A 288,358-nucleotide genomic window follows, 5' to 3' on the forward strand; every position below is an offset into this window, starting at 1 on the left:
CACCCTGAGCTCCGGCCCCCGGTAAACTTCCTCTTACTGGGAGGCAGATACCATCTCTGCGGCCACCAGCTCGGAAAAACGCCTAACCGATTTCTGGTTAGGAATAGTGTGGTTGGAGAGTTCCCAAGTTTGCCTGAACCTGCCAGAGAGCTGACTGCGGGTGGGCACCGGACTCGGTCCACGCCGGGGGGGATACAAAGGTGAACGGTGTGCTGTGGGCTCCTCCCCCAAGGAGCTCACGCTCTGTTGTGGGAGATAAGACAAATAACCGCGATACCAGGAGGAAGGTGATAAGTCCCGAAAAGATCTACACAGTGCTACAAAGGCACCCACAGTGACCGGTCGTCTGCGCCTAGCAGAAACCTGGTAGACTTCCTGGGCGAGGCGGTGCCGAGCAGGGTCTGGAAGGCCCAGCTGATAGACGAGGGGTGCAGAAGACACGTCCCAGCCCAGCCCAGTGCACACAGAGCGGGGAGTCGTCCGGCTAGGGAGGCGGAGACTCAACAGAAACCACACACCCTGTGGGGTCGCCACTGCACGATCCAACAGCCCAGGCCAGAGCGCACGGAACAGGGAGAAGTCCTGCACGGGAAGTGAAAGCTCAGCAGAGATCATACACCCTGCGGTACCACCCCATGATCCAGCAGCCCAGCAGAGTCCAAGCTGACCAGAGAGGTGGCTCCCCAGAGATGCCCAAGACCCGAGGCAACCATACACACAAGGCACTAGAGGCCAACTGAGCAGTCACGGAGGGAGCCATACCAAATTGGCAACCACAGCAACATCTTAGTTAGTCAATAGTCTCAAACCGGTGGACTGTGAAACCCCCTGCCACAATGAATAAATATCAAAAAAAAGATACCAGAAATACAAAAAACAAGAAAGTAAACCACCAAAAGTTAATAAATCTCAAACTCTAGATCCTATAGAACAAGAAGCCGTTGAAATGACTGACAAGGAATTTCGAGTGATAATTCTAAGGAAACTGAATGAGATACAAGAAAACTCAGCTAGACATAATGATAAAATGAGGAAAAGTATACAGGACCTGAAAGAGGAAATGTACAAGGAAATCAATGTCCTGAAAAAAAATGTAGCAGAACTTGCTGAACTGAAGAAGTTATTCAGCGAAATAAAAAACACAACGGAGAGTTTAACCAGCAGGCTTGTCGAAGTTGAAGAGAGAACCTCTAAACTTGAAGATGGGCTGTTTGAAATAACACAAGCAGACAAAAAGAAAGAAAAAAGAATCAAAGACATTGAAGAAAATCTGAGAGAGATATCAGACAACCTTAAGCGCTCAAATATCCGAGTCATGGGTATTCCAGAAGGGGAGGAAAATGGAGATTCCATTGAAAACATATTCAACACAATAGTGGCAGAAAACTTCCCAGGTATAGGAAAAATCACAGATCTTCAGATCCAGGAAGCTCAACGATCTCCAAACGCATTCAACCCAAAAAGACCTTCTCCAAGACATGTTATAGTCAAATTGGCAAAACTCAGAGACAAAGAGAGAATCTTAAAAGCTGCAAGAGAGAAGTGTCAAATCACCTATAAGGGAGCCCCAATCAGGCTAACATCAGACTTTTCATCACAAACCCTAAAAGCTACAAAGGAATGGGATGATATATTCAAAATACTAAAAGACGAAGATTGCCAGCCAAGAATACTCTACCCTGCAAGGCTATCCTTCTGAAATGAAGGGCAAATAGTATATTTCTCAGACAAACAAAAACTGTGGGAGTTCACTACCACACGACCACCCTTACAAGAAATCCTCAAGGGAGTACTGGGTTTGGTTCCTGAAAAATAGCTACCACTGCCATAAAAACCCAAGAAAAATCAAAACCCACTAGTATAATAAAAATGGCATTCATGAAGAGAAAACAAACGAACAAAAATGCTATCTACAACCCAAGGAACCAACAAACACAGAAACCAAACAGTAAATCAGAAAGCAAGGAACAAAAGACACCTAAGACAACCAAACAACAAATAAAATGCTAGGAATAAATCAATACCTTTCAATAACAACTCTTAATGTAAAAGGCTTAAATTCCCCAATCAAAAGACACAGACTGGCTGACTGGATCAAAAAGGAGGATCCAACTATATGCTGCCTACAAGAGACCCACCTCACCCATAAAGATTCACATAGACTAAGAGTGAAAGGATGGAAAAAGATTTACCATGCAAACAGAAAAGAAAAATGAGCTGGAGTAGCTATTCTTATATCTGACAAAATAAGACTTTAAACTAAAAACCATAATAAGAGACAATGAGGGACACTACGTAATGATAAAAGGACAGATCCATCAAGAAGACATAACAATCATAAATATGTATGCACCCAATGTCGGAGCAGCCAGATTTATAAAACAAACTCGATTAGACCTAAAGAAGGAAATAGACACTAATACCATAATAGCAGGGGACCTGAACACCCCACTGTCAATATTAGACAGATCATCTAGGCAAAGAATCAGTAGAGAAACACAAGATCTAAACAAGACTCTAGACCAATTGGAATTGGCAGATATCTACAGAACATTCCATCCAACAACCTCAGAATATTCATTCTTCTCATCAGCACATGGATCATTCTCCAGGATAGATCACATATTACGTCACAAATCAAGTCTCAACGAATTCAAAAAAATTGGAATTATCCCATGTATTTTCTCAGACCACAATGAATTAAAACTAGAAATTAATAACAAACGAAACTCTGGAAACTATACAAACACATGGAAATTAAACAGCATTCTACTTAATGACATATGGGTCCAAGAAGAAATCAAGCAGGAAATCAAAAAATTTATTGAAACTAATGAAAACAATGATACATCATACCAAAACCTGTGGGATACTGCCAAAGCAGTACTAAGGGGGAAATTTATTGCATTAAATGTTCACCTCAGAAGAATGGAAAGATGGAAGTGAACAACCTAACACTTCACCTTAAAGAACTAGAAAAACAAGAACAATCCAAACCTAAAGTTAGCAGACGGAAAGAAATCATTAAGATCAGAGCAGAACTTAATGAAATTGAAACCCAAAAAACAATACAAAAGATCAATGAATCAAAAAGTTGGTTTTTTGAAAAGATAAATAAAATTGACAAACCATGAGCATGGCTAACAAAAAAAAGAAGAGAGAAGACTCAAATAACAAAAATTAGAAATGAAAAAGGCGATATTACAACTGATTCATCTGAAATACAAGGAATCATTCGAGACTACTATAAACAACTATACGCCAACAAATTTAAAAATCTGGAGGAAATGGATAAATTTCTGGACACACACAAGTTCCCAAAACTGAACCATGAAGACGTAGAAAATTTGAACAGACCAATAACAATAAAGGAGATTGAAGCTGTTATCAGAAGGCTCCCAACAAAGAAAAGCCCAGGACCAGATGGATTCACAGGAGTTACCAAACATTCAAAGAGGAATTGACACCGATTCTTTACAAACTATTCCAAAAGATTGAAACAGACGCAAATCTCCCAAACTCATTCTATTAAGCAAACATCATCCTGATACCAAAACCAGGTAAAGATATAACCAAAAAAGAAAACTACAGGCCGATATCCTTGATGAATATAGATGCAAAAATCCTCACTAAAATACTAGCAAACAGAATACAGCAACACATACGTAAAATTATTCACCACGATCAAGTGGGATTCATCCCAGGGATGCAAGGTTGGTTCAACATACGCAAATCAATAAATGTGATACACCATATTAATAAAGTCAAACACAAGGACCATATGATCATCTCTATAGATGCTGAAAAAGCATTCAATAAAGTTCAGCACTCATTCTTGACAAAGACCCTCTATAGGTTAGGTATAGAGGGAAAGTATCTCAACATAATTAAAGCCATATACGACAAACCCACTGCCAATATCATCCTGAGTGGGGAAAAGCTGAAAGCTTTTCCTTTAAGAACAGGAACTAGACAAGGATGCCCACTCTCACCACTCCTATTCAACATAGTGTAGGAAGTACTAGCCAGAGCAATCAGAGAAGAGAAGGAAATAAAGGGCATCCAGATTGGAAAAGATGAAGTCAAACTGTCCCTGTTTGCAGATGACATGATCCTATATATCGAACAGCCTAAAGCCTCTACAAAAAAACTCTTGGTGTTGATAAATGATTTCAGCATAGTAGCAGGATACAAAATCAACACACAAAAATCAGTAGCATTTCTATTCTCCAATAGTGAACATGCAGAAAGGGAAATCAAGAAAGCTTGCCCATTTACAATAGCCACCAAAAAAATAAAATACTTAGGAATTGAGTTAACCAAGGAGGTGAAAAATCTCTATAATGAGACCTACAAACCACTGCTGAGAGAAATTAGAGAGGATACAAGAAGATGGAAAGATATCCCATGCTCTTGGATTGGAAGAATCAACATAGTGAAAATGTCCATACTACCCAAAGTGATATACAAATTCAATGCAATCCCCATCAAAATTCCAATGACATTTTTCTCAGAAATGGAAAGAACTATCCAGACATTTATATGGAATAGTAAAAGACCACGCGTATCCAAAGCAATGCTGAGCAAAAAAAATAAAGCTGGAGGCATAACACTACCTGACTTTAAGCTATACTACAAAGCTATAATAACCAAAACAGTATGGTACTGGCATAAAAACAGACACACTGATCAATGGAATAGAATAGAGAATCCAGAAATCAACCCACACACTTACTGCCATCTGATCTTTGACAAAGTCACCAAGCCTATTCACTGGGGGAAGGGACTGCCTCTTCAGCAAATGGTGCTGGAATAAATGGATATCCATATGCAGGAGAATGAAACTAGACCCATACCTCTCACCATATACTAAAATCAACTCAAAATGGATGAAGGATTTAAATATACACCCTGAAACAATAAAACTTCTTAAAGAAAACATAGGAGAAACACTTCAGGAAATAGGACTGGACACAGACTTCATGAATATGACCCCAAAAGCACAGGAAACCAAAGGAAAAATAAACAAATGGGATTATATCAAACTAAAAAGCTTCTGCACAGCAAAAGAAACAATTAACAGAGTTAAAAGACAAACATCAGAGTGGGAGAAAATATTTGCAAAATATACATCTGACAAAGGATTAATATCCAGAATATATAAGGAACTCCAACAACATTACAAGAAAAAGCAAGTACCCCAATTAAAAAATGGGCAAAAGAGCTAAGTAGGCATTTCTCTAAGGAAGATATACAAATGGCCAACAGACATATGAAAAAATGCTCAACATCACTCAGCATCCGGGAAATGCAAATCAAAACCACACTGAGATACCATCTCACCCCAGTTAGGATGGCTAAAATCCAAAAGACTCTGAACGATAAATGCTGGCGAGGTTGCAGAGAAAAAGAACTCTCATACATTGTTGGTGGGACTGCAAAATGGTGCAGCCTCTATGGAAAATGGTATGGAGGTTCCTCAAACAATTGCAGATAGATCTACCATACGACCCAGCTATCCCACTGCTGGGAATATACCCAGAGGAATGGAAATCATCAAGTCAAAAGTATACCTGTTCCCCAATGTTCATCGCAGCACTCTTTACAATAGCCAAGAGTTGGAACCAGCCCAAATGTCCATCATCAGATGAGTGGATATGGAAAATGTGGTACATCTACACAATGGAATACTACTCAGCTATAAAAACGAATGAAATACTGCCATTTGCAACAACATGGATGGACCTTGAGAGAATTATATTAAGTGAAACAAGTCAGGCACAGAAAGAGAAATACCACATGTTCTCACTGATTGGTGGGAGATAAAAATTAATATATAAATTCTCACACACACACACACACACAAAAAAAACAAAACTGGGGGGGGGGAAGAAGATATAACGACCACAAAATTATTTGAAGTTGATACGACAAGCAAACAGAGGGGACATTGGTGGCGGATAGTGGGGGAGGGAGGAGGGAGGGAGGTTTTGGTGAGGGGCAACAATAATCAGCCACAATGTAGATCGACAAAATAAAATTTTAAAAAATAAAAATAAAAATAAAATGGAAAAAAAAAAAAAAGCATCTTATCGGGATTAAAAAAAGAGAGAGAGATAGTCACCTTATAGCTCCCCACGTCCCTACACACTCAGAAGGGACCCTTCCTTCCCCCGTGTTTCCTGGGAGGTCAATGAGCTCCAGCTGAGAGCCCCAGCCACTGAAAACTCTGTGCTTGCTCACTTGGGGGACACAGTCGTTCGTAGAGATGCTGTAAGTGTCATAGGATGAATCCTGTGGTCTGGGATGGTTTTCTTTGTTTTAAGCAGATAAACATCCTCTCATAATTTTAAATTATTTTTCCTAGTATTTTTAGAACTAGAAAGTATTGGTTTTTTCTGAGTGACCTTAAAAATCACCAGGTGATGGGCTGGCTGGTTAGCTTAGTTGGTTATAACACGAAGGTAAAGGGTTCAGATCCCCTTACCAGCCAGCTGCCAAAAAACAAACAAACAAACAAACAAACAAAAAAACAGCAGGTGACAAAAGCAGCCCAATTTCCCCACCCACACAACCTCCTTTGTGCCCACTCCCAGATCCACAGTGGCACTCAGTTAAGTGTATTCCTGGGTACTATTACAAGAGTTAGTTCTCTCTAGGTGGTAGGGGACCAACATCCACTCAAACTGTCTGGAGGAAACAGAGGGTATGGAGCAGGTCCTGTGACCAGAAGCCCCAGGCTGTTCCCTTCTCCAACCACTGACTTTATGAGGAGGAACAGGTGGCCCTGGGAGCTCCATGTTCATATCCTGGCCCCTGGGTAACTCCAGGGCACATGGGGCACCTTCTTCCAGACAGTGCCAGCAAAAGTCCCAGGAAGGAATTTCATAGGCCTTAGGTGTAATCACACGGTCACCCAGAAAACAATCCCTGGGGGTGATACATCTGCTTGATTCAGACCTCAGACACAGGTCCACTTGTGAGCAGGGTGTCAGCTCGCCCCACAGGGACTGCGTGGACCAAATGTGAGTGTGTGTGTGTTGTGCACCTGTGCCTGTGCTCTGTGTGAGCATGTGCTTGTGTGTGCACCTGTGTGTCTGTGCTCTGTGTCTGCATATGTGTGCATGTGCACCTTTGTGTATCTGTGCTGTGTGAGTGTGCATGTGTGAGCATGTGCACCTGCATGTGTGCTGTGAGTGTGCATGTGTGTGCACGTGCACGTGTGTGTCTGTGCACTGAGTGTGCATATGTGTGTATATGTGCACCTGCATGTATGTCTGTGCACTGTGTGCATGCAAACCTGCGTGCGTGTGTCTGTGCTCTGTGTGAGTGTGCATGTGTGTGCATGTGCACATGTGCATGTGCTCTGTGTGAGTGTGCATGTGTGCATGTGCACGTGTGTGTCTGTGCTGAGTGTGCATATGTGTGAGCATGTGCACCTGCGTGTGTCTGTGCTGTGAGTGTGCATGTGCACCTGTGTGTGTCTGCTCTGTGTGTGTGTGCATATGTTTGTATATGGGCACCTGCATATATGTCTGTGCACTGTGTGTGTGCATGTGCACCTGCATGTGTCTGTGCTCTGTGTGAGTGTGCATTTATGTAAGCATGTGCACCTGCGTGTGTCTGTGTTGTGTGTGCCTGTGTGCCTGTGTGTACCTGTGTCTGTGCATTGTGTGTGTGCATGTGAACTTGCATGTCTGTGCACTAAGTGTGCATGTGCACCTGTGTGAATGTGAGTGTGTGCATCTTTGAATGTACATTTGCACATGTGTGTGCACACGTGTGGGGATATGGGGCAGAGGCAGTGTGTGGGGAGGTGAATTAATTATCCAAGGCAAAGTGAAGGGCTGTTACTAGAAGACATGGGTGTGAGGGAGGGGACAACACAGACTGTCCACTTTAGAGACCAGACACTCCAGGAAGCTTCCTGACCTTTCTTCTTTGGTGACTGTTTGCTTTAAAGTGCTTGGTCTAGGAGTGGACATGCGACACAGCAGGCTAGTGAGAAGTAAGGGGAAGTCACTGAGGACTTCTGGATGAGGCAGGATTCTGCGATAAGAGAGCTGCAAGAAGAGAAGCCCCTTTGCAACCTGGAGGATGTCCTGGGAGGATGTGATGCCTGGAACCCCTGCAGCAGTCTTGACCCTGTGGGGAAAGCCAAGGAGATCTCAGCTCAACAGCCTCCCTGCAGACTTTCTGCGGCGATGGAGGCATTGCCTCAGCCTCTGAGAGTTGGGAACTCTGTCGCTTAAGGCCCAGAGCACTGACCACTGCACTTCACAGCCAGCTCCGTTCTGTGGCAGGCAAAGCACTGGAAGGCCACCTGGTCCCTCCTGTCCTCTGCATCTAGCCATTCCGGACAGAATTGGCTCCAAGACCTGGCCTCACACCCTCATACCAAGGTGCTGTAGTTGAAAACTTTGCTCCTTGACATTTCCTCATCTCCCCATTCCCACAGAGCCATATCTTCTATTTGTTAAATGATCCGTGGTTGTCATGGAGACCAGGACACCTGCAGTGGAGGTGGAACTTTAGGTGGGGCCCAAGGTTCAGTCCTGGTGGTAGGGAACAGCGGGGAGATTCATCGGGCCCTTCTCTTTAATCGCCTATTATTCTTATTCCCACAGAATAGTCTAGTCATTAATTCTCTCCCTAAGGGTGGGGAGACAGGCCTGCCCAAGGTCACCTTTCTTGTCTTTACAAGTCCTTTCCTTCTGACTCGTGGGTGTGCCTCAGCTCAAGGAGCCTCCAGGCAAACTTGGCCTAAGGCCTCCCTGGGCAGAGGTGGGGAACCAGCTCGGCACCCCCAGGACTGGAAAGCTCATCTTCAGGTCAACTGACTTGGGACCTTAATTAGGTCTGCAAAAGCCCTTCAGGATGGCACTTACACAAATGACAGTGAGCATCTTTTCATGGGTTTATTGGCCATTTTTATACCTTCTTTGGGAAAATTAGTGATGATTTTGAAAATAATTAGGTAAAGCTGGAGGCAGCAGGGTGTGGGAAAGGGCGGAGCTTTGGAGGCAGGAGTCCTGGGTTCACATGGTGTCTCTGGCACTTAGCAGCTGGGGAGTCTAGAGTCAATCATGTGACTCTCTAAGCTTTCTGGTGAGTAAAACCAGAAAAGTGACACTAAACCTCCAGAGTGTTGAGAGGTCAGCTTATACTTACTTATAACACAAGTCAAGTATCTGACACTAAATAGCTATTATTGTTTACTGTGAAATAGATGGGGTCTGGGCCTCCTGGAAGTGAAAATGCTTGTGTCCAAGTTTTCAGCAACTGCCCAGGTTGCTTCAGAAAGACCCCAGGTCACAAAAACTTGAACTCATTCTCTGTTGCTGGATGACAAATTATCCTAAGCTCAGCAGCTCGCAATAGCATCCACAGATCAGCTCACAGTTCTGCAGCATAGCAGCACCTGGGTTCTCTGCCAGGGCTTGTGAGGGGGAGTTTAGATGCTGACCTGGGTGCACGCTCATCACGGGGCTCTGCAGAAGAATCCACCTCCCAGCCCATTCAGGCCATTAGCAGAATCCAGCCCCTTGCAGTCGTGGGACCCAAGACCCACTTCCTTGCTGGCTGGGGGCTGAGAGCCACTCTCAGCTCCCAGAGGCCACCCACATCCCTTGCTCCGTGGTCTTCTCCATTTTCAATGCCAGCAGGGGAGCGCCTCCCTCAGGTTGAATCCTTCTCATGCTTCAAATCTCTGACTTCTTCTTCTGCCCAGTAGACCCAGATTTGAAGGGCTTCTGTGATTAGATCAGGCCCACCTGGGTAACCTCCTCGTCTTCAGGTCGACTGATTTGGGAACTTAATTACATTTACAAAACCCCTTCCCAACAGCACCTGGGCTGGGTTTTGTCCAAATAGCTGGAAGAGGGCCATGTACACCAGGGCCAGAAGTCTCAGGATCCTGCCCACCACACCTGCCATTCATCCTCCTTCAACAGACCACGGCAGAGAATGGACCAGGGCTGGACCCTGCTCCAGGATGAGGATGCAACAGGAAAGAAAAGTAGCCACTACCTCTGCCCACTCAACCTCCAGTCTTCACAAGAGAGGAGCAGGGTAAAAAGTCGATTCCAAATAAGCCTGTAGCTCTTAGCATTCTATAGGGTTAGGATAGGGGGCTGGCCAGTTGGCCCACATGGGAGGGTGTGGTGCTGGTACCACCAAGATCAAAAGCTCAGATCCCCTTCCCAGCCAGCTGCCAAATACATAATAAGGAGTTAGAATTTCAGGAAGCACCACACACACACCCACCCACATATGCCATCCTTCCTTCTCATTTCTCAGTGAACGTGAAAGTGGATCCACCTGCCTGTCCAAACTGTCCTGGTTACAGTCCCCTGCCCCAAACTCTTGCCCAACACCTGCCCCAGTGCCTGCCCACACTTCTCCTTTTCCTCCTGGACACCCCCAATTCTTAACAACCATTTATGACATCGATCTGCCTGGAACCTGCCAAAAGAAAAAGACTTTTCTCCTGATGGGGAAGAGCCTTCTGTGATGGAAATCTCTTTGCTGGTTTGGGGGAGAGATGTCTGGGCAAACACCCTCACTGGTTCCTTTGGTGCAGACACGCAGGAAAATATAACCATGTGAGAAAGCGCATCCTCCTGCAGGGTCTAAGCGAGGACACGTCACACGTGAGCGTGGCACCAGGAGGCTTCGTGGAGAAACTGGCGGTGACTGGGTGGAAGAGGAGGAGGGGCTCCAGCAGGATGCCCCAGGAGGAGAGGGATGGTGTGCAAGCCGGGCCACAGGACGTGCAGGGGCTGGGCCGGAGGTCCCAGATGGAGTGACCTGAGATGGGGGCAGGGTGGAGACTGACTAGAGGGAGGGGCTTCCCCTGAGGGCAGATCATCCAGTGCAGGTCGGGAGTGAGAGTCGGCGCTCCTTGAGGGTCTGCTGGTTGTGGTGCGGAGAGGGGATGGCCGGGCCGGATGCAGGGAGGCCTGAACATCTGGAGCCTCTCAGAGTCCCCTTCCCAGAGAGCAGGAAAGCAGGGATTAGTGCTCGGGTTTGAGGGGGATTGGAGCAGAACCCAATGCCTGGTTGGATATGGGGATGGGGTGGAGGAAAGCCTGACAGTCTGCATTCTGCCTGTTGTGCTCAGCTGCTGCCTGAGGCGTCCGAGGGGCAGAGTGGGGCACACTGCTCTGGATTTCAGCTTAGTAGTGGCAGGTCACTGAAATAGCAGGAACCAGCAACAACATGAATTTTTAAAACAAAACAAAACAAAACAAAAACAATCCATTGCCCCGCCCCAAATCCTCCAATAGAGTGAATTCAAGTTAGGATCAAAAAAGTCCAGAAGACACAACTTGCACTCAGTTTAACCGCAGGAGCAGGGACTTGGAGCCCCTGGGCTATGGGGTCTGCCCAGAACCCTCCAGCTCTGAGCATCGATGAACTGCCTCCCTGAACTTCACCCTTCACATCAGAATGCAGGAATATTTCCTCCATCTTAGGTCTTGAGTCGTGGGTTCAGGGTGAAAAGCAGGTCCAGTCCTAAGGACCAGGCTCAGCAGAAAGCACCTGCTAGAAAGTGCCCCATGTGATTGGGAGTACAGGGACATTCGTGGCGTGCATGCCCTTCCCAGCTTTGTCACCCTAGATGGGTTAAGGGTCCTTAGGGACAAGGAACAGCCTCCCTTCCCTCCTCCCTGTGCCCGATGCCTGCCCTTCTGGGTGTCCCCACCCTCAGTGTTTGTTCCACCTTCAGTGGAAAATCTTGTCCTCACCTCAGCCAGTGGGACCGAACTGGCTCATACCAACCTCACAAGTTAATCCAGACTCGTAGGAAGAGGCTGACATTGCTGCAGGCAGGAGTCAGACGCCCTCGGCCAGTGGCTAGCAGGAGATGAGCCGGCACTGAAGCCCATGTCAGCTCCACGCTATCCACCCGTCCTGCCTTCTGTCCCACAAGAGGGCTCTGGTGACTTGCCCAGGCTCCCAGGTCTGGCTCCACTGCCCATTCCTCAGCCACCCAGTCCTGGTGCTCACCATGAAGCTTAAATAGAGCTCCCGACACCCTCATAACATATGCTATCTGCTTCTGTAGAATTGCTTGCTTAACCTAAGTAACTCCATTTTGCCCCCTGTCTGACCTGCAGATTACCCCCACTTCTGCATGAGAAACTGTTGACCTTCTCATAGAAACAAAAAACAATTGCACAAAAACAGCAGCCATACACAGTGAACTATTACATGGGAACAGGAACCATACACAATGAAAACTTGTATGCTTGATTGCTCAAACGGCTCATTCTCGGCCTCTGTGACCTAGCTCCCTAGCTTGCTTTGTGCACCTGGACAAACCCGTGTGCCCACAGGATGTAGTTTTTGCCTTTAAAAACCCCACAAGACCAAAGCCCGATGCTGCTCTTCCTTGATTGCTCCTTGGGATACTGACACTGGCCAGCTGGAGTGAATAAACTGCCCTTTTCTGCACGAGTGGCATGTAAGTGCATTTCTTGTGGGAGGGTGCCTCACAACAAAGCCGGCAGCCTCTGCACCTGGGGTCCGGTTCCGCTTGGATTCTGTCACCTTCAAACCACTCCCCAGAGTACTCAGCCAGTGGCGGCCTCTGATGTGAAACAGGCGGCTTGCTGTTTTGAAGAGAATCCCTCCCTGTTCCCCTCATGTTCTGTCCAGCTTTGCAAATGACAAAGAAAGCTGTCTTTGCAATGCAGGGAAGGGACTCTCTGCTAATGGAGTTATGATATCTGCAGGGTATAGCCAAACCTATGCATAAACTTAATTGGGAGAAACCCAAATTCTGAAGCACTTAAAAATAAAGTTTTGGGCTGGCCAGTTAACTCAATTGGTTAGAGTGTGGTGTTGTAACACCAAGATCAAGTTCAGATCCCCATACCAGCCAGCTGCCAAAAATAAATAAAACTAAAAATAAAGTTTTATTATTTTCAAATAACCAAGCATTGCTAGAAAGATTTTATATAAATAGAGTTGCTTTATAAAATACAGAGCATCCAGCTAAACTTGAACTTTGAATAAAACAAGTAATTTTTTAGTACGAGTATTCACAAATTATAAAGTATAAGTACTCCTAAATTTTTAGTATAAGCAAGTCTCATGCAATATTTGAGATTTACATTAGCATTCGTATGTCCCATATTTGGGATATATGAGGGCATTTCAAAAAATTCATGGAAAATTTTGCACTATCTTCTAATTGCATTTTCCCACAAACTTTTTGAAGTACCCTCATACTTATGCTAAAAAATTATGAATACTTGTTTATAAAAACTTAAAGTAAAATTTTCGTAATATTGAAAAATTTTTATTTTAATTTAAAATGTTACTAAAATATATGATGGATGACTTTTTAGTATGTCACATGCAATATTTGGGACATACACTAAAAAAATGATTCCTTGTTTATCTGAAATTCAAATGAAATTGGACATCAGAATTTTTTGTCCTCTACTTTTACTTTCTGAATCTGGCAAGCAGCTTTTACAAACTGAAGGTGCTTGGCAATCCTTCCACCCTTCGTTTGTAAGGACTGGCTGTGTCTTGTTGCCTCCTGCTTGCACCTTTGCACAGGGTGCCCGAGCACCCATGGGAGCAATGCTGGGAGGTGCCCTGTCCCCTCCCACCCTGCCACAGCCAGCTCTCGACCTTGGCCTCAGCCCCGCCGCTGTCTCAGTCTCACCCCCTCTGCTCTGGAGAGCCGCCCTCGACACACGTTTCTCATTCTGCCGGGGGTGGGGGTGGGGGGTACAAGCAGAGGGGCCCAGTCAGTCCCTGGACCCCAGGACAGCCAAGCCTTCAGTCAGGGAGGCACTTGGGGCTGTGTCCTGACCAGCAGGTCAGTCTCTTTGGAACACTTCCCTTCTGCAAAAGTCCAGCACCCCCGGCACCAGCTTGCAGCCAGTCTGAATCTGTTTTCTAAACAAGCACCCTTCCTCATGATGAATGCTAGTCTCCTCTTAGGAGGGACGTAGCATTTAGAATTGCTTTTCTCCATTCCCTAAGAGCCTGCACCAGCTGGCCCAGTCACAGGCATCATGCGGTGGTCTCCAAGCCAATACTGCCAGATGGCGTCCAGGTTCCCGGGGCCTCTCCCGACCTCCCCTCCCTTCCTATCTCCACAGCACAAAGCAGGTGGGCTTCTGAGCAGTAGAGCCACCCTGGGCCTCCCCAAGAAACCCTCCCTCCAGCCTGGCCAAGGCCTAACCCCCTTAGCAGAGGCGACACTAACAGAACAGTCTTAGAGCAGAGATCTGGGAGCCACGCAGACCTGTGCCGTGTGGGCTGCTGTGAAGATCAAGTAAGTTCTGTAAAGTGCCTGGCATGGTGCCCGCAGGGAGCCTGAGCTCTGTAGGTGTCCTCCGTCCCTCCTCCCTCCTCCCTTCCTTTCTTTCTGTTTTATCCCTTCTTTCTTTTCAAAAGTAACCACAACACAAAGGAGAATAAAATCCATGCTATAAAGAAGTCTTAGCAAAATGCTGCTAGACCAAGAGAAAGGGGGACTGACTCCATCTGAATAAAAGGGCTGGGGATGATTTCTTGAAGGAGGTGGCAGGAGGCTTGGGGGGTGGGTGGCCTGTTTTGTTTATGGTGGGGAACTGGAGGGGCACCCCAGATGGAATTGCTAGAGCAAAGGTGGGGGGCAGGGAAGACCATGGACCCTCAAGGACCAGGGTGTGGAGGGGAGAGCTAGGCGCACCCCCTCCTGGAAGGTCAGCAGGAGGACATGACAAAGCCCCACCACTGCCCCAGGAAGGCTGTGCGCAGGTGGATTAAGGTGATGATTTCCGGTGGCAGGTTGTAACAGGCTGCCACTGGCTTTGAGAAATGAAGGAAAAATGTGCCCGGATAAGTAGAAGCGGTTTCTGGTGACTTGGCAACCTTAGAGGGCCCGGTTAACCCCTTCCCTTCTGGAACGTGGCCCAGCCACCTGCGTCCCTGGGGAAGCCTGTCCTGCTTGGTCCCTAAGTGCACTGGATACCAAGTGGGACAGCAATGCTTGTCCAGCTGAAACTGGTTGACAGGAACCTGGATGGTGTGGGCAGCCCTGAGCCTAACACTGAAAGTAAGGGCAAGGGGGCCTGGGTGGTCCAGCCCCTCCTCGCGACCAGGGTGAAGCCTAGCCTCAGACTCGGCTTTCCAGGCTGGGCTGAGGCAGAGGGAGACCGGCTGGAGGGATCAAATTTGTACCAAGAAACAAACCCAGCAGACCCCACAGAGCCCCCATGTCCCCCCACGTGGGTCAGCCCTACCTCTCCATCCTGGATGTGCTGCAGCCAGGGTGTGGCAACTGCCACCACCTCTGTGGGACACACCAGGAAAACCCACCTTGCACCTGATTCTGCTCCCGCACCCTCCTCCTGCCTTCCTGGAGTGGTGCTTCTGCTCTGCCATTTTAGAAGATGAGGTTTTGGGCACCTGCAGCCCAAGCTGCCCTTTTAATATGAACATGTTTCCCAGTAACTGGACCATGAGATTTGCCTGGGGAGGGAGCCTGTTTCCCTGCCAAAAAAGCAGTCTTGTCCTAAGAGTCTGTCCTTCTTTTGAGAAGAGCATCACAGAGGTCAAAACAGGCTGCACATTTTCCTGATCAGGCCCTCATGCTGGGCTGCAGGGAGGAGCCACTGCCCAGCAGCTCCAGAAAGCACCTGGCATTCACTTGAGGATGACACTGGGCTGCTCCCTGCATGTCCACATTCCCCCATTTCCGACCAGCATCGAGGTGACTCCCATCACCCCCAGCCGTGGTGCACCCAGCCCTCCCTGGACAGGGCTCCCGCTGCTCCCGCCACCTTGGACAGTCGCCCAGCAGCCATGTGATGCTGCCTCTCCAGGAGGCACCTCCTTTTGGGTTTTCCTCCTCGAGATGACTTCTACCAGCATCTTTATCCTGCAGAAGGTGAACAGAGGATAGGGAAGAAGGCCACGGACCCAGCAGTCCCGTCCCTTGAAACAGGATAGGAAGCGACTGGCAGTGCTCTGAGCTGCTGCCTCTGGTGTGCCCCTGGGCTCTCTGGGGCCCCTACAGTCCTGTCCTCAGCCAACTCGCTTGGCACACGGTCCTGCACCATAATGTCTATCAGATGACTGAAGAAATGAATTAGTGGACGTATGCCTCAGTCTGACTTCTCTGTACCACATAGTTCCATGACTTTTAAACAGCTGTAAAAGCAACTGGGCACATTGTGAACAGAAAAAGTAGATGCACAGAGCAGGAACACTGGCCTGGTGGCCAGGGGGAGCGGCCTCCCCACTCCCCACCTGTGGACAGGAACGACAGCACGAATGCACAGCCATCTGTCCACGTGCTGGCAGCTGCAGCACTTGCATCTGTTGAGGAGCCAATATTTCTTTTTAATTTGGTGGGGTGAAATCCACATAACATAAAATTAACCATTTTAAAAGGAACAGTTCAGTGGCATTTACTACAGGCACACCTCTGTGCAGCCGTCACCCCATCCAGTTCCAAAATGTTTCCTTCCCTCCAAAGTCATACTCCAGACCCACTGAGCAGTTTCTCCCCCCGTTCCCTGCTACCCGACCTCCAATCTCTCTCTCTGGATTTACCTATCCTGGATATGAAGTGCACGATAAGTGGCTTTTCTGTCTGTTGTCATTCACTTGGCATGATGTTTTGGAGGCATATCCACGCTGTAGCATGTATCAGAATGCCATTCCTTTTAAAGGCTGAATAACATCCCACGGTATGGAAAGACCACACCTGTGTATCCATTCATCCATTGGTGGATATTTGGGCCATCTTCCCCTTTTAGCTACTGTGCATAGTGCTGCTGTGACCATAATATGGGTTCCCATGTACTTAAATCTGAGTCCCTGTTTGCAGTTCTTTATACCACCGATAGTTCTTTACAGCTCATAAAACAATGGATGTCAAAGAGATTGCCTATTTCAACGCCCTCAGTTTTCAGGTACTAGGACTTGACCCAGGGCACACGGTAAGGAACAGTGGGGCCAGGACTGAGGCCTTGGTCTTCCTGCACTCGGAGCTCTAATGCAGAGGCTGCCGTGATAATAGAGGTCCCCATTCAAGGAAATGGAGGGTGTGTCCCACTCACCTTAGCAGGTTAAGAAACACCCACCAGGCCAGGTCACAGGCATGTTGTCAAAGTAGGCCCAACTGCCTTCCACTGACCGCCAAGGCCACAAAGCCACGTGAGATCACCCACGCTGCCCACACATGGGGGCGGCCAGAGGAAACCCGGTCAGGGTCTCAGAGAGAGATCAAGGTGGGAGCCACCTACAGTAAGAGGCAGTAGGCAAAGGCCTTTGCTCCTTCAGAGGCTAATCCGGAGGCCGGGTGGAGGGAGGAAAGCAGGAGAAACAAGCTCATTAGGGAATCTCCACCCAGTTACTCATCTCCAAGTCAACATCGATTATTCCCACTTGGGGCTAAAGGAATGGGAAAGAAGTTTCCTGGTAATGCCACTTCCCCAAGAAGCCACCATGAACCTTTGAAGGTTTGTTTACATAGAAGGAGAAATCCGGTGGATTAATTGTGAAGTCAGTGGATCACTTCTAAATCAACGGAGCAGTGTTCAGCGTCCATTAGGTTCCACATCAACTGGGACGTCACCCGTTCTCCCGCGTGAAAGCCATGAAATCCTCAACACCTCGCCCAGTCGCTGCACTCGGGGGATGCTGAAGGAAGTGTGGTAGGAACTGATGTTGAAACTCAAAGCAGCTGCCATAAAAAGTGAAAGCAAGTCCCTTGATTCCTGTAATTCTGGGATCCTTTGGTGAAAAGGGTCTCCTACCATTACCCCTCCCTTTTGATCGTGTTTCCCGCTGGACCCTCCTGTCTACAAACAACCAAACTTAAGCAGCACTTTCTCCCTCATGTTAATCTGATTCTGTTTTTTACCAAATCTGTAAAAGCACACAGCATAAAAAGTAAAAAGCTCATGACAAGAAAACAGAATACAGCAGTCCCCACCCTACCACTCCCCCACTTCCCAAATCCAGTTCTCACACGGCAGGGGCAGCCATGTCCAAGTCTTGCTGCTCTTTCTCTGGTTTTCACCCCATCAGAGGCTTACACTGCTATTTGTTGCTAAAAAAAAGATTTTGTGTACTAATTTCCAACTGTGGAAGATGAAGATTTAGTGCTTTCATAACAACCCTGCCCACACCCACAGCCACCAAGTAGGATTATGTCATCATGTACAATAAAATCAAAATTCACTGTTTATACATTCATTATATATCATTGTGACTGGCTCAATATTATTAGACCCAACCCTTGCCTGCTAATTTGACTGGATGTTGAGTTCTAGCTTGGAGGAGGCATTCTTTCTTGGCAATTGTGTGAACTGAACATGAAAACGTTTCTACTACACTGCTACAAATATTGGATAAATGTGAGAATTCTCACATGACTAGCTAAACAAACCAGGAAGAAAGGCACAAAATCTCCAGAGGCCAAAAGAGAAGAAGGAAATGAAGATTAGGGTGGTGAATGGCAGATGGCCCTAGACTAATATGGGGACTGCACTGGTTTTAGTACCCTGGGCACTTGGCTTAAACAGCCGAAAGACAGGAGGTAAGGCTAGGGCCCCTGTGAAGCGGGTATTATAAGTGAAACCATTTCAGGGCCACCCTTGAGAGAAAATATCCATCCAGCAAAGGAAGATGACCCAAAAGCATACCTAGATCTCAGCCTGTGCCATGGACGAAGAAAAAGTCCCTTGAGAACTTGTAATGATGGGCCTGTCTTCTTCAGGTTTGGGTTCTCAATTTATACTACCTGCAGAGTCCCAGGATCCACAGAGCTGTGAAATTAGCATAAAAATGATCCCAGGCTGGCAATACAACTGGGAGTCTTGCAAACATAAAAATTCTCAGGAAAGACATATCCTCCCCGGTATAAAAGATTCTCACAGATGGAGCTCTACTAAAAATGAACTCACCATCCCAAACTACAAAACACATAAGGAAAGAATCCATCAACAGACCCAATAAACAGCAATTAGATCCGTAAGAACCTTAGCTAATAGGATTATCAGTTGATGGCTTTAAACAGGTACGTTTAAAATGATTATAGCTGTAAACAAGGAACTGAGCACAAGACATTACCGGGAAAAACAAGGCAGATTTGGAAAGAAGGGAGTAGAACTTTTAGAAATGAAAAATATAGGGAGTGAAATAAAAATTTTAATGGACAGGTTAACTACAGAATTGATACAACCTCACTATAAGAAAGCTCGACTCAGCAACTAGAAGGGACAGTTCCTATTTAGAGGTAAATGATGCAGAATGTGGCACCAGGAAATAAAAACATGAAAATACAAACAGGACTTGAAAGAGAAAAATAAAAGGAGTTCTAGACTGAAAATCCTTTTTCTAGGATGTTGAAGGCATTATTGTCTTCTAGCTTCTCTTTTTGTTGTCTAGAAGTCTGATACGTTACATTCCTGATTTGGCATCACCCAAGCCTGCCCGATGCATTTCGGATCACCCCTCAGACCCACTCTTGCATTCCCTGATGCTGTGCTTTGGATGGCTGCTGTCTTCATTGTAGTACATGGTGGGCCCGCTCTGTCTGAGGATTCATGACCTTTAGTTTGGGGGATGTTTTCTTTCTCTCTTTCTGGACCTCCTGTTATTGGAATGCTGGGCTTCCTGGAATGATTCTCTAATTTTCTTTATCTTCCCTTCCCATGTTCTACCTCTTTGTCCACCTGTGTTTCTTTCTGTGAAAACTTCTCATTGTTAATTTCCAGACCTTATTTCCTTCTTTTGAGAGCTTTATTTCTCTCATCATATTTAAACATTTTTCAGTTTCTATTATGTAAATGGTTACACGCACACAAACACACGCACACAAACTGGTTTTCATCTACTTAAAATCTTCTGTCTTCTCTTTGAGATAATTGTAGATTTTTTAAGTTTTCTACTGATCCATACTTTGTCTCTGTTTTCTCTGATTTTTTAGTCTGTCTGTTGGGCTGGTTGGGGGTGATTGTGGCTTTGTCTTTCATGTTACGGGCATTCTTTGTGTCTAGTGGGCTCTGTTCATTTTCCAGATGTGAGTTAGTAACAGGCATTTGGAAGCTCTGTGTGCACAGTGGGGTTCATCACTGGGCGGTGTCACTGCAGGATGATGGGGGAACCTCTAAATGTCAGATCTGTGGGTTTTTTCTTGCTTGGAGGTGCTGAGAGAAGGGAGAGAGGCTGGAGGGGTGGGGGTGGGGCTGGCTGCACCTGAAGTTTATAGAGCCTACCTAATTTCCTCCTGTTGAGCTCCTCCCAACCCCATTCAGATATGCCCGGGGTCATGGGGTCCAGGCATATCTGGTTCAACCTGTCCTGAAGATGGAGTGGGGGCAGGGCAGGAGGAGATCTGGGTGTCTGAGTGCTCCTGATCAAGATGCTGTGCTCGGGTGGTCCTCTTTCCTCTCCCACTCTTCTCCTTGTCCTTCAGAGTCTGGGGCCTTCACCACTGAAGATTCACATCATTATTGTTAGATTCAACAGGCCTAAAATTACTCCATCTAATTACTACACATTTTCCAAATGCTGTTTCCAGTGTCTGCGCTTACCTCGTTTTGAACACAGCCCACAGACTGTCTCACGCTGTCTTCCCACAGGGTCTCCACCAGGCCCACGGCTGGTCCGTGGGTGACACATCCATACACAGCCCAGGTGGGCTTGTCAGATCATACACCTCTGACCAGTCACCGGATACAGGGAAACACCAGCAAACCTCCTTCTGCCATGGACAGGAGAGCGTGTTTTCCAGCTTCTCCTAGGCACTGCCTTTCCGTGCCCTCACCCCCAGAACCTTCCTTAGACTTTGCCCACCCTTCCCTTCCATGCTGGGAAGACCAGCTCAGCTGGCTCCTCGGCGGTCCCCTCCTGGGAGGCCTGCAGAGACCATGTGTTGGGGTACATGGCCACACTTGGTCCTTGACGCTCCGGCCTCATCCCACGCCATTTGCCTTTCCCTTTTCCAAATTAAATTGTCATTTCCCTGAAGGCAAAGACATGGCTTGGCATCCTTCCCAGCACAAAGCAGGGCAGCCCTCACCTACACGTCCTCCCCACAGCCCAGGAAAGATGGCGAGAGACAGAGAGATTCTGGGGGAGTTGATGGCCACAGCCCATAGAGGAGGCAGCTGCCCTCCTTTCTCCCCAGGCAAGGGCCACCGCCCTGCTGACCCCACCCGCAGTCCCTGCCTGGTGCCACCTCACCTGGGTCTCGTTTTTCCAGTAGCACAGCTGGGTGCACGCAGCAGTGCGAGGAGGAGGAAGACACCGTGGGGAGACCTCGTTCTTCTTGGTTGCCACAGAGGGGCCGAGGCTTGCTGAGTCCTCCAGGCTCCGTTCCAGGTGGCAACGATGCCCATACGTGACAACTAACAGGGGTCCTCCCCAGCAGCTGGAGACCTGCTCTCTAAGGCCGGCACTGCTGTGCTCTGGGCAGCGTCTTTCTGAAGGACCGCCCCCAGCAGGGATCCAGGCCTGGTGCTTCCACATGCAGGCAGAGCTCAGTGGCAGAGACCACTTTCTCCTCACTGCAGACACGGTTTGGGAACTTCACCAAGGACCGGGACTGGGGACTCCTCCCCACCTCTGCTGGATCCAGCGGGTGGCCCCCAGATTCTCCCTCTGACTCAAACACTAGGGCTGGGCTTCAAAGCCCCTGTGCACAGTCTCCACTGTTAGGCAGATGAACAGTCCTTCCAGAATCTCCCAGGATTCTGAGAGGGACACTGAATCAGGGAATCCTCTGATCCCTTTTCCTGAGAAAATGAAGACACCTGTTCCACACATAACTCCAGAGGGTTCTACAGTGGTTCCAGGGGTCTCCATAGAGGGTCCGTGTGAGGGTGCCCATGCAGGGACATTTATGGCTGTGACGGCCAGCCTCTGGGCCACCTTTTCCAGTAAGAGCTCCCCTGACTTCTCTTTCGGAAACAACTTCCCCCATGTTCAGAGATGGTACCAACCAGCCTGGCCCAGCCTGGCCAGTCAGAACATCCTCTTCCCCTGGCTGCCACAACTGACTTTAGGGTCGGGGACAGCCAGACAGAGGGGCCACCATAATGCATTACTCTGAGAAGCCATGAATTATAAAATGAACCGCTATCCTAATCACCTCTAAAAATAGTTGCAATTTCATTCTTTTATTTTTTTTTCCTAAAGATGACCAGTAAGGGGATCTTAACCCTTGCCTTGGTGTTGTCAGCACCACACTCTCCCAAGTGATCTAACCAGCCATCCTTATATAGGGATCCGAACCCATGGCCTTGGTGTTATCAGCACCACACTCTCCCAAGTGAGCCACGGGCCGGCCCTAAAAGTTGTGATTTCAACTTAAGAAGCCATCAACTCTCACAGCTAGTGAAATGTGAAAAGAAAAAAATCATCTAAGAATCTATGAATAATGTTTAATTTTGGATTTGGGAAGGGGGAACTATTGGGAGAAAGCAGGTGTCTTTCTACTGGAATCCTCAAGCCAAGGTCACTTAAGTTTGGAGATGGCAGGGCCATTTTGTGCAAGGGGTCTGTCCATGAGTGAAGCCAGCATCGAGGCACGGAGACACTGTGTGAACACTGGGCTCCAGCCACTCCTGACACTGGATCTCATGAGTCAGTCAGTTTTTCTTTGCCTGTGCAGCCTAAAGCAGTGACTAGCACCACTTCATGGAACGCACTGTCCCTCTGCTGCCTCTGCTCCCTCGGCAGGAGCAGTGCCCCATCCTCCTGAGCAGGGGTCTCAGTGCACATGCTGCAGAAGGACGCCTGGAGCACGCCATGCAGCACCTTGTGGAGGGGAGTTCTGGGCTGCTGACCTCATGGGACAATTAATTATAAAGGAAGGGAGGGAGGGAAGAGAGGGGAGGAAGGAAGAGAAGGAGGAAGAGAAGGAGAAAGGAAAGGAGGGAGGAAAACCTGCCCAGGGCTCACAGAACAAGATTTCAGAACCTGGCACCCAAAATGCAAGCTTCGGGGCAAGGATCCTCTCCTCCGAATGTCACCTTCTGCACATGCCTGCTCCCTTCGCGGTGCCAGCAGGAAGCCACCACACCACCCCTCACACACCCACTCTTAAAAGCAGCAGCTAATGCTTGGCACTGCGAATGCCCCTGGCAAACAGGCCCCTGGGAACTGGAATCAGGTTCAGTGACCTGGAAGATGACAGCAACTCCTGGCCCATCAGCCCAGGCAGTTGACTGGCCAGTGGTAAGCCAGTTGTCTGCTAAGGCAGCCCTCAGGTGCACAGGCACACGTGCCGTTGGCATCACAGTAAGCACCAGGAGGCTGGTGGCTGCTGCCCTCTACCCAGTGAGGGACCCTGCACCAGGCCCAACATTTCCCAAGATTTGTAGGACACAGAGTTGTGAAACCATGGAGCCAGAAGGGACATGCCCATCATGGGCCAGGCGCTCCTCCTCTGTCCACTCGGAGGGCACGGCTTCAGTGTGTGTTCAGGTGTGCTGACAGTGAAATCGCCCTATGCCTGCGCCTCACAGCTGCAGTGGAGGAGAGGAGGGCATAGGAAAAAGCATCACAGGGCCCCAGGCTTTCTGTGTCCAGCAGTGTGGAGGTGTGAAGAACAGCAGGACAGAGTCAGAGGGCTGGGGTGGAGTCCTTGGCTACTACTTTTGCTGGACTGTCCTCAACCCGGATGTCCTGGTCAGTAACAAGGGAACATTTGGAACTGCATCCCCCCAGATCCAACCCTATCCCCAGCCTGCTGGGAGGGCTGCAGTAAGCAGGACGGGCCACGGTCCTAGATGTGGGCATGTGAGCACATGGTTGGCATCTCACCTGCTCCAGTCAGGGAGAACCACTCTCCTGGAACCTCACCTCTCCACATCTCAGAGCTGCTGAAGGTGGGCTGGTATCGCCTCTCTGATGTTGCTCAGGGCTAGGGCCCTGGAGGGACTAGCTGGAGGTGTCCTAAGGGACCCTCAGCCCAGAGCAACCACTGAGTACATGAAGCCCAACACTCACTTTTGTTTCCTCCCAGAAATAAAGGGGCATTTTTTTTTCCAAGTGGATAAGAAAAGTTCAATCCTCAAACCAGATGACGCCCCTGAATGAAAAAGCTTGCAAAAGGGATCAGAGGGAAAAGGGAAAAAAATGTCTGAACTTGCTAGGCAGTAAAGGAAAAAACATGAACATTATTAAATTATCACTATTTTAGATGGGAAGAGAAATGACATAGATACCTAAATGGAGGAAAGGCGGAATTAAGCCAAAAGGCAGTTTTGGGAAGAAAAAGGAAACAGGCCTTGATTCCTGGCATGAAAGACTTTCAGAAAGAACTGCCATTCTGCAGGGCCAGGGAACCCAGCTGGTAAGGCTGCTGGGCACAGCGGGGCTGAGGCGGAGCCAGCAAGGCTGGGAGGCAGGTCTCAAACAGAATGAGCAAGCACACACACGGGAGGGCAATGGGAGCCAAGTTTCTCACTGTCAGAGAAAGGAGGTATGAGCACAGATAAGCAGGAGTACACCTGGGGCACCAGGCTGCAGCTGTAGGCACTGGTATGAAGCCACGGTTTCTAACAGACAGAGATATGTACGCACACACACACGTAAATTATATGCACACACATCCTAGATGTGCCTGCGCAGAGGACATAGAAGCAGCGACACCCAGGAACAATGAACACACCCCTAGTGCCCAGAGCTTGGTTTCTAAGTGCCATTCTCTGCTAAAAGAAACCAGTTTCCTTGGTGAGGCCATGGTGGGGGAAAGAACCTGGAAGCCTCATGGGTCAGAAAGCAAGGAAGTGCTCAAGGAAAGGCGGGAGGTGTCAAAGGAGCACAGGAGCCTCAGAGTGGCCAGATCCCGGACACCATGAGCATCAAAACAAATAATAATGAGTATAACCCATGGATTAAATAGGAACCGATGACTGTGTATTGTTATCAAAAAAAATTAAAAGGGGGAGAGGGCAAAGCTCTACTTTATACACCACATCATGCCTATGGCAATTCTGCCAAAAATGCAGAACCTAAATCAAATCACGAGGAAAATGATACAATCCTAAACTGAGGACACGCATACTTCCTCCAAAAAGTCAAGGTCATGAAAGACAAGATTAAGGAACTGAAGACTGAAGAAAACTGGAAATGTGATGACAACTAAATACAATGGGATCCTGGATCAGAAAGGGAAGAGTTGCTTATTGTTGTCGGGGTTTTTTGCTTTGGTTTGTTTTTTTTTTGTTTTTCCTATAAAGGACATTTTTGAAAACAATCAGCAAAATCCGAAAAGGATTTGTGGGTTAGATGGTGATATTGTACCAATGTCAATTTTCTGATTTTATGGGGTAGACTAGGCCATGTAGGAGAAAGTCCTTGTTTTTAGGAAATACACTGAAGTATTTCGGGGTAACGGGACACACTGTCTGCAACCTGCTCTCTGGCAGGTGGATGAGAAAGAAAAGAATAAGCAGCAGGTAAGATAAAACGTAAGCAAATGGGGAACCTGGATGACGGCTATGCCCAGGTTCTATGTGCTATGCTTGGAACTTTTCTGTAATTTGAAATTATTTCAAAATACAAAGCTAGCAGACGAACCTAAGAATCATAAACACTTAAAAAGAAATAGGAACTCTGGTGCTGAGAGCTTCTTCCATCGAGACGACCTTATCTCCTGCTGGACCACACATGGGAAGGAAGCCCAGGCTGAAGAAGAGGGACATTGAGCCCACCCTCTGCTTCCTGTGTCCCCCACGTCACAGGTTCATTCAGTGCATGGACACTCTCCCAGAGGGGCACCTCCAAACCACACACGTCACTGCCTCAAACCTCTGGTTTTCAGAAATCAGATTATTCAAGCTCATTTATAAGAAAAAGTAGTCTCACTGACTTCAAAAAAGTCGACAAGTACTTGCTTTATTGACATCAAACAGAACTGTAAATTTTGTCTGGTGTTCCACATATTCTACATAACAGTAGCGTTAACACAGTAAAAGCACAAGGCATATTAAAACATAGCCAGTTCTAAACAGTCTGGATATTTCCTGTCATAGAAAAGAAGTATCCCTGTCCACAGATTCACATTAACATACACAGTACATTAATATCAATCTCTGTGTCCTGCGCCAGGCCAGGTACATGTTTCCACACAGGGTCACATTCTGCAACAAACTTATTCTAAAAACAGTATCTATAAGGCACCACATGGGATACATGTAACCACCAAGTAACAACGCTAGACGATCACATCTCAAATCCTTGAGTGCCAGGTTTCCTAGAACCACCCGGGAGTTGGCCCAAACTGCCCAGGCGACAATGCTCAGGGGAGCCACTTGCAAAGCAGGTCAGAAAATCCCTGAGACCCCAGAATGACACCCCCAGTACCACAGCCACCTTACCAACACAGAGAGCTGGGCAGAAACCAGGGGAGTGGCTCATCTAAGTCGGTACTACTGATGTTATTCCAAAACTGAAGTGATTTCAAGCTTTTATTGATTTTTACATAAGTGGCTCTCGAGTTCCAAAAACGTTTTACGCAACAAGAAATGAACAGCAGCAGCAGGCGTGGTTGTGGCATGTGTGGCCACCCCCGAGGACTGACCAGAGGACACACTGGGATATGAAACAGCTGGCCACATGTGTGTCCCAACAACACCAGCTGCTACTGTTCACCTTGTACCACATAAAACATCATCACTCGTTTTTAAAGCCAACCCTGTTTCTTTAAAGTCATTCCTCACAGGCTAGACTACCCAATGTTATAAACATTTTAAACGTGTTTCAAGCAACAGCTGACATGGCTGTTCATCTATTAAAGATATTCTACAAACAAGAATCACACTGAAACTTTCTGGGACAGGCTTCCCCGCCCACCGCTGTGGATGCAGATCAGAGTTCCTCCTGCACCTGCTTCGAGCAGTCAGAGGTAGCTCGCTGGAGGATGGCGTGGACTCGTCCTTGCCCAGGCTTTGTCACTACACGATTCAGCGGCCTATGAGGAGCACAACGAAATGATTCTGACACATCCATCATCCCTTCCAGCACCAGGCGCCATGATCGGTGGATGGGTTGACCGCCAGGTGCATTTGCACCAACTTCACATGGGGAGCAACACGGACATCAGTAGTCATCCAGCTCCTGACGGCACCCTCGTCACCTCGTCCACCAGCCTCCGCTCGGACAGTGTTTTGACAAGCCACCTATGGGGTGAGTGGCATGGCCCAGCGCAGCACCATTCCATCCCCACAAGGAGCACAACAGGACATTAGCCCCACACAGACCCTGGTCTCCACAAGCAGCAGGCTAGGTCTTGCTTCGCCGGAGGAGTGTGGAGGTGGTGGCACCTTGGCTGCCCTGGAACTTGAGGCTCTGCAGGTTGATGTGAGCCCCATGCTTGAGCAGTGTCTCCACCGTCTGCGCATGCCTGCCCTGGGCAGCTAGGTGTAGTGCGGTGAGCCCCTGCTCGTCGGACAGGTTGATGACATCAGCGCTGACCAGCTCCTCCACCACCTCTGAGTGCCCGTGGGCGGCAGCCAGGTGCAGGGCCGTCTGGTTCAGGGGCCCCCGCGCCAGCACACTGGCTTTCTCCTCAATGAGCAGCTTGACGGTGGCGAGGTGTCCGTTCCGGGCAGCCAGGTGCAGGGCGGTGCAACCCTCTGCAGTCACTGCCTCCCTGCCAGCACCCCGATGCAGGAGCAGCCTAGTGGTGCTTGTGTGGCCTGTCTCTGCGGCAACATGCAGGGGTGTCTGTGCCAGCTGGCTGCAGACGTTGACATCGGAGCACAGGTCAATGAGGATGCGGGCCACACGGTAGTGCCCTCGCTGAGCTGCCAGGTGCAGAGGCGTCCTCCCGTCCAGTGTCTGGGCGTTCACACTGACCCCCGGTTGCTTGGCCAGCAGCTTGACAATGGGCAGGTGACCCTGCCAGGCGGCATAGTGCAGTGGCACCCAGGCATCCTTGCCCTGCAGGCCCACGTCGACGCCTCGGCGCAGCAGGATGCGCACGATGTTCTCCTGCCCGTGCTGGCAGGCCACGTGCATGGGCGTCCGGCCCTCGAAGTCCACCTCATTGACAGAGGCATTCTTCTCCAGCAGCAGCCGCGTGCTGGACTCGTCCCCATTCTGGGCTGCAAAGTGAAGGGCTGTCCACTGGTCCTCATCCTTGGCATTGACGCTGATCTTCCGGGCCAGCAGGAGCTCCACGACACCCCGCAGCCGCCTCCCCACAGCCACATGGAGCGGGGTGGCACCCCTCCTGTCAGTCAGGTTGGGGTTGGCATTGTTGAGCAGCAGCCACTTGACGCACTCCTCCCGCCCAGCCTCCGCGGCCAGATGCAGCAGGCTGGCTCCGCCGTCTAGCACCAGGTCCACGTCCTGCGGCTGCAGGATCTTCATCAGCCTGCTGGTGTCCCCACACACAATGGCGTCCACGAGCTTCTTCTTCTGGATATCTGTGGTGCCCAGATCTGCGGGGAGAGGCAATGGTGAGCAGCTGCTCACCTCTGAAGGCCTGGCTGCTGTCCCCACATGGCCCATGCCTCAGGGCATTCAGCAAGGACAGGTGTTGTCCATGCTACTTTATTTCATTTTAGATCTAGTGGGGCAGCCTTGGGCAGGTCTATTAATGTCTCCAAGGTGCTCTTAGGTCAGTTTGTGAAATGAAAATCACTCTAGCTGTCCTGCAGAGTTCTGATTAAAGGATGTAAAACTCAGAGCCCTGCTTGGTGCTTAGAAATGGTAACAACGGCTAACGTGCCTTCATTTAAAAAAGAAATGGAAAAAGGCACAGACTAAAAAGACCAGGCAGGAGCCATTCTCCACCTGAAAGCTTTGACAGCTCCCACCCCATGGACACCCCACCAATGCCCACCCACCAGCAAAGCTGTTGCCTGGAGCCAGAAGGGGACGGACGGTCCAGCACCCAGCCTGACCTCAAAACTGCACCTCCTTTCCTGGGGATACCACAAGGGATGTCTTCTTTGATAATCCTCAAAGGACCAATCTCTCATTTCAGAAGGACTGTCAGCCCGGGATTCAGGATGAAAACATTCTATTTAACACAAAAATGCTACTGCACTGTTTGGAGTTCTGATTCGCATGAATTAAGACTCTCCTGCCCCACATGAAATAGTCTCATGGGGACTCAAACAGAAGGTGGGAGTGTGGTGTGTTGTTAGGGAAATGGAATCCACCACTCAGACTTGGTGTTTTAACACTGGCATTTCTGAGCTGGGCCAGCCAGTAATGCTATCTCAAGCATGAAGACAAGATGTTATTTGAGAGTATAAGACTCGAAAAGAATGTTCTATATTTCTCCATGGGAGATGGTGATACATTTTTCTGTAGTCTTTGGCTTAGCCCTAACTCTCTTCTTCCATTACTCACTGCTTATCTCCCACCAAACTGGGTTTTCTCCACCCTCTGCCATTGTGGGGCATTTCCACAACCCAAAATGGCCTCTTTTGCCCCTAATATTCTACTCTAAAAATCCCAGGAGGCCTGTATGATCCAGGAAAAGTCCTCTCCTTTAAGAGGATGTCCCAAATCCACCAGGAAAAACAAATGCCCTCCCTCTGGAGATCTCGGCCTCCCTGTACTGTGGCCATGAGTGTAAACATCCACATTTCCTAATGGAGCTGCAGCACAGACAGGACAGGACCACATCTTATCCCCAAGTTGGTGGAGAGGGAGTTACAATAAGCACCAGCCCCAGCAGCCTGGGGCAGGGACAGAAAAAAAAAGCATCTTCTGAAAAGAAAACCCATCAAAATTAACATAAAAAGATAAGATTGGCTAACTGGGAAGGGCCCCACCCCAACAGGCAATTCACAAGCATGGCCAGGATGTTCCAACCTTCAAGGAAAACCAAACCAAAACATCATAATGCACATAAGGCACGGGCCAACAGTGACTGAGGAGTGTGGGGGTGCTTCCGGGCACTGCCGAGAAATGGGGTACAGGCCCGCACCCACACGACAGAGTGAACTCCAGGGTGTGGGGTTTGATTCGTCACTGGGCTCACTGGACGGGACTCAGGCTTTTCAATCTGCAGGTGGGGGTTAGCCTCTGGCCCTGTGTTAGCACAGGCAAGACCTCACTGCAGATGCGTGGCATGGCCTCTCCCCTCATACACTATTATGGATTGAATTCTGTTCCCCCAAAGTTTAATGTGTTGGAGATTTGGTCCCCACTGTGACAGTGGAAGATGCGAAATCCTATCATGGTAACTGAAAGGTGGGGCTTTGAAGAGGTGATTGGATTGTAGGACCAGGCTGTAGAAAACAGATTGATAATGGTGGTCAGGTGTGGTCCTGAGGGCTTCAAAAGGAGAGCGCATGAGAGTCTCTCTTTGCTCTGCCATTTTCTGCCATGTAAGACTCTGCATTGCTGTAAAGCCACCACCAAAGAAGACTCTCACTAGATGTGTTTCCTGGACTTTGGACTTCCCAGCCTCAGAACCGGTAAGCAACAAATTTTATTTTCTTACAAATCACCCAGTTCCAGGTATTTTGTTACGGCAATAGAAATGGACTAATACACATGCTAGGTGACCACCTAACAGCTAGCATGCAGCTCTAGGTCTGCATTCAGTAAACCAACTACATCACCCACACCCAAAATCAATTGGTTAAGGGAGAGAAAACAAAGAAGAATCACTGACAGGTCAAGAAACTGGACACTTGATGTGCCCTAATTCTGACACACTCTGCCCACCAAGCACATCAGTTCTCAGGACACAAGGGTGTCCTTTACTTACCACCTGTGGAAGGCTCCCGCTCAAAAGACAACGACAGGGACCCTCTGGAAGAGAAGGCAGAATCGACAGAAGACACTCCCGAGAGCCTCTTGCCGCTGCTAGATGATGGGAGCCTGGATTCGGAGGAGCTGCGGCTGAGCTCTTCGGGGCCCTCGATGGTTTGAGAAATGCCAGAGTCCAGCTGCGACAGCAACTCGGAAAGGCTGTAGTCGTTCTCAAAGGCTGGGGCAGAGGCACGCTTGAGGCGCGTGGACACAGGCACCACCTGCCAAGAAGGAGAAACAGGAGCTGGGTGGAGACTCCACCGCACCCAGTGTGGCCCATCCACGCCACGGATACAGAAGAACTGGTAAACCACACGGAAGCAGGGGACAAAGAAGGAAAGAAGGTGAGCATCACTGATAAGCAGCACAGACAATGTAACAATTTGTGACCAAATGCACGCAGCACCAGGGAGCCAAGAGACTCAGGGCTGCAGTCACTCTGCTGGGTCTGTCCAGCAGACCTCACAGACGTCATAGACATGGAAAACCCAGCAGGTGCTGCTCTGGATGCCACCTGCTCAGCGGCACCGCAGGCAGCATCACCCAGACAGAAGGCAGACCATAAACAAGCTGCAAGAACATGAAACCCGAGTGGCTGGACTTTATCCCCCACAGCAGGTCAGCAGTAGGAAGGAACAAGGGAGGAGGTGGGAGTGGGCCCAGGTCCCCCTCTCTGACTTTGTCAACAACTGTGACCTCACCTTTGGGGCCATGTAAGCCTGGCTTGGGGGCTGTGTGTGGACAAGGACGAGGGGTGGGCCTGGCTATGGCGACACGGTGTGATCCAACCCAAAAGACACTAATGGGGTCCTTGTGATAGGTCTCGCTTAGCAGGCTTCGAGGTGGGAAGACTGCTGAGTGCTCTGACCTTGGGGCCTAGTGCCCTGGGCCACGCCCACTTGCAGTCTCCTTTCTTCTGATCTATGCCAGGCCTATCTCTTCACGGCTGCCTCCCCCGGCACCTTTACTCCTGACTGTCACATGCACACCATGTCCCTTCATGTTCACAGTGGGCGCCCCATAAACATTTACTTATCTCCTGACATTACACTGATGGCCTGGGAGAAATTGCCCAATACCAGATAACGCATCATAAAGATGGTTTATCAAGCCGCACTTTACAAGTCTGCTACCCTCTTATTGCCTGAAAGGGTATTCAGCGAGCCCTAGCGCCTGGACTTTCTCAATACATCTTAAGTAACCTGTGTGACAGTCAAAAGAACAAACCACTATGAGGAGTTAAAAAGTGACCAGGTCACCAAGCAGGGTGCAAAGACACACAGACCACCAGATCTCTCTCCCTATCTGGGCCCAGGAGGGGCTGGGGCCTTCAGATCCCCATGGTTCAAAGGGTGTCCAACAACTGGCTATTTAATATCCAGTGTGAGCCCTCGATGTTCATGCTTGATCACAGATGGGAGGTGGGGACGGGGACATAGCTGGACAGATGAGTCTGGAGGTGCCGAGGGACCTAACTTCCAGTGGAGCTGGGCACAGGGCAGGGCTCAGAAGGGAGAGAGAGCATCCAGACTGGCAAGGGAACTTGCAGAAAGGAGTCAGTTTGGAAAATCCTACCGCTGAAGCTGAGGAAACAGAGATGCCTGTGAGAAGACCCCCCCGTTACCTCGCTCTTGGGCTCTGGGGGACGTGTCACATCCAGGTCTTGAGCTGTTTCCCTCACCTCGTCATCAGGTTTTTCGCACAGGTCCTCAGTTTCAGAAGTAATTTCTTTTGGGGAGGAAACAAAAGTGGGCATGTCACTCAGATACACATCATCCCACACACACTCTACTCAAACATTGACTTTGGGGACCCCAAAGCCTCTTTGTAGCACAGGATGAGCGGGGCACCATCAGCCCCGTAACTTCTCAGGCAGCTTGTCCCAGGCTAAGCTCAGCAGAGAAGCCCCACCTGGGCCTCCCATCGACAACCATGGCAGGTTTCACCAGACTCAAAGCAGAAGACTTCCTCAGGGGAACTCCACCTGCCGGACGCCCCAGAGCAGAGCTGTCAGCACCTGGTAGGTGAGCCCCCCAACTCCATTCACATTGCTCCCCCTGTATGTTTTAAATGCCATGATTACTTTTAATTTCATCAGGGTTACTTTCCCATCCAAAAGACCCATCTATTGCATGAGGACAAGACCCCAAGAGAAGAGCAGAGCAAGGCCCCAGCCACCGGCCACATCAGTCTCCTAAAAGATGCATCACTATCTGAACTTGAGACACCAAGTTTCAAGTTCCTCTAGGCTCCCTGCGCAGCAAATCCAGCCCTGGCTGGGAGCAGGGGGTGGACAGCTGCAGCAGACCACTCAGTTCCAGCTGCCCCATCTGCCTGTGTATTGGGGGCCACAGGCAGGTACGTGGGCCACCTGCTTGTGCAGGCCATCTTGTCCCACCTGTCTTTCCACATATTGCTCCCCACTGCCTGGGCCCCAACCCTGTCCCGGTCACCAACTCCACCTCCTATGACACCAGAAGGATGGTGCAGCAGCAACCCCTCTGCGGGTGCTCACCTTGGAAGGTGGGCCGTGCCCGCGGGTCCTCGTGCCAGCACCTCTGCATGAGGTGCAGCAGGTGGCTACAGGCACGTGGCCGCGGTCTGCACACAGGTGGCAGCTCTGGGCGGTGGCCCTTCACTACTTTGACCATAATGTGCAGGATGTTCTTCTCATCTGCAAAGGAAAGGCACACAGGTCAGGGAGGCTCAGCGGGGCAGGGAGATGGACTTCTCAGCTTCGGGAGGAAACGAGGCATGTGGGAAGCCACTGAGGGACCCACTCCATCCGTAGACACTGCTTTACTTCCCTTTCTAAAGCTTTCTTTAATTCTTATCCTTACAGGGCATGCTGCTCTCTATTTTCCCAGTTTTAAAAACTACCCATCTTGCAGGGTTATGATTACCAAATGGAATCAGTGCTTTATGTCACACAGTATATCTTTCTGGACATCCATCAAAGGAAAACCGGGTTAAAAAGAGAACAATATCTGACAAAATGAGTTCCAAAGCGGCCTGAGCCCACCAAATGGAGCCACGCTGTCCAGCACCCAGGTGGACCCCACTCTCCCTGTTCCCATCCCAAAGCTCAGCCACTGCCCCGCCAGCCAGGCCGCCAGCTCTCCTTGTGGATGTGCCATGGCTGGGGTGTATAAGGGGGGCCCTTCTCCTCCACTCACAACCTGGGGCTCACCTGTCCTCCCTCCCAGTCTCCTTCGCAAGCGTGCACAGGGATATTATTATTATTTTGTCCACATCTTCTCCCCTGATTGGGAAGGGCCCTAGGTGACTCTCAGTGGGCCAGGTTCTTTTTTCTGTTCAGCCTAAAACCACACACTGTCCATGTCAAGCAGGACTCAAAGCTGCATGTTCCCAACACCCGCCTCACCCCCATGATTCCACATGCGCCCAGGTGAAAGCAACTCCTTGGAGAGGCAGGTGTGGAAAATTGGCCCAGAGCCACCGGCAGCCGCCAGGAATCGACACTCATGTTTTGTTCCACTTTCCCATTAAATCTTGTGCAAGACCTATTGTAACTATCCAGAGGTTATTTCCATGATAAGTCAGACTTCCAAAACCAACAGGTCCTCCACATAAAAAGGGAGTGACCTAACGCAAACACCTGGAATATTTTCTGCTGCTAAACACAAGACCGGAAAAGCTCGTGAGACACCTTGTACTCCTGCACCTTGACCCCCCACCCCCCGCGTCTACCAGGCCATAAAACACGGGACTTCAGTCCTTGATATTTACACCATGCACCTGGCTTTGGGTGTCACCACCATCAGACAATGTTATATCCAACTGGCACGCTGCCACACTGGAAAGCGTTCAGACCGTGGCCCTGCATGGGGGAGGATACGCATACGCAGTTAGGGAAGAAAGGGTGGGAGGTGGGAGACCATACAGGTACGACCTCGCTAGAAGAGGAGGGTAAGGATGTGTTCCAGTCTTTCCATGAGGATTTGAAAAAGCTCCCAAGATACTCTAAATCTTGCGATTCTCAGAGTTCTCCTTGCCCTGGCTCCTTGCCTGTGCCCCAACTAGCAAGGGATGCCCAGACCTGGAGTCACACGCTCACCTGACCTGTACTTTCAGACATTTTTGGTCACATCACAAAGTATCATGAGTAGCCCAGAAATGCCTACAGAAGAAGGGAATCTTTCTCCAATGAAGCTAAGAAGTACTTGATTTTTACAATGAACAAGCAGAAGCATTAAACCCTTGAGGATATAAGTCAGAAGCCTCCTGGATAGGGGAAGGAGGTACTGGGCAGCTCTCAAGCTGGGCAGGGCACCCTGGTGGATGCGTTGAAATGCACTGGAGGGTTCTGCAGGCTGGCAGCACGATGTGTGAACGTGCTTAATGCTATTCAACTGTACGATCTGAAATGGTGAACTTCACATTTATGTTAGGTGTATTTTACCACAATTTTTTTTTAATTAAAAAAGATTAAGAATTTGCTGGAAATATCTGGAACAGGCAAATCCATAGAGACAGAAAGCAGATTAGTGGTTGCCAGGGGCTGGAGGAGAGAGGAGTGGGGAGGACATGGGATTGCATTTTGGGGTCACAAGATTGCTCCATAACTAGAGAGTGGTGATGCCGGTACCACATCACGAATATCCTTAATGTCACTGAACTATACAGCTTAAATGGCTAAAATGATAAATTTTATGTTGTATGTATTTTACCACCAAAAAATAAAAGTCAGCTAGCACCTAAAAAAATCCATGGATTGTACCCCTTCAGATCTGTGCCTTTCCCTGTATGTAAATTACACAGATGGCAAGAGTGCTTTGTCAGCACATAGAAATGCCAGCAATGAGGTGGCTGCAGACTTGCTGGGCAGGACAGAGCACCCCCCACCCCCTGCTGTGCTGGCTTCAAGGCCCAGAGCAGCATAGCACCCATGGCAGCGTGATCACAGGTACTGTTTAAGGACAGAGAAAGTACATTATTCCCAGAATCTCCCATTATTCTAGGAAAGACATATACACTACACCTCAAAGACAGGTCCACTTACCTGCAAATGGTTTCTTCTGTGTAAGCACACCCCAGATAACAATGGCAAAGCTGGAAGAGAAACAAGGACGTTAGTATCTGTGAGCTGGAACCTCAGATAAAGTCAAAAGCTCCAATGCATAGTGACAAGTTTAAAGAAAACCCCTCCGAAGCCTTCAAAAGAGAGAGAGAGATAACATTGAGATATTTCCCGTGAGTTGTTAAAAAGACAAAACACTTGTAGTGAGACCTGTCACGTGATAGATGAGATGTTCAACAACAGACATAACGCTGCCACTTGACCTGCAAGTCTTCCAGCCACACGAGGGATCCCTGAAGGGGTGCTGTGCTATCACAGGACCTGAAACTCTCAGGGACAATGGCCGTCTGCTGGTTTACCACCCTTTCTTGCAAGCACTGGGCACAGAGCAGGTGCTCAGGCATTTGCTGAATAAATGGCTGAATATGTGGTAGGCAATTCACGTCCCTCTCTCCTCTCCTATGATTGCATTCCTTGAAGACACAGATTCAGGTTCTGATCAAAACATTCCTGATGGAGGCTCACTTAGATTTCATCAGAGGGTTGTTAAAGAAAGTGCACAGAAAACATCAGGAGGCAATCCTGATGTTTCAGCTGTTTGGGCATATATATAAATTACTCTGGATACACAAAAAAAAATGCCCAATCTGATAAATTTTTTTTTAAAAAAAGAACAAAACAAAAAACAGGAGTCCAAAACTTGAGCCACCCCTGAGCACTGAATTGACAGAGGCACAAGAATCCACCATTGAAAATCAACAGAAATCTGCAAGTTCAAAAGTTGGAACTCTCGACTCTAAAATAGTGTCTTACTCTTCCCAAACTCAACAAGCTGTGACTAGTCCCTGAAGTGCCATTCCCCAGCGACTCAGCACTCAAAGGCACAGCTAAGCACAGGCACAATGGCTATTGTCAAACCCGCCCCGCCAGGTCTGCAGGCGGTGGAGGTTGGGGTGGGAGTCACAATGCGCAGGGTAACAGCCACAATGAGAGGCTTAGGTGCCTGGTGACACTCCCCTCCCTCTTTTCTTCTCCAAGAAGTCTGTGTGACTAAGACCTGCACAATGTGAAAAAGGAAGGGACCGAGTGACTCGGGGACTGTTCTCTAGGTACAGAAATCCACTGAACAGCCTCTCTGGTGGACTTTCCTCCATCAAAGGTAAATGACATTAGGAAATGGAAGTTGCTTACTTCACAAAACCCAGAGGAGACAATGTTGGAGAGCCCAAATCCACATGTATATAGAACATGGTCCACTTAAAGCAGCAGGTTCTTCCAACAGGCAAGTCACAAAACCCACATTTCATAAGCACACCAGAGCATTCACAGTGCAGGAGCTGCCAGTCTGGTTACGTAACTGGCTCCACCTGGCACCAACAGCAACTTCTCCATCCTCAGCCAGCAACACCCACAGGAAAGAAATGTCTCTTGTATCCCTGGGGGAACCTGTACCCACTGGCTAAAAACCCCAAAGTCAACAAGCATGCACCCCTTTCATTTGGACTGAACCCCATATTTGATGGGCATTGAGGAGCCTTTCCAAAAGGTGCTATTCAGGGCATGAAGAATGGAGGGGTCTGAGCCCCCAGTCCTGCAGGCACAGGAACTGGGGGACGGCATGCCACACACCTGTACACATCGTGCTTGGTGTCAAAGAGCCGGCTCTTCTCCCGGATGCGCTCTGGAGGGAGGTAGGCGATCGTGCCAAACAGGCCGTCCATGCTGAGGTCATGTGAATGGGATAGTCCGTTGCACTTGGCCAGCCCAAAATCGGAAATCTGCAACACAGCAGTCAGCCTTTAACAGTGTCACTCGACGTACCACGAGCTGACACTTAATGACATTTTATCAATACCACCCCTCAGCAGTGTCAGATGGCTGCACAGAGTCAGGATGTGCTCCCAGAGCTTTCCAGAAGCCCCTGCAAGTGCTTCCGCTCCAGGCAGTCCTGTCCCCAGGTAGGCAGGGAGACATGGACACTTGGCAGAACCAAGTCTGGAGTCATTAAGAGCGACACGCTTGATGTACGGGGAGAAAGATCACACTCTAAGGAAGGAATGCACCAGGAGAGAGCCCTCAAGACGAACTGTCGTCTGGCTTCTACGAGGCATCCTGTTTGCCACTGTGGTTAACAGCCCCAGTGGCCATCGAGGGAAAAGCAGTGCAGAGTTTCTGGTGAAGAGAGACAGTCTGCCTGCTAGAGGATCCGGTTATGCAACCCGCCAGCTGGGGGGGGGGGGGGGGCAGGCAAGCGGCAGCAGGTCCTTTAAAGCCCTTTAAAGGGAAACACACCTTCAGAAGCCCTTTAAAGCAAACAAAACACACACCTCGTAACCTCCACGGGGCATTCTGCTTTCCACCTGGAATGTGTCGTGAGCAACAGACGCTGGCTGGCTCCTTCACCAACACACGGATCGAGCTACAGTCTGATAAACATCTCTTCCCCGAGTGAGCATGCCTCCCCTCCTCCACCCACGGGCAGGAGGCAGGTCTCCTTTTGTTAGAGGTGTTCTTAAAGCTCACTTAAACTCACAACTGGGGCCCATTCAGGCTTCTCTGGGGAGCATCCTCTTCCTACCCACATCCCCATCTCCAGGTGGAAATTAGACCCTCTGAAGCCAGCTGTGGGTGGGATTCAGCCACAGTGCGTTAGCATTAATGGGATTCCTCTGATCCATGGAAAAAACTCCTTTCTACTCTCCTTCAAGGCTTGTGGATTTTTTTTAAGCCTTCTAATTAACTCTTGGGCTCCTCCTCTGACACAACTATGGAGAGAAAGGAAACAGGGCTGAATTGGGCATTGAATTCTGGGCTGGCTGAGCCCAGGAGGTGAGCTAAGGTGTCCCTGATGACTCAGTCTTCAAGCGACCCATGAGCACATGGGGGGCCAAGGGGAAAGGCGTTGGGCTAGGCCCCCCATCCCCACAGTCAGGCTGTGCTGCATACCGGCCGAGGCTCACCAGGGCAAGGTGCCAACCCTGGGCCCCTTGCCGTTGTGTGTGTGGCCTCCACAGCCCTTGGGAAAACCCCCACCCCCTCCCCATATGGAAATTGCCAATTTCCGAGAGTAAAGCCATCATCCGATCCTGCAAATCTGTAAAGCAGCTCAAAGCTGGGAGACAGAACGTGTTGTGACTCTCAAAACAAGTTTGTGAACAGAGGCAGTTTTAGTTCAACAACCAACAGCCACATGGGGACCCCTGGTCTGCAGCATTTTCTCTTTCTCTCTGTCACTGTCAGAAACAGCCAGCCACTTCAAAATGTGCTTGATGAACAGCAAGGAAGCATAAATTCTCTGTAAAAGCCCCGGCATGAAAATGCAAACTCGGAATTCAGAACCACTGAGGGCCTCTTCCCTCCCAGGACTGGGCCCCAGGCCCCGGCTCATTCCCTCACAGCCTTTTCCTCTTGCCCCCAGGGCTGCCCCCTCACTCTCTGCTCCCTCAATGGCAGACCCCACGGCAATGTGCTACGACTTACAAACACACTTGCCAACTGGCCTCTGCCCCAGTATCCCAGGTACCCCCAAGCTCACAGCCCTCCACCTTTGGGGTCCAGCTGGACAAGACTAAGAGGAGAAGAAAGCTCTTTAGACACAGCAGAACACAACCCTCATGTAACCCTTTGAAGACAGTCTGGTCTGGGCAAACTGGATATATAGATACAGCCTGAGATTTTAAGCCAAATTATTTCATTTCTAACTTGAAATTGATTACATTAAAATTAGTATTTTAATAATCAGTAATAGAAAGTATAATTTAACATTAAGCATATTTAACACACTTTGCAAAGCAGGTGCTTGCTGTGAAATCTTCAGTTCTGATCATGCTATGTACAAAAAGGTGGCCTACATCTGAGCACGGAGAGGGGTGGAACGGCAGCTTATGATCTTATTTCAAAATCCCAAGTTACGGTCATATGGCTTCAAATGCTGTCCACTGAGAACTGCCCAGGAACCTGACGGCCAGTCTATATGCAAAGTGTCCAAGCTTTGTCTTCAGGAATGGAAGTGCTGACTCTCTGAACATCAAACACACGCCCCCTGCTGCCCTCCACACACCCGACTAGCTATTTCTAAGAATAAAAGAAACATGTTGTGTAAATACATTTTTCTGCTTGTCTTTGGGCTTCTCAGGGGTGACTAACATGCCTGATTAAGAAGGGCGTCACGGGGTTCGTGGGGTGGAGGGCAGCCCCGAGGACATGGCGTCACTTCCTGTGGGGCAAGAACAGTTCCCGCCAGGGCTTCCGGCTCCTTTGTTGGCCACCTGGACCCCTTAGACACATGGACTCTTTAAGGAATCTTCACCCATAACAAACTGCCAGGAGCCGCCAGCCCTCCAAAATCAGATGTTTACGAGGAGGGGAAACGACTTGTTGCAGAACTTCAGATCAACAGTGCCATGACCTACAGGGAAACTAAGCTGCTGTTTGTCAGATGGTCAGAGAACAGCACTCACTTCCTTACTGGGTAAGCATTAAGCACCTACTGTGTACCAGAGTTGGGGAGGACACCTCCATGAGCACCAACATCCCCGCCTTGGAAAAGACGGTCTACCTTAACAAAAACACCACCAGGCACTGTGCGAAGCACTGCGCTAAGCACTTTATGGCCGCTAACCCCTGACACAGCCTAGAGGTTAGTGTTATCACCCCTCGGCACTCAGAAGGGAGATGTCACTGTGTTCTCTAGAGAATGTTCATATGCCCTGCCCCCAAATGAACACCCCGCATGCCCTGTCAGGAGAGAGACAGGAGCCATGTGGGAAGGGAAAGAGCAAGACAGAGCCACGCCAATGACGGCCGCGCCTGCAGACCCCTGTCCAGCACACCCGAGAGCCCAGGCAGTAGTTGGCGTGCATTCAACAGCAGCTTCCGCCAGAACATGCACGCCACACTGCCTTTCCCTACTTCAGCAGTCCTTGAAGATGGGGCAAGGCGTTCATGCACCCCCTATCCTAATCCAACCATGCCTCCTGCTTCCCCTGCCCCCTCAAAATCCCAGTCTTCCATGGCTTTTCTTGGACTTTTTCCTTCACCTAAAGAGTCCCCTCCCGGCTGTATCTCCCACTCCTGACAGCAGAAAGGCCCAGCCCTGCAACAGCCCACCCTACCCTTAGGAGCTGCCCACTCTGCCCTTATATCACTGCTGGGTCTTAGCCACTTGGATTTATGAACATATCACATACAGCAGCAGCAGGTCAGGTGGGAAATCAAAGGCCCAGAGGCCACAGAATCTGGTTCCAGCCTCATTTAACCCCTCTAAGCCCCAGCTTATCAAAGGCCAGAGGCCACCGTCCACTCTGCCTCTGCTGTGAAAACTAGGGCAGGTACCGTAGTGGAGCCCCTGGCACACAGTAGGAACGTTATTACTTCCCCTTGTTTGCATATGCTGCACCTCTGAAAGCAAAGACCGTATTGATCACTGAGCCCGCAGGAGCTGCACCACCTGTGAAGACCACCACAAATGTTAGCTGAGACTAAAGGGCCCACATGTGAAGCCCAACCATGCCACCCACAAGGAAACAGGAGGCCCAGAGGTCCCAGAATGTGAGAAGGTGCTGGAAACCATTTCTGTCTCCATTATCTTAATTCCTTGTGTCACAGAGCAGGACAGTACTTGCATCTTCTAGCTAAGATCTATTACTGAGCAACACCTTCCTAAGAGACAACCTTCAATTACTGTCCAAAGTGAAAACCTCTGCCTGGCTGAGCGCGGCTCCTGCATAGCTGCAGAGCCAGGCGCAGGGAGCAGTGTGTGCATTCCACATGGGCCTTTGCTCACCTGCTCCCAATCAAGAGCTAAGGGGCAGGGCTGGGCCCCAAACTCAGGCCTTTCCTGCTGGCCAGGCCAACAGAGAGGCCTGGAAGTGCCGTGCAACCAGGAACAATGGCAAAGTGACCGAAGCACACGGCCAGATCCTTGCCTGTGCCACGCACAAAGAGGACAGGAGCCAGACCCTGCCCTCAGATCCCTCCCACTCACCCGCTTGCAAGCCCACATGCTTCTGTGCGTGACAGAGGAAGGGCCGACACAACCCCATTGTGTGGACCAGCACACGGCCCCGGACCTCCTGCGGGCATGTGGATGTCCCCACATGGGATAAAAACATGCACCACCCATGGGGTGGACAGGACAACCCTGGACACAAAGACCGTCCAAGGGATAAACATTCGAGGAAGTACAGCCATGGTGCAAAAATGACAATGTCAATAACTGCTGACTCCAGGCGGCCGCACCTGCTTGTTGGTTATATTACCCCTCATATGTTTCTGTTTTATAAACTCATCAAAGAAGGAAAAAAAAGCAGACAGAGCTGCAGGCCTGCACAAATGCAACATTCTGCTCTCCAGGCTCTGAAGCCCCTCTGCAGAGCACCCCACGGTCCCCCTGCCAAACCTCCAAGGGGAAATCATGCCTTTACCATGGAACCGGAGCTCTCACATGGTCCACACATGCTCTGATCTCTAATCTGATTTCATAAGACATTCACAAAGACCAGAATCCATAAATCCATAAGCTTTTTTCCAGAGTGCCCAGAATATAGTCATGGGCCAGGATTGCTCGAGATACACATCCTGTGGTGTTTACACCAACCACAACAAGCTCAGGGTTTCCTCATGCTGAGAAAGGTCTTGGCTCCCGGGTCTTCCTTGTCCCCCCCCCCCGCAGAAGAACCACCTCCTTTCCCGCCCTCGTCCTGACCTGGAGGCTCCTGTGGGCACTGTGCAGGCCCTACCTTGACGTGGTAGTGTGCATCCAGCAGGATGTTGGCAGGCTTGAGGTCCAGGTGCAGCAGCGGTGGGCTCATGCAGTGCAGGAAGTTCATGCCCACTGCTGTCTCATGGATGATGCGGAAGCGCAGGTCCCACGGCAGTGGCTCCGAGGCCAGCAGTTTCTCCAGGGAGCCCGTCTCCATGTACTCCATGACCAGCCCCACGGGCTCCCTGCAGATGCCATACACTGGCAGGATGTAGCGGAACTTGGCCATTTCCATCTTCTTGGCTTCTTCCAAAAGTTCCATGCGCTCCCTGAAAAAGTTCAAAGGCGTGAGGAAAACGCAGCAGTCACCCAGCCACACACACAGAGCACCTAGACCAGGGGACATCCAGCTCCAATGGCAGAGAAAACTACTCAGAGACACCCACATGGAGCTCACTTTAATATCACATTATTAAATGCTGGGCCTTTCAAAGCCTTCAGTCCTGAGGCAGCTAGAAATGCTAGCTGAGGTTACTGTGAGTGATGGGGAGAGAAGGTCTCATAGTTACGGGGGTACCCACCAGTACCACCCCGCTAATGCCTGGGGTCTCGAAGCCTGGAAGTGGGTGCTCATGATCTCTTCTCTTGGGATGTGGGAAGAGAAGTTTAGGTTCCCCTAAAAGTTGCAACAAGTTATCTGTCCAAGGAACCCAACTCACTTTCTCTGCCTAGGCCCAATACTTTGGCCCAATTATTCCTGAATGAAATCTTGCCCCTTAATGGAACATTACTAATTTCAAGCAGGGGGTTGCCGAGGGCCAAGTCCAGCCAGCCAGCAATTTTTTTATTGTGGTAAAATGTACATAACATAGTATTTATCATTTTAACCATTCATAAGTGGACAATTCAACAGCATTACATTTACAAAGTTGTGTAAACATCACCACTATCTACACCAAAACTTTTTCATCTCCCCAATGAAAATTCTGCACCCATTAAACAGTAACTTCTCCTCCCTGTCCCCGGTAACCTCTTCTACCTTCTGTCTCTTTTGGCTCTTTACGGTTGAGGAAGACCCCACTGAATACATATATTACATTTTGTGCACTCACTCATCTGTTGATGTGTCACTTGGGTTGTTTCAACCTTTTGGCTCTTGTGAATAATGCTGCACATCTGTACAAATTAGTGTACATATACCTGTTCCAGTCCCTGCTTTCAATTCTTTGGGATATACACCTAGGAGTGGAATTGCTGGATCTTGTGGCAGTTCTACATTTAAACTTTTGAGAAACTGCCAACTTGTCCACAGCCTGCCACCTGTTTTTGTAATTAAACTTTTACTGGAAGGTGGTCTCTCCCACTCATTCATAAATTGGCCATGGCTGCTTCTGCCCTTCAAGGCCCCATGGCCTACAAAGCCTACAAAATCTATTCTCTGGACCTTCAGGGAGAAAGTCTGCCAGTCCCTGGTCTAAGTCACTCCCAGGTGCAGCCTGTGGTTTTACAGACAAGAATCCCAGGGCAAAGGTCTGCGTGCATATTATGGGTCAAAAGTCTCAGAGTGAATTCAGGGAAAAAGGCCGACTCCCATGAGGTCATGTTTTAGCCATGGAGGATCTAGGTCAGCAATTCTCAAACACAGATCCCATAGACAGCACCCAGGAAGTTGGCTAAATACAGGTTTCCAGGCCTCACTCCTTGACATGAGTTCCAGGTTGGGGCTGAAAACCTGCTTTTTAATAATAAGTTCCCGAAGGAAATGTCCAGAACCACACCTGGAGACCCAAACTGTTCCAGCCGGGAACTGAGTGGCTTTGGTGTCTACACACAGGCTGTGCAGCCAGCAGGCAGGGGCAGCCTCCAGGTGACTCCTCCAGAATGCAGAGCCGCAGCTCTGCTCCCACTGTTCTGTCGGACCTTTCAGAGCGGGGCGCAGCCTGCTCCCCCCAGTGCCAGCCCTGCAGCAGCTGCTGGGAAACCATGCAGTGCCTGCTCCCAGTTTCTAGCCTGCCAGAGAATCCTAAACCAAGCCAATAAAACACACCTATTTCTTATTGATCTGGTCTCCCCTTTGAGACTGCAGCCCACTCTCTGTTTCCCATACTGTTATGAAAACATTTCCCTGTGTAGGAAGGCCAGCAGGTAAGCAGGAGCACCCATGATTCTACAGTTTACCAAAACCTGCAGTACGATTCCCTCCCCTGTGCTGAACTTCCACTGGGGAAATTCCCATATAAGCACCAGGGGCTCAGAGGTCTCAGCCCCTCTGCCCACCCCAGTGCAAGCCCCACAGCTGGGAGCTGAGCCCCAGGTGAACACACACCAAGCGGAGACTTCTTGTCTCAGAAAACTCAGATCCCCAGGTGTAGACCAGTGGTTCTCAACTAGAGGTGATTTTGCCCCAGGGGACATGGGGCAACGTCTGGAGACATTCTGGTTGTCACAACTGAAGGATGCTACTAAACATACTACAATGCATGAGACACACCCAGGCAAAGAATTACCTGGCCCCAAATGCCAACAGTGCCAACTCTGAGAGCCCCTCATGTAGACCAAGTTAATGCGTTTTCAGCCAAACTGTAAATAAACTAGTCTAGAATCACCCACTTAAGCACTCTCAGACCTTACCCTCCCTTTGTTTCAAACTGTTTATTTGTTGATAGGTATCTGTGAACATGTTAAGAGTTGGTGACAAAAGAGACCCCTCCCAGCCTTCATGACATCTACTTTCTAGGGGAGAAGACAGAGAATCACATGAAAAAAGAAGCATGGTGGAGAGTCCAGTTACTCTGAAGGGGAAGTTCAGAGGGCTGTGGGAGAGTTAAGGGGGACCCCGAGTTAGAGTGGGGACGGGCAGCATAGAAGGCTTGAGAAAAAGTAAGAGAAGCTGTGACCTGCATAGCAGCCCAGGGCGGGCGCGGAGGCTGAGCAGAGCAGCTCCCAGCAGACCACAGGCTTGGCGAGGAGAGGGGGGCAAGTCGCAGTTGCATGACACATTCTGGAGGAGAATCAATAGGATCAGATGATTGACTGATGTAAGAGGACAGAGACGAGGCAGCAGCGACCCTGGGTCTCCACCAGGAGGCACTGGACAGTCCCCCATGCATGGAAGGGGGTGCACCCCAGGAGGAGCAGGTCAAGGGATCGTGGGGGGCGGGGGGGGGGGTAAAGTAAGTTTCTTTGAATATACTCCATAAGTAAAGAATCCCACTGGCCTTAGGGAACAAGTAAAACAAATACCAGGAATGAATCATTTATTACTACAAAACAGAAATAAGTGAGGCGTGGCTTGCTTTCTTAGCACTTTGGTTAATTGACCAGTTAATGGAAAACAAGATGTCCACAGGAGTGCGATGCCGGCCTGTGGGGGTCCCTGGGCTGTGCCTTCCTTCCTGGGAAGCTCCACAGGGACAGGTTTGGGGGCCCTGGGTGTCCTGGCCCAGAACAGCCAACCCCCCTTCCCACAGCCACAGGCCAGGCCAGGCTCTGGGACCCGACAGCAGGCCAGACTAGGAGGCAGATTCCAACACACATCCCAGCCTGGTGACCAACAGTCCAGACTGGGCCGGTGGACTCCCAGCCCTGCTCCCCGTCTCAACAGCATCTGAAAAAAAGGAAAGTAGAGGGCTGGATGCCAACGACCTCTCCCTCCTCCTCCTCCTGGAAGATACGTGGCCGTGGCTGTGGCCGAGGACCCGTTTGTTATTTAAACTAGGACTGGTACAACTACCACCTCTGATGAGGTCACTAACTCCCAAGTTGTTGCAGATGGGACTTAGTATCTGGTGCTGCTTCTGTTTTATATCTTGTTAAGAATCAGTTTTGTGATTTGTCTGTTTCCTATGACTTTTATTTTCTTAAAAAAAAAAAAAGTGGCCAGCTTGCCACCCCTCCCCTACCCGTGTGGGTCTCCCTTCGCAGGGTGCTATACCCAGGTGACACTGGCATAAGTCCTCCTGCAGGAGAGAGAGACCCCTCCAGTGTGAAAAAGCATGAGGCACACCCTCGTCTGAAGGTTTGGAGGAATTGACAATCCTGATATTTACAGGCTGGTCATCAACCAGGGTCATTTTCCATGTTAAGCATACATTCCAGGAGTGACTGCTGTAAGCCAAACCTGACTGATAACCAACATGTATTTTGAGAACAAAGTCAATGAAATTAAGGCTGAATTTCTATTAAGTGGAAGCTCTGAGGCACTCTGCAAGTGTTTTCTTCCACTTGCCCAAAGGGCTTAATACATAAAACCCAGGTGACTTCCTACTGCAGAGCTCTCTACTGACTCCCTAACAGTTGCCGGCTGGCAGCAGATCACACCTCCTCCCACTAGCCCAAGAGCAGAAAGTTCCCGCCTGCCCCGGGCCCTTTCAGAAGAACAAAGTCTCCATTTACATTATTAAAAAATAAAAATTAGAGAAAGAGCTGCCACTGCTGGTTTGCTCCAGAAAGCTGATCACAGCTTGAATCTCCAAAGGGTGTCCAAGCTGGCTTCGCACAACTGTCTGAAGAAAACCGGGTAAGATTTCCTCCTTCACCAGCCTCACCTTTCAGGACATTTTGTCCAGGAAAATCAGCTATCCTGGAAAATAAGCCATTGTTTTCAGGGACAAAATCACTTTCTCAAGACAGTACCATCTATGTCTTGGGGCAGACAGGAAGGGGTTCAGGGACCGCCCAGCGAGGGGCCCACCCACCAGGACAGGGGGAGGCTGGGGCTCCCTGCACGCCAGCCTTGACTCTGTTCAGAGGGAAGCACATTCACAGAAACTCTTCATACCACTTATTTATCCTGTAACCACAGGGCCAGAGGGCCCCAACCTTTCAGCCTTTCTTTAGTCACTCCTGGAACCACACCCTGGGGTGCCCCAGTGGCTGCCACTGGCTTTCGGAAGCTCCAACCCTTCCTGGGTCGGGTGTTGGCCAGCAGCATCTGCAATTCAATAAGCTTGAAATGGGCCTTCTGCAAAGTCTCAGCAAAAGGCACTTCCGATGAGCGAGATCTAGTAGAAGTGCTCAGAGCACAGAAAGAAGCCACCGATTGTTTTGTTGTCAATGGAAATTATTTTGTTAAAACATTTTTTTCCTCTAAGTAGTGCTTCTGGCTTATGTTGCTGGCCACACAAAAGGAACTGGAGATCTATTGTTATTACCATTATTTTAAGACCTGAAGAGATTTTCAATCCCGTCCAGGAGCTCGCTGCTGGGGACACTGGGGAAGCACAACTGTCTGGTGCCAAGTGTTGGTGGCATTCCCACCATCGCCAAACCACATTTCTTACTGTTAATGGCAAAGTGGACATTTCTGGGCCACTAGAACACCCTGACACTAGTCAATTAAAACACAACCTAAAGCGTAGCTATGGTCAGGCACAGCTGAGTAGCATGGTCATCATATCTCCATCCCCTCCTTCGCCCTTGAGGGAAAGGGATGCTAATTCTGTTTCTGAGCCGTTAGGAAGAAAACGCCCTCACCTCACCCCTGAACCTGCTTTGGGTTCTAGATGGAAAATTTCTGGGCATTCATAGAACCCAGTTGGGGTTCTATTTTTAACTCTTAGTAGCATTTACCTTAATTCAGTTTTCTTCTCATTTAGGGCTAGCCCAAGCACATTTTTCCCCATCTCAGGGAGGGCAATGGAGTAGGGAGAGCACTGGAGTAGGGAGAAATATTGTCACCTCAATCATTTCTAAAAGAAATCTTATAGAAAAGCCATGGGACTCTCCTCCCAGCTTGGACGAAGACCACGTGGATGGAGAGGGAAGCCACAGTTTCCCCCTCTGGAAGTAGGTATCTCAGAAAGGGAAAAGAGCAGACCCCTGAGACAGGGTCTTCCGAGGTGAAGAAGCAGTGAACTACAGAAGGGGAAACACGGATGGGGGCAAGGGGGTGAGAGGTGCTCAGGTAACAAAGAGATCCGCTCCACAGAAAAGAAAGCTGGCAACCACCTTCAGGAAAAGGCAGCTGGAAATATGGCTTCACCACTGTTAGCTGAGGCCTCTCTGCCAGGCCTTTGCACACCAATCCAGCTGCATCCCGGGAGCCTCAGAGGGGTTCCCACACAGCTATTTTTAAAACCGACAAGGAATGGGCTTGTCCGATTGTCAGCCCTGCAGCTACACACCCGGGGTTTGCTCAGGCTCGCCCCAGCTAGCTGGCGCCCAGCACAGCATTCACCACCGCCCGGGACAGGCACTTGGTTATTCTGAGCTTCCTCTTAGCTGGGGGCAGGGAGGGGAGGAAGGGAGACTTTGGGGTCACTTTGTTCTCTCCTAACTGGCAACAGCACCCATCCCCACACGCCACCTTAGGCCCCATGACCCCCTGATGAGGGTCAGATATCTCCCCAAAGCCACCCACAAGACCCTCCTGAGGCACTAAGCCCCATAAGGAGGAGATATTCAGATCAATGAAGTGTCACTTGTGAACCACCAGAAGGTCCCATTGGTGGGTCCCCTCAGCAAGCACTTCCCTGCCCCCGGGGAGCCTCAACAGGTGCCTAGGGGATGCACAGCCTCTGACCTTTCCTGCACAGAAATACATGCTCACACCACCTAGAGCAGCTGCTACGTGGAGGAGCCCAGACATGGCCAAGGGGAGGATAAAGCCTGGGGCAGGAAGCCAGGAGACCCCAGCCAGCCTGGACAGCAAGCAGCCCTGGCCAATAAAAATCAGCCTTGCCCACACCTATACCTGTGGTAGGTCCCTGTGCAACAAGGGGAGAGGGCCACAAATGACTCCAGTCACCCTGGAAAAAGGCAGACCCATGTGCCAGGAGGGAGAGGTACTGCCCCTCAAACAGGTGAGGCAAGACTTAGCAGAAGGGGTATAGAGCTGGGGCTGCACACAGAGACCGCAGGAAAATCCTATTCCTTACTCTCCAGCACTTGCAGATACGGGGGCAGGGCAGGAGCAGCCAATTAAGAGAGCACCAACAAATTTGGCGGGGCGGGTAGAACAACTATTTCAAGGTTTAGATGCAACCTTGTATGTCTGCAATAGAACCAGCTCCTCCTAGACCACAGTAGGCTCAAAGCAAATTCCTAACACGAACCTCAAGCTGAATACAGTCAATAATTAACCTAAAGGACTTCTTTACAAAGAGCGGGGGTTTCACCATCTTCTTGGAGAAACCAACCACTGCTGCAAATGTAAAACTCCAGCCTGCCCTACATGGCCTGGCCAAATGCAGGAGGTGAGATGCCTCCTGCTGGGTGACGCTGACCTCAACCTAGCTGCCCAACATGCCATCACCTGCCTGCTTCGGGCAGGGCAGGAAAGGCTTCCAGTTAAAGGACAAAACACTTCAACCAGCCTATGCAATCTCCTAAGTGACCAGCCTTGAGTGAAGAAACCCTCCTCCAACTAGGCCATCCAAGAAACAAGGGACCTGGTCACTGGAAATAACAGAAGCGACTAAGGATACATGTCGATGAGTCACGGGAGGAAGTGCCTGTTTATTCTGCTCTTCCAATATAAAAATTGGTGTTACATCTACCTTGATGAATAAAACTTGCTTCCAATGGAAGACTACATCAGACAAATGTCACCAAGAGCCCCTAAATGCCCCTATGGAGAGGGTCTCACTTTTCAAAATCTTACCACCGTCTGATATTCAAAGCGGTTTGGATTTCACCAAAATAACCACAGCGCCCCTCCCAGCCTGAGAAGCTCCCAGGACCAGGGGTCTGTGCACAGCCTCGGCAAGCACCTCACCTCTGAACCAGTGGTAATTTTATGATACTAGTCATCACTCTACTGAAGTTTCCAAGAAACACTTGGTTTGGGGGTTACAGAAAAAAGCCACCAATAGCGCTCTACTATGTAGTCTCCTAGCCAAGGCCAGGGAGACACAAAGGAAGTGTCCCGGAGCCTCTTATCCCAACAGTCACTGTGTGCTGCGGCAGCACATACCGCCACCCAACACAAGCATCACCGCCACTCTGCGGAAAAGCTGCGGGGTAGAGGCCCCAACACTCAATAGGTGGAGTATTTGATACCAGGTCTCCGCGGCAGCAAAGGCTAAACGGAGTGTAAAAGGAGATGCTTCTGAGTCTGCGTGCGTCTGACTGAATAAGGGAATCTCCACGTAAAATACAAATACAAGGTGACTTCCACGTACAATGTAAATTTCATTAAAGGATAAGTACTTAAAATGTGCTAAACTGAAGCTTGCATGTAAACTATTAAAACTCAACTATAAACAGTAAAATCCGGGGGGGGAAAAAAAAGTAGCTTTTCAAGAATCTTCTCCCTCTCCCCACCCCCCAAATTATGCACAGGCCACAATCGACCCACCAAATTAGGCACAGGAGGCTGTGAGGCCTTTCGAACCGTCTTCATTCACATGAGCACCCCTCTTAGGGAGGGACAGGCAGGTTCCGTCCTGGCTTTGGGGTGCCGGAGGGCCCTAGGCACGGCCACAGAATGGGTTAACGCAAGGCCCTTACCCAGAGATTCAACCTCCAAATAAAGTCAGCTGAAAGGAGAGTGTGCGGCGAGGAAGCGCTGGGCGTAACAAGACCCCCGGCTCCTGCGCGACCCCAGCGCCAGGCCCGAGCCCTGAAGCGCCAACGCGCAGGTGCCCGGGCGCCGAGGAAGCCTCGCCCAAGCCAAGCCGGTGCTTCCGACCGAAATAATTATCGTCTTACGCCAATTTGTGTTCCAACTTAAATTACTAAGTAAGTCGAACGGAGTCAACTACGCTCACAAAGCCCAGATGCCCACACGTCAATTTTTCTAAGCCCAGCTCAGACCGCAGCGCCCAGGTGGGTTCCGGGCGGGCAGGCCGCGCCTCCGAAGGGCGCTGGTCCAAGGCGCACGGCGAGCTCGCGACCCTGAAATCCGGGGCCACTCGGGAAACCAGGGACCGGGAAGCGCCAGGGTGCAGGGCCGGGCACTTCACAAGGTCTCGGGCGAACACGGCCCCCGGAGGACCCCCCAAGGAACCGCAGCCCGGGCCCCGACGTGCGCAATTACGCCCGGAGCTCGCCTCGCCGAAGCGCCCCCCGCGCCCCTGCGGCCGGGACAAGCCGAGCGGACACTGCTGGGGGCTCCCGGCCTCGCTGGAGTGTGGTTCCCCCTCCGAGGCTGCTCGGGAGGTGGCTCCGGTGGGGGGAAGGAGAGTTCCTCGAATCCAAGCACCCCTGACCCTGGCCCGCCGCCGCGCGCCGCTGAGCAGCCCGGCCCCGTCTCCCGTCCCCCTTCCCAGCGTCCCCGCCCGGGCCGCTGACCTGTCGTCGACGTGCAGGCTCGGCGAGCACTTGATGGCGAGCCACGTCTTCCAGTGGACGTGGCGCACCTTGTACACCTGCCCGAAGCCGCCCGAGCCCACCTTCTCCCAGCCCGCGAACTCGCCCGCGTCGAAGGTGCGCAGCAGCCCCAGCGCCCACGGGCTCCCGCCATCGCCCTCCATCGCGCGCGACCTGCCGCCGCCCCGCGCCGCCGCGGCCGCCCAGGTGCCCAGGTGCTCGCCCCGCCCCGCCCCTACATCACGTCACTTCCGCCGCGCACGCCCCGCCCCCGCCCCCCGCCCTCCCCGCGGCGCCGGGTCGGTGCCGACGGGCCGACGGTCACTGTGTCCCACGGGGTCCGCACAGCGTGAGGAGGGCTGCGACGCTCGCGGCGGCTGGCCTGCTTTTCTGTGTGTTTTTTTCCTTAAATAATCGTGGAGGCACTTGTAGTTGTAAGAAATAATTCACTTTGCTCAGTCTCCCCCAGGGCCATCGCCTTGCAAAACAACTTTGCAAAAAAAAAAAAAATCTATCACCCAGCGTATTGACTGCCATACAGTCACAGACCTGACTGAGATGTCCCGTGCCTCCTCGTCCTCGCTTGCCTGTGTTAAGTTCTGCACTATGTTATCACCTGTATGGGTTCGTGTAGCCACCAGAGTCAAGATACAGAGCATTCCATCGCCACTCCTGTGGCCCTTTTACAACCGCATCCCCAAGCCCTGCTGATCATTAATCTGTCCTCTATTTCTCTCTCTCTCTTTTAATTTAAAAAATGTTATGTTTACATACAAGAATCATACGGTACATAATCTTTGGGAATTGGCTTTTTTCAATTCCTTTCAGATTCATGTCTTGCTTTTTTATACCGATTTCCCCTTTGGAAGTAAACTTTTTTTGTAATTGCCTTAACAGCAAATCTAAAGGCCATTTTAAATGCGGCAGGGGCAGGGGTTCCCTTGTCCTTTCCTGGAAAACAGAGTCTTTTTACAGATGGCTTGAAAAGGAAGGATATTTTTTCTACTTTGGGGGTAAAAAAATTACCCAGCCTTGGAAAAACATGTGGGTCACAGGTTGAAGTGTCATCTCAAACTCCCACACCTCAAAAACACTCATTCCTGTACAACTGCACAGTGAGTGAAGGCTTACTCTTGGCCAAATAAGATGAATAATGGGGACAGGATGGGGGAGAATTTTAATGACATTAACTGTGTTTGTGTTAGTCACCTGAAAAGAAAGAGAGGTTGCTCCTAGTATTGGAAGCTTCATTCACTTCTTGCACTGGGCTCATGGTGATCTTATTCCACAGCCTGTAATTGGGCCACATGTCCCCCCACTGCTTCCCCTGCCCCCATCCAGACCTCTCTGAAGCTCTCATGACACTGCTAGCTTGGGGGCCTCCTAGAAGACCAGGCAGACCCATCCCTTCCTGCGTAATCTTGAAATTAAAATTGGGTTCCATGAGGCTAAGGTGGCAAATGGTTGTTTTAAGCTTGTTTGTAGTAAATTTAGCTAGTATATAAACTAACGTTTTAAAAATAATTGGGGTTTTGAATATATGAAGATAACTTGAAAGTAAATATAGTCATTATTTTGGTGGGAAAAAGATGAATTGAATAGAAGATGAGTCATGTCCCTGTTTCCGGGGTTCAGCCCTAGGTGCATTTCTCCCTCCAGACTCTACAGTCTTGCCTGCACGCAGCTCGGCAGCCGTGGGTGACTAACAGCCCACACCAGTCAAGTAATAAAACACTCCAATTTCATTTATTTAATCATCTGTGTGCTTCACTCGACAAATATTTATGAAGTGTCTGCTGCAGCCTCAGTACAGTGCTCCTGGGCCCAGGAATCAGAGCCCAGGGAGACCAAGATTGCCAGCCCCAGCTGCAAGTGGACAGGGGACAAAGATTACAGCCAGGGCTGCGTGGACCTGGCTTGGAATCCCTGCTCCTCTGCAACCTTCCCTGCACTTAACCCTCTCTGAGAGGCAGCCTGCTAATGCATAAAAGGGAAACAAACACCCTCCTTGTGAAGGCGGGCTCTAGACCCTCTAGGATTACAGGAGAGCACTTGCTATTACGTGTTAATGGTCACTGGTCACTGGCAGGTAAAGCTGACCTTTCCAAGTATAAAAGTAACTTAAGTTTCACTTTAAATACATTTTGGGTCAAAAAAAATGTCAATTTAAGGAAAAATATGAAGCACAAATTTTACATCTCGGACTTGGGAGGTGGCAGTCGCAAGGATCATGTGAACATTAACCCTGAGAAGTGCCTGCGGGGGTGACGTGCTCTATGTGGTCAGGAAGTACTGGCCCAGCCACAGACACAGAGTAAGGGCACAGACCTGTTGGTCTTCAGGAGTGAGCCCCAAAGACATGAAGGTCAGAGGAAGGGAGGGCAGGTGAGGAGGGGAGGGACAGTGGGGTGTAGGAACTGGGGCTGTCAACCCCCATTTGCAAGCCCCTGCCCCTCCCCCTCCCTGTCCCTTACTCTCCCCTCACCCCACCCCACCCCAGGCTTCTCCTGGCACTTTTCTGTAAGAATTCCAAAGTCCAGTTTCCTCTTACACCTGATCCCTTGACAGCACGTCTAAATCGGTGACCCCTCCAGTTCCAGGTCCTCAGAATGTACCCTTCTCCACGGGGCGCCATGTAGCTCCATGCTTGGCTCAGCAAGGCAGCCAAAGGGCCCTATGGCCTGGGAAGGGCCAGCAGCTGCCTTTGGCATCCTACTGTAGGGAGCAGCAAATCTGCAGACCAAGGAGAAGACAGGAGTGGAGGATCCCAGGTGTGCAGCCATCCTGCCTGGGATGGGGTCCCAGACCATGACCGTGGGTGAGTTTTCCCATCCCTGAAATGAGGGGATAGTGGTATCTGCTTCAGGATGGCCATGGGAATCCAAGGAGATGGTAATGTGTATATGGCGCACACCAGGTGATGGATTGATTGTGACGATTGTTTATCTCTCCTGATGTGCATGTCGCTCTGTGAGGTTTTAAACTCTCAGTCACTTCCATCTTTGTCCTCTTCAGGGTCCCCCAAGCAACTCTTTTCCCTGGTGGCTGACCTCGTACTCCAGGGGGCTCCAGAAAGAAGATGGTGCCTCTAGGTTGTTGGCTTGGGACGCCTGCAGGGAGGTGATGTGGAGCCCGGCAGTGGCAGCCACAGGGTGGCGTCGGCTCCTCGGCGTGCAGCCTCCATCCTGCCCGGCAGCCTCCTCCCCGAGAACGGCAACTCTTGCCACAACTTGCAGGGCTTTTTTTGAGAATTCCCTGCATGTTGTGAGTGTCATTTTATGAAAGAACAGAACTTGTTCACTGCAGGGAAGAATCATTAATTCTGGAAAGGTGATCTGGGAGAGGCATTGAGTGCATGATTTCATGGCAAGGATTTCCAGAGTCACCTCAGGGGGGTAGGGAGAAAAGGGAAGCCCTCTCCCCCACTAACGCCCAACTTTGAGCTCTTTCTCAAGCAAATTTTTTTTTTTTTTTTTAAAGATGACTGGTAAGGGGATCTTAACCCTTGACTTGGTGTTGTCAGCACCATGCTCAGCCAGTGAGCAAACCGGCCATCCCTATATGGGATCCGAACCCGGGTACTTGGTGTTATCGGCACCATACTCTCCCGAGTGAGCCACGGGCGGCCCACAAGCAAATATTGTCTACTTACACAAACACTCCCTTTTCAGAGACACTCCTCCTTTGATCCAGTGGTTCAACATCTCTGGGAGGACCTTCACTCCTTCCGTGCCCTGGGGTTACAGGATGCAGAGGGCCAGATACTGCCCTGAGGTCTGCGCACAAAGTATCAAGCAGATGCAGGTTTATTATTCCACTGCTACACTCCACATCTCCTGTGCACCCTCCTCCTCCACCCTGTAGTCTAAACGTGGGGCTCTGGACCCTCCCCAAGTTCCCTAGGTGCTTCGTCCAGGCCCACAGCCTCAGCTTCCATCTGTCAACAAAGACACCTGCACTTCTATCTCCAGGCCAGACCTCTCCTCAGAGCGTCAAACCCCCAAATTTAACATGATGTCTGCACCAGCATGTCTCTAAGGCACCTTCACACATTTGAGATGAGTCAATGATTTCACTCCCCAAACTGGTCCTTTCCAGAGTCCCCATCTCTGTGAATGAGCCAGCTTCTGTCTGAGGGCCAGCAGCCTAGCAGCTCACCCTCCCCCTGCCCCCAGCACGCTCCACCAGGCCCATCGAGGACCCACAGGATCCAGGCCAGCATGACAGGACCACCCTAGGCCAGACGGGGCAAGCCTGCCCTGGCCCACACTCTAATGGGCTCCAGTCTGGCCCTCCTTGGACCTGCCCATTTATACAGGGCCAGGAGACACCTGCCCTCCTAGACCAAGCTCTGGATACCTGTGGCCCCAGAATTCTCAGCCTCAACATCCCCAAGCCCACCTCCAGCCCCACACAAGTCCATCTTCCTGAGGGTGAACTCACTGCTGGTGTGAGCACCCCATCGCCCCCATGTGGCCAGCAGGAAGTTCTGCCCAAAGCCTGGGACATCCACACATGCGCTGCAAAGCTCTCACTGGATCAGACAGCTGGGGGCGGAAAGAAAGAGCAGCAGGCCAAATTGCCAGGAGTTTGAGAACCCTCAGTTGGAATCTGGCCTGCCAAGTTGTTGGAGTGTGTATTTGTCAAAGTAGGAGGACAGACGTGCTTTATTTAACATTTTGTCAGCTTGACTGATAACTTTCAACAATTTCCACACAAGGCATGTAGGCCTGTCTGTACTTTTCCCTGCCTCTGAAGTGTCAGCACAAGGTCAGTTCACAAAGTCCGTCGTTCCTGGGCCTCAGTCATGGTCACCTCCCACCTCACACCATGGTCATGGCAGCAGCCATGCCGGCCCCTCTCCAGTCCCTTCTTCACTGGCAGAGAGATGTTCTGCACAAATCTGGCCTCACTGCTTTTAGGATGGAAAGGGGCCTGGCCTCTCTAGCTTCAGTGTCCATTGCTCTCGGTCCAACAGCTGCCCCTCCCCAACCCAGCTCCTTCCAGTTCTTGCATCTCAGTGCTCCACAGGACCTTTGCACATGCTGTCCAGTCTTTCCAAAAAGTTCTCTCCTCCCTGCGCACCATCAGCCTGGTCTACTCCCACTCAACCCATCTCAGATGTCTTTCCTGAGCCCCAGATGCAGTCAGATTCTTGTGCTATAAGCTCATGAGCACGTGGCTTGGTGTGTCACTGAGTTTATTGGGAGATTGTCTGATTAATACCCAGCTGTGTGAAGCAGGGGTGAGGGCAGGGGCAGTCTCTTCCCTTCCCCTAGCAGAGCCACTCATACTACCTTGCCCACCTCTCCAGGCCATCCTCTGCTAACCCCCTGTCTCTCTCAGTTCCAGTCACACTGGCCCTCTTTATGTTCTTAGACAACCCAAGTGCCTTCCTTCCTCAGACCCTCTGCACTTGCAGGACCCTCTTCCTGGGATGTTTGTCCCTAATCTTTGATGGGCCTCCCCTTCTGTCTTCACCTCCTGCTGTTCCAGGCCACCTCCTCACAGACACATTCCCATCTAAAACAGCACTGATCCCCTCCAACTAGATGCCATCCCTCCTGGGAGCCACACAGGAGGGTAGGGGGGTTGTTACCTCTCTGCTGACACACTCTAAAACTCTTAAGGGTCAGTCCTGCTTAAATTGTCTCCTGAGTACCCTCCGTGATGCCCAGGAGGTACGACAAATGCTCCAAAAATCAGAGGCTCCCTAACTTACTCTGTGAGACACTTAGTATTTCAGTAGTCTTTTCATGACATTTCAAGGCCAAAAGAAATGCCCAATGGTTTCATTTATTAAGCAGTGAGAACCAAACAAGTAAAAATATACATACAGGAAAACAGTCTGGCAGTTCCTCAAGCAGTTAAACATAGGATTACCATATGATCCAGCAATTCCACTCTTACATATTTTGCCAAAAGAGTTGAAAACAAGTATACACTCAAAAACTTGTACGGTAATGTTCATAGCAGCACTAGTCACAAAAGCAAAAGTGGAAACAAGCCAAATGTCCATCAATGGATGAATGGGTAAACAAAATGTGCTGTATCCATGCAATGGAATATTATTCATTCACTAAAGAAATGAAGTTCTGATACACGCTACAACATGAATGAGCCTTGAACACATTATGATAAGTGAAAGAAGCCAGACACAAAAGGCCTCATGTTGTATTACACATTTATATGAAATGTTCAGAATAGGCAAATCTGTAGACACAGACAGTACATTGGTGGTTGCCAGGGGCTGGGGGACAGGAAGAATGGAGAGTGACTTCTTAATGGTATGGGGTTTCCTTTTCGGGGGATGATAATGTTTCAGAATTAGAGAGTGGTGATGGTTGCCCATCGTTGTGAAAGCACTAAATGAATTGTACATTTTTATTTATTTTTATTTTTATTTTTTAATTTTATTTTGTCAATATACAATGTGGTTGATTATTGTGGCCCATTACCAAAACCTGCCTCCCTCCTCCCTCTCCCCCCTCCCTCCCAACAATGTCCTTTCTGTTTGCTTGTCGAGTCAACTTCAAGGAATTGTAATTGTTATGTCTTCTCCCCCCCCCCCCAGTTTTTGTGTGTGTGTGTGTGTGTGAATTTATTTAGTTTTAGCTCCCACCAGTAAGTGAGAACATGTGATATTTCTCTTTCTGTGCCTCACTTGTTTCACTTAATATAGTTCTCTCTAGGTCCATCCATGTCATTGCAAATGGCAGTATTTCATTCTTTTTTGTAGCAGAGTAGCATTCCATTGTGTAGATATACCACATTTTCCGTATCCACTCATCTGATGATAGACATCTGGGCTGGTTCCAACTCTTGGCTATTGTAAAGAGTGCTTCAATGAACATTGGAGAACAGGTATACCTTCGATTTGATGATTTCCATTCCTCTGGGTATATTCCCAACAGTGGGATAGCTGGGTCGTATGGTAGATCTATCTGCAATTGTTTGAGGAACCTCCATACCATTTTCCATAGAGGCTACACCATTTTGCAGTCCCACCAACAATGTATGAGAGTTCCTTTTTCTCCACAACCACACCAGCATTTATCGTTCAGAGTCTTTTGGATTTTAGCCACCCTAACTGGGGTGAGATGGTATCTCAGTGTGGTTTTGATTTGCATTTCCCGGATGCTGAGTGATGTTGAGCATTTTTTCATATGTCTGTTGGCCATTTGTATATCTTCCTTAGAGAAATGCCTATTTAGCTCTTTTGCCCATTTTTTTTTTTTTTTTGAAACACATCCACCTTTTTTTTAATTTTTATTTATTTTTTTTTTAATTTTATTTTGTCGATATACATTGTGGCTGATTATTGCTCCCCATCACCAAAACCTCCCTCCCTTCTCCCTCCCCCCCCCAACAATGTCCTTTCTGTTTGCTTGTTGTATCAACTTCAAATAATTGTGGTTGTTATATCTTCTCCCCCCCCCCGGTTTTTTTTTTTTTTGTGTGTGTGTGTGTGTGTGTGAATTTATATATTAATTTTTAGCTCCCACCAATAAGTGAGAACATGTGGTATTTCTCTTTCTGTGCCTGACTTGTTTCACTTAATATAATTCTCTCAAGGTCCATCCATGTTGTTGCAAATGGCAGTATTTCATTCGTTTTTATAGCTGAGTAGTATTCCATTGTGTAGATGTACCACATTTTCCGTATCCACTCATCTGATGATGGGCATTTGGGCTGGTTCCAACTCTTGGCTATTGTAAAGAGTGCTGCAATGAACATTGGGAAACAGGTATACCTTTGACTTGATGATTTCCATTCCTCTGGGTATATTCCCAACAGTGGGATAGCTGGGTCGTATGGTAGATCTATCTGCAATTGTTTGAGGAACCTCCATACCATTTTCCATAGAGGCTGCACCATTTTGCAGTCCCACCAACAATGTATGAGAGTTCCTTTTTCTCCGCAGCCTCGCCAGCATTTACTTTTGGATTTTAGCCATCCTAACTGGAGTTAGATGATATCTCAATGTGGTTTTGATTTGCATTTCCCGGATGCAGAGTGATGTTGAGCATTTTTTCATATGTCTGTTAGCCATTTGGATATCTTCCTTAGAGAAATGCCTATTTAGTTCTTTTGCCCATTTTTTAATTGGGTTGCTTGCTTTTTTCTTGTAAAGTTGTTTGAGTTCCTCGTATATTCTGGATATTAATCCTTTGTCAGATGTATATTTTGCAAATATTTTCTCCCACTCTTGGTTGTCTTTTAACTCTGTTAATTGTTTCTTTTGCTGTGCAGAAGCTCTTTAGTTTGATATAATCCCATTTGTTTATTTTTCCTTTGGTTGCCTGTGCTTTGGGGGTCATATTCATGAAGTCTGTGTCCAGTCCTACTTCCTGAAGTGTTTCTCCTATGTTTTCTTTAAGAAGTTTTATTGTTTCAGGGTGTATATTTAATTCTTTAATCCATTTTGAGTTGACTTTAGTGTATGGTGAAAGGTATGGGTCTAGTTTCATTCTCCTGCATATTGCTATCCAGTTCTCCCAGCACCATTTGCTAAACAGGCAGTCTCTTCCCCAGTGTATAGGCTTGGTGCCTTTGTCAAAGATCAGATGGCTGTAGGTGTGTGGGTTGATTTCTGGATTCTGGATTCTATTCCATTGATCAGTGTGTCTGTTTTTATGCCAGTACCATACTGTTTTGGTTATTATAGCTTTGTAGTATAGTTTAAAGTCAGGTAGTATTATGCCTCCAGCTTTAATTTTTTGCTTAGCATTGCTTTGGCTATGCATGGTCTTTTGTTATTCCATATAAATGTCTGGATAGTTCCTTCCATTTCTGAGAAAAATGTCATTGGAATTTTGATGGGGATTGCATTGAATTTGTATATTACTTTGGGTAGTATGGACATTTTCACTATGTTGATTCTTCCAATCCAAGAGCATGGGATATCTTTCCATCTTCTTGTATCCTCTCTAATTTCTCTCAGTAGTGGTTTGTAGTTCTCTTTATAGAGAATTTTCACCTCCTTGGTTAACTCAATTCCTGAGTATTTTATTTTTTTGGTGGCTATTGTAAATGGGCAAGCTTTCTTGATTTCCCTTTCTGCATGTTCACTATTGGAGAATAGAAATGCTACTGATTTTTGTGTGTTGATTTTGTATCCTGCTACTGTGCTGAAATCATTTATCAACACCAAGAGTTTTTTTTGTAAAGGCTTTAGGCTGTTCGATATATAGGATCATGTCATCTGCAAACAGGGACAGTTTGACTTCATCTTTTCCAATCTGGATGCCCTTTATTTCCTTCTCTTCTCTGATTGCTCTGGCTAGTACTTCCAACACTATGTTGAATAGGAGTGGTGAGAGTGGGCATCCTGGTCTAGCTCCTGTTCCTAAAAGAAAAGTTTTCAGCTTTTCCCCATTCAGGATGATATTGGCAGTGGGTTTATCATATATGGCTTTAATTATGTTGAGATACTTTCCATCTATACCTAACTTATAGAGGGTCTTTGTCATGAATGAATGTTGAATTTTATCAAATGCTTTTTCGGCATCTATAGAGATGATCATATGGTCCTTGTGTTTGATTTTATTAATACGGTGCATTGCATTTACTGATTTGCATTTGTTGAACCAACCTTGCATCCCTGGGACGACTCTCACTTGATCATGGTGAATAATTTTACATATGTGTTGCTGTATTCTGTTTGCTAGTATTTTAGTGAGGATTTTTGCATCTATATTCATCAAGGATATCGGCCTGTAGTTTTCTTTTTTGGTTATATCTTTACCTGGTTTTGGTATCAGGATGACGTTTGCTTCATAGAATGAGTTTGGGAGATTTGCATCTGTTTCAGTCTTTTGGAATAGTTTGTAAAGAATTGGTGTCAATTAGTCTTTGAAAGTTTGGTAAAATTCTGCTGTGAATCCATCTGGTCCTGGGCTTTTCTTTGTTGGGAGCCTTCTGATAACAGCTTCAATCTCCTTTATTGTTATTGGTCTGTTCAGATTTTCTGCGTCTTCATGGCTCAGTTTTGGGAGCTTGTGTGTGTCCAGAAATTTATCCATTTCCTCCAGAATTTCAAATTTGTTGGCATATAGTTATTTATAGTAGTCTTGAATGATTCCTTGTATTTCAGATGAATCAGTTGTAATATCACCTTTTTGACTTCTAATTTTTGTTATTTGAATCTTCTCTCTTCTTTTTTTGTTAGTCATGCTAATGGTTTGTCAATTTTATTTATCTTTCCAAAAAACCAACTTTTTGATTCATTGGTCTTTTGTACTGCTTTTTGGGTTTCAATTTCATTAAGTTCTGCTCTGATCTTAATGATTTCTTTCCGTCTACTAACTTTAGGTTGGATTGTTCTTGGTTTTCTAGTTCTTTAAGGTGAAGTGTTAGGTTGTTCACTTGCCATCTTTCCATTTCTCTGAGGTGAGCATTTAATGCAATAAATTTCCCCCTTAGTACTGCTTTTGCAGTATCCCACAGGTTTTGGTATGATGTATCATTATTTTCATTAGTTTCAATAAATTTTTTGATTTCCTGCTTGATTTCTTCTTGGACCCCTATGTCATTAAGTAGAATGCTGTTTAATTTCCATGTGTTTGTATAGTTTCCAGAATTTCATTTGTTATTGATTTCTAATTTTAATCCATTGTGGTCTGAGAAAATACATGGGATAATTCCAATTTTTTTTAATTCGTTGAGACTTGATTTTTGACCTAATATGTGATCTATCCTGGAGAATGATCCATGTGCTGATGAGAAGAATGAATATTCTGAGGTTGTTGGGTGGAATGTTCTGTAGATATCTGCCAAGTCCAATTGGTGTAGAGTATTGTTTAGATCTTGTGTGTCTCTGCTGATTCTTTGCCTAGATGATCTGTCTAATATTGACAGTGGGGTGTTCAGGTCCCCTGCTATTATGGTATTAGTGTCTATTTCCTTCTTTAGATCTAATAGAGTTTGTTTTATAAATCTGGCTGCTCTGATATTGGATGCGTACATATTTATGATTGTTATGTCTTCTTGATGGATCAGTCCTTTTATCATTACGTAGTGTCCCTCATTGTCTCTTATGGTTTTCAGTTTAAAGTCTATTTTGTCAGATAGAAGAATAGCTACTCCAGTTCATTTTTCTTTTCTGTTTGCATGGTAAATCTTTTTCCATCCTTTCACTCTTAGTCTATGTGAGTCTTTTTGGGTGAGGTGGGTCTCTTGGAGGCAGCATATAGTTGGGTCCTCCTTTTTAATCCAGTCCGCCAGTCTGTGTCTTTTGAGTGGGGAATTTAAGCCTTTTACATTAAGAGTTGTTATTGAAAAGTGTTGATTTATTCCTAGCATTTTATTGATTATTGTTTGGTTGTCTTAGGTGTCTTTTATTCCTTGCTTTCTGATTTACTATTTGTTTTCTGTATTTGTTGGTTCCTTGGGCTGTAGATAGCCTTTTTGTCTGCTTGTTTTCTCTTCATGAATGCCATTTTTATTCTACTAGTGGGTTTTGATTTTTCTTGGGTTTTTATGGCAGTGGTAGTTGTTTTTCAGGAACCAAACCCAGTACTCCCTTGAGAATTTCTTGTAAGGGTGGTCATGTGGTGGTGAACTCCCGCAGTTTTTATTTGTCTGAGAAATATATTATTTGCCCTTCATTTCAGAAGGATAGCCTTGCAGGGTAGAGTATTGTTGGCTGACAATCTCTGTCTTTTAGTATTTTGACTATATCATCCCATTCCTTTCTGGCTTTTAGGGTTTGTGATGAAAAGTCTGATGTTAGTCTGATTGGGGCTCCCTTATAGGTGATTTGACACTTCTCTCTTGCAGCTTTTAAGATTCTCTCTTTGTCTTTGAGTTTTGCCAATTTGACTATAACATGTCTTGTAGAAGACCTTTTTGGGTTGAATACGTTTGGAGATCTTGGAGCTTCCTGGATCTGAAGATCTGTGATTTTTCCTATACCTGGGAAGTTTTCTGCCACTCTTTTGTTGAATATGTTTTCAATGAAATCTCCTTTTTCCTCCCCTTCTGGAATACCCATGACTTGGATATTTGAGCACTTGCGGTTGTCTGATATCTCTCTCAGATTTTCTTCAATGCCTTTGATTCTTTTCTCTTTCTTTTTTTTTTTTTTTTTTTTCATCTGCCTGTGTTATTTCAAACAGCCCATCTTCAAGTTCAGAGGTTCTCTCTTCAACTTCCACAAGCCTGCTGGTTAAACTCTCCGTTGTGTTTTTATTTCGCTGAATAATTTCTTCAGTTCGGCAAGTTCTGCTACATTTTTTTTTCAGGGCATTGATTTCCTTGTACCTTTCTTCTTTCAGGTCCTGTATACTTTTCCTCGTTTCATCATGAGGTCTAGCTGAGTTTTCTTTTATCTCATTCAGTTTCCTTAGAATTATCACTTGAAATTCCTTGTCAGTCATTTCAAGGGCTTTTTGTTCTATAGGATCTAGAGCTTGAGAGTTATTACCCTTTGGTGGTGTACTTTCTTGATTTTTCGTATTTCTGGTATCTTTTCTTTGATGTTTATTCATTGTGGCAGGGGTTTCACAGTCAACAGGTTTGACACTATTGTCTGACTAAGATGTTGCTGGGGTTGCCAATTTGGTATGGCTACCTCAGTGACTGCTCAGTTGGCCACTAGTGCCTTGCGTGTGTGGTTGCCTTGGGTCTTGGGCCTTTCCGGGGAGCCACCTCTCTGTTCAGCTTGGACTCGGCTGGGCTGCTGGGTCACGGGGTGGTACCACAGGGTGTGTGGTCTCAGCTGAGTTTCCACCTCCCCTGCTGGACGTCTCCCTGTTCCACGTGCACTGGGCCAGGCTGCTGGGATGTGCGGAGGCACCATAGAGGGTGCAGTCTCTGCGGAGCTTCCCCTTCCCCTGCTGGATGTGTTCCTGCTCCCTATGCACTGGGCCAGGCTGCTGGATCATGCGGCGGCAGTGTGGTCTCTGCAGAGCTTCTGCCTCCCCTGCTGGACGTCTCCCCACTCTGCATGCACTGTGCTGGGCTGCTGGATCGCGCAGTGGCGGTGTGGTCCCTGCGGAGTTCCCACCTCCCCCACCGGACATCACCCTGCTCCGTGCGCACTAGGCCAGGCTGGGAATGGAGCCGGGTGCCTGCGGTGAAGGTTATCTGCTGGATCACGCAGTGGCGGCCCCACAGGGTGTGCAGTTTCTGTGGAGCCTCCGCCTCCCCTGCTGGATGTCTCCCCACTCTGTGCGCACTGGGCCAGGCTGGGCATGGAGCCGGATGGCGGCGGTGAAGCCTATCTGCTGGATCGTGCAACGGGGGCTCCGCAGGGCATGTGGTCTCCGCGGAGCTTCAGCCTCCCCCGCTGGACATCTCCCCATTCCGTATGCACTTGGTGTTATGTTTTTATAGTTGTAAATCGGTTGATTTGTGGGAGAGAGTGATGCTAGGGACCGTCTATTCCGCCATCTTGACCAGAAGTCTGAATTGTACATTTTTAAATGGTTAATTTTATGTTATGTGAATTTCACCTAAAATTTTTTTTTACATATTTACATCCTAACGACTTAGTAACTTAAAAAAAGAGACACACATAAATTTTTATTTCATTCTTAACCATAGTTACACTAGCAGAATAGTTGCACATGCCGGGCACTACACAAGTTATCAAGCCTGGGAGTTCACGTCAGACCTGTCACTCTCAGTTTGTGCCCTACACTGATTTTCATTTAACTGTTTTTTATCACGACAACCTCCAAAGACTCCACTTTGCAAAGACATGACCTCATCAAAAGGAGTGTAGCACAATCTAATGTTGAAATTGTATTAACTAAAGCTAGCTGGTTCTCTCTCAAGTTTAAAATATCTTGCAGCATAAGGTCTCTGTGCTACTCCAGGGCACCAAGGCACACAGTCTGGGAACTGTGACCGTAAGTAAATGCTGAGATAAATTAATAGTAAAATTCATCCTTAACTACATTGTTAAGACGCCCATCCATTGTTTCTTCTTCCTGTCTTTTTTGTTTATAATCAATATTTCTTTCCAAATAATCTTGTAAATATCATGCTAATTTCTTTCCAAAAACACCCACTTGTGGAAGGACTATTATGCCCTCTGGAGACTTTCTTTGTACTTACTGATGGCTGCTGTCAAAAGAGACGGGCAAGAGTTTGACATAGGCTGGCTGGTTCGCATCGTTAGACACTTGGAGCCCATGAACTGAAATGAGCCTGGAGTGTGTTAAACCATGACACAGCAAAAGGCGATGTGGACACGTTGTCTGAAAACAGAAGAAAGAGGCGTAGGACCAGCTGCAGATCCCATCCTTGACGATGTTTCAGAGCTTAACGGGAAGAGTAGAGCCCTGAAAATCTTTTAATACTTTACAGACTTCATTCCAGTGCATATTATGATGACAAAACATATTGAGCAAAACGAAACTCTAAAACATTGAAAACTGGCTTTGGTTATTTCGAGAGGCATACAGTCGCTGAAAGGAGAACATCATGTATTTTCTGGGCTGGTGATCTCCAGTGCCCCGAGTCCACCTGCCCGTATTTGTTTATGTAAAAGGAAGTAGAGTTTAGGATCAGGTAGTGAAACAGAGGGCGGGCAGTGAATGAACAAATGCTCAAGTGCTTGAAAAGAATCCAGGGCAGGCGGGGCAAGGAGGGGGTTTTCATCCTCAAGCCCATACACACCTCCTGTGCCCTTTGCTTTCCAGGCTGGGCATGGGCCTTGAGCTTGTAGCTGAAGCCAGATAAAGTCTGCTCTGGGTAATCAAGATTGGGATCTGATGTTGTGTCATTAATGGTGGTTTTAGTGGCAAAGCAGAGGCTGGTCTCATCTTATCTACAGCTGGAGGCGAGACCCAGAGGGGGTCCAGAAATACAGCCAAGTGGTCCCTTCCGGGAGGTTGCCTGAAAGCAGAGCTGACTGCAGAGAGCAGGTCAGCAGAGCCCAACTACAGAGTGGTCCAGAGAGCCAGAAAGTGACCCACAGCCCCTGGTTTATTTTTACTAGGCATGTGCAGGACAAGCCTAGCCACTCAAAGTATCCACTGGGAATGGCTGGTCCAGCCCCTTTCTTGGAGCTCACAGCTAAGGTAGGGTTTATGGCCCTTCATCTTCCAGAGCTTGAAGCAGCCAGGCTGTAGGAAAGAACTTGGCTGGTAGGGCCTACGCTGCAGGGTCTGCACCTATCCTAGGTTGGGGTGGGGGCAGAGTCTGGTTCAAGGCCAGTGAACATTGTACAGTGAACTGACAGTGCTGGGCAGCCCAACCCTGCAAGCTCATTCCTGGACCCCAGGGAGAGAGGGCTGCTAAAACAGGGCTCAAAAGTGATCACAGAGTTTCACCAACTCCTCCGGAATAGCAGTAGACATTTTGGCAAGAGTGGTCTTGAGGCGGTGAGTTGCCTGTGAGGTGCTCACAGCTGTTTTGAGGGTCTTGACAGCCCAGCTAGCAGACAATTCTGCAGGGATCAGAAGACTCAGAAGAGGAGTTGAGTGGACAGCCAAAAAACCCAACATGTCCCCAGGTCCCCAGGAGTAGCTGGGAAGGAACTTAGGGACTGCATTACCCACAGGACCTGATGAGACCCACTGTTATGGGTTGAATGTGTCCCCTTGAAAAGATATGTTGAAATCCTAACCCCCAGTACTTGAGAATGTGACTTTATTTGGAAAGAGGGTCTTTGAAGATGATCAAGGTAAGATGAGGGCATTAGGGTGGGCCCTAATCTAATGACTGGTGTCCTTATAAAAGGGGCAAACTTGGACACAGATACAGACACACACGCACAGAGGCAAGACAATGTGAAGACACAGGGAGAAGATGCCACCTAACTGGACAGACACATCTACACACAAGGGGAGCAGAGATTGCCGCCAACACCATGAGCTGCAGAGGCAGGAAGCATTCTCCCCTGTGTGTTTCAGAAAGAGTACGGCCCTGCTGACCCCTTGATCGTGTGCTTCTGGCCTCCAGAACTGTGAGAGAATGAATTCTGCTGCTTTAAGCCTCCCAGTTTATGGAACTCTGTTACTGCCGCAACAAGAAACATCCAGATCAAATATCTTTGTTACAGTCAGTTACAAGGATCTTTATTTTGTCCAAAAATAAAGCCTACTCCAAGCCTACTGGCCTGCTGACTGTAGCTGTCACTAAGCTCCTGTGGGGTTCTGTGGTGGCAAATGTTGTGTGTCAACTTGACTGGACCACAGGGCATTTGGTCAAACATTATCCTAGGTGTTTCTGTGAGGGTGTTTTTGCATGAGATCGATATATAAGTCAGTAGGCTGAGTGAAGTGATTTCCCTGCTCAGTGTGGGTGGGCCTGATCCAATCAACTGGATTCTGAAGAGAGCAAAAAGCTCACCATCCTGGGTGAGAGAAAGTCCCTCCCGCCTGACTGCTCTGACCTAGGACATCAGCTTGTTCCTGGGGCTCAAGCCTGCTGGCTTTTGAACTGAAACTACACCATCAGCTTCTCAGGCTTTGGGACTCAGGCAGAACTAGGAATCCGCTCTCCTGGGCTCCGGCTTGCCAACTCACCCTGCAGATCTTGGGACTTAAGCCTCCGTGACTGCGTGAGCCAATTGTGTATATACATCCATACGTGTACACACACACACACACACACACACACACACACACACACACACACACACACACACACACTCTCTTACATCCTATTGGTTCTCTTTCCCCAGAGAACACTGATGAACACATGGTCGTAAAGGGTTCCTGTTTCACTTTAACCCTGTTTTCTAGAACCGGGCCAATCTTTTTATTGGCAAGGCTGGTAGACTCCCATTTTTGCAGGCTGTTTTGTATTTTTTTTTATTTTGTTTCCTTTTTAAAAACCATTTCTAAGTAGTGAAGCCTGATGCTCTGTTCAAGGTCAGTGTAGTGAATCGTCGAGAGACATGACCCTGCCTGTCTGGACAGGTCCTCCGACAAAAAGAAGTAGAGATCGGAGCAGTGAGAACTCTTTGTGAAGCTGACCGGGCTGTAGACCGTGATCTCAGAGCAGACGTCTGGGGTGGGGGCTGAGGATTTAGCCTTCTCTGCTTCCTCCCCACATCTCACTGTGCTGCTCCCAGGCAAGACATCCCTGGCCTCCACCGCCCCACCCGCCGGTGAGTCATGCCTGGCCCAAGGCTGCGAGTCCTGCATGCCCTCACTCTGCCAGCGGGGTCTCTCTTATCACGGCTTCAGATCACACATCGCCAGCCAAGACTTTTCTTCTCAAGACTTCTATTTGGAAAAGAATTATCCTTGGTTCGCTTCTCACACACACCCTGCACAGCTCTGCCAGGGCCTCCAGGGAACTTTTCCGTGAGGTGGCTGTCTGCCATCTGCGGGCCATGCTGGGAACTGCAGCCACAGCTGCTTAGGAATCAGGGCCTCTGGCCAGATGTGCCAACCCAGCTCCCACCAAACAGTCATTCACTCGTTTGACAAACACTTATGGGGCACCTGCTTCATGCTGGGCATTGCTGTAGGCATAGATGACCCTGGCTGGTTTCTTCCCTCCTGGGACTCTCAGCCTATGCTTCAGTAAAATCCCAGGGACCCAGGCTCAGGGAAACAGAGGCAACATGGTGCAATGGCTAGGGCTGTGCTCCAGTCCTGCCTTGATATTTCCCAGTGGGGTGACCTGGGTTCTCTTGCCTCAGTTTCTCCCTCTGTAGAATGAAGAATGTGAAGCTAAGAACGCCTGCTTCACAGAGTTATTGTGGGGATTAGATAAAGAAACACGTGCAGTGTCTGCAGAGCAGTGTTTGCCCCGCCCTGCCCCGAATGTGCATCAGCTCTGAGTGTGATCGGGCACCTCCTTCTTTAAGTCCAGGCTGCTCTCGTGGGCTTTCGTGATGCTCTGAAAATATCTCCTCGGCCATATATCCTCTCCAGTATATTTTCTCATCTCAGACATTGTCACTTTTATCTCTATAATCTCAATTTTGGTCTTTTTAAAAATATCTTCCATGTCTCTATTTAAGTTTCTGAACATATGGGACACAGTTAGAATAACTTTTTAAATCTCTCTTTGCTAATTCTAACATCTCTGTCAATTATGGGTTGGTTTTGGTTAACTGTTTCTTGCCTCGTTTTGGGTCATGTTTTCCAGCCTCTTACATGCCTAGTGATCTTTGATTGAATGCCAGGCATTGTGAATTTTACCCTGTTGGGTCCTGATATTTTCTGGTGAATCCTGCAATCCTTGATATCCCCTGGCTTTTAGATGCATCACCTCAGTCTCTCCCTCCACTGTCACGTGGTCTTCTCCCCATCTCCAAATTTCCCTCTTCTTATAAGGACACTAGTTCCTTATAGGGCCCACCCTAATCCAGTATGACATTATCCTAACTAACTGCATTTGCAAAAACCCTATTTCTAAATAAGGCCACATCCACAGGAATACAGTTCAACCTACGACACTCCATGATTCATAGTCTCAGCTCCCTCTTGGTTTTGTTCACTCAGGCCACTCTTCCCCACGTAAATAAGAGCTGGAAGGACACAGCCCATGTCTGTCTGGTTTGATGCTGAATTCCTACCTTAGTGTCTGCCATAGGCTGGTGACTCAAGAAAAATGAGTTGTTAAAATTTTCTGAAGGCTGAGCCACCAAAAAAAAAAAAATTCCGAAAAATCCCTGTTCCATTTATTCTGTGATTTTCTTCAGAAACACCATTTATGTGTGTGTTGGCTTATCCTTTGTTCATATTTATGCCCTTTTTCTCAGTCAATTTTACATCTTTTTTTTTCCCTACGGAAATTTTAGGTATTTTTTTCAAAGCCAGCAATTCTTCATCTTTGACTATTGCGTGATTGTTTTATAATATAAAAAAAATGCTCCTGTCATCCACAACTAACAAACATGTGTTGTGTTTGTCTCTATTGTTTCAGTTTTCACTTGTAACAAAATTTTGCTTTTGAGGATTGTAGATGATGACACATACAGCTCTAAGATATTTCCTTTAACTGCTACCTAACATCCGTTCATATGGAACATGCCCCACGTGTCTCATCCACCCCCACTGATACACAGGCAGGGTTCCCAGTGCTCCGGGAACGGCCTGTGCATGTGTATGTATTTCCCCAGGGCCGCTCCCACACCTGCCAGCTTTGCTCCTGTGGGCTCAGGCTAGTGGAGGGAGAGCCTTTGCACCATCAGCTCTCCTGCGCACCTTTTGGTCCTGCAAAGATCTCTGAGACAAGGAAGTACAAAATGGGTTGACTTTTTAGATGCAGAGAAAAGAAAATAGAGGGAAAACAATTCCAAGCGTTTCATCTGATTATCTTGTCATATACACAGCCATTAGGAAGAATGAGAATATATGGGCAAATATGCGGGGCCTTCAAAAAGTTCATGGAAAGATTCGTATCATCTCTTAATTCCATTTTTCTGTGAACTTTTTGAAGTACCGCATATCAGAAAGTCAAATTATATTCAATAAAAAGAGCAAGGTACAGGCATTTACATAAAGAGACCCATTTCTGTTAAAATATTATGTAATTTATAAAAGCAAAAGCTCTGAAGCAACCCAAACCCCCATTGCTGGGCTCTGGATGGAGCGTTACAGCTCATCCACCCTGAGGAGTGTCATGGGAGGGGACGGTCTCTGCACACAGCCCTGGAGCATCACAGAGACCACTCTGTGAGCAGAGCAAGGTGGAGGAAATCACACACGTATCCAGGAGAGGCAGGAAAGAGGGGCCTATCTGACTATCTACCACCTCTCTTTCCATCTATCTGTCCACCCATCCATCCATCTATCATCTATTATCTGTCTGTTTATTACCTACTATCTATCATTTATCTATCTACTATCTATCAATCAATCTATCTCCTTATATATGCTTATATTTTTAAAATAAACAGTGGGAGAACAATCCGTAGGGTATTTTAGAGGATACCTACATGGGAAGGAGGGTGCAAGGATCTGGGATGGAGGCACAACTTCTTTTTATGGACCCTGTTTTATAGATTTGACTTTGAAACCATACAAGTATTTTACATACTTACAAAAAATTAACTTTAAAAAAGCAATCCCTAAGTATCAAAAATAAAATAAGACAAATGAACCAAATGTGTATCCATTTGGTGGCCTGACCAACCAGAACAGAGCTATTCCACTGACTTTAAAACATAGGAATTTGGGAGCTGCCTGGTTAGCTCATTTGGTTACAGCTGGTGCTGATAACACCAAGGTCGAGGGTTCCAATCCCCATGCTGACCAGCCGTCAAAAAAAAAAAAAAAAAAAAGATGTAGAAATAATTTGAAAGTCACTCCTAGTGGAAAGTACTCTAAGGACAGAAAGAACTAGAAGGAATGAAAGAAAGAAGAAAAGAAACAAAGGAAAAAGAAAAAAGGGAGAGAAAAGAGAGAAGCAGAAAGATACATAGAAACAAAGTCAGAAAGAAAAGAAAGAAAAAGAGAGAAAGGGAGAAGAAAAAGAGCAAAGAGAAAAGAGGGAAGGAAGGAAGGAGGGAAGGAAGGAGGGAAGGAAGGAGGGAAGGAAGGAGGGAAGGAAGGAAGGAAGGAAGGAAGGAAGAAAGGAAGGAAGGAAGGAAGGAGGAAAGGAAGGAAGGATCTCAACCCTTTTCCTGTAACCCCGCTATTGGTGGCGTGTTGTCGTTATTCTGAGACGGCTGTGTGTGCACCAAGGGATAAAGCAGATGTGCTATCCTAATTCTATCATTACCTGGGTCGTGGAGAACGGGGATTCTTGGCAAGAGAGAATGGAAGTTGTAGAGCTCTAAATTGAAAGGGCAATATCAGCACAGAATAGTTAGTAAAAATCAATGAAAATTGAATATGCAAACATGCTATAAATTAGGCTCTTTATCCATCACAATATAAATACAAGTCAGCCCTCTGTATCCATGTGTTCTGCATTCATGGGTTCAACCAACCATGAATCAAAAATATTCGGAAAAAAAATTACACAAAATTCCAAAAAGCAAAACTTGAATTTGCTGTGTTGAGTACTACATTGAATCTATGCAAATGAAGTTCATGTGTTGATATTGTATTAGGTATTATGCATAATCCAGAGATGATTTAAAGTATACAGGAGGATATGCATAGGATATATGCAAATAATACACCATTTTATATCAGAGATTAGATGATTTTGGTGTCCGCTGGGGTCCTGGAACCAATCCCCATTGGATAACAAGGGACGACTGTACATATTTTGAGGGATTGTTCTTCCGGACAGCAATGTCCTCGCCTCCTCCTTTGCACTTTATGCCAATTAATTTTCTGTAAACACGAAACTCTCATTTCTACCAAAGCGAGCTGCATTGCGTTTACTGTAGTGAACCTTTAGGAAGACAGCCATCCTAAGTATGAAGGGCAAAGTATATTATTCAAAGTTTCCTTACAGTTTCTTAAAAGGTTTATTTCCCTCTACCCACCCCACCCCAAGCTGATCAGTTACTTATATCCATTAGCAATGGTGAGATTATCACTATTTAAATTTTTTTTTTACTATTAATTCAGAGGTCAGCAAGACATACTCACTTTTCTATAACAATATGTCCTTTGAAAAGGGGACAAGTTTGCAATTATTACATAAGATGAGTAAGTCTAGAGTGTAGTGCACAGCAGGAAGACTGCAGTTAGTAACACTAGAGTGGACACTGGACATTTGCTGACAGAGTAGAGTTCAGTGCTCCCACCACACTCACCCACTATAGGTGACTCAGGGGAGGGATGTGTTAACTCGCTTGGCAGTAGCAGTAATTCACTATGTGCATGCATAGCAAAATATCACATTGCACAACTTAGATATATGCCATTTCTATTTTTAAAATAATAAAACACTGCTGACACAAAAGAGAATAGAAATGATGATGCAATGATTAAAAGTATTATATTTGAGAAAAAAAATAAAAGTTACGAAACAACAGTTGTGTATGCAACTAAGTAAAATAAGTTCTTTAAAAATCAGGGTTTTCATGCTTTCAGCAACCTGCTTGCATTCTGACTTACGATCTGAAAATCTGGAGGATGCGTGTGGTAAAGTCACACCCACCTGGCCTAGGAAATGTGTCGCCAGGTGTCCCCATGTGCTTACTTATGCTGTTCAGAAGCTGCAGGGGATGCTGGCCGGTTAGCTCAGGTCATCAGAGCATGGTGTTTTAACTCCAAGTTCAAGGGCTCAGATCCCTGCACCTGCCAGCTGCGGAAAAAAATAAATAAAAATAAAAATACGTTGCAGGGAGCTCAGATGAAAGGGACCTTAATTAATGTGATCTTTAAATTACATTCAAACACACCTCTGCTTTATGACTGCTCATCTCATTTGTAATTGTAAGCTTAACCAAAACATGTCATTATTTAAATGCTTATTTTTAATTTGTTGAAAGAAAAGTCCATATTTATTATTAACAATATGGCTAAAGTATAAGGTCTATCTGTCAGGAAGCAGGAAAAGATCAAAGGTATGACTGTCGAACACATGAAAAATTGTATTTATTCTTATAAAACTTCATCTTTGGATGGCTTTCCCTCCTGTAGTCTAGTGGACTTCTCTTTATACAGTGTGCATGTGTGCACGTGTGTCCTGTCACCATGTGCATGTGTGTATGGGTGTGCATGCATATGTGTGCACATGCAGGTGTGGGTGCACGTATGCATGAGTGTGTATGGATGTGAGCGTACGTGGGTGTGCAGGGGTGTGTGTACTTGTGTGCACGTGCACATGAGAGTGAGCCTGAGAAGCTTTACACTCAGCTGCACCAGGAGCAGCCTCGGGCCTACAGAACGTTCTGGCACAGGTCACACGTCCCAACCCTGCCCAACGTGTTTTTGAGATTCAACTGTTCCATTGCATTTCCAAGGAATCTGAGTATTGCGTTGTCTGTGTACACCACCATGTGTTTACCCATGCTCCTCCTGATGGAAATCAGGGTTTTTTCCAGTTTTTCACTATTATAAATAAAGCTGTTGTGAACATTTTTGTGTAAGTCTTTCTGTGGACGTGTGTTCTCATTTCTTTTGGGTACATACCCAGGAGTGGAAATGCTAAATCATAGGGACAAGTAAGTTTCACTTAAAAAGACACTGCTGACAGTTCTCCACGGGAGCTGAACATCTTTTAAAGAATTGTGCTGACCAGTTAGCTCAGTTAGAGCACAGTACTGATGACAAAAATGAACAGGCTTTATTTTTTAGAGCAGTTTTAGGTTTACAGAAAAGTTGGGCAGAAAGCACAGAGTTCTTCTCCAGCCCTCCCAATATCCCCTATTATTAACGTCATGTATTAGTGTGGTTCATTTGTTACACTTAACGAGCCAAAATAGATACATTATTATTAACTAATAATTTAAAGTGAACATCTAAATGAACCAAACTAACATTAACACAAATTAACTAAACATTTTAAATATGTGAATGAATAAAACAGAAAAACCTTATTTTTCCATGATTTTAGATACATTTTATAAATACACTTCCTGTGGAAATAATTTTTGTCTGCAACTAGCTAAATCCACGCACAATTCAACAGGCTGCAGAACAGGGAAGAGACGCGTGCGTGTACATGCGAAGGACCAGCTCACCAACTGGGTAAGTATTGACAAGGCCGGCGCCCAGAGAGGTAGCAATGATTCGGATGTTAATTCCCTGAGAGGCGTGATCCACCCTAGACTTTGAGTTCAAAGAGAGATGCCCTGCCTCCTAAGTGAAACGATTCTACAAGCTCTGTTTGGAGATTCTTTTGAATCTATTACATAAAAATCTACCTGTTTATTTTTCTCCAAGATAGTAAAAAGACTTGTACGATAGTTAAGTATACAACACATACCACATCTATATTATTAAGGCTTACTACCAAGATTTATAGATAAATGTTTCCCGGTTTACAACCAGCCCCAGTTGCTTTTGTCTGCCTGTTTTCTTTTTTCTTTTTTTTTTTTTTAATTTATCAATATACAATGTAGTTGATTTTCGTGTCCTTTTACCAATTCCTTTTCCCCCCTCCCTCCCTCCCCTCCCCCATCAACATCCTATCTGTTCACTTTTCTTAACAAGTTCAAGGCATTGTGTGATTGTTGTGTCTTCTCCCCCGTCCTCCACCGTTTGTTTGTAATTTATTTATTTTTAGCTCCCATAAACAAGTGAGAACATGTCCACCTGTTTTCTGATCTGTCCTTGACTCTGACCTGTTGCCACAGAAATAACAATGGAAGGGCAGAGACAGACAATGGCACACGCCCGCTGGCACACACCCATGTAGTACAATGGACAGCTGGTGTGGCTAACCAAAAAGAAATCAGCAGGAAGTCTAAAATGATATGATTTTCTTCAATCCAAGATTTGAATTCTTCAATTTGTAAAACAAAGCAAAACAAAACAAAAGCCTCTGCAAGCAACTATCATATTTTTTATTTATTAAGGCATAATTTAGTATCAACAATTTTAAAAGTAATGCAACTGTCTTATATACAAAGACTCATATATGTCCTGTTTGCAGCAAACCCCAATCATTTCTAAGGTACTTACGGCATGTTTTAAAGCAGTACTTTTAAATATTTTAACCTACAGCCCAAGAATTATTATTATTTTTTTTTTTGGTTGGGAGATGGTGGGCCCGTATTTCCATGTTTGTCTCTTTGGCAATATTCCGGTGGGTGCCATGGCTCTGATGTCGGCCTCTTATTTCCTTCCTTTCATTGACAGGGAAGGATAAAGCAGAATGGGTGACGACAGCTGGCAAGGGCTCCCCCCAATCACTCAAGAATGCAGCCAGGCTGGAGTGCCCACACGCTGCAGATGGGCGCAAGAGATTGCAAATGGCCATAGGTCAGAGGTCAGAATTGAGAGAAATAGCAGATGTTCCGACCATCATACATTTCTCTATGCTTAACTAACATCAAACCATGGGCCACATGCCAATGAGTGAAAACCACCATTAAAAAACTTCATTACAATGAAATTCAGAATATAAAATGTTTTTTTAAAAGGTGAACTCTTCACTTTCTCTAGGGATACATCTCAGTTTTAATAGCATCTAATTAATCAAATTATAACATTTGGCTTACTCTTTCCCTTTTCAGAATAGACTACTATATAAAGTCATAAAGGGACATATCTTTTTATATTTAAGTATAAAAAAATTCCAAAAAGTGATCTATGCTTATAGGAAAAGTGCAAAAGCCCTAATTCCCCAAGCATTCTAACCTGGTTCCACAGAATCCTCTTACTGGCAAAGTATTTGCTGCAATACTAACAAACATGTGCTCTAATATTAAACATAAATTTATCAGTAAAGTATGGTTCAATAAAAGATTTTTAAAGAATGTAATTCACATTTTTCCCTGAAAATTTTCACAAAATAAAAGTAAATAACAATGAGGCCTGCATACAAAGCAGAGTTGAGCACAGATAGAAATAATTTGATTAAAATTGCAGTAATAAATCAGCAAACAAATATTTCATATGTTTCAATCTGTACTCTAGTTTACCAATGTTAAACACTCATTTGCAAAGACAAACTGAATCAGTATCAAAGATAAAAACCTATTCTGAAACACTAGCTGAAAACTTGAACTTGAGGTGCACGTATTAATGCGTGTATGTGTGATTTCATAGAAGAAAATGGTTTCTTATTTCTATTGACACTGTCTGTGAGAAAAGCTTTTTCCATCAACAGGCCTTCAGATTTTGAAAGCATGACTGGTCCAATGGCCAATTTTATGATGGGTCATGAGAACTCAGCCATGTCCTGCCTCATCTGAAATTGTCCTACACACCCGTGCTTCCCATCTAGAAAGGGGGAAATGAAGGAGCTTCTGGCCCATTCTAAGTCAAGAGAGACATCTGGGACCCAAGGGTTTATATGTTTGTGGAGCAAGGGCCTTTACCTCGCTGAAGTGGTATAAAATTAAGAAGGTTCCTAAGAGTTAAAATTAAGAAGGTTCCTAAGAGTTAATGCTTTAGAAGAATAGTGCCGAATTCTTTCCTTGTTATTATACCTAGAGAGCCCAACATCACCCAATAGAGTGGCCCTGATTTCTTACATAATCTGGCACTGGCCCAAATTTGTCAATACAAAAGAAGTTTGTGTCACCCATAGGTCACCCAAAGTTATGCTAAGATATAAAGACAGATGCCTTTAAAGGCACCTTTAATTTTCAGTGAAATGTCCTTCCTTATCCTTATATCTAGAAAAAGATCTTCAGCAATATAAAGAAGCTGAGGAATTTTGAATCTCGGATGAAGCTATTTATTGACATCCAAAAAGACATCCAAAAATAACATCAATTCTTTAAATCTAAAATAGATTTTATATTTAAAATCTATTCCTTTAAATGAATTTAAAGCAATAACTATAGAAAAATATGCCATTCTTTAAAAAAAATTCTAAACCTTTCTGAAACTTTCAATATCCGAACTTCTGTTTTTTCTTCTGTCTTAACAATAAATAACAAAGTTTCTAAACTTTTTTTTTAAACAAACTTCAAATCGAAATATAATTTTAAAAAGAGAACTCCTACCAAGTCCATATACTGTGTGTTTTCTTGGTGACAGCTGGGAGGAAAGCCAGGCTGTGAATTTACTGACAGAGGCACTTGCCTGGATTCTGAATCCATTGACATTAGCATTATTGTCTGTACTATGAGATTTCATCTTATAATAATAACAGGATGGCATTGGTACCTCGGTCTTGTCAATTTGGCTCAACTCTACCAGACGTTATCACAGACCTTCTGAACTGCAAAGATTAATTGCAGAATTATCTGCCAATCTATCCAGAACAATTATCCATTGTCAAATCCACATAGTCATTCTCTGACTTCATATGCAAAAGAGAGTGCTGATTTACTGTGGTTCTAAAACTTCCAAAACTGCACATTTCAAAGCCCTACTTGAACCTGACCACAGAAAACTATTTTGTAAAAATATCTCACATGTTAGTAGGAAAAAAAAAGCAATTGAATTATTGTCTTCTGGAATCAATTGTTTCACAAGATCAAACTTAGTATTTTTGGAAAAACGTTCCTGGACAAGAAGGACAAACCATGACATCTTCCCGGGGGTGTGTCTTGAGCGCTCCCTCAGCTGGTGCCTGCTATTCTAAGGGGCCCCCACGCTAAGGCATGTCTTTGGACAAGGAGATTATAAAGAGAGTGCCTTCAACTGGGAGGTGTTGTCTTGGATGTGAGAAATGTTGTGAGGCTGCTGCACAGAAAAGGAACCAGAACACCCAATTGAGAATTTAAAAGGGGGGTTTTATTGGCCAGCTGGCGACTGTCTTCCAAGAAAGTCTTGGAAGAGAGTAGCCCTAACTTGAAGTTTATGGGTTTTTTTAAAAGGCACATTTTTACATTAGTCACACAGTTAAAATTATCATATAGTCACACACTTATAGTTATCATATAGTCACACACATACACACATCCCCTCCTGGCATGAGGAGGGGGTTTGGGGAGGCCTAGTGCAAGCTGATAACAGAAGCTGAAACAAGCCAGTTAATCACTCAGGGGCAGCTTGGGTGGGGAACAGCAAACAAAATTCAAACTTCTCTAAGTGCAGGCTAATATTTAGCTTTTAACTTCTAACCAGGGGGCAAAAGAGCTGAGGGAGATTTTCAAACAACAACATTTTCTAAGCAATCTTAATCAATCTACCTTGTCACACAGCAAGCAGTTTCACAGAAGCAAATTGCATATGTTATGAAAGTGGGGGTCACCCTATCTCAGAAAGATAACATTACTTTCTGTGAGGCATTTTAAAAGTGAAAGAAAGATTATTAATGTAAACAATATTTCCAGTCTTTGTTTAGTGGAGAACTCTATTTACAGCAACTTAAAAAGAAAGAGAAATGTAGACGGTACATGCAGTACAGTATGATTCGAGCTACAGAATCCTGAGAGCCTCACTTCACATCTAGTTATGATAGGATTTTAATGCACTGAACATGCTCTTTTAAAGAACAAGAAAAGCCTGAGAAAAATACAAGAGTAGTTCAAAAAGTTCATAGGTAAATAGAATTAAAAGATAATAAGAATCTTTCCATGAACTTTTTGAAGTACCCTCATATGCAGCATAGGACCTATACTGAGAGCCCAGTCTAATATTTAAAATCATAAAATGCACTCTGATTTGACGTAAACACAGTGATGGATAGATTAAAATGTTAAATTCCCCTAGGAAACTAAAAACCTGATCATCAAATAAATTAAGTTTAAAGTTTATATGGAGAAATATACTTAAATATAAAATAAAACCACAGAAATACACCATAATAAAGAGCTGTTTTGTACAAGAACAAGAGCTGGGGTTCAGAGTCCATAAAAATGAGCATATTATTTATGTACATGAGAAAAATAGGGGCCAACCCTGTGGCTCACTCAGGAGAGTGTGACGCTGGGAGCAACGAGGCCGCGGGTTGGGATCCTATGTAGGGATGGCCAGTGCGCTCACTGGCTGAGCGCGGTGCGGACGACACCACGCCAAGGGTTGCGATCCCCTTACCGGTCACAAAAAAAAAAAAAAGAAACGAAAAGAAAAATAGAACCTGTACTAAGCAATGGGTAATTTTCTCCTTAGCCTTATCATTATACTTTTTATTAAGAAGCATGAAAGTGTTGTATTTTTAAGCAATATTCCTTGCACAGGGTCTTTCAGGAGGCCAGCGTGCTACCCTGTATTACCTGCAGTAGATTCGCGCCACAGCAACAGTTTGAACGTGTTACGATGTCCTTCCTCAAGTTACAGGAAAGTGGTTCAGATGCTTCTTTGTTTCATTTTTTCCAGGAAAGTGAGGATTTTTAAAAGGTGTAAGAAAATAATTTAAGTGATTCATTTTCAGAAATAATTCAGGCCCAGCTCAAAAGTTGTCTGACTGGTCCAGCCCATTCCTGGGGGGTCACTGAATAGATAAAGCTGTCCTTGAGATGGTAATGGGTTACCAGCCCTTAATTGTTTACTTCAAATGGATGAGTTGTCCTTGAGATGGTAATGATTAATAGCCCTCTATTGTTCTCTTCATTTTCTAATATTTCTCCTTTCACAGGGTTTTGGGTGGGCCTTTTTCATGGGCTTGTCCTGAGCCCTCAGACAAAGAAATTCCCTACGAGGGGGTAGAAAATTGGGGTACTCGTAGATGTCATCCGGAAGATTGTGCACCCCATAGTACTCAGCCAATGAGGAGGTGGGGGCAGGGACTTGCTCACTAGGAAGCAAATTGCTTGCTACAGCCCTTTTCTGTGTGCCTGCCCGTCAGACACCTGAACCTTGTAAGAACGTAATTAAAGTCTCACTTCATTGTACCTTGTGTCTCCATGTCCATCCTTTGGCCTTGGATGGGTGAGGGCGTTTCTCACAAAGGTCACCATCTCAGTGATGTTCTGCAGACTTTATTGCCAAAGACAGAACAACAGTCAAAACATTCTACAACATCTCTAGGTACTTGTCATGTGTAATTGGAGTAAAATGATTTGAAGTTTTTAAGGCAGCAGACTCCAGTCACACGTGCAACCCTCATCAGATATCAAGCAAAATGATACTTTAGGGCTTAGAATCAATATTTGAATTCCCTGAAGGTTCAGAGGAGAGCCAGCGAGAGGAAAGAGCACCTGGAGAAAATGTGGATGGAGGGGCTGGGGGAGGACGTAAGGCGATAATCAGTGCGTCTCAATCTTCACCAGCGCACAGACTGAGAGGAGACACCACCAATTACCCAACACAGGATGCTTTTGCACAGGAACCACTGTTAGGTGATGGTGTGAAGCTGTGAACTTCTTCCTCTTGCTTCATTAATAATAACGTAAATCATGTCTGGGGTAGTTTAGCCATGTTTCTGCTTTTGGCTTAAAGTAGTGGTTCTCACATTGCAGCCTAGGGCTATAAACTTGATTTTGTCCCGAGTTAAGGGAAAAGACACAGGGCTCAGAGGTGAGTCACTGGAGCCGTCCACCAAACAGAAGTTCTCAGAGCAATTTGCAGACCAAAGGTGAGCCTCACAGAGTCAGAAGTCTGACTTTGGCTGGTGAATAATCAGTTAAAACACTTAAGCTTTGAGTCCACCTGAAGGCAGGTGTGGGGCGGGGACAGTTAATTATGGCCAGGGTGGGAACGCTGGGGCGTGGGAGCCAGGATGACAGTCGGTTAGGAGCCAGGAAAGTAGTTTAACTTTTTGTTGTTACCTTTTAAAATAAAAAGGAAAAAAGAATAGGTCTCTGGTTTAAAAAAAAAAAGTCTCTGTACTATTTGGTGCTACATTAACGTGCTGGTTATTTTGGGAACATTCTGACAAATCTCTGTGGAACGTTCTTAATCAGGAGCCTGAGAATCTCAGCTCAGTGTGGACAGTCTACACCAATGTTACTCTTTTCCTTAAAAAAATTCTGTGGCCTGAGCAGGGGGCTAGCAGCCTCTTGAAATTCACAATTTCCCCAAAAGTACTCACGCTGACCCAAATACAAAGAGAAGAAACCCATTCCACAAACATGAAATTCCAGATTCATTAAGATAATAATTAGTAATGATAATATTTTGCTGGCAATGGATTCTACCCCGTTACTGAGAAACCTGTCATCATCTCGTGAGACGACTACGTCAGCCGTCGCTGAGAAGGTCACCTGGCCAGTGCCGGAGACTGCCCGTCATGGCAGTGATCAATGCATCAGGCCTTTCCTCTTCTTAGCCTAAGTGGATGGGCTGGATATTTAGATACAGTTTGTTTCAACTATATATTTTTACTGATGCTTATAATGTGTGTATAATTGAAAATCTAGTAACACATTTCAGCTCTCAGTTTCTAAAGAATTAAAAATCAATATCCAACCTGCCAAAGAGATGACCAACTACGGTACAAAGATCTTTGCTTGGGGTACTAAGATACAAAGAACATGAGGCTTGGGTATTTTTTTCACTGTGGTATTTATTGGAAATTTCCATTGGTCTTTTATTTCATCCGTCAAGGACCCCTAATCGACCGTTACAGATAGGATACTACTAAGTTATGTAGGAATGGTTGGGATGTGTCAGGACCATCCAGGAAATACAATTTTTAAAAACCAGGCAGGGTACAGTAACGCTTCACCAGCTTCTATATATGGATGCCAACACGTCTTCAGGGTCTTCGAAATGTACAATTTTAGGCACAAGACTTACATGATTATGTAAAATAAATATCTTTTTTATTTGCAATTTGTATTATATGATCATTTAACATAATAAAGATCACTTATCATGAAGAAAACCTTTTTCTGCTCAACTGTCACATGCCATTAAGCATTAAGATAGCACGAAGAATCAAAAGGCTTGAATAATCATGTTTTACTATGTGCTGACAAGGGACAAAAACTATAACGAAGTTGAAGAAAATGATTAGTGATCTTATTAATACGATTAAATCATTGGAGATGAAGATTTTCAAGAGTCTCATGAAGACTTGGAAATCCCCAGTGAGAATGCCAACTGGATACATTAAATTCAGTTATTTGCTTGGTGCTTCAAAGCTTTGGTGGTCAAGGAAGTGTGTTTTCCCCAACACTTAGGAAAAACATGGCCAAAAATAAAAGATGTCTGCAGTCCTTCCTCTTTATAATACATCTGAGCTGGGAGAATTCTTTTACTTATCTTCCCAAACCATGATCTTAGATTGCTAAATTTTTCTCTTAGAATACAGTGTGAACAATTTTCACCACCTCTGTACCTTACTAGTTACATGGACAACACCAACCACACTTGAAACAACTTAATGTTGATTATCAGGAGATCCCACAATTATTCCCCAGAAAAGCCTATAAACTGACCTTCCATCCATTAATCTCACTCCTGGGAATTTATCCCAGAGAAATGAAAACTTATATACACAAAAATACTCATACACGAGTGTTCAGAGCAGCTCTTATGCATAGTAGCCCCAACTGGAAACAACCCCAAATGTCCTTCAACGGATGAATGGTTAAACGAACTGTGCCATATCCACATAATAAACTCGGTGACGAAAAGAAATGAACTATTGGTATGTTGGCGTGAGCAGGGCTGAAGCTGTATTGGGATCTAAAACTGCAGGGGCTGTAGGCAAATTTTAAAAAGACAGTTTTTCTTAGCATGCATTTCTCTGAGTTCTCTCTTTTCATGCTTATTTGATATTTTGAACCTGGTTTATGGGGCAAGATGACATTATTCACATGAATGTAAAGTTGTTTTCCAGCCAGACTGGAACTGCAGACATGCACGTACTACCCAGACCCCGGGAAACCAAGGAAGATGTCAGTAAAGCTGTGCTGACTCCACCCTCCAGCAGGACCCTGAGAAAACAGCAAGGATGGGAACAGAAACCAGACGGAGTCTTGGCAGGACCTTGCAGCTGGCTCTTTGCACGGAAGCCCCCACAGCTCATTTCCCCCTTCCTCCTGTTTTTCATTTCCCATGTTCCATTCCCTCAGCCTCTCTTTAAAAACACCTCACTAAATCTGCATCTTGGAGATGGCTTTAGTCTGGAGATTCTCCTTCATGTTTACCAGAGAGATGGGTCAGCCCAACATCTCTCCTCAGGTCACTGGTGTTCCTGAATAAAAGCTGACTTCCATTTTCACCAGCATGTGACTTTTGGGTTGTTTACTTTTGCCTGGGGGCAGGCAGCTGGACCTTGGCCGGGTAACAGACACACCCAACAACATAGGTGGATCTCCAGGGTATTATGCCAAGTGGAAAAAAGCCAGTCTCAGAAAGTGACATACTTAGTATCTTAATTGTGGTGGTAGATACACAAACTAACACGGGTGATTCTATTGTACGTAATACACACAAACACACACAAGTGAAAGTAGAACTGAGGAACTCTGAGGGAGATCAGTGGGTTGTATCATAGTCCGTATCCTGCTGTGATGTTACGCTAGAGTTTTTCACACTGTCACCATTGGGGGAAACTGTGAGGGTCTCTCTGAATGATTTCTTATGGCTGCATGTGAATCTACAATTATCTCAATGAAAGTGTCAATTTAAAAACTCATAGCTGGGCCGAGCCTGTGGTGCACTCGGGAGAGAGCGGCGCTGGGAGCATAGCTACGCTCCCACCGCGGGTTCGGATCCTATATGGGAGTGGCCAGTGCACTCACTGGCTGAGTGCCGGTCACGAAAAAGACAAAAAAAAAAAAAGTCATAGCTAACATGTAAAGAATAATATCCCAATAGACCAATTTATTTATTTTTTAAAAGTTACATTACATACGATTCTGTTTTATAGAACATCCCTGAAATGACAAAATTACACAGCTGGAGCTGGGAATGTGGGAGGTGTGGACACAGTTGCAAAGGATAACGCCCGGAGGCCATGGATCAGTCTGTGTCTTGAATGTGGTGGTTACATTGATCTTACATGGGATAAAACCACACACACATGAGTATGTGTAAAAACTGGGGAAACACGATCAAGTGGGATTCATCCCAGGGATGCAAGGTTGGTTCAACATACGCAAATCAATAAATGTGATACACCATATTAATAAAGTCAAACACAAGGACCATATGATCATCTCTACAGATGCTGAAAAAGCATTTGATAAAGTTCAGCACTCATTCATGACAAAGACCCTCTATAAGTTAGGTATAGAGGGAAAGTATCTCAACATAATTAAAGCCATATACGACAAACCCACTGCCAATATCATCCTGAGTGGGGAAAAGCTGAAAGCTTTTCCTTTAAGAACAGGAACTAGACAAGGATGCCCACTCTCACCACTCCTATTCAACATAGTGTTGGAAGTACTAGCCAGAGCAATCAGAGAAGAGAAGGAAATAAAGGGCATCCAGATTGGAAAAGATGAAGTCAAACTGTCCCTGTTTGCAGATGACATGATCCTATCTATCGAACAGCCTAAAACCTCTACAAAAAAACTGTTGGAATTGATAAATGATTTCAGCACAGTAGCAGGATACAAAATCAACACACAAAAATCAGTAGCATTTATTTTCTCCAATAGTGAACATGCAGAAGGAGAAATCAAGAAAGCCTGCCCATTTACAATAGCCACCAAAAAAATAAAATACTTAGGAATTGAGTTAACCAAGGAGGTGAAAATTCTCTATAATGAGAACTACAAACCACTGCTGAGAGAAATTAGAGAGGATACAAGAAGATGGAAAGATATCCCATGTCTTGGATTGGAAGAATCAACATAGTGAAAATGTCCATACTACCCAAAGTAATATACAAATTCAATGCAATCTCCATCAAAATTCCAAAGACATTTTTCTCAGAAATGGAAAGAACTATCCAGATATTTATATGGAATAGTAAAAGACCATGCATAGCCAAAGCAATGCTGAGCAAAAAAAATAAAGCTGGAGGCATAACACTACCTGACTTTAAGCTATACTACAAAGCTATAATAACCAAAACAGTATGGTACTGGCATAAAAACAGACACACTGATCAATGGAATAGAATAGAGAATCCAGAAATCAACCCACACACTTACTGCCATCTGATCTTTGACAAAGGCACCAAGCCTATTCACTGGGGAAGGGACTGCCTCTTCAGCAAATGGTGCTGGGATAACTGGATATCCATATGCAGGAGAATGAAACTAGATCCATATCTCTCACCGTATACTAAAATCAACTCAAAATGGATTAAGGATTTAAATATACACCCTGAAACAATAAAACTTCTTAAAGAAAACATAGGAGAAACACTTCAGGAAATAGGACTGGGCACAGACTTCACGAATACAACCTCAAAAGCACAGGCAACCAAAGGAAAAATAAACAAATGGGATTATATCAAACTAAAAAGCTTCTGCACAGCAAAAGAAACAATTAACAGAGTTAAAAGACAACCAACAGAGTGGGAGAAAATATTTGCAAAATATACATCTGACAAAGGATTAATATCCAGAATATATAAGGAACTCAAACAACTTTACAACAAAAAAACAAGCAACCCAATTAAAAAATGGGCAAAAGAGCTAAGTAGGCATTTCTCTAAGGAAGATATACAAATGGCCAACAGACATATGAAAAAATGCTCAACATCACTCAGCATCTGGGAAATGCAAATCAAAACCACACTGAGATACCATCTAACCCCAGTTAGGATGGCTAAAATCCAAAAGACTCTGAACGATAAATGCTGGCGAGGTTGCGGAGAAAAAGGAATTCTCATACATTGTTGGTGGGACTGCAAAATGGTGTAGCCTCTATGGAAAATGGTATGGAGGTTCCTTAAACAATTGCAGATAGATCTACCATACGACCCAGCCATCCCACTGCTGGGAATATACCCAGAGGAATGGAAATCATCAAGTCGAAGGTATACCTGTTCCCCAATGTTCATCGCAGCACTCTTTACAATAGCCAAGAGTTGGAACTAGCCCAAATGTCCATCATCAGATAAGTGGATACGGAAAATGTGGTACATCTACACAATGGAATACTACTCAGCTATAAAAACGAATGAAATACTGCCATTTGCAACAACATGGATGGACCTTAAGAGAATTATATTAAGTGAAACGAGTCAGGCACAGAAAGAGAAATACCACATGTTCTCACTTATTGGTGGGAGCTAAAAATTAATATGTAATTCACACACACACACACACACACACACACACACACACACACAAAAGAAAAACCGGGGGGGGGAAGAAGATATAACAACCACAATTACTTGAAGTTGATACAACAAGCAAACAGAAAGGACATTGTTGGGTGGGAGGGAGGGGAGGGAGGGGGAGGGAGGTTTCGGTGATGGGCCACAATAATCAATCACATTGTATATTGACAAAATAAAAATAATAAAAAATTTAAAAATAAAATTTTTTTAAAAAGAACTACATTATGCCTATTACAAAACAAAACAAAAAATAAATAAATAAATAAATAAATAAAAAATAAAAACTGGGGAATTACGAGTGAGATCTGCAGTCCAGTTCAGAGGATTGAGCCAAGGTCCGTTTTCTGGTCCTGCTGTCATACTGTAGGTAGGTAAGTTGCTCCCATCGGAGGAAGCTGGGTGAAGGGTTCATGGGACCTCCCTATATTTTGCAATTTGCTGTGAGTCTATAATTATTTCAAAGTTAAAAAAAAAAAATCACTTTGTCTACCATGCCTATTAGTTCTGAAACACAGGATCAAACTTCCCGTTCTTAGTTCCAGTATAAGAAAAACTGAAATAAAAATTAAAACGCTCAGCATTTTATACTTGTATATAAACACTGCGTGATATAAATATGTATACCTTTTCTACCTCACCCTTGGAACTTTTACTTCAGAACAGACATTCATGACCATTGTCATTAACAAGAAAGCTTTACAACATTCAACAATAACTTAAATGCTGGACTCCTAGAATTCAAACACTGAGAAAACTAAATTGGCAACAAGAAGAAAGTTTTCAGAACAGCAGACAATCACATTAGATTGAGCCACATGAAATAACCAATGTTCAGCCATGTTTGACCTACAGAAACAGCAATAACAATGTTCTTTCTGAAGATGTACAGGCAATGTTGCATGAAGGCCATGAGTTCAGGTGTTGTCGGGCAGGTGTGCATATAAATCCTAACTTCACAACTTACCAGCAGTGTGACCCCAGGCAGGTTACCCAACACCACCGCTCCTCCCACATGCACAGTTAGAAGGCTGGTATGACCTACCTTATAGAGTTCGGGGTGGTTATTTGTGCCATTTGGCAGTAATGTCCACTCTGTGCACACGGTGGGCTGCACGTCCTGCCCTGAGGCTGGGTGGGCTACGTGACTCGTCCTCACCAGTGACTGGGAGCAGCTGTGAGGAGCGTCCATTCCAGAGCAGGCAATTTTCCTTAAGGTAGGTTTCTCGTAGGCGGCATAGCTTGGGTCTCGGTGCTGTGTCTTTTAAATTTCAACCTGACAATCTGTCATTTAGTCAGGGTGTTTGGATCATTTTTCTGAGTGCTACTGTTGAGGTGGCTGGATTTAAATCCCCATCATTTCCTCCTCATTTTCTACCCGTCCCATCTGCTCTTTGTTCCCTCTTTCCTCTTTTGCTACTTTATTTTGCACTAATCAAGCATTTCTTACGATTTCATGTTATCACTTTTGTTGGCTTATTAGCTGCTCTTTGCTCTTTGATTTTAGTTGTTGCTTTGGGGTTTATAGCACCCAACTTTAATTTACCACTATCTGCCTTCAAATGATATGCTCCCGCTTCACCTACAGTATTAGAACCTTACGAGAGAATAATCCACGTCCTCCCCTCCTGGCCTTGGTGCTATTGATATAATACATTTCATATCTATATATCTTTATATATTATAAGCCCCACAATACAGATGGCTGCTGACTTACGATGGTTCAACTTAACGATTCTTCAACTTGCAATGGTGCGAGAGCCATATGTGATCAGTAAATTCCATACTTCGACTACCCACACGAATATCATTTTTCACCTTCAGTAAGCACTGTTGGAGAAATTACATGAGCTATTCAACACTTTATTATAAAATAGGCTTTGTGTTAGATGATTTTGCCCAACTGTAGGCTAATGTAAGTGTTCTGAGCACATCTAAGGTAGGCGCGGCCAAGTCGTGATGCTCAGCAGGTTAAGTGTATTAAATGTGTTTTCGACCACAATATTTTCATTTTACAATGGGTTATCCAGATGTCATCCCATGGTAAGTTGAGGAGCATCTGTATGTTGTTTTTAAGTAGTCAATAATCTGTTAAATATATTTAACTAGTAAGAAAATAAGGGCTTTCTTCCTTACCCACGCAGTCAGCATTTCTGTTGCTCTTGCATCTGTGTGGATCCACATTTCTACCCGCCACCCTCTTTCCTCTGCTGGAAGGACTCCCTTTAAGATGACCTGTACTGTAGGTCTGCTGGTGCTTCGTTCTTTCAGCCTTTGTGTGTCTGGAAAAGTATTTATTTGGCCTTCTATTCTGAAGGATATTTTTTGCTGGGTGTAGAATTCACAGTGACAGTTTCTTTCAGTACTTTTAAGACATCGCCCCCATTTTCTGGCCTGCATTGCTCTCCGCATGAAGTGGGCCGTGGTCTTTACCTTTGTTTCTCTGTATGTGATATGTCTTTGCTCCTGATGATTTCAGGTTTTTCTCCTCATCACTGTTTTAAGCAATTTGATTATTATATGCCTTGATGTAGTTTTCTTCTTGATTCTTGTGCTTAGGGTTCATTGAACTTAAATATGTAGGTGTATAATTTTCATCAAATTTGGAAAAATTCTGTTCTTATTTCTTCAGATATTGTCCCATCTCTCCTCCTCTCCCTCCAAAGACTCTTCACGGACTCTACCATCACATGTACTCAGAGGCTCAAAGTTGTCCCGTGGCTCACTGATGTGCCGTTCATTTCTCCCAGTCTTCTTTTTTGTGTATTTTGTTTTGGGTGGTATTTATTGCTCTGAGTCCACTGATCTCTTCTGCAACATCTGACCTGCTGTTAATACTATCCAGTCTATTTTTCATGTTATCACTGACATTTTCATCTCTAGAAGTTCAATTAGTTTTGTTTTTTGTTTTAAAAAAATATCTTCCATGCCTTTAACATGTTTGACCTTTCCTCTAGCTTTTTGAACATAGGCGAAATAGTTATAATAATCCCCTTTTTTATGTCCTTGCTTACCAACTCTATCATTTCTGCGTTGGTTTTGATTAGTTAATTTTGCATCTCATCATGGGTCATGTTTTCCTGATTCTTTGCATGCCTGGCCTGCTAATTTTTAATTGGATACCGTTCTGAATTTTACTTCCTTGGAGCTGGATGTTTTTGCTTTCCTATAAATTATTCTTGAGGTTCTGGGATTTAGTGAAGCATTTTGACCCTTTTATGTTTTGCTTTAAGCTTTGTTAGGTGGGACCAGAGTTTAGGGTTAATTTCCCCTAAGGTTTAGGCAAAATGCTTCTGAGAGCTCTGCCCAAATTCCCCTACATTTTGTACGAGGTTTTGTGCTCTGCTCTGCACGGTGGGGATAGGCAGTTTCCTCACACACAGGCTGGCTCTGGCGCCTTCTCTGTGCAGCGCTTCTCCCCGTGCTCCGCTGGCCTTCCTGGACGCCACATTCGTCCCATCAGTGCTGGGACTGCTGTGCTCTGCCTGGGCTCCCCCGCAGCACCACATCCTGGAATCTCTCTCCAGGCTGTAGCTGGGTGATCCTAGGGTTTACCTTCTTTGCTTCCCATCTCTCAGAGACACTGTCCTTCACTACTGGTGGCCAGAGTCTTGAGTGTTATTGTGTCATATATTTCGTCTGGGCTTTTTATTGTTTTGAGTAGAAGGGCCAGTTCAGTCCCTGTTCCATCTTGGCCAGAAGCAGAAGTGCTCAGAGCAGAGGCCCGACTTGCATGAGTGAGACTCTCCAAGTTCCCTGTCCCTCTAGCATGACAACCAGCACCATGAGCTGGGGCTGTTCTCAGAGAGACTCTAGCATCAGAGCCCCCTATAGTCACGTAGCTTGAGCAAGAAAGGAATATTGTGTTAAGTTGCTAAGAATTCCTGGTTACTGCATCCTAGTCTATTCTGTCTGAAACAAGATTTTGTTAAGTACTAAATAGGGGGACACGCCCACAAAGACAACCTCACATAAAGCACTTAGCATGGTGCCCCACACGCAGCAAGTATCATGGAACCACATGCCAGCAAATGCCCGACGCTGCGTGGTGAGGTGGCAGCCACTCATTCTCATTTGCCTGCCTCTCTTCACCATGTGGCCACCCTGTGCTAGGTGGGTTCAGGGGAACATGCTGGAAACGAGGAAGAAAACAACACAGTCCCCACCTTCTGGAGCTTGCCAGAGAGCAGGGAAGAGCAGATGTGAACATACAAGCACCCTGGTGAGTGTCCGATGTGATCACCGACTGGCGAGTGCTGCGAAGGAAACGCACAGGTGAGACCTGCGCAGGAACACGAGCTTCTGCAGAACCTGGGTGCTTCTCTGAGGAAGGGCTGTCTGAGCCAAGACCTGAGGGACAAGTAGGCATTAGCCAAGTGAAGGCACGAGGGAAGGTCACCGGCCAGCATGCACGGTACATGCAAAGCCCCTGGGGGTGTGGGTGAGTGGGGAGACCAGCCGGGGGAAGCAGGGCCAGCCCCGAGGCTGTGGACAGGATGGGGTGCTCAGAGAGCACTGGGATCCCAGGCAGGACACTGGGCTGGGGGTGTGGGTGACACAGTAGAATGTGCACCTTTGCAAGGGCTGCTGAAGCCACAGCACAGAGAACAGACCCCCAGGGACAAGAAGAGTATCTGGGCAGCCACCTAGGGGTGCCAGTGGGAAACGTGGGGTCAAGGAGTGGTGGAGGAGATGGCAAGACCAGGACATTTTCAAAAGCACTTTGTCATGTGGGGAGCAGGGACATGCTGGATGACACTGGTTTCTGAGCCTGTGCAGTCAGGGGGTGGCAGGGCTGTGGGCTGAGCCTAGGAATGGGGGATCATGAACTCCATGCATGGAGGCGTTGAGCTCAAGGATCCTTGGGGACATCCAGGGGAGGTGACTCTGTGTAATTTAATTCAAGAAATAGTGGCAAAGCACAAGTGACACACAGGATTCTCTGACTGTAGCTTTGATGTTGATGCACCTGAGCTGGACGCAAAAACTGAAGAGAGGAGGAGCCAGGGCCTAGCACCTCCCCTTCCATGGGAACTTGTCTCTAAGGCATGCGAGAAGCCGGTGTGCGGATTGTGGCCTTGTCAGTTTTTCATCACATCGCATGGCTGTTAGCAGAGCACATCACTACCTGCAATTTGTTCCCCAAAAGACACACGGGGGCACAGATGAATCAAAGGTGTGCATTCACAACCATTGCCAGCACGTCTCCCTTGGGGTGCTCTTGAAAGGTCACCTTTGTGTGCAGAGAGACCAGTATAAGACTGGCACATGCAAGGAAGAGCTCGTGATTTGTAAAATGTTAAATGAATAAACCCTATTTCTGGCAGGAGAATCGGTTGCTACCAGGTTCTACCTAAAATACGACTAAAATATCTAAGACGTGGTTCTCATTGCTCAAATCCTTTGGAAACTGGATACGTAAGATATTAACATAACTTTAAGAGGACCTCTCCTAACAAATTAGAACACAGCACTTAACATTTGATCAATAAGGTGAAGGATTGTTCCAGACCAGCTGTCCAAAGAAACGCCTCACCTCGGACTCCCCCATCTGGCTATTGATGTTTTTCTGTGCCTGTTCTCTCTTGATCTAAGCTTTACAAAAAATGCCACATGCACTTTCTTTGTTGTCTTTTTTTGTAACTCCTGTGAAAGCTTCTTCAGACACCTCAATATCTTAGGGAACATTTCAAATAGCACAAACATTTGGTGGTCTGGGGCTGGAGAGAGATCAAGATGCTGTGACAGCAGGCAGGACAAGCGCTCTCCAGCTGCACCAAGTGCGCCGGCACTGTGTCACAGGCAGTTTGAGAAGGCCAGTGACTGAAAAACACTGGTCACAGTACCTTTTATTAATCATTTGTACAAACTGATATGACATGAGACACACTCAACAGTCTTAACGCCTTTAAAGATCCAATGGGAAAGTCAAAGATACCGCTTGCAGGTGCGAAGCCATGAGCCTGCTGCCCTGACACCGTGAGTGGGAAAACCACGAGGTGCGTGAAATCTGCTTTCCGTGCCCGGAACTCTGCAGAGCAGCTTCACGGTGGACACAGGAACATTTTCCTGAGACAATGTTATCACATGCGAGAGCCGTCCTGGAGGCCCAGGTCCCTTCACCCCACAGGACTTGCAACCACGGTGAGCGGCTATGCCTGTGGCCCATCTGCACGATCCCCACCATCATATGGCACATAACTATACAGCCTCAGGAATTCACAGGTTGAAAATAAATTCTCACGATTTATTAATTTATAACAACTGAGATGGATTCACAGAGTTTGGTGGCCACAATGGCTTGATCTAATTTTTCTTCCTTTATGGGTACATCTGTGCACCTTGGATCAGTTAAAAAAATTAAATACTTTTCATCAATAAACAATGATATATACACAGAACAATGTACAGTCAATGACTCTTTTGGCTGAGTAGTACTTTGTGGTTTTTTGCTATCCATTTTGCTTTTACAAACCTACTTTGCCTCAGACAGCGACCGCAGTAAGACCACATATGTCTACAGAAAACTAGAGAATAAGTTTGATTTTTATTTAGAGTTCTCACTTATAACAAGAAGTATGATGTATCTGTGGCCACACAATCTAAATTAGGTTCTTTAAAAACGTGTGATGCAGTCTTACTCTAGGCACTAAAACAACGTCTTTAAAAAAATAAAATAGTGATTTTAAAGGCCTTTATTTAATAGGGAAGAGGAATAAAAGATAAATGCTAGTGGATGTTTAATCATGAGCCCAGGGCCTGTTTGGATTCTGTACTAGGTCACGCACCCTTTAGATTCTGCAAGTACAAAAAGAAATTTCATTGATTTTTAAAAAAATATCTCAGGAACTCTGGATCTCCTGCTGACTCTGAGGATGTCTGGACCACTTATATTCGTAGAATGGAGACAATATTTTAGAAAATATATCTCTCCTGGCACAAATTCATCTGAAGAAGCTATTATGTATAAAGCAATTATATACATAAATAACATAAAAATAATTATCATAAATTAAAAAGTCAAATGATCTCCCGCCCTTAATCCAGCCTAGAGGAGAGAGCTGGGAGTATCTGAAAGTGGGAGTGTGTGGGGGACACAGGCTCTGTAGACCTGCCCTGTGCTGCGTGGGTGAATTTTCCTTAGGTCGTGATGCACGTACTGCAGAGAGAGACAGATTCTAGCCCTGTCCTCAGAAGTCTGCTATGTGGAATGAAGTCATGTGCTGAGGAAGTTGCCTTTTGTGTGACGAAGGCCGTCCTTTGCCTTACAGGCAATGCTAGGATTCTCTGGCCTCATTATTTTCTGACTGACCTGCTGTCAGTGTTTCTCCCAGGTAACAGAAGATCTGGGACAAAGAGGAATCGAGGACAAAATAAGGCCAGTTTATCATTTTGTGTTGGACAGTGTTAAAAAAAAAAATACAAGGAAGGTAAAACTCAAACTGCTTTCCCACACCTCTCTGTGTCTCCTGAGCAGCAGGAGGGGGACCCGGCTGTGGCCACGGCCACCCGTGAGCCTGACCCATCGTCTCTATCTCTGGCATGCATGTATGACAGTGCATGTCGCTGCCTGACAGACCTGTTAATCAGCACATTTGGTTATTAGTGCATTTCGTGCTTCTACTATTGAAGTGACCTCTTGTGCTTTTACTACTCCCCAGTAGGACATAGCATTTTCTCCGTATTTCACAAATACCTATACTTTCCCACGGCAAAGCCAAATTCATCAACACTGTTATAGGAAATTGGTCTTGAAAACACATTCACCTCTAGAATTAAAGTTTAAACAGAAAGAAAACATAAATTTCTTCCCTGTTCTTCTGTTCAGAGGATTTTAGCTAAGCTTCAGCTCTAATAAATACTTGTGGATGGCAGAGAACCCTGAGACGACCATGTAGGAGCCGCCAGAAGTGACGGAGCGAGGGTGTGCCCTGCGCACACCTGCCTGCCCCTCTGTGTTCACGACACTGTGCAGAACTGGACATGGACTGAGAGCCCTACAGTGCAAACGACTACCATGTTAAAATAAAATACAAATAATGATATTGGCCACAGTAGAGTCTTGAATACATAATGTGTGTTTAAAAAAAAAAATGAAAAAAACATACTGAAAATCAACTCATGGGCATTATTACTAAAATGCCTTTTACACCCAAGTCAGAGACCTCACATGACCCCTCCCTACAGTAAGCCTGAAGGTTGGAGGGTCCCGGGCTGCCACAGCACGTGTCACACATGGTTTCAGTTCACAGCTGTACAACGAAATTGACTCAACTCAAATTTCAAAGTGAATCAACATGACTGTACTTCTGTCTGCTAGCCTGCTGAAAAATTGTGTCTCCTTGCTGCATGTTGCCCCCTGTGAAAACTGTCTGTTTTAATATAAAAAGTGAGCTCTAAAAGAATAAAGGAAACTGACCATTTATGCTCCTAATAACACATTACTTGCCTCTTATGATCCTGCTTCTCCCTAAGTGTCACTTTCCCAAATCTGTGTCAATCACACAGACAGTTCTGCGATGGCAGGTGGGGTGTGGCCCTGGCCTAGGAGCACTACCTGGTAAGGCATAGCGTGGAACCTGGTCAGGTTTTAAACTCTCGCCTGCCAGGGGTCACTTCTCGAGTTAAGCTGACAGACCTCATGGTTTGTTGGGAGGATTTGGAGATAATTCTGCAAAAGCTAAGTCAACCTTACTTAGATTGCAACATATGATTTTTCTTCTTTGTTTGGTATCCAGCAAACAAATCTCAGAAAATCCAAGCCCTCTCCGTGGTCCTAGCCCCGCGTTTTCTGCAGCTCGGTTCAGTAGCTGTACATCTGCTGCTGCTGTTCGGTTGGCACCTGGGGCTGTGCTTGCTGCGGCTGGGAGGCCTGTGGCTGTGAGGGCGGCAGGACATCAGTCTGGGGTACCGCCCGCCACGTGAGAGGGTGCTGCTCACTGAGCTGGTTCCCCAGGGGTGTGATGGAGTTGACCAGAGTGGTCAGGTTGATGAAGTGGGCCACAGACTGCGGGTTTGAGGCTTCCGGCTGGGGGTGGAGCTGGACGTCATTTTGGCGGTTGTGCAACATGGCAGAGCCACTGACAGTATCAAAGGTCACGGTCAGGATTGAGTTGTCCAGCTGTAACTGGCGTTCGGGGGTGGTAAGGTGTCCCACGGCCACCGGCTGGAGATTGGTAAACTGAGTCCCAGCTGCAGTGGTGATGGGGGTCACGGTGATGTTGGTCAAGCCGACTGAGCTTGACGGAGCAGTCACATTTGGGTCACCCAGTGTCACCACCACCTGGAAGTCACACACAACAAAAACCAGTCAATCATTTCTGCAAATTGGAGAACAAGATAAACCCCATGGTGCACTCTGTGTTTTAGGCCATATTATGCTGCAGCAATAAAACACCTAAGCCAGAAGAAAAGAAGCAAAACATCCTTTGGCAAAAGAGTAAAAAGTTAATTTTGTCCTGGAAAAGTAATTCCAGTGAAAAAGAGACACAGACATAATCATTGAGGGAGTGAGAGAGAACTGAGAAACAAAGGAATTTCACTGGCTAGAGAAAAATAGAGAAAAGTAAGCATGAAAAAGAACGCAGAGTCGTCATGTTCTGTTTAGGCCTCTAAACAGCCTTTTGTTGGTAAACAAAAATCTCAACTATAAAGCTAAAAAGTGCAATAAAGATATTTGCAGCACTAACAGCTAAAAGAAAAGAAAGCAGCATTCTTTCTCATGGAGAGTGATAAAAGGCAAAATAAATGCAAGACTTTTCTGCAATCAGGATTGACATCTCCAAAAACAAGAGAAAAGTGTGCAGTATCAGACACAGACTGATTAAATATCTGGGGCCTCAAAAGCAGAAGTGATGATGGCCATGCAAAAGAGAGGGTTCCACTAAAGGAAGCAAAACTGGCTGGTCCAGCCCACGCCCGCCTCCCCCCTCCAACTCTCTCTGGAGGGCTTCTTTGTTCTGTGGGGTCCAGCTCTCCCTGCCTGGTCAGCAAATGCACAGGGCTGCACTTTTGGAACACAGTGAACCAGGCCCTCTGTCCTCTCCACAAACGAAACAACCCTCCTCATCCCCAACAGCAGAGGGATGTCTGTCTCTAACATGCTAGCATGTTGTGTTGCTACTAACAACAAGCATGATATGTAGGTGAGAACTTGGAAGCGCTTAGCTGAAACGATGCTTAGGTGAAAAGTGGGATGCACGCTGACTCCAGCCATGTAAAGGCCACCTTGCTCACGGTGCATACTAAAAAGGGGCTGGAGTCACACATGCGCAGGACTCGCAGGCTTAGGGAAAGTGTCTCTTGTAAATTCGACTGGGCACCCGACTTGCACATAAAGAAATAAACAACCTGCTGAATGCTCTGCACTGCGGAATTGGTCTCATCACCCACGCTGCCAGTGAACTCGGTCTCCTTCTCAGAGTACTCGCTGAAGGCGGCATCCTCAGGCACCGGAGCCCCTGTCTCTTCTTCTGGCTTCTGCTTTCTTTTGTGACTGCGCTTGGCAGCTTTCACGTGCTTCCCTTCGGCCAAATCTTCCTGTTCCAGAGTCAGCTCGGGCTGCAGGAAAATCAGTTTCAGTAACCAACCAGATCAATAGGTCACATACATGAGGTGGCCAGAGCCCCGGCACTGCCCCTGGACACGCTCTCAAGTCAGAGGCGAGGCTCTTGGGGCACTGAGCTGCCGTCGGAAATAGAGTGACCCCAGCTGTCTTCTTACTTGCATTTCTAAGGGTTGAGGCAAGTTCCTTTAGTTTTAGTTTTTTTAAAAAATTAAATAAGTCATATTTTTTTTTTGTCTTTTTTTGTGACCAGTAAGGGGATCACAGCCCTTGGCTTGGTGTTGCCCGCACCGGCCAACCCTATATAGGATCCAAACCCATGGCCGGAGCGCCGCTGCGCACCCAAGCGCCGCACTCTCCCAAGTGCGCCACAGGGCTGGCCCAAATAAGTCATATTTTCTAAAGCCACATTTTGTGCCAAAATGTAAACATCTTTAAAACCTAATTTTTTTAAGCCACTGGTAAAGGGAAATGTTTTGGCCCTGGTGAGCTCAGACCAAGACTGAGAATGCTTTCTAATCAGGGCTCTCTCCCCCAGAATGAAACAGATGCATTGCAGAAATCAGTTTTGCATTTAAATGGGTATGACCACAAAACTGTACGAACATCTCCTTTTGGGACAGCAAAGAGGGGCCCAGCTGTAATGATGATCCCAGATGGGTCCCTCCTCCCCGCACACTTCTCTGCAAATGCCCAGGGCACTGCCAGGCTGTGGCCAGGTCTTCTGAACTGGGCCGGCTCCATGGCTGGGCTCACAAGGCCGTGGGGCAGTGGCGGCTGGCAGGGTGCTCCACTCTGGCCACCTATTGCTCCTTGTGCTTGCTGTGCTGTGCCATGCCCAAGACACGTTGGGGCAGAAATGGGTTTTCAAGTGGGTTTTCAAGTGGGTTTCTGGAGCTGGGCATGGACTTCTGCACATCTGTGCAGTGTGACCCAACCACCTCAGTTAACACTGCACTCGAAAGCACCAGTTCAAAACACCCATATGGATATAACTGTGATCTCAAATAACTGAGAGTACAACAACTCTTCATAATAAAAAATTGTATAAAGGTATTAACAAAAATTGCTTTTAAAGAGTTAATCTAATACACTTATTTTGCTTAGAACAATTTAATTATGTTAAACTTTTCTAGAAACCATCTATTGTCCAAAGTGAGATACAGCAGTATTCCAAAAACCTAAGCTGCAGAAATTTACAGAAACTAGGAGATATTCTAAAAGGCTCTCGGGGGGAGAAGACCACCAGAAAACAGACGGTGATATTAGACCAAGAAACGAGAGGCGCAGGCTGTCTGGCTTGTGCAAAGACTGCTCTCCTACAGCCGGCCTGTGACCCTAGGGCCCACTCAGCAGGTTCCGGCTTATCTGGAAGTTTCTCACGCCTGGCAGGTACGCTCTGTGCTACTCACCTGGACAATGCCGATAGAGGAGGCGTCAATGGTCGTGGTCTCTGGGAGGTGGTCCAGGTCATCAATCCTCACCGCGAGCACCTGTGAGGAGCAAGGGGCAGTGAGCTGGGGAAGCCACGGCCACCCCTGATGCAGGTGGGGACCCAGACATGCTGAGAGACGGGTCACCTGCTGCACAGGCTTGGCTGTCACCTGACTCTTGGCATCCTGTGTTTACGTGTTTCTGACTCTCCTCTGCTCACGACTGGCTCTGACTCCTGCTCAGGTGCACCTCTCCTGGTCCCTCACCTCTTATTCATGTTTCTGTAATGCTAGATGTACCTGTTCCTACGATTGTTTAATTTAATTAAATCATAAGTAAGACGATGGAACACAAGTGCAGAGAGAGAATGGAACATGCTGGGAAGGCATAGTAGAGGGAAGTTGCTGTTAAAGAGAATGAGCTGTGGATAAACTGTTCAAGGCTGAGGAAAACTACAATAGTCCATCTGTAAGGGTTCTTCACTCGAACAGCTCTGCAAGCATCTTTAAGTTTTTACTCAACTAAAGAAAATAAAAATGGAAAGTTATTACAGACTGTGCATCGTGAGTGTGGCTTAGTAAAGAAAGACATAGGAAACTGCATCTTTGGACTTACATCCAAAGACTAGGTCTGGGCCTTTCTTTGAAAAAATGGCAGACAAAGGATGTATGTTTTAAGTTAACATAAACACTGATGGCAGCTTTGAAGAACCAGGTGTAACTCTCTCCCATTGACACTGAGCACAGGCCTACACTGTGATGCTCACAAAAGCAGCCAGACTGCTGCAAATGCACTCTCTACCACTGTCACCACCATCACCGTCTCCACCACCTCCATCACCACTGTCACCCCCACCTCTACCATCTCCACCTCCATCCTCACTGTCATCTCCACCATCACCATCACTGTCACCATCACCACCGTCATCACTATCACCACAGTCACCCCCACCTCTACCATCTCCACCTCCATCCTGTCATCTCCACTCACTATCGTCACCACCATCACTGTCACCATCATCACCATCAGTCACCACCACCTCTACCATCTCCACCTCCATCTTGTCACTACCATCATTGTCATCATCACCACTACCTCTATCACAACCTCCATCCTCACTGTCACCATCACCACCATCATCGTTACCATCACCACTGTCACCACCACCACTTCCATCATCACCATCACCGCTGTCACCACCTCCTCTACTACCACCACCATCACCACCACCACCATGTCAACTCTACCTCTACCATCACTATCATCGTCAGCATCATCACTACTGTCACCACCACCTTTACCATCACCACCTCCATCACCATCATCACTGTCACCTTTACCACCATCACCATCACCACCTCCATCAACTATCATCACTGTCACCATCACCACCATCATTAATGTCACCATCATCACTATCACCATCATCACCACCTACATCATCATCATCACCATCAACAGTCACCACCACTTCTACCATCATCACTGTCACTTTCACCACCATCATTATCACCATCACCACCTCCATCAACTATCATCACTGTCACCATCACCACCATTATTGTCACCATCATCACCACCTACATCATCACCACTGTCACCACCACCTCTACCATCACCACCTCCATCACCATCACCACAATCATCCGCCACCCCCACTGCCACCCCCATCAGTGTCCTAGCCACACAGTTGGGAGGCTGAGGCCACAGAAGAACAGCCACCAAAGCATTCACTAGTGTTACTCTCCTTAGTGGATGAGATCAAAAGTGAAAAGTGTTTTTTGTGTTTTAATGTTTTCAATGTAACATTCATTCACAGCAAAGAAGACCACAGCTTGAAGTCACAAAATTGTATCAATTCTGAAAGATCCTGAATCTCTGAAAGTAGTTTATGCTTCATGTGTCAGTCTGACTCCAGCGAATACCTCGCCCTCCTGAGTCTGTGCCAGAGTCAACAAGACGCTGGCATTGATCATTGACACCCATACGGCACGAGTCGTCCAGCCACAGTGGCTCCTGCACACCACAGGCCCATCTCCCCAGCTATTGGGACCGCCTCGTCCAGGTCATCTCTCCCAGTCACCTCTTCGTCTTGAACTTCCTACTTTCCTGTTTCCCACCCAGACTGTAAAGTCCAGGAGTGCAGAGATGGAACCTAGGTGGCTCATGTTTGAATCCACAGTGTTCAGCACTAGTAGGCGCTTAGTGTGTACTTACTTGAGTCAATACAGAATGAACCAACAGTGAGATGCTCAAAAGGAATGGCCCAAAGGGGACAGGCTGGATGGCTGCAGAAACAATGGGTTGAGAGCAGAGAGACGGACAGAGCAGCCCCACAGCACTTTCCCTGCAAGTTAAGCTTTCCTCTTCCAGTGCACCTAGTCCTGTCTAGCGTGGGCATGCGCAAGAGCAGGAGGTGACAGGTCACACACTGTCCCTCTTTAAAAAGCTGAGCACTGAAGGTAAATGTGCAGGAGTGATAAATTGGGAAGAGGGTATCGGCCCTAGGAAAAGGACTCTGCCTGACAAAAGCGTCTGCTGAAGGCCCCTCTCCAGCCAGCAGAACAGACAGAACATCCAGTCTGCAAAACTGATTTGCATGCTCTTCATTAACAACATATTTAGCCCTGTGAACCTGCACAGTCATGTAAAGACTGCTCCAACTCCCAAATCACTCACTCCAGCAGCTGGGTGGGCCTGCAGTGCTGCTCTGGACCCTGAGATCTGACAAGTGCTTTCACTCACACTGGGGCCATGTGCACCCTGACACTGCAGGATCCTACCCCCAGCTCTATCTTTCTAGGTGGAAACACTAGCTGGCCACAGAATGAAATGGAAGCAGGTAAGCAGAGCTGAGTGACGGGGAAACCCAACCTCCCCATTGAGCAGGACAGGTCAGAGCACATAGGTACGGTCTCCCGATCCCCCGGCAGAGGACTGGAGAGTCAGTTAAGTACCTTCACCACCCAGGGAGGGGGTGGGGAGCCTGAACAGGCTGTAGAGGAGCCAAACACAGCTAAGTTCCAGAACAAAAAGACACACTCACCACCCCTGATCCAAGAGCCACAGCATTGACACCTGAAGCAGAGTGTACTTTTACAATTGCAAAGTAATTCATGCCCAATTCAAGAGAATTTTAGAAAATGGAGAATATGAAGATAAGAAATTACCAAAAACTTCAACCTAGGAGAAACCCACTATATAAGGTTTTCTTCCTTTCTTTACTTATCTCATTTATATTACACAAGTGGGTATTATACACACACATACACGACGTGTATAACACACATAATACGTGTACACAACATATCCAGCTTTTTCATCTACATAACGAACATCTCACAATTTTATTTAGAATGCTTGGGACATGTTTGCATAGGCAAATGCACTGCTAAACTAGGGTTAATCACGTTCCTGTTGCTGGACATGGAAGGGCTGGAATAACCATCCACAAAACACCTGAGAGTTGCTGCCTTCCAGAAAAACATTAAACAGCGAGAGTGCTTGGCTCTTGCCAGCCGGTGGCACAGTCATTGTGAACCTAAGAATCTCCTGCTAATTCAACAGGCAAAGGACATCTTCTGCTGTTGACATCTGCACTCGGGGACGCACAACGAGGCTGACCGCTTTTTCATGTGTTTTCTAATCATGTATGATTCCTCTTTCATGAATTCTCTCTCCGTGTACACATCAGGCCCTTCAGATTTTTCTCATTGAGTATATTTAACATTAACAGTTTTCATCTGTTAAACACAGTAACAGCTCACATATTTTTCAGTCTGCTGTTTGATTATGTTTTCTTCCTACAGAAGTTCAAAATGCTCACGCAGTCAAATCTATTGATATCTTTTTCATAACTTCATTGCTGCTTTTACACTTAAAGAGTCCTCCCCTTTCAGTGATCTGAGAACTATTCACCTGCATTTTCCTCCAGTTTGCTTTCCAGTCTGCTTCTTTTTAAAGCACATTTCATCATTTAACACCCCTGGGCCTGCTTTCAGAACGTGCTTGCCAGGAGCCAGGCTCTACCGCATCTGCACATCTGCATGGTCCTCCCTCTGGGCCCCAGGGCCTGTGCAGAGGCCCCCTGCGGTAACAGGAGGAGTAGGTGACGGTGAGGTTGTGCTTCCACCTTGCTACAGCTCCCAGGGGGAACACAACTTACGACCTCAGCAAAATACACGTTCGGAGCTGTTCTATGTGTTCGTTCATCCAGCACCTCCTATGGGGCAGGCAGCGCAGCTCAGAGACGAATGTGAAGCCCAGCCCAGCAGGACGATGGGCCAGCATGGGAGGGGTGTCCCAGCCAAGGAAGCAGACCAAGGCCATAGGGCAGGGCTGCACCAGAGCCCGCTGTGCTTACCTCTGGGTGCTTGCGCCGCATGTGACGGCTCATGGAGGCCCTGGTGGACACCTTGGTCCCGCATAGCTGGCAGCTCTGCGCCTCCACCTTGTCGTGAGTGAGCTGCACATGCTTCTGCAGCATGTACTCAGTGACGTACTTCTTGTCACACACAGAGCACGTCCACTGCTTGCCCACTGCTCATGTGCGTGGGAACATGCACACACACAGGAAAGAAGAGACACGTGTGGGTCACCAGTGGGTCATGCCAATGATCCCCCAGGCCACCAGACAAGGCAAGGAGTCTGTGATGCCCCCGCACATGCTGCGAGAGTCACAACAGGCCGCAGGACAAGAGGCGTGGCCGAGACCCCTCCCACAGTGCTGTCTGCATCTGTTGCGGCATTGTGCCAACATTTGAAAATTTCAGAATGGATACTTGAATGCTGTGGGGGCTGATTTTTATAGGGCCCAGGGGCCACCATTAAACCAAGACAGTACTGAATATTACAGAAGACTCATCACAACAGAGTCGTTTCCATCCCGCGTGCTCAGACCGCACCTCGCTTACCCGTGTGGATGAGCTTGTGCGTCTCCATGGTGTTCCTCTCACTGAAAGTCTTTCCACACAGTTCACACATGAAATCTTTAATCCCTGCAGAAAAAGGCACACTCAGTGTCACGTGTTTAACAAGTGTTTTAACTTCACGACACGTCAGAGGGTGTCTTATCCCTGACATAGTTTAGTAATTGTGGAGGCCTTGGGGGAAGGTAAATTCTCAGAAGACAAGAGATGGTACATGTTCATTCCCAAACTCAACCCGAAAATGTGGCTGGAAAAATTTACCCTTCAATGGTGACCTTTCATACTAAAAAGATAGTGACATGTGGGAAGGCTTGTCTGAGAGAGCAGATGCAGAGAGAAACCTACAGATGAAAACAGCAAAAATTCTTTAAAAGTATTAATTTATCTACCTTTCCTTTAGTCCAAAAAGATCTCAGTCAGCATGCACAATATATATAATGAGAGGTAAAATAATTGGGCCAAATACAAGGAGAATATGAATATTCCAGGCAGAAGAAACAACAGACCTGCCATAGTTATGAAACATGATTTAAAAAAACTTTATTAATTCAAGTCAGATCTGATTTACTGTTTTTACTCAGATGATAAGTGCTCAGCTGCTACTGGTGGAAGACTGGCTCGGGAAGCAGAGGCTTTAACAGACAGAGACCAGAGCTACCTGGTTCCTCCCCCATGGCCACCGACACCCAGGGGTTCTAAAGTGCCCTTTCCAAGGGAGCTGACCGCAGACCCCAGGGCAAGGTGTGCAAGACTGGAGGTGCTATCCTTTTGTTGCTTGCTTGTTTTAAGGAAACTTTTTATTGACGTTAAACTGTCATATCATAGGTGTACAATTCAACAAATTCCCACAAAGTGAACGGACAATATAACCAGTTCCCAGACTACTAAAAAAGAGGAACCAGCACAAGCACCACCCTGACCCTCCTCGCATCAGGAGACAGAGTAGGCAGTGCTGCGGTCCAGCGGGATTTAACCAGAGTCTGAAAGAATCACGAGCTAGTGGGAAAGGCTGTGATATAATCCTACTAAAATCTGTTATTTTACACAGAAGGGGGCAGAATCCCCCAGCATGGTCTGCGGCACCTGAGAATGTTAAGATATAAGGACCTGGGCCACGCCCAAGCAAAGCTGATGAGGAGATCTGGAGAAGAAACCAAAACATCGTCTTCTGACAAAGCCTCTCATAACAAATTCGCAAGCGGGTGCCCCCAACAGACCATCACATGAAAAAATTTAAAGGCCATCTTTTAGGGAGAAGTTAGTGGAGCTCAGAAAGACACTCTGAGATAACCAAGGGAACAGGGCCAGCTGTGGACCACGGCCTTGAGAGAATGGCCACCGAAGTGGACAAACGCCAGAGGGAGAAGTGGGGGAGGAGATGAGAGAGACCATACTTCTCTTCACTGGGGAGAAAGCAACTCGGGGAGCATCCGCCCAAATGCACAGAGCCCGTGTGCTGCGAGCTGCCTCTCTCTGGGCCTCGAGAGGTCCTGCACAGGACCCTGGGCTCGCTGTGGGACAGACGGGATGGGGCTATCACAGGCCAGCAGTTAGAATTTGGGAAGTTATGAGAACCCACACGAGCGAGAAAGCATCCCAGAAAGCGAGTAACAGATAGAGTTGCCCAGGAAAGAGAAGGACGGCATCCTTCTGGAACAGCCCAGGGACTCAGGAGGGCCCGGCACACAGGGCAACCCAAAGCAGATCCATGTGGCAGCCTGGGCCGCTCAGGGGAGCAGTGGGGAGGCGGGCGGGCAGGGGAGCCGGGGCCAGGTGATGGCAGGACTCAAATGCAGTTTGGGAGGCCACGGGGACCACTGCAGAGGTTCATGCTGGAAGTTTCACACTCAGATGTAATGCCATTGGCCGGGACAACCTTCTCCCAATATTGGTGGATGTCTTCCTTCTCTCTCTCCTATACACACACACACACACACACACACACACACACACACACACAACCTTCTTCTTTCTCTCTCTCCTTCACACACACACACACACACACACACACACAACCTTCTCCCAATATTGGTGGATGTCTTCCTTCTCTCTCTCCTACCTACACACACACACACACACACACACACACACACAACCTTCTCCCAATATTGGTGGATGTCTTCCTTCTCTCTCTCCTACCTACACACACACACACACACACACACACACACCCATCTATAAATGTTTTATAAAATGAACTCCAATCAGTTGTTGTATGAGCTGCTTTTCTACTTGTTATATCACAAACTTCCTTCTGTGTAAATTAACTGCTGTAGACTGGATGCCCCCCAACCTCACTGAGGCTTACGTCCCACTGTCAGTTGTTGAGGGTAGGAAATCCTACTATGGTGATTGAAATGTGGTGCCTTGAAGACATGATTGAATTGTAGGACCGTGCCTAGTGAGTGAATTAAAAATGGTGGTCAGGGGCATGGTCCTGAGGGTTTTAAAAGGGGAGTGCAGGAGGAGCTATTTCTGCTCTCTTTGCTTCCACAATCTTGTAATTTGGGACCCTTGGGTCACTGTTGCCACCACCAGATGGACTTTGGACTTCCCAGACTCAGAAACTGTAAGAAAAAATTTCATTTTCTTTACAAATCACCCAGTTTCGAGTATTTTGTTATAAGCAACAGAACCGGACTAATACATTAACAAATATACATAACATCATTTCTGATGGATGCTTGTTTTTTGGATGCACCATGACGGAGCCGTTGCCCTGCTGACAGCCACTTCTGATCTCCAATGTCTTCCCCTACATGGCAGCACAATCGGCCCTGCATAGGCGTCTCTGGCCCTTGCCCGATCACATCCTGCGCATACACCCATGCAAGGAAAATGGCTGGGTGGGAGGGAAGGACATTTAAGGACCACTGGGCACTGCCGAGTGACAGGTGGCAGGTCGTGTGGCAGTGTGTGGTCCCACATGTGCAGGGGGGTGTTCTGAGGAGTGTAGCCACTGGCCATGACACCAGGAGGCTCACTCAGAAGCCTGGGGCTCATGGGGAGTGAGGATGGGGAAGAGCCTGGCGGCAGCTTCCCAACAGGGCTGGCTTCGCTGGAGGCCATGTGGCTGCACCCGTGGAACTCACCTGTGTGCCGCTTGTAGTGCTTGAGCATGTTGACCTTCTGTGCGAACTTGCGGTGGCACTCTTTGCACTCGTACTCCTTGATGCCTTTGTGCAGTTTCATGTGGTGGCGCAGTGCGTGCTTGGTCTTCATGCCTGCCGGGGACAGGGCAGGTCAGAGCTGCCCCGGGACCCAGGGAAGGCGCAGGCGGCAGCCGGTGAGGAACGGGAGAGGGAAGGGCTGGGCTGTGGGGGCTCGACCCCGAGGCTCCCGTTCCACCAGCAGCGAGCCCCAGGAAGTCACTGCCCCGGAGGCCACTGGAGATTGACTGCAGTACCTGGACGTGCTCAAGCCGGCCAGGGCCTGGCCTAGCGTCCAGCAGCGCATGAGCAACAGAGGGAGCTGTGGGTAAACATCCACGTTTTACCACTGTGACCCGAGAGGATAATCTGGTAAGCAGCATACAAGGATGATTAAGGTTTCCTTTTGATCTTGACCACACAAGTGTTAGTTAAGATTAGGACATGAGGTGGTTTACACAGTGACTTTTAATCTACTTTTAATTTAATTCAATGAAGCCAATCTCAGGAGTTGAAATAAGCCACATGCTTACTAACTTAGGCCAGTGAGGAGAGGACGACCCTGGTGTGGGGCTGCATGAGAGGGTGAAGGGTCTTGAACGGCCCAGGACATCTGCTGGGTGAGCTGGCTGCTCAGGAAGGCCATGGGGCTGCAGGAGGCCGTGAGCAGCGGGCACTCTCGCAGTGCAGCACACCCCTCTGGGGGCTTGCATGCACTAGGGCAGACTGTATCTGGTTCTGCTGACCATACATGGCCACAGCCCAGGCACAGGGGATGGGCCACTGCTACCTCATCACCACCCCAAGGAAATGAACCTGCAGCTGTGCCTGCCCAGGGCAGGCAGACAGACCATTGCTATCACCCTCAGCACTCGGAGGAGGAGAGCTATGAAACCTGGAAACAGTTCTGTCTTAAGCTGGTAACAGTTCCCTTTAATCCCAGTCACTCACTAGGCTAGCCAGAAAACCCCTCTGTCTCATCAGACAGAGAGGTGAACTTCAGCCAGCTGCGGCCAGAATTCTGAACCCTGGGGCAGATGACCTTGCTGGCTATGAAGATGCTGTGCCATGCAAAGCCAGTAGGGGGAGCAGGAGTCCCTGCAATGAGGCCCTGGTGATGGGGGTAATGGGCTCCTATGCTGTTGAATGGGGTGGGCACATGCGGGCCTGCTACCAACTATGGAAGAGCAGTTTTACCTTAAATTATTTAATTTTTTTAATTAAAAAAAGTTAACACACACATATAGTGACAAAAACTACAGGTGAGGAGAGGTTAGATCCAAGGTTGGTGGTCCAGCAACCTGCTCTTCCAGGTGTGCCTGGGCACAAACTGGGCCTATTCTGGACCCCTCTCTGGCCACACCTCCTGAGCAGCATCATGTCTACCAGAACTTCCCATAGCCAGCCTGTCGGTGCCACCATGTGACATCATCCTCAACTGCTTCCATCTTTTCTGCAAAGGACATGGGTCCTGGCCAGTGCAAACCCCACTCCACGTTGTTTTCAACAGCTAAATACTGTTCCTGGTGTTCACCTGTCCATTCAACAAACACCTGCGCTCGCACTATGTCCCTGGACTGAGCGGTGAGCCCAACAAAATCCCTGGCCTCTCAGGGCTTCCATTTTAGATGTGGGAGGGACAACAGCAAATGCAGAATGTCACGTGAGAAGAGATAAAGAGAAGCAGGACAAAGCAGGCATGGCCAGGGAGGTGATGGCAATGGGTGAGGGGCAACAGGGGTGGCCAAGGACGCTGGTTCCTCCGATGGGGTGTCAGGGGATCCCCAGGGATGAGGCATTTGAAAGAGTGACTCATAACAAGTGTAGGAGGAGCCAAGAGCTACCTGGGGACAGCATTCTTGGCGAGGGGAACAGCAGGTGCGGATGCCCTGAGGCCAAGGCACACATCCCCTTGGTGTTCAAGTTGTTCTCTACACACACCAGCTGCAGGGGACACTCTCTGCATGTCTTTATGTGGCAAACAATGCTTTATAGTGCAAACAGGATAAATTTCTAGCTCCATTCAGCCTGACTGCCCACCCTAACCGCACCAGTTTACACTCCTGACCAAAATCTGAGAGTGCACCTGCCTCCTCCCCCTTCCCAGCATTAGGTGCTACCCCAGGCAGTGACGGGTACAGCCAGCACCTTGGCTCTGACCTTTTGACAGTCTGACCTTCCTCTGATTAAAGGAATCCGGTCCTTACTCACATGCCCCTAACCACCGTCTTTTTCTCTTATGCATCCAGAATGAGCTAAATCACCAAAGCACAGAAAACACAGAAGGAAAGGGACAACAAAGGTCACCCCACATCCTGACCTCCCATCACAGCTGGCGTTCTGGTCTTCCAACACTGATGTCTTCCTTCCCATTAAAAAAAAAATTTGTGAACAGTTTTAAACACAACTGCCACATGGTGGAAATTTTAAAGTTCTCTCTATTGGGATTGTGATCCAGTCTGCATCACATTCACAAATTACTTTGAGGAAAGTTGATAATCTATAAATACTTAAAATTTCCAAACCTAAAATGGGCATGCCCTTTTAAAAATCTCTATACACCTGGTTTTTCTTCTTACAGGCCACACGGATGTCTCATGAATTATTCCTGAGTATTTCGTGGAACATGCTGTGATCCTGAACACAGTACTTTCCTGTGTACACACAGGAAACCTACGGCTGGGTCCTGGCCCCCCTTCTGCCGGGTGATGGCTTTCATTACTTTTAATGGCTTCCTACTTGGACCTGGGAATTAACTAAACCCATGGTCAGGTCAGGAATTTCTAGGAAAATATGTAAAGTAATATTATTTAAGAAGGTTTCCTGTAACATCATTTATAATAATAAACGAATGCAAAAAATCTTTAATATATACTCGTAAATATAGTGCTTGGTTATATGAATCCACATGATGGGATCCTATCAAGGTTTTGTAAAAAAAGAATAGGCAATATTTACCTGTTCTGATATGGAAAGATCTCCAGGTCATATGTTTAAGTAAAGAAAAAGCAAGGTACGGAGAAAACCAACAAGCATGAGCATCTGCTCGTCTGTGCCAGTGACTGTACATGAGAGCAAAATAGCAACACCAAATCCGTTATGTGAAATAAGTACGGCAATAAATATAGTCAATATGGCAATCATGTGAAATAAATATGGTAATCAAAGTATTACTCCCAGCATTTAAACTATTCAGAATTCACAGAAGAAACCATGAAACTTCAAGTACACGACACATCCCAAATACTAGACTGCATGTGGCATCACGCATGTGGCTCTGACCTCACACCCTTCACTCCCTGCCCTCCTGGGGTAAATGGCCCCACATGACTGTCTCCTCCCCCTCCTGTCTCTACGCTGCTCTACGCAGGACCCCTCCAGCCAGGTCCACTTCACTTTTTAAACAATCTTATTTTGGGGGGAGCCTGGAGAGGAAGGGGAGCCAGTGGCAGCAAGTGGGAAAAGGGGTGGGGAGAGCTGGGGTGGAGGCTGCACTGGGGAGCAAGGGTCTGCCCCTCACTAAGACACGCCCAGAAACTGCTAGAAATGTCAGCGACAGCTGTTTTCAGAGGGTAACTGAGGCCTGAGGTGAGAATAACTTGTCTCGCACACCCACTTGTATTGTTTTTAGAAAAACCTTTTTTTTTCTGCTGTCCCTGCACAGTCATTCTGCGGGACACAGGGAGCCTACCACCTGTGCTGTCCTCTGCAGGGAGGGACTGAGGGCTGGGGGTGGAGGAAAAGGAGACGGTTCATTTTCTGCTCTTCTCTGCAGTGAATCCTTTGAACCTTTTACACATACTATTGTTTCATAGGTGCTAACAGGGGTTATCTGGTGAGTGGAGTGGAATCATGGGCATTTGTGTTGTCTTTGCACTTTTCTGTTTAATTTTTTAAAAACCAAATAAAAAAATAAAACCATTTATGGAATATTAAATTTTAAAAAGATCCTAATGGCAAAGCAGACAAACTTGATCAGTCAGCTGAGCCCGGGAGGTCTGCTGTCATTGCAACAGGGTGGGATGGGGGCATCTGAGACAGCCGAGAAAGACTCCTGCCCCAAGTTCTCCAGGTAGTTGGGTTGTTTTAAAACAGAAATGGGTTAAAATCTTAACAGGTACTGAGATTATTTCTTTTTTCTTATTTAGCTTACTGATGTAAGATATTTTAGTAGGTTTATTACTAATTAACTAATTTTATGTTATTAACAATAAAGATTCCTTGGCCATGGTGAATTAATCTCTTAAAATGCAGCTGGTTCTAGTCAATAGCAGTTAATTTGCTAAGGATTTTGCACCTGCTGTTGAACGATATGGTTCTTAGGATCATTCTACACTTTAAACAACTATATGGTGTGTTACTTTCCTACTTTTAAATGATTCATTTGTGTCTTTAAATCTATCACATCTTTCTGCCTTTTGGGCTACTTTATTCTCCTTCTAGATTCCTGACTTAAATAGTTTCCAAGCAGATGACTGGCGTCTGGGGGCTTCCCTGGGACTCAACCCTGGCACGTCTTCTGCTCTGCCATGTGCCAGTTCTCTCTGGCCTTTAAAGAGTAGTGTCAATGCCCGAGCTGCCTGGCACGCGTGCGCCTACCTTTCCCACACTCGGCGCACAGGTACTCGCGGATGTTGTCGTGCACGCGCATGTGCTCCTTGAGCATGTCCTTCCTGGCAAAGGACTTCCCACACTGCTCGCAGGCGTGGCTCTTCACCCCTGCAAGCAAGCACAGCCACACCACCGCAGCGCTGAAACATTCCAACCTGTGGCCGCACCTCCCCTGCAGCTGGAAGCACAGTGACAATGTGGGGGGGGGGGGTGACGGGGCAGGGAGGGGCTGTACTGCCAGAGGGAGGGGTGAGAGGACAGGAGAAGCTGCACAAACAGCAGAATGCATCCAAGGGAGGTGAGGTATGACTGTCCCATGCATGAGGCAGCAGGAGAGCCCTGGTCGGCCAGAGTTCACTTGTCCCCCAACCGCGGTGGGGGCCAGAACCCACTACCTGTGTGGATGAGTTTATGGCGCTCCAAGTTCCCGATGCTGTTGAAGATCCGCCCACAGATCTCGCAGGGATGAATGTACCTAAGCAGAGACAGGCCTCAGGATGAGCCGCACAGCCATGTGGGCCTGTTAGAGGCAAAGGGCACTTTCCCAAGCACCTTTATTGGCAAAGTTGAGGCAAAAAGGTGCTACATGGTGGATAAAAGAAGCAGGTGTGTCAGCCTCTATTATGGGCTGACTTGTGTCCCTCAAATCCATATGCTGAAGTCCTGACCCCCAGGACCTCAGAATGTGACTGTGTTTGAAGATAGGGCCTTTAAAGAGGTAAAGTGAAATGGAATCATTAGATGGGCCCTAATCCAGTCTGACTGATGTCCTTATAAAAAGAGTAGTTCAGGACACAGACACGCACAGAGGGACGACCCCGTGAGGACACAAGGAGACTCCACCTGCAAGCCCAGGAGAGAGGCCTCGGGAGGAACCAGCCCTGCCCCACCTTGATCTTGGACTTCCAGCCTCCAGAATTGAGAGAATAAACATCTATTGGTTGAGCCCCCACCATCTTTGGACTTTGTCACGGCAGCCCCAGGAGACTAATCCAGGCTCTTGACAAGTCCATCCATTCACTCACCACAGCCTTGATTATGGGCCACATGCTAGATGTGGGGCTCCATTAATAAACCTAATCATTGTGGGAAAAAGGGTTTCTGGTGGTTGTGTAGGCTGGCCAAGAATCATGCTATTTATGTTACATGGTCTGCTCGTGCCATGAGTCCAGACATGAGACAATGAGAGCCAGGAGTGAGGCCTATGACGAAGCACAGGAGAAAAGGGACAGGACCCCAAAGCCCCAGTCTGGGACTCCATGACACATCACCCACTCAGAGCTGACACCTATCTCTCCTCGTGAAGATGCCCCTCCCTTCTGGCTGGACTCTGGGCCCTGCCCAGGGGAGGCCTCACTTCTGCACGTTGGGGTCAGGCAGGTTCTCGCGGTGGATGACCATGTGGGCATGGTAGGTGGCCTTGAGCGCAAAGCGCCGCTTGCAGGTGCTGCAGCCGTAGCCCTTCTCCTTGTGCACCTCCATGATGTGCTTCAGGTACTCCTTTCCCCGGCCAAAGGTGAGCTGCGGGTGCACGGACAGACACACAGACCGTTGACACCCCGCATGGGCCCTGGTCCTCCGTAGCTAGTTACATCATTCCTACACCCCAAGGTGCCCTGCGAGAGACCAAGACTCAAGCCAGAGAGAAAGGGATGCTATGGGACGTGATAGGGACTGTGGCTTTTCCCCAGCAGTGAAGCCTCTGGTGGGAGCCCTGCTCATACAGCAGGCTGTTGAAAACTCAGAGTGCGGGTCTCCTTGGAAACAAACCACCCTCCCTTTAAACAGGCCCCCTTCCATGTGTGGGGGAGATTGCATGAGGCACTTCAAGGCTGAGGGAGGAGGAGAGGGAGAGGAGCCTGCAGTCAGCATAGGTGACCCTCCAGAGGACCAACCCGCCCTGGTCAGCAGCCCAGCATGTGCACACGGACTGGGCTTTGAGGCTGCTGCAGCCAGGGTGTTTGTGAGGCCCACATTTCCCATCCCTGAGGAATGGGTGACATGGGGTGGCCCGCCAGGACACATCCGAGGCACAGGTACCCCACCTTCGCAGAGAGAGAGCCCTCTGCCAATTTGCAGAGGTGCCATGTGGGTCCCACAGTCCTGCAGCGACCAGCTTCCTTTCCAGACAAGCCCCGCATGTAAAGGAGGGACGGCCAAGATACCTGGCACCTTTTGCAGCTGTACTTGTGGGGCTCCGAGTCTGCACTCCCGTCAGAATTGTCATCATTCTCCTCAGATGAGATCCCAATCTTGCCAATGAACTCCTCTCTTTGGTGGTCGTCCATCAACGCAATGTCCTGGAAAACAGTCACAACATCTGGTTTCCAACGCAGCGTGGCAGGAACTTTAATCTGTCAGCAATGCCACAGGTATCATTACTGAAGAAAACACCTCCGACGCCCAGGACATTCCACCGAGCCACGCCGGTTGTGGCCCTGGTAGGACAGGTGCTGGGCCCTGGGCTCACCACCTTGACTCAGAACCAGCCCTCTGCGCCTCACCCCGGCCGTCCTCTCACACCTGTGCCAGGCTGGGGGCTGTGGGAGGGCGGCTATGCGCCTTTGACACCATCTATTGCTTCTTCCCTTTCATCCTGGGACAGTGACTCTCCTACCCTCAATGACACCTCCAATCTTCACTGTTCAATGGAGCTGCCACTCAATTCCTCCCTTTCCTCGAGGGCAGAGAGGGAGCAACGCACCCCCCAATCCCTGGGAAGTGCTACAGGGAGGAATTCCCTTCAGGCCCTGCAGTCAGGCTGAGTGAGACAGAGCAACCTAGTCTTAAGAGCTCATTTTGAAGAAATTAAGGGCAGCCAAGTTGATAACTATTTCAGGATACTACTATGGTCTAAATGCTTATGTCCTCCCAAAATTCGTATGTCGAAACCTAACCCCCAAAGTGATAGTATTAGGAGGTGGGGCCTTTGGGAGGTGGTGAGGTCATGAGGGTGGGGCCCCATGAATGGGATCAGTGCTCTCATGAAAGGGACCCTAGAGAGCCACCACCCCTTCCACCACGTGAGGACACAGCGAGAAGGCACTGTCTGTGAATCAGGAAGCCCTCAACAGGCACCGAATCTACCGGCGTCTGCATCTCGGACTTCCAGCCTCCAGGACTGTGAGGGACACATCCCTGGTGTTTACAAGCCGCCTGGCCTATGCTGTTTCGTTTCAGCAGCCTGACCTGACCAAGACAGACGATAGCCCTGAGGGCCGGCGATGCCCCTGGGTGCAACCTGGGAGAGGGTGGCGTGTGACTGGCACCTTGAAGTGGACATGGATGTGGTCCCTGAGCACGTCCACGCGGAAGAACTTGCGCCCACAGATCTCACAGGTGTACTTCTTGTCGCCATGGGTCAGCAGGTGCTTGTTCATGTTGCTCCTGCAGGAGAACACCTGCAGGCATGAGAGCAGCGCGTGAGGCTCTGCAGGACCTCGTGACGTGGGGAGCCCTGCCCCTGTCTGGTTCCACCAGACAAACCACAAGCAGGCATGGAAATGCAGTACGTTTCTTCTGGAATTTGAGTCCCAGCAGGTCCTCAGCGTGTGAGAACACAGGCGATCAGTCAACGCCAGGACAAAGACTACCTTCCGCGCCTGTGTTATGACACAGCACGAACTGTCCTCTAGTCCTCACGAGAAACAGCAGCTCAGCTCAACGTTTTTTCACTCACTTAAATATTTCACTAGTACGGAGCCAACTAAGGAGCCAGTAAAGCAGAGAATTATCTGCAATTTTCTGAAAGAAGCTACAACACAGGAAAGTTCTGCCATCAGCTTGTGTGCTGTATTTTGGGCACACTCAGGTCTCCGTCCCCGACTTCTCATACTTCCAGCCTATCCTAGTGAGGGGTGTGGAGATGCCCTCATTTGTCCCACATGCGTCCTCTAGGGTCACCTCCACAGCCAGCACTGGGGCTGGGAACACCATGCTCTATACCCCCAGCGTAGTGCAGTGGAGGAGCTGAGACACCTCCAGGGCCCCCAGACCCCCACAACTGATCTCTGAGTGTCTCCACCTGGACAGCCTGTCCTAGCAGCTAGGTAACCCAGGTGCAGGTCTCGGGGAGCTCGCATGGCTACCCACACTCTCACAAGGAGAAGCCAGTGACTTGTGAGGAACAGGAGGGTAACGTCATCATGGGATGTCTCTTTCCTAGAGTTGCAGATGATTCATGGGCCAAGAGCACTGTGACCTCAGCCAGGGATGACAGGTGGGAAGGTGAACAGATTCTGGGAAGGGACAGGTCTGCAGGTGTCAACTACCTCCTCTGTCTTAACCAGACTGAGGATGAGAAAAGATTGGAAACAGCGAAGAATTCAGTTATCAAAAACTTACAGGCTACCTGCCTTGCTGCTTGAGGAGTACTCGATAAACATCGCACAGGACAAAATGGGTTAAGATGTCAGGCACGGAGCCGGGTGGTTCTGCACATACGACCTCCCAGCAGCATGAACGTGGGGCCACTGCTCCCTGAGGCCCAGAGGTCAGAATGGAAGGGACACTGGACTCAGGCATGGGCTTCCTCTGAGAGGTCAGAGGGCAGGATGGCAGGGACACTGGACACAGGCTTTGTCCCCTGCCCTGGACACGGCCAGGCCTGGCCACCCGGCTTGGATGCATGCCGCCTCTCACCAGCTCTGTGCACCCGACGCCGCCCCCACCTGCGAGCCACAGGTCTAGTGCAAGGCCCAATGTGGACCACAAGCCACAACTGCCTTGCTGACCCATTTGCTTTGGCTTGCTTTGTGGTTTGAAAAAAATCAGGAAATTTCATATTAAAACACAGATTTCCGTTTTCTCTTGGAAAGTCAAAAGATCTGACAACACTCCCACATGCTAGCAGGCAGAGAGAGCAGGCTAATATCAGCAGGCCGGCCATGTGGGGCCTGGCTCCCAGCTGCCAAGGTGCCTAGGCCTGGGTGTTGCTCATGTGGACTGGTGGCTGGGACAGATTCAGCAGTGCCCCCTCCTTACAGCGGCTCCTGAAGCCACCCAAGCACGCACTCTGGGTGCCAGGACAGACATACGATCTATCTCCCTGAGGACACGGTTGACTTCTGACAAGCACCTGGGTGGTGAGAGTCTAAGGGATAAGTAACAGCATTGCCAGTCAAGACCAAGGTGCTCATGCACAAAACACAACCACTGTGACGTAGCAGCCTCATGTGGCTTTGTCAGCAAAGCCAGGACAGGGGCTCTGAGCACAGGAACACCTGCACCTTGCACGCAGGCCCCACGCCTCCTGGGATGGGCAGCGTGTTTTCTGGATGGTTAGGATCCAGTATCCCTGCTTCATAATCAGGAGCCTAAACCCAGAGCCGATGCCAGAGCAGGCCCCTGGGGACACCACACTTCTCCCACTCAGGGCAGGCCTGGCATCCACTTCCTCTACCATGGGGGCTCCCATAACCAGAGGACTGGTCACACTCTGACTCAGAAGATGCTACTGGTCATTGAGCAGGGAGGACCAGCAACGACAGGCAATGTGCAGCCAGGGGGCCTCCCGTGTCCTTGGTGCGCTGTGCCTGATCCTAACCACAAGGACATCTCAGACACACTAACCAGGACAGCATGAGCCATGGAGCGGTTTAGGTGGAAAATCATGGCAAAGGGGAAAAAAGCCTGTCAAGAAAAAAATACCTTTCTTAGCTTATTCACTGGAAATCCATCTGAAGAGCCAGAGATCTGAATGACAAGTGTGCAATCAGTGGACACCTCATTGTAAAACAACCCCAGCACCTGGTCACCCTAAAAGTCTCCCCCGCAATAGGGTACAGGTACAGCTCTGACTTCTAACTTAAGGAATTGACACACTTCCTGTCTCAGCTTCCAACACTGACCCCGAGCCGTTACCTTGCCACACACTGGGCAGCCGGAAGGTTCTTTCTTGTAGCGGACCAGGTTCTCCCCGCTGGCCTCCAGGTCCTCTCTCTTCACCCGCCGCACGCCTGAAATTCCCACCCCGCCAAGCAAGAGAGTGAACACACACAGAACATGGGAAGACCAGCCAGACCCCAACTCAGTCCAGCGTCCTTCCCAGCTGTGCAGGAGGCGTCACCTGCATGCCACCCGGGCATCAGCAACCACCCACTGCTCCCAGTGGTTGAAAGACTGTGTGTGCGATGCCACAAGGTTGGGTAACAGTTCTTGCATCTTAAACATTCGGAAACGTAAGGACATCCAGTGTTCTAAACTTCACAATGAGGCGCTACCGTTATCTCTTATGAATTATATCAGTCAAAGCAGGACCGGGGTGAAGAGCTGGCTCCTAATAAGATCCTTATATCTTTAAAGAATATTGTTCAGAACTGAGACTAAACAGACTTTTAGAAGTGCACGTGAAACAGGGACTCCTTGAACAAGAGACAAGGGCACTTCTCAGTGTCTCTTTCTACACGCTGACCTGTCTGGGAGCATTCCTGCATGAGCAGTGTAAATACACAGCCGGGCTTAAAACGTGGGTGAGCTGGGTGATAGTCTTTCCCCAAAAGTCTCCAGCAGCATGGAGGCACCACAGACACAGAGGGTCTGGGGCGGCTCCCACGTGAAGGAGGAACCCACGAAACAGTCAAGAGTGTGAGCTCATTCGCCCAGAGATGGCCTGAGTGATGTGTTGTCATGAGATGCACCTGGCCGTGCTGTGTCGCTGGAGGGAGCTGGCTCCACAGCAGCAGCCATGGCCATGCTTGCCAAGTGCTTGTGGTCTGGGAGCCTCATGAACAGCCCAGGGCTTGAATATGGCTCTTACCCCCACTGCACCAGTGAGGAAAGTGAGTCACGAGACCTTGCCCAGGGCCCTCCATAGCTAAGCAGGGACCAGGTTTTACTCAAGAACACCTGGGCACATCACCCCAGGAATCACAAAGGAAAAGTTGCAGATCTTAATGAACCAAGAAGACTTGTGTTGAAAACAAAGAAGGTGCAAAAAATTACAAAGGTGTGGTTCCAGTCCTTTCCTTTAAAAAAGGCATAATGAATGTGTATATGCATGCGTACGAATGAGTTTTACTTCATGTACTTTGTATATCTTGTTATCTGATGTTGTCTTTTTAGCAAGCACATGCTTCATTTGTAACTCTGTAGATGATTTTTCCCAGACTTTAATAAAAGGTATTTTGGTCGGTGAGTGCCACTAACTGAGGGCTGGCCAGCAAAAGGCAGTTGCTGCCAGAGTAAAAATCAGGATTACCAAAATTAAAATGCTAACTTTAAGGAGGGTTTGCCTGAGCAGGAAACGTCCAACCCTCCTAGAGTGGGGTCTTGAGGATGTCCCCCCAGGGGTCACCTGGAGGGGCATCTGCAGCCCCAACCACATGCTTCTCCTGCACTCAGGGCCTCTTCCTGGACAGGAGGCCTGTGCAGCCCCTAGGAGGCATCACAGTTCACTCGGGGACTGCTCTGTGGGGCCTCCCCCATCTCCACTTCTAACCCACCCCCTCATGGCTGCCACCTCGCCCACTCTGAAGCAGACCTGGCCCCACGAGAGCAGGTCTTCTTGCATCTGGCCTCTCAGAACCCACCAGTGGACAGGCAGCCCCAAGCCTGCTGCAAATGGGGTGAGCCATTCACGTGAGGCCACGTGGAAGCACAGAGCACACAGGAGTGAGGGGGAAATTGCTCCAGCCCTCCCCCTAACAGCCCCCAGAAGAACATCCTTACCAATGCATATATTCAAAGCCTGCTGCATGCACGACTGCATATCCTGGTCTTTCCTATTTTCTGTCATATTGAAAGCATTTTCCCATATTATCTAGAGTCTGACAAAACACTGTTGACTGTGTGACATTCAGCCCTTGGAATGGCAGTTTTCTAAGCCCTCTCCCCACCACGGACATTAGTTCTGTTCCGACAGTTTCCACTTGCACAAACTCTAACAACACCCTGTCTCTCAGCACCTCTGTGCCTGAGCCGGGTTCCCTGGGGGGCTACCCAGTCAAACAGTGGGCATTTCAGGTGCTGTGTCAGGCACTGCTGAGGTGCGTCCCGAGGGCTGGGCTGGTGCTCCCCAGCTCACCCCCAACTCACACACCCAGGGGAGTGCCCACCTTCCAGGTGCCGCCGCTGGTGGTCCAGCATGACGTCCTTGCGGTAAAACATCTTGTTGCAGACCTCACAGGCGAACTTCTTGTCCCCGTGCTTCTTCTTGTGCTTGGAGAGGTTGCTGTTGGTGGAGAAGAATCTGAAACACATCTCACATTGGAACGTCTTGTCATCTGTCCAGAGAGCAAACAAACACATGAGGGCTTTGAGGGAAGGGACCCAAAGCCTGGGCTCGAGCACGTGGTCTCAGCCATGGCGATGGAACATGGGCAAAGGGGAGGGGAGTCACGACGGCGGCGTGGCTGAGAAACATGCCATGCAAAGAGCAGGTCCAAGTGCACAGGCGGCACCCCCACCCCCTCCAGGGCAGCATCTCCCACAGCACTTGGGATGATTTCTCTTGGGGCAAGCTGCCCGTGCCGGCAATACCCTTGTCTTTCCCCACCCTCACCCCTGCAGTCCCCACTTCCTCAGCCACCAGCCGCTGGGCTACTCTTGCTGCTGCTGCCACCTTCCCTCATGGTCACCTGCCCCAGGCTCCTTCCCCAGGACACACCAGCATCCCCAGACTTCCCACCTCTCCAGAGCCGGTGTGCTCCTGGACCCCCTTTAGTAGACACCTACCTACTCCCACCACACACTCACATTCAACACACACATACCACCTGCAAAACACACATACCACATACAAACACAATACACACACCCAACACACACCACATGCAAACACAACACACATACTCACACACACACCACATACAAACACAATACATTCACACACACACCACATAAAAACACACCACATATAACACACACACACCACATACAAATGCAACACACACATTCACACACACACACCACATACACTCAACACACACACACCACATGCAAACACAACATAGTCATACTCACACACACCACATACAAACATGCTCACTCAACACACATTCACACACATACCACATACAAAACACACACCACCTATAAACACAACACACACTCACACCTAACACACACCACATACACAACACACACATTCAACACACATACCACAAACACAAAACACACACGCTCAACACACAAACACACCCATTCACACACAGCACACACTCTACAAAGCCTCCAGAGACACCCGCGTCCCTGCATCCCAGGCCTCACCTCTAGTTCCTCCTCAAAGGCAGCCAAACAGGGGTTTCTGCTCCACCTGGGACCCCTGAAAGTCCCACACCACGTACCAGACACCCAGGAACCCCCCCAACGCTCACCCACCCCGCCACTCCAGGTCACCTCGGCCCTGCCACCCCCATGGCCAGGATGCCTCGGCTCCCTCTCCTCCCCATGTCACTGATGCAGGTGGCAGACACCACCTTCTGTCTACAGAGTGAGGGCCACCAGGGCAGACTGTACTGTCTTCTTTTCTGGGCTCTGGGGCTGTAGCCCACTGACCAGCCCTCAGACTCAGTAATGTTTCCAGATCTACATCAGAGGCCACTTCTGCAAGAAATACGACCACTGGTTCTCCCTCCTGCTGCACAATGCAGTCCCCATGCGCATCTACGTACCCTGGCTTTCTCGGCTCAGCACTGTTGGCAGTCTAGGCTGGGGCTGTCCTGTGCTCTGTGGGACATTTAGCAGAATCCCTGGCCTCCACCCACTAGCAGTACCACCATTCCAGAAGGCCAGTAGCAACCCCTTGTGCCCAGACAGTTGTGACAACCAAAATGTCTCTAGACTTTGCCAGTATCTCTGGGGACAACCCCACCCCCCCAAGCTGAGCTCCATTGGCCAGGACCAATGAAATTAGATTCTCTAGGGCAGGACTCGGGCCTCTGTATCTCCACTCAGGTGACTCCAGTGTGCAGCCTGGGTGGAGAGCCAGAGAATGAGACAAGCTCCACCCAAAGAGAGTCCAACATCAGGCTGTGGTTTGAACATCCTCCCAAGCTCATGCTGAAACTTATCCCCATTATGGTATCTGAAAGGTGGACATTTAAGAGGTGATCAGATTAGTAGAGCTCTGCCGTCATGAATGGATTCATTCATTCAGAGTTTAATGGGTCATCAGGGAGTAGACTGGGGGATTTGTAAGGAGAGGAAGAAGCATGTGGATATGCTCTTGCTCGGCCCTCGCCATGTGACACCCTGCATCGCCACAAGACTCTGCAGAGTCCCCACCAGGAAGAAGGCCCTCACCAGATGCACCCCTTTGCCCTGGACTTCACAGCCTCCAAAACTGCAAGAAATTAGTTGTTTCTTCATAAATTACCCAGTTCCAGGTACTGTTAGAAGTAACAGAAAATGGACTAATTCACATCTTAACCTCTCCCCCTTAGGAACACAGACCAAGGAAGGGTCATCTGCACAGAAACCAGGCCACTCCCAGGGTCCTGAGGCAAGAGAGGAGGCAGTGACAGGGACACCAATGCCTCACAGGTGCTGCACCAGGACAGGACAGGACAGGGAGGGATGGTGCCCTCCCACAGTTCTGACCATGGCAAGGAGGCGGCCCCTCTGCGAGAGCAGAAATGGGCTCTAGTGGCCCTGCACGAGGCCCAGGAGAGCAGGTCTGCTCCCCGCAATGCACCCTTGACCCAGGGCCTTCCACAGCTGGGCCTTGAGAAGGCCATCGTGGATGATTCTACACTGCCTCTGGAGCTCACTCTGCTCCTCTCCTTTCCTAAACAGACACGTCGTTCACACAAGTCCCCTACCCTCCCGCTTTCTTTTTTGGTTTGGCAGCTGGTGGTCTTTGTCCACACCTACACAGCCCCACTGTGCATGCACTCGCACGCTATATGGGCGGTACACATGCTTATGACATTGAACATCTTCATAATTAATGGCCAAGTAATATTCCGTTTCACAACTCACTCCATGGCTTTTGATACTATAGATTATTTGGCAATGCAACCTTTACTAATGTGGCTTTTCTTCTACTAAATTTCCTTAGCATGAATTCTGATGAATGGGACCACTAGAGCCAATCGGCTTTGTGAGGGGCCACAACTTCACACTTCTGTTCCATCACCTCACAATGACACGTCCCCTGGTGTGGGCCTGCTAAACGGCACAGGTGAGTCTCCTTCCCATGCAGGTACTAAACAGCACAGGTGAGCCTCCTTCCTGGATAGATACTGAACAGCACAGGTGAGCATCCCTCTCAGGCAGGTACTGAACAGCACAGGTCAGCCTCCCTCTCAGGCAGGTGGCTCCACTAGCCCTAGCACTTGACGCCCATGGAAAGCAGCAGTGCTACCTCTGGGCTCTCGTTTTCTCTCTCACACACCCCTCTTGGCATATGGAGAGAGAACCCACTTCAAACTTATAGCCCGGAGGTGGGCTCTGCTCAGCGGGCTGTCCTGGACACTCTGTCACACCTCGTGTAGCTTTTCCTGACACAAGCACCCACACAGCACCAGTTCAGGAGTCCAGACAGGCACCTGGCCCCAACAGCAACCCTTCTCCCACCGAGCCTGCTGCCATAGAGGCCCATATTTACGTTTTAATAAACACAGCAGCTGTGATGTGACTGGATTTCTAGGGCAGCCAGGCTGTCCAGGAGGCTGGTGGTCCATATCTTGCCCCAGGGCCTGAACTTGAGCTCTTGCTACTCAGTGTGCAGGTTTGATGGTCAGAAGCAGTGCAAGGGACATTTAGATGAGTCACATGGATAGCTCGGCACACCACCAGGGATATAAACGAAGACAAGCCCCACTGAGTAAGTGAGAAAAACCCATCACACTACAAATTCTAAAACTTTTCCCCACTTTATACAAATTCTTGGTTTAATGATTTGAGAAAGATACACGTTCTCTTAACTTGAATATTATAAAAAGTATAACAGCATGCAACCAGAATATAATGCAGACGAGCTCAGTTTCAATGTTTATCCTTTATTTTCAGTCTAAAATTTCTAACCTTTGCAGTTAGTGCACCTTAGAAGAGAGGCTGCATTCTGATTCACTGCTGCCCTGTTACTTCTATGTAATTAGCAAAGGTAAACGTCCGCTTTGACAGGACTTTTAGCTGACATGCAGCACCTGCTGCTTTGACTCCTTTTATTGCTTCCTGTTTCACTGTGTCTAGAGAAATAGTTAAAAATAAAAAAAGGACAGTTCTCTTCTTCAGCCTGAGCCAGCTTCACCAAATGCCCTGGATGCTGGCGACACCCTCACTGCTGCACTGCGCAGAACCACGGGGGCAGGGAGGGGCACGTCCTGACTCTGGCTAACGAGTAAAATTAAGGTTCGGTCTCACTGACACCACATTAAATGAAAATAGGTGGATGTCCTCCAAATTTCTTGAGAACACTTTGAATAGGAGGGCTTAAAATGCAGGTGGCGTGACGCCACGGAAGTTCATCTGGAAGCTTCTGGAGGCCACTTCATGCCACAGACATGCGTCCTCAGAGCAGCTAAATCTCAGGTCACATGCGACTCATGCCTGCCTCTCAGAACAGCCTGGCCGTGGGGCAGGAGGCCCCAGGGATGGAGGAAACAAGCTGCAGCTCCAAAGGGAGCCCCTGAGGCAGAGCACACAAGCAAACGGGCCGCTGGGTACGCAAGGGGTGGGGCTGGCGGCTGCTGGGCTGCAGCTCACAGCCTGCGTGGTGGCAGCCCTGACGTCTGGAGGGATGCAGGGCGGTGGCCCCCTTCACGAGAATTGACAGGAGGCACGTGCCCACACGGCAGTGCAGGTCAGCAGGCGGTGGGCAGGGAGCGCTGAGCTGGAGGGTCTCTAGGCTGCTGCCACTGTCCCTCGCCCAGGTTTGCTGTGTGTTCTGGAGAGAGGGAGAGCACAAGGCCACAGCAACCCTCTGGCTCCCTTTGCTGGCCGCCTACTGCTTGAGCCTTGGGGGCGCGACCACTGCTGGGAAGTGGGGGCAACTGTGGCTTCCCACTGCCCCCAGAGGGCAGCTCATTGTCGCCAAGAGCACGGGTGTCCCTGGGCCTGCAGAGGACTGAGGCAGGTGGGAGGGACGGCACCCCTCTGGCTGTGACCCCCCCTACTGTGTGTACTTCCATACATATATTTACTCGCCAGCCACGGCCTCGTCCCCTACCCGTCTTGCCTGGTCCTGAGAAGCCCCCTGGGCCAAGGAGGCCCCCCTCCACCACAGGCCAGTCCAAGCACAACTGGCTTCAGCCTCACAGAGGAAGAGGAGTTTCCATTTTACGTCTGGAGACTGGTGGGCAGAAGCGAGCTCGGCCCAGAGATGACCTGCTAGGTGCGGAGCCTCTGTACCCCGTGCCTCATGCCACGCCCTCCCTTTTCCTTCCTTCCTCAGCAGCAATGGAAGAAAAGGACCCTGATGTAGAAAGCTGCCATCTGCGTATCTTTACGATGAGTGACCACCGTGTTGCAGAGAAACGAAGAGAGGGAGATGTTAAAAGTGAGATGCCTATTCATTAGAACGAGTGATCTTCATGTCCTCCTGAAGCTGTGTAGTCCCTTGCAGCAACCTGAGAATCCGCACTGGGTGTCAGCAGAGGGGAGGACAGACGGGTGTCCCTCACCTGTCCTGCAGTTGTGGAACTCCAGCGCACTCTCGATGCGGAAGGTCTTCTCACATGTGCCACAGCGGTGCCTGTACTCACCATCGACCTGGTCAGACAGGACGCATGTCAGTAAGACAGACCGAGGTGGAGTGGAGCAGAGGAGGAGCCCCTGTGAGCTGTCCCAGCAGCTCCACAAGTGCATCTATCTCATAACTTCTTCCTCTTCTACTCCCCTACTCGATTTAGGAAAACAAAGAATTTTTCACTCTTTTTTTGATTATGCATAATTGTGGGGTACAAAGCTGACCGTCACAACTTGTGCCCAAGATGATTAGATCAATACTATCAGCATGCCCATTACCACAAACTGAAATTCTTCCCCATGTCCCTCACCCAAATACCCACCAACCTCTCCCCCACCCCCTGCAGCCCTAGGTCTGTTCTCTCCCTCTGCAAGTCCAGTGCATCACTGTGGTCTTTCTTTCCTTCCTTCCTTCTCTCTCTCTTATCTCCCACTTAAGAGTGAGAACATGAGATAGTTTCCCCTCTGTGCCTGGCTTATTTCACTCAACATAATTTTCTCCAAGCTCATCCATGTTGCTGCGAATGGCAGAATTTCATAACTTTTTATGGCAGAGTAGTATTCCATACTGGATATACATCACATTTTCCTTATCCGGTCATCCATTGATGGACATTAGTTTGAGAGAATCCCATACATGGGTAAACACTCTACAAATGTCAACCGCCCCACCCTCTGACCCCTCCCCCTGCCCTGGCCGCATCTGACCAGGCCATGGGACAGCTCTTCTCTCTCCAACTGCTTCTCCTCTTGACGATATGATTACTCAGTCAATTGTCTGTTTCTCCCACAGACTAAGAAGAGAGCCCTGGGGCACTTCCACCCACCTCATTCCGGCTGTGCTTGTAAGAAACATGCTGCTTTAGGCTCTCTTTGCGGCTGAACAACTTGGCACATTCCTCGCATTTAAACAGCTTGTCACCTAAGGAATCAACAAGAGAAAGCTGATTCACTACTTCAAGCATTTACTAAAAAAATGCACAACCCACCTCTGAATGCAGAGGATCTCTGACGGGGTCTACAGAGCCCCCTCTCTTTCCACCTTGGAAGGGGCAGATGGCTGCAGAGAAAGTCGCCTGTGGCCACGGCTGCAGTCCCTCACCCGAGCCGCCCATGGAAGAGAACCCAGCGATGGGAGACGTGCCACTGCCCTCTCGCCACTATCTGAGCCAGGCCGGGCCAAGCCCCCAGGACTAGCGGCTGGGCTGTGCCGGGGCAGCCTCACCGTGTGAGCGCACGTGCCGGCTCAGGTTGCTGCTGTTCTGGAAGATCTTGCTGCAGATGCTGCACTGGTAAACCCGCTTGTGCTCCCCAAGTTGTTTGATGAGCTTTCGCCGGATGCCGTGTCTGCTCGAGAGAACTAAACTCCTCTTGAGGGTAATGGTGTTATTCTGATGATGGGTGAACCTGCCCCATGGACAAACACATTGGTAAAAGACGTCTTAAGTGGGAATCTGCGTCACTGGGCAAAAAAGTTCAAGGTTACAATCACCTGGGAAACAGTCTCCTTCCAAAACTTCCTGGCTAAACCCGGGCCCCTATGTGAGAAAGGAGGTGTCACCCACCAGCCTCCAGGCTTCCAGAAGGGAGAGACACCTTGGGTGCACAACAGCATCAGGTAGGCTTTCCTGTAGCGGCCACACAACTTACTGTGTACCGCAGGCCACCAGAAACCCTGGGGCTCCGTTTGTGCCTCCACTGGAATAGCCAGTTGTGTTCGTTTTTCTCACTTGGTCTTGATTCTACCATTTTATATTTTATCTGAACCTGATTTTAAAATTTCTTCTCTCTGTAAAATATATTAGTGATGGTGATCCACTTGAAATCCTCTGGGCAATAAGGAGTATAAATAAATAAACAGGCAACATAATTTCTGACATTACTTTGGTCTCAGTTTTCAGTATTTCCACAGGTTCATTGGGCACATTTTGACAACTGTAAGAGGCATTCCAAAAAGGCCAAAAAAAAAAAAAAAAAAAATTACCACCAGCTTATCCCACTTCAGGGCAAAAACTTGCCCAATAATAGTAAATAAAACACAAATACCTTCCCTGTTCACAATAAGAAAAGGAAAAGAGAAACAGAGCAAGGTGTTAAATTTACTGAAATTCAAATACGAAACTTTTACCATACTGGCATTATTCACAGTAGCCAAGCAAATATGGAATGAATCAATAGACAAAATGTGTACATCCATACAGTGGAATATTATTCAGCCTCAAAAAGCAAGGAAATCCTGACACATGCTCCTACAGGGATGAACCTTGGGGACATCATGCTGAGTGAAACAAGCCAGTCACAAAAGGACAAATACAGTCTGCTACCACTTACAGGGACCCCTAGACTCATCCAGGCATAGAGACAGACAGCAGAATCGTGGCTGCCAGGGGCTGTAGAGGGGACTGGGGAGTTAAGTGTTTATGGGACAGAGCTTCAGTTTGGGAAGATGAGAAAGTTCTGGAGATGGATGGTGATGGTTGTGCAAAGTGCAACTATACATGACGACCCTGAACTATGCACTTGAAAATGGTTAAGATAGTAAAGTCTGTGTTACACATATTTCACAATAAAAAAATTTTTAATTAACCAACTTCACTGAGAACACACTATAAATTCCTGGCTCCTGAATGTGCCTGCTGTTTCCCAAGCACGCTTGTTTCCAGCCACAAGACATAAAGCCTGTGGCCTCTCCTTAGGCTTCCCCATGGGGAGGCACCTTCCCTCCAGAATGTATGTGCAACCCACGGTTCTCCCTGTCCTCAGGATGGCCCCTAGCACCAAGCAGGACTCACTTTGGCACTGAGCTGACTTCATTTGCTGTGGCCAGCTTCCCCAAGACCAGCTCCATTATCCGTTCGTCTGGCGATGTGCTCACAGGCTCGTCCGGTGGGACCTCAGTGATGATCTCCGCCACTTGCTCTGTGTAAGGGGACAAGACAAGGTAAGTCGTCACCAGGCCAGGGGATGGACACAGCCACATGAGGGAGAGATGCCGCCCACAGGGACCGCAGCCAGGCCAAAGTGGTAGACATGATCATTAAGGTTTACACAGGGGAAAAAAATACTGGCAATATTTTGGGATCCACACATTTATACACAAAAGCAAAATATTTTTCTTAACCCAAACTAAAGTAATAATTTGTGATTCTTTTTAAAACCACAGCATTATAATGTTGCTTCAATTCCTCTTCATACCAAACAAAACCATTTAATTTATAGGGGATCTTATAACTTAATAAATTAGTTCTGATAGAGATTTAGGAATATTAGTTTTTATAATTAGAACATCTTGAATATGTTCAAAAAGCAGATACTATTTTGTATGAGTCAAATATCAAATAATCCCAACAACAGAGACCCAGGCCAGAAACTTAGGAAAACTTAGCTGCTCCACCTACAAAATATCTTGTGAACACGAGTAACAATGGGTGAAATTATCCACAGGCCCCCTTCCGCTTTCATCCTCTCTGCCAGTCTACGGAGAGGCACGGCCCCTGCCCCAGGCGGCCGCAACCACCGCTGACTTCCCGATTCCAGAGGCCCGCGGGGCAGTGGGGTCAGTGCCACGCTGCTAGCACTCTTTCAGTACAGAGAGAACAAGGGTAATTCTCACCCTCATAGAGAAACCTTAGCACACCCCAGAGAGTGAAAAGGAAAACTGCCCAGTGTCAGTAATGACAGAGGAAGGGGTCAGCGTCTGAATGTCACTTCTCTCCTCACGTGGGAGACGGGCCAGGCACTGCTGTGTGCCAGGCGGCTCTGACGGGGTGGCATGAAGACTGCAGCGACGAGAGCCTTTCAGGGACTGCACACCCTGGGAAGTGGGTCATACCTCCCTTCAAACTCAACTGGGGATGGTGTGCAATCAGAGAATGAATTCTGGCTGGGGCCCAGAACACCAGTGCCCACCACAGGTAATGGTGAGCAAGCCCCGGGCATCCCCACAGCAGACCGAGCGGTGCTCGCAGTCCATGAGGAGTCTCAGCCTTCATGCTGCAGGGAGGAGCTGGCACAGAGAGCTCCCCACATGAGAGTATAGGATGGGCGACACTGACGCATGCGAGGACAATCAGGAAGCTGCTGCAGGGATGGGAATGTTCTTTACCCTGATTGGGGTGCTGGGTGCACAGGTGTATCTCTTCTGTAAAATTCACTACCCATGCACTTCTTAGTGTCAACTATACTACATGTAAGTTGTACCTCAATAGAGCTTATGGAGAGAAAAAAAGAAGGCTGAGAATCCACCTTCCACGGGACCTCTCTGTGTTGTTTTCCCAGCTGGTGTGCAGGTGACATGGTCTCAGGCCCTTCTCCCCATGTACCCCTCCAGGCGCTCACCCCGGGACCAGCTCACACCTGCCGGCTCCTTGTCTTCCACGATGACCAGAGGTTGCTCGGTTTTTGATGCTTTGGGTTTCCTTCCCCTTCGAGGCTTCTTCTTCTGTTCTTTGGCAGCCCTGACACAGTCACTCTCGGGCATTGCAGGGGGTTCCCCCCGGGGGGCATCTGATTCCTTCTCAGGAGCCACCTCATTCTGGCCACCAGGAGGAAGGCTTTTGGCTTGTTCCAAGTGACCCAGGAGATGCTCTGCAAGAAGAGACCAACCTGTCACGCACCCATGCCCTGCCTCCACCCTCTACCCCCCTTAATTTTGCTCGCTAATAATGTGCACTTTGTATAGGTAAATGAACTTTACTGTTTTTGAAAACAGAAACATCTCCATTGCACCAAACACAACTACTATTTTAAAGAGTAAATTAGGTGATGAAAGCAGGGTAGGTTCACCATGAAGATAGTAAAAACTAAAAACCTTTGAAGGATATATCAAAATAACTGTAAATGCAAACAGAAAAAATAAGGCAAATTACAAAATATTTATAACTGAAATATTGGGGAGGAGCTGAGATCACATATCAAAGAGAAGTATATACACTCTACTTATTGGATGCAGCATGTTATATAGACCCATTAAATCAAATATGTTATCTGTGTTCTTCAAATCTTCTGTATCCTTGTAATCTTTTTGTCTTGTTGATTCATAAATTGTTAAAGAATATATTAAAATCTCCCACTGTGAGAGTGGATTTTTCTATTTCTCCTTGTAGATCTACCAGGTTTTGCTTTATATATTTTTAGACTATGTTATTAGGTGCATATAAATTTAGACACATTGCATAATCAAAATGTGGAATATAGATAACATGATTCTTAGAAAAAAATTCATTTTTAAATATTTATATTAGAAAATAAATTAGCTGAAAATCAATGAGCTAAGTATTCAACTTAAAACTTAGAAAAGAATAAACAAAAAGTACAAAAAGGAAATAACGAGAGCAGAAATTAATAAAATAAAAAATGAAAATATAATAGAAAGGTCACCAAAGCCAAAAATTGGTGTTTTGAAATAGTCTTTTATACTAGTTATTAGTTTTATATTAGTTATATTAGTTTATGTTAGTTTACAATAATTATTAGTAAAAGCGGCAAGAAAAAATAGAGAAGGCACAAATAACCAGTATTATGCTCCTACTAGAAAACAGTAATCCCCTACCCCCGTCTCTTCCCACCTATTACTCTCTTTCCATTTCTCAGTATTAGATGTCATCTACTAATTATTTAATATGGAAGACAAGGACTTAGCTTTCTTATACACTGTACTCTCCATCCCAAATATTCACACTTCTCTTCAATCCCACTGATATGTTCATATCACAATTTGGGGGCAAATCAATAATCAGTGTTTATAAGATTATGACTGTAAAATATATTCACAGCTGTGTTATGATTAGCTTTTTGTTCTGCTTGGCATTAATTATTGCCTTACCTTTTATTATTGGCTTATATTTTTCTGTGTATGTCACTGGTTGATACCTAAACTCTTTGCCAGAGTACAACTCTATTCCACAGTCAGACACATCAGTTCATTTCTTTCTTTTTCAGCCATTTTTCCTGGAACCCTTGGTCCTACTCCTATCTGGACCAGTTATCCTTTAGAACTAGGGGACAGCTATTGTCCCGCAATCTCCTTCACCAGCAACCTGGGCTTTCCTTTTGCCCTTTCCCTGCAAAGGATCCTCTCTTTCCTGTATCCTACTGCAGTGGACATTTGTCATGCCTCCTGGCTGTCCAGCACTGTAAAAGATCCTTCTGGTGGTGTGCCAACTCCTCACCACCTGAGCCCCACCTTCCCTAGAAAACTTTCTCAGACTCTCCTGCCCTGAGTGCAGGTGGGCGCCCCACCCTGCAGGCAGTGTGGGGAAGCAGAGGCCTGGGAACACATTTCAGGCAAGTCAGTGGAGGTGTATGGCTTTCAGAGGCTGCCCAAGTTTGGACTGTGCAGCCCCACACCAGTGTGGGTGGCAGGGTCTAGCCAAGTGGTCTGGCTGGGACAGCCCTGCTGTGTCACTGCAGGGCTCTCCTTACTTGACTCTTTGTCCCTTTCTGGAAATTCTGTGAGCTATTTAGTGCCTTCTAGATGTTCCTTCCTATGCAAGCACCTGCAGCAGGGTCTGTGAAGACCCAGCATCTGGACCCTATCTATGTCCAGGGTTGCATGTGTTCTCCACAAACTTGGCACTCCTAGAAAACCCAGCAGCCACTTTGCTATTTATGTCCTGGTTACAAACACAAAGCATCTTGCCAAGCAGGACAAAATGACACATTAGTAAATACGTTAAAGCCAAGGATAGTAGGATGTCCCAGGAACATATGACCAGATAGCTCACGTCAGATGGTGCCTGTCCCAAAGCAGATGAGCAATCTCTGGTGAGCAACCAAGACTTCTCTGTAGCATGTTCATGTCAGCCTTCCTGTTACTGAAACTTGCCTGAGAGGAGCCTTCTCACAGGTTCTAGAACATTCTGATGACTGACCTGGTGATGGGAGCCAGAGTCGGGCGTGTGGCACCAGCCTACCGGCCACCTTGGTGACATCCTTGAAATTACACCACCTGAAATGCTGTTGAGGATTCGGGGCCCTCTGAGCATGTTCTACATGTGATAAAAGGTCACAAACTGTATTTACACACAATTTCTCCCATGGCTTATTTGACTGAAGTCTTTCTTTACTACAAATGAGCCTCATAAGAGGTATGTAGAAAAATCAACTCCTTAACAGAAATAAATAGAAAGTCCCAGGGCAGTGCATAAATTGAGAATATATTCAATTCTTTCCTAAGCACCTTAAATTGGTACATCAACCTGAGCAGATAAAAATGTCCTGCAAATGAGAAATGGAGGGAGGGATAGTCAAGCAGGGCATGAGGGCAGAACCATACAGTAGGTCACTGTGGCCGGCTCTGGCAGCTGCCGGAGCTGTCCCACACCAGAACCCGGCCAGCAGGTTGGCTTCTTGCAGCAGGTGGCTGGACACAGTCACAACAGTGGGGATGAGTAAGGCCTGCTGCCACCCAAGGGAGGTGGCCCGGAAACTCTAAGAAGGCTTTGGCTCTGGTGACTAGACTCGGGGGAGGAATGAGCAGACAGACAGGACACGGCTGGGGACATCTGACAGCCACAGGGAAATGACAGCATAAATCAGAGGAAGTGTGACACAAGAGCTTTTAAAATCTAACTCACCCACCCGAACCACGCCACCCCCTTACCGTTCAGGAGGTGCAGCTCGAGGAAGGTGGCAGAACACACTTTACACACCCACTGGCTAGGCTCCGATTCCACCGGGATGCTATTTTCTGGGGTGCCTGCAGCTTCAAAAGACAAGAGAGGAGAAAAGGTGACCCCTGACCGAAACATCCACTCCTGTCACTTACGGCTTGTTTTGACAGGGGCCTTAACAAAGGGAAACTTCTGGATCTTCTAAAAAATCACGCAGACCTGAGACCACAAAGGCACCAAGCACCAGGGAAAGCAGACTCCTTCTGCATCCAAAACTAGTGCCAAGAATGCAAAGAATGGAAGAAAAAGATGTAGTCGTCGCTACAACTGCGTGCACTCTTCTCAGTCTTCATGAGATGATAAGCGGGAAGAGTGGGAAAGCAACGTGGAATTTGCTGTCATGCTAAAACAAAGAAAGAGCAGAGAGAGAATATAGTGGGGGCCCCAGGCAGGCAAGGCTGGTACAGGACATCGCGTCGGCACCAGCTTCCACTCTTTGCTCACTCTCTGAGGATCCACTGGCTAAGAAACCTGGATCAAGATTGCACACAAATGGAAATCATCAATGAAAATCTGAGCCAAATTCCCACTTCTCACTCACATCGCAAATATACTCGGGTTCCAAAAAGGGAGAAACATATGAGAGCTTCAGAAAAGGAGGCTGAGAAGTCGGGGCCCTAGTGAATAAAGGGAATTTGTTCTAATGCGACTGGGCCACTATCTACAGCAACAGGGTCCCCCACCCACCCATGAATGTGAATTCAAGTTAACCTGAAACGAGAAATCGTTCTCTTCAACCTGGTGCTCTGATGCTAGGTAAAGAGGACTAACTAGAAGAACCAGCTAGTCATGATAACTGACCTCTCATCAAGAGAAGTATGCAGAATTTTCCAATTATTAATTAAAAGAAAAAAAAAGAATTTCTAAGAAAAAAATTAGCAAACATTCAGAAGGCAACTCTTGATTGCCAATCACATAACTATCCAATGAAAGAGAAGCACCTCAGCAAAATGATACACTGCACAGTCCTAAATGACACCCCAGGGCATGGGGGCAAGGACAGTGACTTGGAAGAGCACATGTGAATGAAGTAAGGATAGGATGGCAGGTGCAGCAGGACACAATGTGTAAAACTACAGACTCTGAAAACAGCAAAATGACAGAGCAGAGGGCAGCTCTGCATCCGCCGGGCTGGCTGCGGGCAGTGTGGGACAGCTAACGGGGTCACAGGAATGCTCTGCACCTGACAGTGGCGCAGCCTCCTCGACAGTGTGCACTTTCAACGTCTCTCAACTGTGCACTTAACCTGGGTGACTTTCACTGTATGTAAATACACGCTACGTCATCAGTGCTGGTTGTTAAAAAGCACTAGAAAATGCCAGTCAAAAACACCAACAGCAATCAGGTTGTAATGGCGATGCTGTATGTGATTTTAAATAGTTTCCCCAGTGGTACAGAATGTGGCCATATTTTATCTTTTTCATTAGAAAAGTGATTTTTGAAAATCTGGTGGCAACAGCCCACTCTTACCCCACACTCCCTCCCATGATGACCCATGAGGTTTCTTGGGACCCTCCTTCACCTACCAGCAGGTCCGGATTCATGTAAAGAAAGAAAATCAATTTTAAGATGAGCTGAAGAAAAAATATAATTAGAAAATTAAATCCACTACCAAAAAATTAAAATTAATTTTTAAAAGGCGAGTCACTGCTCCATCAGGACAGAACCCCACTTTTCTCTGTACTTAGAAGCCTCTTCCACCAATCTGCAACACAGACTGATTTCTATAACAAAAATGCATGTTTGAAGCAAATACAGAAAAGAGACAGAAATACACCACTGAGTCTTAGGAACTGTGACACTCACCAAGAAAGATTCCGCACAGCACTGAATAATTTATGGGAAGACTGTTCTTGAATCCATCAGCCACCAGTATAATTCTGCAGAGGTCCCATCAGTGCTCTGCCCACTCCATGGCGAGCTATGAAGGCCACTCCCTGCCACCCTCAGCAGCAGTGTCATGAGGCCTGTGCAGACCAGAAGCCTCGCTGCTGAGCAGGAGCGGGAAGCCATCCCTCCACATGACTGAACTGGATCATTAGGATCATGCAGGCAATCAGCTTTCTGGATGTTTCTAGTCTCTCTCCACAGGTCTTGCTATCTATAGAGACTCTCGTTTCTAAGAAGCAGGCAGCAATGGGCTCCCAACACTCAGCTGCAGCTTGTGAGGTGCTCAACACAGGCCCCCTAGACTCCAGCAGCCCGGGGTTCTCAGGGTGGGCAGGGTTCTAGACGTTCCCTTATGCCTGAGGGGGACCCCTGGGGACTTGGGGAGGAGAGCTCCAGGGAAGGGGCTGGGAGGGTGGCCAGGAGGTGGGAGGTGGTGCAGGGGCCTGAGGTAGCAGATATTTTAACAACCAGCACACGGACCCCAGGAAAGAGTCTGCCAGAGCAGCCACACCGGGAAGGCCAAGCAGGTGGTCAACAGGTAGCTCTCTCAGGAAGAAAAGAAGGAAGGAATCCAACCAACTCACCAGTGCACAGGAGCCAATGACATTCACTGCTTTTCTAAGAAATACTTGCTATGTGTCCCAAAACAGAAAGTAAAAACCAGAAATTGGCTCTAAAATCTTAAATTACCTAGGTGCATATTCATTTTCCCAATTAAAAAACTTACTTAGGTTTAGACAATGCACAGGGAGACATGCATTCCCACTTATGCCAATTGTTCTGGTGTAACTATCAAAAGAGTCCTTTTATTCTCAGAGGTTTTAGAGGAGGAATCACACAGGTGCCCAACGTACACCTGGATTAGGAGGCAACCCTATAGGATGACACGGTCCCAGGCTAATTTCATTTAAATCTATCATTTTAAACGCAGATCCAGATTAAAGAGGTCTCCAGCAGGTAAAAAGCAAACAGAACAACTATAACTCAGATAAGGGGCAGCGACCTTCACTTTGACTTTGACTTTGAGAGCGTGGGACGTGTGACATCATCCAGGACACAGGCTGACAAGGGGGTAAGTCCCCAAGGTCAGTGTCTAATAACCCAAATCCTGTGACGGGCAGTCTGGGCTGGCTGTAGCCACACACAGTGTCCATTGCCCAGGCCTTAGGAAATCCCAGATATGAGAAAGCCAGGCCCACAGATCACTGCACATGATTGGGTTAGCCAGCCTTGTCCTGCTCAGAAGTGGTACCTGGTCCAGTGGGGGTGGGGGTGGGGGCTCCCTTGGGGGGTCAGGCCCATGCGTGGTTTTAGCAAAGCCAAGAGAGTGGGGCTAGGAGAAGCTGGTGAAAAGCAGTCGGTAGCAGAAAGCAGTTTTTTCTGCCCCCGCCACTATCAACATAAGAATTCCCCCTAAGGCTTGCAGCCTCTCTCTGCAAATACGTCTGTGAAGGGTGCAAACCCTCCTGATGCTCAAGCTCCCTTTACCATCCTGGCAGAAACAGGGAGCTGCCACCACCCAGACCCTGGAGGGAGCCCCTAATCTGGCTCCTCACTGACACTCCCCACGACCCAGCCTGTACTGCGTTCAGTAGTGGCCTCTAAATCCATGTCCACTCAGGACCTAAGGGATAGAGTCTTTGCAGAGCTAATTGAGTTAGGATGAGGTCATACTAGATGGGGGGAGGGGTGTAAATCCAATGACTGGTGTCCTTAAAACGAGAGGAGACAAAGACCCTGGGGAGAAGACAGAGGCAGAGATGGGAGTGATGCTGCTACAAGCCAAGGAATGCTGGAGATGCCAGCAGCCTCCAGGAGCTGGGGAAGGGCCTGGGACAGTCTCCCTCAAAGCTCCCAGAAGGTACCAGCCCTGCCAACTCTGTGCTCATGGACTTCAGGCCTCTAGAACTGTGAGAGAAAGCACTTCTGTGGTCAGGCGGCCTGGGCTGTGGTGCTCTGCTAGAGCAGCCCCAGGACACATGCACAGCCTGTCAAGGTCCTTCACCCACACTCTGCTGTCAGCCCACCTGGGATTAGGGATAACCAGGAGCACTTTAAAAACCTCAGTTAAAATGAACAGGACAGACCAGAACCACACAAATATGTTAAGAATCCAACTCTGTAGAGTCATTTAAAATCACATTGTATTTATAATAAAAAGGGAACCATTTCCAAGGGAGAATCATGTCATTCCTGGCGGGGGGGGGGAGTCAAAGGGAGAGTTAACCTCTATTTCACCCCCTTGAGCAAATAATCACCATGGCAACAACACACAACGTCTGCTCCCAGCACAGTGTTAGGTTGAGCCTTATGAAATTGCTGCTTTTCCAGGCCAAAAAACGTCAAGTAACAGCAATTTCATATGGTTTCTTCAGGTTATATGAAGAGGATCTATGCGAAAAAGACCTACCCACGGGTAAGAAAGATTTAAAACTCAACAGGTCCCCTTCATGGACAAGGCAGTGCCCAGGACCCTGGCTTAGGGGGATAAGCTTGTGATTCACTTTTCCAAGAGGAACACGGTACTTGGGTGACTCACTCACGTGACTTTTGCTAAGTCTTTCTCTAATACACACACACACACACATGCATGCATGCACGCACACATGCACACACACACACCCATACATGCACATACACCCCAAATCCAGGAAGGGCTGCTGCAAGGTGAATAGTGCCAACAGAGGAGCAAGATTCCAGGATAAAATCCTGACCTTTCACCTACCACACTGTGACCGTGGGCGAGTTCCTTACCTGACCCATGTTCCCTTTCCTCTGTCCAAAAACAGGGATAATGCTCTGACCTCACAGGACTGGGAGGACGAGTCACTGGATGGAAAGCCCTAAGACAGAGCTAAGTGTATGTCACATCCAAGTGCTCAGGTTCACCACAGTGTTGCTGAGGGGTGGGACATGCTGGCAGCAAGGGGTCAGCTTGTGGGAGCTCCTCTCACTGTCAACCCAGGTGTGCCAGGCCCACACTGTCCCTGCCAGCTGGTCCCGCACCATCCATCTCATCAGTGTTGGGTTGGCACATGTGGCTAACAGGCTGTCGACCCCTCCTTGAGTCCCAAGGCAAGGGGGGCTTCAAGACCGGGGGGTCCCAGTGCCACGTACCGTGGACACCAGAGCAGGACTGCTTCAGCATGGGCTTGTCCATCTTCTTGGCATAAAAGGCTGCATACCACACGCGCAGCTCAGTGCCAGGGGGTATGTCGCGTGAGGTGGTGAAGTACACGTCACTGCCATGCTGGTAGGCCGTCAGGTTCTGGTGCTCGGGCACCGCTGCCGGCCGCACCAGCATCATCCAGTTGCAGTCGTCCTCGTTGGAGGTGTCGAAGCAGACGGGGTTCCCATCCTTCTGGAACACCTGCAGGGAGAGCCCAGCCCACACAGGGCCAGGGAGGGGGCTGTTTATCCACCAGTCTTCATGTCAGTGTGAGTGGGGGGGAGGGGACAGGGGACAGGGGAGGTTGTGCTGAGGAGCCCATCCAGATGACACCACGTCAGAGGCCACATCAGCCCCTGTCCAGGACCTGTTTAGGTGTTTTCAGTGGTTAGGAGGGTCACAGACAGATCACATGGGGCTTAGACAGGTCTGGTTGGTCACAGGCAAAAAGAAGCAGTGGACACAGCAAAAGGTCCAGTTATCATCAGGACACCTGAGTTCTACCTATAACATAGGTGGGCATCGGGACCCCTAAGCTCTACAGGTAGTCCAGGTGTCATTAGGACACCTGAGTTCTACTCATAACCCTGGTGGGCATTGGGACCCCTGAGTTCTACACCTGATCCAAGTGTCATTGGGACACTTGAGCTCTACACCTGGTTCAGGACAGCTCCTGAGTGAGTACTATTCACAGCTCTGTGACAAGCACACTGGGTGGTATGAGCAAGCTCCTGAGTCTGCAGAAGCTGCTCCCTCCTCTGCAAAACAGCACTATTGCTTTATGGATTAAATGCAGGCAGGGAGTGGGGAGAGAAACAAATATTTTGAATTTAAATTAACCACACAGCATGGGGATTTGTCCCCTATTTTCCAGTGTAATTGCTGCTTCCTCACCGCAGGAGGAGATCTGTCTCCTCTCCTAAGCTTTTCCTGAAGAGGACCCTCTTGGGACAGAAGCGAGACGGGGGCAGAGGGGCCACCAGGTGCCTAATGACCACAGTTGGATGGTGGAGGGCATGCTCGCAGTGGGCGCCACCCTCCCTCTGGCGGCATGAAGCTGCCCCTGGGTACATAGGTGCTCGATGCTGGGGAGTGCACAGACAACAACCCAATACCAGACCAGGACTTTCAGAAGCGAGTCAAAATGAGCACCGAGGACTTTTCCGAAGGGGCCTCAGCTCGTTTGGAAAAGGAGCAACCATGTGCTGGGTCTGGCGCAGCCAGCTGCCTTTCTCAGGCTCACTTTCAGACAGTTTTACATCATTCTTTACCATAAAACAGCCTTTCTCTCTTTCCTAACTTTCTTTTATTCCTTTTCTTTGTAAACAAATCAAGGGTCTCTCCTTTTTCCACTTGCTGCTGAAATCTGCATTCTAAGCTCAATTTTTCAAAAGATTGCCAAAAACCTGAGGTCCTTTATTTCATCTGCCTGTCTTGAAACCAGTGGATTCCTTTTAAGGGTCTCTAAGAAAAGCCTGCCTCTATATGTGAATGCTGCGCTGCCCAGCCTCCGGCTCCCCGTCTGCCTATTTCACAAGGACTCTGAAGGTCTGCTCTGTGCCGGTGCCATGCTGAGGGCAGGGAAGTTACAGTGAACTCCACCACCTGGCCAGCCTTGAGAACCCCAGAGGTCTCATCTTAAGTACTCTAAGCCTACCTTGAAATTTACATGAATTTCATTTCTCTGTTTCACCTAAAAATGGAAAACAACTGTGTTTTCTCACTCTGATGTGCTGTTTAGAGCTGCCAAACTGTACTATCCCCCAGTGTCTCAATGCTGCCTAAACCAAACACCTTTCTTTTGAAAGAGTTTTGTAAAGTACCGTATGCTCTGCACAGGTGAGGATATAACTGTACATGCAGTGATGCACCCCTGCAAAGAACTACAGAAACCACTACCTCTTAAACCTGCAGTATTGACAGAGGCTGTTAGAGAACTAAAGTCAGCATTTTGGGTTTACTCTTGCATACGTTTTAAACACACTCTCTTTAATGTTTTGCAAAATTGGAAATTATAAAATACTAACTTAACTTTGATGCTTTTGTTATACAAAAACAAACTAAAAAGAAAAATGTTTTCTTGGAAACGAAGCAGAACTACCACACTTGTATTTACAGATGTTTCCAAGGCATTTATAAATGATCAAACTCAGTAGTGATCGCTTCCCATTCCCACAGGGGAAGGTCCTGAAAACACACAGGTCCCCAAGCTCCTGGTGGCAACAGCCTGTACCTTCAGGGGAAACACAGACTCCTTCTCCCACTTGGCGACCCTCCTAGATTCAAATGGACCAAACTGCGTTCGCTTGACGAGCTGGGTCACAGCAAATACTCCTTCAGCCCCATCTTCCAGTCGTCTGATCTCCAAGTTGGGAGGAAGGGACGACCTGGAAATGGAACAAAATAGGAGACTCACGAGAGGCCCCACCCGCACGGCTGAGGCCGCCACCACACCAGGGGACAGACCAGCTCAGACCACGGCAAGCGTGCTCTCACTGACCACCTGAGTCTCCTGAAGTCTGGTTCTCAAGGGCAACAAAATAGGAGCTTCCTCGTAAGTGCGGAGGTTGAGGTCTTACTCTAATGGCCTTGGCCGCAAAAGACCCACCACGAAGCCCTGGCAAGATTCACCTGGAGCCCACGGGGAGGGGCCGTGTACTGCAAGATGCACCGAGAGCCCCGTGTGCAGGAAAGTGCTGGCACACACGTCCCTGGTGCGGGATGCTCGGGAGCAACATAGCTACATCAGCCTTGGTTCTTGCCCTCAGAGGAGCACAGTCTAGCAAGGCAGGACCACGGAGAACTTGATACTGAGGTGCCACATGGCGAGTACCATGAGAAAGGCACAGAAGTGCCACAGGCATTCCAAAGTTTGGAAAAAGGCTCCCAGCTAGGATGAACTGGGACAGTTTCAATGAGGATGTGGCCTTTTTAAGTAAACTAGAGGTGAGCCAGGCACCTCAGCATGGGGCGAGGCATGGGTGAGCCTGGGACATGTCCAGGAACAGAGGCAGATCCCGCACCTGCAGCACAGACTCTGCGCCTGCAGCACAGACCCCTCACCTGTAGCACAGATGCCTGGTGGGGTGGAAGGAGGCTGGGCTAAGACACAGGAACCCATCACAGAGGGCTCGACTGTAGGACCAATAGTTTCAACTGAAGTTTCATGGGCAACAGGCAACTCCTGAAGGTTTTGGGGAACAGGAGAATTGAGGAGCTCTTCACTTTATGCAAACATTAATCTCTTTGAGTAGAGTAAGTCATAATGAGAAAAAATAAATAAATGGGGTGGCGGAACCAGTCGGGAGGCTTCTGGAAATAGTACTGATCAAATCGCAACAATCTTCTTAGCATCTCCATATGCCAGGCAGGATCACACACAACCTCATAACAACCCCATGGGGGTGACTGTCATTTTCCCCACTTTATAGAGGTAACTGAGATTCAAAGAGGAGAATGCCTTGTCCAAGTTCAAACAGCAACCACATGGCAGGCCTGTGAACTTGGAGCCCTTGCTCTAGACTAGCAGGTACCACAGCCTCTGTGAAGGTTAATTCAAGGTGTCAACTTGGTTAGATGAAGGAACGCTGAGAAACCTGGTAAAGCTATCTTTTTAGGTGTGTCTGTGAGGGTGTTTCCAGCAGAGATTAGTATGAGAGTCTGACTGGATTGGGTGGGAAAGACCCACCATCAATGTGGGTGGGAACCATCCAATCCACTGGTGGTCCTGAGAGAACAAAGGACAGAGGAAAGAGGTGAAGCTCTCTCTCGATCTGCTGTAGCTGGGATACACTCTTCTCTCCTGTCTATGGACATCAGAGCTTGAGACTCTTCAGCTTTTGGGTTCCAGGACTTACACCAACGACACCATCAGCTTCCCTGGTTTTAAGGCCTTTGGATTTGGACTGAGCCAGACTACCGGCATCCAGTTTATAGACGGCCTATCGTGGGATTTTCTTCATAGTCACGTGAGCTAATTTCCCTAATAAATCCCTCTCATATAATTATAACATATCCTATTGATTCTGTCTCTCTAGAGAACCCTAACTAATACAGCCTTCAACAGGTGAAGGTGAAGGCAGCCACTGAGCTTGCTCACTAGATTTGCAGGTATGTTTTCCAGAAGCTGCAATGGCTGGGCCTTGTTACCTGTATTCACGAGTCAGTGTCCCCACCCCCACAGCCCGCCTTGCCCCTGGAGTGCATCTGTGAACTGGCAGCCCAGATTCAGAATGCAGAGAAAACCTAACGCACAGACCTACAGCATGGGTGCTGCTCAGCGCACCCACCACCGTGGCCAGTCAGCTCTTCCGTGGCTGCTATGCTGTGCTGGAGACAGTGTGGCACCTAAGAACCCTGACCTAGATCAAAGAAATTTACTCTGAAGTTTTGAACGCTTGGAGGCTCATCCCAGCAGGAAGGCCACTCAGCTCACAGTTGGACGGAGTCATCGACACTTTTTCAAAGTCTCCATCCTCACCCTTTCACTCCTTTTTCCCTGTCTGCAGACATAGAGGTTGCTATGCTCTTGCCGCAGGTGACATTCAGACAGCCCCATTTGACAGATAGGGCTGTGAAAGCAGCTAAGGCGGCCACTCACCTTGCCCTGCTCAACACAAAGGAGTCCTTGACCATGACCACGGGGCCCAGCTCAGGACATTCGGAGTCGTGGTACTGGCTGCAGTCTTCACACCCTGCAAGCAGACACCTGAGCATCAGAGCATCACAGGGGACGGTGTCCCAGGAGGGAGACACCCAAGGACACAAATCTGGGAAACAGGGACCCCTGCCCAGTGGGGGTGACCCACAGTTGTGAGACACACGCACACTGACACCAGGAGATAAGCAAGCGGGGCACATCAGGTGCAGCAAGGCCTGCCTCAAGAGGGCCCCCATTCTGCTCCCCCAAACACGAAGAGGGCAAAAACAGCACACGCCCCAGCAGCAGGCCCCGCCACGCTATCTCTTCTTGTGAGTACCCACAGCACTTTCTGAATCAAGTGCCACCCCTGCACGTGCCCTCCGCCAAGTGAGAAAGACCACGCCCTGCAGCACACGGCTCATGCAGTAAGTCATGTGTCTTAAAGCAGGCACAATGATTTCAACTTTAAAACAAACAGCTTTTCTGAATGTAAAAATGACATCAGGAGACAGAGGCACCATGCCCATCTGCATCTGTGACAGCGAGCCAGTCCCAGACAGGTCCATGGGTCACTTACAGATGAACATAATCTCTTCACTCCCATCTTCAGCCATCGCTGACACCTGTCAGGACATGAGAGAGCTTCATTAATGACGAGCTTTTACCAAAGCAGTTGTTAAAGACGACTTCTACTGAAGGCCTCCTACAGCCTTTGCAGAGATGCGACGTTGTGCTTAGAGAGAACGTGCAGTGGGTCTCCTCCTAGGATGGGGCAGGGCTGGGGGCCTGGAGATGTTTCCTCACCTAAAATTATGGTGTTTCTTAATGAAAGCAATGGGTTTGAACAGCCTCATGACTGGGATGTCTTCATGAACTCAGGCTCCCATATTTTCATATCAGCCATCATGCTGCACTTGTGAAATAAATGGATCACCATTTTAAAAAGCCAGTTTTCATGTTGGCCCTTCCTTTTCCCCCTCACTGGGCCATGAATGCCTCGAGGGCAGCTGTGTCTAACTCAGCCTCTCTTTCTTCAGCCTCTCACCTGTGCCTGACACCCCATCCACAGCATCTTCTCTGGAGACCGGAGCCATGCATTACATGAAGGAGGCCTCTCCTGGCCCAACAGGGTGGGTTTGATTGCTTCTATCTCCCATCTGCCCCTTGAGGGTTATCTCAGGAACCACCTCCACATAAGGCAGCCAACCCCCGCGCGTGCACGCGCACACACACGCGCACACACACACGCGCACACTCACACTCAAGGGCTCATCTGGATGTTGTTCATTTTGGGGCCTCCGATTCCTGAGTTATAAAATTGAAAGAAAAATGCCCACCTCGGGCAGTGTGGGAGGAGCATACGGTAAGCTGCACACAGTGAGTTACTCACAGTACTGCGTGCTACCAGATACCACCCTGCTGCAGCCCCAGCCCCCCAATGCCACATCCTCCCATGTCCCACTTCTGATGCCCACAGCTGGGAATCTCCGCAGGACAGCACACATGCCGACACCTCTTAAATGCTAACTCCACACGTCCTCCATCCCATCCTGTACCCTCAGCTGAAGAGTGAAGAATGAAAAGAGAAAATGCAAAGCCCAGATGAAAATTTGGATTTGCTGAACATAAATTTTTGAGAGCGGAGAAGAGAAGAGAGTTGAAAACTTCACAACGGGAGAGTAAATTAGCTACAAGGCAGAGGAGAGACAGATTTCCAATTTGCCCTTAAAATGCCAGAAATAACCAGGACATTTTCCCCCAAAAAACACATACACAATATTTTCTTTTCCTGGGAACACCCATTTAAGTTGGAAGATGGCTCATGCAGCCCTGACAAGTTTAACTTACTTTCATGCCACGTTCTGCCTAGGCTTGCCAGACTCCCGGATGATGGGTGGCCTGGGTAGGGCCCGGTCAGGGATGGGGACAGCAGCTGGTCCCCAAGAGGAATAAACAGTGGGAGGGGGGTGTTCTAATGAGCTGCTGATGTGCCACTGGAGTCTGAGAACCCAGGAACACCTCGTGGGAACCCATGCAACCTGCTGGCTCTGCTCTGGGAACACCTCGTGGGAACTCATGCAACCTGCTGGCAGTTATGCGCTGGGAACAGCAGGTCTAAAGAGGCAACCCCAAACTGCAGTCAGATCACCACAGAATAGAGTCCTGACAAAGCCTGTCAGGATCAGAGCAGGAGGACGAAGGGAATTCACTCTGGTCCTGCTTGTTGTGGAAGCCTGGATAAACCCACCTAGGCCCAGTGTGGCCGCCTCTCCCAACACAGCGCCAGCCTGTGGCCTGAGCCTCTCTCAGGCAGCCCAGTCCTACAGTGCCCCAAGAAGCGTCCCCTCCAAGCATAGCTGCTGGGAGAGGAAACCCAGATGGGACGGCTTCAGAGGAGGCTACAGGAAGAAAATGAGGGAGGGCAGGAAAGCGACTGTAAGATCTGTGCACCGTGCACAAACCCCACACGTCGGGATGGCTCACCTCACAAAGACCATGAGACAGAGACTGATGCAATCAAGCAAGAGGAGTTTATTCCAGCATGCTGGGGTCACTCAGCATTCAAGACAAAAGCAACCCCGAGCTCTTAACATAAGCACTTTTTATACAGTTTTTTTTTTTTTTTTTTTTTTTAGGCAGACAGACTTTTGCAACAGGATGAGTTGTATACTGCTTAGGGTTATCTGAGATGACCTTTAGATTTATGGGTGGTCTTTAGCGGGCTGGCATACCAATAAGGAACAGTATATTTCTCAATCGTTTATCTTTCTTGTGGTCAGGCCAGGCGGCCTCTAGATAAGGAGCTGGTCCCTGGAACCGGTGGGTGGTTCCTTTCTTCCTGGAATTTAGTGTGCCTGGGCCCTCCTGCTTGGCCCCTTCGAAGCTGCCTTACTTGAAATGGCATTAGTAGAGAAACAAATTGTGCATGTTAAAGTTATATTTTACTCTACAATTCCCCCCTTTTTCTTGTGCATATTTCAATCATGAAATACTTGTCTCTTGTTGATTTAATTCCTGATATTGTTGTCTTAACATCATAATTTGGACAGTACTAACACATTCTCTAATAAAAGCTACTAAGCGATTTAAAATGCAGGGACCAAAGGTTAGAAGCAATACTAAAATAACTAATGGTCCTAGCAGGGTAGACACGAGGGTCATGAGCCATGGGGAGGAGTTGAACCATGACTCAAACCATCCCTGATTTTGTTTCCTTTCCTTTATTCTTTTGGCCAGGCCTTCCCGAATTTTGGCCATGGAGTTTTTAATTACACCTGAGTGATCAATGTAAAAACAACATTCTTCTTTTAGTGCAGCACAGAGCCCCCCTGCTGAAGGAACAAGAGGTCTAGTCCCCTTCTATTTTGTAGGACCACCTCAGAAAGAGAGGTGAGGGACTCTTGTAACTTAGTAATTGAATTTTCTATTTCTATTTCTTTAATATCAGCATCTAAGGCTGTCTGTAAACTTTGGTAATTCTGGTGTTGAATAGCCAGAGCTGAAGCTCATGTAGCTGCCCCAGCTGCTCCCAATCCTAAGCCCAAGAGAACAGAGAGTGTGATGCTTAGGGGCTCCCTTTTGGTTCGGTAGTTCCCATTATTTTCATCCCAGTGTGATAATAGTTCTTCATAGGGATGATAAACGAGCCAAGGCAGCAACTGAACCAAGACACAGAAATCTTGGGTCTCTTTTAGAACCTGTGAGCTAACACAGGGTGTGATCCCAGTAGTGCAGGCCCACCATCCCTCTGGAGGGGGCAACAGATATGTGTCACTAGACCACTGGGTCACGTTAAGAGTCTGTTTGCACAGCTGGCTGTGTGAGGAAGGGATTTTTCCCACACATGTTCTTTGCCCCGCAACAGCTGACAGAGTGAGTTTGACCTGTCGTTGCTGCCAACGACAGTTGGAGACATCAGTTGTAGTATTAATTTTACTTCTGAAGGCTATTCCTTCATAATATGGAGGTGCAACATTATAACAGAGCCAGCAGGAGCAGGTAGCATTGGGGTTAGTATTATTTAGGACCTTGAAGGTTTCAGAAATTAAGCGGAATATCCCAGGTTGTTCTCGAGGCTCAGGGGGCTGGGTTACTCCCTTTGGTGCCCTAGTCTTGGACTTTTTAGTGGGGGCTGAGGACTCTGGTTGGGTACCCGGGGGTGCTGGGATAGCCTTTGGTTTGACCCCTGGAACTAAGTATTTATTTGGGCCTATGGCAGTATTCTGGGTTTCTATTTTGAGTTTGATGGTAAACAACAGCCCATCATCATATTCTGTTTTGTAAAACCATAGGCCCCATGTAAATCCCTTTTCCCATCCGATGGCTTTTTTTCCTGAATCCGTGAAGGACATTCGGAGGGGGTGGCACCATCCCTTGCAGGCAGGGACAGTCTTTTTGTGGGTATAATTTTAGCAGTTACTTTTATATAATCCCAGAATGACGATGGACTCCAATATGTGTCTCCCATGGTCTCGCACCCCCAGCTCTTGCAGAAATAATCTGCTTTTTCTCTATACCGGGAGCTGAGTTTCCTGTCACGGAGGAACCTAGGGCATACATAAAAGGTGAGAGCGCTTAGCAGACTTCTTCTGGAAGGCTTCAGAGGAGGCTACAGGAAGAAAATGAGGGGGGGCAGGAAAGCGACTTGAAGTTCCAGCCTCTTACTACACTGTGTTCTTACTATATTTAAACATGTGAGTCTGGGAATAACATTGTTTATTAGTAATACATGGTCCCCAAATGTGGCCTCTCTAAATGACTCTCCTAAACCCGGCAACAGAGAGCAGGCCACCCTGCGCAGCAGGCTAGGCCCACAGGAGCATCTTCAAAGTCTTTGCTCCCGGCTCAAAGCTCCTTTTGTGCTCCAAATGTTCCTTTGCAGAAAGAGAAGCCAGTCTCCAGACGTCTAAGGCACATAAGAAATCCCAGAACAGGGGGTCATAGAAAGTACTGTCTTAGGGAAAAGGAGAGGAAAAAGAACAAAAAGTGTGATATTCTGCCATTTTAACCACCAACCCTGGGAAAACTTACCTCACACTAGTAGTGAGCCTCAAAATGTGGTCCCTGCACCAGGAACCAGCACTAACACCACCACCTGGGAATTTCTCGGAAATGCAAATTACTGGGCCCCACCCAGACCTGCTGAATCAGTCTGGGGAGGGCTCAGCACTGCCCGAGGCATGGCCTTCCCAGGGGTGTGGAGACAGCTCCAGTGTGAGCACCAGAGGGTAGCCCTGCATCTCCCTGACATTCACATGACAACTACTACAAAAACTAACTAGACACAACTGCAGTCACAGGAAGACCACAGTAACAGTATCAGGAAACCAATTGTCATGAGCGTCAGTGAAGCTCAAACCAACACCATCTGCATCCAACTTGGTGGTAAATAGAAGTAAGGATGGCCACAAGCAAATGTTCTCTGTGACAACACGGCAGGCCCCAGCGATGGCAAGTGTTCAAAGCAATTTTGAAAAAGAAGTCCAAAGTGAGGAGAATCAGTCTACCTCATTTCAAGCTTAATTATAAGGCTGCAGTAATGAAGACTTTGGCACTACTGGTGAAAGAATGGAAACAGATCAATGGAACAGAACAGAAAATCTGGAAATAGACCTATGCAAATACGCTCAACTGATTCTGCACAGAGGCCACTGATCCAGTGGAGGCCAGCCTTTCCAGCAAATGCTGCTAAGACAACAGCAGATCCATCAACAAAATAAATCACAACCTCACATCCTACAAAAAAGTTAACTTGAAACGGGTCACAGACTTAAAACATAAAACAACAAAACTTATTAGGAAAACATAGGAGAAAATCTTGGGGATCTAGGGCTAGCCAAAGTTTTTAGACTCATCACCAAAAGCATAATCTATAAAAGGAAAATCAACAAATCAGATTTCACCAAAATTTTAAAATTTTGCTCTGCAAAAGATGCTAAAAGGATGAAAAGACAAGCTAAAGCCTTGGAGAAAATATTTGCAGACCACATATCCAGCAAAGAACTAACATCCAGAATATATAAAGAACTCTCAAAACTCAGCAGAAGAAATGTAAACAACCCAATCAGAAAATAGCAAAAGACATGAGTAGACATTTCACCAAAGAACATACATGAACAGCAGGGAAGTGCATGAGAAGGCGTTCGGGCACATGCACATTAGAACCATCACACACCCATCAGCATGGCCAGAGCGCAGGCAGGGCTCACTCACACAGCTGGTGGCAATGGAGAACAGTCTGACAGTTTCTGATAACACTAAACCTCCATTTACCCTATGACCCAGCAGTTACACTCTTGGGCATTTATCCCAGGACACTACATAAAACATGCACGTGACTGCTTGTAGCAGCTTTATTCATAACAGCCCAAGCTGGAAAACAACCAAACGTCCCTCAGTGGGTGAACTGTGAAGCAGACTGTGCTCTGTCCACGCATGGAGTGCCACCAGCAATAAAAAGGACTGCACCATTGGAACACACACTACTTGGATGAATCTCCAGAGAATTATGCTGTATGACAAAGCCAACTGCAAAAGGTGACACATTGTGTGGTTTCATTTATATGGCATTCTTGAAATGACAAAATTATAGAAATGGAAAATAGACTAGTGGTTGCCAGGGGCAAGGAGGGGGGGCAGAAGGGGAGGGGTGTGTGGCTATAAAAAGACAGCATGAGAGGTCCTTGAAGGGATGGAAATGCTCTGTATGTGGACTGTGTTAGTATCAATACCCTGGATGTGTCATTGCATTACAGCTCCGCAAGACACCAGTGGAAGAAACCGTATAAGGACACAGGGGATCTCCCTATTACTTCTTAAAAATGCGTATCAATCTACAATTATCTCAAAAGAAAAAGGTCAATTAAAAAAGGATATGGAGGGTAAATCTATAGATTAAAAGAGACCAAAAGCATAAATCAACCAGCTGCAACGTGTGGATGTGGTCTGGACATTCACTGAATAATCGGAAATGTCAACACTGACGGGACACTTCACCATATTAAAGAACTAGTATTAAATGTTTTAGGTGTGCTGATGGTATTGTGACTATTTTTTAGTCCTTTTCCTTTAGAGATACGTATTGAAATACTTACAAATTAAATTATATGGTCAGGGTTTGCTTACAAGTAACATCAGTGGGGAGACCTGGCTGGGAAGGGGAAGGGCAGGATCAGCCACGGTGGCCGTAGCTGGCTGGGGTCAGTCATTACTACCCTGTCTACTACTTTTCTGTGTGTTCAAATCCTCCACAATAAAATTGTTTTTAACTGGTGCTGACACACACTCTTCCCATTTTCTCATCTTCCATTCATTTTTCAGGTCCTTCCCCCAAAACTGGCCCTGGACACAAGCCAAGTACAAACCATGTCTCATTTCCACCTCATGTGACCCCTTGGCTGTGTGGACAGCTGACCAGTCTCCTCTTCCTGACACTCCCTCCCACCTTCCCTAGTCATTTTCTCCGGCCTTCCTCCCTCTCTCTTCCCACTGCACGTCCTCCTGCACTGCCTGACCTTGGCCCTGGCTCTCCTGGTGCCCCTCCTCTCCTCTCCTCTCCCTGAGCAGCCACACCCACTTCTGTGGCTCACATTAGACACCGCAGAGGCGCTGGAGCCCTTTGGAGTCCCACACATACATTCAACTGCCCACCTACCTCTTCACTTGGAAGGCCACAAGCAACTAAAGATCCGCGTGTCAGAAAAGAACATCCGGACACTCCCAGCTGCCCTGCCAAAGCCTCCCACCTCCACCTCCACGTCTCAGGACCTGGCTGTCAGGGGCATCTGGAACCATCCATGACCGCTCACCTTTCTGCCACATCCGAACAGTTCCCTTGGTCACACCCCACCTTCTCCGGCCTGCAAGGGTCTCTGGATGGCTCTTCCAGCCTGGCTGGCCAACCCATTTTCCACACTGCCGAGTGGTTCTTCTAGAACATAAATCCGATCGTACACCTGCCAACCTGAAACCTCAATGGCTCCCACTGTTCCTGGGACAGAACCCAAATTCCTGCACATGACCTGGGCCGGCCTTTCCAGGCAGCCCCCTCTTGCTCCCCCCTGCAGCCACAGGGCCTTGCTTTAGCCTCCTGAAGGCAGCTCCTTCCTGCCCCCAGGCCTTTGCATGTGCTGCCACCGGGCAGGGGCCCTCCCAGCTCTGTCTCTGGCTGACGCCTCCTTACTCCTCACTCTTAGCTAAACTATCGCTTCTTTACAAAGTTTCCCTGGCCCACCCGTCTAAATTACAGTCACACTTTCTAAAGCACTCTGCGACTTCCCTTGGTGGCCCTTCTTACTGTGGGCAATCACGTGTGTGAGCATTATTATCTGATGTCCATCTCCCACACGCCTCAGGGCCAAGAAGGCAAGGCAGGGCAGTTCCGCAGGACAGCCGACTGGGCACCTTACACGTTTCACTGCCTGCACCTGCTGCAAGCCTGGTCTCAGATGAAGAACTGGCACTTCTCAGTGTACCCCGCCCCACTCCACACACCCCCTGCTGCAGATGCGCAACCCCTCAGCCTCCCTGGCAGTGCCAGCTCCTTTTAAGACAGAGCCGCAACCTCACCTCCCCAGACACCTTGCTCTCCTTCAATTACTCTCATCTCCTCCAAAACTCCAAAAAACAGCCGACTCTTCCCACCAAACAGCTATATCAGACTGCCACATACATCAGGCACACTGTTTTTTCTACTAGATTTTAAACCATGAAAGATAAAAGCTCAAAGCTAAACTTTCTATTCACTCCCTCCTTTCAACTCTGGTATATTTTGCACATGGGGACTTCTTTACCTCCAGATAATTAAGAGTTGGCTGGAGATGCTTCATTTCTAAGATTTATGCCAGGAGGTTCAAAAGTCTGGTTCAAAAGTCTCCCTCTTCCAGGGAGACCAGGAAGAAAAACCTTATGTGCTCCATGTAAAAAGTGATTTTAAATGTTTATATCACTTTTTCAACATTTACAGAGCACCTGCTCAGTGCAAGCTTCCCATACCACCATAATGACCTGCTCTCAGTCCCCAGGGACACCCTGGCTGGCTTGTGTCAGGCCCACCTGCCTTCCCTCTGACACTAAGCCTGTTTTAGGGGATTCAGCTACATGTATTCAAAAGAAAGTTCAAATAAAACCTGTGAAGATTTCTGCTAGTGAAGAAATCTTGCAAACCAACAACGTTGATAAGAAACTGTAGTTTTTCAGGAAATTATCTGGCACTCGCAAGAACACTCAAATAAAACGAAGCCCCTTTCTGTCCAGATCTTCGTGGGATGCCCTCCATCGCCAGGTAGTGCTGGGGGATTGTTTGATCTGGGGCAGCAGAACAAGTGCGAAGCTTCTCCCCATCCCCCAGCACACTGCACTACACAGCGCAACCCAGAACTGGCTCAAGGGAAACTGGATAGGGCTGGTGTGCAGAATCCAGGTTCGGCTAAACCAGCTTATCCTCCTCTTGCATTTCTGGGGAGAAGCTAGCAGAATGCTTCAACTCCCTGGGGAGACCCCACTCATTCATTTCTAGTACAAAGGGGGAAAGGTCTAGAACGAGCCTTCTCTGTTGTTATCAGGCACGTGTGCCCTGCCAGGTTCCACCACAATCTCACTTATGCATGAGCACCTGGGAGTAAGGCTGCAGGAGGCTCCACACAGGTCCCAGTCCCCCACTCAAACTCAGTGCCCAAGGGCACAGGGGCCCTGTGCTCCAGCCTACCCTCAGCTCAGAAAGCCAGAAACCTCATTGACTATGTTGAGTTTTGCACAAATTTTCTATGAACACACAGTGTGGTTCTACAGAACACCACTACTCAGCTGCGCTGCAACATGCCATTAGTCAAACACTGATCTGGAGAGCAGAGAAGACGGGAACGAGATGTGCAAACTTTTAATCCTAGGACCGACCAACTCAGCTTAAAATTCTTCCCGGGGCAGGAACCCCGCAGGAAAACAGGTCTGTGAAAACTGTCCTGAAAGCAATGAAGAAAAACAAGTTGAGGTTCTACATGACTTCAACAGAATAAGTGAAAAACTGCTTTAAAGATTATTCCTTGATGTGATCTGCAAAGGCTGAGGAGGTTTAGAAAAAGCAAACAGTTTTAAAATATTGGAAAATGAAAACTCCACAATTTTAAAAGACAGGTGGCTAAAGGTAATTCAAAGAAAAAGGAGTTTTTAGGGAGGCTGTTGATGTGGGTGTGGAATGAAGATGATACTGTATTTGGTAACCTGGTTGGGAATTTCCTGTCTGTCCCCTCCCCACTTATATAAAGACGTAAGGCATGAAGGTCTCACATCCTGGAAGTCTATTACTGGCAAGGAGGATTCAGGAGTGTCTTTTCTCCTCAGTGTCCAAAGCGGCCCTATCCAATACAAATATAAGGTGAGCCACACATGGAATATTTTTCTGGATGTTATTGTTGGGTTTTGAAATAATTATAGTCATAGGAAGTTTCAAAAACAGTACAGTGAGTCCCATGACCCTTCACCCAGTTTCCCCCAGGGTTGCATCTTACATAACTAGTGTATAATATCAAAACTTACATAACTGCAGCACAATATCAAAGCCAGGAGACTGATGTTGGTACACCGTGTGTTCACGTAGCTCTATGTCACCTTATCAGGTGTGCAGACTCGTGTAATCACCCCCACAATTCAGACTGGGAACCAGTCTATCACCAGCAGACTCATGCCCTTCTCCCCTGCCAGCCCTCGCTCTGGCCACCATTAATCCGTTGTTCATCCCTACAATTTTCTCATTTCAGGAATGTCATACAAATGGAATCAGACAGCACGTGACCTTTTGAGAATGGCTTTTTTTAAACTGAACAAAACGCCCTTGCACTCTGTCCATGATGTGACCTCACCAACAGTTCCTTCCTTTTTACTGCCGAGTAATATTCCACGCGTGAACATGCTACAGCTTGTGTGACCGCCCACTTGCTCACCGAGGGGCACTTGGGTCTTTTCCCATTTGGGGCTGTTAAAAATAAAGCCATGATGAACAACCATAGACAGGTCTTTCTGTGAACGTGTTTTTGTTTCTCTGGGATAAATGCCCACGAGTGTAGTCACTGGGTCATGTTAAGAGGATTTTTAGATTTTTAAGGAACCACCACACTGTCTTCCAAAGCAGCTGCACCATTTGCACTCCCACCAGCAACGTCCGAAAGATGCAGTTTCTCCACACCCTCCCCAGCACCTGGTGTGGCCTTTGGTTTTTGTTTCAGCCATTCTGGTAAAGGTGTAGAGGTGTCTCACCATGGTTGGAATCTGCATTTCCCTAGCAGCTACTGACATTGCACCTCTTTTCACGTACTATGTGCCATTTGTAAATCCTCTTCAGCAAAATGTCTCTTCATGTCTTTTGCCCATTTTCTAGTTGGACTGTCTGGGTTTTTTGTCTGTTTTTTGCTGTTGTGTTTTAAAATTCCTTATATATCTAGATCCTTTGTCAGATGTAGTTTGCAAGTATTTTCTCCCTTTCTGTAGCTTGTCTTTTCATCCTCTTAACAGGGTCTTTTGCAGAGCAAAGGTTTTTAGTTTTGATGAAGTCCAAATGATTGACTTTTCCTTTCATGAACTAAGCTTTTGGTACCATGTCTACCTCTACACCAAGCCCTGGGTTCCAAAGATTTTCTCCTGTGTTTCTTAGAAAAGCCAGATAGTTTTAAGTTTTGCATTTAAATCTATTACCCAATTTGAGTTAATCTTCATATAAGATTTGTGGTTGAAGTTGCCTATTGATGTCCAACTGCTTCAGCACCACTGAAGTGCTTTTGCATCTGTCAAAAACCAGTTACCATATTTATGTGGGTTGGTTTCTGCTCCATTGATCTCCGTGTCTCTCTCCACCAACACCACAGTTGGTAGAGATCAATCAATAAGCCTTTATTACTGTAGCTTTATAGCAATTCTTAATGTCAAGTGGAATGTTTCCTCCCACTTTATTCCTTTTCGAAATTGTTTTAGCTATTCTAGTTCCTTTGCCTTGCCATGTAAATTTTAGAACAATCTTGCTTATAGCCATAAAAAATCTTGCTCAGATTCACATATGCAATTTTAATAACATTTTATTAACCCAATATATCCAAAATATTATCATTTCAACATGTAATATAAAAAATTATAAAGAGACTTTTTAATACTAAGTCTTAGCAAACAAGTGTGTATTTTATACTTATAGCCTATCTTAATTTGGACCAGTCACATCCCAAGAGATCAGAAGCCAGCACTAGTCTAAGGATACAAGGAATTTCTGTTCAAGCAAAAGGGACATCTTTCCCCCTGGACGCATGCCCTCAAGACATTAAAAGCATTAAGGGAAAAATCACTAAAAGGAAAAAGCAAACAAACTAGAGTTATTTACAAAAATATGTGCTGCAGAACAGTCCTGAAAGAAGCTGGGGGAGGGAATCTGTGGGTGGGGCTAGTAGGTGGGTAGAGAAGGATTTTTTGCCCAAATCTGTGAAGCACTACGGACTCCCCCTCTGGAGTTGTGATAGACATTGGCACAACAAAGGCCCTGAGAAGTCCTGCAATAAAAACCTCTGTTGAAATGTGTTGAGCCTAGCAGTTCCTGAACGTACTTGGGCAAAGAGCACTTTTTGCACATATTAACATGCTAAAGAACTACGGTCCGTTACACAGACTTTAGGTGGTCAGTACAAGAGCAGGGCCTGGTTGCTATAAGAGGACTAGATGCCAGAGACCACTGTGTAAGTCTAACCCTGCCATTTACTAAATGTGAGAAAGCTCAAATTAGTTATCGCTCCTCCATGGGCCTCAGTTTCCTCTGCCAGCCTGCACAGGTACAACTTTTAAATTCCAGTTCAATGTCACTACCTTATAAAACTATGGTTCCCAAAACATTTCCATCCCACAGTCCTCTTTTCCTCCATCACTACTTTGATATCTATATTTGTATCTCTATCAGCAGATATCTATATAACTACATAGATCTTTTTGAGCAAGCTTTCAACACTAGGAAGAAATAGCGTAATACAGCAATCATGCATTGCCTATTAACTCATGAATTTGGCACTGGCAGTTAGTTCTGTAAACTGGCTGCAACCTCTCTTTCTAATCTTATTTCCCATTGTATACAGTGCTTTCTTCTGGCCCAATTAAGTGGTTTCCCATGCCCCAAGAGTTTTCATTTCTGGACTTTCCCTGACCCTCTGTGACCCCATCCTACTGCCAGCACCCCCTATTCGGTCCCGCCGGGGTTCATCTCTCCCTGTCTCTGTCTCTCTCTGGCAGCAGCTCAACCTCTGAAATGACATGTCTAAGAAACAGTTGCCTTAAATCTCTCTTAAATCTGCAAAATGACAGGAATGTTCTTGCCTGGCCTTCTGCACAGATAATGGTGTTGAACAAATGATATCACAGAGACATCCTAAGTGAACACAGTTCTTTCTCAAATGTAGTTATTCTAAGACAAGCAATTAGCCTTGCAACAGTGGTTGATTTTTAAATTTATTTGTCCTCTGGGGAAATAACTGTCCTGTCTACTTCCGAAGTTGAACATATTAGTGTACTGTTTGCTGGCAACTTTTCTACAAAAGTATGAATCACAGATATAAGAAGCAAAACAAACTCAATAAAAGAGAAAGTTTAGTGCACTCCCGTTTGAAAATCCAAACTATAGTTCTGCTACTCTTATTTCTTAATCATTCACCATAAGGCAGGGATGTCAAGGAAATCGGGAGCAGAGTGGAGCAGTGAAAATGTGGAGAACGTGAAAATGTCCAGGTTTGAAAAAAATGTGGTGGTGCGGGGGGGGGGGTTACCTCACTTATAAAAACAAAGTGTTCACATCATTGCACGCTCTATGGAGAACTGTCATTGTTGCCTTTTAAGGTCTGTCACAAAACAAGCTGCTCCTTTTTACTTTCCAAATCCTTAAAAATACTTTCAGGAACCAGGCTGGGTTCTCCAAATTCATCTGTCGAGTCTGGCTTAAGCAAATGTGGTTTTTAAAACGAGCGTTGGCAGCTTTAAATCCATACACAGGTCCACGTGTCTCTGATCACACACCTGTTTCTACCGTTTTAAACTACCTTTGGGGAGAACAATTTCTGAGCATGGGGGTCGGGGGTAAAGAAGGAAGAAAAAAAACCCGCCTCGTCCCCTACATTAGGGGTTTAATGAAGGTGGATACATAGTAACTATAACTACCTGGTAGATAGTACTTCCATAATGAGTTTTCGCTCATCTTCTCAAAACTGAGCCCCACTGCGAACCTCTCCCTCCCCGCGGAGCCGCCTGTGGTCCCGGTCCCATCTGTCCGCGCCGGGGGCCGGGCCTCACCTGGGCGGCCGGGCACCCCTTCCCTGAGCGGCCGCCCACGCGAGGGCGGGCACGTGTCACCTGTCCATCCACCTCACTAGCTTCCCTCCGCCACCAAAGGCTCGAGAAAATAAAGCGCAGGGGGGCCTGGGGAGTCCCATCGCCCGACCCTGCTTTTCTAATCGAGGGGTGGGGGCCAGGGACGCTCCCGCGCGCCTCCCGGGGACCGCGCCGAGGACGAGGAAGGGCGACACCGCGAGGGCCGTCGGCGACCAGGGCGCCCGGGGCGGGGCCGCGGGGCCGGGGATGGCGGAGACCCCGCGCAGCGCCCACGGGCGAGCGAGGCCCCGCGCTGGGCCGGGCCGTGGCCGTGTCCGTGGCCGCGGGCAGTGGGCGCCGGGCAGTGGGCGGGGGGCCGGGGCCCGGCCGGGGACGGGGGCGGCGGGCGGGGGGCCCGGCCCGGAGCGCCCGCGGCGGCGGCGGGACCCGGCGGCGGGCGCGCAGGGCGATCCCGGAGCGGCTCCGGGAAATCCAGCCGGGTTTTGACTCCGATCGCCCGCGGAGCCGCAGCCGGCGAATGTAACAAAGAACAGTCGGCATGGCGGCTGGACCGGGGCGGCGCGGGGCCCGGGCGGGGGGCGGCGCGGCGGGCGGGGCGCCGGGGCGCGGGGCGGCGGCGCGGCGGGGCGGAGGCGCGCGGCGGGGCGGCGGCGGGCGCGGGGCCCGGGGCTTTACCTGCCTTTGGAATGTGCAGAGCGGGGTCGGATCCGGACTCCGGGTTGCGATCCGCTCCGGAAACTGCGCAGCACCGGAAGCCGGGGGGCGGTGGCGCGGCGTTGTGGGAGTTGTAGTCTGCGGCAGGGGCGCGGCGTGGACCGGGCTGGGGCGGGGACGCCGGCGGCGTGGACCGTGGGGCGCTTCGGAGCGTGGACAGAGCAGCGGGCGGTGTGGACCGGGTGGATGGAACGGGGCTGTGGGCGGCGTGCACCAAACGCTAACGGTGTGGACAGAGCAGCGGGAAGCATGGACAGGCTGGATGGGACAGGGCCACGGGCAGCGTGCACCAAGCGTTGACGGCGTGGACAGAGCAGCGGGCTGTGTGGACTGGGCGGGGCTGGGGGCGAGAGGCCAGGGTGCGGCGTGGGCAGAGCAGCGGGCGGTGTGGACCGGGTGGATGGGACGGGGCCGTGGGCGGCGTGCACCAAGCGTTGACGGCGTGGACAGAGCTGCGGGGGGCATGGACTGGGTGGGGCCGGGACGCAGCGTGGACCGTGGGGAGCTTCGGGGCGTGGGCAGAGCTGCGGGCGGCGTGGATGGTCTAGATGGGACAGGGCCATGGGTAGCGTACACCAAGCACTGACGGTGTGGACAGAGCAGCGGGCTGTGTGGACTGGGCGGGGCTGGGGGCGAGAGGCCAGGGTGCGGCGTGGGCAGAGTAGCGGGCGGTGTGGACGGGCCGTGGGCTGCGTGCACCAAGCGCTGACAGTGTGGACGGGGCAGGGAGCGGTGTGGACGGGCAGTGGGCGGCGTGCACCAAGCGCTGACGGTGTGGACGGGGCAGCGGGCGGCGCGCACCAAACGCTGCCGGCGTGGACAGAGCTGCGGGAGGCATGGACGGGGCCAGGGCGGGGGAGCGGGGCAGGTTACAGCTGCCCTTCCCCCGGGGTTAGAGGGGGCCTCCAGCAGCCAGGCGTGGGTAGCCCACACAGGTAGCCCCTTTACCTTTCCACTAATGGCTGGTAGGACCTCAACGTATTTGGGGTGGGGGGAGAGGAGTGGTGGTGTTGGAAGGGGTCGGATTTTTCTCTAGAGCAGGTTTGGGATTTGCTGCCCAGTCACGATGATTCTGAGTTGAGGTGCTTCACTCACTGCTTCTATCCTCCAACAGGTTCATGGAGTAGAAAGAGGCCCAGCAGCTCTCTGGTGAGGGGCAGAGCTGGGGTTTGAATCTAGGCCAAGTGGTCTCCTGAAATCCACACCCAAAACCAGTAACCCAGCTGCCCAGTGAAAAGTTTCCGAACAGCGCAAAACACTCTGTGGCTGGCTCTGAGTGTTTCTGCCTCTTTCCCTCCTCCTGAGCCCTGAGGGCTCCTGTGGGCTCCTGACCCGCTCCATCAAATGTATGTGCGATCCCAAAACATTAGATAGAGAAGGGACCCGGGAGCTCTTTCAATCTAGTCGTGCCCCTTCGGATGCTGAGGGTCAGCTGTCTTGTCCATTTGTGCCTGGCAAAAACCTCCATTAATGAGGTCAAAGAGGAATAACAAATGGGGGAATGATTTGAAATCAATACCCAAAAGGTCTCATTTCCCTCATATATGTAAAGTCCTTATGAATCGATAAGAAAAATTAAAAAACCAGTACAAAAGTGAACAAAGTCTATGGACAGTTCACAGAAAAGAAAACACAGTGGCTCTCAAGCACACAAGAAACTACTCCACTGTACCGTAATAACAGAAAAAAAATGGGATCGCAGTGAGATCTTGATTATTAGATTAGCAAAGATTTTTTAAAGTTTAGTAGCATAATTTTAGAGAAACTGCAGCTCTCTCATCCTTTGCTGGTGGAAAAATGAATTGGTGTAGCTTCCATCCAGACAATCTGTTGAGATCCATAGAAATTCCAAATGCACATAGCCTTTGACTCAGCAATACCACATGCAGAAATTTGCCCCACAGATTCACTTGTATGAGTGTATGTATAAAATAAATCGTGTATGTGTGAGGTTAGTCATAACCAAATATCAGGGAGGATAACTGAATGAACCTGGACATGACCACTACCCCACTCAGCAGTGACATCTCCGCCTCCCTCCAGCCTTCCTTCTGTCCCTCAAGCATGTTCTCAAGGTCTTGTGTACTTTTTCCCTCCACCTTCACACACTTTCACAGGTTTCCCATGACCATCTCTTCATTCAGGTCTTTGCTCACCCTCCAGCACCTCTACAGCTAATGGACACCTCATCCTGACACATGCACATAACACAATTCTAAAATGCCCCAGTGGTTGGTTCTCCGGGACTCTGCACGCTAAATAGATCTCAGCATACATAAACAAAAGCATGTTGTTTACAGGGACATGACAGGTCACAGCAAATGCTAATAAGTGAAAGCAGACAAAAGACCTCTACCTTAAGCCAGCTCTTGTATCAATACAGACAGCACAGGGGTGAGATTCATTTTTACAAGGGTCACCACATCTTCAAAAGAACTCTCAATGTGTTCAGTACATTCCTTCAGTAAAGGTTCTGCCACCTATCAGCTGTGTGACCTTGGGCAAGTTAACCACTCTGTATCTCAGCTTCCTAATCTGTAAGGCTGAAATAGATCATAAGTCATGGAGTTGTTTCAAAGAGTGTATTAGTTACTACATATAAAACACTTTGAAAAATTCTTTTATTGTGACCTCGAGTCTTTATCTAACTTTTGTATCAAAGCTATGCTCGCTACCTAGCTAGAATATAAATTCCTGTATCCTCTGGAGTTGATATGGTGCCTTACCTGGTATAGCAACAATAATGCCAGCTGATAACCCTTCAGTAAGGGTTCTCAGGGCACCTAAGCATCCACCTTTACATTATCGATATCGATGACATTGATATGGATATATAGGTATACACGCAACTAGTTCTGAATGCCTGTCATGTGCAGGGTACAACTCAGCAATTTCCACTGGGGACAGTCATAGTACAGACCCAGGGTGAGCTGTGGTCAGTGTATGACAGCTGATGCTCCTAGGGTACCATTGGGAAGGAGGGTCTGGCCTCCACAGCTTTCTCTCCAGGGAGATCACTGCCCTATGTCATTGATCTTGGTGTCTGGCACTCTTTTTTGAGTGATCTGCATTTTCTTTTTTATAAACTATTTATTGACATAAACACACAGCACCCTGTATTTGTAGGGATGCCTGAGGTAATGTACATCCCCTGCTCCGTCCTTGCCACTGGGTACTGGGTGGGAGGAGTAAGGATGAGTGTAGGCAAATCCTCCAGTGTGCTTACGTAGGAGGGATCGGCCGAAGTTCATCACTGCTCTACTGGGGGCACTGACTACACTAAGCCCAAGGGGTGCAGGAACTTATGTTCTCGCCAGGGAGTGAGTGGAGAGGCTAAGTGACCCAGGGCAGTGTAGCCTGGGAGACAGGCAGCTAAAACACGCAGATGCAAGTGCCCCAGGCTGTCCTTGATGGCCGAAGCCACTTCCTGCAGAAGAAAGAGCTTGAGTTTGGTTAGACTAGTAGAACAGTGTGGGGTAATTTCTGGGGATGAGGGTCCACATTCCAGAATGACCAAGGGTGATTGAGGTGGATTAATTTGAGCAGTATAGATGGACTGGCAAGAACACTGTTCACCTAGAGGTGATCAGCAGGAGATCAGGTTTGGAAATTTGGTAAATTAGGACAAGTTTGGCCTTCCTGCAACTCAATCCAGACTCCTCCTGGAGTGTCGGCACAAAGCAGACAACACTGACACAGAAGAAGCAGCAGTTCCATCACCTGGTCCTAAAACACTTCTAATTCCAAACAAAATGCATCGCCGCCCCCACCTTGCAGTGTCCAGTAAGTCAAGCTGAGGATCTGGAATCCGAGCTGGAAGGCATCCATGTCCCTCTCAGGGCTGAGGCTTTCTTACCATAGGTAACTACTCCTGAGTGACCAGTCCACATCTGAAAGGTGAGTGACAGCAGCCGTCTACACAGTGTGTCTAGCGGGCAGTCAGGGAGGGCAGGACAGCTGAGAGGAAGGGCAGGGGGTGGGTCCATCTGGTAATTTCTCCAATGTACCAATTCTCCAAATGCTCTGGTGTTTGGGCCCCACAGGGGCAATGACACTGAAGGAAGCAACAGAAACTGAACTGCGATGCCTGCACTGATGGATGCCAGTTGAAAACCGTTGTATATGGATGCCTCAGTTTCCTGGTCTGCAGGGGGTCGTGCAGGACACATCTGTGACCAGTCCAGATTCTGACCCCCACCCTCATTGCAGAAACCACAGTGAGGCCCCACACAAGCACAGACACTGTCACACCCATGGCTAAGCTGGGCACCTGTCCCTCTGTACCCTCCGGGGGTGGGCCGTTGACAACAGGAGTTCATGGATGGACAAACCCTTTCCCTTCACCCCCAAGTGGATAGTGCTCCTCTTAAGGTCCCTGTGGATGGTGGGGAGGGTGTCACACAGCAGCCCCTCCCATTCCACTCCCACAGCCACCCCCTACACTCTGCCATCACTCCCCAAATGTGCCCCCACGGGCCACCTTGTGCCCAGGCCAGGCCAGCCCCTGCCTCGTAGCATTTGCAATTCATCACATCCCGAAAGTTCACTGGAAATGCTGGCTTTCTATAGGAAATGAGTTTAGTCCCAGGCCTAGACAGGATGCTAGACAGCTTCAACGTCACAGAAGAATGTCAGGAGGAAAGTCCTTTGCCAAGAACTAAGCAGGAGGATGCAGACACGGAGGCAGTGGTCGCCTCTTCTTTTATGTCCATTGGCCATTATGGTTGGTCATGTGCAGTGACATGACAAAAGAAAGACAATACATAGGTAGTTCAGAGACCCTGGGAGACTTTTGAGACAGCACAGGACTCAGCAAAAACAACTCAGAGCATAGTGTTCCATGTGCACATTTATTTCTCTCAAAGATTGCTCATGTTCCCGCCACACCCTCTCCAAGGGAACCCACCCAGAGCCCCGCACAAGGCTTGGTGTAGGACTGTCATCTGTTTTTAAAGTGCTACCGAGGAATACAATCATTGTCGTTTAAATGTATCACTTCAGCATCAAGCCAAACCTGTCCACAGGCCTGGAAAACCTTTCACTTTCCTCTCTTTTAAATGCCGGTTTGACATGACATTGGGGGTAAATCCAAACTATAAGCCACAATTACAAATGATACATTACTGTGTAGTCGTGAGCTCGATGAACTGAGCAGTTTAATGTGTTTTGAATTCTCTTTGCACATAAAACAGGAATGCTAAAGATAATGAACTAAATGTAACCTGAGTTTGAGTCGTAAGATTTAACAGCATCCTTTTCCCCGTGCCAGTTGCTTTGGTAATCACAACTTGACTGGTTTTGGGCTGCAGAGAGACTGTGCATCAGCGCTATGCCAGTACCGAGACCGTTTTCCATCAGACAGAGATATAGGTTCTGACTTCCAGCGCCCACCACCTTGTATTCTGAAGTTTCAAGATCAAGAGCCACAAATTTATTACCCAGAAAACACCCGCTTTTGGTGGGAGCAGTGTAAATTAATCTTTCCCTTTCTGCTCAAGAAGAAAATGCACAACTCTCTCCTACAGATGTTGCCAGTAAAACCCTGGCAACAATCTAGAAGGGTGCCTAATCTGTAACTGGTTGGCAGTGACTAGCCAAGTAGCAATCACAAGGAATCAAGGGCTGGTTGTGAACTTAAACTTGAAACGTGATTAAAATAAAGTGCTCTGCCTAAAGCCTCTTCCTCACAGCAGGTTTTCATCTGGAACAAGGGAACCACTACTTCTGTTATTGCTACATTAATGCGCACACACACCACCCCCCACCCCCCTTAAAGTTCCATTTCACTCCTCCACAAAGAAAACAAGACATATCCTTAAAGCAGATGGGAGGGTTGTGAGCTCATTCAAACCAACATGAGAGCACCTGGTTCCAGAGATACAGACACACGTTAATATCAGTGTTCATGAGGAATCGCTTTAAGAATACCACCCTGCAAACATTTCATCAAGACAAAATCCAAAAACAAAAGCCCTCAAGTGACTAAAGCTTGTAGAAGAGGTAAGATGATTTACACATTAGTATTTTCAGCATTTGGTGTATAATTTTAATCAATCCTTAAATGTAATGACATTAACATAAATACCCTACACCATGAAAAAACAAACCTGGATACACAGCTTTTGGAAAAGAAACATTCACAGTATCAATACAGCCCCTTTCCTCCCAGTGCTACCCTAATTTTTTTTTTCATTTCCTCGTACTGAAACTCCCTGCTATGTTAGTGTTGTCTGGAACTTCAGAAAAGGTAATTAGATGTCATGACTGCGTCTATAGGAAGTGGAGCCCTAGATGTAGGTATTAAACAGTGAACAGAATGCGTATGGGTTAATCTGGGAATGGGATGATTTAAAACATTTTTTTTTTTTTTTTGAGATTGAGAAAGCTTAATCCAGAACTCTGGATTAACACGAATAAATGGAGTTTACCTGAATTTCAAAATTAAAAAAAAAAAACAATTATTAAAGACTTGTGATCAGTGTCTGAAATCCTGCTGCATGATATTTTCTTAGAACCAATTCTTATGTCACAGGTTCATTCTCCCACATGACAAAGAGCAGTACTACTTCAAATAAAACAAAACAGTAAAGTGACCATCCGTTCCAAAAGACTTGTAGTGATTACTAACTTTGGGGACTAACTTGGTATTACTACACGAGAGTACTTCCAAAAATTCATGGAAAGATTCATATTATCTTTTACTTCTATTTTTCCACAATCTTTTGGAAGTACCCTCAGATATTTGGAATTCCAGGTGCTATTTTACAATGATTAAAATCGGAATATAATCTCTGAAAACAAAGCATGGTGGAAAAGTCATTTTAAAAGTCACTTAATAATTCCTGGAACACCTAAGAATTTTTTTAATGTGCCTTTAAAAGTGAAATTCCTAGGGCCAGCCCGTGGCTCACTTGGGAGAGCGTGGGGCTGACAACACCAAGTCAAGGGTTAAGATCCTCTTACCGGTCATCTTTATTTAAAAAAGAAAAAGAAAAAGTGAAATTCCTAATATAGTTTTTGAATTTCTCCCTCAAAAGGAAAAAAAATCTATAATTTTGGTTTTTATAAAGCTTTTTGTTCATCAATGGCTCTATTCCCTGAAATATTTAATGTTTCAGGATTAACAAAAGAGCCTGCAGGAAGGAACTCACCCATTTCACATCCGTGACAGAAGTCAGGTTTTCATACCAGCATTTAAAGTCCTATTGGGAGGAAAATGAATCTTATTAAACTGTCAAAACATTTCACTCCAGTGACAGTCACTCTTTAATAAGTGTGTCTACTGGAAGTGGTACGTTCTAAAGGGGTGGACCAGTGTGAGAATGTGAATGAACAGAAGCAGACAGTCATTCTGATGAGGAAAGTGGTTTGAAAGATGCATACAGATATCAAAGTCCCGTGCCGAGTTTATCACCTTTTCCACTAGAAAGCAGAACAAGGGCACCCCGAAACGTGTCCAGGAGCACTGTTCACAGCAGAATTCTGCAGAGCTCATCAAAGGAATTTCACGCAAGTTTGGCCCATTTGTCATCAAACTTTCATTCCTAAGACTGACAACTGAGACACAAGATAACCTCCTCTATTGCCCTCAGAGTACTTTGTTTTGGCTATTGGCAATATTTGGCAAAAACCCTGTTTGTGTGCAGTGACCATGTTCTAGTAGCTGTTACTATTGCTTCTAACTTCATTTGACAGGCTTGCCAGACAGGAAAAAAATATCTGCGTCGTCAACTGCACCACCGGTATTAGTAGAGCTTCTGACACGACAGAGAAAAATGTGAAAACCACATAAGAATTCATATATCTCCCACTGGCAAGAAGGATCAAAGTAAACTTAGAAAAGTGTTCAGTGTAATGTACAAAGGACATATTTAGTATTGCATAAGGTGTCACGTTCTATGGCTAATATCAAAGGCAGCGTCTTCTTATATTTGTCAGGGCATTTCCATTCCTGTCATAGTTTCTCTATCAAAAAATCCTGCCTATGTCCCACCTCCCTGTACTCAGGGCTAGGCGCACTTTTTAATTTGAAGCAGCAGATTAGGAGAGGTGACCCATCCCTTCTTTTCACAGTGACAGCACAGAAGGGCCTCTCCTCTTTGGAACATGGTCCAGGCATGGACCCCAAACAATACTTGTTAGAGTATAGAACGGGTAAAACTGACTCCCCAAGCCTGCTCCTCCACAGTCCGTTAGAGTATATTATTTCATGCACAATGTAAACCTCCTTTTAATATTTAACCTCAACTCTTAGACTGAGCACAGCCCAAGCTGTGGGATTACCAAGTCTCCTTTGGCATCTGGTGGCAAATTGGGCTTTGTCAGTTCTCTTGGGGAAGCCTCCTAGCTGGAGACTCAGATTTTTTTTTTTTTTTCCCTTTTAAAGACTAGATTGTTGGGGAAAAAAACAAGCTAGAAAAGCGGGGCCATCTGACAGCTGGCCGGCACTCTGGCTGTGTCCTGGTGTTCACGAGGGCCCATGTCTTCTGGCCTCAGCTCTACGTGCAGTGCTCCACAGGAGCGCCGTTCACGGTATTCTTGCTTCTGTGCCTGGACAGCAGCTTCCTGTTCAGGATCCTGCTGAGGGTAGTCCCCTTCCTCCGGGCCCCCTCTGGCTGCTGCAGGAACACAAGGTCATTGTGTGACTGGCTCATGCCTGGCTCTTTCTGTTGATGCCGCCGGCGGAAGAACAGCTTTGCGCCTTTCCTTAAAATTCCTCCTGGAAGAGTAAAGCACAGGGGGCTGGTCAGGTGGGCTGTGGGTGAAATGCCTGAGCGACGAGTCCGACATAAGAAAGAGAAAAGGTTAGCTCGAATGCCTCTGACGACAGCTGGCTTACTACTTCAGCATGCTATGGCTATCCCCCACGTGAGAAACACAACTGGAATCTGGCTCATTCAAAACTGGAATTTTCAAGATGAGACACACCAAAGATTATGATGGTAGAAGCAATGAGCCTGGACCATCATCCGGTGCCCAGCCCAGGGGAGGTTAATATCACTGACTGTCCAGTCAAACCACGTGCAAGTGGCTGCAGCCCACAGCCCCGCCCACTCCCCTTCATCAAGAAGGGTGCAAATGTATAGAGGTATTAAGTACCCGGAAAGGGCCTCACACTGGCAAAACCAAATTAAGTACCCTGGGAACAATGGTATTCACTTTCTGAGGAAATTTCCGTAATATCTGGCCTTTGGGGAGTAAGTTTTTTTATAATATCAGATTGTATTGTATACATATTAGCCTAAGCCATATGAAACTAGCTACTTGATCGTTTTTGACCTAAAAAACCTCAATTTTGTCTGATTTGACCTATTTGTCCGTGATGCCAGGTAGTGGAATATGGAATAGAAAACAAAATTACCACCAGCAGCAACAATAATTTCAACAGCAGTGATTTCTTAAAGATCAAGTTCAAGCTAATGCAGCGAGGCCAAAGCCCACTCATCTCCTCTTTCACAAATTAGTTTAACACCCTATTAACTGAAGCCCAGCAAGGTCAGTAGTATTTCAAACTAGCATGTGAAATTCATTGCCATTTGCATGTAGGTGTTAATGACGTTGAAAGAAGATAGGTTTGATCATGATTCTGAGGAGCTTTATACTTAATTTAGCAATTTATTCTTTTCGTAATAGGCATAGCCAATAAGCATTTCAATAGCCATGAAGATACACAAATAACCACTCATGTTTATCCAAAGGAGAGGATAAAGAGTATCAGTTTGCTCTTCTAATGGAAGGCATGCCAATAACCATGGCTTGAGGCGTTGAGAAGCCTGGCCTAGACCTGCCTATGAATCTTTGTGCAATCAGCACTTAATGGAGAAAGGAGGGTGCCTGGATTTCTTTCAGAGGCCACTAATGGGGCCTGACTTTAGGAATCAACATCCTTATCCTATCTGTTCTGCCCAGGTTAAGTAGCAGACACGGAGAAGCTGGAGATTTCCAAGGAATGGGCTGGATTTAATCTGGTCAAAGCTGCCAGGAAATAATTTTTAAAAACTTTTCTCTTTAGATGCAATCAATCACCTATTATGAAAAATCGTTAAGAGAGTTTTTACAATGACCTAAAGTTGGGGAGCCTGTGTGTAGGAGTTTTAGGACTGGAAAGGGAATGAAAAAGGAGGGTACGTGTGAATGTGTAAACTACCCAATATGCTACATTAGTAGGACATAAATGTCAGTTCCTGGAGCGATTCACATCCCTGCAAAATGCGGCAGATCATGAAAAATCACTGATTAGGATGTGTTACAACAACTGAATAATGAACACCAGCTGGACATGACTTTGGAGTTGGCCAGTGGGGCTGAGGCAGTGGTGCCCATGTGGTTAATTACCCCAGGTATCAAATGGTACCTGCTGGGGAAATGCTCTGAGCACAGGGATGGGGGATCCTCGGCAGAGGACCCCCACCTCAGGCTATGAGGTGGCTCTGAGCAGACCAGGCTGCCTCAGCTTGGGGGTGGGGTACCTAGGAGGTATTTCTGATCTATATGTACCTGCTTTGGGTTCTGTGGTAGGTTAACCTTGGAGTCCCCGAAGGGTATATGACTGTGGGGCTCCCACATTTGGATCAGAGGAAAAAAGGTCTGGGAGGACCCGTTACATTGAATTACCCTAATCCCCCCTTCTCTCCTCCGCTGAAGTGGAAGGCTGGACGAAGGGAGCACACTGACCCCTCCCCTGGTCAATTGCACTCCTAAGAATGTGGAACCCTGGCAGTATGAGCTCTCTCCTGGAAGGGTGCGTCTCCAAAGCCCAGTTGGCACGTATCCCTGTACTAAAATTTGCTCTGGGGTCTGAGGTGTGAGCCGAGACAGTAGTGTGGGCTGAACTCTGTTTCCCCAAAATTCATGTGTTGAAGTCCTAACTCCCAGCACCTCAGAATGTGGCCTTATTTAGAGAAAGGGTCTTCGCAGATGTAATCAAGTTAAAGTGAGGTCATTAGGGAGGGCCCTGATCCAACATGCCTGGTGTCTATAAAAGGGGGCGATTTGGAAACAGACAGGCACACAGAGGGACGAAGATGTGAAGAGACACAGGGAGAAGGCCCCGTGGAGACGAAGGCAGAGATCGGAGCGATGTATCTACAAGCCAAGGAACCCAAGACTCAGCAACCACCCCATGCTGCGAGAGGCCTGGAACAGATCCTCCCTCCCAGCCTGGGAAGGAACTAGCCCTACCCACACCTATGTCTCAGACTTCTGGCCTCCATGACTGTGAGAGAGTAAATTCCTGTTGTTAACCACCCCGTAGCTGGTACTTTGTTACAGCCCTAGGAAACTATACAGCCAGGACAGTGAGGGGAGTATCTGACTTAAGATGAGGGTGTGGAAACACCCCTCCATGTCTTCCTGTTCAGTCCCTAGAATGTCAGCAGCCACAGGGAAGGATCTGGAGCACAGAGGACAGAAGAGCTACATCTTCAGCCCTGGGACATGCCGAGCCACCCTGCATCCGCTTAAAGCTGCAGATGCCCAGCTGCAGATGCTGACGTGGTAGGGCCTGGGCATGAGCATTTTTCAAAAGATCCCAGCATGTAGCTGGGGTAGCTGGGGTGGACAACCACCAGCTCAGGTCAAGGACCACAGCTGTCAACACGGGGCAGGCTGGGGGGAGGGGGTGGGGAGCGGCAGGCAACACATTTGCTCTCCTTTGTGCAGTTCCTCACACTTCTTCACGTGGCACTGTCTCCGGGATGTGCAGACCACAGGTGCCTTGCTATGCAGAAGAGAGAGGGAAGCCAGGACATGGAGACAGGGAAGGGGTGGCTGTGTCCAAAGGGAATCTGCACATTTTTGGAGCAACTGCTATAACTTAAGTGAAATTGCACTTTACATGCCTAAAATTCAAATTCTTGCCATATTAAGATGAAAAATATCATGGATTTTCAACCTGCGTGTAACATTAGTAGACTAAAAAGATTTGTGTGATGTATTTGTTTTAAACTCTACTGCTGGCTGTGGATCGTCCCACAATCTAAGGGCTGGCTTGTTTCAGTAGCATTTTTTACTATTTTTTACTCCCACAAGTCCTGTGCCTGCTTCCCTGTGCCACACACCACACAGAGGGACCTACAACAGGGCTATTTTCCCTTCTTCTACCCTTACTCATGCCCTCTGGAGCAGGTCTGCTGTTTTGTTAAATGTCACTGTGCATCCTTGATGCCAGAAACCAGATGATGATTTCTGTACCCTCTTATGAATCTTCCTGAAGTTGGTGACCTTATCAAATGGGAAATTTGGGAACAGAGATAGACACACAGAGGGAAGATGACATGAAGAGACACAGGGAGAAGGCCATGTGAAGACAAAGGCAGAGATCAGGGCAATGTATCTACAAGCCAAGGAACCCCAAAGACTGTCAGCAACCACCTGACACTGGGGGAAGGACCTGTGGGACTTTGTGTGACTTACACACTTTCCCCTAACTTGGCATGACTTCTCACTGCTTCTATGGGGATGACAGGAGCTTCATATGGAGGACAGTCATGTGAGGGGAGGGACTGGGCTGTGAATTCAGTTCTACAGGCTGGAACTTCAGTTACGTCCCCCAACAGCTCTGAGGAAAGAGGTCTGGTCCCTAGCCTACAAGTGAGGTAGCTGAGGTCTGGAGAGGTGTCGAGGTCACACACTTGCTACTGGTGGGCCCAGGGCCTAAAGGTGGGCTTTCTGGCTCTGAAACACATGTTCTCATGCCACCCTCTTCTGTGTGTGTCTAAGCTGGAAGATGATGGAGCCTGCCCTCCGAGAAGTGGTCATCAAGGTGTCTACAGAAAAGGGCATGTCCATAGACCCTGGGGAAGTGCCTCCAGAGAGTGTGGAAGGGGAGAAGCTCTCAGGGGGCTCATGAAGCAAAGCCCTCCATTCCAGCATGGAATCAGCAGGAATCCCAGAACAAACTACATCTCCAGAGAAGCACTCTAGCCATGCACTCTCATCTCAGGGGCTGCAGCTTAGCTGTCAATCATGAAAATACCAGCATAAACAGAGGCCATTCAACTTTCATTTATAAATGACAATTTTAAAGTCTGTTTAAACTTGGTTACTATATACAATTACCCTTAGCGTAAATAATGTTGGAAGAACAAGGCCACAGATTTGCTCAGGAGACACTGACATAGCTGCTCCACAACTCAGACAGGCAAGCACACTCTCTTGTCTGCTGAGAAATGATACCATGTGGAATTTACCTGTCTGCCTACCTCGATTAGAGATGACTCTGATGGCTAGTTTTTTGTGTCAACTTGGTCACAATACCCCCGATTCAATCAAATACAAATCTAGATATTGCTGTGTGTAGGAATGCCAGTTAGAACTCACTCCATCCTTGTGTCCTCCGGAGCTCTGGCTTCAATAGTTACAATCTTTCCCCTGCACAGGTTGCTTAGCAACTGAGGAAGTGAAAGTAATAGAATGCTATGCCTACCTAAGATAAGGAGAGGGACTCTAGCAACCCCAAGGATAAGCAGCAGGAAGCTGTGAGGTGCCTGAGAATCTTGCACTTCTGAAACCTTTTTCTCTTTGTCATAGCTCCACTTTTGTCTCAAAGTCCCTTATAATCTTCAACTCCTCCCCCCCAGGGGTTGCAGAGAAAGCAGCTGAGCAGCCTTTGATTGATAGTCTACTCAATACCTTCCCTGTAAGTAACCACCCATAAATAATAATGATTATAATGATAATAAACTCCTTATAAAACATATGGAGTTGCCTGCTTCATTCGTTGGTCTCAGGATACCTCTTTGGTTTGGTGGTCATTACACTGTTAGATCACACTTGGACTGTGAAGGTATTTTGTAGAGGTGGTTGACATCAACAACCAGTTGACCTTAACCGAAGGAGATTATCTTGGATAATGTGGGTGGGCCTCATCCAATCAGTTGAAGGCCTTAAGAGAAAAGCTGAATTTTTCTGGAGAAAAAAAAATCTGCCTCAAGACTATGGCATCAGCTCCTGTCTGAGTTCTGCTGGCCTGCCCTAGCATTTCAGCCTTGCCAGCCCCCACAATCACATGAGCCAATTCCTTAAAATATATGACCTAGTGGTTCTGTTTCTCTGGAGGACCCTGGCTGATAGAATAACTGGTAGTTTGGAATGTTGCTATTGACCTTGAGCCCACAGAATCTGTTACCCTTTGCTGATAGGGAAGTTTACACCAACCAGGCAAGAGCACTGTGGCCCTTTTGATTTTATGAAGCCTGACCGCTGTAGTCCAGGCTATTGTATCTACGCTAACAGGCAAGAAGCAAGACTTAGACCTCACCCACAACCTTAAAGAGTCCTTAAGATACAATTTGGAGAGAAGTGATGTGGATTTGAGGCAGATATCCAGGATTTCAAATAGGGGACAGGGAGAGGGATAAAAATCTTTCCTTGGTTCTAGAAAGGTTAAAATAAATCACGAGAAGTCTGAAATTTAAGATATATAAAAGAATGAAAAATAATTATTTTAAATTATAGCTTTAATGCTGAAAATATTTCCAATTTTTTTCCTGTTTGTCTCTATAGAGTCTAACAGACATAAAGAGCTAGTTGAAGATCCATCGTAAAATCTGGTAAATAGAAAAATAATAAGCAAAGCCACCTTAAAAACTGTAGTTTGCTGCCCCAAGAACAACTTCGGATTTCAGCCGGTGCCACGGATAATCTGTTTATAAAAGTGACTCCTTTTTAGAACTGGAGGAATAGAGGGAAGCAACCTCCTCCTGTAGGTGTCACAACAAGGTGGCGTTGTCACACCAGGTAACGGAGCAAGCACCCTCACCTGACGAAGGTGCTAACCTGAGCTGGAGTGCTTTTGAGGAGAAACATGGGAAAACTAGCAACCTGGGAAGGGAAAATGGGAAAGGGGCAGGAAAAAAGCAGGTTAGGTCAACTTCTTGCTCTGCTACAGGCTTTTCTCATAAAAAGGCTACGCATAATTAAAAAATTTAAGACAGAAATAACTTACTGTGCAGGCAATTAATTCTGGCTGGCATAGCGATCCTCTTACGTTAAAGGGAATGAGCATGAGATGAAGAGAAGTGAGAGGTAAAAAGAATTACGCAGGAGCACAGTCAGAATGAAAGTCAGTACGAGTTCCGAGCCGTGTACATCACATGCACACGTGAAGTCTGTGCAGCACATTTGGCAAGGTTTTATGCTTTCAAATTTTTTTCAAAACCTCCCTCAATACTTTTGCTTCCACACATAAAATTTACTATCTTAACCATTCTAAGTGTACAGTTCAGTGGTGTTAAGTGCTTTTACATTCTAGGGCAACTACGTCAATACTTTTTTAAACTAAAAATAAACTTAAAACTTGAGAATAAATGTCCTATATTGGCTGTAGCATCACAATATGTATATTTCCAAGCAGCAAAACTTCAGGAGAATTCTAAATATACAGGCACTGTCAGAAATCTAGTATAAATTCCTTGCTATGACAGAGGATACTGGTGGTTCTTAAACCAAAAATAAATAAATAAATAAGCTTTAGTTTAAAAAAGAGAGGAAACACCACAGAGCCACTCTCTACATCACCAGTTTTGAAAACTTTTTGATGGAAAATGAAAACTATTTGGCACCCATAACACAGAATCGTCTGAGATTCTGACATGTCAGAGAGATGCTGAGTATAAATCTCTTGGAAAACACTGGAATGAAAAGACAATTTTAAAAACGCTGCCAAATACGTCCTTTTAAAAAACCTTTAAAAAATTCTTTTAAAAAAACCACTGCTGCAAGAGAGGATTGTGCTGCACGACGAAATGTCCTCACTGCGTTCCCAAATGCCAAGCTTCTGGGGGGGCTCAAAGCACATGCCGGAGGTAGACCCCAATCCCCAGCCCAGCCCCCCAGTGTCCTTGCTCAGTGGGGACACTCATCCACCTGGCCAATGGAGGGAGGGGAACAGGATGCAGATGCAGCAAGGATGGAAGGCCAGGGAAAGAACTCTCCAGAAGGCAAACCAGAGGGAGGGAGGGAGGAACAGACAGGATAAGGGAACCCTGGTCTTTAAATGGACAGGGTGAGTGAGGCTTGGCATTTCAGAATGAACAAGGATGGTGGACTGGGAGGTTTGGGTTCTGCAAGGACAAAAGGAAATGGACCATTAGGTCAAAGAAGGGAGAGGAAGAGACATCCCACCTTTGCCCCTTGCCTGCACTCACCCATCTCCCTTGGGGTCCTCTGGCCCTGGGACAAAGAACAACCAGATGTGTGTGTGGCAGGGGACCGGCAGCCTGGTCACTTTTGACATAACTTGGGCTTCTTCACAGTAGCAGGGGAGCCTGCCACAGAGGCCAGAGTGCAGGCCACAGCTCCCCAAGCACTCTGTGGATGTGGGCCCATGCATGAAGCCCCCCAAGGCCAGGCGGTAGGCACAGAGGCCAAGGGGTCTGGAGATCTTACCTGGGAATTTCCTCCTCCTTTCTCTTTCCTCTTCTCACCTTCAATTCCTCCTCCCACCTCTCCCTGCTCCACGTTGGCAAGGGGGGTGGGTCAGGGGAGAGCGGCCACTGTGCGATGGTTGAGAGACACGAAGCAAGAATGGGGTGGGGGTAAGGGCAAGGACAGACTCAGCCCACACAGGTTCTCTACCTGAGCGCCACAGGAATTCAGGACCAGGTAACACTCTGTGGCAAGGCTGCTTGCTGTGGGGCCACCCTGCACACTGGAGGGTGTTTAGCAGCCCCCCTGATTCTACCCACTGGATGCCAGCAGCACCCCACACCTAAAACTGTCTCCAGACATTGCCAATATTCTCTGGGGGCACAAGTGCCGGTGTGAGAAGCCCTGTTCTGTGTGAGAAGAACAAAGGGGGAGAGAGGTGGCCACAGAACCACTCCCCAAGGCTCCAGAGCCAGGAGCCACTGTGACTTCCTAACATGCACGTCCTCGGGGAGTCCTGAGAATTCTGCGGGAAGGCAGGGCTGCCTGGGGCCCCGTACAGGAGGCAGAGCTGGGAGTTAAGGCTGAGTCTACCCACGGCTCAGGGCTGGGCTCAGATGCTGCCTCTCCCCCCACCCCCGCCTCCTACACTGGATCTCATCATGGCTGGGAGAGGAAGCTCTGCTGGAAGGTGGGCACACAAGGTGGGCATGGTCCCCGTCCTATGGAGGATGAAGTAGAGGCTCGGCGAGAGCTGAAGTCTCACCTCTAGAATCAACTCCAAGCCCCTAGACTACATTCCCTCAGCAAATACATTTAGGTTACTGTGATGCCAGGGCACTGTCTGGGTAAAACTGCACGCACTATATAAATTTATAGTTTCAAAGCACTGATTCAGCGCTAATACAAAACAAGTGTTTATTCTGATGAAATGATTACCTGATGACTATGTACATATTAAGTTGATCAATTAGCTATTCTGGGAGCTTCTCTCCTGTTAGGTTCAGGTGGCGAGGCCTGGTCTGTTTGAGCTGTGGGGAGAGCCTGAGGCACACATGAGCAGCAGAGATGATGGTGTCCACAGCTGAAGGAAACCTAGTCTCAGCCCAGCTTTGCTCTGAGTCCCTGTGGCCCCATCATTATAGAGAGCTCTTACACACACACACACACACACACACACACACACACACACACACACACACACACACGGATTCTGAAAAGGTGCCCTACACACACACACACACACACACACACACACACACACACACACACACACACACACACACACACACACACACACACACACACACACACACACACACACACACACACACACACACACACACACACACACACACACACACACACGGATTCTGAAAAGGTGCCCTCCCCACCCCAGGCCCTAGATGGGCTCAAACATTCAGTACAGGGTGTTTTTGGAGGGGTGGGGGTGTGAGGTTGGGATAGGTTTGTAGAGGACAAAGGGAGAGAAAGCAGATGACAAGAACTAGGATTTAGCTGGGAAACCAGCATGAGAGCAAAGCCACCAGGTGGGAGGTCCAGGCAGGCTCAGGAACAGGTACCTTTATGCTTTTTGGCAGCACCTGGCTCTGAGACACTCAGGGAGCTCTCAGACAGCTCGTCCCCATCAGCGTCCAGCAGGGCCGGGCCACTCCACGCAGCAGCCTGGGACTCCCTTTCCAAGTCCCAGGAGTCTAGTTCATTCTCCTGGAGCTCGAGAGCAGCCGGGGCATGGGCTGGCTCGTCTGGCTCAGGCAGGGCAGAGGCTGCGGCTGCCTCTGTCGAGGACGGGACATCCTTCTGGCGGGTGCTGTCCATAGAAGCCGCGTAGTCCAGCATCAGGGCAGCATCATGGTCCTGAGAGAGCGAGGTCTGTCCAGGCAAAAGGCACCATTAGAGGCCAAGGTGAGTGACAAAGTCCACACAGGAGGATGACAAGGGACGCATGGAAGGAGGGAGGGTGAAACCTGAAAAACAATCTCCAAAACATTCTCCCTTGTGATTTCAAAGTATCAGAAGACACAGCTGACCTCTTAGAAGGTGCTTTACAACACAGGGCTGCTCATTAAACGGGGCTGAGGCAGGCTCTGCTCACAGCCTGGGCTCATGGCCACTTGCACCAGAGGTGAGAGGTGGGGTGACTGCCTCCTTCTATGCAGACAGTGGCATGCACAGTGACAAAAAAAGTGACTTGTGTGTTTCAGATTTAGTGTGTCTTTTAACTACTGTTCCTACAGCATTTTTATGTGACCACAAATAGAAATTATTCAGTACATGCTTCATATCCTTTTAAGAATTATATATGTGTCTAAAAATATACAGGTGCTAAATTAATCTATGGGTTGAGAGTGGGCATAGCGGTTCCTTGGAGGGTGGGAAAGTGACTGGGGGGGGGCTCCTTGGGGAGCTGGCCATGCTGCTAGTGATCTGGGTGGCAGTTACACAAGCAAGTTTGCTTCGTGTCAACTGACAATCTGCTTTTCACACTCCTGGGCCAGCTTGCAGAAGCATGCACTGACTCAGGATGGACAATTTGAATATCAATAAAAATAATAACTGCAGTGGATTCAAAACATTGAATATTAAGATCCACGAGTTCCTAATGATGGCAAAATACAACCTCAGAGAAAGCTTAGGGGAGATGATCATGAGCCTTGTCCCCATGTGGCTGATTCATTCATCCAGGACTGAAGAGAACCCAACAGTGGGTCCCGGCACTTCCAGAGATGCTGTCGGCCCCCTGCTGGCCACTATGGAGGTGCACTCAGGAAACCCAAGAGAGGCATCACCCAGGCTCTGAGCTGGTGCTGTTGGGAATTGGGACAAGGCCACCCACACTCTGGATACAATGGTGACGTTGGCACCTCCCAGGTCCTGTTCTGACCCCTCTCCCAGCAGTGGGGGCCAACTTTCAGTGTGCCCTCCTGCCTACCCTCTGGGTACCTTCACATCCTCCCCCACTCCATGTTCAAAAATTCTTCCTCCTTATTCCTCTCCCACTCCAAATCAAAATCTCCCAACCATCCTGCCACTTGTTCACTTGGAAATGTCAAAAAAGAACAAGGGTCTGTGCTGTGGCCCCTTGCCATGAGGGGCAGGCCTCTCCAGCAGCCTGGACTGCATGGCTGCTGTCAAGACCAGATTCACATCTAGCACCTGCACTAAGCAGATGCCACGGAGCAGGAGAGGGGAAGGAGTAGAGATTGGGATATTTTTTACAACGATTTTTGTTTCTCTCTGGTTATAAAAGGAATAAGCATTCATTTCAGAAAGTTAAAATGCTTTGAAAATGTGTAACGTAGAAAATGAAAGTCCCCAGAAGCAGGTGGCGATGAGGGTGGAGGTTCTGCTCTGCAGGGGAGTCTTGCACTGTGTCCTTCTTTCTCCTGCAGTAATTTTTCTTGAAATGACTCACCAACCTCTCAATACGTGAAACATCACGGATCAGAAACTTTCAATTTCCCTCATAAAATGGATAAATGACATAAACACAAAACCACAAATAACTCCCTTGCTGGGGAGGAACATAATTTGACATTTGTAAATGGAACTTTCTGGATGTTGATCAAGTGTGTGGGTAACTTCTTCAGAGGGCAAAAGCTGCAGGTCCCTGGCAGATACAAACACCTCCCCTGGCTGCAGCACTGTACCTTTGAGATCCCTGATATGATGAGAGTGCTTTTCTTCCGCGGCGACTTGAGTTTCAGCTTTGAAGATTCACTGAGCTGCCGAATGGCCACTTCAGCCACTGGATCCGAACCATTCAACACCAACAATTCTGCCAGAAGGAAGATAGTGTTGAGTTCATGAGCAAAAACAAAACATTTCTGTGGGAATGAATTTCCAAGGGTGATGGAAATGGTCTATAAGGATTGGTTAGCAAACCTTTTCAATAAAGGGCCAGAAAACGAATAGTCTGGCTTTGCAGGTCATCTGGTCTCTGAAACAATAACTCAGCGGTGCCTTTGTAGAGTGAAAGCAGTCAGAGACCATACGTAAATGATCGGGCAAGGCAAGGTTCCAATAAAACCTTATTTAAAGAAACAACTGACAGGCCAGATTTGGCCTGTGGGCCACAGTTTGCTGAACTTTTGTCTATACTTTGATTCCTCAGGTATTAGAGGACACTCACTGCAGTGTTCACTTAAGATTCATGCATTTCATTATATGTAACTTTTACCTCACTAGAGTTGATGAAAAATGACAAAAGTAAGCAAACGAACAAAAAATCTCTTACCTTTGGAAGATTTTGACCTTTGAAAGGCAATGTGGTTACTCCTTTTTTCTCCCAAGAGTGGTAAGATACAAAGAACTGTAATCAGAGCCAGGCAGGCCAGCCTCTACAGAACGCTTAACACACACGGACCCGGCACTGTGCAAAGACTCTGTGCGCATCGTTTCATTCACGCATCCCCTGAGTGCTACGAGGCAGGCACTTCTTTTAATCCTCATTTGACAAATGGGGAAAATGTCTGGCAGCCAGGTGGGCAACAGAGCTGAGATGCCCAGCCAGCTGTCTCTGACACAGAGCTTATGCTTATAACTTATGCTATTGGGCTATGGAAAAGTTAAAATAGCAAAGCTATCAAAGTAGCAGTTTGTTAAAAAGAACTTTTCCTGTCTCAGTTTTGGCCACGACCCAAGGAGGGTTGATGCTACATTCCCAAAAGGAATGGCGACAAGACCACTGTGGTCAAGAACTGCTTGGCCATGATGTCATGAGAGAGTAAGAAACATACAGGGGTCTGCAAAAATTTCATGGGAAATGCACATTATGAAAAGACTATGCACAGATTAAAGATTTTTTGCACCAAAATCAACTCATACTAAGTTGTTACAACATGTCTGCACAGGCTCTAGTTTGAGGCACTAAGAAGAATAAGACATCAGTTTGAAAAGAGCTCCTATCGAACAACATGAATTCTCCTAAAATTTAAGCAAGAACAAACATCAAGTTTATGGTGAAGTTTGGGTGGAATCATTGATGCTTTATGAAAAGTTTATGGGGACAATGCCCCAAAGAAATCAGCAGTTTACAAATGAATAACTCATTTTAAGAAGGGATGAGACAATGTTGAAGATGATGTCCATGGTGGTAGACCATCCACATCAATTTGAGAGGAAAAAATTAATATTGCTCATGCCCTAATTGAACAGAACAGACAATTAACAGCAGAAACAATAGCCAACACCATAGACATATCAGTTGGTTCAGCTTTCACAATTATGACTGAAAAATTAAAGTTGAGCAAACTTTCCACTCCATGGGTGCCAAAACTGTTGTGCCCAGATCAGCTGCAGACAAGAGCAGAGCTTTCAATGGAAATTTTAAACAAGTGGGCTCAAGATCCTGAAGCAGTTCTTTGAAGAATTGTAAGAGGAGATGAAACATGGCTTTACTAGTACAATCCTGAAGACAAAGCACAATCAAAGCCTTGGCTACCAACAGGTGGAAGTGGTCCAGTCAAAGCAAAAATGGACCAGTCAAGAGCAAAGATCATGGCAATAATCTTTTGGTATGTTCAAGGCATTTGACTTCTTGACTCTCTGGAGGGCCAAAGAATGATAAAATCTTATTATGAGAATGTTTTGAGAAAGTTAGCCAAAGCTTGAGCAGAAAAATGTCCAGGAAAGCTTCACCAGAGAGTCCTTTTCCACCACAACAAAGCTCCTGCTCATTCCTCTCATCAAACAAGAGCAATATTGTGAGAGTTTTGATGAGAAATCATCAGGCATCCACTCTACAGTCCTGATTTGGCTCCTTCTGACTTCTTTTTGTTTCCTAATCCTGAAAAATCTTTAAAGGGCATCCATTTTTCTTCAGTTAATAATGTAAAAAAGACTGCACTGATGTGGTTAAATTCCCAGAACCCTCAGTTCTTTAGGGATGGACCGAATGGGTGGTATTGTTGCTTACAAAAGTGTCTTGAACTTGATGGAGCTTATGTGGAGAAATAAAGTTTATATTTTTTATTTTTATCTTTTAATTCTATTTTTCCACAAACTTTTTGAAGTCTCCTCATATATACACAGTCTTAGTCCTTGGTTCCAGGCACAGAGTACCTAAAACTTTGGAATTTCTGAGTGATGGGGTAAGAGGAATGTCTTTAGTTATTCTTAATAATCCCCTTTCAACCACACCTGAGTTTATGCAAATGGGGGTGGGGGTGGTTGCCAGAGGAACCGATGCAATTAGAGGGTTGGAGCTCTCAGCTTCTTGCACCCCTCACTACCTCCAGAGAGGGGAGAGAGGCTGAAGAATGAGTTTCATCACCAATGGTCAATGATTTAACCAATCATGCCTGCATAACGAAACCTCCATAAAATCTCTTGATGACAGGGTTCAGAGAGCTTCCAGGAGGGCGGTATACCCCAAACTCCACAGGGACAGAAGCTCCTGAGCTCAGGACCCTTCTGGGCCTTGCCCTACGTATCTCTTCATCTGGCTGTTCATTTGTATCCTTCATAATAAAGGGAACCCCTGATTTGTAGCCAAGTTGGACATAAGTGTTAGTGGGGCTGTGCCTTTAACCTATGGGGTCTGCATTAACTCCAGGTACTTAGTATCAGAGTTGAATTAAATTGTGGGACACCCAGTTGGTGTCTGCAGAGAACTGGTCAATTGCTTAGTGTAGAAAACCCACACGCTGTTGTCAGAAGTGTTGTGGACAGAGGAACAGTCTTTCCTCTAGCCACTGACCCACAGTGAGAAGAGAGAAGGTCAAGAGAAAGGACGCAGTGAGGACTCCTTAGGAGAAAGCTGTGCTTTCATTCCCAAAGCCACAAGGGAGAGGGGTGCAGCATGACCTCCTCACACCAAGCCTAGTGCTTCTATGCAGCCCAGAACACCAGTCAAAGTGCCAGGTACCCCCGGCTGCACAGTGGAGAGTGACCCTGGGGGCTGGCATGTCCAGATGAAGAACCTACAGCAGGAATGGCAGCCTGGGGTCTTTTTAAAAGGGATGCTGCCCAGTTAAGGGTCCCCACAGTGTGAGGTGGTAGGGTGTACTGCCAAGGGTTTGAGAAACTGAGGGAGGGGCATGGCCTGTGTCCAGGAAGTTGCAGGTGGGGGACCCGGCAAGGCAGTATCCAAAAGACCATGAAAATTCCCACGAGGAAAAGAGGCTGTTGTAAACTTCCAAAAGGCCAAGAGAAAACTATCTTAAAACAGTGCCCATCAGGTGAAAACCTTCTACTCCCCTGATGGATGCTCATGCCCCATCTCTGACCCTGGCAAGGTCAGAAGCAGGACTCAGTGGACAGGGAGAGATAAGCAGAAGGAGGCTGCCCACCTGCCCTTCTCTGGCCACAGATCAGAAAAGGTAATTCCCAAGTTTAGAATGTGCCATGATTTAAAGAGACAGTAAGACACCTCCTTAAAGAGGTTTATTACCTGCAAGTGACCCTAAAAGTGGGAAACTTGCATTCAGAGGGCTGGGGGAAAACTACTCCATCTAAGCAGGTTTGAGCAGACAGCAGGAGACAAAAAAAAGTGGCCATAATGATTACATCCCATGAATCCTGCTTGTTTGATGATGTGAACGTAACCAGTATGTTGAACAACAGAAAAAATAAAGTTCAGAAATTGTAGAACGAGAAGCCCCAGCTGGATGTTTATATTTATATGCTAAAGCATTTCCCAAAATACAGCAGGAGCCGAAGGCTGCTCCTGGTCTTCCATCAACTTCCATGTCTCTGTTCTCCTTCACATAGCAGTCACACACAAAGAAAAGAAAAGAAACTCTCTTACTGGCTTCTGGTCAAGATGGCAGAATAGACAGTCACCAACATTACTCTCTCCCACAAATCAACCGATTTACAACTATAAAAAAGCAATGACAGCTAAGCTGGGGCCGCTAGAGCTCAGGGGAAGAGAAGGAGAGGCCTGCGGAGTGCATGAAGGTGGGAGAAGCCACAATGAGAGAAAGAAATGCTCAGAGTGTTTCGGGCCACGGCTGCTTTAAGGCTCGAGCTGCTGAGCGCACAGAGCAGGAGCTGGCAGAAGCCACAGCTGTGCCCTTTGGATGGAACTACTTGGAGGTGGTAGGGGAGAAGAGGGCCTTGGTGGCCCCCAGGACAGCAAGACCACTAATAGGGTTGCTGTGGACCCACAAAGGAGTGAGGAGCCAGAACAACTGAAAAAAAGGAGCCATTCAGAGGCCTGCAAGTCACCACAAGGGACTGGTGCACAGCCCATCCCATGGGAAGTGTTTGGAGCATGAGTGGTGGGGGAGACGGCGGGGGGGGGGACACTGGGACACAGCAAGGACAGCCGATCCGCCCCCCAATCAGCACAGGACCACTCAGAAGAGACTGGTCGGGAATGCAGAATGGCATGGGGTGCAGTTTGATGAAAAGACTCAGGCCCAGATCAGAGTTTCTACACAACCCACGTGCACTGGGTCTCTGGAGAGTCAGAAGTACTTATAAGGCCAACCATTAAGCTCTGAGCTGCACAAAAAACCTTCCCTAGGGAAACAGCTGCAAAGCAGCAATTTAACTCAACCACAGAGCTCAAGTACTGGTTCCCACAGGAAGTTCCCCCATTTTAGAAGTAAGCAAAGGACAAAAGATTAGTTCCAGCCCAGGCACACCACCAGTGCCTTGGGGCCTAGCTGGGGACCTGAGGCACTGAGCTGGACACTGGACACCCCTCCCACAACCAGGCCCACTGCCAGCGCCTCGGGGCCTGCTGGGGGCTCCAAGGCATGGAGTCAGGAACTGGACCTCCCCACAACCAGGCACACCACCAGCACCAAGGAGCATGGCAAAAACATCACCTCTATGTGGGTGGCCTACCACAGCCACCACAATAACCATAGCTGCTGTGAAAGTGGCTAGATGCCACAACCATCACACAGATGGTCCACCAGCCACTGTGGCGCATTAACACAAGGAAAGTCACCAGCAGAGACCAAAGAAAAGAAGAGGATGTCTCTCTCCACAAAGCCCATTCCAGAGAGACAGAAGAAGCATCTGCTCTCTGATAATATTGGGGGACCTGAACACACCTCTCAGCATTGGACAGATCATCAAGGCAACAAATCAATAGAGTAACCATTACTCTTCCAGAGGGAGAGAAGGAATCTAGGGTTATCAGCGGTGGGAGAGGGTAGGGAGAGGGGGACAGGGAGAAATTGGACAAGGGGCATAAAGAATAAGTACGATTTGTAACAATATATATGCTAGTAACATTGGTTTGATCAACATATGTCAACATCGAACCCCCAAAGTATGTATAATCAATTACGATTCAATTAAAAAAAAAAAAAAAAAGAAAGAAAAGAAACCCTCTTCCCAAACCCTGGAATAGGAAATATTTACTCATCAGCTGAGAGAGACTTGTGAGAACTACTCTGGGACTCTAAGAGCATCGAGCACCTGCTTTACCTGTGTCTGAAGAGGAGAACGTTTTGCTGACAGGGGCGCTGTGGCACGCGATGGCCTGGACAGAGATGTCCTTTTCAATCACCTTCACCTTGACAGGTGTCTTCACAGGGGACTCTGCAAGGGAAAAGTCCTGATTACAAGGAGCAATCCCAAGGCAGTTTTGATCAACAGTCACTGAAACATGAAATGATGCCTCTCACTGCAACTTCCATTCACACAGTCGGTAAAGGCAAGGACAAAACCTTAACATTTAACAATCTCTCTCATTCTTTTTTGGGGTGGTGGCGATGCAAAAGGCAGTGTTGGGAGCCCAGTTTTACGTAAACTTTCAGAAACATTTTAACTAAGCCAGAATCTCCCTTTCTATTTTGCATTCCCAAACTGTGCCAAGTGATCTATTCTGGGAAGATAATGTTTTTATACAAGCAGAGACTCAGGATAAATTAAAAAATAATAATAAATCATACTGATACAGAAGTTGTCACCAAGGCAGCAGCTGTAGGGACAGGTACAAAATTCAGCAGGATCTAAAATGATGGACTGTCAAGACTTCTAGTAAATGATTTTTAGCATAAGAAGATCTTTGCTGACCACTTGTGCCTAATTTTTCAAGACAGCGTTCTGCCCCTGCATGAACGTGATGGAGTTCTTAATTGAACTTGGGTGCAGTTACACCAAAAAGTGTAACAATTTATAACATCTAGATTTTGGCTTCAGGATATGCTAAGGGGCTGAGCCTTGCTTCAGCTTATCATGTCTTTATCTGACAGAATAAAGACAACTGTCTAACAACAACAACAAAAAAAAACTAAGCACAAGTCTTGCCGATGGCCATACTTCCTGTGCCACAGATTTTCTTACTAATGCTCAGTGCTGCGGCCTGCAATGCTCTGCAGTTGGTAGTGGCAAGGCATTTACAGGGCAAGTGCGACCAGGCAGGGTTCCTGCAGGGACACCATTCTCTCTGTTGCCTCACCGGAGCTCAGTGGGGATGCCCTCCCCAGGTCAAAGCGAGGCTTGGTCTTCACAGCAGTGACAGTAGTGACCACGGTCCCACACGGCATCACTGTGCGGTCCTTTTCTATCTTCGTGGCAGGAACAGGGAGAGGGACTTGCCAGGACTTCAATTCACCAGGTTCTATGTAAGAAAACTGCAGAGAAGGCTGGTTACTTGTTTTGTAGTAAGTGCAAACTTTGATGAGTCACATAACACTGGTTTTCTTTGAAACAGCCACTGATTTCTTCAGTCAATGTCACTTCACATTTTCACTTAACTGTGATTTTCTTGGAATTGACATTGAACCATGAGACCTATGCTTAAACATAGCCAACCCAATACATAATGATGGGAATAAAAGCTGGAGAGCCAAACAAAAATCCTTAAAGGGCCTTTTTGGGTTAGGCCCATGAAATGGCATCATGGAAAGGTATTTCACATAGCAGAACAACTCTACACTATAACAAATGGGATGTGCTCTATTCAAGTCTGGAAATGCATAGTGTGGAATAGCATCTCTTCTTAGATGAGCTCCTTATTTTTCACTGAAACAAGAGCAAGACTGACAGACACAGTTTAAGATGCTACTCATAACAAGTAGATCAAGCTGGGACCTGGCCATGGACACTGCCATACCTCTGCAGTGACCGAACCCAGCACCGAGCTGCTGGAGGAGGACCCACTGGTCAGCGTGAAGCTCTGTGGTCCAGAAGGCTGCTTCTTAAATAAATCTAAAGGGACCGTCGTCATCGCCAACAGACCTAAAGAGACAGGACACAAGCAAGGAGTACTGTTGATGTTTCCAGGGGCTCCCTGACAGCAGATGGGTTAGTGTGAGCCGCTATGACCAGTGTAAACCCCCAATGTGCATCCTGTCAACTTGAAAATGCTCAAGTTGCAGAAAACGTTTAAGTGTCAATGTCATAAAAGACAAAAAACGGCTGTGGAAGTGTTGCAGACCAAAGGAGACTAATGCAATATGACAATCAGAGGCAACACCTGACCCTACACTGCAGAGGAAAATGACTGCATGAAGGACATTACTGGGTCCACTGGCAGAAACTGGAATGTGGGTGGTAGATTAAAGAACTGAACTAATGTAAATTCAGGAAGCTGATAGCTGTTTAGGGATGTGTAAGAAGTATTCCTATTCTTAGGAAATACATACCAAAGAATTTATAGGAAAAGGGCCAAGATGCATGTAATTTGCCCTCAAATGGGCTGCACATTTACCCTCATTGTGTGTGTGTGTGTGTGTGTGTGTGTGTGTGTGTGTGTGTGTGTGTGAAGAGAGAATGCGGGTGAGGGAGAGAGAGACAGAGACAGAACAACCAAGTGTCGGCACAAACAATAAAGGAAACCCGGTGAATGTTAAAGATACGTGAGTTTGGGTGAAGGTTGTGGGTTGTTCTTCACACTGTTTTTTCTAAGTTTGAAATTTCATAGATCCCATCAGGCTGGGCTGGAATGAAATCCGGGTGGAGCCAGCTGGAGTGGTGACCCAAGGATGGGATTAGAAATCAGCTTCTCTCTAGGCTGGTGGCGGAGCACCCCCACCCCCGTGCTTGTCCCCGGAGCCTTCTCTGGGAAAGTGAGTTCTTATCTCATGAGCATCCCAGTTATCTCATGACCAGAGTCCAGGCATGGCCTCAGGATTCTTGCTAATGACCAGGACGTAATTAATTAGTTATGAGAAATAACTGCCTTCTAATTTAAGAGGTAACCAAATGATTTGATTTCATAGCTGGATAAGCTAGGCAAGGACCCACCCCCCACCCTTTTCCAATTTTGGTATGTTTATGGGGATTTTTAAAAACCTAATAAATACTGAAACTACTGACTTATACACATGCATACACAGATCCTTGTTCACTTTAGTGACTTTACCTCTAACTGTTGCTTTCTTGTGTCTAAATCATATGTCCAATTTAAGCTGCTGTGGCTTATTTTATAAGGAAAAGCCAGCTGAAATTCTTAGCAACAGAAAGTAGAATGGTGAGTGCTGGGGCTGGGGGTAGAGGGGTGAGGAGATAGTGTTTAATGGCACAGAGTTTCAGTTTTGTGAGATAAAAAGTCCTGGAGATGGACAGTGGTGATGTCTGCACAACAGTGTGAATGTGCTTAATGCCACTGAACTGTACACTTAAAAATAGCTAAGACAGAAAATTTTATGTCATGTGTACTTTACCACGATTAAAAAATTTGTTTTTAAGAAGAGGTCTGTTGAGGATAGAAGGGATCAGATCTGCTTCTCCAAGCCAAGATTGTTGAACAAAAGATTTGAGATACTTTTTTGGAAAACAAACAAACAAAAAGCAGTTGAACATACTCTTTCCCAAAACATATGACCTTGCTGATAATGGAAATTCACTTTTGACCAACCATTCCCCTGGGAAACCCAGAGCAGTTTAGGGGAGGAGGTTGGCCTGCTCTGCCGGGTCTCCCAGGTCTCCCGTCTCCCCCTAGCCTCTTGAGCCTCTCAAGCATGGTCGGGGCGGCTGCACAGCCCTCCCAGACAGCAGGTCCCATGCACTTGCTCAACACCCACCTTCTGAGGATTGCCCAGCCTCTGAAATCTGCAGGTGTAACTCCTTCGACTTGGCATTCAGCTCACTGTGGAAAGGGAGAAAGCTGTGATGCCTTAAAAATGCAATGGTTTACTGTGTTTTTGAAATAGAGTGGTTTTTCTGATTATAGAAAGAAACGCAAAGTCATCAATACTTAAGAAACTACAGAAACTTATAACCAAAAAAGGAAAGATCACCTGCAACCTCCCTATTCAGAAACAGCCACTGTTAATCTCTGGTGACCAACCTTTCAGGACCGTCCAACACAACTCTTTGTTATGACAATGACAGAAAGGAGTTCGAACACTTGAAATGTGGCCAGTGAAAACTGAGGAAGTGAAGTTAATTTTGTTTAATTTTCATTAAGGAGCCACATGTAGCTAGTAGTCACCATATTGGAAAGCATAGATATATAATTATCTAAAGACAAAATATGGAACAGAACTTACCTCCCCCTCCTTCGTAACCTATTTTTTTTTTCACTTCAGATATCGTGGACATCTTTCCATGTCAATAACTACAAAGCAATACCATTTTTAACAGGCGTCTAGTATTCTGTGATTTAGTCATATGAGATTTTATTTAGCCAACTCCTTAATAACCAATCCTTAATAACAGGTTGGTTGTTTCCAATATTTCATAATTATAGACAAGCTAAGATAAACATCCTTATACATACATCTTTGTACACTGCATGATTATTTCCTTGGACAAACTGTAATTGCCAGTCAAAAGGCACATATATTTGAGATTTTTTTTTTTTAATTGACAATGTCCAGAATGTTTATTCCAATTTACACTTCCACTGGCCATTACCACTCTCCTTTTTTTATTGTTCAGAATATTTTAACATTTATTTGTACATATTTGTGGGGTACAGTGTGTTGTTTCAATACATGCACGTACTGCACAGTGACTCACTAGGGGTAGACGGCACAGTCTCATACCCATGAGGCCACCCCTTCCCTTCTCCCCTCTCTCCTCCCAGTCTCTGGTAACCATTATTCTCCTCTCTACTTCTATGAGAACCACTTTTTAAAAAAAATATCCCACATATGAGTGAGATCATGTGGTACTTTTGTGACTGACTTACTTAACATGATGGTTTCCAGTTTCATCCATGTTTCTGCAAATGATAGAATATAATTTTTTTTTGTATAGCTGAGTGGTACATTATCACTCTCTTATACTTTACCAACATGAAAGGTGAAAAGCAGTCTCTCTCTTTTAAGTGTGTATTATTTTAATTATTCTGAGATTGAACATCTTTATAGAGGTTTAGGGCCATCTCTAGTTCTTGCTTTTGTATTTTGAGGTGGGAAATTTAACTCAGTTTTCTAAGGAACTGTTTACATTCCCATTAATGATTTTTAAAAGTTCTTTACATATATACACACATGGGCCATTTTCTTCCACTACCTTTCCCAATTGTTTATTGTTTAAGTATCAGATAGCAATTGATTTCTATATTTTTGTAGTCAGCCACTTTATGAATTATTTCTATTAGATTTTCTAATGCCACTTATTTCTATCCTATAGCCATCATTATTTCTAACAGTTTTAGTTGATCTTCTTGGGTAGTCCAGATATACAATAACATCATCCCCAAGAAATGACTCCTTTTGCCTCTTCCTTAACAGTATTTGTATACCATTTCTTTTTCTTATCTAATTGCATTAACTAGCACTTCTAGAGTTAAACAATGGGTATCCTTCTCTTGACTTTAGTGGGACTGCTACTGGTATTTACCATTTACGGTGATTTTTAAAATCTTATTAAAGAAGTATCCATACATTTTGTTCTAATTAAGTTTTTAAAAATGGGAATGGGTATTAAATGTCACTGAATATCTTTTGGGCATATATAGATAAGAAGTTTATTTTCTTCTTTGATCTAGTGATACAATGAAGTAGATTTCCTCACATTAAATCATCCTTACATTCCTGGTATGAACTCAACTGGCTTTATTTGTAATGTGTTGTTAAATTTTATTTGATAGTATCTTATTTCTGATTCTTACATCATTATTTATAAGTGGTCTATACTTTTCCTTTTTTCTCTTCTTTGTCAGACTTTGGTGTCAATCAGAAGTTTCCTTCTACTCTGCTCTGGATGGTGTATGTTTCTAAGGGAAGTGGGAAACTCAACAACAGTTCTGCTTTGTAACAAAAGTGCATGAGGAGAAAACTTATACTAAGACCTGGCTTTAGGAAGAAATCCATGCTTGACCTAAGATGCTTAAGACATATTTTGTGTTTTATTATTTTATTTTATTTTTTGGTGTAAATAGTGCTACAAAATGATTTCAGGATTTGGTGGTTGTGAATAGATACAGCTGCGGAAACCCATGCCCATAATAACCTGGTATACTTACAAGGTGAATTCTTCTTCCCATGTGAGGTCAGTAGTGTTTTTTGCTAGGGTGCTGGAGAACCTCTGAACAGGATCATTCAGCTGAACTGTGCACACTGGGTTAATGTTGCCTATGATCAAATAAAGAGACAACATATTGGCTTTTATTTTTGTTTTTTAATTGCATTAAGACATTGTGCATATAAAAGAAAGGCTAGATTAAATGACTAAGGTCTTGCTTTACCCACTCCTGACAGTCCATCCTTTCTTTCATTTGCCATTTACAAACTCTCAAAGCACCAGACTTCATTGGGGTTAAAGACTTTTTTCCTGAACTTGATGCCAGCAGTCCTGGGCTGACCCCAAGTGCCCTTTCTCCCTCATCAGTTCCAGCTGCAGGCATAGCCTCCCAGGTTGGGGGGGAGGGGCTCTCCCAGAGGTGACATTATTACATGCAGAGATGTGGCCCCAATTTTAGATAGGACTAGCAGCTTGCCAAAGAGATGGCTAATTTTAAGCCTAAATTTGGGGTGACTCCTAAATTCGGAGATTCCTCACAGAGAACCGATATCCCTACTTAACAACAGACAGGTGTTTCTATTACCTGGTCCTACTCAATCAAAGACCTTTTCTGGGATATTTGATACAGACAATGAGACTTTTCATTAGCAAACCAGCTGTTTCTGCTTTGAGGCAACACTTTACCATTAGCGCAAAGTCCTGAATATACAAGGGGACTTCAAAATGTTTGTGGGAAAGTGGAATTAAAACATAAAAATAAAAAATATAACCTTTATTTCTCAACATAACCTCCATCAAGTTCAAGACACTTTTGTAAGCGATGATACCAGCCACTTAGTCTGTCCCTAAAGAAGTGAGGGTCCTGGAAATTTAAACTTGTCAATGCAGTCTTTTTACATTATTAACTGAAAAAAATGGGTGCTTTTTAAAGATTTTTGTTTTTAAGATTAGGAAACACAAAGAAATCAAATCAGGATTGTAGGTGGATGCCTAATGATTTCCCATTGAAACTCTCACAAAATTGCCCTTGTTTAAATGAGAGGAATGAGCAGGAGCACTGCTGTGGTGGAGAACTCTCTGGTGAAGCTTTCCTCGGCGTTTTTTCTGCTAAAGCTTTGGCTTTCACCAAACACTCTCATAATATGCAGATGTTCCCATTCTTTGGCCCTCCAGAATGTTCTTTCTTCCATCACCCTTCAAGTATGCAAAAATGGGACTGGAGTTTTAACTGTCTCACATCACTGTTTTTCAGGTGTTCTTCTTTGAACAAAGTAGGGATCATACTGCAGACCCCATAGGAGGGATGCCACAGGAGAAGTCAAAGGCCACTGAGACTCTGCAAGGCAGCCGCCTCCACCTTGCTCAGGTGCAAGAGCAGTCTCTTCTTGCAGGTAGGCCAGGCCCCACTATCACTCAGGAGCCCCTCTGCCAGCACCATCACCCACCTGAAGCACCAGGATCACTCAGCAGCGAGGCTCGGATGTTCTTCACCAGTAATTTTAGTTCATGAGCCCTTGGAGGTTTAGGAGGGCAGGATTCCTGAGCAGTAGGTGAAATACACTGTAGATTCTGCAAACAAGAAAAACAAAGAGCCATGGCAGTGGGGAGACCATGGACCAAGGAGGAGGTGGCTGCTGGACTTCTGTTACAGGGAGGGGCTCTTCAGGAAAATCTGCACAGGGATCCTGAGCCCCAAGGCCTGCTCTGTAGTAATGCTTCCTTCTAATGGGAAGGGAGGGCACCAACACGCCATGACCACATCCTCTGTGTGGGAGCCTTTTCTAACCCAAATAAAGCAAGCGAAAGTGGTGATGTGTTCAGCCTTGGAGAGGGTCTCACTGCGGGTGGGGACTGGGACACAGTTCACCATGGGTCCACATTATCTGACCCAGGGTAGGTGCTTAAGAGAGTGAGGATGTCCTCTCCAGCAGCCACTGCCCAGTAGCACTGAGTGGGACAGTGGCCAGATGCGAATGGCCAGGGTGTCAGCATGTGACCACGTCCTACCTCCCGGCAGAGTCTGACATCAGCATGAGGGACATCTAAGCACTGAATGGCATTTCGTGAGCAAGGGGACAGGGGCAGATGCAGCTGGGACCAGCTTCATCCCTGTCACAGCCTCCATTAGGCATCGAGATATTTCCAGCAGAAAGCATCCCCAAATCTTGAGGACCCCACCTTCAAAGCAGTTTCCCAAACTAGCTTGCACCTTTCACTTACTGCTACAGCTGTTCTGCAAAAGGGCTCCTTTAGTTGCAAATGTTTGGGAATCCGGAAGGGCTTCTTAGAGATTTAATAGGCCTCTATGCAGGGAAAACCTTCCAGGCAGAGATCCTGGGTACTGATCTGACCTAGAATGCTTTTTGTGGGAGACACTTACTAACATCTCAAGTGACACTAGTGTTCCTTATGTCACCATCTAGAAAACACTGTTCTGAACCAGGTGCTTTGCAACTGTGTCTGAGGGTGCTGGGAGACCAGGAAGAAATTGCAAAAGCCCTTCAGATTAAGGCACATGAGTGCTGGGGACATGTGGGATGCAGATGAGATATTTTTTCAGTTGTATACGTGTGATGGTTCATTTTATGTGTCAACTTGACCGGGCCATGGGGTGCCCAGGCATTTGGTCAAACATTATATCTGGATGTGGCTGTGAGGGTGTTTTGGGATGAGCTTAACATTTAAATTGATAGACTAAGTACAGCAGATGGCCCTCCCCAATGTGGGTGGGACTCACCCACTCTGTTGAAGGCCTGAATAGAACTGAAAGCTGAACCTTCCAAGAGTTAGAGGGCACTCCTGCTGCTTGACTGCTTGAGCAGGGACAGGGGTATTTTCCTGCCTTCAGACTTGAACTGAGGCATTAGCTCTTCCTGGGTCTTGAGCCTGTGTCCTTTGGATGGGAACACACACTATCATCTCTCCTGTTCTGCAGCTTCCTGACTGCAGATCTCAGGCCTTGTCAGCCTTCGTGACCGTATGAGCCAATACCTTACAATAAATCTATTTATATACTCATTCTGTTTCTCCAGAGAACCCCGACCAATACGATAAGTATACTATTTTGTTAAATAAACTCTACAGATTTTATTTAAAAGCATTATTGAATTTATGATAGTTTGGGTCCTTTTATTTTCTGAATCCATGGATTCTAATAATACACTACTATTTCATGAAGTTTCTCAAAGTTTGACTTTAAAAATTTATTGTCATATTCAAAACAGTCACCTCTGATCTACAATAAACCAGCGTGATAGAATTGCTGAAAGGGACAACATCTGGGACCCTGCTCTCACCTCAGAGGCAGGGCTTAACCCCCTCTCTTTGGGGAGGCTGAGCCCCCACCCCAGCATCACACCCCTGGGAAGCCCCAGGAGTGTCCACAAGCCCCTCGCTGTTCTGACCTGCTGGACTGGCTGCCCCTCTGCTGTGTTCTAAGTGACAGGAGGGGCAAGACAGGTTCTTACATTCCTGTGACCCTCCAGTGCCCAGAGCTTAGCACAGAACACTGTGATCCACTGATATTTGTCCAATGAATCAAAGCCTCCAGACTCTATGTACTAATAGCTGGTGATTCCTGCCCTAATAAGAACCAGAGACTAAGCCTGCATCACACAAATCATGTGAAAAGTTATATTTTCAAACTGACTTCACCAAGAACTATATAATAAAGATGGATATTCTACCATGCTACATAAAATCACTGCCAATAAATATACTTTTTTAAACTTCAGGGACTATAAGCATCTGTTTTGCATAGACATGATAAAAAGATCTGCTTATAATTGAGAGAATTCACCTTAAGCAAAGGCTGTTGATGTGTTGCTTAGGCCCAACAGGGCCGAGCAGGGCAAAGGCTCTGGACAAAAATTTAACAAGAGGAGTGACGAGCGCCCTCATTAGATGGTGCAGATGGACCCAGAGTGGGGCAGGAGGCGGGCTCTATGGAAAAGGGGGCCACACAGGTGAGAGTAGCGTCCTTGTTCCTGCATGGCCCAGAGGAGATAAGCCCCCAAGAGCCAGACATTGTTCCAGGTGGGGCCAGGCATCAAGCTGGCCCCAGCCCAGACTAAAGGGTCTCAGTCCATCTGAGGCGACTTGCTCTGCTTGCTTCTGGGGCAAAAGAACCTCAATCCTGGAAGGATGAGGTCCAAGACAGCAGGCTCCAAATGGACAGTGAAAAGTCAAGTCTCGCCTCAAAAAGCAGAGGGCCAGGGCCCAATCAGGGTGGGGCCACGCTGGGCGGCCCATAACTTCCTCCTTTCATCTTGTGGAGCTCGGGAAACCTGTGCTCCAAATCTGAGGCTTCATCCCAAGCCCAGAGCATCATCTATCGGCAAGCATCCATGCAATCCCGGCTCCGCCTTGGGAGGTGGAGGAACGTGGGAAAGGTTACCTCTAGCAAGGCTGGGAAATACCCAGGCCCCACAAACAGGCTTACCTGGACTTCCTTCGCATCCGTGGGCTTGGTGCTCAGGACCACTGACGGAGAGGCAGAACTGACCAGATGCTTCAGAATGTCCTTGAGGGCTTCAGATATGGCATTTGTCTCGACCACCTGGTCCTGGTGAAAGAGAAGAAAGTCATCCCATCGCCTTCTGATCCCTGCTCCCTGCTCACAAGTTCCCCTCCTCAAACACCTAAAACCACAGAAAGCAGGAAGGAAATCCCCTTCAGATTTCCGATGCATCTTTGTAAAAACTGTGGAAAGAGAGGAGGCCCTGACGTCAGAAGCCAGCCACTGGACTCAGCCCCAGTTATAAGTGGAATGCCCTCCCCTAAGGAGACAGGATCTGGTCCTCAGACTCAGGGGATGCCAAGGGGAACCTGCAATTTTGTGACCTCACAGTTCTTGTCCTTGGCAGCACATGAGTGCTAAAACATTAAACCCACATCTGGGTGAGGGGCAGGTTTCGGAATTTTTAAAAGTGGCCAGGGGATTCTAGGTACAGCCCAGGTGGAGAGCATAAATCCACTGAAGCCGTCCCTCCACAGTGCCCTGTGAAGCCAGGAGGCCTGTCCCATGTCCCACAGGCCCCACATCAGCCTGGCAAGGGTGGCTGCTGATATCAGAGATCCTCCAAGCCTCAGTCCACCAATGTGGTTGCCCTACCGCACATGCGTCCTCACACACGCCAAAAGAGGAATCATCAAAACTTACGCACTGACCTCCCCCAGGGCCTTGGGCTGGATCTCAATGGCCATTTCAGGCACGCTGATAAAGGACCACCTAATCTGGATGTCCTCTTTCTTTTCTTTCATGTGTAGCTCCAGCTATTTAAAAGAAAAAATGGTTATTGGAGGGCTGCTCTTTCCACCAGAGCCCTAACATACGTGTGTGTGTGTATGTGTTTGCATGTGTGTGCATGTGTTCATTTATTGATTTATTTTCATAGACAATTGCTTGGCCTCCCCCTTGGCACACTATGTGCTCTCTACATACAAAGGAAGACCCCCAAACTCCCTTCACTCTCCCGCATCCAGCACCTTCCCCTCTCACCCTACAACTCAAAGAAGAACCTCAGCATTCGTGGCCAAAGGCCACATGTCATTAAGGCTCTGCAGGTTCTTTTAAATGAATAATTTGCTGTGCTTTACAGTTCTCTTTCTGGGAGTATCACCAAGCCATAAAGGAGAGAGGAATAAGAGAAGGGACCCAGGATGCCTTATCCCTGATCCCACATGGATCTCCCCAGCCCCCACACTCACACATCCCCTGAAGAGTGCGTATAGAGCACAATGGTATCCTCACCATCTCCTGCCTGGGCCGCCGTGGCAAACTCTAACCAGACTGCCACCTCTGATCATGCCTTGTCCAATTCCACCCATCTGTGGGAGGCAGGATAATTGTCCCCCAAATGTCCATGCCCTAATCCCTGGAACCTGTGAATATGTGGCCTTCCATGGTAAAGGGGATTTGGCAGGTGTGATTAGGGTAAGGACCTCGAGATGGGGAGATGATCTTGGGTTCTTTGGGTGAGCCTGATGGAATCACAAGAGTCTTTAAAAGTGGAAAAGGAAGGCAAAAGAGCCAGTCAGAGAGATGGGACTTCAGGACTCAGCTCGTCGTGGCTGGGCTTGAAGACGACAGAAGGCACCACGAGCCAAGGAGGGAGGTTTCACACGAGCTCTTCACATCCAGCAAGAAAACAGGACCTCACCCCACACCCCTGAGGAGCTGAATCTTACCACAACCCCACATAAACAAGGACACCGACTCTCCCTGGAGCTTCCCCAGAAGAAGGCAGCCCTGACAAAACCTTGATTTTAACCTGTGTTGGACATCTGACCTTTATAACACAATAAATTTGTTATCATAAATTAGCTTAAAACAGCTAAGTGTATGGTTATTTGTTTCAGCAGCCTAACCTAGCATCCTCTTTTTCAGCCAGACACTCTTTCCAAAGCAAAACCTTAACTTCACATTTCCATCCCTCCCCCTCTCTCCCTTCCAGACAAAAGGGAAGGAAAGAGTGGCCTCAGACCATCTGAACACTCAGGGCACTCACTTCCTACTAGGAGCAGAGTAAGAGAATGATGCCTTCCTTTGCCCTGTAATTCCAAGTGATTCTGGAAAGAAATGCACTTTAATTTCACTGCCACAGGCAACTGAGTCACCCCCACTGGGCAGGTGGGGACTCTGATTGCTGGCACCTCTGTGCACCTTTGATGTCAAGCACATCAGAGGGGTGGAATGCCGCCTGACTTCAGCATGAATAATTTACCGATATTTAGCAGCTGCCTCTGCTTTGACGGGTAATCCACATTCTGGTTTCAAACTGTGTGAAGAGATCAAAGACACACTTGTGTTCCTTCCGTCTAGCTATTTAAACTGGCATGAGCGCTTCAACACAATAAACCCAGTCCAGAAGTGAAATTGCTTCAGTTTGCTTGTGGCCCTCTCTGAGCTCACTGGTTCTCAAGTGTGCGTCAAGTGCTGGGGTGCAACCCAGAGTTTGAAAGTTATTTCTAATCACATTGTCCAAAAAAATGTGGGAGAGCGCAGGACAGCACTGACACTTGAAAAGTCTATGATGTCAACTCTTAACCTCTTTGATTCTCTAAAAGGAAGTGCTGTTGGGATAGGGTTGGGGGGGCTGGGGGTAGATTTTAGAAAAAAGCCACTTAGCCAGAAAATCTTGTGCATGCTCATTACTTAAAAGCATGCCTTTGTGAGAAAAGCATATGGAATATCATCTTCCTTTGGGATTGGGAATTCTGTATGACTTGGGTTCATCCCCAAAATTAGTAGCCAAAATTAGAGGAGAGGAAACACAGGGTTGAATTGGCAGTGACCCCTAGAACAGGCCCAGAAATTCACAATTTTTAAACACCAGCTAAATGAGAGCTTTAGTGAATGTTTTGCTTAATGATGAGAGATGCACAGTTATCTGATGATTTGGCATCCAGAAGTTTCACTAAGTCTATTATAATTATGATAGATATATGTCTTGCTATATTATCAGAAAAATAATGGTAATACTAAATTTTTTAACTTACAAAAATAATAATAAAAATTATAAAGTCGACTTTTTCAAAAACTCAAGAGCAGTGCCCAGTCCAGCCACTCAGCTGTTTTTCCAAGCTGACGTCTCTAAGGTCTGGCACCTGAATCCAAACCAGAACCGCTTTCCTCATCAAATGCCGCTTCCCTTATTCTATTAGTCGATGACACCCTGATTTGTTTAAATGCCTGAAAAAAGCATTTAAACAAATGCTTTTTTAAAATGCATCTATTTATGCATATATGGGGTGTGTGTGTGGTGTCCACACTTTTTAATTTCCTACACGTACGATACAATATGGAAGCAGACAGTTTGAAAATTACGACATGAATGGTAATTAATAAGAAACATAGATATTCACAGCCCTGTAGCCCACACCATTCTTCCCTTACCAGTTATGAGAACCGTTTTCCCATGACTTTCAAGATCTACCCCCTACCTGTAAATGAAGTGGGGACAGCTGCACGTCATACAGCTGGCGTCCTGTGCCCGCGGCCGGGGCGGGTTCCGTGCTGACCACAAACTGAATGGTCTGGCCCACCACGCGACAGACCACCACCTGCAGGAGGGACGAGGAACAGATGACGCTGTATACGATAGAAAGGACAGCTCATCCCAGAGACGTCTGCACACGACTGTGACATCATCTGGACTCTCCGTGTTAGCGAGGACACAAAGTTATAGAGTTCCAGAAGTGGATAAATGTTCGGATTCACATCTTTTCTGTAATGTAGTGGCTTAAAAGCCAGAAACAATATTTCAAATCTTTGCTTCCTGATGGATTTCTCAGGAGCTACACTGTCTTGCCCAAATCTAGTTGCTACAGTCTTCACATATATAACAAAGTTTTGTTTCTTTAGGGCCGAGCCCGTGGCGCACTTGGTAGAGTGCTGCGCTGGCAGCGCGGCGACACTCCCACCGCGGGTTCGGCTCCTATATAGGACTGACCAGTGCACTCACTGGCTGAGTGCCGGTCACGAAAAAACGACAAAAAAAAAAAAAAGTTTTTTTCTTTAACTACCATTTTGTTCTATTTCTCCACAATGGTGGATTTTCATTTCCCCAGACATTTCCACATTCAGATACAGTAAAAGCCATTAGCCATATTCTCTCGCTAAAAATGAGCCTTAAAAAGAAAATAAGTTATAGATGTTACAAATAAAAAATTTTAAAAAGTACCCAGAACACAAGAAATTGTTTCTACCTAAATAATTTTTAACGTAGTGTGGTTTTCAAAAATGTGCGAGTAACTCAAAGAACTACAAAATATAAAATAATTACAAATTATATATCCATATCAAAAAGAGCATTATAAAATGAGCTCATTTAATGATCTATAAGACAAAGACAAGTAATTACATAAGGAATAAACCAAACTATGTGCCTGATACAAGCCATGTAGCATTTTAGAGGGATGATTTTTAGAGCTATCACAGCACAGAGAAATATCTAGTTTCTGCCCTGGAGTCCCTCTACAGAAGGAGATCTTCTGGAATGAGAGGTCAGCGACCCCCTGGGTAGTATGCCAAGCAGGCACAGTGCTGGATAATTATGAGGCCAGGTGCCAGGTGTGCATAGGGGCAGGGACTGGGGGAGAGGTTGGGGGCACGCTGGGTGCTGGATAACAGGGCAGCAGAGGGAGGCCGGGAGGTGGCCAGTGTGTTTGGCCAAAGCCAAGTTATCCAGGGGCTGAGGGTAAGACAAGACTGACCTCCACACTCTCAAGGGAACTACTAACCCCACTGCAAGGAGTCACTTGGGGAGGATGAGAAAATTCTTTAATTCTCTGGTGGATTTATCAGAATCTAAAATACCAAGTGGAAAGATTATCAAAATAATTACATTGCTGGGGCCTGCTGGTCCACAAAGTTCAGGGCTAGGACATTCAACCCTTTTCCTTTCTCAGCCCCAGCTCCGCCAGCCACACCCGACATCCCGTTCTCCCCACAGCAGACCCCCCTCCCCACTGGAACCCAAGCAGAACCTGCACATAAGCCCGTGGCAGGGAGTCCACTTTCCAGGTCCACAACAAAGGACCTTAACTACACAGATGTGGAAGAAGAAAATCGTGTCCTCTCTCCACACTGGCAGAAAGCCACACAAGTCCTATCATCACCCATTCTCACATCGCTCTCAAAAGATTGATTTACAGGGATTGTTACATCTCTTCATCATCTCTAGAGTTCACAAAGGGTTGGAACAACAAAACATTTGTATAAGAAATGTCTATTCATGTTAAAAATAAATCATCTATAAACAACCCGTTTTGGAGGAGCATAATTTGATCCCAGAGGAGTTACACACACCGGTGACCTGACACGAAGATGCACTGTCCTTTGTCTGCACAGCCCAGGTCTTTTGCTGCTTAAAGTAAAAAAAAAAAAGACAGTGACTCGGTGACTTCTGTTATTTTTTTGGAGCCTCCCATACTAAGCTAATCAGAATTTTACCAAGAAAATGGACAGTGTAATTAATTAGTGTCTTGACTCAAGCAAGGAAGTTTGGTTTCCTTTTGTATCTTACAGTTCTACAAAAAGCTTCCCCACCACCCACCTGGATACAGAGAGTCCCAGCAGTTGGTTAAAAGCAAGAAAAGAAATAAAATAACCTGACTTTAAAACTTCTAGAATGTGAAACTCCAAACTTCCCAATTTACCATTAAAGCCACATCAGTAAAGTAAGTGCAGTTGCTAAGTGAGACCCTCCAGGTCAAATGTCTTCTCACAGAGACCCCTGGAGGGTCTTCTGCAGCCCTATGGCTTCCCAACCCTCTAAATAAAACCAGTCGCACAGACCAGCCCTTTTATGGCCTCCCCTCCATGTTCAGCAGGAAAAGCTCATCACAGTTGAAACATTCTGAGCCTGCCTCAACATTCGGTATGGCCACACAAAACGCCACCATTGCTCCTGCGAGGTCTACATGAGCAGACAACCATTAGGGCCAAATCCTTTTCCCGGGGCCAGTCTCTGCCTCTGCTGCCCTGGGAATAATAATGCCCCATTTGTCAAATGGCCGAGAACAAAATGGAAAGGAGGTTTTAAAAACAGTAATCTTCTTTTAGCGTATTAAGGTGTTATCCACAATGGGGATTAAATTCTCTCAACCCATACGTACAGTGGCAAGGCCTTCACCGTCTGAGCAGGGACCCTCTTGGAACAGCAGGAGGCAGATCACCTGATGCAAGTTAAATGGATCTTTCCAACTAGTTAGGCCTCCTAATTGGCCAGAAGTCAAGGGTTGACATCTACCTAAATACCTATGAACTCATCCTCGAGTCCCCTACCCCAAACTCAACAGTGTTCCTGAGAATCCCTTCGGTTTCTCACTTAGCTGCTCAGAGAGTCCCAACTATATAGAACTGTTTGAATACGGCTTTTAGGGTTTTGAATATCTCCCTCTGGATGGTCTGATATGGGTACTGGATTTTTAAAAGTTAAACAGAAACAATATGTACTATCTGCGGTACTATCTGTGGCAACAGAGCACTTCTCTGAGGACAGGGGCGGACCCACCCACCCCAGGACCCCACAAAGCCAGGATCTGCCTCCATAGGAACGGGCTCCCTTAAAATAATCAGCCATAAACCCACCTGCTTTATTCTTGAGATTTTCTTTTCCAAAGCAAGCAGAGAACTCCTCAATGACATAAACCATTCCAAAATCAAGCAACAAAATGCTGAACCATGTATTCCAGATAAACACCCTCCCTCTCTACTTAAGAGAGTGTTTCAGGGAAGGTGGGTTGCACATGGTGAGGGTCTCAAAGGTGAAAAGCCCAAAGAGCACTGGACAGTGACTGGAGGGCTGGCAGGGGACGGGTTGGATCAGGGTATCCCTGGTCCCCCCCATAGATCAAGGAAGAGAGCAGAACGTGAGAGTAAGCTCTGAAGGGCAGCAGGGCCAGTCATACCCGACCCTGGTGGGGGGACAGGGGCTTCATTCACCTTTTTTATGCTCTCTCCGGACTTTGAACTCAAATAGTCACATACCTATGCAAATAGCTCTTATCTTCAAAGTGTGTTCCTTTGTTTAGACATGGGCCAAAAATTCCAGCTGAGTGAGTTCTGAGTTCTGCTACGCTCGCCAGCAAGAAAGTCCCTAATCCCTCCCAGTCTCACTGTACCCTTTCACTTTCCTTTTCAATTAAGCTTCTCCTGCAAGCTGCCTCTGCTCCTCCTTCCCTTAGAACACTCCAGAGAACCGAAAATAATTTAATTACTTTTGTCTCCAAAGGAACTAGGAACACAGCTGAGAAAATGCACCCGAAAGGTTTATGTTATTGAGTATTTTTCACTTCAACTGCACCATATAACAACGCCCTGAGGAAAGAACTCCAGCATAAAGCAGAAGTATAGACCCTGCGCTATCGTGCGCAATTCCTAATCGGATGTCTTTCCCACCTGGGCAACCTAGTCTCACCTCTGTACATATTCGTTCAGACAGTATGAATCGGATATAAAATATTATTTCTACTCTGGAACAGGCACTCCATTCAAGAAGAAAAATCTGTTAGAGCTAAATATTATCAGAACATCTACAAAGTTCATCCTTTCTGCCCACCAATTCACAATACACAGCCGGAGATGTATTTTTATGAGGAACTCTCCCAGGGGACTGAGAGGGAAAATGTTGGAAAAAAGATGGCGGCCAAACCCGAGGGATGCTGGGCAGATGCTCTGTTTTGCCTTATTCTGGGGGTGCACCTCAGGCCACACGGACGGGCTCCCTGTTCTTGATTCCAGCCCCAGCCCTGGACACACTCTCCATCCCCTCCCTTGTTGGGATACTTTGAAATGAACAAGGAGTCTTTTCAGTCATCCTGCACTACAAGGAGGTGTTGTTAATACATAACATGGTTTAACGTGGACATTCCACAGCTTAAAAATCTGTCGGTGAGTGTGCTGTGCTGTTGCACCAACTCTGTGTTAAAAGACATATACGAGACGTTCCCTTTCAAATGAAGCACATGAGGCAACTGGCTCATGGGCTGGTGGTTACTGCTTCATGTTGATTTTAGGCCAGGCCACACAGCCACACCTACCTCTAACGCCAGGCTCTGTACTTCAACAAACAAACAAAACATCCTGAGCCCCAGGGTCCTCTCACCCTGTCTCCTCCAGGCCAGAGGCAGGCTGTACCGAAGGCCTGACTCAGCCCACAATCCCACATGCCAGCATCCAAACAAGCAGGCGGCCTTGCTGGAGGCACTTCTCCTGCTCAGGGGCAGCGCCATGCTCTGGATCTCAGAGGCAGGGCCTCCGATGAAGAATCTCAACCCCCTGCCCTTGGACAGGCCCTGTTTCAAAACAATTTCACAACCTATTAGCATTTTAGCATAAATACCAGGTTAATGGATACTTGGAATTTCAATTCACACAAAGCAAAGGGAAAAAAAGGTCAACCTAGCTTCCTGTTTACAACTAGAGAGACAAACATAGACAATTTTGAATTATGCTCCCCTTACAAACCAAGAGGCCCACTGAGGAAAAAACAGAGGCCATCCAGACACTCCCAGATATGTTTCAGCATGCAAGTGTGCAACGGGCAGCCAGGGAGAAAGCAAGGGTGCATCACACGCCGCACACTGGGGCCAGTTGGGGCTCCCGACGCGCAGCCTGGAATGAGATTCTGGGGGAATCCCGTGCAGCTGTTCAAGGTGTCTGTTGCTATGGTTTTATGTAAGCAAAGGCTGGTTAGCTCCTTTCAGTTCTCTTTTCTCTACCTGCACCATCTCTTATGGTGGGAATGTGGGTGGAAGTGGGAGCTTAAGTGAGATAATAGTAATGATGTAAAACAACACTAACAGTACCTTTGGTGTGCGTGGTGGTTACAGCTCATTTCTGGAGGCTGACCAAGGTTCAACTCCAGTCTCTGCTACCTACCCGCCCTGTACCTCAGCCAAGTGACTGGACCTCTCTGCCTCAGTTTCCTCCTCTGTAAAATAGGCATGATACTTCTGGCTGAAGAGTGCTATGAGCACGAATGAGAATGAATACAAACACTTCACCCAGGGCCTGGTCACACCTGTCACCATAGCCAGCTATGATGGTGTGGCAGGCGCTGTGTGGGGTACTACACAGGCACGAGCTCCCATTCTCCCCATAACCCCGCCAGGGAGAGATTTATACATGACAGACAGAACTTGCAGCTTGAAGAGAGAAGGAAATGCCCAAAACAAGCCCGGATCCAATCAGCCTCTCCCTGGCTTCTGAGCTAGGCCTTTCTCCATGCTGGGTGATGATAATTTTATTTAACATTTTAACCTACAGTTGCTCATTACACCACTAGGAGCCTCCATTTATTTAGCATTGGCACTGAGAGCAGAGACAATTCCAGTGTCTCACAGGACACTTGGCTCCACACCAACACAGAAAACGGCACTCCCAGTCTCCAAAGATGGCTCCCACCTCAACTCCTGCCTCCACTGGAATTTGGAAAAATCTGTAAGTTTTCCAAATAAACATTACTTTCAAAGAGACACTTATCATGCTTCCTAAAAGAAATGTAACCCTTCCCATTGCATGGCCTTTCACAGCACAATCCCTGACCCTAATTCATGGTCAATCTTTTCCTTGATGAGTCTCCATGGTGCACCTGCCGACCTCGTGCCAGCACAGGATCAAGCGTGATGCATCTGACCCACTGCGTGCCCTGGAAGGGCTGTGGCTGCACTCTGTGGAGGAAGGGTTGGCTCTCAGCCTGCTCAAGACGTGGAAATCAAGATTCCCCTTTTCTGGGTCAAACCTCTCCCAGGATGTGAGGAAAGAGAACATAGGTAGAAACCTGTTGCTCTTGCGTAAAAGCGTAATTAAAGTCTAGGAGAAATAAAAGTATTGACACATGTTGAGACTAGAAAAGAGCAGAGTGAGCCCCTGCAGAAAAGTTTAAAGGCCATGCATTCAGTGCACAGCACCCCACCAGGAATGCCTCTCCCAACAAGCCAGCAGTCTGCCACCCTGCCTGGGCAGAGCATGTACCTGTACAGTGAGCCGTGGCCACAAGGAGAATTCCCTTAGGAAAATGCCACAACTCCTGCAGGGCTTGCTGCTTGTCATAAATAAACCCTCAGAATCTTCCCAGTGATGAGTGTCTTTTGCATGCTAATGAGGTGACAATGTCTGGGGACCCTTAGATAACTTCAGGATGGGGCTGGTCACCAGAAGGACCCAGGCATGATTAGAGGGTTGGACTTTCAGCCCTACCCCCTGACCTCCAGGGAGGGAAGAGAGGCTGGAGGTAGAATTCAGTCACCAATGGCCAATGATGTAATCAATCATGCCACTATAAAAACCCCTAAATGACAGGGTTCAGGGAGCTTCCAAGGTGGGGAGTACACCAAGGCACTGGGAGGGAGGTGGCTTGCCCAGGGAGAGCATGAGGCTCTGTGCACTCCCCTCCCCCCACATCTATGCATCTCTTTCTTTTGATTGTTCCTGAGTATTACCAGTAATAGTACGTAAACTGTTTTCCTGAGTTCTGTGAGCCATTCTGGCAAGTTATTAAACCTGAGAAGGGATTTGTGGGAACCTCTGATTTATAGCCACTTGGTCAGAAATACAGGTGGCAACCTAGAACCTGCAACTGGTGTCTGAATTGGGGGCAGTCTTCTCGACCTGTGGTGTCTGCACTAACGCTGGGTAGTGTCAGAAATGAATTGGATTTTAGGACACCCAGCTGGTGTCAGAGAGTTGGTGAATCAGTTGTTAGCATGAAAAAAATCCACATTTCGAGTCAAAAGTGTTGCCAGTGACACAATGCAGACCATTCCTGACTCAGACAAGGCTGGCGGGCTGTGGGTTTTGCAGCTGTCATTGGTCCTGGGAGGTGACTCAGACTGCCCTGAGCTATGCAAGACCCCACTCTCTGTCTCAGGGTGCAGAAAGGGTTTGCTAATGAAGCAGATATTTGCAAAGGCGATTACACTGACGCCCAGGGGTCTTCAGGGACTGCAGGAGAAAGACCAAGTTCAGGGCACCCAGTGAGCAGGGCAGGCAGATCTGTTCTGTGAGGGGCTTGCAGGGTGACTCAAGCCTGAACACCAGTCCGGGGCGTGTGCACAGAGCACATGGAAATTCAGGCTGGCCAGTCCTCATTCCTCTCCAGTCGATCATAGATGTTATCATATCACAGAACCCCTTGGTGCAGGAGGATTTGTCTCTATCTCAGCTCAAGTGCCAACCACACGTTTCTTGTCAAGGATGGGTTAGAAAGGGGAGAAAGATACAAACTGACACTCTGGAGGAAGCTTGGGGGAGGGGGTGCGTAGTGCCTTTGAAACCAGAAGTTTGAGGACCTTTTATGAGGGTCCTCAAGTTCTGTTACAGTTTTTTTTCCTTCTCAAGAGTTATGCAGAGCAGGGAGATTATATGATAATGCTGACATAGAATTCAATACAAATTTGGAACCTGTGGGGGTGTGTGGCTTAGACACTAAAAAAGAAGGACACCGTTGTAAGCGTATCAACCTACACAGTAGTTCTAGAACACTAACTCCTGGAATAATATTAAAGAGGCCCCAATGTCTTATCATCTTCATTTAATGCATGAATGTTAAGTAATGTTCTACCTGGGATACATTATGAGAGAAATGATGATTAAATTGGCTAGATTCCTTTGCAAGAAGGTGCCATAAAACTATGCCATGGTTGGCCAAGATGCTCGTCTAAGAATGGAAAAGGCCATGTACAGGATCCAAGCATCCAAGGGTGTCCTCCTCCCACTTATCTTTCTCAGGAGCCTAGGCAGACCCCAGAGGGTCTCCCGCAGCCACAGGCGAGCACAGGATCTGGGTTGGTAAGAGTGGCTCTGATGCTCTGAGGACCTCGGACCCCTCAGGCCTCATGTTCTCCACACTCACACTCATCTACCTGAGATAGAATCAGATCCCACAGGTGGAGGGCTCCATCCCCAAGATTGCCCCCAATTTCCAATGCCATTCACAAGTCCCAGGTTGCTTTACCTAAGCTTCTGACCAACCGGCTATAAACTGGGGTTCCACAACCCTCCCCTTGGGTTAGATTAGCTTGCTAGAGCAGCTCACGGAACTCAGGGAAACACTTACATTTACCAGTTTATTATAAAGGATATTATGAAGGACACAGATGAAAAGACGCACAGTGCAAGGTGTGGGGAAGGGGTGTGGAACTTGTCTGCTCTCGCTGGGGGACAACTTTCCAGGAACCTCCACCTGTTCAGCTATCTGAAGCTCATCTGAACTCTATCCTTTTGGGCTTTTATGGAGACTTCATTATGTAGGCATGATTGACTAAAGCACTGGCCATTGGTAATCAATAGTCAATTGGACTTCAAGTACCAATTGTCTAGTTTTGCCTTGGTCTTCCTGGTGGCCAGCCCCCATCCTAAAGCCACCTAGGGGATGCCAGCCATCAGTCAACTCCTTAGCATCCAAAAAAGACATTTATCACTTTGGAGATTCCAAGGATTTTGAAAGTCGTATGCCAGGAAATGAGGACAAAGATCAAATACATATTTCACAATGCCTAAGACACAGCAAGCTTATACCTTCCCTAGGGATACTCTTGTGCTTGTGCCTGAGGATCCGGGAGACAGTAAACACACAACACGCACGCTCACGGCGTCGTCGTTTGTACTTGCGAAGAAGAGAAAACAACTTAATTATCCAAGAGTGGAAGATGAGTATATGAGCCCTGGTTCATCTGGAATCCTGAACTGTAGTTGAAGCAAATGAACTAGACCTATGTAAATCAACCTAGATGAGTCTCAAAATGACAGTGTTCTATATAGAGAAAGCTTGTTGAAAAATTGTGCATAAGAAATGATAAAAGTTTTAAATGCACAAACAATACCCCAGCTGCGACAGGGATACAGGAGAGGTGGGGTTTGAGGGCTGGCAATGCTGTCACTGTTGACCTAGGGACACACAGGTGTCTCTTCTCCACCATCTGCTAAATGGTATATGCTTGATTAACCCGATAAAAAAACACAGATAGACCCATAAACATCACATAGCATCTTTAAAACACACACATGTAAAGTGTAAACACAAGGCCGAGAATGAAGAAAAGAGCAGCCCGACTTTAGAAGAATGGTCACCACTGGAGGTGGGAAGAGAAGGAACGGAGGACAGGACTGCACTATAGCTGATGTCTTTAAAAATACATCCTCCTGAAAAATATACATGCGAGAGTTATGAAAAAAACAACACTGACTGATTCCCTTTTTCCTTCTAAAATTAGACCATACCCTCATATCTAATTGCAATTCTAGACTGTAAACTACAAATCTGGTGCATCGAGCAGCCAACGAGGATTTTATGTCTCCATTTGGAGCAGGTCTTTGGATTTGGGAGTGATACTGAATAAAACTGGCAAATAAGTCATTTTTAATAATGGAAAAAAATTCAGAGCCCAAGAGCAAGAAATGTACTTATACAATAATAATAATAATAATAATAATAATAATAATAATAATAATAATAATAATATCAATGATGATATAATAAATACAAAGGTAAGCCTTGTGTTTAAGACAAAGTTTCTAGGATTTGTTACAGAAGCTTTTTTACAATTTATAGTATCTGACCAGTCCAGCAGGTTAAGTTTGGCCCATGAACTATTAGCAACAGGGAAATGAATTCTACATAGTATCTATATAGTGCAAATATATACATCATGTGGCAGACTTTATGCAAGAGTACTTCAAAAAGTTCATGGAAAGATTTGAATTATCTTTTAATTCTATTCTCCACGAACTTTTTGAAGTACCCTCATAAATATATATCCTATAGTTGTTCAGCTATCACCACCATTACTTTTAGAACATTTTCCTCACCCGGTAAGAAACCCTGTACCCATTAGCAGTCAGTGTCCATTTCCACCCAAGACCTCTCCCCACCTAGCCCCTGGCAACACTAATCTGCTTTCTGTCTCTATTGATTTATCTATTCTGGATATTTCATATAAATGGAGTCACATAATATGTGGCTTTTTCTCTGTGGCTTCTTTTACACAGCATAATGTTTGCAAGATTCACCCATGGTATAACATGTAGCAGAATTTCCTTCCTTTTCAAGGCTGCATAATATTCCATTATGTTGGATATACTACATTTTATTGGTCCACTCATCAGTTGATGGGTTAGACCTCTGACCCCCCCTTTCTTTTCTGGTATAAGGGCTCTGCGTTTTCAATAATTCTAAAACACAACAACTCCCCCACCCCCAGCTTTAAATTCACTTCTTCTTGTAGGAAAGGCAATGGCGGGTGACCTTCAGCTCACCTTCTCCTGGGCCGACCTGATCACACTGGAGACGTCCTGCACTGCCAGCTCCAGGGGCTGTTGCTGCATGTCCTCCTCAAAGGACAGGAGCAGTGGGCCCTGGAACAGAAAAATAGCATGAGATGCACACGCAGAGGGGCACCTGCTTCAAAAAAGATGATATATCTGCTACGAAGCCCTGCAAATTTAAGAGAATGTAGTAAGACTTAGTTAACTCTGTGTTTAAGATAATGTAATAAGATTTAGTTAACTCTGTGCTTCCAAATAGCAGCAATAGTGAGCTATCAGTAGCTTCACACATCTGAGAGCCAGCTTATGGGGGATCACTCAGCAGGCAGGATTCAGTTATGGGAGAAGGATGGGAAAGCAGAGAAACACAAAACAAACCCAAAGATGTTGCAATAAGGCTGGCGAAGGTGTGCTGAACCCTAATGTTACAGTGTAAGGACAGACCCACAGCCTCTCTGGAGCAGAGCTGCTTTGGGCATGCGTCAGAGGGTCTGTGAGTCTAGCAGAGTCTCTGGCCCAGCACAGCAGCCTCAAGGGTGTGTCTTCCCTTTCCTAGTGAAAGTCCTCTACTCTGGTTTGAGGGAATTGCCTCTCCCGGTCCCACGTCATTGCTGCAATACTGTTTCTTAACGTGTACCCCCATTCTCCTCTCCTACCACAGGCTCCAGCTTCTCGCTGGAGGGCAGACAAGATTCCTTGGTGGGCAGCGGCTGTGACCATGGGGCAGGCTCCTCAGCCCCTGCCTTGCAGCCCTGCAGAGCTGCACAGCTCCTGCCCCCCTGGGCTCCCATGCAGTTCAATTCTGCCTTCAGCTCTGTGTGTTCTCCAGCATCCTTCCAGTAAACTCTGTGGCTTAAGTCAGCTCATGGCTGTTTCGGTTCTTAGAATTAAAAATCTCCAAATGAGTAACGTGCAATTAAGGCAACAAGACCGATGCTTTCAAAAGAACAGATCAGGGCTTGGAGAGCCAATCAAGTCTTGTCCTTTTAAAAATAAACTCTCGAGAAGCCAAACACGTATGTCAACAATATGACCCCGGATTGAAACTCTTCTTAAACTCTCTTCCTGACATGCTGTAGAAAGCACATCCTAGTGAATTACGTTCTGACTTAGTGATGAAAAAAATGTGGCCCCACCACATCTCATCTGTGTCAGGGGCTCTCCATGGCTGCAGGCTAGTTTCCAGCTATGTGGTGTGACCCAGGGTGGGAGAACAGGAAGGGCGAAGCTGTTCTGGCAAACAGAGCAAATGAGAAAGCAGTGATGCTACACTACGGCTATTTCTTAAGAATTCCCAACGAGCAAGAGTAAACCTAAAAAGCACAGAGTATTTTAATTTACATGCTTCTAACCTCACTCTATTCCAGCAACATCTATTTCACCCCCAAATAAATCACCAGGGGAGAATTACATCTACTTCTCAAGAAGGATGAAATCACGGTCTCAGGGCTGCTCTGCCAGCATTCTCTGCGGCTGGAGCTGGTTTGGGTGGGACCTGGTGGCCAGGGGCATGACCCGAGCTTGGTGATGACACTGTTCGGGCTGAGAGAATAGCACCCAGCACAGAGCCTGTGGCAGGCAGGGAACCATCAGCAGGAGACATTCCAGCTGCTCACGCTGAGCAAGCAGGAAACAATGTGTCTTCTGTAGCAGCCTAAAGCTACAATGCTGCCTTAAATCCAAAGCAGACCATCTCCCAGGCAGCAGTAGGGGCAATATTTACCTTCTTAACCTGTGGCACCCTCTGCATCCAAACCTTGAAAAGATTCTGCTGGGAAATTTAAGGTAGAGGGGTGGTCTCACAAGGTAAATGAAGTATTATCTTAAATAAGGACAGAGAGATTGCCTTTCCCTTTCCGATCTGCTTAATCCTGGAGCTTCAGGAGCAGAGTGTGCCTGCAGCACACAACCACAAATCCATCCATCTCCGCCTCTCTGCCACCCTGTCCACGCTGAGACAGCCCCATTCCGGTCTCCACTCCACCTAGACTAAAATCAGACTTTACATCCACATGGTAAAAGAAACATACAAGAATGCAAGGAAGACATTGAGAAAGGAAAACTACAATGGTAACTAGCTCCACCAGACATGAAAACATGCTATAGAACCTCCATGGTTAAAACCGTGTGGTTCTGGTACATGAACAAAATACATGGACCAACCAGTGGACTATAACAGAAAGTCCAGAACAGACCCAAATACATGCGGAAACCTGGTATATGACAAGGTGGCATCCCAAATCACTGGGTGAAAATAGATTTTTTTTTTTTAAATCAGGATGTGAGAAGAACACCAGATAGAAACTAACACTAAAAAACGAACCCAACTGTATTACAAATGAGGACCAAAACCATCCTGAAAAAGAGATATAAACTAAGAAACTTTGGGAAACAGTATCTTGATTGCACATAAATGCTGTAATCTAGCAAATGTGTTTCTCGCAGGGGTATGGGTTAGCAATTCAGAAACTTCTTTGTGTGTATACTAGAATTGAGCCAATAAGTAAATACAAGGGCACTTCAACAAGTTTATGGAAGGATTTGTATTATCTTTCAATTCTATTTTTCCACAAACTTTTTGAAGTACCCTCGTATATTATAGAAAGTACCAGACATCTTATTCTCGGAGAAGAAAGTTAAAAATAAGAAGAAAGTAAACTCTGTGTTGTTGAACTGGAATCCAAGGTAACAGTACACATTCATAGTTTTGAAGATACAAGTATGCACAGACAGAAAGATCCAGAAATATAGACACGTACATATGCATGTGCTGGTGTACACATATATATTTCCTAGCTCTGTCCTCTGAAAGGGCTGGGAAGCATGAGACCCGAGCCGCTGTAAACACACCCAATGTCCAGATCTTGGTTTCTAAGCACTTCTCTAATAAAAGGAAGCACAGCTCACAGCTGCTTGAAGAAGTGGCTGAATCCAGGGCTGGAAGGAGGGAAAATACAAGATGAACCTAAAACCTAAAACAAACATCTTGTACAAACCATAAAGTAAGGAAGTGCAAAACTGGGCTTAATGAAAGAACACAAGAGGCTACACACAAAGAAGCTCCTTTATGGCCCAGATGAGAACAATTTAAGCAACAAAATAAATAGTGATAATATTATATTATAATCCACAGGATAAAATAAATATCCATGAGCCCATACTGTTGTAAATAATGACGGGCTGGCTTGTTAGCTCAGTTGGTTAGAGTGCAGTATTATAACACCAAAGTCAAGGGTTCAGGTCCCCTTACCAGACAGCTGCCAAAAAAAAAAAAAAAAAAAACGTTATAAATAATCAGCTTAATATATAGCTAGAGAAGTGAGAGCTCTTTCTTGCAGTAGAATTTCAAGTAATAAATGAAGAAGGAAAGAGGGAAACAAAAACTTTGCATAAGTAATTGTTGTAGGCAAGATACACTGGTGGATTCTTTAAAATATATGAGGAAAACTTTGAAGAGCAACAGGATTTGTATGATCTCAAAGTATCTCCCCAAGATATTTGTTAATTACAGGAGGAAAGATATAAGTAGAAACAAAATACAAACCACCTTAATCAAGGGACCAAGAGCAACATCCCCAGCAACAAGTTAGTGATGTTGTGAGCCTGTGACAGTGCACTAAAGGGACATACCATTTCTATGGCTTATATAATCAAAGTCCAATAGTGTGAAAACACTAGACAAATAAGGGACATTCAGCAAAATAATGATCAATATTCTTCAGAGTTATCAAGGTCACAAAAAACAAAGAAAGACTGAGAAACCACGACAGACTGCAGGAGGCTGAAAAGTAGCCACTCAGTACAGTGTGGTCGCTGAGTGGGACCTGGGAATGATAAAAGCAGACTAGTGGAAAAAGGGCAAAATTCAAATGAGGTCTTCAGTCTAGTTGTTAAAAGTGTTGTGACAATGTTGATTTCTCATGCTATTAACAATGTTAATCTCATGGAGTTATGAATTATAGTAACATTGTAACAATGTTAATTTCTTGGTTCTGATCATTGGGATGTGGTTATGTAAGGCTGGGTGCAAAATATATTATTTTTTCAACTTTTGTGAAAATCTAAAAGCAGTTCAAAACACAAAGTTTTAAAAAAGGAGGCTTTACAAGAGAGCAGCCCACTTTTATTGACTCATTGTATGTCAGGAATTTTGCTAAATGCCTGACACAGATCGCATCTCATCTCTAGGAGAATGAATTCTGTTTTCTGGGTTGAATACAAAGTTATCCTCTTCCACAGATGATGCACAGAGATGTCAGGACTTACCCAGGGTCACACAGCTAGCAAATGCAGAGCTGGAACTCCAACCCTAGCAGTTCGGCTCCAGAGCCGCCTCAAACAGCCCTTCCAAGCAGCTCAAGTCCCTTTCCTCCTCAGCAAACTATAGTGGGCCAACAGGAGTGGAAGTTAGCTTTGGCTGAATTCTAGTTGACATTAACACTACACCCACTCTTTCCTGAATTCCTGTCTTGCTGGGAGAACTGGTGAGTGCAAAGAACAACCTGAGCTGGCACCTATTTCTGGGTTTCACATTGATGATTTGCAAAGTCATCGGTGAACCTCCTTTAATATCGATTCTTTAGAAGTGAAAAACAAAGCACATTGAACAGCTTGTTTTGCCCAGGCTTGGCCAGCTCCCAAGGAAGGCCTGTGGCCAGACGGGGTGATGTACGTGGCCACTGTTCCCCCCCCCACCATGGAGCCTATCACTCACCCCCTGCCCCAAGCCAGCTTTGTGCTGGGTACGGGGTCTGGCTCTGCCTGGACAGGCTCTGCCCCAGCTCACAATGCTGGGAGATGACGAAGGCACAAGTGACCATCAGATGCTGATTCCAGGGACAAGTTCAGGCTGCTGTGGTGGGGGTGGGGCAACATCCTCACAAATAGGAGGTCAGGGACCTTTAGGCCAAGACCAGAAAGATTTAGAGAAGTTAAATAAGGAGAAAAGAGATAAGTATTCCAAACAAAAGGAATGACCTGTGGGAAGGTCCCATACAGGAAAGAGCCATGAATGTTTCAGTGACAGAAAGGAGACTAGTTGGGCGGAGGGGGGGGGGGGGTCACAGTAGAGGATGCAGGGTTAGGAGCCCCCACAAGGCCCATTTTCCTTCTACTGGCGGAGGGAGGGGCAGGTCCATGGCCCTTATGCAGGATGGCCTCCACAGTTTTACCAACTGACTTCTTACACCAAGACCACTATGGTTGGTCAAGGAGTTCGGATTTTTGTAAGCACAACTTGAAGGCCATTGTATAATATGAAGATTCTGAAGTCTTGTAGCCACTTTATTTACTTTTTAAATACAGAAGCTCATATAGAAGTGAGAGCTATTAATAACATGCTCTCAGTTCACCCAGCATCATTTTTTCACAAAGAACGCAAATTGTCCAATAGTCTTGGTTATTTGCATTTAGAATGTTTCTGGGCCAAAGGACTAAAGAAACAAACAGCTTTGGAGTCCTCCTAAGACAGGGTCTTGGCCAGTTTGGGCAGCCCATGACTAGGGCAGGCTCAGAGCGCTTGCGACAGGACACCACCCTTGCTCTGGGACCAGCATGTGGTCCAGGCAGCACCAGTCCCAGGAGGAAGAGCTGTGCAGCCCACTGGCAGGGCCACCTGGCTATAAGCATGCTGGCTTCCAGAGCTGCAGAGGCCAAAGAAACAGCAATTCTGGGCCTCCCATGTGGGTGTCGGGGTGTGGACCATCCCTGGTGTACCCGATTGTTACTGTGAACTGTTTTGTAAATGTTCATGCAAAAGCAGGGTAGCACAAGGGGGAACCTCAGCTGTTGCCTTGGGACAATACAATATTAGTTCTCAGTCTTAAGCAGCTTGACCAGCGACTGAGCTGGTTCTGGGATCTCCTGTTCTCTGTGACTGCTGTGCACTCAGATCAATGTGAATTAGGTGATAGCAACATCAGACCAAGTGGAGATGTGAAAGATGAAGTTAAACAACCACTTTGAGGTGCTGCTGGATGTAGGGTGACTCTGACTGATGGCTGGCTAAGGGATAGGTGTGTGTCATCTGGTGGCTTCTTCCTGGTGATTCTCAACCCATGGGAAGTGCTGGAAGAATTTGTAAAAATACAGCATTCTCCCCACATCCCTGCCAGCCCAAGCCTTACTAGGTCAGAGTTTGGGGTGAAGGGAAGCAGGTGCATGTATTTCCAAGCTCTCTGGGTGACCCTCCTGTGTTCACACCCACTTGGTGTCCATTTCTCAGTTAACTCATGATCCTATGAAGTTTAAAAATATTTCTGAAGTGAGAGTTGGAATCTGGGTTCCCTTCTTACACAGGCAGCTTGCATATCACAGTGGCTGGTCATCACAGAGCAAAGGCGACTCCACGAGTTGTTGATCGGTCCTCAGCCCCAGAAGACGCGTGCCCCGCTGCTGGGGATGGACCTTAAACAAGCGTGCTCTTTAGCTCTTTTTACTGAACCTTGTCAAAGGAGACATTTGGGTGTCAAAGTCGACTCTGCTTCCCACAGGGCAGTGTGGCAGCATCCGTGGATGGACTGTGAAGATCTCAGCCCAGTCTAGGCTGACACTGGTGAATCTCTCCAGCTCATGGGCCTCAGTCTCCCCTTCTGGAGAAGGAAGGAGCTTGGCTAGAAGAGATCTGGGTTCCTTTCCATCTTAAAACACAAAGCTGGGGTAATACTTAGAACTGGAGGCTGGGCAGGATGTTTATCTCGGTTGGTTAGCATATGGTACTATGACACCAAGGTCAAGGGTTGGGATCCCTGTACCAGCCAGCCACAAAAAGACACAGAAAAAGAATTGGAAGAGTTACTGTCTCCATTGGATAGAAAATTCCACCTTTCATGGAAGATGCTGGATATGATTAAGTTACTATAAGTGTCCCCTCACTCCCCAAGTGACAAGCGGAGAATTGGTCTCCTTTCTGGCCAGGACAGAATGATAGCAGAACGAAGCAGGGGCAGGGAGGACATCACTAAGCTGTGGCTCTGTGGGCCAAGAGCAGGCTTGGAGTGTCAGCCCTAATCGGGGATTAGTGGGAATTGAGGTGGGGGGAGGGCGGAGGGAGCTCCTGCAGGGTGGCGGCTGGGGTCAGGGCACCCACTGATGCAGATGCTGGAGCCTGCTCACCCACGCTGTTGTTCCTGTGACAACGGCGATGGCCCAGGACATGGGAGGGTGCGTACAAGTCAGTAATGGGGAGCTGAGCCACCCAGATCCTATCTGCCTGCCAAACCTTCCATCTGAATTCAAATCGAGCGGCACTCCCAGGCACCAACACAGGGCTCTACTGAGAAAGTGAACCAACCCGTCACAGCCACAAACACATCCAGGCCACCAAACATGCCCTAGCAGCCTCTGGGCTGCTCTGAGCTTGAGCCCAATACACCACTGCTGCTCCTAGACGGCAGCTGTGGAACAACTGAGGTCCGAGACTGCAGTGGCCAACAGCAGGTAGAGAACAGAAAAAACGCAAACAAGCTGAATCTCACTTCCCATTCTCTGAACACAAAGCCCTCCCTGGTCCCACGTGAAGACGTAGGTGAAAACTTTTCATCTGAAACTCAAATATTTTCTCCAGTATTCCCAGATTTACTTAACCAACACAAGACAAATGCCAAGGCAGGGACCTCTTCCTCTCTCTCAACACTCCAGGCATATGGGAATCTGAATTTGTAAAGCTAAGGTGACTTCCTGAAGCCAACCAAAAATGTCAGGAGATGACGCAGAATGGTTTAAGCCAGGACCATCCAAAATTTACAGGAGGTGGGGTCACTGCTTCTGAGCCTGAAACGCAGTCAGGAGTCTGAGTGTTAGTAGTGTTAGGATCCCTCAAAGCGTTCACCCAACACTCGCTCACACCCTACAGAGGAGAATGGGGACAAGACTGTGCCCACTCGTGATACCAGGTCAATCAGCGGTCAATGACAGAAGCTTCAAGGGAAAAATCTCTGTGTTTACTCTCGGGTGTGAGGACACACAGCTTGAGGCTTACATAAGAGATGGCCAGTTCCCCAAGTGGATGTCCAGGTCTGGACAGCTGAGGCACTGATTCTAGGCACCAAGAGAGAAGCCAGTCAACTGACCTTGAAGCTTTTTTTTCATCCAAAAGTTGCAGTTATTCTTTTCAAGAGTTCCAACAAGCTCTTTTAAATTGTTAGATTTATGCTAATTTATACTCAAGGCTTTTTTGTTTTTTTAATTCCATGGCCAAGTGTGCCAAGGCCATGGCACAAAGACCAGGCACAGGGCCCGCTATGGAATATTTTGAAGGTTGATGGGACCAACAGGCAGCCTTCGTTATTTCCAAAGTAGATGAGCTGCACAAGTAGGTGCAGGAATGTACACACCTGGAAGCAAGGCGCAGAGCACAAGCTGGGAAAAACTTCCCTAGACCCAGTTCCTAATTCCCCCTCTGGAATGCCTAAAAATAGTAGACGCCTGGAGCTTGTCATTAAACTAAGATGGCTTAAAAGTAAGAATAAGTCACCAAGTAATTAACGATGAAAGAAACAACCACAGGACTGTGAGGCAGCAGAGTAACAAGCCCCTGAGCAGTGAAGCCAGAGGTGGGTTCACACTCCAGCTCTGCCACCCACAGGCTGTGTGACCTTGGGCAGGCTACTTAACCTCTCCAGGCCTCAGTTTCCTCATCTGTAAAGTGGTAATGATGCCTATGTTCTGGGAGTTGTGAGGATCCAAAAAGATGATATATGCACCAAAAGCCCCCAAACCCAATGTCTGGCAAGTGGTTGGACCTCAGCGAATGGTCACTATTTTTATATGCTCAGAAATGCAAGTCTTTTGGAAGTAAATTCTTGATGAAATTCAGTTCTGTTAGAGATGAAAGTACGTTTGGTTCACAGTAACTCATACATCAGAGTGTCCAAAATCAGTAAGTGTCCAACTGGGCACAGGAATCCACCCCAGACTCCAGGAAGGTAAGGTAGAAGGGAATGGGTCCCTGCAACAGCGAGTCTGTCCCCGGTGAAGCCCAGAGCTTGGCACACCTGATGTTTGGTGAATAAAATCGAATCACTCTCTTGGCTCCCCATCAAGGGTCTTAACTCTACGGGTCTTTCTCCCAACTTTCAAGGATGCTCTGGTACCACGGAAGGCTCTACCTGTCAGAGGCTGTGGCGACGCCTCCAGGAAGGAGAGACTGCTCGCACCCCGCCGTCAGCCGCCCCCCACCCCGACCCCGACCCGCTCTCCCGGAAACTCACCCCTTTCCTTTCGGCCTCGTGGTTCAGGGCGGTCACCCAGGCCGCCTGCCACTGGCTCCTCCAGCTGTTCAGCGTCAGGATCCAGGAGAGCAGAGCGTCCGATTCGGGGCGCTGCCCCTCGCCGGGCTCCGCCGTCCGCCGCCGGGGCCGGGGTCGCGCCCTAGCCAGCGCCCACTGAGCCAGGTACAGGCCCACGGTGACCAGGGCCGCGACGAAGAGCGACACCAAGACGAACCACTGGACCTCACAGAGCCACGAGCGCAGCCGGGCCATGGTGATGGCGCATACCCCGCCCGCCTCGCCCCGACTTCCCCGAGCAGCCCCCGCGCCGGGGTGCACAGCCCACGGCCGGCGAGCTCAGGACATCCGCCGCGGCCGGCCGGGGCTCGCGTGGGGCGTGGAGGTGGCGCGGCGGCCCCGGCCCGGGAGTGCGTCCAAGCTCCGCACACCTGCGACACGGGACGCCAGCGGAGCCCGCGGCCGGCGCTGCCCACTCGGGCTCTGCGAAGTTCCTGGGGCCGCGGCCAGGCGCGCTTCCTCCTCCGCGCGCCGCCCCGGGCGTCCCGCCCGCGGCCCAGCGGTGGCCGGAGCAGGCTCGGGCCGCGGGGCGGGGCGGGGGCGGTGCCAGGGGGAGTGGCCGCGGGGGTGGGGGCGGTGCCAGGGGGAGTGGCCGCGGGGGTGGGGGCGGGGAGGGGGCGGTGCCGGGCCGGGTCTCCACAGCGGCCCCCGCGGCGGGTCTCTCCCGCCGCCTTAGAGGCCCCGCGGCCGCGCCCCCCTGTCGACCCCTCCGCGCCGCGGCCCCCGAGCCCGGCCTCGCCCCGTGCGCCCGCCGCCCGCCCCCTCCGGCGACTTCCCGCGGGCGGCGGCGGCGAGGTGACTCGGCCGGCTCCGCACGTCCGGCGAGGCTTCCGCCAGCGGCGACAGGCCCAGCGTGGCGACGCGACAGAGCGGTGTGCGCGACCTTTCACTTAATCAGCCCGACCCCAGCCGCTGCTGTGGGGCTGCCCGGCCTGGTGTGTGCGTTCGCCTGTGCTGAGTGCACGCGCACAGGCATGTGTGTGCGTGTGCACGAGCGTTCGTGTGCATGCGGGTGAGCATGTGTGTGAACCATGCACAATTGAAGGGTGATTTCTAGGCTTGCCGTTTGCCCACCAGCGAGACAGTGTCTGGTTGTCAGTCCTCGGAAAGTCCCTAGAAATCCGGGCCGGCCCTGAAGTCAGGAGGGCTTGCGGTCCTACCCTGTGGCTGCCCTGCTCAGGTCCAAGGAGGGTCTCAGCAAAACGCCCCCAGACCCGCCCTTCCTCGTGTGAATGTGCTACTTAAGTGTGCGTGGCATGTATGCATATGGCGTGGTGTGCATGTGTGGTATATGTGAGGTATGCGTGCATGTGGGGTGTGTGGTGTGATGTGTATATTTGGTGTGTGTGCACATGTAGTGTGCATTTATGTTGTGTGCTGTATGTAAGGTGTATGTGGTGTGTGTGCTGTGTATGCACATGGTGCGGTGTGAGGTCTGCATGCGTGGTGTATGTGGTGTAGTGTGTGTGTGTGTGTGTGTGTGTGGTGTGTGTAATGTGTATGTTGTGTGCGTATGGTGTGTGGTGTGTATGTGGGGTGTGTGCTATGTGTACCGTGTATGTATGTGCTGTGCTGTAAGATGTGTGGTGTGTATGGGGTGGTGCATGTGTATGTGATGTGTGTGGTGTGTGTATGTGGTGTGTGTGTTGTCTGATGTGTGTGCTGTAGTGTGCGTGTGTGGTGTGGGTGTGATGTGTGTGTGCTGGGTATGTATGTGTGTGGTGTGGTGTGTGTATGCGGTGTGTGTGGTGTCTGATGTGTGTGCTGTGGTGTGAGTGTGTGGTGTGTGTGCTGTAGTGTGTGATGAATGTATGTGTTCTGATGTGGTGTGTATGACATATGTGCGTATGTGGTGTGTGATGTGTATGTGTGATGTGTGAGCTGTGGGTGTATAGTGTCGTGTGGTGTGTGACGTATGTGCTGCAGTGTATGGGTGGTGTGTATGTGTGACGTGAGGTGCAGTGTGTGTGGGGTGTGAGGTACATGGTGTGTGTGGTGTGTGTGTGCAACATGTGAGGCGTGGTGTGTATGAGAGGTGTGGGGTGTGTGTGAGGTGCATGGTATGTGTGGTGTGTGTGTGATGTGTGTGACACATGTCTGCATCCTGCCCTCGCAGACAGAACACGGTGGTTGGGAGGTGCAGGAGATTCTCCGTGGCCGGCGGGAGGCCGGCACCATGAACCTACGCCAGCCTGTGCTGGGCCTGTGTTCGCAGCAGCTGTACTAGGGGATTTGACCTAAGCTGGGTTGGATGGCCATGAGCTTGTAGCCTTTTCTGACCTATCAGGAGTCCACTGACGGGCAGTGGTTGGTGACATGGGTGGGAATTCTGGCCCAGAATTAGTGGGCCCCAATCTTCTTTGAGGAGGAAGGACCTGAACGGTGTGGGGACAGAGAACGCTGGTGCGGACAGAGCAGGCAGCTGGCGGGGAGGTGTGGCCAGGGGGTCTGCCTCCAGGCGCAGGACTAGGTGGCCCCACTGGGCTGTCCACCCGCTGCCTGAGCCCCACTCAGCCCTCGGGCTCCTGAGGGTCAGGGCCTGCTCTTCTCTTCTCATTTCTCCTGTGTTATCTTAAGCAGAAACAAGGGAAATCCCTTCCTGTGTGGAGGAAGAGTCTAATTACTTTGGGATCTATAGCCAGACTGATGCAGTTGAATAATTCACGTCCCGCAGGCTGGCCCTGTCGCCAGGACAACGGTGGTGACTGGAAGTGCGGGCCGGGCCGATGCGAGCTCAGGGGCGCGGTGCTGCCTGGTGTCAGGTGGCCAGTCCTGTGGGGCTGGTGCGACCGGTCTCCGAGGTGCGCTTCCACACTGGGTTATTGAAAGGCTTGTAATGAACTAAACTCACAGCCACCCCGTTTGGAATTTGTCACACTTTCGTAAGTTTTTACAAAGAAAATGTCGCACATAGATGTTGAATTACTTTTGTGTAGAAACAAATCAAGGGAAAATAAGGAGGGACATATGCTCACGGGGCAACGCAGTTGGCCGGAACATGTGACAGGAGTTGAAACATCTTGTAAATCTGTGAAAAAGACCAGGCTCCCTGTGTTTCTGCCCCCAGCCCAGCGTATTGATAGCATCCAGTCCCCTTCACCCACTGAGTGGAGGATACAGGATGGCTACGTTCTCCAGCACGGGCAGCATCTCCTCCCTGCGGTGACAGCCCCTACCAGTCTAACCTCCAGACAAATGAGGCTGCAGTGCCGCCCAGGAAGGGCTCCTTCCTCACCGTCAGGCCTTCCCATGGGTTGGATTCCCAGTGACGCTCTGTGCCATTGTTTGCTATTTTTATCCACTTGTAAAAGGAGACCACCGTGGCTGTGGACCCTCCGATGCATTCACGCTGAGCTGCTGTGATCAGTGGGGTGGGGGGCAGGGAGTAGGGTAGGACCCCATGGGTGCAGGCACTGCCCCCAAGCCAGCTCTCCCTCATGGTGGTGGGTGATGGGTCAGCTCCCAGATGTTTAGCCTGAGCATCACCATCTTCACCTCAACCCACAGGACCCCAGGGGAGCCGCCTGAAGGACTCTGGAAGGCGTTGCTCTGAGCCTGGACCAGAACTTGCTCATCAACACGGCTGGCCTCCTGGCAGCAGGGAGGAAACCACGGAAGCATTACAGTGACTGGTCTTGAGGCAGAGGAAAGATGCTCTATTCTTCATTTTACAACGTTTCTACAATGCTCTTTGCATAGCCAAGAGTGGCTTGTTGGATGATCTCTGCCGGGTCACTAGTCTTGGGTGCCATTCCTCAGCTATGAACAGAATTGAGATAGTTTGACATCTTTCCCTACCAAGCCCAGGAGGTTATGTGAGGATGTTACATTTTTAGAAATTAATAAAGGTCTGAGGATATGTGTTTTATGCCTATAAACAAAGTTATACCTATTCATATTAGAAATTATTTATTACCACTGAACCAGATATTCCTGTGGGTTTTTAAAGATGCTTACAAAAATGGGACTTCTGTTGAATTTCCAGTTTAATTATCTTAAATTTCTAGAAGTGGAACGGAAAGAAGGGGTTCCAGGAAATTTATAGTTTATCTCTAACTTAATGGAAAAGTTTTCTCTTCACCCTGAAGCAGTTCCTATTATTACTATTACTATTATTACTATTGCCTGAATTATCAAGTTGTGCCCAGGATTCTCACAGACTGGAGCCCTGGGCCCGGGGGCTGTGCTGTCCCTATGCAGGCCTCCCTAGGGCCACCTGCGAGTGCTAGTGCACAGCTTTGCTCCAGCACACTTGAGGGAGACATTCCGAGAATTCGCCTTAGCAAAACAAAACGTTTTTAAGGCTTGGTTGGGTGCCCCCAGCAGTGGTCAGGGGAGGCGAGGTATCTCGAGACCAGAGCATCTGTGGAGACATTCAACCCACTCTTCTTGGCTCCATTCAAGCCAGCTTAGTCATTTCCACAATCCAGAGGCCCGGGTGTGCTTTGGGTCAGTTTCCTGTAGTGCCTGTGGGGTCGATGCAGGAAGCCAGTGAACCCAGTCAAAGGTCACTGTGGCTAGAGCCAGGCCTGGTGCCAGATGGGGCCTTCCCTGCTATGAGGGGCCTCAGTTCTCCTGCTGATAGTTTATTTGCATGACTTATGGAGACATTGTCCACAATGCCTTCCCTGGGAGGAGAGGACAATTCCAAGTCACTGCAGGAACACCTGAAGTGCAGTGTCAGAGGCCGCAAGAATAGTCTGAGTGTGAAGGCCAGAGCACACACACACTGTTCCTCACAGAAGTGACTGTCACAGAAGTGGTAGTGCCATTGAGTGAGCCCCTTCTGCCAGGGACATCATTCCACTTCCCTAGGTGTCCCCACAGATGTACCAGGCATGCTTAAGACCCTGGCATGTGTTCACAAAAGCCAGAGTTGTATGTCCTGAGCGTCTACTTCCATCAGGCACTGCATGAGCTGCTCAACTTAACGATCTCAATTTATTGTCATGGCAACACTCAAAGGACATCATCCCCTTTTTAAAATGAGGAAGTTAGTTCAGAGAGGCTGGGTAATTTGTCCAAGGACAGGCAGCAAGTAAGTGTCTTAGCCAGGAGTAGACAGGCATCTACCACCAAGCCCATGTTCTTCCACTCCTTTTATAAAGGTCGAGGCAAACAAATTCTACAAAGAAGAATACAGTGTTAAAAGCTGGAAACAAAGGGGTCTCATTACTCACATCCATGGGCAAAGATCTACCTAAAAGAGACTGATTGCCTTTTGTGTTCTGAAGTCAAGGAGACACAGTCTCTTTCAAACCCAGGGGACAAGGCAGTTCACTCAGAGATTCATTCACTTGAGGGACATGTATGGAGCTTTTTCGAAGTCCCAGCCTCTTTCTGGGGAAGACACAGATGAATCCAGCCCCAGCTCCTGTGTGGAGATGGCCGGGCAGTCAGATGACCCTCCTGCAGCCATCAGTGTCCCTGTGCAGGTGCCCACTGAGGAGGGTCCTCCAAGCCATGCACCGCCCATCCTAAGACTGAGCAGGCAACAGGATGTCCCCTCAAACCCCACACTAGTGACGGGCCTGTTGGGGAGCCTGAGTCACCCAGTGATGCAGGGAGGCAGGCAGGGTGCCAGCCTCTGCGGGCCAGCCAGGCCTGCCAAGAGCCAGCCAGGGCAGCCAATGATGCATCCTGTGACTCTGCATCCACGCCAGCGGCAGAGGGGTGAAACCCGATGGCAGCCCCATCTCTGCCAGGTGGCTTGATTAAGCCTCCCCTGGTAATACACAGGAGCAAGGTGATTCAGCATTTTTACTTATATCTGAGGCTGGGACCAATCTTATGAATGAAAATATTTAACTTTTATTTTTTAATATATTTCCAAGGAGGCAGTCACCTATACTGCTTGTTTTCCCCGACTCCAAAGAATGCTGACCCCACACCTGTGCTTTGGCACCTGAAATGACACTGTTGGAGAATCAGCCTGGGGAACTGACCTCAAGAGATGCCCACCGCTTGGAAGTTGAGTCTGCAGGGATTTATCAGGAGGCAGTGGGAGCCTGGTGGGAAGGCACACCCAGGGCGAGTGGGACAAAGGTGCTGGAGGCAGACAGCCCTCTGCCCTTGGCATACCTTATGATGGCCTGCTTCAGAGGTTCCTGCAGGGGTAGCAATGGTGGGCCTTGCTTGCTAGGGAAAGTGCACAGGGAAGGGGAGCTGCTGTCAGCTCCGCACAGCCTGCTGGGTCTGCTTCTGCATCCCCACTGACCTGGCCATTCCCAGTGCTGGCTTTGAAAGAATGCTGTTTTCACATCACTTTGGGTATGGGCAGCTCTGCTAGAGCCCAGCCCTGCAGGGTGGGGGTGGGGGGTGGGCGCTGCTCAGCCCCCCAACAGGGGACACAGGAATGCTACTCTCATGCTTTGCTTGTGTTCTGGCCTAAAGTTTTCCTTTGTGCTATTGTTTTTAAAAGCTTTATTGGGAACATGAAAAGAATCAACTGAATATCTGGAGGGATATGTAGTCTCTTTAAGAGTTAAAGGAAACTACTATTAGAGGGCTTTTTAAAACAACCCAGGAGCATCCGTTTATCTACAAATAATTAATGTACTGATTATATGATTGTCTCTTCCAGTGGCTCCCCCAATAGTCCAATAAGACAAAGTGAGTAATTTTGCTGGTAGAGATATTACTACTGCTTTGATGCACCTAGCACTTTGCAACGATTCCAGGAACAGGTAAGAGGCAGGAATTCTCATCCCTTTGTGCAAATGAAGGGTGGAGCCTTAAGGACTCACCAGGGCCAGAGTAGCTTGTGGGTGGCAGAGATAGACCTGGAATCCAGGTGTTTCCTGCATGATCTCTCATGCTGCACCATGCAGCAAGTCTGTACGGCACCCTGTGGAACCACAGAAGAGCAGTTCTTCACACGCAGAGACACAGATTTACTGCAACGTCTCATTTCCCTGATTTTGTTGGAGTCATTATCTCCCAAGCTGCTCTGAGTGGGGAGGTGTGATTGTACCTTCTAGTACCTGAGGCCATCCTATGGATTCTCTTGGTGCATTATTTCCCCACAGACTCACCTTCTGGAAGCTCTGCCAGCTCCCTCTCACGGGGTTGGTGGGGGGGTCGGGAAGGGGACGAGCCTGCAGAGCCATCTGCGATGCCAGCTTCTCCTTCCCCGGCTCACCCTCCCGCCCAATCCCAATAGGCCAGACTCTCCTTGAAACCAGGAACTCTTAGGAAGGAAGCAGCCCCACCTCTTCCTTCAGGCTCTTCCTTTTAGTCTAGAAGCTCCAGGTGAAAGGAAGAAGTGACTGATGGGTCCCAGTGGGAGAGAGGACCACCCTGGTTGGCCCTACACTTTTTGTGTATGAAGCACACAGGATCCTGCTCGCATGTGAGTGGAGCACTGCAGGCCTCATGATTCCTGCAGCTGTTGTTTGGACTGAGACCTTTGTGTCCAGCAAGATGGTGGAACCCCCCCCCCCCACAGGAGTGCTGCATGGATCAAGCAAGCAGCCTTTCATGTGCACAGCTGGGCTTGACTGAAAAAATGGGGAGTCTCCAGGCTCCCCTAAAGGGACAGGAAAAAGGCACCAGGCTGATTTAGGGGTGCTTGCGTTCCACTGCTCTGGCTTGGTGGTTTCTTGTCACCAAGGAGCAGGAGCTTTAAAACACCTGGGTAATGAGCAGTTGGAAATGAGAACCCAATATTGAACAGATCTTCTCGAAGGGAAACTTGAGAAAGTATGTTCCAGGAGTAAAGGGCAGGGTCAAGGAAGCTGCTCTGGGGATTACATTTACATAACTGCATGATCTCAGAAACCCATGCAAACATTCCTACAAAAGGGGTTGTCTTAGTTTGGGCTATTATAACAACGTAGCATAGATGGGTGGCTTATAAACAATAGAAATTTATTTCTCACAGTTCTAGAGGCTGGAAGTCTGAGATCAGGGTGCCAGCACAGTGGGTTCTGGGGAGGGCTCTTTTCCTGGCTGCAGACAGCCGCCTTCTCCTTGCATCTGCACAGGGTGGAAAGAGGGTGAATGGGCTCTCTGGCCTCTTCTCATACGGGCCCCAATCCCATTCATTCATAAGAACTCCACCCTCATGACTTAACCACCTCCTGAAGGCCCTGTCTCCTATACAATCACATCCGGGGTTAGAATTTCTACCCTTCACTGGTACCCTGAAGACTCCTAGGCTGAACTGCTTCAGGAACACAGATTCAAATTATAGAATCTCCGGCGACAGTCAGCAGAGACAGTGAAGAGCCAGATTAAACTACGAATCTTAGCCAGTGCAACTGACCTTGGACTATTCAATAAGTAAGGAGGACAAAGGACACTTGAGACTGAATTGAAAACATTTTTTTAAGAAAAGGGTACTGCCACGTTTTGGTTTTAGCTCCTGCTGTAATGCTATGATGTAACTAAAACAGGTGTTGTTATTGCTGATTTTCACATGCAGAAGCTCAAGTCCAGAGAGTTCTGGGACTTCTCAAGGGCCCCACATTTATTCCTAACTCAGCTGAGGTTGAACCAGTGTGTCCAGAGCTCTGACTCCTCACAGACAGTCCCCTTGCTAGCTGAGAATACGCCCTTGTAAAGAAGTGACTGCAAAGCAGCTAAGCCTCAGTCCTGAGGACATTTCTTTAAGACACAGTCCCATCGTATACGTCTTTGGGAATCATTCAGTGCTCGGCCCAGGCTGTTGTTAGGTGCTGGTTGGCATTCTTTGCTCCAGTAGTGAAACCAAGCATACTCATTTTCATGCAGGCTGCTCTGCAGTGACAAATGAAAAGTACCCAGGCCAGGCCTCCACGGGGAGGCTCCAGACGACTGAATTGTTTGGCATAGCTATTTGTGCAAATGCAATAACCCACCACACTTGGGGAGAAAAAGATATACTTTTTTATTATTTTGTCTTTTTTTGTAGTTGATGTACCAAGTTATACAAAATTGAAGGAACAATTGAAGTTCTCTGTCACCAGAGGTGTGTTTTGTGTGAGAACATGTCCTCTGGGGAGCGGCCACCAGTGTGGCCATGGTGCTCTGCGTGCACAGGTTCCCGTGCCTCCCGCTTCTGGCAGGCCATCGGTCTGTTACCCACTGTGCACTGGGGACTCCCAGTCACTGAGGGCTTCCAGGACTATGGACACTGGGGACACAGAAAATGCTTCCTCTCTCTCCAAATATCCCCATGAGGGGTCCTCAGTGAGGACCAAGGAAGGTGACCCAGGTGGCCACCTCCTCACCAAAGCTTCTCCTCCCTAATAGAATCATGGAGACAGTAAACATGGAGAAACTTTCTGCCTGTGGGTATATAAGATTTAAAGCTTCTAGTGAGAAGTGGAGACAAAGGGAGTGTCCTTTTATTGGGGAGGGCCAGACTGTCCACAGCTGATGTAGTAAGTGAGAGTCCTTGGCCAGACGACACCCCAGGTGCCAGGAGAGGAGCCGTCCTGGGGCATGCTGACAGTGGCCACCCATCTTCTCCTGCTGGCCTACCCACGGTGCTTTGTGAGCTGTCCTGAGACAACCCAGGGAAGAGCGGGGGGAGAAGGTGCCAAATGCTCCTGGGAGGTGTCCTCTCCTTCATCCTGCTGTTCTGGGACCAGCCACAAGAAGCAAAAACTCAGCAAAGAAACAAGAGGGGAGATTCAAAAGCCCATCACGGATGAATGGGTGGACAGAATGAGGTCTATCCATGCAGTGAAATATTCTCCAGGTACAAACAGGAATGAAGTACTGAGGACACACTCTACAACACAAGCGAACCTTGAAAACACGATGCGCAGTGAAAGAAGCCAGACACAAAAGGGCACATACTGCCTGGTTCCATTTATATGAAATGTCCAGAACAGGCAAATCCATACAGGCAGAGTGCAGATTAGTGGTTTCCAGGGGCTGGGGTAGAAGGCTGGGTAGTGACTGATAATACGTGCAGGGTGATGAGAATGTTCTGGAACTAGATAGTGGTGATGGTTGCACAACATCTTGAGTATTCTAAATGCCACTGAATTGTACACTTTAAAGTGGTTATAATGGTAAATTTTATGTTATGAGTACTTAATCACAATTTTAAGACAGAGCTTGACTGACTGATTTAGCAGGCACCGTGTGTGGCTCTTGTGTGGGACAGGCATGGTGGTTTGACTCGACCAATACTTATTGACACCTGCTGTGCTCAAGTACTGGGTGCAGGGCTGGGGATATGATAATGAGCAAAGTAGGTTCTCATGGGGCTTAGTCTCAGCAGAGGAAACAGACGTTCGTGTAACAATCCGCAAGTAACTGTAAACTGAAGGGATTGCTGGGCACTCATGTGGCCAGTGAGGAAGCACAGGAACTCTGCTGGAGGGCAGGTGGACGGCAGGGCAAGACCACCACAAGCCTTTAGATTTTGTTCCTAACACAAGGGAACTGGTTACTGGCCGAGAAGAGAGTGGTCATGTCTGCACTTGGCCAGGATGGCCCCAGAGAAGACAGCAGGAAGACTGGTGGGCGGGTCCCACTGCACACGCACTCAGAGGGGGACTGGAGGGGCTTGGCGGTGGCGTGGGGGGTGAGGTGTTGCGGGTGACTGCAGGTGTCTCCCTTAGGCAGCCTGGTGGGTGCGTTGGAGCAGTAGCCGTAGCAGGGACCTGTCCCCAGGAGGATAAGCAATGCCACCCCTGAGAGTACCTCGCTGGTCTAAGATGCAAGAAGAAAGAAGCAAAGGAAGGAGAAAACTACAAAAGGGGCTGAGAGATTGGTGAAGGCAAGAAACGGGAATGAAAGGACACCACAGGAGGTGGGGAACAGCAGGACCCACGTTCTGCCTTGGCACCAGGCTCCCCTCTCATGAGTGCCCGCTGCAGGGCAGCACAAATGGAGTGGACCTGCACAGCTCAACACAGACAGACCCTCGAGACAGAGGCCCAGGAATTCAGTGCCTGATAGACCAAATGTCACAAAGCCCTGTGAAAGGACAGGATTAGTAATTCTCGGGATGGAATTATCAAATGGGAAGAAACCTGTGACCTCAGCCAGAGGAGGCCCCTTTGCAGTTGTGCAGGTGAGGGAAGGGGCTGAGCACCCTCCCCAAGGCACACGAGCCCATGGTGGCAGACGGTGCCACCTGCCCCTGGCCTGCCTCGGTGTTCACGTCTCCCTGAGAGGGTGCAGGTGCAGCATGAACCATGGGCTTCATCTCCCCCTCTGCAGAGAGTGGGCATCGATCCTACCAGGAAGGGCCGTGCCAGGGGTCAGATGTGTTCACGCAGATGTGGCACCTGGCGCACTGTGGGCGCTCAGTAAATAGAAATAACAGCTCCCTTGCGCAGCCAGAGAGAAGAATAGGGAGGAATCATCTAGCTTTAAACACACCCTTCACACCAAACATATTTAACTTCAGATGAACAAGCAGCAGAAACAAACAAAACACACAGGACACGAGTCCAAAGGAGAACATGGGTGTCCACCCGTGGCTGGCGATGCTTCTCTTTGTCAAACACAACTGAAGAGAAAGCGTCGTTCACTCATTCATTCATTCTCATATTACCAAACGCCTGTGTTGTTAGAGGCTGCCTGAATGCAATGTGAAATGTTTATAGGGCAACGCAAACACTCCTCCGCCTGACTTGTCCCTCTGCGTCCCAGTGCCACTTTCTCTCACACACACGCCCAGGAATTATCTCCACACCAGCTTCCTTTCCTCCAGCTGGGTCCCATCGGATCCTACCTATCAGAAATTAAATCCTGTCAGCCTTCCTTTGTGATCTGACTGCAGCGTCCTACTTCGTTCCATCCTGGGCTCCATCTGCAGGGCTCTCCCGCTGGTCACTTTCTCCTTCATGCCATCCCCTCCCTGCCTCCTGACCCTGCTGCCATCTGGGCTGATGGTGAGGACACAGACATTTGGAGCAGAGCTGGCTGTGGCTGCCCCGGTGCACCTTCCAAGCTGTGGGGCCTTGGACTTGTTCCCTATCCTTCCTAAAGCTCACCTCCCCATGGGTAAAACAGGCATGCGGACGCCTAGCTCACAGGGTGCTGGAGACCACGGCAGCATATGTAAAGCTCCCGCATGGTGCTGAGCATAGGTAAGAGGGTAGGCGATGTTCCCAGGTCCTGACTCACTCTGGTGTTGTCCATGGCTCCCCAGTGCCCTCAGGATTAAAACCTGTCATTGGGGGCTCCTGACGTTCCCTCCACGTGCATGCTCAGGCCACCTCCACTCCCACCCCACCCCACCCCCGCCCTTCCTCCCTGCATGTTGCATCCCTGGGGCCGTGCTCCCTGCCACATTTCCTCTTCCATCTGGGTATATCCTGCTCAGACACTCCCAGTCAAGCTGCCTGCAGCTACCTGCATGCCCGCAGCTGCTGCTCCTGGAACTTTCCTTGGTGCCATCCAGAGTCACTTCCTCTGCTGTGCTGAACTGCAAGGGATCTCTGTTGATATTTAGCTCTTCATGTGTGTGTCTGTCCCTGCAGCTGGACTCTGGACACAGTTCCTTCAGGACTGGGACGAGGCCTTACAGTCCTTTGAATCATCCCCTGAAAAATCTGCAGGTTTTCAGGAAACATCTCTTGATTTGGATTAGAGGTTTGTAGCTCGAGCCCCAAAGTTAAGTCAGGTTTCAGGCCACCGTTCGCACAACATACTTAGTTCAGGTGTACACAGGTCCTCGCCAACCGGGCCCTCCAGGGCTGGGCTGGTCAGCCCTGCCCCCTCCCCTCCTGGGCTCAGTCCTTCTCATGGAGGCCAGGGTCGTCCTTCTATGGTGCAGACGCCATCCCGCCACACCTCGGCCTTGAGGCTTCCAGTTACAATAGAGTAGAGCTCGAATGCCTCAGCCCAGAAAGCAATGCCAGGCTCCCCTTTCTGATCACCCCTCTGGCCCCTGCTCCCCCGGTCCCACCTTCAGCATCCTGCACGGCCTCCTCAGATCCCAGCCTTCATCCCTGCAGTTTTCTGCCTGCACAGCCCCCACCCCTTCTCCTCTACCTGAAAACACTTCTCCTCTCCAAGAATCAGGTCAAAGTCACCCCTCATCAGGAAGCATCACACATGGATGAGGACCTCCGGCTCCAAGTCCGACTGCTTGGGCTCATATTCTACCTACTGTGACTTTAAGCAAATCATTTTACTTCTTTGCCGCTTAGTTTCCTCATCTGTAAAATGGGGTTAGTGAGAGCACCTACCTCTTACAGTCTCCAAGAGGACTGAACAGCCAATAAATACATGTAAAGGCATAGTGCGTGGCACATGGTCGCTTCTGGGGTGCTGACTGCTGTCATCGGCTCTCTCCAGTCCTCCCAATGCCTTCTCCAGTGTGAAGCACATGGTCACCCCATTACTGGTCTGTCTCCTCTCACTAGACCAGGACTCCTTGTCCCATTCAGCTTTGTATCCCAGCGTAGAATAGGGCACTGGTCATATGGTACGTTGAATGAATGAATGAGTGAGCGACTGAATGAATGAGTGAGTGAATGAATGCAAGCAATAAAAATCAACAAGCTAGATGATTTGGTGTACACTAGAAAATTTATTTAAGTGGTCTGTGAAAAATCCATTAATGTAGATGTGAATGTCGAAGAATGTTTCTAAGGTATTATGTCATGATATATCAACTAGTTCTTCCATGTAAAATAATTTTAGTGCAATATAAACTTAAGTAGAAATGTAAAATATGTTTTGAATTGTTATCCTTTATATTAAGAAATGGTTTAAAATGTAAGAATTCCACTTATTGTGTTTGGAGCATTTTTTATGTTTTATTATAAGTATGACAGAAATGGGAGAGGATTCACTCTTCAGAAATGGTGATTTGTAACATTAATGTGATTTTTAAGACTTTAAAAAACTAAGTTGAAAGTGTTACTCTTTTTTGCTTCAATTTTTATTTTTTTGCATAAAAGATTTCTTGCCATACCTTGGTAAAAATTTGATGAACTTTTTTCATTTTCAAAGTTTTTACTTTAAAAATAAATATGTATCTTTGTATGACATATAAATGTACCAGCAGGTAGAAATGCATGTGTTACTAAAACTATTTTATAAATTTTCATTTCTGAGCCACACTGTAGCTACTTGTTGTTATTAAATCTCAAGATAACTTAAATGTAAAAAGAAAAGAAAAACCATGAGCCATATAAGTAGCCTAACCAAGAAAACTCTTTGACTTTTCAGAAAAATAGAAACAGCATTAAATTACCAGTTTATGAAGTAGTGAGTATATAAAGATTATAAGAAAATGAAAAAAGACCTTTTGCTAACTTATAAAGTACAAATTGTTTGCCTTTCAGTATTTGGAGTTAATGGGGAGGAAATTGAAATGCTAGTCCCTTTATTGGCTGCACATGAAAGACAGAGAAAGAACGAGAATAAAGAATGTATATGGCTAAAAAAAAAAAAAAAAAAAAAATCAAAAAGCAAGTTTTCAAGAGAACTTTGGTTGGAGACCAAGAATTTAAAGTCACTCTGTTGGTGTAGAACATGGATTTCCTCCTGTGTCTCACTCAACAAAGGGGACCCATCAGCAGGGAACCTCTAGGTAAAAGGGACAGAAGCTTCATTTAGTCTGCGGGTGACACCTTCTATGAGGGCAGAGACGAGAGTACGCAGCAGTTGGGAATGTCAAAACCAAGATCATGAGTTTAAATGTGCACAAATGCCAAGGCCCAGTATGTGCTTGTCCCAGCCCATGATGAGAGACACACGGGAGTATGTCGTCTCTCCTTGCTTCCAGTCGCTAGTGCAGCAGGGGACTCAGTATTGACATACTCAGGAGTCTAACTTGTGGCTTCCTCGGAGAAGGGACTCACAGGCAAGGCAGCCGTGGTGAAGCAGGTACAGTCCAAAATTCCCTGAACCATCCTGAGTTGGGATGTTAGAATGCGTTCCCTGATTCAAAAGGCTTCTATTTAAAATAAGTACAATCTTGGCTTCCAAATCGTGAGACCTGGCACTAAAGTGTCTGCAGGTGGGATGCCTCTTCATCAGAGAAGGTTGACATAGTGTGGATAACAGGATAACACACTTAAGAACCAAAGCCCCACATGTTCCATTCATTTTAAGTCCATGAAGATGGAAAACCACTTGAGAGACGGCCCTGTCTGTAGTTTCTCACTGTTTCTATAGATACTCTTTTGTCCCTGACTTAGATGCAGTTCAGTGTGGATTTTCCTTTCTTCCTGCTCCTGTTTCTTCTCTTGGAGCTCAGGGATGTAGGTCTCCCACATGTGACACCCACTTCATGCCTTTTTACATGGCACAGAGAAGGTGGAGGTGTTGGTCTTGGAGGTTGCACTCCCTTAGCAGGTTCTCATGACCACTACTGCCTTCATGTTCAGTTGCTGAGGCTGCTCACTGCGCAAGAACACCTGGCTGAGGGGTGAGTGTAGCTGCCACACATCTTGGCGTAGGGCTGCATCTGCCTGGAGGAAGGGGTATCTTTCTAATACAGGCAGAGGGCCTGTCTGGTGGCAGCCCTGGATCCCTTATCCTCCCCAGGTGCACTGCAGCACTGCACCCAGGGCTTGTAAAGTCACTATCGTGGCCTGAGCAGTGTGAGACCCTCAGTTATGCACAAGAAACACAGGCTGTACAGTCTCTCAGCAAACCTTGGGAGAGCCGTGTTCTTATTTTCAAGAGAGAAGAGTTTGGGAAAGCAGTGCTCTATCTCATGCTAGGTAAAGGGAGAGGGGCTAACTTGAGCAGGTGCAAAGGGTGGAAGTGGTAAAGATGAAGAAGGTGGAAGAGACGGGATGAGCAGCCTCAGGCCAGGAGCACTGCAGAGGCACCTATGCCAAGGGCATCCTCTGTCTGCTACATCTCCTGCCCAGGGCCCAAGGCACTGTGGCAAGCAGCGAGAGCCCGGAAGTCCCCATCTCTCCATGTTGGGAGGAAGCGCATGCCTGTTACCAGGCTGGGGAAGGGCTCCCAGGCATTTCCCCTGGAAGCCTGGCTGCAGCATCCCTAGCTTCCAGGCTCTGGCTGGGCGTAATCAGCCTTTGTGTGGAGGCTGGAGACCCAGCCCACATCTCACACGGGGTAAAATTGGAGAAGGCATCCCATGTTGCACACCAACAGCTCACAGACATCGGCAGCACAGCTCACTTGCAGGATGAGATCCTGGGTATTTATTCCGGAAAGTCGGGCCCTTTTCCTCTGGGTTCTGAGGCTGTTGCAGGAAATGCTTTCTGTTCTCCCTCTTTCCACTCTGGGCGTTGGGGTGGCTTATTCTCAGCCCTGAGGTGGGCTTTCCCGCCCTCTTCTCCAGGCCCAAGGCACTGTGATGCCTGTCATTTCAAAACTTATGATTTTCAAGTTTGTTACTTCCAGAGGGTTCTGTCCTCTGCACCTGGCCTGGCTGGGTCCTCCAAGGTGAGGTCACCTGCCTGTCCTTACCACATTTGTAATTTGTAGAACATGTGTCTTCCCCCAGACAGGGCACCCTGCTGAGCAGCATAAGCGCTGCTCACCGCTAGAGCCCACCATATGCCTGCAGACAACTGTAGAACAGATTAGAAACCAACTCGCCATTGCTCCTGCGGCCCCCTCTTTGGGGACTTAGGTGGGTTCTGTCTAGGTGAAAACACAAGTCGGGGCCTTAAACTGTCAAGGTGAGCTATCAGTAGCAAATGCCATACACAGCCTGGTCCTTCAGGCCTCAGTTGATGAATCCCACCAGGAACGTGTGAGCCCCTCAGGAGCTGGAGACCCACCTAAGACCTCCAGCATCAGAGACACGGGCACTTGGAGACACTGCCAGAAGTCTTTGCTCTGGAATTTGAAAGATCTGCTCCTGTATTAAGTTAAAAAAAAAGCAAAAAAAAAAAAAACAAACAAACCACAACTGTATCTTTCTTCAGCTCTGTATGGGAAGTATTTCCCTGAGTTAATATTAATGACATACCTTTAGCTTTTAATAAGGTTCAATACAAACACGATTTGTTTGAAGCATACTAATATTTCCAGTCTTTTAAAAAACATAGAAGACTTTTAAAATTTTGCCTTTAGTTAAAAATGCACTCAGCTACTTCATTTTAATGAATTGAACTAAATTCTGAACTAGGGAGAAAAATGTGTAATACGCACTTCTTTTTCCTTTAACATCAGCCCAAGTTTGTCTCCCAGTTTAACCTATGACATCACTGTATTTAGGCAACCACTAGGCTGTTTTCCCAGATGCCTTTTGACTCAGAAGGAAATTCAACAACTGTCCCATTTCAGGGCCTACTTCTGATTGGTTTTGATCAATTCTTGGGTTTTTAATTTTTCTGGTTTATGTTTAGTTTACTTTGATAAGGTCCCTTATTAGAAAGGAACTACATCAGAAGGTGTAGAAATAGCAGCAAACCTATAAACCAAACACCTGGATTATTACAAAAAATAAAATTCAGACGTTTGCTGATAAAGGGTGTGCTGGGGACCCTCAGGCTCTAACACCCATTGTCCTAGAGCCTTGGGATTGCATGCCGGGAGCTGAGGCTGGACCCTGACTGCAAATCTTCTCTTGACAGCAGGGAGAGGAAGGGGATGGTAGGATGGGGCTAGGGGTTGGGGATGATGCCGTGACCATGCTCTTCAAAATAAAACATGCATGGAAGCAATTTTTTATTTTAATTTGTTTTTCGTTCTACATATTCACATTTCCACTTTTTGAAGCCATGTTCTCATTTCTGTGTCTACAGTCGGCATCTGATCACCGCCAGACCTACTGCATTCCTCTCTCGTCTTGTACTAGTTCCAGCAAGTCACGCAGGCCTGCCTGCATCAGCACCAGCACCTCTGCCAAGACCTGGCTTCTCACCCACCTTGGAAGATGGTTCTCATGCCCGGACATGCAGAGGGTCAAATGGACTCCAGTATCTCAGCTCACCTGCCCTAACTCCCTACCCAGTGGGGAAGGTGGCTGTGCAGAGTCTCTTTTTCCTACTCCTCACTACGTTTCTTTTTTTTTTTTCTCTTTTAAATTTAGGCCTTGCCTCTGAGATGTTTGATAGATAGGCTTCCAACTTATTTTATCTGCAAATCTGATCAACATCAGTATGACTTCAAAGTCTTTGTCAAGAAATGTACGTCAGGCTTGGAGGAAGCATGGGGATGCGGAAGGGGAATCACCAAAAGAGACCGGGTCCTTGGCAGGGGTCCTCTTGAGGCTCCCGTAACTACATAGCGCTTCTGACTGCTCATTATTTCCTGGGTTATCAATCTTGGTAACTGTATCTACAAAGAAAAAAAGTCTATTTGTTTCCATTCATTTGCTTACTCATTCATTCATTCGGTATTCCTTGGGTCACGGCGGCAGCCGGCAGTATGCCAAGTGCAGCAGTCTCTGTTCTGGGCCAGCCTGAGAAGAGCTGCAATACCTGCCTTGTGTGGGATGCTTTAGACTCCACCTCATGTCCTCTTGACCTACCTGTTTGCCTCAGCCCTGTTCTGGCACCTGCTATGTCCAGGTGGAGCCCGGCAGTGCTTTGCCTCAGCTGCACCAGCTATCTCTGGCTTCCTGCCCTGGGTTTCTCTACCACCTCAGTGTGGGACTGGCTCCACCATTCTGGAGCATGCTTAGATCTTGCAATGACAAAACATGAATACCCCTGGGGCAGACCTTGACCAATGGGTGACAGGAGATCGAGGACAAATGACAGATACTGGCCCTTTTGTATATGCTTTCTCAGAGGTGTTCCCCGTGGGCCCAACAAATCCTAAGCAGAAGGGAGCCCTCCAGTTGCCCACAGCATAACCAGCCTAATAACATGTGCATCTGCTTCAGTTTTCCCTTTGCCCCTGTTTTGCTCCTTCCAGCCCCCACCAGTTCCCTGGAATCACTTCCCCAAATAAATTGCTACAGAGCACGCTCTTGTTATTCAGGGAAAGTGGGTCAGGCTGGCCATGGGAGCTCAGTGTCCAGGGAGATGGGGAAAGGCAGCCACATGCAACGACGAAATAATGAGTCGGGTGCCACAGGGAGATGTCCCAAAGCACCCCCCCGTGGCCAGGGGGAGAGCCCGGCCCTGCTGGGGGCAGCACGGGTCAGGGAAAGTTTGGACTGATCTTGGGTGGGATTTGAAACACGCTGGATTGAAGAGGAAGCGGGGAACAGACATTCTACACTGAGCAGCAGTGCCTTCAGAGGCCAGTGAACGAGACAAGGTGGCTCTGCCTGGCTCTGGCCAGATCTTCAACATGACTGGTTGGACCTGGCAGAGATGAGTTTGGAACCGAAAGCAGGGCCTGGATAAAGATGGCCTTGTAGAGAGTTCGGTTTTGCCCAGAGACGATGGAGAACTACCCCAGGATGAAGCCAGGAAGAGGCACTGCCAAGTTTGTGTGTTACCTACAGCCTCCCACTCAAAGCCTGGTCTGGGACCAGCAGCTCTGGCATCACCCGGGAGTGTGCTAGGAATGCAGAATCCCAGGCCCCCTGCCCCACTGTGGAATCAAAACCTGCATTTTAATAAAAGCCTGGGTAATTTGCAGGCATATCAGCATTTGAGAAGCCCCATCCTAGGACACTTTGCGGTGAATGCTTTTGACGGGGCTCGGGGTGGGGCAATGCAGTCCTGTGGGTCTGCGGTGACAGAATAGCAGGCGGGGGCGGGGGGGGGGACTAAGAGCAGCTGGTGGGGAATTTGTGGGGCGGGGCAGAGAGAGGAACCCAGAGCACCTGCCGGGCCTCCTCCAGGGGTGGGTATGAAATGCTTCAAGGAAAGGTAGAGTTGAAAGCAGGTGGCGGGGGCATATGATAAATTCTGCTGGGGGCATGCGAAACCTAAGGTGTCTGTAGCGATACTTCCAGAACACAGAGACCAGAGACGCTCACTGTAGTCAGCTCTTTTCTAAATCTTTACAAACCATCTGCTTAATGATGTGGTCTGCAAAGTTGTCAGGGGTCCATGTCAACATTGCCAGACTGAAATTTCTGAAATTTGTAGAAAATTGGGACATTTACGCTTCCTCTTTCATTTGCACCTTGTGTTAGGGTCCGAGCGGGCCTCGATAACTAGCCTCCTACTGCCACCCTGGTGCTGCGGCAGCTGGAATGAAGTGGAGGGTGAACAGCAAGCTGCTCTCCGTAGTCACCGTGAAGCTACGCGGGGACGCGGCTGGAGGTCTCCTGAGCCCGGAGTCGGGCTGACCCAGGCGCGCGACGCCCGCAGGGACAGCCTATGCCTAACCAAGCCCACCTGCTCTGCCAAGTTTGCCAGTCCGAGAGCCCCCTCCCCAGTGGCCACGGGGAGCCCCCACGCCAGCGCCCGCGGCGTCGTGGCTGGCTCCACCTGCGCCTGAGGAGCCGCCCCGGGCGACGTCTACAGGCGAGCCTGTTACCCGGGAGCGCACGCGCGTTCGTGTGCGCCCCGCGGCCTGCGGCGAGAACGTCAGCGGCGACGTGGGGCGGAGCGCTCTGCCGCGGTCGCCCCGCCTCCCGGCTGCTGGCCTGGCCTAGAGACTCGCGGCGGGCAGCTCTGTCTCCGGCTGCTTAAGGACCTCGGATGCGTCGCCGTCACCTCTGGGGTCCCTGCTTTCTCGGCCACCCCCTGGCTTGCTCCCTGCTCTGTGCTGCCGGCCGTCCCCGGTTCTCCTCCTGCTCGTTTTTCTTTTAATTATTTTTATTAAAGCTATTTGTGAAATCCCTAAAGCCAACTTTCTTGTCTGAGGAAGAACAGTGAATTGCGTGGAGATTCCTCACCATTTGATTGGGCGATTAGGAACTTCATCGGTGGTTTTCAAACCTGCTAGAGAACAACCCGAATGCAGTAAAAATGCAGGCTCCCAGGCTCTCCTAGGGAACGACAATGAGTGGTTTAAGGCCCAGCTGCTCAAAGAGTGGGCCTGCCCCGAGCTGCTTAGAAGTGGAGACTCCTGGGCCCCTCAGACCTGCAGAAGCAGCCCTGCATTGTTAGCAAGCGCCCCCGGTGAAGAGCAGTCACCCTGCGGTCTGTGAGTGCTGGTCTCAGCCAGCGTCCTCAACCTTGGCTGTGTAGTAGAGTCTGTTAGAATCATCTGGAGAGTTAAGCAAAATCGCTCATGCTTGGAGCTTACTCCCAGAAATTCTGATTGGTCCTTGATGGGCCTGGGCACCCAAATAGTTTATATTTACTTTAAAAACATTTTATCGAAGCGCAGAATACACAAAGAAACGTGCACATGTAATATGTTCAGCTCAGGAGGTTCACCAGGGGGCCACACCCATCTGCCCAGATCAAGAATTGGAAGGTGACCAGCACCCAGGACCCCCTGCATACACCATTCCAGGCACCACCCATGGGCCCCCACTAAAGATAACAAGATCCTGACTTCCAGCAGCACAAGTGCATCTGCCTGTCTCTATTCTTTGTTAAACGGAATCATGCAGTAAGTGCCCTTTCAGCTCTGTCTTTTGCTCAGGGCAGTGAGGCACTTGTCAGGGCAGTGGGACACCTGTCAGGGCAGTGAGGCACCTGTCTGGGCAGTGGGGCACCTGTCATGGCAGTGGGGCACCTCTGTGGGCAGTGGGGCACCTGTCTGGGCAGTGGGCACCTCTCTGAGCAGTGGGACACTTGTCAGGGCAGTGGGGCACCTGTCCGGGCAGTGGGGCACCTGTCTGGGCAGTGGGAAACTTGTGTGGGCAATGGGGCACTTGTCTGAGCAGTGGGGCACTTTGTCAGGGCCATGAGGCACTTTGTCAGGGCAGTAGAAAACTTGTCTGCACAGTGGGGCACTTGTGTGGGCAGTGGGGCACCTGTGAGAGCAGTGGGACATTTGTCTGGGGCAGTGCAAAACTTAAGGAGATTCCAAAAACTCAGTAATCAAGATAAGTATTTTAATGCAATATTGAAAAAATCAAAATCAATGCAAAAAATCCGTTATGAACAGCATAATGACATTTTAATTAAAGACCAGTGCTGGGCTGAGCCACACTGGACCACGAACAAAAGGAAAAATGTGTGCCCTAATCACATGTTCTTTTTATATATTTTTAATTTTTTTTTAGAACATTAAAGTATTTAAAAAACACTGAAAAATGAAAAAGTAGGTAACTCATAACATCACTGCAACTTTAAATATTTCACTAACACCATAAACAGAATTTATTATAATTTTACTACCCTGGCTTTAATGGAAACAAGCTCATCAACAGTGTTTTCAACATCTGCTTCTTTGCTTATGTCATTTTCAATTGAGATAGCTGTTGTGTTTGACAATTTCTCTTGACTGTGATGACCTAAAAAAATTTTAAATTAACATTAAATATTATTTTCAATATTAAATAATATTAAACATCAAATATTTTAATAATGTTAAGATTATTTAAAGTCACTTGATCAAGAGAAATTGTTAAACATGGCATTTCTTTCATTAACATTAAATATTATTATCAAATATTAACATTAAATAGTATTAAACATTTAATGTTCTACTCACATTAAAATGTTTTAAGAATTATCACTTCATTATCTGGGGTCCAATGTCTTGAGAACTGTTGGTTCATATATTTTATCTGGTGTTTTAGTCATTTTTTAAGGCAACTCAGCCTTGGCCAGAGCAGAAATCCTTTACAACTTTGGGTTCCTTCTTCATATTTTTAATCTTCTTGCCTCTTTGTGCTCATTCTGTGTAACTCTTTTTCTTATGTATCTGCTTGTTCATTAATTCTCTTTAGTCATACGCAATCTGTTCTTTAACCTATCCATTGAGCTTTTTCCCCAAATCTTTTTTCTTTTCTAGAAGTTCCATTTGTTTCTTTCTCAAATCTGCCTATTCAGTCCCAGTAATGTCCAGTTACTTGTCATCTTTATTTCACTTTTCGTTTCTTTAACTGTTTTCTAAGTATCTGTTGTGCCCCTGCCTCATGACAGCGGTAGTATCAGCCATCTCTGGTGGTCTAGTACTGTTGCTGGTTGTTTCTGCTGACTCTTAATCACCTGCCTCCTTGTGTGTTGAACGTGAGGCCTAGTTAATCCACTGGAATTGCAAAAGCCTAAATTTATGGTGCTTTCACAAAGAGAGGATTGTCATTGGATTCTGTTGTGGACCAAGGGTGTCACGGACATGAAGCCATGTGTTGGGGGTTCCCAAGACCACCCCCACATTCAGCGATTTGCTGGGAGGACTCATAGGACTTGCAGACAGTTGTACTCATGGATGTGACTTGTTATAGGGAAAGGACACAAAGAAAAATCAGCAAAGGAAAAGTGCATGAAATCTGGAGGAAACCAGGAGCAAGCTTCCACTCCTCTCACAGTGGAGTCACACGGGACACATTTGATGCCTTAGTAACTATGTGTGGCAACACGAGCCAAGTGTTGTCTGCCAGGGAAGCCCGCTAGAGACTTGGTGCGGGGTTGCTATTAGGGGCTGGTCACGTGGGTACCTTCTGCCTGGTACATACCAACATTCCAGATTCTCGGAAGGAAAGCAGGTGTTCAGCATAAATCGTGTGGTTTGTAAACAATGTAAGCCCAGTGAGCTATCCCTATCAAGGATGGTAGGAACCTCCTGAAGTCCAAGTTCCCAGATACCAGCCAAGGGCTGGCCTTGCATCCTGTCTAAGGAGAGCAGCCTCAGGCTTGCTCTGGGAACTCTTTTCTGTATACAGTGGCAGCCCCCAAGCCTTGCAGGGTCCCAACTTGATGTGAGAATCTCAGGCTCAGCTCTCCACTCTGTCACCAATCCAAGGCTCGGTGCATGTGGACAGTGACGCTGGCAGTGCCGTCCTTAGGCAGCCGAGCTCTGCCCTCACTTGCGAGTTTTGTTGGCTTCTCAGGGGTGGGCTGAGGAGGGGGCTTGGGAAGCTCCCCTGCTCTTGTGAGTCTGACAGTTCATCAGAGAGTGTGTCTTATCAAGAATCTCAGTGCTCCTTAGCACTTAGGGACACCAGGAAGGCTCCTCCTAGCACCTACTTCGTGGGTCAGAAATGAATTCCTTAAAAGTTTTTTTTAAAGAATTAAAAAAAATCCCAATAAAAATTTCTAATCTTTGTTATATAGGCTAAAAAATAAACTGGATGTTGTGAGACTATTGTCCAGCAAACGGCTTTTCTAACAGACTCTGGAATCCCGAGTTTTATTCCTCCATCTTGGAATCCACCCTCCTGGCTGGCCTGCATGATAGCGTGCCTCGTGACTTCCTTTAATCAGGGCCAGCTTATCCATCAGGTACAGGATGCACCGTAGGTTCAGAGCTTAGGGGCCATGGTACTTTTAGAGAATCTCAAAAAAACTCTTTTAGGGACCAAAAACTGTTTTAATCTCTTTCAAAATCAGAAGGAAAAAAATGAGTTTTTAGGATCAAAAAGAAATTTTATTTTTAATTCAGCCTGGATTATATTTGTCCATATATTAATACTCTTTACAGAGTAAAGGCCCTCCCAAAGTGTCTAGGCCACAAAAGTTTTAATGTGGCCTGTCTTCAATGTATTTAAAAACAATCAAAAAAACCACTTATTGGGCACATAATATGCTACTAGTCCTATGTCCTAGCCTTGGCATTAGAAATATGCTTATTGCAAAGAACAAAATTTCCAAATTTATAAATTGTAAGACTGTTTCCTGAGCTCTGGTAACTCTTAACTGCAGCTCTTTGGATCAATCAAAATATGTTTCCAGGGAAAGAGCTTCAGCTCCTGGATTGTTTAAAACCTTTCCTTGGTTGTAGGCTACAGCTTTTTCAAACTATTCACTCTGACAAATCAGGAAAAGTTCCCACTGGATGTTTATAAAATGGCATGGGTGTGAAGGGGGCTGGAAGTGGAGCCTAACCCTTCTGCAAAACCCAACAGCATTTGATGTAAATTATTTTATTTTAAATAAAAGGGCTCGTAGGGTATGTTGTGCTTTATATATATTTTTTTACCTTACCAGGAAATAAGACAAAAATACCATCAAACTTTACACATTATTCAATAATCTATCTGCTATATTTGATTTTGTGAATAGAAACTGGCTTGTGATAAGCTCTACGAACTCAACTTGGAGACCCAATGTTAATGCCAATGAAAATCTACCTTTAAATCATCACAGAGACTTCAGAACCAAATCTCTGCTGCTTACGCACCAAATTTCTGCTTCCAGTGGTACAAATTAAGGTTGCATCCTGACTTCCTGATGTCTTTATCACCCGTGAGAGAAAAATAAGTCTAGTGTGTCTGCCATTTTAACTATACATATCATCCCTGTCCCCAGACGTTAAGAATCAACAGGGATTGTTCTTCCTTCAGCCAGCAAGCTAGAGGTCACTTCAGTCTCCTCCTGTGGAGTCCATCCTTGCCTCCCAGGTCATCTGAAGACCTGGCTAGAGTAAAGGGTTGTCTAACTGCAGGCTGTGACCCGTTATCAGATTATGAAATCCACGTAATGGGCTGTGACCAAGGTTTTTCACTGTGAATAAATTAAATAGACTGGCAGATTTACTGTGAAGCTAATGAAAATTAAGTGCCAGGACCCTCACTTATACAGGCCATTTCAACGTTATAAATATCTTACTACAGCAAATTTTATAAAACCATGGCCATGCATATGTCGAACATCAGTGAGACATCTGTCTCTTTCTATTCCAATCTCTCATCCACCGTAATTTCTTTCATGGTGGATGGTGTTGAGGTGACCATAGGCTTTTGGGGACCTAAGGGTGAGTTGAATAGGAGATAAATTTAGTCTGGATTTAGTGAGGTGTATTTGTAATTTTTCATCCAGTTTGAGAAAATGTCTATTTAATTCTTTCATATATGAGGTGCTTGAAATTTGGGAGAATTTTCCACAGACAAGCTCTGGCATAGTACCCACAGACATCCAGGGATAGATGCTTTAAGACACAGTAGCTGACCTATCGATAATAAAATAACACGTTTAGGCCAAGATAGAGTAATAGAGAATGGATTTACCATCTGCAAGAAACAACTAAATTCCAGACAAAATATATGAAAGGATGATTTTTAAAACATTGAACATTCAGGCAATGAAGAACAGTGATCACCAGGAGATAAAAAGGAGAGGAGGTGAACCAGCAGTCTCCCTGAGCTGAGGAGATGAGGCTGAGAGTCCAGGGGAGACAAGATGGCTGGCATTCTGAGTGTGGTGTGCTGGAGAGCACAGAGTTGCAGAGAGAGACTGAGATTGATTCTTCAGCATGTGAGACTTCCTGAGGCTGAAAAAGAAACTGCCTGAAAGGGTTAGAGGAAACAATCCAAGGAGTTTTTACATTGCTCAAAATAATTCATGGGGAGTTGGGTAGAGGGGTTGTGTTTCCCTCAGTAGTGAAGCAAAATTAACCCTTAATTAAATGCTGCTCTGATCTCACTTAACACAGTTTAAAAGCAAAACCTAAAAGGATAGAATTGTTTCCAAGCAAGTTAATTATGTCCCCCAAACAAAGCTACAGAATATTTACAGGAATGGAAAAATAACCATCACCCAACAAGGTAAAGTTCACCATGTCTGCTATCCAACAAAAAATTAGCAGACAGGTCAAGACGCAACAAAATGAGGAGAAAAAGAAATCAACTGAAATCAGCCCAGAATGGAACAGATGATAGAATCAGTAGACGAGAACATTTAAAAAGTTATTACAGCTATATTCTGTATGTTAAAGAAGTAGAGAAAAGACTGAACATGTTAAGTAGAGATATAGAAAATATAATTAAGATCCAAATCAAACTTTTATAGAGATGAAAACTCCATGTCTGAGATGAAAAATATACCAGATGGGGTTAATGGCAGATTAGACATTGCAGAAAAAAAGGTCAGTGAACTTGAAGACATAGCAATAGAAACTAGCCAACAGGGAGAAAAAAGAGAGAAAGACTTAACAGAGCAACAGTGATCTCTGGGACATTTTCAAATGGTTTAACATATGTATAACTGGAGTGTTTGAAGGAAAGAGAAGGCAGGAGGGAAAAAAATTTGAAGAAAAATGGCTGAAAATTTTCCAAATCTGATAAAAACATTACATAACAACTATACCACAGTTCATCATAATAAGAGAAAATTTTAAAGGCAGCCAGAGTTAAAAAAAGACATTATGCACAAAGATAAGGACAACAGATTTCTCACTGGAAACAATCCAAGCTAGAAACAGTGAAGAAATATCTTCGAAGTACTGTAAGAGAAAAAATATTCATCAACATAGAATCCTGTGTTTAGCAAAAACATCTTTCAAAGTTGGCAAAATAAATATCTTTTTAGACATACACAAGATGAAAGAATTCAGCACCAGTAGACCTACACTACAAAAAATGTTACTTTAGGCAGAAGGGAAATGATACTAAATGGAAGCTTGGATCTGCAGGTAAAATAAAGAGCATCAGAAATGCAAACATATAAGGGTAAATATAAAGACTTTATTAATTATTAATTAAATATTTTTAAAAGATAATTTACTACTTAAAGCAATAATAATAATAATGTATTTTGGGGCTTTTAACATACACAGAAGTGAAATGTCTGACAACCATAGCACAAAGGCTGGGAGGAATAAAGGAAGCATATGTTACAAATTCTTATATCATATGCAAAATGATATAATATTACTCAACAAGTAATAATATGGCAAGGTGAGAATGTACACTGTAAACTCTAAAGCAACACTAAAATAATAAAACAAAGTTATAGCTAGTGAGCCAACAAAGGAGATAACTAGAATCATAAAAAAATTCAGTGAATTCAGAGGAAGAAAGAAAAAGATAAAACAGGGAAGAACAGGTGGGATAGATGGAACATAAATAATAAGATGGTAGATTTAAACACAACTGCATAATCATATTAAACATAAATGATTTAAATATCTGATTAAAAGGGAGAGAATATCAGATTGGATAAAAAATCAATACCTAATTACATGCTGACTATGAGAAACACACTAAATATAATGAAACAAATAGGTTAAAAGGAAAAGGATGAAAAAAACATGCCATGCTAAAATTAATTTTAAAAATAGCAGGTGTATTTCTGTTAATATGAATGAAGTAGGTTTCACAGTAGAGAAAGAAAGTCATTTTAAAAATTATAGAGGGGTAACTTAATCAGTCCTCTATATTTGTGCACCTAATATCACAGTGCTAAAATACATGAAGCCAGAATGAAAGCAGAAAGAGACAAATAAACAATTATAGTCCTCCCTCCCTTTGTCAGAGAAATCCATTAGGTAAATCCCTGAGGTGGGCAGTCAGCCTGGGTGTGGAAGGCAGGCCCAAGGAGGCTGGGAGATTGATTAATACAGGAAAACCAAGGTAATGGGAACCCGATTTCTTCCCATCAGAGAGGGCAGGTAGAAACATGGAAGACGGAAGCTATGGAGTGAACCCTGTGGTGCTGGATTGGAACTGAAGCTATCAGTGTGAACTCATGGATCCCCACATGTACAGATGGAAGATTCAGAAATAAGTCCAGATGTAATCAAATGAGTGTGTATTTTTTTCCCTTTAAGTCTGACCACTGAAGGGCCTGGGAGCATCCACAGCCTACAGTCAATGAGCACATTTAACGACTAGATCTTGGTTGTTTCCAAGCACCACTCTCCACTAAAAGGAATCAGACTCCTTAGAGATATAGCTGGTTTTAGGGCTCTGGCAGGCAGAGAACAAGACGAACTTGGAACATCTTGTTGTGCCAGAAAGTAAGAAAAACACTCAAAAAATAAAGGAGACATGGCAAAGGTCAGAGAAGCTAGTTTGAAACACCCATTGCTTAATTTAGAGTAATCTGAGCTTCAAAATAAATGATGGCAACTGATTATAACCCAATGAATAGAATAGGAATCCATGAGCCTGCAGTACATGCAGAAGTAAATGAATAAATTAATGGGAATTACAGAACATTTTTTTCTTGCAGCAGAAAGCCATGAATGAAGAAGAAATGGTAGTATGAGACGAATCCCTATTTAGCAACAACTATAAAAATTCAGGCAAGAAACATCAACAGATGCTAAAATTAATGAGTAAAATTGAAACAAAGAATGGGATTTTACATAGCCTCAGAATATCTCCCCACAATATATGTATTGACTGCAAAGGGGGAAAAGCATAGTGGAGAAAGCTGTCAGAAGTTATCTTAGTCAAATAATTAAAAGGAACACCACCATTCAGTGGACAAACAGGCATCCCATGCCACCCGTGGGTTAAAATGAAAAGAACATAGCTTTGGTGGTATTCTGGCCCCAAAATGCATACCTTGGGTCTAGTCATGAGGAAACACCGGACAAGCTCCAATTAAGGGAGACTCTACAAAATGACTAGTTCACCATCTTCCAAATTACCAAGGCCAAAAAAGTCAAAGAAAGACTGAGGAATATTCCAGATTGAAGGAGACAAGAGAGTGCTGGGCTACCTGGGAATGGGGAAGGAAGTAAAAAGTAAAGAACCATGTGGGAGAAAAACAAGCCTACTGATATTTCACAAACACTACCCTGCACTGCGTGCAGGACTTCATGTGTAACAAGCGCTCGATGGTAGCTACTGTCACTACCCTTAGGTTACCTGGTGAGTGCATCAGGCAGCTCTCCATGCCAGGCAACCTATGGGCACTTCAGTGTTGCCAGGGACATACATGGCATGTTACACATCCAAAACAATTACAGCAGCACACGAGTGCCTGACATTTATGAAGTTCCAGAGACTTGTCAGCCTAACACCAGCCATCTGAACATTTCCATTCGTCCCTGAGCTAAGAACCAAATAAAAATTTAAATACACTATGGTCTCTTACTGAGTAGCTGAATCAAAATCTGGGGAATATACACAGAGATATTCAGATTCATTTTTCTGCTAATATTAGCTAAAAATAAGTGGTCTGGTTGTCCTTCACTTCTGACAAGATTTCGCTGTTGCATTCGTTTATTTATGAAATACTTTATAGGTTCCTTTCCTTTGCCAGGTCCTGGAAACACAAAGATGGATAATAAAAGCCCTTGCCCTCGAGTCTCTCCTAGTCTCATAGGATAGATCATAAATGGATAAAATAAAAGGTAGCAAGTCAAATGATAGGGCTATGTTAGGGTTTTATGGGAACGCTTAGGAGGCGCAACTACTTTGGGCTGATGTGAGGAGCAGGTGGAAAGGGACCAGGAAGTATTTCCCAAAGGGAATAATGCCAACCACTGTAAGTGGGATCTATGACATTCAGCTCGGCAAATGCAGGTTTGCATTACTGTGAGACGGACAAACTGACCAAAGGATCCTACTGCAGAGGACGGAGGCTGATGGCCAATCACGTGATACCCCAATTCAAGCTACAGCAGGGTTCCACCATGCTCGATTTGTAAAGTGCTTCCATGACAACATGGGAAAACTACTCCAGATATACACCTTGTACAAAGAATATCTGCCACTCAGCTTTCATAGTTCACAACAGCTTATGTTCATAAGAGCCAGGATTTAGCCTCTGGCTGGGGAAAATAGTAAATGTTGGGGACTGTCTTCAGCGTGGGCCAAAGACCGAGGCTACAACAGGAGTGCAACAATCCCAAACTCAACAAGCCTGTTTTTACTAAGAAAAAAGGTAACGTTTTAAAAACAAAACAATATTTGCTGGCAAATTGAATAGGAGGGTTAAAGCAAAAGGAAGATTTTTTAAAAATTACACAGTTGTTCCTGGTGCAATGTGTTCAAGAAACTTTAGGCAGAGGCTTCCAAGAAAGACTAATGGGGGATACTGCAAAGGAAAACAAAGCCACCGAAAGAGGCAAGTGGGAGCCCAGGGTAGCCAGAATTGTCACTGATCGATCTGGTGTAAGTCCCTCTCCTTTGTTTCTCTCTAGTTCCTTCTCTTCCAATGAGCTTGGTAGTAGTGTTAATGTGTAATATCTACTGCTCAGCTCTTCACTTTACAGGGAAAGCTAATGTAATAAAAAAGAGGAATATATCTCGATGTTACAGAACACCCCCTCATTAGAATGAACAAAGATGCTACAATATTGAAGCCTTTAAACTATGAAATAAAACTAGTTTGTCAATTGCTATGCTGAAATATCAATGCAGGGTGTTTAAAAACTTTCTTTTTATGTATTTATCCACCCCCTCCAACACACGATCACCTTAAAAACTACTAATTTGAATAGGAGAGAAAAAGGTGGATGAGCAAAGATTGCTGCTTATCTAACTTAATTATATATTTGTAGTGTCCAAATAACTGAAGCTTTAATACAAACAATTCTACAAGCAACCTAGAACTGGGGAAAATTAAATATCTCCAACTTATAAGTGGCTATTCATATTACCCACATAAAAAGGCTTCATCTTTACTTTCATCAATTTAAGTATTAGTAATTATTACCAAATATTCTCAAATGCAACACATACCAACGAGACCACGATTCAACGCAAAATACAGTACAAATTTATTGACTCCAATCATTCTTAGTCAAGATTTAAGCAAAGTAAACAGACAACAGAACTGTACACAAATAAGCAATGGATTAACATTAGATAGAAATCCTATTTTACTATGAATTTTCAGTCCAAAAAAGCTTATTCTTAAATAAAGTTGAACAATGATTTACTCTGCTAAAGCATAAAACAAAATATACACAATTATAAAACCACTCGTTTTTAACAATACACATATATTCAATGAAAAACTTGAAAGAGTCTTGAATTAATGTCAAAAGAAATTATTACCTTCTGAAAATTAGTATTAACCAAGCAAAACTTTGTGGAGAATCTGGTCAGCACTATCAAATGACTAAAGAGTACTGAATTCAACTACTTAAAAGATTTACAGTAAAATACTTTGGTTTCCAAAAGACTGTCTTTAAAAGGAATTTTTAAAACACCTGACATTCATTCATTTTTTTCCTCCTCCAGAATCTAAACACTGATTTAGTGTTCTCTCCAGTCATGTGGAAATGTCATAAGCTGGAGCATACTCAGATCACTGAAAGAACATATTAAAAATTACACAAACACCAAACTTCTTAAAGTGCTAAAGCCACAAGAGAGAAAAACCTATTTTTAAAATTTAGAAAAGTTTAGTAGCCAGTGTCAAAGAAAACTTATTAAAGAACGTATTAGCATTATTTAAACCAATGATGCGTTTCACAATTATTGCAAAAAACATTGAGACCTCAGAAATTGACAAACTGACTTTTAATATTTCAATAATGGTTAATTAGATGAAATTTACAAACAAATCTGTTAGAAATGACACCTAATTACTTTTGTACTAAGAAAATTCAAATAATTTACTTCCTCAAGTTCCAGATTACAGTTGTATACACACACAAACCAACCCAAATTTGAAAGAACAAAGGCCAACTTTATATATGCTAATTCTCATGCCTCTCCCTCTCCTACCTCCTCGTTCTGTGAAAGGGACATTTTGTCATCTCACAGCTGCTACTCCCATTAGTCCACATGGGGGCTCCATGTGGACTCAGACGACCACTGATTAAGTGTCGGAGCATATTTTTACAAAGAGAAGGCTGTAAACAATCCATTCCAAACCAGAAAACAGAGAACATCGTATATCTCCCCACAAATGCAAATAACATCACTGCTGAATTGTCAGTTGTATGATTTGGTAAAATTATAAATACATACTTACTCTAGTTTTAAGGTGAGTATTCTATTAATCTTGAAAAATTACTATTAAAAATACACAATGTTACTTCCATTGCTTACCTTGAGTGATAAAAACTCACATTTTGTTACTCCCTCCTTCCCCAACATAAAGGAAATGATTCAATAAGTTCTCAGATTAACAAAGAATATATTAAAACATTTTACCTTCTTTCCACAACTGCATAAAAAAAAGCAGGCATCCTGAATACTTACAAGGAATAATGAGTTTTCCCCACTTTCAAAAATTAATTACAATCAGAAAAAAAAAATTTACAAGAATATCTTTATTAGCTAAAGAGTTATAACAATGAAAGACCAACTTGCTTTACATCAAATGGTTGCCTACTGGTTGAGATAAACATTCTTTAAAAAAAGTTTACTGAATAAAGCAATTAATGTCTTTCATTTTTATTTCTTAACATTTAGAATATGTACGAGTGGAAGCATATTTTTTTGACCACCAAAATAAATTCTTTCAGCCTAATGCTTTTAAGGTACGGTATAAAAAGTAATAGAAAAACCGCAACTGCATTATAAATGTTTTTGGTTCAAAATTTTATTTGAAATCTTACATTCCTTGCCTTGACAAAAATGTGAAGACAAAACACTGATAATTTTTAAACTCTAACAGATATGCAGAGCCTATATTTAGATCAAAAATATTTTTTACTGATTAACAATATTTAAAAAAAAAATCTTCAAAAATGTAGCATAAAATTTCAAGTCCTGGGATACTGAATTTACAATGCCAAGATACTATGTACCATGGAATTATCACAGATACTCTAACGGCCATATAGGTGGTGATTATTCAGGGAAACTCTTCTTGTGAAGAAATGAAAACTACCCAAGACATTCAGAATAAGAAATACCACATTATACAGGGAATGAATTCAATGTACGATAGATAATCCATCCTGACGTTGCATATAAAGTCATATGCTTTAGTTTTATCTTTAATATGCATAGATTTCTTCAAGAAAATATAAAGATGGCAGGAATCAGTAACTGCAACTTAGTTTTCCTTTCCCCATCAAATTTAAGAACAAAATAGGAAGTAACTACTAAAATATTTTGGAATTTTTGAAAGATTTTTCAAGTGAAAGCATAAAAGGCAAAATTTCATATATTTCTATAATGTACAAATTAGTGTTTTATAAAAATGCTTGCATTTCAATAAAAATTAAGAATATCCTTCCTACCATTGGTATGGAATGTTCGTAATGAGATTGATGGGTACAGTTCTTTTCTGCTGGAGCAAATTTAAAATTATTTCTTAAACACAGTAGTTGACTTTATATCGAAAGAATAGTTTGTAAAAAAATTTATAAACTCGAAGCCTTAATCTGTATCACTACCTTAAAAGGATTTTGCAGTTTCAATATTTTTTATGATGTATACCTAACTGCTCATACAAGAGAAATAAAAATTTTCCGTTTCGAAACACACCACCGAAGTTTGGATAACACCTACCGAAAGGCTTTTAATTACAACTTATACAAAATAGTGAGAGGAAAAAAAAAGTCCAACCCTATGAACCAAAGTAAGTGGCAAAAACTAATTTTGGACCCTTAACAGTGCTTTAATACATATTTATGAAATATTAAGCAGTGACTTAGAGCAGAATGGTTTTGCTATTGACATTTTAACCACCATAGACTGCAACAAATTCTAACAGAAATTGTCACAAAAGACAGGGGCAGGAAAATGTGTATACTGTATATGTTGTTCATGAAAAACATTCTGAAACTGCAGCCTGGTGTTTCTTCCTCTGCTCTGAAGTCTCTGGAAGTAAATGGTAAAAGTTAGAATTTTAGAGCAGCTGTACTGACTCTGAGTGTTTAGGATCTTATCTATGTCCCCACCTTATTTGTTATACTAATGTTAAGTTCAAAATCAGTGCCACAGGCTAGCTTTTTTTGTCCCAACTACACTCAGATTTTCAATTTGTGACAGCATAAATCAGAGAAAACCAGGAAGTCTTTCAAGTGCTGGTCTGAATTTAGACAGTAATGCAGTGTATGTATAACACAGCGCAGTTTTCATGACAAGGCCTAGCACTACTGAAGCTATTATAATGCGACTTCACAGGACTTCCATAAATCATGTTTCTATCTCCATCTTCCTTAGAGTTGACCATCGTTCATTATATTAAGTGACCGAGAGCAAGTTTTTATTTTATAAAAATCTAAGTGTTTCTATTGCTGATTTAATTTCTCACAATTTCTATGAAAAAAAGTTCTACATGACCACAAAATACCAAATATTTATTTTTGTCAAGTGTCAGGATAACTTATTAAAGTTGAGGTTTATCATTTTTTTTTATTGCTAAAGTACTCTAAGAACTAAATCAATACTGCAAACCATTCCACTTCTTCCTGATACATTTCTGGACTTAAGAACATGGCTAAGATTTATCTAGAACTTAGGTGTCTGAAATAATGAAAAGAAGAAATACTTTTGATAGTATTCCACTAAATACAAATCAGTAAAAAGCAAAACCTCAATTAAATGATTATACTGACACCTTGGAATGAGGAACCATGCAAACAACCAAGATTAATCCAATTTCAGCATTAATGAAATCAAACAATCTTGTTATGGTAAGGTCCAGAACCACAATATTTTGAAAAGTTTATTTCTAAAGTTGAGGAAGGACAGTACTAATTAATATCAGTTTATCTCAAACTTAAATTCAAGCACAACAATTTCCAACCTTTATTATTCTTTTTCAAAGAATATTTTGTTTCTTATGACACATTTCACAATTCAGGTTGAAATCTGGAAACCGCCTTCCCTTTCATAATAGGTAAAAAGTGTTGGTCTTTCAATTGTGTGTTTGCTCATGACTCCAAAGACTAAATGCAGTCTTGAAAGTCCTGTGGCAAAGTTTACACATAAACTGCCTTTTAAATGTGATTGCTGAAAGGGGTGGGGCATGGTAAAAAAGGGTGTCTGATTCCTGGGGTACAAACAGTTTATCTGTGGCTGGAGCTGGGTTTTCAGACAAGCCCACGGGGCCGTCAGGCTCCAGGGGCTGAATCTTGGGCAGCGGTGGTGGCGGTGGCAAAGGCGGTGGCGAGGGAGAGTTTGTGGGAACGGGGCATGCTTCAGATTCTTTATGTGCTGATTCCTCTGTAGCCTGAGACATGTGGGACTGGAAGTGACTCCAGAGCCGAAAATTAGTGCGAAAAGCTTTGTTGCACACATGACAGATAAATGGTTTCACTGAGCACAGCAGCTCCTGGTGCCGCTCCAGCTGCTTGTGCACCGTGAATACCTTTCCGCACTTCTCACAGGGCCACAGGTTAGCATCTCTACTAGGACCTGCTTCTTTGGGGGCTGCACTGGCCTCAGGTGCCTCTTCCTCAGCCTCCTCCACAGGTTCCTCTTTGACTTGGATTTTCAGTTGCTTAGACAAACTCAGGTCTTCAGGGAGACAAGAGGAGTCTTCTGAGTCAAAGTTAACTTGCTCTGAAGAGTCATTGAACACATGGTCATCTTTCGCTGTCACAACGTGGTTTGCTTTATTAGGCTCGGGCTGGGGTTGGGGCCGTGAGGCACCAGTGACTTCGCCATTGTGGTCCAGAACGGGCAAAGAGAAGTTCTCGGTCGGGGCCATGTTGTTCTGATTGTGCACTTCCACCTGGTGCCGCCAGATGCTGAATGAGGACTTGAAGGTGCGCATGCACTCGAGGCAGGTCAGCTTCTTGTACTCACACTTGCTCTCGTGCTCGTGCTTTAGTTCGGGCGAGAAAAACCTGAGGCTGCAGTAAGGGCAGACGGTTGCATTCCGGCACAGCCGCTCGTGGCTTCCTTGCTCTAGGAGAGAAGAGAGCTTAGCATTACAGAGGCGGCACTGGTAAACCTCCTTGCTTTCTACCGCACTTGCAAGAGGAGCATGCTCTTTTGGCTTAGCCACTTTATTTACTCCAAGGGGTTTTTCTCCTGGGTGCATTTTTATGTGCTGCTTAAATTGAGAGAGAAAGCGATATGCTTTTCCACAGTAAGTACAAATGTATGCTCCTTTGGCGCGAGACCTCAAGTTCCTCTTGATGACTTGCTGTGCCTGGGAACTACTCTGTCCCTGGAAACCAGGCTTGCCACGCCTTAACTTAATGATCAGGGCCTTCTTAATTTCTCTCTCTCTCACTATGTCAATCAGCTTTCTTTGGAATTTTTCATCCAAAACAGCATGTGAACTAGAGGCTGGTGACGGGTTCTTCACTATGCCATGTTGGGTCTGACAATGTGTCCACACTTTGAAGTTGGTGTGAAACCTCTTGTGACAGATGTCACAAGCGTAGGGCTTTTCTGGGTTATGGTACATGTTAACGTGGCGGTGAAGACCCGCTGTTGATCTAAAGATCTTAAGGCAATGTTTGCATTTAAATTTTTTGTTTGGTCTCATCCCCTCCAACTCACCAAATTCATCTTTATTCAAATCAGAATCTGGAAAATCTGCTTCAAGGAGAGTAGGATTTGAGCCTTCTTCAAAATTATCTCCTGCTCCAGGAGACCCATGCTCATTCACCTTCAACTTCTTAAATGGCAATCTTCTGTCCGCTTGGAACCTCCTTTTTGCTGGGAGTCTGCTCATGTCTTTTTGGTCATCTTCTGTTTTCAGAGACAAGTCTCTGGTGATGGAGGATGACGATGAGGCTGTTGCTGTTGATGCTGCATCTCCCACGGTGACTCGGATGATGTCTGAGGGGTCTGACAGCGGGCTGCTGGGCTCAGTCTTGATGCGCACCTCAGTCACAGGGGAGGTTCCCTCCCTACCCATAGGCTGAGAAGCACTAAAGGACCTGAGGCGATGTGGTTGTGGCACTTGAGGCCTGTCATCTAGGACTGCTTTTTCACTACAATCTTTTAAAGATGACTTTTGAGATAAAGCACAAAGCACATTCCCTGGTGCATCATCTGACACCGAAGATGATCCCTGGGAAGATTTCAAATCTACAGAGGGCGAATAGACAGGAACCTGGCTATCCATCGACAGTGACCGTCTGAGGAGACTCTTAACAAGTGGGCCACTTCTGTCGATGCTTTGGTTTCCAGAACCAGATCCACTGGATGGGATCACTAAGCCTAACTTTGAATAGTACAACAAATTTCTGTCTTCGCCTTGACTACTTCCTTTGTTAGTTTCTTTTAATAGATAGGGAGTCTCTGATGAGCTACAAAGAGACAAAACAGGTGGCCGTGGTCTTTTCAAAGCCAGCTCTATGGCTTTTCCTTTTGGAAGCTGACCACTTACACCTGGTTTATCGTCCATAGATTCTCTGTCTTGCAGAGGCTTTGAAGGTAATACTGCATTTCTTTTCACCAAACTGCTTCTATTAGGATCATCCAAAGATCCAGAATGCTCAAGAGACTTTGCATATCCCACAGAACTCTCTTTTGGCCAACTCTTTTCCGTTAACGACAAACTGTGAAGTGGTTCAATTGGTTTTGGAAGATGAGGCTTACTGGTACTGGTCTTGACTGCAATGCTAGGTGAGGGCTGGGAAGTATGGCTTAGATCGGGTTGATTTTGACTAACAGTTCTTCCTTGTGCTTCATTTCTACTTTGACAAACAATGACACTTCTCTTTTGAGAACTGTTTTCATCATCTTCTACAAAAACTTTTTTCCTATTAGGACATGTTGGAAAGGGGGCTTGAGGTGTTTTAGAAACGATGTTAGTCAGAAAGGAAATCCCAAGGCTATAGCCAAGTTCTTGCACAGCAGCAAGGCTGCTTTTCTCAACAAATAAAGATGAAGAATAAATGTAGTTTAAAACATTATCAAAAGCATCTGGTTCACAAAAGTCAAGCTGAAATACAGTTTGTGACTCATTTTCCTTATTTGTGAATAAACTCTGAAAATATTCACTGCTGGCAGCCAAGACATTTTTATGAGCTCGAAACTTCTGGTCTCCAACAATCAGAAGCACATCACATAGCTGTCCTTTGAGGCGCTCCTCATTGAGGGCACTCAGGAGAGAAATGGCATGTGCAGGGTTGATGTAATGCAGCAATCCCTCCATTGCTTGGGTTTATCTGGAAGAAAAAATGTAAAATTGTAACGAACAATGTGGTGAAAAGTTCTCCACCTTATGAAAAGCTTCTAAAGAGCAGGCAACATCAGCTGTCCTTTCATAGGTGCCGATATTCGGCAGACTATAGGTGACAAAAGCTTTTTGGATGAACAATCTTATTTAAATAACAGTGAAAATATAAAATAACAAATCACATGGTTGAAGTAGGTCTCCAATCATTAAAATTAAAGAATTTTAGGATCAAAAGACTATAATATAGGCATTTTTATACCATCAAAAAGACTGCTAGAATTTGGCAGGCATATATGGAAGCAATATTTGAAAATAAAGGTTTATTTAGGGTCCTTATCCATTTGATGCTTGGTTCTATTCCTTATTAAATCAGAGAATAAGTATGAATTATCAAACCCCCTAAAGTTTGTAATTCTGAAAAGAAATCAGTTTTATTACTGTATATACTTTAATGTGAATTATTAACAACAGATTGTAAAGTAGAAGTCTTGTCAGACCTTTTAAAATAGGTAAGAATTTGGACAGAGAAAAATCATTTGCTAATTTCTATTGAATCAAAGTGTTTAAGAAAGGTTAGAAGCATTAAAGAATTAAGAGTTTGTTTTCTTTACACTAATTACCTTGCAATCTCTTGAATACTGTTTTCTTATCAAATCACATTTTCAACAATAGCACAAAGGAAAACTTCAGCCTGGCTCTAAACTTAACTAAGGGGTTTGAACTGAGATTTTACTGAAATTCTCTTCGAATCTAAAAACAAAACAAGGGGGTCTGGTGGCTGTGTGCAGGCGCTGGCACAGACCCCTGGCTGAGATGCTGGCCTCCCCTGCACACTGACTGTCCGTGGGCGTTTCCAGTATCCTCTCTGCGTGGCAAGTCCCTCGGGTGAGTTGGGAATAACAACCAAACCCTCTTGCAGGGCTGTTACAAAGACTAGATGAGGTAGCCTCTAATATGTAGTAAGCACTCAACAAATATTGTGTAACTGACTTTCAGAAATTGCAGGATTAACAGGCATTAAATTCAGCATCAGAAAAAGGGTCCAGATTAATTTCACCATGCTCTCAACACAGATAAAGCCATTTCATACAGAGACAATGCCCGACTCTCTGTATATGTCCCTTCACTTAGGCTTCTGTTCCTACAAATACTTCATCTCTTTGGTTTGATCTAATGCTGTCTTTTCTTCAAAATATTGTTGTGACAATTCTTTTTACTATTAAAATGGCTCCAAAATAACTAAGAATACTAGTATTTGTGACAGTTTTGTCACTCTCTGGAGGGCAAGCTGTGGATGAATCACACTTGGCTCCACCACATTTGCAGGTTTTCTTCTGGCTTCAAGGGGTCAGCCTCTGCTGGTCATCCTGGCCTCTGGGCTCTACAGAAGAGCCAGAAAGAACAGTCTGCTGGCTATCAAGCTGGGAGTGGCCAAATGCACTACACAACTTCTTTAATATTATTCTGACTCCTTGTTAAGGTTGACTAGATTTAACTGACTCAGAGGCATGACTTTGTTTCTAGGGATGATGCCTTTAGCCTGTCCACAAACAAATGCCTTGGTCAGACTGCACCACATTTCTGTTCATGCCTGCCTACCATCCCTCATATTCAGAGGTAACTTTTAATTCCTCTATTTGTGATTGCTTGATAGAGATACTTTCCCTTCCTTTTCCATCTGTTAGCCATTTTAATTTCTCTCTTAATCGCACTATACTTTCTTTATAATCACACGTCTATTTGTGTAAAGAAACCCTTATCATCTTTTACAGAGGTCAGCAGAAAAAGAAAGAAGCTTGTAATGCCACAAGTACTGACTCAACCATGTATTGAGCAGTTCTCAGCACTAATAATTTTGAGAAAGCTAGTTCAAATGTTGCCACAGGGGAAAGCAACAGATGTGGAATCAAAGGCTTAGACAAGTATTTGTCAAAAGGGGTTCTTAAACTCAACTTAGCAGTTCGAAACTAGCAATTGAAAAAAAAAAAGCCAAGTTACTGTGCAGTGTTGTAACAACAAACTGGCCAACAGCAAAAAACAAAACAAACAACCCAAGTAGGACAGAGTAGAGAAGGTCAGAACACATCATATGTAGTAAGGCTAACTGAGAGTCTGTGAAATGTTTGTTTCAGTTACATTCATACACAGCCACACATGCAAGCATGTTCTGCGCTGAGATGTAAAATGCATTCCTTCCTGTGAATCACAGTCAAGATAGTTTTCTAGGTAACCAACCTCTCAGCCTCAGTCTCCCCCCCTGTAAAATGGGGATAATAATAGCAGCCATCATAAAATGCTGTGAGAATTAAATGAGATAATAATAGCTATCACTTATTTAGCACCTACAACACAGTACAAACTGTACCAGTAACTTCTCACATCATTTGTTCACTCAAGAAAATACCATTTGAAAAGACTTGAAGGAGGTGAGGGATGAACCATGTGGATAATAGAGGGAAGAACATTATGGAGCCAAGGTCAAAGAAGGGCTGGAACAGAGAGAGCTGGGGGTGCCGTGGAACATGACATCTGAGAAGCAATGAGGAGACAGACTGTGTAGGGCTGGGTGGACCACTGGAAGAACTTTTTTCCTATGTATGAAATGGCAGCCATTGGAAGATTCTGAGCAGAATGACAAGGACTTGGATTAAGTTTTAAAAGAACTGCTCTGGCTACGTTGTGGGAATAGACCACGGAGGTTAGGGCAAGGGTGACTTCTGGAGCTGGCCAGGAGTCCATAGCAATGATACAGGTTAGAGAGGACAGTGTGGCTTGGACCAGGGTGGAAACAGGGGAAGTAAAGACTGAGTCATCAGGATTTCTAACAGTTGACTGTAGGGGATAAGAGAAGGTGAGGAGTTACGGATGTCTCTAAGGATTCTGCCAGAACTGAAAGGATGTCCTTAGTTGAGATGGGGTTTGTTAGAAAAATCAGGAATTCAGATTTTGTGTTTTTCCTACAAATTCAGTTTTGATATTCTCAAAGTGAGCAGCCACTGTTTATCAATGTTCCCTTTATGGGCATCCCTCCCTGCTTTCAATAAACATCTGCATCTAAATCCTTGTCTCGGGGTCTGCTCTTGGGAGAACCCAAACTAAGACACCAAGACAATCTGAAACCACAGATATAGGCTAAGGACCTGTGTGAAGACTAAACCAAATGAGATTTTCTATAACTCTGGACATGAAGTAATGCTATTTCACATACTATTTGTACCCTATTGCCAAAAAAGCAACATTTTTCTTACTTTTCATTGTTTAGAAAGGTTTCTTTCTTTATGCTTTCTTTAAATTATCATAATCCCTGTTTCTGCTCTAAGTAACTTCCAATCTCTTGGACCTCAGGCTTCTATCTTCTTTGAATGATAACATCTGGGAATTAGAGAACAATAATAAAGTCTCTCAGAATAAAGTTGTGAGAGGGCCCCACCAGGCCCTGTGGCATGGAGCTGGGGGAAGCCTAACCCAGCTGCAACTAGGCAAGCTGCTGCCACTGCCCTAGTCCTGCCAGGGTCCTGAAGCATGAACCCAGCCGCAACCAGGTAAAGAGCACACCAAAAACACAACTTCATGTATTAGCCCACTATAGCCACTGTAATTGCTATGGCTGCCACAAAAGTAGCTATCTCTATAGCACCAGTCACAGCCACGGTGTAGGTGGCATGCCAGACTCTCAACTGCACTGACAGAAGGAGAGGCATCAGTGGAGATAAAAAAAAAAAAAAAAAGAGGCCCTCTCTCTCCACAAATCACACTCCAGAGTCATGGAAGAAGCATCTGATTTACAATAATCGGTGAGGACTTGACCACACCTGTCTCAGTACTGGGCTCTAGGCAACAAACCAACAGAGGAACAGTTAATCTAGCAGATGGAGAGAACAAATCTATGGTTATTAGAAGGGGGAGCAGGAGGGGAGCGGGGAGGGGGAAGGGGAGAGATTCAATAAGGGGAATAAAGAATAAGTATGATTTGTAACAATGAATATGCTAATAAAATAAATAAAGAAAGAAATAAGGAATACAGTTGTAAGAAAAATAGTCACTGTCCCTGACAATTATTTGGGGTTTAAAACCATTCATTTGACTATAACTTCCATCTAGTCATCAATGAGATTGCCTGCCTAAAAAGTGGTTACAGATGTCCAAATTCTGATATACCACTGTTGAGTAACTTCATTTCTATTTCATCCACTCAAATGCTATTTGGGTTCTTAATAATAAGTAATACTTAAGTGTTTACTCTGCACTTAAGAAGTCAACATTTTTTATGTATTAGCCAAGTATTTACAGCAACCCTAGGAGATTGGTACTATCATTATCCCCATTTTACAGATGAGGAAACTGAGGCACAGAAGTCACACAGATAATATGTAGCAGAGCAGGATTCACACAGCTGGTGTGGCTCCAGAGGCCAAGCTCTTAACTCCTACACCATTCAGCTTCTACTTTCCTCTTTTAATTCTCACATAATCTTCTCTTAGACACTGTTATCATCCCTATTTTACAAATTAGGAAACTGTGGCATTGAGAGGTCAAGTAATTTGCCTAAGGTCACCCAGACATCGGTAGTGGAGCTGTGAGTCTGGTCCCAGAGCCCTGGCTCTTAATCATCACATTCTATGCTCCTTGTGGCTGGGCATCTGTCTGATATGTGCTGGAACTCACCTACAGACTGAGGTCAGCAATCCACCAAGCATGGCCCTGCCTTACGGAGCATAAAGCCCTGCGCAGAAGTAGGATGAGTCAATCATCAGCACAGGCCAGTATGCTAAGCAGCACACGGGATGCTTGCAGAGTCAGAGAAGCAGTGCAGATGACAGGCACCAGATCCAGGTGAGACAGAGGCCGGGAAAGGCAGTCCACAGAAGGAATCAGGGATTGTGGGGACAAGACAGGCAGGAAGGGTGAAGGGCATTTCAAGGAAAAGAGCAATATGTGCAACATCAGAGACCAGACAGAGCATGGGTATCCAAGGGAATTGCAGGTTGTTTCATCTGGATAGAGCCATGGGTACATGCAGGGCAGAAGGCCACAAGGCTGGAGAGGGAGAGGGACGCATGAGGGCTTTGGGGGCCACAACTATAAGAAGAGTGTGACATCTTCCACTCTCCCCCATACCCAGAAACTCTAAAAGTCTAGAGAGACAGGAGAGGTGGATAGTGCAGACTCCTCACCTTAATATATGGCTCCTGTTTTTACATCTTAGTTCAATTATTAAATCTTGAAAACAATGAACCCTTTCCTGGTCTGGCTGCAAACTGACAATCAGCATTTTGGTTTTTGTGTTCTTAATGACAGTAGATGTATTGAGTTTAACAACCTAACTAAAAATATAAAATGCTACATTAAGAATACAGGCAAAAAGCGGGGGAAATCACAACTGCTAAATGTCATAAGATAATCCAGCAAAACTCTTTGTGGCTGGTGGATGTGCAGACTGGATTCTCAAACCTTTTGATTTCTCTGCTATTCAGCCCTCAGAGAAGGCCAGCTTTGTTGCTGGCTGTAGTTTCTCCTCAATGTATTTTTCTGATCTAGATAAAATAGATCTGCTGCCACATCAAGCTCCAAACTTGCATGCGTGTTTTAATTGTGAGTAATCAGTATCCCCGACTTGGAGGAGACAGTGCCCCCAACGTGTGAACATGTAGTGCCGCCACTGTCCACGTTCTGCTCACTCTGCACTCCTCATCTCTACCTGACCACCAATGCAGATGTTCTGCCACTTTAGTGAGGGCGGAAAAGCCTTGGTGCTTTTAAAAGAAAAGTGGGTGAAATGTTGAAGGCCCAGCCCGCTTATGAGCAGGAGGAGCTGAAAGGAACCCCCCAGGAAAACCAGACTCCAAACAAGGCTGGCTTGCTCACCACTTGGGATCCTCACACTCAAGCCTTCCCAACTCTGCCTGAATTGTTTCTATTTCATGTTGTTTCCTGAAACTTCAAAATAAAAGAGTCTCTATGGTTAACAATTCATGGAAGACATTATAGTTCCACAGAAAAGTCTTTTAAATCAGTCTACTTGTCTCAACTCTGGGCTTTGCCATCTACTAGGTATGAAATCTTGTAAAGATCACTCAACCATTCTCAGTACTGGTTTCCTTACCTGTTAAATGAGGCTAACACTACCCACCACATGGGGCTTTTATGAGGGACAAAAGATGCAATATGTTTGAGAGCCCCTAGCATGGTTAGTACTCCCCATATGGCAGTGCACATCTTCCTCCCTTCCCCTCTTCCTCTGGTAAATGTGTGTGTGGGTCTGCTTGCTGCGCCCCACGCGTGGCAGGAAGTGCTGGTAAAGGGGATTGGCAAGCTGTTTAGCTGCTTCTTCTCCAGCAACTCACCTTCCTGTGGTAGGACAGACGAACCACATGATGAAGGATGTAAAGAGTGCGAACACTTATTTCAGGAAGCAATAAATTTGGCCAGGGGAGGATGAGTGAATAGTGGATAAATCATGGAAGACTTGGGATTCATCACTTACTTGACAATTGTGATAACACTAAATGTTCTGTTCTTCACATTTCTGCTAATAGATACTTTTCAGAAATGCTCATCTGATTTTACTGTGGCTTAAAATCTCCGAAAGGCTTGCCCTGACCTTAAGTTCGAAATCCCTATGATAGCTACAAAGCCCTTTACAACTAGACTCCAGAAAATTATTTCATACCATCACCTCAAATTCCTCAAGCACTAAATACTAAGGGGTGGGGGGGACTCATGTGTTAATATAAATTAATTCAATGAAAATACTTTCCTCTTTATACTAATGTTAGGTATTTGCAGGGATTTAAGATATTTGAGGGGACAAAGTGAAGACAGGCAATTTTGGAATAAAGAATGTACTGGGGATAGAAGTAGAAGAAAGTAAAGCACAGCGAGGCACTCTGATAAAAGGACCCTAGGAAGTAACTGGGGGGCCGAGAAAGGGAGATGAATAGGGACCAAAAGCATCTCATCTACTTGCAAGTCTTAAAGACTTAAACTCAGGCTGGTATCATAGCTAAGGTTATAATGAACTTGGCTCCAGAACTAGTCCTCAAAACCCTTCTATTGGAAAATGTCTCTTTGCATCTAAAACATTAACCTAAACTGAACTCCAGAACACTGATCTTTTGGAATGTTCGAAACTGCTCATATAGTCCTAACCATGACAGTGGAAAAAAGAGGGAATGCATGCAACACAGGCAAACACCCAGTAAAAAAATCCAAAGCGTCAGCATTTGACTCTGGAATATAAACACATACATAGCTCATCCCCAAACCCTCATCCCTGGATTTAGCCCTAACTCTCTCCATTTGATTTTACTATTGGATGGTGACAGGAAGTCAGTTCTGAGTTTCAGTCTTATCATCACTCACTTGGTGACAATGTAGAGACCCAGAAATTATCTAAACCTGCTCAGGTTTCAAAGCTAAGCTAGCTTTTCTGCTCCTGCAAGAGGAGTCATGTCACTAGCTTCTACTCCATCTCAACACGTTGAGACGGTTGCTTTTGGTTTCAGGGTGTGTTCTCTGCCTTACCCAGCCATACGACTCTCCCATGAAAGGTTCAGGTGCTTCACCTGCACCTCAGGCGGCAGAGCAGCCACTTCTTTTTGTTTTGGCCACCTGGCAGCCGTTCCTCTTCCTCCTGGAACAGCCCCTTGGCTTTGCTCTGGAAGAACCACTCTTGTCCCACAAATACAGGAGTAGGCACACGACCCAAGCAAGCCAGTGAGAAACTTTCTCCCTGCAATATGGGTCCTGAGCGGAATGACAAGGGCAGTAAAGGAATGCAGCTGATCTCACTCAGCGGGGGACCTGAAAATGCAACCCACTAGTGCCTAAGACAGATTGCTGGAGTTAGCCTGGTTCTGTCCTTCCTGACCAAATTTTTTTTTTTTTTTGTCTTTTTCGTGACCGGTACTCAGCCAGTGAGTGCACCGGCCATTCCTATATAGGATCTGAACCCGCGGCGGGAGCGTCGCTGCGCTCCCTGTGCCGCACACTCCCGAGTGCGCCAAGGGCTCGGCCCTTAGCTTTTCCTTAACCCCCAAGAGCAACCCCGAATCTTTACAATAAATTCCTTTTTCTATTCAAGCCAGCCAGTCAGTTTCTGTTCTTGTTACTATAGAACCTTAATACATTTCCATGTGGTATTCACTCTTCCTGTCATGTCTTCCAAACGGATCCTTTAAAATATTGCTGCTGGACTGAGCTTCCTAAAACAAAGCTTTGATTATTCATCCAACACATACATTAAATATTACTATTTTAATTCATCTTACTTATTGAATTCCAATTATGTAAAAGGCATGGTTTGATGTATCTGAAATAGAGGAGTGCTCAAAACAGACAAGGCCCCCACTTTCTAGTAAGCTAAATCAGATGATAAACAAAGAAACAAACAGAAAAGGTAACTTTGGATTGTGCTAAGTGCTATGATGAGAATAAACACAATACAACTGGATGCAGTACCTAGGTTAGGACATGCTTTGATGTAACATTTTAGGTGAAACCTAACACTTGAATGAAAAGAGCCAGCCTTGATACTGTTTAGAAACAAAATACAAAGCTCAGCTCAAGTGCCAGCTCCTCCATGAAGCCTTCTCTTATAGGTTGAATTCCCCCCCCACCCCGTCCCCCAACCAAATTCATATGTTGGAGTCCTAACCCCCAACACCTCCTAATGTAATCGTATTTGGAAATGAGATTTTTAATGAGGTAATTAAATTAAAATGAAGAATTTAAGGCAGGCCCTAATCCAATCTGACTGGTGTTCTTATAAGAGGATATTAGGAAACAGACATACATAGAGAGATGACCATGTGAAGACACAAGGAAAAGATGCCATCTACAATCCAAGGAGAGAGACCTCAAGAGGAACCAACCCTGCCTGCACCCTGACCTTGGACTTAGCCTCTAGAACTGTGAGAAAACAAATTTTGGCTGTTTAAGCTGCCCAATCTGTGGTACTGTCATAGCAGCCCAAGCAAACTAATATACCTTCCTTGACTACGTCAGCTTATAATGAGCAAACACCTTTCAACTCCTGTATTATGTTGAGTCGGCACCATCTATGTAGTGTTTATTCATTGCCTTATTTTGCTAGGCATTTGTGTCTCTCCAACAAGACTGTAAGCTATTTAAGGACTGATCTTTTAGCAGTCTTCATAACACCCAACATAGTATTTTGCACAATAAACATTTGTTGACTTTCCTGTACTCTCTGCTCCAATTAAATGCAGGAGTGGAAATTATGCCTTCTGACTCTCTTCCTAAAGTAAAGCTGGTCACATCACCGCCCTGCTTTAGAATACTGTATTGATTACTCTATTACTTCCTGGAGAAAATCTACCCTATAGACTGGCATACAAGACTCTTCACACTCTGGTCGCAATTCATCTCTCTACCCTTACTGGACACTTCTTATCATCTCCCCTACAAACTTGCACATCCAGTTTCGGCCACCTAAAATATCTTTTCTTTCCTTTACTTGGCTAACCGCTATAGAAAGATCAGCTAAAATGATACTGTCTCTGCAAATGTTTTGTAAATTGCCCCTAGCCAGCAGCTCAGTCATCTAAACTACAGTACTTCACCTCTCTGCAATAATATCCCAACAATTTCAGCCAATCTGCTTTTTACATCTATCTCCCTCATGAGACTCCCTACAAGGAAGAGCCTTTGTTTTCATCTGTGTATCCTTAATGCCCAGCACAAGGCCTGGCGAGTATCTTCTGGGCAAAGAGAGAAATCATCAATCTTGAGGATCAAGACCCGGACTTGCTCACTTTTATTTCTCCAGAGTCCATTACAGAGCCAGAACGTGGCAGTTTTCTTTGCTTTTTCTATGAAGCCATGTGGCTTTAATATCCCTACTGGATTAAATCTGTATCTCTGCTTAGACTTCTTGAGACTGCAGCCTCTCAGGTGGAGAGGTGCCTACTGAACAGTTCCATTACAGTATATCCCCATGTCCAGCATGGTACTGAGGATCCACATACTCTTGTCCTTACCCCCACATCTGCTTGTGTTCACATACTCACTACTTAGTTTTCTGTGCAGCCAGCCACTACGTCTCCTAAACCAGAAACTTCTCTTTCCTTCAATCACTGCAATCTGTCAAACCTAACTTCTAAATAGCTCTAGGATCTGCTCTCTCCATTGGATTTGGGGACAATTAAAATTGTCCCTTCAATTATCACCTCTTCCAGAGACTTCCTTAATAATTTAACCCCTCTTTTGTCATTTAAAATTTTTCCTTTCCAGTATATTCCCTGTTACATAATACTGTAAGTTACTCAGGGGCAGGGGTGATTATCTTCAACTTTTATTTCCACAGAATGAAGCACACTATACGTTCAATACATAGTGTTAAAAGGAAGATCGAATTAAACAAAGTTACTTGCAAATAAACCAATGCCTTAAATTTCTACTTTATTTTTAACATCAATATTTAGGGGTATTTAAATTTAAACTTAATGACTACTAGTCATTAGAAATGGAGGCGGGATTTACTCCTTCAAGCACCACAGAGTTTTTAGAAATAATTTTCAATGAGAAATCCTTCTAAGATAGATTAACCCACTTTCTTGTCTTAAACAAGGGACAAAGAACATAATGCAAGCTCCTTGTTTGATGACTCAGGGTCGTCAGCATGAACAATCACTGGACTATGCTATAACACACAGACGCCCTCAGATACTGGAGGTGGATAGAGCTGTTAGCTCTCGCTCCAAAGAAAGAAATCCCAGGCAGTATGAGGTTGCGAGGTCTGATTAATTTTTCTCCCCATCTCCCACTGTCGGGCAATCCCCCTGGAGTACTCGTCTAAAAATACACCACTTCCAAATGTGCGCTTAAGCGGTGTTCTCCGGGACCCCTCATTCTCCGTGGCTGCAAGTGCACGGCAGGGCTTCCCTGCGATTAGACAGCATGCTCTTTTGTGGGTAGACCGCGGAACGTGCTCCAGTTAAACGGAGTCTGGCTGATAAGCAAAGCCACGAAAAGATCACGGGGGCGGCCGCGCAGTCTCCGGGCAAGGTCTGGACCCCTCCGCTTCCCCAAGCCTCCAGCCGCAGACTCGGGGCCGACAGGGGCTCGCCTGAGAGGGCGGGCGGCCGGGCCACGGCCGAACAGGAAGCTCCCGGCGGCGAGGGGCTGTGCTCGGCGCACGGCGGGCGTCGCAGAGCCGGCCATCCCCGGGCTCAGGGGATGGTGGCTGCGCCGCGAGGCCCGCCTTCCTCGGGAGGAAAGCCCGCCCGACCGCCGGCGGTCATGCTCCGGTCGGGGTCGTCATGGGCCGCGGCAGGTGCGGTCCCCACCGCTGCCCGCTCGCCCTCTTCCGCACGCCCGCCTCGAGGCCTGGGCAGGCCCCCCACACTGCTGGCGGGGAGCGCGCGCCCTCCACGGCAGGAGTTTCTACCGTTCGGCGCGAAGGGCGCGCCCCCTACCCCGGGGCAGCCCGGTCAGCGAGAAGAGCTCGGCCAGTGAGGGAACGGGGCATGCGCAGTGGCGAGGGCGAGGCCAAGTGCGGGCAAGGAGCATGCGCAGTGTGAAGGCACAATCGGCTACGTGGGACTCCAAGGCGTGCTCGGTGAGCGCTAAGGTCCCGCGCACGCGCAGAAGCGCCCGGTGCCCTCAACCCGCTGGTGGAGAGAAAAAAGAGGAGAGAAATCACCTCAGAGTTACGTCAGGAAAAGCCGCGTTTTGCGGGCAGGCTGTAGCCTCCCACGGGGCTCCGCCGTTTTCCTTAAGGGAGAGGCGTGACAGTTACTCACCGGCCTTCAGCCCCGAGGCAGACGCCGGGCCCCTTTCCGCTCACACTCGGCTCGCGCGCGCCACAGCCGCCGCTGCCGCTGTGATTCCATCCATCTTGAATTTGACGTCATCCCACACCAGGGATGAGGTCATCGCAGGCAGTGCTCGTCACGTGCGCGGCTCTGTGATTGGTCGCCGGGTGTCGGGGGGCGGGGCGAGGGAGGTGCGCGGCGCCCGCGACTGGGGAAGGCGGGCCTGCCGGGAACCGTGGCCGGTGCTACCATCGGTCTGCTCCCCGCGCCCACCGCCCCAGCTCGCACCCTGCTCTCCGCGTTCTCTGTCCCTGAGGGGAGCCCGCGGCAGCCCTGAGGGGAGGTGGCCGGGCCGGGGTCCCGCCGACTCTGCCGCCGGACGGAGGCCGCCGCGGGTGGTCGCTGCGGCCATTTTGTGGGGGTTCGGGCCGGCGGGGGACGCAGTGCATTGCGGTCAGCAGGCTTGCGCTCCCGCACTACCCTCCGGGGGCGAGGACTGCTGGTGTGGGAGCGCTCGTTCCGTTTTCCAGTGGAGACGAGGAGAGGACCCGAGCCGAGGACCGTGACGTCGGGCGCCCCGAGCGTCCTCACTTACTGGCGTCGCGAGGCACCGGCAGTGGCCAAGGGCCCTCGGGTCTGGCGACTTGCGGTCGGGGTCTCGGCAGCGGAGGCGTCCAGGCCTGCGCGGAAGTCCCCAGGATGCGGAGCCGGCTGAGGATGGCTCTTGAGGGTTTCCATCTTCTCCCTCCCAAGGTGACCTGAGCACAGGGTGGCTGGATGGAGGATCTGAGTGAACAAGTTGGGCCCCAGGTTCGTTCCGCCTGCAAGATTTGGATGTCTGTCCTTATTATCAGCCCCTGTGGCATCTGGTCAGACACTTTTCACAGACCAGATACCTCATTAAAAAAAAAAGTGTATTGAGTTAAATGATCAGTAGACAGCTAACTTGTTCTCCATAATACCAATTCTCACTTGGAATCTCTTGGATTTTTAGTTTTCTTGCATGATTATTACAACTCTATTTATTTGAAAACTTGCTTCACTTTGAATCAAAACCAGAAAGTTAAATAACAGAAATGTCAAACTGTTGATACCAACTCCAAAGAAAGGTTCTCTAGTGTAGACAAGCTAAACAGAACATCTTGATGGGTTCTTCAAAGCCTAGAGCAGGTCAGAAGGAGATTGACTTCCCAAGTGATGATTCCGGAACAGACACGTAAGACTTCCTGGATTTTAAATCAGCTTTAATGCTTGTCAAGTGTCTAATTTTTCAAATAAATTTAATTTTTGAAAGGTGAACTTATGCACATGATCCTAGGTAAAATAATTTATGAAATGTTTGAAGAGTATGTGGAAGAAATCCTACATTAGGTTGATACAAATTAAAAACTTGTTTCCAAGTTATCAGCTCTATTGTTTTAGTAACAGCTCAATTGTTTTAGTTTCACTAATTTTAAGAGGACTCAATCTTAAAGGATCTTGCACCTAAAAATTTCTCCTACAACTATTTAAAAACTTTAGAGAATGTCTTTGTAGTTTGAACGCTAAAGCAAAAAGTGTCTGTTACTTCAAAGAAGGTAGACGGCAACAGTAATTCTAAGTTTTTCAAAGGGCCTTGAGTTTTAGGATCCCTGTGATTAGGATTGGTGAGCACACAGTTATCCCTGTTTTACAGGTGAGAAAATCAGTGCTGAACTGCTTAGCCGGAGCCAGAGCTAGAAGCCTGGTTTTCTGATGCTCAGTTTACCTGTACCATATGCCAAACACGGTCCTCCTTGACCGTTTATCCCTTTGTAGCTACCTGTTTTTTCCACCTTCCTCAGGAAGATACACATTGGTGTCTCCACTCTAAGCCATATGATCAGGCTTTTGGTCTCACCATTCGACTGAAACGGGCCTAACTGCCAAATGTAGCAGAAATCTTTCCATCTTGCAGTTGGTCTTTTTAATTTGTGCCACTCTTCAAAATTGATTGTTTCTGTTATGTCTCATTGCCCTGGATTTTCTACCTCTTACCTGACTGCTTCTTCTTGGCCTCCTGTGTTGGCTTCTCTGCCCCTGACCCTGCTCACACTTTGGGTTTTCCCTGGGTTCTGACCTTGGCTCTCTTGCTATACTCTCATCTGTCCCTGGGACACTTGCCTGGTTGCCTGAGCCATCCTCCGTTCCTCCCTCATCTCCAGTCTGTCACCAGGTCCTGTCCGTCTTGCCTCCTAAATGTTTCTCTGACAATGTAACCACTTCTTTCTCTCCTAAACAGCTTCCTAACTTGTAAAGCTAGGTGACTACCCCAATTGTATGGTTAGGCAATTGTATTGTTAAAGCAATTTGTTTTAGTTACACTGTTTTCCATTTGTATTGTCAGGGCTAGGGCTCAGACCCTTCAAACCCGTTGTACAGACTGGGTCACTAGACCCCTCACACGCAGGTCCACACTCCAGGTAATTGGGAAACATCCCAGGAGCCACTGGCAAATGACATGAGCTCAGTCCTCAGCAGTAGCAGCAGAAACAGCAGCGATGGTGGCCTCTCGAGGCATCCCAGGGGCACTGGCAGCAACAGCCTCGAGCAGCAGTAGAGGCCTCCCAGTGCCTGCCCCCCCCACCAGGGGGCATCCTGGGGATGGGGACCCTGGGGATCAGAGCCACTCGTCCTTTATACTTAAGTCTATAACCTGGGCGAACATACGCAATTACATTAGACACTAACCAAGGAACACCTGAGGACACATGCATACTTACATCAAATGCTTGGCAAGATTCTAAACATCTGAGGGGCCCTGACCATTTTCCTATATTTACCCTACATAACTGGTGTCCTAGCCTCCAGGATTTTCCCCTTTAATGCACCCTCATTTTGCAGCCGAGGTGATCTTTTGAAAAAGCGAAATGTAGCACGCCACTCCCTTGCTTTAGTTTTCGATGGCTATACATTGCTCTTAGGATAAAGTTCAAACTCCAACCTACAAAAGCCTCATAGCTTGGCCCTCCTTTCCCCCATCTCTCCCCCAGTCCCACATAGACACACACACCTTCTGTAAACAAGTCTTGCCCTGTCTCTTGCCTCTGGGCTTCAAGGGTGCTGGGCCCTTTACCTGAGCTATTACTCCACTTCCACCACGCACACACCCTGTTTTACCTGATACTTTCATCTCCTTGACTCAGGTTACTTCCTCCAGGATTCCACCGCCTCCCTACTCCCAACCCTGACTGGCACCTCCCCAGCCTCATTTGGGTTTGTGCCCTGCCTCTGTGTTCCCATAACACATTGTGGGGGTTTTGTTAGTAACCACTTGTGGAGGTGTCATTGGATTTGCCTGCTCATCCCCCATCTCAATAGGCTTCTTGTCCCTGTGCCTGCCCAATGCCTAGCACAATGCCTGGCCTATAGCAGGAGCTCAATATATCTGAAGCATCCCAAACAGAATCTCTAGCATCATATGCACATCCATTTGCATATACAAAATTCACATCATTTATATAGCCACTTTCGTGTTAGGCATCACCATCTGGATAACCCAAAGCTGCACACTCAGCAGGCTCACAGCTGAACTTCCTTTCTGCTTCTATCCATGAACCTGTTCTTTTCTTGTTCCTGTCCTACTTAATTAAAGGGGCTGCTGTCTGCCCTATTACCCAAGCTGGGAACTTGATGGTTATTTCTCAAAATCTGTCCTCACCTGCCCTACTTCTGCTGTTCCTGGCCTTCAGCATCTCTGGCCAATCCGTAGCCACTCAACCAAGTTTCTGCTTCAGTTTTGCTTCCTTCCCTCTGTTTTCAGTCAAATTCGTCTTTCTGAATGCAAATCTGACCGGCAGCTCTGCTGCTGAATACCCGCCCTCCTGTGACTTCCAGTTGTCTGCAGCCTCAGTGCTGGTGTGGCCTACCAAGTGCTGTCAAGGTGACTTTGCTCCCTGTCCACCTCATCTGCTCCCTAGTGTTCACCAACTCCTCTGGCCATGCATGCCCAGGGCAGGTGCTTCCTGGGATGCCCCTTTTCTATTCCATCTGCATGAAAAATCTGATTTCTATTTCAGGTGTCAGAGCAAGGCTGCTTCCTGCTATGTTTCAGTTTCTCCACTGCAACATCTATTCCATCTATTCTTGGCTGCTCAAGGCCAGGTTCAACACCAGTTTGTGGGCTCCTTTCGTGTAGAGACCATGTCTGTTAACCTTTGTATTCCCAGAGCTTTGGGCCTGTGCCGGGGCTGTGTCCTGGGCCACCTGCTCCCAGTGGCTAGAGTTTTCCCTCAGAAACTGTCACAATGGTGTCCAAGTCTGTGATATATTAGTGATATACTATATATAGTGATATATACTATAGTATATATATACTATATGTATACTATAACTCAGTTTGTTTGCATTTATTATACCAAAAAATCAGTCCTTTTATAAATTGGGGGAGGGAAGTCTATATGGGGTTTTAAAACATAAGCCTCTGCGCATTTGGAAGTGAGAAGTTTTAATCAGCTGTGATTCTCAACCATCATTTCATTTTGAACTCATATCTGGATGTCCACATTTGCCCAGACTGTGGGTTGGGTGGTTGTCCCTTTAAAAAATTAGGTTGAGGTAGAGGGTGATGTATTAGTCTGCTATGGCTGTTGTAACAAATTACCACAAACGTGGTGGCTTAAAACAACAGAAATTTATTGTTTCACAGTTCTGGAGGCCAGAAGTCTGAATTGGTATTACTGGGCTGAAATCAGGGTGGTAGCAGTGCTGCACTTCCACTGGGGGATAAAGGAGAAATCCACTCCTTGCCTCCTTCAGCCTCTGGAGACTGCTGGCATTCCTGGGTTTATGGCTGCATCGCTGCAGAGATTGCTCTGCCTCCAAGGTCTCCTTGCCTCCTTTCAGTCTGTCAAATCCCCCTTGTCTCTGTTTTCTAAGGACACTTGGGAAGATATTTAGGACCCACCTGGATAATCCAGGATAATCTCCCCATCTCAACATTTTAAACTTAATCCCATCTGCAAAGATCCTTTTTCCCTTATGAAGGTAACATTACAGGTTTCAGGGATTAGGACCTGATATCATTAGGGGTCTCTATTCAGCCAACTACAGATGAGGACAGCATTCCTGTATGCAAGTAGCAATGGGGAAGGTCTTTGGGAATGGGAAGCAGGGAAGGCGAGGATGATGGTAAAATGTTAGGTTAATATGTAAATAATTATGACAGACACCTTCACTGTGGATGCCACTTCCAACGCTCAGACTCAGAACTGGAGTGACAGCCACAGAGCACTCTTCAGCATGGCTGAAGTTAGGTTGGGTTAAGTGGGGATCCCTCTGGGTCCTCACAATTGCAAAGCTCTGTCTTTAAACATTATCATAATAGAAGAGGGGTATTATTGTCCAGCCAGAAACATTAATCATTGGTGTGCTTTTCTCTGAAGGGCCTAATGCTGCTTCCTGTCTATCCTCACCACGTCATCCTCCTTGTCACTCAGACCAGATGCTTTCAGGTCCCTTCAGTTCACCAAACACAGGCCACTGATAATAATTGGGTCACATCAATAACTCCACACCAGTCTCTGGTAAGCTTTTGCCCAAAGCAAGATTGGAGCAGACTGTGTGTGTGTGTGTGTGTGTGCGCGCACATGTGTGTAACAGCAGTAGTAATCCTGGCTATTTAATTATAAGGTATGTGTACAATAAGAAAGTGGATTTAGATGGAACTTCTTATCTGCTATTCAATAAATTGTTATCATAAAGGGATGTGAGAAATGTAATTGCTCTAAAATCCACAGCATGGGATTGCTTTGGTGAAGAAAGACGGATTCTGCATTCCCAGGCTGTGTGGACTGGCATGAAGAAGGGCAGCAAGTGTTTAACCAGTGTGAGCTGTGATCTCATCCACACAGCCACCCTGCTGTGTAGCAGCAGTAATTCCCGTTCACACCACAGGAGAGTGAGGCTCATTAAGACTAGGCAGTGGAGAGGAGGGGTTGGAACCACCTGACAGTAATGTCCATGACTTTTCAAATAGATATGAAAATATTTCAGACTTGTATGGTAGAATTTAACTGGCTAGCTCTTTATCTTAATTTTTCCTAAATGGGAAGAAGTGAATCCAGAGCACAGCACTTTGGATGATTTGGGAAGGGAGAAAGGTGTGCATAGGGGAAGGAAGCAGGAAGCAGAAGTACTCTACTCCAGGTATGCTTAACCGGTGAACTACTTGACCAGCTGTTTATTCTGTAAAGAGCAAGGTGTGTGGGAGGATGGAACAGACCCATCTTCTGCCATTCCTCTCTTTTTTCTTCTTGCCTTCATCATTATCATTTATGCGTGTCATGGCCCCAGGCTTTGGGACTGTGAAGATGAGTATGAGATGATCTCTACCCTCAAGGAGTTGGCATTTTCTCCGTGAAAATAGACATGGACTATCGATATAGGTGGTGAATGCTGTGAGACACACATGCTCAGGGTGATGAGGTGCAGAGCGGGGGAAGCGGTTCTGCTTCTCCCAGGACCCAGATCCAGATGGGCCCAAGGCTGGAGATGCCAGCCTTTGTCCTTTCAGTGCACAGAGCTCCCTGGGCCACAGCCTGACAAAGGCATGCCCTGGAATCCATCAGTAGCCGCCCCCACCCCCACTCCCACCCCGTGCAATGGCCACACAGAAAGAAATGCCCTTGTCAAAGGCCATGCTGATTCCTGCACAGGCAGGAGGGAGCTGGACATTTGCTGTTCTGGATTTACAAGCTGAGACAGATTGTGGGAGAAAACGAGGAACTCACTAGAGGGCATTAATCTGGGTGGCCCTTTCCAAGCAGCAGCTTATGCTCTGCACCTGCGAGGGGAATCCACTGTTTCTTTCACCACATTTCAAAGCAGCTGAGCACGTTTGTTCAATTTGGACATCAAGCTTCGTGTGTCGCTGTGCAGTTTATGAATAGACAGTTAAAAATGCTGACTAAATGAGCTGACCCTAAAGCTGTTTTTAAAACACCCAAGATATGACTGGTTTTTGTATTTGTTTTTAAGTCTTGGAGACTTTAGAGCTTTACTCCTTCACTGTTGGTAAGAGTCAGCCTTGTTGACTGTGTTCCAGAATATGAGTTACCTGTGAAACTTATGTTTAAATTGGATTTTTAAAGTACTTCCTGTACTTAGTCACCTCCAAAATTCATTTTTACATTTGGCATTTGTATGCTATAAATTTGACCCTCTTGGGAAAATATAGGAAAATGGTCAGGGCCCCTCAGATGTTCAGAATCTTGCCGAGCATTTGGTGTAAATATGCCCGGGCGCCCAGGTGTTCCTTGATTATTGTCTAATGTAATTGCATATGTGCACCCAGGTGTCCTGGGTTATGGAGTTAAGTATAAAGGACGAGTGGCTCTGATCCCCAGGGCCCCCCACCCCTGGGATGCCCCCGGTGAGTGGGCGGAGGCCAATGGGGAGGCCGCTGCTGCTGCTGGAGGCTGTTGCTGCAAGCTGTTGCTGCCAGGGCCTGCGGGACCCTCCTGGAGGCCACTGCCCTGCTGCTGGAGGCTGCTGTAAACTGCTGCTACTGCTACTGCTGCTGTTGAGGACTGAGCTCGTGCCATCTGCCAAGGGCTCCTGGGGCCTTTCCCAATTACCTAGCTGTGGACCTGCATGTGAGGGGTCTGGTGATCCAGCCTGGCGTGTGAAGGGTCTGGTGACCCAGTCTGTACAATGGGTTTGAAGGGTCTGAGCCCTAGCTCTGACAATACAAATGGAAATTTAGTATAACTAAAATAATGAGACATTTTGGCTTTAGTTATGAAATGCCTAGCCATACAACTAGCATAGGTATTGCCTCAACCCGACAACTGGCATAGTTGCGTAGCTATACAATTGGCTACGTCGGCAGGATTCCGACATTAGCCTCACTTGGCAATTGGCTAAGTCGGCAGGATTCTGACATTAACCTAGCTTGACAGACCCATTTAAACATCTTAATAAAATGTTTATCTTCAAATTTGTATTAAAACATCAATAGGCTTGATAAAACATTATAGAATTTATACTTGAAATTTGCTTACAAAGCACTTTCCCCAAAACTGGGTTAAATGATTTAATCTGTCTCCCCCCTCCTCCCTTCTAAATGTGACTCAATTGACTTGGAGTACCGTCTGGTTCTCTGAAGTCTGTGAAGTTATTGCTTCTGAAAGTAGATAGTCTGTTCCATTTATGCTTTCTTTCTTTCTGAGATAGGCCAATTATTACTAACATCCCAACACTTTAAAACTGTTAGATGGTGATGTCCAATGAGCCAGAACCACAGTGATGTCATCTGAGGTTTGCCAAGTGTGCGTATTTAATTCATTTGACATACTGTTGGCTATAATAAGTTTAGAACTTTCAAATGACACTTGGAGATAGTCCCAAGAATTTTGATTTATAAGAATCAACTACACTTAAAAATGATGTGATTGGAGTATGTGATGGGGTAGTAGGGGGCACAGTGTTTGGGCATCCCTGTGAAATCGGATTTCCGTTTCACATTTAGTCTCCTCTTCCATCAATGGACTGGAGAGATGGTTTGGTCTCATCATGACGACATGATTATCAAGATACTATCATCAGTATATTATTAGCAGTGTAATAATTATTCCAAAATGAAGCACTGTGTTCTTTCTCATGGGCTTGAAGGTAGCTCATCAGAATTTTGTGTTAAAACTAAAATCCTTCCCAATGCTGCAAGGAGGGGTCATCACTGCTTTCACCGTCTTTTACTGGCTATTACAGTAAGCGGCCTCTCATGGGTTCAGGACAAAAAAAACCCTAAGTGGCAACCAAGACAATTGCACTACAGTAAAAAACATCACTTGTTTTAGCAGGTATAAAGTAGCCTTCAGTATAGCATTGTTCAGATAATGTTTAAAATAGGATCAAAAATGTGTTGGTGCTGAGTATGAGATTAAAAAACAATGACACAGGTTAACAGAAAAAGTGATAAGATAAAGACAGACTCCCTCATGTGCTGTGAGCTATGTGGCGATAAATTGGTAGAAATAATTTACTCAAAATATACTTTCACATTTGAAGTATATCAATATAAAAGTCAGAAAGTGTAAAAATGGGTGCTTAAAGAAAAATTCAAAGAAAGTCCATACAAATCTATAGTAATTGAAAAATAGGATGTTAGAAAAGGTTGCTAATCAAAGTGGTATTGAATTTGCAAAAATTGGAAAGTTTCAAACTGTCTGAGCAAAGCTGTATTAGAGGTAGGTGCTGTGGGAGCTGAACAGGAGGTTGCAGCACAGCGCTGGCATCGAGAAGAGCTGTGCTTCGCTTGCTGTGACATCCTGGAGTAAGCAGCAGGCTGAATAAACTCAACCAGCGACACTGACACGAAATGCCGCTCCAGTGCTTTCCCAAGGTAACCCTGACATGCACTCCCTTAACAGTCTCATGTTATTTCTGATAGTGGACATCATCACTGAGTTATATAGGAAGGATCCAAAAATTGACCACAAAGTTGTAGTAATGGGGGGAAATGTAGATTCATTGACAATCAGGAAGTTCTAGATTACCTTTTAGAGTTTTGCAGTACACTAATGACTCAGGAATAACTAGAACTCTGTAGAAGTATTTTCCAGTGCGCGAGACGGACCTTACCATTGTCCACATGTTTGGGGCACGTGACATGTGAGTGCAGCACTGTCCTCTCTACTGGGCAGCTGAGCTGGAGCACCTGGGCAGCCTGTCTTTCAAAGGCCAGCAGGGCGGGTGCTGCTGCTTGGTAGTCCCTTCTCTGAACCTCTCCGCCGAGCAACACCTAGCAACACCTGGGACCCAGGAGACGCCTCTCTTACCACACCCTACTGGAATGTGGGCTCACAAACCCATCTCTACCACTAGATAGTCAGCTCCCTCACTTCTTGGCTTGAAGATACTAGGCAGGGAGGCCCCTAGCCCTAGGTCGGGGCTCCAGTGACCTTTGTGGATTGAATGGGATTTTTCCTTTACAGAGAGTAGCAGAGACTTCCTGAGCTTCTCTCTGGATCATCACCTTCTCCACCCCAGGGCAGTTGGGATAATTACATGTCCCGCCCTCTGCCATTAGGTAGACCATGTGACCAGTTGTGGCTGATGCAGTATGATCAAAAGTGACATTTGTCACCTGATTGTTTAACAACGTTTTTTATGAACAGTATCAATGAACATTTATTGAACATGTGCCAAGTGGTGGAGGTGCACTGTGCTGGCTGGTGGGTGCAGACAGCCTGAGGCTCAGCCCCAACACGAAGGAGCAAAGCAGGTCACAGGTATACAGATGAGTTCATCAACACTTTAAATACAGTGTGCTAAGTCCCCTTGAAAGCTTGTGTGGGTTCCTGTCTTGTCTCACCTCCTATGTGCCCCTCTGTCTTCTGGAGCCTCCACACTTGTCAAGGTCACCAGTAACCTCCATGTGACCAATTGCAGTGGTTGCATATGTGTCTTCATTCATTCATTCACTCATTCATTATTCTGCAGCTACTACATATGGTACACACACAGTGCCAGCCCATAGAATACCTCAGCAAGCAAAACAAAGTCCCTGCCCTCATGGGGTCTCCACTCTAGTGGAGGGAGAAAGATAATGAATAGTAAATGCAAACGAATAAGCAATACCACGGAAGGTGATACGTGCCTTAAGAAGAAAAAAGCACAGCAGGAGGGTTGCACTTTTAAGCAGTCAGAATGGCCTCCTGAGAAAGATATTCTAGCATGCGGGAGGGGACAATGGGCATCCAGTCAGGTGGGGCGTGTGGGCCATCCTGAGGACTTCGGTTTTCACTCTGAGCAGGACGGAAGTCCTGGGGTGTTTGGGCAGATCTGCCCTGTTTTAGGAGGGCCACTTGCAGAATTTCATTTGACTCTTGCCTTTGGCCCAGCTGGCCATTCTTACATGGAAGCTCTCACTCAGAACCTTTCCTACTACATTCCAGGAGTTCTTCCTACTTTGGTGACTGCTACACCATTTCCTTTTCCCCAGGATGTGGTCTTGGGATGCTCTTCTCATCTCCTTTAATGCTGTATTCCCTCTGTCCCTTGATTGTAAGTACCATACATCTGCCTTTGATTCAAATGTAGGCTCTACTAAGAATACTGCACCAGGGCCCACCCTTCCTGCCTGTTGACCTCCTGCTCCAGCTGTATGAATCAATCCAAGGTATTTATCCAAAGGAATGAAATCAGGATCCCAAAGCGATGTCTGCATTCCCATGTGCTCTGCAGCATGATTCACAACAGCCAAGATATGGAAACCACCTAAATGTTCATCCACAGATGAACAGACAAAGAAAATGTGGAATATGCTTACAGTGGAATTTCATTCAACCTTAAAAAAGAATGAAATCATGCAATATGTGATAGCATGGATGAACACTGGGAAACACTGTGCTAAGTGACATGAGCCAGTCACAGGAGGATGAATGTTGCATGATTACACCTATATGAGTCACTAAAATAGTCCACTTCATAGAATGGAAGAGTGGAATGGTGGTCGCCAGGGGCTGGGGGGAGGGGGATATGAGGAGTTGTTAATCAATAGGCATAAAAATAAGCATTTTGGTAAAGCAAAATGGATAAGCTCTAGAGATCTACATCATTGTGCCTATAGTCAAAGTAGTGGATTGACTATACACTTACCGTTTTAAAAGGGTAGATCTCGTGTTCTTACTACAATAAAATAAAATAAAATATAAAATCCTGAAATTGACATTCTCAAGCAGGCGTGATGTAACCCTCCCGGAAGGAGCTTTTGTCTCAGATGAGAAAGGGTCTAATTATTTTGCACATAGGCTAAGAAGGGGTTATTCATCTGGTGATGGTGCTTCCCAAACCTGTTCTTGAGGCCCAGGTCCTGCCATTGTCTGGGTGGGCAGCTGCCCAGAGCTCTCAGCCTCCCGGGAGATGTGCTTTGCATGCTGAAACCAGTACTTCGTGCAAGCGTGACTTTTTAACATGGATGGTGAATATGTGAAGTCGCGAGCATCCGGGAAGTCTGGGTTGTGTGGTGGCCATCATGTCACCTGCCATGACCAGTGAGTGCGTTTGTGTCTGGGGAGGCCTCTGTTTGAGGCAAGGTGCAGTCCGAGGACAAGAGAACCAGCCCATGTCTGCAGAAGGGTGTGGCAGGGCAGGGCCCGGCACCCCGTTGGGGATGGAACCTAGGGCCCGGGGACTTGGGGCAAAGAAGCAGGCTTCCAGAAGCCTGGAATTCGGAGCTGGCTTGCCAAGGGGTGGGGAAGATCCTCCAGGGTCTTCATCCATGGGAGAAAGGGGTCCCAGGACAGAGTGGTGTGCAGCCCCCAGTGGCATTTTATGCAGGGCTGACTACAAAAACCATGTGTGGTGGCCTTGCAGAAAGTTGGGAGGCTGCGTCACAATGGGCACCAAGGGCCGACTGGGGGTGGTTGCTGCCAGGTAACCGTCCTGTAGCTTTTGTTGTGACTTTCTCTAATGTGGTCGTGGGGTCTCTCTCTAGAGAGTGACTACAGACTCCAGCCCTGCCCTGATGGGAGGTGGCTGTGGGTGTTTACAGTGTGTTTCACTGGATACTTCTTTATTCCTGTGAATGGCGTTATGCCTGAGTGTCCAACCCATGACCAGGTGTCCCTCTCACAGGAGCTTGTTTATACCTTGTGGCACTTGTCTGACCTGCGTCCAGTTTATTCCTAGCAAGATAGCCACTGCCTAGAGAGCCCTGGCCAGGAGGAGAGTTATGTTCAGGTGTGTGGTCGGTGAGACACAGAAGAGGCAGCTCAGCTAGACACAGGAATGACAGGAGCAGTTTACTACTCACAGATCCCATAGAGATGAGGGCAGCAGCCTTGGAGGGCCAGCAGGAAGTACGAGTGTGAGAGAGGGACAGGCAGACATACACGCTCAAGGGCTGAAGCCTTTATTGAGGTTGGGGCATCACCCAAGAAGGTTTCCCACAGGGAGCTCTAATGGTGGAGAGTAGGTAGGCATGGGTGCCGTGGGGTCACACCGTGCGTGGGAGGGGTCACTGTGGCATGGATCTGCACGTCCGTGTGGGCTGTGGGGTCAGGGGGTGAGCCAAGCAGGCTACATCCAGCTGCCCCACAGGGAAGGGGTCACCAGGAGGCAGTGGTGTGAGGCAGGTGTCTGGATGGACCACCCTGAGGAACTGGGAGGGGAGGAGAGCTGGAAACTGTCCAGGTGACTGAGCCCTGTTTTGGGTGCAGGAGTCCACCTTATAGTCAACAAAGATGCTGAGGCAAGCTGAACTTAGAAGAACTCACTACAGTGTACCGTCCCCCCATCTTACACTAGCACATACTTGAGCTGCTGCGTCCAAAGCCGCAGAGTACTGCCACAGTGTGGCCTATGATCACCAGTCTGACTTGCAGTCACCCCACAAGGACTTTGGGAGGTGGATCCCCAGCAGAGAAGCCCCCATATTGGCTCTCTGGGTTTGGAGGAGGCAGGGAAGAGTCTGGGAGTAGAGAGTAGGAAACAGCCATGGAAGGGAATCTACAGGTGGGAATTTCAGCAGCAGAGTCAGCATCCTCCCCTCTCTCCTACCTTAGCCAAGGTGCGCAGAGCTGGGCTGACCACTCGGAGCTGTCTTTTCAGGCTCCTTCCCCACCATGGCCCATAGGCAGCTCAGCTGCCACTGGGTAGAGCTAATTGCAACTCAGGTAACTTGCACATCTTTTCTCTCCTCACCTTATTCTACCTGGAACATCTTTCTCCCACTTACTGGCTTAGCTAGCTCCTGCTCATCCTTCAAGACTCAGCCAGGGTGTCACCTCCTCTAGGGAGCCTTCCTTGATCCCCACAGACAGAGACAAGCAGTTTTCCTCACTACTCCATTGGGATTCTTGTGCATTTAGTGCACAGCACTTATCACCCGGGTGCAGTTACAGTATTTGCTCACCTGCCCACCACCTTTTCTTCCTGTTTGCTGCCCCAGTGTTTAGCAGCATGCCTGGCATGTAGAGGCTCTTCATGCTTGCTGAGTGAATATGTGAGGGATGAAGAACCAGGAGAAGTGGGAGATGAAGGTTAGGGGTGGGGGGATGTGCACATAGTGGAGTGGAGGTGTGGGACAGTTTGAATTCAGCATGGGAGACAGTCATGAGCCACTGACCACCGTAGGCAGGGCTGGGTAGGGGTGGGTTGCATGGTCAGAGCCATAGAAGAGACTGTTGGTCTGGCCACATGGACAGGGTAGCAGAGAGCAGGCAGGTCCTGGGGCAGGGATGCGTTAGGAGCTGTTGGGCCTGAGCCAAGGTGGGAGAGGTGGCTGGGAGGATAGCACTGAGTGGGAGATGCTGGGGAAGACAAGTGTGGGCCGAGCATGACATAGCCATGTCTGAACTGGTATTTGTTGTGGTTCTGCCCAGCGACTGGCACATAGTCGGTGCTCAACCAACAGTTGTTGAATGAATGAATTCACGTCTCCCCCGAGCATGGCTGGCTCACTTTCAAATGCTCATGTTGTGCTGGGCAGCAAAGAGAATCAGGGGAGTAACCCGGGAGCCTGGTAAGGAACCCTCAGCACTGCAGGAGGATGCTTCCAGAAATAAATGCTAAAGTGAAGCGCTGGAGAGGCATATCCAGAGCAGCGAGGAGGTGGCGTGAGGCTTCCCCGAGACCCAGGGTTGCCTGGGACCTCTGTGCCAACAGCACTCACATTGGCTTTCCCAGGTCCCCCAATGAGAAGCCTGCAGTTGGCCCCCGGGGGAGCCCTGGAGGTCTGCTCTGCTTCCTGCCTCCTTTGGTGGCCTGTAGCACCGTATGTATGCACACAGTATTCCTGGGGACAGGTTTAAGCCCTATAGTGGGTCAAATTGTGTCCCCAAAAACATATGTTGAAGTCCCAACCTCTGGTTCTTGGCAACGTGACTTTATTTGGAAAGAGGGTCATTGCAGATATAATAAAGTTAAAATAAGTTCAGACTGGATTAGGGTGGGTCCTAAATCCAATGACTGCTGTCCTTATAAGGAAAAAGTGATTTAGAAACATGCAGACACACAGGGAGAAGGCCAAGTGAAGACAGAGGCAGAGATTCGAGTGATGCTGACACCAGTCAAGGACCCCAAAGATTGGCAGTGCCCACTACTAGTACCACGAAGGGCAGAGTCTTCCCTAGAGGCTTCAGAGGGAGCATGGTGCTGCCAATACCTCAGTTTTAGGCTTCTAGCTTCCAGAACTTTGAAAGAACACATTTTTGTGGTTTTAAGCCACCTGGTGTTTGGTCATTTGTTATGGCAGCCCCAGGAAACCAATAGGCAATATCACTTAGTGTTTAAGTGATATTTTTATTTATATTTGTGGGCCCAAATCAAGTCACATCCGGATCCTGCTAGGGATCAGCTGTGTGACCTCCAATGAGTTACTTGACCTCTCTGTGCCTTCATCTCTCTATGGATTGTTAATGGTTTGAGTTAATGAATCTGAAGTACGCAGACAATGAACAGGCATCCAGCATGATGTAAGCATTGTAAGAGCACTACTTACAGTGAAAGGTGTCGTGCTTAAGAATTTGTTTCTTGCGGGGTTCAGTACTAGTACTCATTCTTTAGGGCACAGAATTGTTCTATGCCATTTTACCTCTATAATTTCCATCATACTTATTATTTCTCCAGAGGAAGACATGAGAAAACCTCAATGCTCTATAGCAGTGATTATTCAGCCCCTTGTTTCCCTTGCTTTTCTTTGGGGTCTGTATTAGTTTCCTAATACCAGGGCTAATGCAACCAAGTATCATGACTGGGTGGCACAAATATTGGGATTTATTCTCTCACAGTTTGGAAACCAAATATCTGGATATTGTCAGGACCGTGCTGCCTCTGAAGTCACTTGGGAAGGGTCCTTTCCTGCCTCTCCCAGCTTCTAGTGGTGACCAGCAACGCTTGGTGGTCCTTGGCTGGTGGCAGCATCTCTCCAGTTCCTGCCTCTCTGCTCACCTGTATTTGTTCTGTGTCTCTCTGTGTCTTCTCCTCTTATAAGGACACAAGTCATTATATGTAGGACCCACTTTACTCCAGAATAACGTCATGTTAACTCGATTATATCTGCAAAGACCTGATTTCCAAATAATGTCACACTCTTAGGTACCAGGGGTTGGGATTCCAACTTATCTTTTTGGGGGAATGCAATTCAATCCACAACACTGATTTAAAAAAAGAAAAAAAAAAAAGTCTTTCACAAATAAGCCTTGGGCAACAACTGAAGAATGTGTTGAAATAGGTGCTCAGTGTAGGCCACATCTGTGAGACGTTGGGTTAATGGTTTGGAAGAGTGAAGGAATTTCTTCTACTTTGCCTCTGCAGGATTTATTCATTCATTTGCATCTTTTGTATTCTAGGATCTATGAAGATAAAATGAGGCAGAAGGACGTGGCCCTTGCCCTACAATCATCTCCTTAGACTTGCTGGCCAACACCAAGCGATGAGATGCTATTTTTCCTCAGTCTCTCCTGACTTTTCACCTCTTGTCTCGTTTCAGCCCTGACCTGAAGCCTTGCTGAGCTTCCTTCTCTTCTGTCTCCCATACTCTGCTCAAAATCAGGTGGCTTTCCACACCCTTCTCCCTGTACCCTGCCTGTGCAGAGCCTTCCCCCCAGGACGGAGACACATAACTGATTTGAGCTTTTATTTGTGTTTTGTTTGTGACCTCCATGATTATAGATTCTTGCTCCAGGAGGCTGGGACAGCTGTTCTCAACACTGTTTTTTGGGCATAGTCACTGACGGTGGTTACACAAGCTACCCACATCCACAAAGCCATCTGGGTCTTGCTGAAATCTAAAAACATGGTGAAGGGAAAAATAGCCAATGTCATGTAAATAATGGTCACTCACTTAAAAATTTCAAACCATTTTATAAAAAAAAATAATAAGGATGGTGTATTAGTCGGGGTTCTCCAGAGATACAGAAACAATGGGATATGTGTGTGCATATGTATATGTATATATAGTCATATATGTATATATATGCATACACGTATATACACATATATATCAATGTATATGTAAATATGTGTACATATATATATGAGGGTACTTCAAAAAGTTTGTAGAATGATTCATATTATCTTTTAATTCTATTTTTCCATATATATGGAGAGAGAGAGAGAAAGAGATTTATTTTAAGGAATTGGACCATGCAATTGCGGAGCCTGGCCAGTCCAAAATCTGCAGGGTGGGGACCCAGGAAAGAGCTGCAGTTTGAGTAGGAGGCCGTCTGCTGGTAGAATTCTTCCGTTTTCAGGGGACCTCAGTTTTTTCCCATTAAGGCCTTCATCTGATTGGATGAGGCCCACCCACACTGTGGAAGTTCGTCTACTTTACTCACAGTCTACTGATTTAAAGGTAACTCTCATCTGAAAAAAATCCTTCACAGAAACATCTAGAATAAAATTTGACCAAATATCTGAGCACTGTGGCCTAGCTAAGTTGACACATTAAAATTAACCATCACGTATGGATAATCTACTAGTTTTTAATTTATTTTTATTTTTAAAACAAGTTAAATTTTTGTAAGCCTCCAAATTAAAATTAATGATATGAGAATGAGACTCAATCAACCTTCTTACTGAAAATGATAAGGTTTGGGGTTTTAGACATCAGGACGTGGAGACCACCCCCTGCACGAGGGGCTTGCTTGCCTTTGGCGCAGCAGCTGTCAGACGGTGTCATGATCGGCATGCTCTCTCACATCTTCAGCCTCGCCTGTGTCCACATTAATGTTGGGTGTTTTATTCATACCTGCTTTTTTTATCTTTGCCTTTTTCCTTATTATTTTTTCCCCTGATGAAGATAAAAATAAAATGAAAATAATGATAAAATCATACTTTATAACCTAAAGTGCCACAGGTCTTATTGACAAGTTGGTGTCCTGGACTTGTCTGTTATTGAGCCGGATGCCCACACGCCTTCTCCTCTTCCCCAAGTCCCTGCTGTTATGACACTTGATTCTGGGGCTCCCTGTCCACTCATCCTCCACACTGGCCCTCAGCCCAGTTGATTGGCTCAGCTGCCAGTGACGTATGTGCTGTGTGGAAGGTGAGCTGGGTTACACCTTGCCCCCATGAGGATCTAGATCAGAAAGTGCCCAGAGCTGGGCTTCTCAACCTTGGCACTACTCACATTGGCTGGACCAGTTCTGTTGTGGGGACATCCTGTGCAGTGCATGTGGTTGAGCAGCACCCCTGGCCTTGACCCACTGGAGGCTAGCAGCATCCCCTGTGGTTGCAACAACCAAAAGTATCTCCAGACATTGCCCAGTGTCCCCTGGGGACAGCAAATAAAGACCTAGCTCATAGACCTGCATGAAGGGTTTGTGACCCAGTCTGTCAATGGGCTTGAGGGGTCTGGGAGCTCCAGACCCAGCCCTAGCTCAACAATCAGCATAGTCAGTGCAGGATTACTGGCAGGTAAAAGAGCCCGACAACTAGTGTGGTTGCCCAGCTTTACAATTGGCGTCACGAACAGGATTAAGAGCTACACAATTGGTGCTGCGAGGATTCCAGGCCTTACCCTAGCCAGACAAATTGGTGTAGGCGGCAGGATTATGCCACATTTGTGGTGGGGGTAACATGACTGGCTACATTTGTCAACACTTGTGGAGCTGAGCACCTAACACGTGCATTTTACAATGTGTGCATCTTACCCCAATAAAAACCATCTTAAAGAGAAACAAAAACAAAAACAATGCAGGACAGACAGGCTGAGAGCTCAGGCCCACAGGGTCCTGGGCCTTCTGAAATGTCACTGTGCTCCCCAAAAGCCCAAAGAGTAACGTAATCTCAGAGCCATCCCTCCTGAATGTTTATCTCTGGGGTTTAGGTTTGGGTACAATCCACACGATCTCTTTAGACATAAGAAGTAATAAAGCTGCTGTGACTCTGTGCTGGTTCCCTTCATGCGAGGATCAGCCCTTCAACTCTTTGCAGAGCCTTCAGTCCAGACACTTCATTTTTCCATACACAAGGATATTAGGAAACAATATTTTTGTCTTTCATGAGCATTGCTTGTGGAGACTTGTTTTCTTTGGAATATTTCTCTAAGCAGAAATGTGAATGGTAAAAATCAGTCATTAATTTGGGTGAACACTTTTGAAGTGGAAAGTCAAAACACTGGCCAGTGCTATAATATACAGCTTGAAATAAAACGTTGATTTCAGAACTGTATCTGTTGGGAATCCACATTTGACTCCAAGACCTCAGAATAGGGATTGTGTGGGGTGGGGGTGGGCCCTTCACCCACACTCTTCCTGTCTCAGCCCCAGGCCCAGCCACCCGTGGGAAACACGGCCACCCCGGTGGGTCCTGGGCACAGTTTGCTAGAACTCAGGGTACTGGGGCCTGAAGGGCAGGGCAGGAGCCTCCAACCTGCTTCTGGGTGGGAGCTAACATTGCTTGGGCCTGCCCCCTGGGCCCAGACCCCTCTCCTCCCACCTTCTGGATCTTTCCTTGGGAGGTGGGGCCAGGCCGGCCTCCTTGGTCAGGTCAGGTGATATTGTCCTGGAGCCTGGTCATCTCCCTCTCCCTGCAGTGCACTTGAGCAAGCCAAGTTCAAGCTTGGGTCTGGGAGGAAGTATGGGACTCAGTTAAGCCTCTAGGCCTCACCTGTGGCCTTTAAACAAGCCCTCGCCCAAGCACCCTGCCTTTCCCAGATATTATACTGCTGCCCTCCTCAATTTGGCTTTGGTTTCTTGAACACAGTACCCTTTTAAGTGGACATTCCTGGGCTGCTGTTCATCACGGCACCTCTGTACCACATGGTCCCACCCCAAGGGCCCTAGGCTGCGGTGAAGCCTAAGCTGAAGAGCTTTTGGAGGGTGCCTGGGCTCCAGAGAAGCTCATCCACTGCTGCAGCTGAAACAGCCCGGGTGGTCGGGAGAATAAGATGCTAGGCCAATGGCCATTTGGATTTCCACCAGAGGGGCTCTGTAGGTTGTTAGTTTGGTGTCTCCCGGGCTCGGCTTTCTTTTTTTAAAGATAACATTTTAGATGGAAATAATTTCAAACTTATAGAAATTTGCAAGCACAAGAAGAGTACAGAGTACCCATCTAACTTTTCCCTAGTCCACCTGCTGTCCAATTTTGCCTGTTGCTTTAGCATTTATTTCAGCATCTACCCTCCCTCTCTGTACCATGTACATATGCATCTGGGTCATGTCAGTCAGTTGCTGCTGTGGATCAAATGTCCCCCCAAAACTCATTGAAGCTTGACCCCCATTGTAACAGTGTTAAGAGGGTGGGAAATCCGACTGTGGTATCTGAAAGGTGGGGCCTTTATGAGAGG

At 46.9% G+C, this 288,358-nt stretch overlaps 4 protein-coding genes and 1 long non-coding RNA gene across 8 annotated transcripts; 1 reads left to right on the forward strand and 4 right to left on the reverse strand.

The window, feature by feature from the left end:
• Positions 1-27,214: 27,214 nt before the first annotated feature.
• On the reverse strand, positions 27,215-51,919 carry RIPK4 (receptor interacting serine/threonine kinase 4). The gene is made up of 8 exons (XM_063112923.1): positions 51,738-51,919; positions 42,541-42,832; positions 37,430-37,578; positions 35,783-35,832; positions 33,275-33,433; positions 32,384-32,487; positions 30,716-30,980; positions 27,215-28,424 (listed from the first exon to the last, which is right to left on the reverse strand). Exons 1-8 carry the CDS (start codon positions 51,917-51,919, stop codon positions 27,262-27,264), a joined length of 2,364 nt encoding a protein of 787 aa, XP_062968993.1. The 3' UTR covers positions 27,215-27,261.
• Positions 51,920-93,506: 41,587 nt separating this feature from the next.
• PRDM15 (PR/SET domain 15) lies at positions 93,507-158,042 on the reverse strand. Of its 3 annotated transcripts, none has more exons than XM_063103465.1 (24): positions 157,984-158,042; positions 143,542-143,587; positions 142,923-143,016; positions 140,556-140,709; positions 138,271-138,523; positions 133,194-133,295; positions 129,947-130,177; positions 128,383-128,509; positions 126,816-126,997; positions 126,418-126,512; positions 125,527-125,614; positions 120,016-120,183; positions 117,824-117,918; positions 115,231-115,362; positions 114,127-114,261; positions 113,319-113,482; positions 112,357-112,436; positions 111,950-112,069; positions 107,294-107,425; positions 104,187-104,270; positions 103,637-103,812; positions 99,252-99,332; positions 97,626-97,835; positions 93,507-96,558 (listed from the first exon to the last, which is right to left on the reverse strand). In XM_063103465.1, exons 2-24 carry the CDS (start codon positions 143,576-143,578, stop codon positions 96,079-96,081), a joined length of 3,420 nt encoding a protein of 1,139 aa, XP_062959535.1. In that variant the 5' UTR covers positions 143,579-143,587; positions 157,984-158,042; the 3' UTR covers positions 93,507-96,078. The 3 variants fall into 3 exon arrangements, with proteins under 3 accessions (XP_062959535.1, XP_062959524.1, XP_062959527.1); XM_063103454.1 differs by having other exon boundaries at positions 129,929-130,177; XM_063103457.1 differs by having other exon boundaries at positions 129,929-130,177; positions 157,980-158,038.
• A 4,807-nt stretch (positions 158,043-162,849) lies between these two features.
• C2CD2 (C2 calcium dependent domain containing 2) lies at positions 162,850-218,266 on the reverse strand. Its single transcript, XM_063109626.1, has 14 exons — positions 217,716-218,266; positions 208,498-208,596; positions 197,679-197,798; positions 194,904-195,008; positions 194,176-194,298; positions 191,180-191,303; positions 189,736-189,844; positions 187,343-187,407; positions 185,431-185,555; positions 184,774-184,948; positions 183,798-183,911; positions 178,058-178,185; positions 175,970-176,279; positions 162,850-166,737 (listed from the first exon to the last, which is right to left on the reverse strand). The coding sequence occupies exons 1-14, from the start codon at positions 217,986-217,988 to the stop codon at positions 166,517-166,519; spliced, it is 2,091 nt and encodes a 696-aa protein (XP_062965696.1). The 5' UTR covers positions 217,989-218,266; the 3' UTR covers positions 162,850-166,516.
• A 31,041-nt stretch (positions 218,267-249,307) lies between these two features.
• On the reverse strand, positions 249,308-268,181 carry ZBTB21 (zinc finger and BTB domain containing 21). 2 transcript variants are annotated; one of them, XM_063110518.1, is made up of 3 exons: positions 268,093-268,181; positions 254,698-256,316; positions 249,308-254,094 (listed from the first exon to the last, which is right to left on the reverse strand). In XM_063110518.1, the coding sequence occupies exons 2-3, from the start codon at positions 256,301-256,303 to the stop codon at positions 253,100-253,102; spliced, it is 2,601 nt and encodes an 866-aa protein (XP_062966588.1). In that variant the 5' UTR covers positions 256,304-256,316; positions 268,093-268,181; the 3' UTR covers positions 249,308-253,099. The 2 variants fall into 2 exon arrangements, with proteins under 2 accessions (XP_062966588.1, XP_062966578.1); XM_063110508.1 differs by having other exon boundaries at positions 249,308-256,316.
• Positions 268,182-268,357: 176 nt separating this feature from the next.
• Positions 268,358-285,001, forward strand: LOC134361232 (uncharacterized). Its single transcript, XR_010021395.1, has 3 exons — positions 268,358-268,914; positions 273,507-273,647; positions 284,418-285,001. It is a non-coding gene; the product is annotated as an uncharacterized LOC134361232 (long non-coding RNA).
• The last annotated feature ends 3,357 nt before the right edge of the window (positions 285,002-288,358 follow it).

This window comes from Cynocephalus volans, chromosome 1, assembly GCF_027409185.1.
Source record: "Cynocephalus volans isolate mCynVol1 chromosome 1, mCynVol1.pri, whole genome shotgun sequence".
Taxonomy (NCBI): Eukaryota; Metazoa; Chordata; class Mammalia; order Dermoptera; family Cynocephalidae; genus Cynocephalus; species Cynocephalus volans.

What these genes read in the sequence shown, in the direction of transcription:
- RIPK4 (XM_063112923.1), bottom strand. Translation starts at nt 51,919, where the DNA reads ATGGAGGGCGATGGCGGGAGCCCGTGGGCGCTGGGGCTGCTGCGCACC. An exon ending in GGCACGGCCCACCTTCCAAG is followed by an intron (nt 32,488 to 33,274) that starts GTGAGCACCCGC and finishes CCTCCCCAAAAG; the next exon opens with AAATTACTTCTGAAACTGAG. An exon ending in CCCCAGAGCCCAAGAGCGAG is followed by an intron (nt 30,981 to 32,383) that starts GTAACGGGGGGG and finishes CCTTCTTGGCAG; the next exon opens with GTGGTGCCTGTGTCCACGCG.
- PRDM15 (XM_063103454.1), bottom strand. Translation starts at nt 143,578, where the DNA reads ATGGCTGAAGATGGGAGTGAAGAGATTATGTTCATCT. An exon ending in CCTGACCCCAACGTGCAGAA is followed by an intron (nt 112,437 to 113,318) that starts GTGAGGCCTCCC and finishes GTCTCTGCTTAG; the next exon opens with GTACATTCATCCCTGCGAGA. An exon ending in GTGCGCCGAGTGTGGGAAAG is followed by an intron (nt 107,426 to 111,949) that starts GTAGGCGCACGC and finishes TGTCCCCGGCAG; the next exon opens with GCATGAAGACCAAGCACGCA.
- ZBTB21 (XM_063110508.1), bottom strand. Translation starts at nt 256,303, where the DNA reads ATGGAGGGATTGCTGCATTACATCAACCCTGCACATGCCATTTCTCTC.
- C2CD2 (XM_063109626.1), bottom strand. Translation starts at nt 217,988, where the DNA reads ATGGCCCGGCTGCGCTCGTGGCTCTGTGAGGTCCAGTGGTTCGTCTTG. An exon ending in AGCCCAAGGCCCTGGGGGAG is followed by an intron (nt 194,299 to 194,903) that starts GTCAGTGCGTAA and finishes CTCTTTCACCAG; the next exon opens with GACCAGGTGGTCGAGACAAA. An exon ending in TGGGAAGAAGAATTCACCTT is followed by an intron (nt 187,408 to 189,735) that starts GTAAGTATACCA and finishes CCCTTTCCACAG; the next exon opens with TGAGCTGAATGCCAAGTCGA.